The following is a 232,926-nucleotide window of genomic DNA, read 5'->3' on the forward strand; positions in this document are numbered from 1 at the left end:
AAGCAGAACTGATGGCAGCAGCTGGTGGGAAGCTGGAGAGATATAGTCACCCTCAGACAGATGCAGATGTCTAGCAAATGTGCCCTGCACAGGCTAAGAAAGGCATCTGTGAACTTGCAGCGATGTCCAAACCTGCTCCATTCTGCAGGAAAGCTGCAAGGTTTCCAAGGTGGTCTCAGGTGATAGCACAGACCAAAGACAAAGAGCAAGACCTCCTCCTGCACACGTGCAGCCGCACAGGGACACCTCCTCCCATCTGGGAAGGGTTGCAGTCCCACGCCTCTTTGCTTGACACCTCCCCATCACAGAGATCACATCAGGTGCACCAGACTAAACACTTGCTCTAGAAAAAGCATGCCTTTGCAGGCAGTTATTCTGGACTAGGCATAATGAAAGTAATGCCAGTTAAATTTCCTCATGCACAAGCAGGTTTACCTGCCCTTCCACCTCCCATACAGCTTGCATTTTACAGTAAAGCTTTTAAAAAAAAGTTGCATAACCTTATGCACAGGCCATCAGCTTGCCTGGGGATGGCGTGACTGATTATCTGTGCAAAGGCTGTGGAAAATTCCTTGATGGGGCTGTGGAGTGAAGGTAGCTGGCCAAAGAGTTGGGCAGCCTTTCCCACCAATGTCCCACGCACCCTCCGCAATGGATTTGTGGTCACCATCAGTGATATTTTGGCCAGGAAGGACCTCCAGAGGTCCCTAGTCCAACCTGTGCTCAATGCAGGCAGCACAATACTGAGCTGAGCTCATAGCAGCTGTGCTTTGCCCATAGTGAGCATAATGCAAGAGGTGATGTGTGCTGCTGGTCCTGAGGCAAGGCTGGAAACCATTCATTTTCCTAAAAAATGGGTTTGTGGAGGCCATCTGATACGGCATGAGGGCTGGTGGGGGCAGGAGGCTCTGGAAGGTGCCTGCTAGAGATAAAAGAAGGAAATGATAGAATGTTTCAGCAGGGGGATGAATAATAGAGCACACGCGGGGAGGTCCTGCCTGATCCCTGCCCCCATCACCCATGGACGGTAGGGAAGAGGCGAAGCCCAGTGCAGCAAAAGCCAAGCAGCCAGAGGGGTCTGCTGGTGAAAGCATCGCTGTGGTTCTGCAGCGAGCCGGCAGCGAGGCTGGCCCTGGCAAGGACAAGCCTCCTAGGCAGGAAAGCACATCCGCTGTTTGGTGTCGGGAGTGAGTCACCATGCCAAGCGTGAAAAGGAGTTTCACATGTGAAGACAGACCACCTCCCTTCCCCCCGCAGCTTCAGCAGAGAAAATATTAATCTGCCCTTTTCCAGGAAAGTGCTTTGCAACCTGATTGCTCTCGTATCTGTTTATTAAACAAAGGTATCGGGAAGAAATTCCTTGCTGCAGTGACAGACCGCATTTCCAAGATTATGCCAGAGCACAAAGCAAGATGACAGTCATTTTTCATCCCCGTAATTAGAGAAAGCGTGTTAGCAGATTAACATTAAGCAACATTTACATATGGTAATATGGTTACAGGATGGTCCTCCTAACCAAATTAAAGGCTGCCTCGCTCACCCTTGCTCACCCCTTTGCAGCAGGTGGGACTGTGTTCAGATCACTGTTCCCAGGGGATTTAAATACCTGATCCAAAGTCAGTCCAAACCCAGCCATGAGATGCCCATTGACTGCAATGAGCTTTCTGTTGTCAGTTTTCTGGAGTTTGCTTTCCCTGTTGCTCGTTGCATTGCAGGCCCTCTTCCCAGAGGTACTTTTAAGAACGAGAGCATCCCTCCACTGTTCGGGTTTCCTCAGGTTTGCTCACCACTGAAAGCAGCATGGTGCAAATCCCAGACTGGGATGCCTGTGCCAGGGCTTGGGCATGGGACAGATGTGAAGCATTTCCAGGTTCCCCTAGCCACCTTTGATGACAAGCTCCATCTTCAACAACCCCCCCCCAAAAAAACCCCAAGCCAGCCTCTCCCAGCTCCTCTGTAGCCATTTTCAAGGTTCCCAGACTTAACTGTCGAAGGCTGCAGACACATTTGTTATCTTTTTGTAGTGCCATCTGGCATTTGTGTACCAGAAGAAGATTACATATATGTCAAACAAGGGGAAAAATATCTTTTCCTGTAACAGTTGTAGAAGCAAGGGGTGGGGGGAATATAAAAAAATTAAATCCTGTGGACCATATGGAAGGCTTTTTCTTAAGCAATCCATCTTGAGCAATTAGGAAGTGTCACAGCCAATATGCAGATCCTGGGCTTGCTGTGAGAGCTAGGACAGGAGGAGGGTGGCAGGGTCAGGCTACCTGAGACATTAATGCTTTGATTGCCAGAAATAGCCTGGGAACATGAAATGCCCCCCTCTCCTCTCCCAAAACAGGAGAAGAAAAGAAAAAAGAAGAGAGGGAACAAAACAAGACAGCTTGCAGCATGCTAAGTGAATCAGAGCAATGGCCTTTCTTTGCCTTTCAGGGTTTTTATCATCGCATGTCTTGCGAAAGCAATAGGTGTGAACCCACCATGGAGCCTCGCCAGGTTTTCAGTGCTTGCTCTGTGCCTCCCGATGCCAGGGATAGTGGAAAACTACTGGCTTCTCCTCCCAACACCACCGCACAAGCAAGCTCTAGCAGGGTGAAGGAATCAACCATTGGCATGACCCGGGAAACACCAAATGGAGACAGCATTGCCACTGCATCCTGTAGAGAAGGAGCTGGTGAGTGCAGTGTGCTCAAGGTGCCATCTTCTCAGCGGGGTGAGCATGGTATCTCCATGCTTGGCAAGGTGGCTGCATGGTTGTGACCTCACCCTACGATGGCCAAGAGCATCCCCTGCAACCCGCCGGCTGCACACTTAGGCTGGTGACTGCAGCCAATGGCAGATCACAGGGAGAAGCACAGCCAGCACGATCCAGGGAAAAGTCTTGGTGGGAAGGTGGAAATGGCAAACTGGGACATGTGGGCCCTCCTTTCCCACCCCATGGCTAGCAGTCACTCTGCATATGGAAGCTGCTGCAGCAGCCAACCCCCTGTCGGGAAGAGGGGCAGCGGCCACCAGCCTGGTGGCTGGTGTGGGAAAGCAGCCCCCACCGCGCCTCAGCAAAGCAAACAGGCTCACACCAGGGCCACATAGGCAGCCAGGCCCCATCCTGCTGGGTGGCTGGGACACAGAGGGAAAACAAAAGAAATACCACAAAGTCAAACAGTATCACCGCCTGGGGTAAAGCAGTCTTCCCCCACTCCTCTCGGGAAAGGCATGCTCATCGCCTCCTGTTTCTTTCCCCTTCCACCATTGTTGCTGCGCTTATGCAAACGATCTGTGAGCAAAAGGACTAGAGGTCCTCTGTGAATCAGTTTAGCCCAGTATTTATTTTCCTTTCAACCCCAGAAACTTCCCTGGGTTTTACCAGGGTCAACCTAAGACGTTCTCCCCTGCTTGCCCCCAGCCTCTGCTGATTCACACTGGCCTGGGCAGATGTTTGTTGATGTGGTGGAGAGGAGGGAGTCAGACCCCAGCTGCGCTCTACATTTCCTCCTGTGAAAGTTTATGCTGTGGAATTAGTTTCACCAGGAAATCCAGCTGCGGTCAGCTTTCTTCTAGCAGCTGCCCAGCCCTGGGGACGAGGAGCACCAATAACCCACTGCTCTGCCACCACCACCAACACATGCCATGTCGACATCCCTGATGGGTACCCCTCCCTGCCCTCCAGCATCCCCCTGCCCCCCAGCATCCCCCACATCAGCACCAGTTGCAAAATGTCCCATGGTGTGGAGCTGTGCCAACGGTGAGGCAGCAGTGCCCTGTGGCTGCTGCCAGCACCCCTCTCCCTCCAAAGCCCGTGATTTCCTGTGCAAACTCCCGCAATGGCATTTCTGCGCTGGGCCATGTGCCACTCATAACAGCCAGCGGGCCTGAGTCACCGGTAATGTTTTATTAAGGCTTGACTGTGTCACCCCAGATTTTGAGGAGGGAAGCAGGAGGGATGGAACATGACCAAGGGGCAGAGAGGCAGCTGAACATCACCAGGATAATTTAAAGGACTGGGAGTTTTAAGCTGAGGAGGAAGCACAGTGGAGGCACATTGTGCAGGAAAGGCTTTATCTAACAGATATGGCCCCGACAGCCCCCTGTCCCCTCCAGCAAGGGCCATGGGTGAGATAGGGCAGCAGAGAGGGATCTCCAGGAGACAGCGGTGTTTCAAATGCAGCCGAGACAGCAAGCATGAGCACCCTGGTGATGCTCCAGACCCCAGCTTTCTCTGCTTTGCCCCCAAAACTTGTTGAAAGTAACAGTAGCCACCTGCACTGAAGGGTATCCCTGTGCCAGCCCACCATTGCCCCTGTGCTTAAAATGACACAGAAGTCAGTCAGACAGGGGAAAAATTTCTATCGGTGCCTTTTAATGGTAAAAAACCCACCACACAGCTGGGACTCCAGCAGTTCGGTTACACGCAACGCAGGAAAATGCTTCCACACAACTTAACCTGCACTGCTGATACCTCAGTCTGCCGGTTTTGTCCTGCTACTGAGCCAAGGATGGCTGTGGTCCACTCTGCACCCAAGGTAAGAAGACCCTTGCCGTGCATCGCACCCCTGGGTGCACCACGTTAAAATTGCTCCCTGTAGGTCTGTGGCAGAGGAAGGGGAGCTGCCGGGTTTGCTTAGTAACATTGATAATGAGCCTCCCAAAAAATAACTGTTGTTACAAAATTCACTCAACACGTGTCCCAGGAGAAATGTTTCTGAGGTTGCTTGTGGCTTGTTTGCTCAGGCTTCCCTGTCCTCCCCAAGGATGCTGTTGTGGTTTAGCCCCAGCCAGCAACTAAGCACCACACAGCCACTCGCTCAATCCCCCTACCCCGATGGGATGGGGGAGAGAATCGGAAGAGTAAGAGTGAGAAACACTCCTGGGTTGAGATCAGAACAGTTTAATAATTGAAATAAAGTAAAATAGTAATGATAATAATAACAATATAATAATGATAATAATAATAACAATATACAAAGCAAGTGATGCACAATGCAATTGCTCCTGGAGAATGCTCCAGGCCCCAAACCCCCCTCTTCAGGGTCATATCGAAAGCTCTTACTCTTGAGAACAAGACACTTATCCCTATCTTGACCTCTCTGCAGAAGCCGATGTGCACCCCTGCTCTGTGGTGCATCCCCAAACTCATTCATTCCTTTCTTTGGCTAGCATCGTGAACGTTTCCAACATTTCCCATCCCCAGTTTGCTCTGGCAGCCCAAGACCCGCCAAGCAGTGAGTCCCCTGCCCTTCTGCAGCCAGTTTCTCCTTTTCTCACCTTGCCCATTTATTAGAAAAGTCCTCTCCTCTGTAAAATCCCACCTGTTTCTCCTTTCCCCTGCTCTAACTCATCAGGCACTCCTCCATCTCTGCAGGTTTGGGCAGGAGGTCTCCCCACACCCCAGCATCCTTGCTCTGCATTGGGGGAAACCCCTGCCCTGCACACCAAGCTCTGTGCAGGCTGCAGAAAATTGGGAAAATTGGCACTGCCTACTCCTGGTAAGGGCGATTCAGCTGCCATACCTTTCACAATAGAGCTTTTGCAGAGTGGACACACTGGCACTACACTCCTGCCTGTTCACCTCAAGATGCTTCAGGCAGCATAAAATAAAAGCTAGTCACCAACATAACAATTACCTACATAAATACCTATATAGCCACACTGGAATTCATAACCTGTGTGCTGTCAGATATTAAAACCCAGGCCTGTGAGTCCCTGCCCTGCGGTGCTGGCAATCTGCAGAAAAATAAGGGTATGAGAAAAATAAAGAGGTATGATGGGAGCCTGGATGTCAGCTTGGGAACACCTGAGCGGAAAAAAGAGCTGGTAGTCTACAAGGATCCCAGTTTTTAATCTACTATCTGTTTCTTTAGAATTTATTCCTATTCTGGGAAAACTAGGAAAAAATGTGTCTGGGGTCAAACGAAACACTTTATTTTGCTAAATCAGAAAGATATCATCTCTGTGTCAGCATCAGAATAATTCCCATTTCAAAAGTAGGCTGTCATTTTGAAATGAAAATTCAGACCATCCCATCTCCAAAGGCTAAAGTGCGACATTTTGACAGACCTTTCTTTTTTTTTTACCTCTAGGGCTCTTTTGACTGAAATCAATACATTCCTGCAGCAAGCTTTACATTTGTCAAGCAGCAACTTTTCACCAGCTAAACATCCCCTTGTCCCCCCATGGACAAGCTGCAGAAGTACAGCCTCCTTCTCAAGGTCCCGCTGCCCTTGGATGCACTTTACTCCATCCTTACTGCTTATTCCTCGAAGACGTCTGGCAATCCACACACGTGCCTCTCATTAGCACCTAATACATACCAAGAGGCGATTATACCTATTTCTCCCATCCAAAATAATCTTCTAATGTTTGAAAATAAATTGCAGTAATATGTTCCAGCAGGTGTTACCTCTTCAATGTTGTCTTGTTTGTAGCCAGTCACAAGACAACATTCTCATAACATCAGAGGTAAGCAGATGGCACTTATTAATTTACATTGCAAATATAGTCTAATATGTACATTGAAAAGCCAGTTCTGTGGGAGGCATCTTTACCTGGATCACACAGTACCTCACAGCCCAAACTCCTCACCTGAGATCGATGCTCAAAGAGCACTGTCCCATTAGCTTCACTCATCCTGAAAAAAGAATTTATTATCCTAGCCCCTAAACAGTGCTCTTTTTTAATTATTATTTTTTCAAAACTGTGTCTTTTGGTGCAAACTGTCTTGCAGCAAAGCTGGTGAGATGGACTCATACAGCAGGACACGGTGGCACAGAGCTGGAGCCTCAGAGCACTCCCTTTGGGACATTATTCTGGAACAACACTCAGAAAATGAGGAAAATTGGAAAATCAAACCAGGGTGCTGTGCTCTTTTTCTGCAAGAAGACATGCTGTGCATTAAATTCATACCTCCTGCCCACCCAGGCGACTTCCAGGTGCAGCAAAGCTGCTGTTGCCATGACCTTGGCATACTAAGGTTAGAGGTTTCATCCTTGGCAGTACTATTCACTCTGAGACATATATATATCTATCATTATAGATCTATATACCCTTATGCACATGCATGCAGATGCACACCAATACAGGTATCCCAGCCTCCCCCAAGCTTCCTAAGGTGGTGAAGTGCAGCATGGTCCTGTCTCCTCCCATCTCCCTCTGATTTCCCATGGAGGATCTGTGCCTCAGGGGCGACATGTGCCATTTTTTTATAGCAGCAGTAAAAGAGTTACACCAGAGGAATAAAGGCATTTTGCACCCCCTTGGAGGCCTATTTCCACAGGTGTCAATCAGTGCCACAGGCACCAAACTGGAGAAAATTACACCCAAAGTTATTAGAGGCAGCATGAACACAGCATATGTCCAAAAGTAAACAGATTGCATGAAACTTCTAACATGCTGAGGGGCCATCAGTGCCGAAATCGCTGTTCCTGAGATGTGGCTCTGACTGCAGGGAGAGGAATGTGTGGTGGGAAGAAGCTGCTGGGGCTGTTTTTTCCCATTGCTGTGGAGCAACGTCTGCATTTGCAGCTCTGCTGGTGGCTCTGCTGAAGCATCTGCTGACCCACCATACTGCAAGCAGAGGTGCATGGGCATGCGGAGGCTGAAGTGCTTGCAAAACATGCAAGGCATTTGCTTGGCCAGGCCACCTGGCAAATCCTGCTCCAGTAATGATCGGGGCTGGGTGGAGAATTATCAACGCAGATGGACTTAGACTAAAATAGCTCCATCCCATCTCCCCTTCCCACCCCCCTTTCTATCTTCTGCAAGCCAACACAGTTGAAAACTGTTGACTAGCTTTCTGGAAGAGGCACAAATAAATTGGCAGCAAAGGGAATGCAACATCACCAAGGAAATCAAAGAGGTGTAACTTTTGGTTAAAGGTGTCTCAGAGGTCCTGAGCTGGGGGAGCAGCAGACCAGCCTTCTTGCTATGGGCACCATGGCCGCAAAACTCAGTCCAGCTCTGAAGGCTGTGGCAAGGGAGAAGGACAGCCCCAAGGACTGCAGTGTAGCCTCCAACTCACAACCTGCCAAGACCATCTAGCCTGTCTGGCACTTTCTCTCTGTGTTGCCTAACACAGGGGCTCACCCCTAAATACAGCTCCCACCCATGCTGTTTGGATACCTTGCCATTCAGGTCCATACCTGGCTTCAGCCTGGAGAGGTGGGGGACCTGTTCCTCCACTATACATCCCATGCTGTAGGTCAGCTTGCTGTCTTCTTGACAGGACCTCATGGCAGAATCATGCCAGACTGTGGGAGCCCACCACTGGAAGTGGACACCCCACACAACCCACTTGACCCCATTCCTGGACACCCTTGACAACTCATGGGGCAGACACGGGCTCAGGGCATCCCCAAAATGGTGGCAAGGGCTCTGCCCTGCCTCGTGGGGCTGTAGCAGCGCTAAGTATTGGAGATGCTGTGGGGCATACAGAAGTCATACCATGGGAAGGGAGAGGGTGCTGGGGGAAGGGGGCCCTGGGGAGCTGTGAGCTGAACCCAGCAGGGAACAGCACAAGACAATAGATGCCTCTGTTCCAAAAATAGCTGGTGATGTGGATGCTTTCCAAGGAGGAACCCAAATCTGGAGAGCGCAAGAGGCAGGCAGCAGCATGTTGGATGCCAGAGGAGCCGGACAGGCACATTTCAGAAAGCCAAACAATCGCACCGACAAATTGGTAATGTGGCAGCCAGAGGCCTGAATGAGCAGGTGGTGAAACTGCATGTCTTGCTGAAAGACACACTGGGCTTGGAAACTGGTCATGCAAGGCTGGCAGGGCAGCCCGCAGACTGCCAGGGAGCCTGCCCGGCACCCGCTCCTTCAGAGAGCCTCAAACGCGTTCCCTTCCCCCAGGGCAGGACAGATCTGCCAAGCACTGCAAGCCTGGTCCCACCACAACCACCTTGGTGTGCTCCACTCCTCTCCCCACCATCCTTTGATGGGTTCCTGCAGTGCTTCCAAAAGGGAGGGATGTGCAATAGTCCCGCCCCCTCTGAGCTGAGCCTCTTATCTATTTCCCAGGCACTGAACCAGGAGCAGTGCCAGATGGCAGGGTGGCCTTGTAGCTGGCAGGGCAGCCTTGTACCTGGCAGGGCGTGGAGAGCTTATGGAGCTGCTGCTTATCTTCTGTGGGCTCAAGACTCAAAGACGCACAGCTCCCGTGTTTGAAACTGCATCCTTCTCTTGATGCTGCAGAGCAGCACCTGGGCTGGCGTTGCAATATGTCCTCATTACTTGCATCCCATGATGCCATGGGATATATCTCTCCAGTGGGAGACCAAGGGATAGATGGAGCAAAAGTGCCAGATGCCATCACTGTGTTTGATTCTCACCAGGCACATAGGCCTGACATTCCCAAACAGGAGCAACAAGAACATCCCAGCTGCCTTACACTACCACTATGCTTTCAGAGGCTGCCTCTCACCCTCCCCACACTGGCTCCCATTCTCTCCATCTCCACCACCTGGTGCTCACTGGGTGTTTGGCCACAACCTCCAGCTCGTACCTGTGACCCTGGGGACTTCCCGACAGTCACCCTGCTGAGCGCTTCTAGCTCAGCACTCCCCACTGTCACCTGCATTCAGCAATTGCTGTGAGCTCCAAGGAAAAAACCATGTCAGGAAGCTGTGTTAAAAACCACAGAAGTAAGCCTTAAAAGATTCAGAAGTAAGACTTGGGTTCTTGTGTATTTTGAAAGAGCCTTTTGCTGTTTCAGCCTGTGTGGGTCCCAGCTGCAGGGTCTGCCCAGCAAGCAAGGGAACAGAATAGCTCTTGCTCTCTCCTTTCTTTCAGACAAAACCAGAAACACTAATGGAGGTGGCTCAGCAAATATTGCAGAGTTTGGGGTGAACACGCAATCTTCTGCAGCATGACATGCACAACACAGTCTGCCACCTTACAGTTCAAGTGGGGCAATCTGTAGTGTACATGCTGCTGGGCTGCTGTCAGATTGATTGTGCAGATCTATTTCTTTCCCTGAGTTCACAGGACAGATGCAGCCATATGAGCAGCTTCCTGTTGATGCAGATGCTCTGTCTCTTTACTGAAGTTATTCTGCAACAAATATTGTTAAAGCCTGTTCAAAATCTAGGTGCAAAATTAAAGTGCCTGGTACCATGGCATAACATCATCCCTGCATGATTTAAAAGCTGCATGCCATCAGACCTGACCAAGGCAAACCTGAGATCTGGTGCAACACCTGTCCACTGTCCCCTGCCCATCCCCCTCTCTGCTGCAGGCACCCTGCTGCCCATGGCAAGGGCTGGATCTGCAGGACCAGAGTGATGGGAGAACATCACCCACACATGCAGAGTCTACACTCAGGAGAGGAAATTCACTCCAGCTGCCAGCTCTGGGTGATAAGACAATCTCCTTTCATCTCTTATTGCCACTTGCTCCACCCCTTCATTTTTTTGTTTTTTTTTTCCGGTTGCACCCAAAAACCTGCACTCCCCAGCATTTTGTACTCTGCTCTGCATTTTCCCCTGATTATACTGCGTCACATTGACGTCAGGGAGGCAGCGAGGGGCATGCTAATGGGGCTTCTTTCATAACCTGCCTGCCCTGGGGGCACTCATTAAACGTTGGGGCTATGTGATACACAGGTAACGGCACTGGAGACTGATTGCAAGCAGTCCTGAGGGAACCCACACTGGTTTTTCTGCACAGCCTCCCTGCCAGACCAGGAACAGAGCAAACACGCTGAGAAAGGAGACTGGAAAAGGGCAAGTACCTGTCTTGTCTGACGGGGTGTGGGGTGCGTGCACAAGGCAGTTTGTTGCAGTAATTTCTTTGTGCGTTGCCAAGCTGGCAGCACCCATACATGGAGCATCACTTCTAGAAGTGAAAATAATTAGTTTAAAATGCAAGTTGTTGTGGACTTTGGAGCATGGCATGGCCATTTTTGCAGGGCTGGGTTTTTTTTACTATTGTCATGACCAAGTGAGGTTGTGGGAGATGACAGCTTCTGCAGCTCTGGTCAACAGACCACATTGTGGTCTGGGTTTCAATTGGGTAGACTCTTGAAATTCCCCATGAAAGGCTGCCATGAAGGGGCATGCAAAAAGCCAGAGGGTGGAGACAGGGCTGTCCATCCAGAGCTGTGGGGCAGATCTCTGCTCCCAGGCTCAGCAGGATTGCTCCAGAGTCTGCACAGGATCATCTACATCCACTCTGGGACAAAAGACTGGGGGTCTGGCTGCAAGCCTCCAGCTTGGGCAGTACTTCTTATTTATCGATTCTGGTCTGCCAGCCCAGCATTTGGCTGTGGGTATTAGCACCAAGCATCAGCACTGTCAGGAGCACATCAGAGTTACCTCATGCTCTCAGGCTGGACATGTCCGCATGGCAGTGACAGGGATGGGTCTTCAATTTTTCCATTTCCCTTTTGCTTGAGTGTCTTCTGAGGGAAAAAAAAAATATCAATAAAAGATCTTTAATTGTTCCCCAGCCCTGCCTCCTCCTTCATGCCTGCTCCTCACTGGAAAACAAGAAGGATTACCTCAGCTGCTGGATTTCTCTTGCTCAAGGAGGGTTGTTTGCAATAACTCTTGGCATGGCTGTATGTTAAATGCTGACCCAGCCTGGGTTTCAAAGAGGCAGGGTTTTGGGAAGAGGGCATAAATTTGGGCCTCATTTTGGGACACAACCCTAATTTTCAGACTTTGATCTCTCCTTACCATGTAATGAAAATCCATTTCTTGTCTTTGGGGACTCAATTGTAGACAGAAGAGACCGGTGTGGTTTGCATATGGAAATGAATTACTATGAGTTGCTTTTTAAAACATTTTTTATTGATGTGCTCCCGGTCTCCTGTTTGCTGGTGGGTAATTAAGTCAATTAACAAGCATCTGTTTATTTATTTCCCTCATTTATGGATGTAAGCAGTTTGGGTAGCAGTTTGTAACAAGGGCCTGCTGTAGCTTGCCTGCCGATACATGAATATTCAAGCAATCGCTTGCCTCTATCTATGGGGACCTGCCTCCTCTGCCTCAGGGAGACCGGGTGCAAGCTTTGGGGTGGGCAGTTGGGGGGGCTTAGGCTGAGCTGGCATGGGGACAGGGTCCTGCTCTGGGAGCATTCGGGAGCATGACAGCAGCATGGCATGCAGAAGATGGAGCACTGCTGCTGCCGCCTCTCTGCCATGTTAGGGCCCGTCCTGCAGAAAACAGTTGTGTCTAGTATTTTTCCAGGGTGTAGGCACCCATAAAACAAGTTGCCTCCTGATCTGCATTTTGGCAAAGCCCCTCAGACACTCTTGCAGCCCTGTTGGGCTTTTGTATCCCTCCCACAGACCAAGGCTTCAGCATCCTTCAAAAAAACAGACTTTGGGTACCATGCTCACAAGGAAGCCCACAGAGGCTGGAAACCACCACCCACCTCCCCTCTGCTCCTTGGAGGATGGCCTGATTTAATGCATCACCCCAGCCATGGCATCCCTCTCCTCCCCAGACCTGTGGACTTTGCTCTTCCTGAGAGGCTGGAAGAGGAAGCGCCACCAGGGAAGCAGGAGCTCCCTGGGAATTTGCCATCCCTGGGTTCATGTGGCGCATCCAGGCACATCCCCACCAAGCCCACCACCCTTCCCAGGCAACCAGGTCACCCTGACCTTCTGGTGGATGCTTCTCCTCAGAGCATTTTGGGGTCTCCAGAGCACCCCTGACACTGCTGTCCCCATCTCCCTTGCCAAATGAACTCCCTATGCCTAGAGCCAAAGGCTACGAACCTGGCAAGTGACATTCCCCCATGGAGGAAATAACTTCTAGTCATGTCTTCAAAGAGTTACTTAATCACAGGGAGCACAATTAAGGAGGCCTAGGAGCAAAAGAAAAGGGATTAGAAATATCTGGGAAGAGCATTCATCACAGAGAGCAGTTTGCAGGGGCACATCTGCTGCTGACTCCTCTCTTCCAGATGCACTGGTTTTATTGCCATGTCAGCAGGATGAATGTTTACTCCCTTTTAAAGCTGTCAGACAACTCAGATGCCGAAACCGTGTAATGCTAAACATGCTTGTTTTTTAGAAGAGGGGGGAAATGATGCTTAGAAATGAGGGAATTGCCAGAGCGGATTAGACTGGCCTTGCATCTTCTGTTCCTGATGTAAGACACCATCAGCAACTCCAGAGGAGGCTGCAAGAAAGCCTGGGGCCAGCAGCTGTGGGGCTACCTGCCCCCCAGCGCACATGCTTGGGAGAAGGGAGGGCAGGAGTCCTAACAACCCTTTCAAAATTCCTTCGGTTTGGTATTTAATTAGTTTAAATGAACAATTAGAGCTCAGTTTAACACTATCTCATTGCAGCATCTACTGGAAAGCTGGACTTTCCCCCCCTGCTCTCCAAAAGAGATGACAGAGTTTTGGTGTCTTGCAGTGAAAATCATGGGGGCTGGCAGCTCTGGACAGGATGTGCAATCAGGGACAGAGTGGTTGCACACCAAGAAAACACAGGTGACAGCGGGTGAGGGAGAACACACGTGGGCATGTCATTTCCAAGGTGCGGGGAGCATCAGGGCACCACAGGGCCCGCACTGGAGATGCGCATCTTGCTATGTGGCCAAAGATCTCCAGGGTGACTGGAGCTGGCCAGCCCCTGCTTGCAGCTGGGACCACACCTGCCACGTGGTGCCAGTGAATTACTGCTGCTGCTTGAAGTGTGGGTTGCTCTCTGCACCACCAACAGGAAGCAAACATGAGGAAAGGGTATGAATGGAGACATAAGGTAGAAAACCTCAAGTAGAAGCAGCAGCATTGCTGACTGCAGACAGCCCAGAACCGGCAGAGCATCTCTGGTGTGGTCCACAGCAGTTTCCAGGCAGCGGGGCTTCATTTTGGGGACTTGGGGTACCCGGGAGCTAGCACAAACACAGAGAGTCTCCTCCCATAAGCAACATGGACAGAGGGTCCCCAAAGAGGCAGGACACTCACTACCACTCATTTCAGAGCTCTCAGAAATTTGTCATCAAGTTTTGAGACAACTCAAAAAAGTCAAACCAATCCATTCCTTATTTCAATGCAAAACAAGGTGAGAAACATTGGAGGAGTGCCAGGAACATTTATCTGTGGATGCAGGCTGGTGGGGAGAAGGGGTCAGACTGGTTTTGCTGCTCAGCTGTCCTCCAGGACAAACCAGCCCCTGTCACTGAGCCACACTGTTGGCCGAGGCTTTGCAGCATCAATCTGCAGACCCCCAGCTCAAGAAGCAGCATCTCTCCTTGCTCAGCTGGTCACAGTTTCTGCTCCTGCTACCTCCTGTGAGGAAGCTGCAGCCACTCCTCATTACCTCAATCTATTGCTCTCCCAGGAGGGCATCCCAGGCAGAAGAGGAGTGTGGCAGTGCCAGGCTCACCAGTGCAATTCTGGGCAGTGATTCACACCCGCCCTGCTCCAACAAGAGACCCAGAAAAAGCCTCCAAGCTTATTTACAGCAGAAGCGGGAGGTATAATAATAATAATTGGATGAAAGTTTGCTGTAATGGATAGTGCACTGGCTGCAGCCCAAAGCTGCTTAATAGACTCAATTATCATGTGACAATTGAGTGAAGGCACCAGAGAAATTCCCATCAAATGGCTGTGGTCAATAAATAAAAGATACCTTTGGGGCAGTGCAGAGTGGGGACCTCAGGTGGCAGCCCCCTCGCCACACAGCAGCTTTGGGGTCTGCTCAGCAGCTGTGGTCCCATTGGGGTAGTCCCTGCCAGCTCCTGTTTTATGGCTGGCCACACTCTACCCGAGTGGCTGGTCTGCTAGCTGGTGGGAGCAGATGGTCTCTTTAACATACAACCAATGCTGCCAAGGCCTGCCACTTGTATTAGCTGCCTCAACATACGCAGGCTGCAAAGTGGCACCCAGCCATCTCCTCTACCACCCAGCCCTGCCGGTGTCCCCCTCCCCATGGATGCTGATGGGATCACAGCTGAGAAAAGCCGGCCTGCTACTGACTTTTGCTTTATATTTCGGTGAGGGGAGGATAAAAAGTTCTAGTTTCTGTCTTAAATTGGCAGCATGAGATCAGAGGCTGCAGCAATATTGCACAGCCTGGGCCCACCAGCTAATAAGAGCGCATCAAAGGCTGTCAAGAAGTCTTGCCTTGCCTTCTTCATCTCCCTTTTTCCAGCATGGGGGTAGGGAGAGGTGGGTCTGGGCTGTACACATGCCCTGCAACCATGCTGCATGGAGATCCCACCAGACAGCTAGAGCACAGCATGATCTCCCAGCCAGCGTTAGGCTCCCCAGGGAGCCCAGGACACAAGGGAGGGTGATGGGAAAGCTGGCCCTCAGCATGGGGAATGCTGGGTTCAGCTCCTGCCCTCACTGGGGCTGTCACTGTGGACCCACTGCCAATTGCCCACTGGCACCAAATTTGGGGCATGGGAACATTTTTTGGTAGCAAAGCCTGATTAAGACATTCTGCCCCACTGGATAGCATCCCATATTGGGTGGGATCTGGTTTTAAAAGGTAATAATAAACTGCTCCTTGCCAGATTTTTGTATTTGGCCTATTCCAGTGTTTCATTCTATAAGTGCATTTTGGGGAGCTAGGGTCGGGGGGAACAAGGAGTTACCACACAATTACAGAGGCAGTGAACTGCACCATTAGGGCAAGTATAAACCTCCAGGACACAGGGGAGGAGGGAAATTTCTTCCACCTGCTTTGCCTCCAGAGAAACCACACATCCCCTGACCCCTCATTTAATTCTTTTTAAAGTCTCTGGAAGACACACATGAAGACAGTGTATTATTTTTCTGGGCAAGTAAAATTATACGTTTTCCCCCATGGAAATTATTTCTATTCTGCACCTTTTCCTTAATCCCACACAATTTGAGAGACGGCTGATTGATAGATTTTGGAGGCTCTCTTTTTTTCCCCACTGCTGCCAGAAATGAAATGGATTGTGTATTAGTTTAGATCCCACACTGGATGAGGTTTCTCAGCTGCAGACTGTGTAGGTGCAGGGCTTGCTGCATGCTGGAAGGCAGCGTGTTTGTTGAGCATTCCCTGTCTCCTCCATGGACAGGGTGCGTAGGGATGATGGTGGGAGGGGCTTTTAAATATTCATCCCTGTGCACACATGGGAAGGCTGAAGCAGAGGAGCATCCCTGGCTTCAAAGGACAACAGAAATAACTCATTTGTGAAGTGGCTCTTGAACATGGGACACACCGGGGATCACCCACCTGAAAAATGCAGCGTACCTGTGAGGTCAGCTTTTTGATAGTCAAGGTGAAATTGCTGAAGGCAGCCTGGCACCAGCCAGCAGAGGAACCGCACTCAGTGGCTTTCCCAGCTGGGGTCCATCCCACTGCTTAAGTGGAGGTGGGCTTCTCACACAGCTCCTGGCTTTTGTAGAGGCTTTCTGCTGCCTGTGGGTTGAGCTGGGGGTGCTAAGGGCAAACGACCCATAGCAGGCCACCACTGCAGGCCAGTAACTGTCTGGTAGGACATACCACCTCCAAAAAGTGGAGCAAGATTGCTCTGTGGAGGCTGCATGACAGAGTATGCTGCAAGGACGCTGGCAGAGTGATGTGGGAAGCACTGCAAGCCACCTTCTGCATGGGGAGCAAAAGAGCATCCCTGGCAGGACCTTTCCCTCTGATCCACCTGGGATCAGTGGGGTTAACAGCAACAGATGCTGAAACCTTGTAAAGGGGAGGCTTTGGTGTTAGGGAAGCTGGAAAGCTCCCCAGGCCTGAGAACAGAAGAGGGGAGGGTCTTTTTCCTCACTGCATGCACCCAGCTGAGAGCCTTTAACAACTGCCTCCAACCACCAGAGCCGAGCTACACATCCGCGCTACCACTTTATGTGGGTTTTGGATCAGAGGACACGATAAGTGGCATCAGAGGGCTCACAAGGGATCAAAAGAATTATTATTCCCCCCCTTTTTCTTTACACATGACAAGATAGGAGGAAGATACAAAGGAGGTATATCATGACCATAGAAAGGGGCACTTGATCCAAATTCCAGGGAGGAGAAAGAAAAATGTGAAGTGAGATGAGTTAAGTAATTGGTGTACAGGAGGATGAAAGACAAAGCAGAGTCAGCAAAGAGGTGATTTTGCAGGGGTGGGTGGTTTCAGATTGTCTTTACAATACATCCCAAGTAGGGTCCCTCTCAAGTTGTTCTTATTACCATTAATAATTACCTCTACCTAATGCTTTCCTCTTCCAAGCCCTTCACAGGCACTTGTGTACTGCAGATGGAGCCAACAAAGATGCAGAGAGCACTAGAGGTAGGATCTGGTAAGAATGAACCCTCTGGAAAACACAAAGAGAGGGAGAGGGGGAGAGACACCCTGTCATCATATCAGTGCCAAACCCCACTCCCTGAAGGGGCAGACCTGCATCATGGCATTCATTTGGGGCGGGGAACCACCAAACAACAAAACAACAGGTTTTGGTTTGGACATGGAAAGCTCTTTCTGCAGGGGAGGGAGATGCTGTTATTTGTGTAAGACACCATTTAGCTAACCTTCCTGACAGGCTATCCTGGGGTACCATCTACCCTTTGCCAAATTTTTTGTGTGTCCAATGCACCCTAGTTTTATCACCCCTTTCAGCGCTGCTTCTTCCAGTGCATCCCGTGACAGATAGCTCAGGACCTGAAAAATCCCCTGTGGCCATTTCTCTGGGACATTCTTGTCCTTCCCAGAGTGTGAAACTCTCCAGGATTTGCACATGTTTGTGGCCCCTGCCCTGCGATGGTGTAACAGCCCCACACAGGAGGATTTCACTGACAAAGGGACTGGTCTGGGCTCCTGTTCAACAGGGAGATGAAATAATCCTAATGGCATCATCTCATTTGGCCTTTCTTTTGCTCCAGCTGTTCCTGCTTCTCCTCCAGAGATGCAGCTGCCCTTGAGAATCACTGAATTGGAGGAGGAGAGGTTTTGGCTCCTGTCTCCCCAGTGCCCCCCACACTTTGTGAGGTGGTGGTGCTGTTTTCCTGAGGACACCTGTAACACGAGCAAGACAAACGCTGGCTGTCTTGTGTGGTCATGTCTGGATTTCAGGGCAGCCTTTCCTGTTTGGACAAATGCAAGGCTCAAGGCAAAATTCAAGAAGGTGAAAATCTGCATGCTGAACATCAAAGAGAATTAAGCTGCAGCAGCAACTTCCACGCAGCCCTGGACACAGCCACAGGCTTACCAGAGGATCCTCACCTTCACCTCATCTGTTCTGGCCTCCCATTTCTTGCAAGAGGGGCAGAGACCCTTGCAGCTGCCAGGGGTGCAGCGCAGCCTGCAGGTGAGGGGCTGGGGCATGGGGAGATCACAGCAACAGGGCAAAACACAATTTTCCCAAATTTCTTCCTAGAAGTGACTGAACTAAGGGTTTGGGGAGGCTAAAACTAAAAAAAAAGAATTTAAATATGCTTGAGGCACCAGCACAACTGATTACTCTGTATGTGCTTGGGTTTTAGGCTAGGTTAAAAGCAAACAACTTTACAAGCCTACAGCAAACTCAGCCTGCTGCTTCCTCACCTCCTGCCACAGCTTTGGTTCAGACACAAGTGCTACTCAAACAGCTCACGTTCTTGTGTGGAGGGTGGAAACCTTGGCCAATTTATAGTTTGTGGGCAAATCTGGTCATAACTCATTCCTCATCCTGCTCTTCAGAGAGGTCTCCTCCATGGGCTTTCTCACAAATTGGGAAGGGGAATGAAGCCAGTGACAAACAGAGGTCCTAAAGCAGCCAGGAGACTCCTGGTCTCACTCCCAGGCTGCGAGGCTTACTTCTCTGAATCTCTTCCTTCAAAAGCTTCTTGCCTTTACTAAAGACTAACTGGAACTCCTGTAGTTCAAGTGAGGTGTTTAACCTGAGCTCACCTGATTCTGTTACAGGCTACAGACATTTGACCATGCCAGAAACAAAGAAAGATGCCCTTGCTCACTAGCAGTAAGTCAGAAGGTAGCCTGGCAGGTAGCCTGCAAGGCTCTTGCTGAGCTCATCCTCTTGCCATAGAGAGGATGCTCTCCTCTGCATCCTCTGCTGAGGCCACATTTTTGGCAACAGGCTCAGGGTTTGTTGGGCCTGGGATTTCCAAACAACTCAGCAGCTACCTTAGACCTTGCACTGCTTCCTTGTGTCCCAGGGAGCCAGGTCATTTCCACTTTGGTCGTCAGCCAACTCTACAGGCAGTGTGAGCCACCACAGGTGCTCAGCCTGGAGTGGGTGTGGAAGAAACCCAAAGCTCCTGGTGGCAAGCTGGTCTCCCACCCTCACCTTGAGTCTGCACCCCACATGCCAGCAGATGCAGAGCCATGGGAGAAATCAGTATGGGGCACGCCCAGGGAAGAAATGATATGCAGGGCAGGTTTGTAAGAGGCAGGAAGGCTGGGAATCATTTTAGGAACCAGAACAAGAAACTAAGCCATTTTCTCCATTCTGTGCCCTCATTCTGCAGACTTGCTTCCTGTTTTCTCGGTGCCCAGAAACTCTCACTCACACAGAAGCTATGGACTTCCCCTTAAATCAAGACTACCATTGAGACTCTCCTCTCGGACAATTTCCCCAAATGGCAGAAAAATATGCTACTGCTGGAGAGGCTGCTGAGGCTGGCCTGGCAAATACACTGAGTACTGGTACAGTGCTGTGCTTGGAAAGGAGAGAGCAGAACTGTCTGCTTCCAGGGAAAAAGCAAACAAACAAACATTCCTCTGATATTCATGTGTTCCCCAGGAAAAAAAGAAACTGATGTGGAAAACACCCAATGCACACACTTCCAGTACAGCCCTGCTCTTCCAGTGGCTCTTGTTCAAGAGGAGCCCTTCTTATTTTGTACAAGCCAAGAGAACCTTTTCAGGCAGTAGGATAGTGACAAGAAGACCCATGGAGCTGGTGCACAATGCCCATCCAGTCCAGCAGGGTCTCAACATCCAGCAGAGATGCCACACAGGAGTATCAGCCTCCCTGCATACTCAAAAGGTCCTTCCCAGTTAGGTACCAGCCTGATAACAAGGGACTTAAAGCCATGTTTCTAGAGTTTTTGAGATACCTGTCTCCCCTTACCTTTGTGCTAGTGGGAAGGCAACTCCCAGAACTTCTTCCTTCTCCCCTAGCTCATGCATCTCTTTGGTACCCTAGGTGCTCAAAGCTCCTCCCTTCAGCTGCAGCCTTCAGTGCTGGGTACAGTGCAGTGCTTCAGGACTAGATGGAGCTGCAGCTGCTGTGGGACCAGAGTACAAAGGCATCTCCGCTGGGAGTCAGGAGGAAGCTGCAGGAGAAGCATTGTACAAAGCAGTAGAAAAGACCAGAGGAGAAAAACAGCCCATGAGAAGGGGTTTCCACATTGCTGCTGAGCCAGACACTCACCCCTCTTCCCCAGCAAGGACTCACACAGACATGCTTCAGGCAGCTGCACCCTCTCACTGGAGCTTCAGACATAACATCCACATGGGCCACAAGCCCCACAATCCAATGATGAGAAACCAAGGAGAGATGCAATAAATAACCCCTTCCCATCTCAAAAGACTGTTGAAAAACCAAACATACAAAAGCTTGCAAGTAGCTTTAATAAAAGGCTACAAACAAGTCCCTAACCCCAAGAAGGGAGTGCTGTGCTCATATTTGGGAGGCACAGCTGAGAGCCCTGCCCATCTCCTGAACAGGTGAAAAGCATTTCATCCTTCACAGCAGCCCCCATCACTGCTGAGGAAACTTCACTGCCTTTAAGACTGTCCTATCTGGGAAAAAAACATCTTCATCAATATTTGATACCGCAGGCAATGGTCTGCAGCTGAAGCATACCACTGCCATGGTCCTTACCCACACAAATTGCTGCAAGTGGCTGAGAGATAGACCAGCCAACACACAAGGCAAAAGGAAAAAATGCCCAGGACTGCTGCCTGCTCCACGCTGCCTGGAGGAGGGAAGCGACACAATGGAGAGATTACAATAAGCCCATAAATCAATGGAGGGGAAAGCAGGGAGCATAAACACTGAGATGACCACTGAATACACAGGGAAGTGGACATATAAGCAGAGGCAGAAGTTTTAATAACTATGCATTCCTGGGAAAACTGCACCTCTGGCACCAGCAGAAGGTTTTTCCACAGACTGAAGCCGGTTGGATGACTGGTGCCCCATGGTCAGGACCAGCTGGGCATGTGCACCCACTAAGGAGAAAGGATGGAGCCCATGACCTGCACCCCATCACTCCAGCCTCACAGCCCTGCCTGGCAGTGGGTACAGTCAATGCAGGACACCAGCTGATGTGGGCAGGTGTGGTGGGTTGACCCTGGCTGGATGCCAGGTGCCCACCAAAGCCAGTCTATCGCTACCCCTCCTCAGCTGGACACGGGAGAGAAAATATAATGAAAAGCTCATGGATCGAGATAAGGACAGTGAGAGATCACTTAGCAATTACTGTCATGGGCAAAACAGACTCCACTTGGGGTAATCAGTTTAATTTGTGACCAGTTAAATCAGAGTACAATAATGAGAAATAAAACCTAAATCTTAAAACACCTTCCCCCCACCCCTCCCTTCTTCCTGGGCTCAAGGACACTCCCAAATTCTCTACCTCCTCCCCCTCAGCAGTGCAGGGGGATAGGGAATGAGGGTTGCAATCAGCTCATCACACGTCGTCTCTGCCGCTCCTTCTTCCTCAAGGGGAGGACTCCTCACACTCTTTCCCTACTCCAGCATGGGGTCCCTCCCACAGGAGACAGTCCTCCGTGAACTTCTCCAACATGAGTCCTTCCCACAGGCTGCAGTTTTTCACAAAGTGCTTCAGCATGTGTCCCTTCCACAGGGTGCAGTTCTTCAGGAGCAGACTGCTCCAGTGTGGGTCCCCAATGGGGTTGCAAGTCCTGCCAGCAAACCTGCTCCAGCATGGGCTCCTCTCTCCATGGGTCCACAGGTCCTGCCAGGAGCCTGCTCCAGTGTGGTCTTCCCACAGAGTCACAGCCTTCTTTGGGCACCCACCTGCTCCAGCGCAGGGTTCTCCACAGGCTGCAGGTGGATATCTGCTCTATCATTAACCTCCATGGGCTGCAGGGGGACAGCCTGCCTCACCATGGTCTTCACCACGGGCTGCAGGGGAATCTCTGCTCTGGCACTTGGAGCACCTCCTCCCGCTCCTTCTTCACTGACCTGGGTGTCTGCAGGGCTGTTCCCCTCACATATTCTCACTCCTCTCTCCAACTACATTTGCACAAGTTTGGGGTTTTTTTTCCCTTCTTAAATATGTTATCACAGAGGCACTACCAGTGCCACCAATTGTCTCAGCCTTGGCCAGCAGTGGGTCCATCTTGGAGACAGCTGGCATTCACTCCATCGGACATAGGGGAAGCTTCTAGCAGCTTCTCACAGAAGCCAGCCCTGTAGCCCCCCCCACTACCAAAACCTTGCCACACAAACCCAATAGCCAAGTGCCCGGCCCTTCCTGGGCAACCCAGCAGGATTAGCTGCTAGCACATAGTACAATATCTAACCCTGCAGGAAGCGTCATGATGGGGACATGGCTCCAAGGACAAAACATCATGCATCGCTTGCTGGCAGCTTTGCCTGGGCTCCTTACACTGCTGGGACCCTGTTGTATGGCATCAGCATTACTTCTCCCTTCTACCATACACAACTGCTCTTTCCAGAACCCTGGGCTTGTCCTGCACCCTGGAAGCAGCTCTTCTATCTCAGGGACACCAGTGGTTCACACACCAGGGGGTATGACAATGACCACTAGTCACAAACCAAGGCCACCCCTTACAAGGAGCCCATAAAAGTGCAATGGGAAGATGGGTCCTGGGGCACTGACCTTGGGGGAAGCATGGTGAATGGCCACAAAGCAGCTTTGTCCTCAGCCCTCGGGTGGTCTTTGGCCTGGCTTTCAGAAAGGTCACTCCAAAGGGCACCCTGAGGGACATGACTTTTGCTTGAAGTCCTTTAGGTCCAACCCCTTGGGACTGGGGTTCACCAAAGCTGCCTGGTGTTACTGGCACCTTGACACCACTTTTAAAGATGTGCACATTCAGGGATGTAACTAAGCAGAACCAGTGTGGGGACAGGGGACATCAAATTCACCAGGTCCTGCCAGCCATGGCTGCTAAGGCAGAGAGGCTGCAGGGTAAGCATTGCAGCTGGAGGAGTCTGAAGACACAGAGGCCATGCTTCAGGGGCATATGCAACCACCTCTTTTTGTAACTTAACTCCACAGTCCTCCCTTCACCTAGTGCTGGATTAAAACCAAAGCAGCATCTAAAATGGTTGCCCCAAACCTCCCTCCCAGCTGCAGGATACATTTTCTGGGCCAGAAATTTCTGACAACATGTTCCCTGAAGGATGCAAGGAAGTCTTCAAATTTGATGTGGCAGCCTTGCCTTCCTTCATTACAGGCACTGCTTCATTGGGGATGACCCCCATATTTATGCCCTCAGCCAGAGGAAGATGCTCTAGCACATGTGCAAACAGGCTCCAGCCCTGCAGAAGCGTCAGGACAGACTCCAGCAAGCAGTCAGTAGCATAGCCAGCATCTGACTCCATCCTACTGCCTCCAAAATCCCTGACTCTTCAAAATACCCCACCCCTCAAACTCCCCTTGCACAGCTGGTTGAAGAGCCAGGCCACACGCGGGGTGAAGTGCCTGGAGGGTGCAGGGAGCAGGCAGCAGGGCAAACTCAAGCCCCCGATGTCTGCAGAGAAAGCTCTGCAGTGTGTGAGAGGAGATACCTTCCCCTGCAGCGTTCTGCTTGCATAAGCAACGTTTACACTATTAAATTCAGAAAAGCAATAACATCCCTAGCAATAGATGCTGCTCACAATAGCTCAGGGAACAGATAAGAATCCCGGAGATATGTTATTCCTGTTCAAAGTCTTGGTCACAGTGACCTCCATGGATATTTTAAAATCAAGCTGGTTTAACTCTCTTTCTTTATTTGTTTGTTGTTGCATCTGCTTTTTAAAGAAGCCTTCAAAGACCATAAGCCCTGCTGTGTATCTACTCTTCACTAGGTTTCCTTTTTCATTTAACAAGGCAAAGACCAGTTAATTAAAAAAAGATCTCCATCTCCCAGCTGACATATTGCCCTTGGCCCAAGCGATAGTGATCCCCACCCTGTGCACACAGCTATTGCTGCAGCTGCTTGGGCACAATGCGAAATGAAATGGAAATGCAAAGCAGAGGCTATGCTGACAGAGACTCACAAGTGCCCCTCAAAGCTTGCTGAATTTGGAAGCTCCCACCAAAACAGGAAGGCAAAGCACCAACCACAAAATGAACCCAGCAGAATGAGAACTCCCTCTTCTTCTCCCTCCTCCCAGGAGAAGAAAAACAGCCCTTTGAGGGGATGTGTTTGCACCATACAGGGATCCAGTAAAGAATTGACAAAGCCAAAGCAAAACAGGAATGAAATCCTTCACTGCTGCTTCCCTCCAGAGCTAACAGACAAACAATTAAAAAAAAAGAAAAAGAAGCAGAATCAGTTTATTTCCCATTGAACACTGAAGCTGGGGCATGTTACTGCTTTGGGGTGCACCACAGTTCTGTAGTGCTCTCACGCTGCACCCCTGGGCCAGCCCCAAAGATGGGAACTGCTCCTGTCTACTGACACTTCTTCCAGCAAGGTCTCCATCACCAACAGGAGATGTGGCTCCAGACCCTAACCCTGCAACACAACCCTCTTCTTGAAGCTCTTTAAGTGTGGGTAGGAGGTAAAACTTGCTTTTCCCAAAACAGGCTCCTTCCTTCCCACAGGGATCCTCTGACAGCAAGACCTGTTTGGCACCCCCATGTCTCCTCCCAGATGGAACAAGTGCTGGAGAGCACAGCCAGGATTAGCCTGTGTCCTGGAAGGGGCAGAGACCAGAATGGGCAAAAGGCAGACACACTGGGCAGCCAGCAAGCGAGCATCCCAGCTGGTGAGAGAGAGGGGATGGGTGATCTCACGGACCCCACAGCCTGCACTGCAAAGCTCCACACCCCTGTCCCCACACCATTTCTAATGCAGAAGGGCTGCTTCTGAAGCAGCAGACATGCCCGGCTTCATTCAAAGCCCCTCTCTGTAATTACAGATCCATGGTTTCTTCTGGGCTTCCACTTATTTAATCATCCTTTCTCATCTGCATTTAATACCCTGAGCTCTGTCAGAGGGCAAAAACACAGCCTTTACATCCAGAAGGACAAGAGTTCCCTACAACAGCTGCTATATTTAACAAAAAATACACTGGGTTGTCATGACAACCCTGGATTCTAAAAATAGAAATGCCATATACAGCACAGTCAAGAGCACAAGCAGCACTAACGGAAGCTGCTTTAGTAGAGTGCCAGGAAATGGAAGTAAACTTTTATTCTTCACAGGAATTGGTATCAAGCAAATCATGCAAAATCGCACAATCCTTTACTAATTAAAACCTTGATCCCGTGCAAAGGATCCCCATTTTCCTTGGCTCAAATATTGAGCCTTGCTCTGTAGTGCCTCGGCTCAAAAGTGTGCTTCAGGGGTGGGGGCTGAAGCAAGCTGGACTGGCCCTGAGCAGCGATGAAGCTGGCATGCCAGTGCTGGATGTGGTTGCTTTTCCTCCTGGCACTGGCATGCCGAGACCCAGCAAGGACAAGCCACCACAGCTCCAGCATCAGTGTTCGAGTTGCCTGGGAAGTTGGGTAGGTTGTCAGGTCACCCCCAGCCAGCAGATCTGTTCAGGTAAGGCTGAGTTTTGGTAGCCTCAGTGCTCACAGCTGGTGCTCAGAGGAGCATCTGGTCCTGCCTTGCTTACATTAAATGACCTACGGAGCAGGTTTCAGAGTCATGCCCAAGATATACAGATTTCCAAATGGCCTTTTCCCCCTCCACTGATAAAACCAGGTCTCTGGGCATTAAATCAGGCTCCTCCCAGGGTATTCTTTTCCTTTCTCACTGAAATACAGACCTCCCCAGCACAGCATTGTTAGCAAAACATACAACAAGCACCCTACAGCATGAGACAGCCGAGCATCTTCCAAAATGTGATTAGCAAGGCTGTGTAGTCACGGCCTGCTTATGAACAGCAGTTGCTTCCCATTGCAGTCTAAATCTCCAGTCATCTCACTAATTCTCCTTGACATTTCTTGCTCCAAGTGGAAGGTACACATTGCCAGATTGCAAACCCCCAGTTTTGTTTCCAAGCCCTGCTTCCCTGGATGGGAGGATCAGCTGCACACTTGCTGCAGAATCCCCTGTTTTAGCTCTCCCCGTGCAACACTGGCTTTTATGAATCCTTGACTGTCGCAGTTGAGTGCTGCATGCTTTCTGGATGATGCACAGTTCTGCTTGACTTCTGCACCATTCTTTAAAGAAGGCGTTGGATAGCAAGGAAGGGCTCTTGAAGAGGAAAATACTTCACATTGTAGTAGCAGTGTGTGTGAGTGTTCATTTTTTCCCCCTTAAGAAAAAACAGATTGCCAGACCCGATGGGAACCTAAGTCAATCCAGTGCAATATTTTCCCTGTTTCATGGCTGATACCAGCAGCCTCAGAGGAAACCAAGAAATCCTGAGGTGTGCATTTGTGGGATTGCCTGCAGTGGTTTGCAGCAGTGCCAGTACTTCCCCAACACTGTGTGCTCTGCCTCAGTTTTCTGCCACTCCTGAGTTTCATCGGTTCTTCCCAATGACTGTAATATTTACAGTATTCCTAGTAACTTTCAAAGCATGATTTTGAAATGGCCAAATGTAGGCATCTGTATAGAAAAAGGGGGTTAGGATACCTCATGATCTCCATGGATAAATTGGCTGTCCGGGGACCAGAGGACTCATACATGCTGAAACCAATAAATAATTTTACTGCAGGTTCAAATACCATGGAAAGTGACACCACTTGGCTTAAAACCTGGGTTACTCTATAGGCCAAACTTTGAGCTGCTAGCTGCAGACACTCCAGGCAACTCATGGTGCCTAGCAAGCACGCATCCACCAATCTCATACTTTTACAAGTGCAGATGTGGCTGTTGTTTCTGCAAATGTAGCTTGTCATGCAGTGTTTAAGGGACTGGACCATGTCACATGCACAGCTGAAGCCTGAAACTGAACCCTAGGGACAGCTAGCCCCTGTTAAGACCCGGTAGAATAGTTCTGCTGGACCTCAGACCTTCTGAGCCTGCCCTTCAGTCCTTGTGGTTGAAGATCAGTGCTTTCCCTAAGAAAATGCAGTGTGATTAAACACTCATCAGGAGCATCACTTGCCTTGTTGGACAGCTTGCCAATGCCATGCCAAGCCCACAGTCTCTCTCTGTGTGTTACACACCAATTCATCATGCAAAACTAAACCCTTGTCTCTGCACACTTGAGCACCAGACCTTGCCAAACACGTGAATCCACCTTCTTTGCTGGGCATGCAGGGAGATTTGAGGGGATGAATACTGGCAAGCAGCAGGGGCTGTCTTCACTCAGTGCATCTCCTGTCCATGGTGTACACATCAACATTGCCTCCCCTTTGGCTCATGATGAGGGAACACCTCTCCCCTCCAACAGCTGTGTCTCTGCCTCTGCCTTTGCTAAATACACTGGCGTGGCACAATCAATGTAACAACCCATTCTGTTACACAAAACTAGGCAAGGTGAAAATGTTTGTGTAGGTCATTAAACTGGTAAGTGCCCAGAGCATGTTACTGTGCAATAAATATCATTCTTCCCATACATACTCACCAAGTTGGGGGTGCAGGCATATCTAGCTCACAGAGGCTGGCTCTGGCACAGTGCTGTGAATGCCAAGAACCTGGCTGGAGGGTACTGCAGCAGGAAAGAGTGCAAGAGCATCAGCACAGGCTCGGCGGGCAGCCTCACTCAAGGAATTCAGTTTTTGTTTGCTTCATCCCTCTTCATCCTGACCCAGTTCCTGGCCAATCCCAACTTGCTGTGAGCTCACTGCAGAGGGTATATAAATAATGGATGTTTCTCCAATTCCCTCCACCACCTGTGCTGTCCTGCTACAATTTCTGCTCAGCATCTTTCTGCAGACTCTTAGGTCTCTAGAAGCCGAGCATGCTTGCCCTCCTGTATTTTGTCTCGGTCTGGCCCACATTTACCCCTGCCCTTCATCCTTCCCCCTGCAGTGTCCAGTATTCAGACAGATGATGGTGTTTCTTTAGCTTACAGGCTAATAGCCACTGAAGGCCACACACTGATGGCTGTATCAGTGTCACAGCAGCACCTCCTTGTTACCGACAAGGGCAGTAAATTTGTGGCATTTACAGTGCACGAATAAATCCATACCTTTGTGATGTGTGAAAGGAAGGGCTTTAATGGTGAATATTCTCCAAAACTGGCCAAATAGAAAAGGTTGTGAGATTTAAACTAAATGCCCATGTGACAGCAGGTGGTCCAGCTCCTCAGGCTGGGCATGGCTGCTAAGCACTGAGCTGGACCAAGTGGATAAAGTGAAGGACGCTTGCTGCTGAGGGCTGGAGCTTTTAGAGCAGGGCAGGGAGTTAAGTGCACAGATCCTGTTATTGCTAATGGTGTTTGTGTTTACAGCTCCCCAGGCGTTGCTTTAGAAACTGCCATGCCCAGGCTGTTAACCCAATCTCACCTGCTGTTTAGCTTTTGGTACTCAGATGCAAAATTGCATTGTGTTTGGATGTGCAGGGCATGTCATGAAGTGCTTGCTGCAATAGATGCAATTTGACTCCTGTGCTCCTGCCTTTCAGCTGCTCAAAACAAAAAGGAGATTGAGCAACAGCATCTCAGGAAGGGTGGACAAGCAGGCAACAGCCCAACCTGCTCTCCTCACCCTCATCTCACTGACATTATAGGAAAGAGAAACCAGTGGTGGTGCTGAGAGGCCTCATGGGTGGAAATGAGAGCCCCTAAAGGGACTTCAGCACAATTCCCAACCCTTCATCCCCATTCCAGTGACCCTCTTTGGCAGCCCACCCAAACAACTGGTCCCAGGCAATTTTCAGCACGGTGTACCCCATGGGTATCCCATGGGTACCGTGGCACCCCATGAGGCAGCAGCAGCAGAAGTATCATGGACAAAGCTTAGTTGCTTAAGATCCTTCAGTGTCCCACCTCATCAGTGACCAGTGCACAGATGAGCCATGCCTTCATGCTGGAAGCAGGGGGAATTCCTTATGCTGACTTGTGGTAAAGAGAAAAGTCCTGGTTCCCCTGCTGCTGGGCTCTGCAGCATCCACTTCTGGGACCTTTTCCTCCTGGTATCTTTCTCAAAAGAGATGAACCGAAGATAATAAAAGATTTCATGAGGGCTTCCTTTCCTCCCCAAGAGGATTTCCATCACTCAGTGAGGCCAGACCACATGTATATGTAACAGCAACCTTCTGGATGCTGCATGTACAGACTCACCCAAGCAATGCTCACAGTCAGGTGGGTGCTTTCTTAAGGAAACACAGCTTCTGACGGCACTGTCCCAGCCTCAACCTGTTGACATCAACCACAGGTATGCAATAACAACCTTGCACAAACCCACAAGGCTTCATCTACAAAGACTGATAAAGCATTTGACCAACACAAAGACTGTGTGGTAGTTGTGCTCTGAGAGTCGAATGCAAGAGAGATCATGAGAAGTGCAGGGATGAGGCAGAATGAACACAGTAACCTGCTTAATTTTCATGTGGATCTGGGCAGATTTACCTCATGTACTTAACTAGGACCCCTGGAAGAAACTCTGTTGGCAGCACACTCCCAGCCCCAAAGAGACCAAGGGGATGCATTTCAGCAGAGCCAGGGCACCAGCATGTCTGGGCAATGCCTCCAGCCAGGAGGTCAACACAGCTCACTCCAGAAAGCTGCATCCTAGGATGTTGACCCATCACAAATCCTCACCTTCCTCCTGATTTCATGGCACCAAGCTGGTTCAGGTTTGTGTCCTGTCCTTGCAGACCTCCCTGATCTTACAGCATGTGTCCCTCTGCTCCCATGGGCTGGATGCTGTTGGGCACAGTCCTCTCCCTTCTCATTCCCATGGTGAGGGACCAAGATGATACCTCAGCCTGGGTCCGGGATTTCTCACAGAGCAGTGAGTTGTGGCTACCCACCAGCGCTGCCCTACCTGTGCAGCATCACCCAAGAACACCACGGCTCCCTCATCCTGCTGCTGGCTACCCAAAAGCCACTGAGCTCTGCCTGGCTTCCCCTCCAGCACAACTCACTGTGTCTCCTCTGGCACAGCTCTGTGCGCCAGCAGCAGCAAAGGCAGGAAGCAAATTTTTGCTGCCCTTCTGGGGGTCTGTGCAGTGTGGGTGTTGAAGGAAGAGAGCAATTGTAAATCAGAGCCATCTCCCATTGCTTTGGCCTCCCCCACTCTCTTCCTTTTGGCTCTTAGTCTCTGGCTTGTGGAAACTGAGTGTGCTCATATCCCACACACGCATCAGCTCTACAAAGCCTCTGTAGGAGACAAAGGGATGGTCACAGGCAGCACAGCCTGTGTGCTTGTAATACATCTGACCTGCTCTGTACTTGCCAACATACCCTGTGTGATGAACACGCCCACTTATGGCAGGCAAAAACTGAGAAAAATCACAGCAGGACTTGCATTTCAACAGGAGTCTATGGGGAACCCGTGTTACAAGTGAAAGGACACTGGTGCATCCATCCTGCTGGACATGATCTGACCCCTTCAGTGACAGGTGTATCTGCAGAGATTGCCAGGATGCTCAACAGAGCTGCTCTCTTAAAGGATGGACCACTCACAGAGGCAGAACCTTCTGGTACAAATTTGGACAGGTTTCTTATTTCCAGGAATTACAGCTCAAGAAAGAAAGAACAAGATTCATTATCAAGCCTTCTCATGCCCTCTAAAATAAGAGCAGATGTTTTCTTCTCCTTGTCCCAATCTGCATCGTGTGCATTTGTATTTCTAAGATGGTTTTTCTCCAGAAGACATTAACATTTCCTGGGTCAGAAGCAAGCAAGAGACACCATGAGCCAAAACTCACTATGTTGGGGGCTTCCTAAGCATCTCAGTGCACAGCTCCAGCATGTAAGTAACATGAGAGAACTTCATGCACTACAGGAGATCAATAAACCCTTGAAACAATGACCAGCTACAGCAAATCCTCTCCAGAGCACCAGGCAAACACAGATCACAGCTCAGCCCATAAAAGAGGAACATGTTACTCATGAACAGCAATCATGTGCCAGTTCAGCCACCAAGGACAAAAAAAACCCATCAGTCCTAAAATTCAGGTTTTGGAGTCTGGCAGGCTGCACGGCAGGGCCTTTGAAGCTGTAGTGTGCTTTTCCCATATCCCTCTGCACCTGGGCTCCCCTGCCAGGCTATTTTCCATATAGATCTGCAGGCACACACCTGCCATGCGGCTCCATTGCTGCCCTAAAAGCAAAGCCTGGTGCATCGCAGGAGACAGCATCCCACCTGGGAACCTTGAGAGGGGTCCAGTGGGATGGGAAGCACAAAATAAGAATCCAACAAAGCACCATGATGGCCCTGTAGGAGACAAAACCTGTGCATCAACCAAACAGGGGTTTCGACAAAAACCCTTCTTAAAATGCATTCTCCAGGGCAGGGCATTTTGTGTGTGCTGATTTCCCACTGAGGAATTCCTCAGTTTAGCCACATTTTCATAAGAGAGAAATGAAATGGGACAGTTTTCTAGTCCATTCAGGTTGAAGACCACATGAACAGACCTGGGCAATGGAGTAGAGCCAAACAAACACAGAGCTGAGACAGTGTATCTCAGTGTAACCTCTCCCTCCAGCCCTCTCTTGAACAAAACCTGATATAACCACCCTAAATTTTGCCTCAGGTTTTATTTCTTTGCTCCAAGTTCAGCTGGGTCTGTCTCCAGGAGTCAGGAATTAAGTAGCATAGCTATTCCAAAGTAAATTGCTCTACAATTGCTTTTCCATAACAAGACAGTTGTTTTCTTAGGGCAAACCACTTTTATTCTTGAGGAAAGGGTCAGCAGGAGGAAGAGCCAGAGAAAACCTGGCTATGCTGCTATTCTGGAGCTATTCTCATCAGGTAAAAAAGCCAGTGAGTTTCCCCTCTGCAGTGTTTGTGACCAGGCCAAGCTGACAAATGGGAATGACCCAGTCTTTAACTTTTGCCCAGCTCAGTTGAGGATGTCAGAGTCGGGGTTCCCTATAAATATCCGTGGCTTGGTCTGGGGGTGTGGGGAGAACGCTCTGTCTCCCAACTGAAAGGGCAGAGAAAACATGGAGCTGCTCCAGCAATGGAGAAATGTCTATAATTAATGTAGTGGGAAAATTACACGTTTATATAGCCCCCCCCAAACACAATAGCAGACATCCATTTCCTGCAGGGCTGTGGACGCTTGCCAGCCCACAAATAAATCACAAAAACACAAAGCCAACAAGGAGGAAAAGAAAGGGGAATTATCACATAGGATGCAGCAGCTTTTTGTACCAGGAAAATAATCAGCATCTCCACCAGACATCTATTGTTTATCAATAATATTCTCTAACAATCCTGCCATTTGAGTCTCAACTGGGAAGTGATGTTCAAACTGAATGATGGAGGTCTCCTTCGATTTTGCAAGCTCCAAATACACAACAAACTGGTAGCCTGGGAGATGTACTGAACTGCCCCAGAAGCATTTGTGGGACCAAAACCAAAAAAAAACCACAGCAAACCTGATATTAAATAGACTTTGGCATGGCTAAAAAATGGAATAAAACCAAAGTCCCCCACTTTGCTCCATGAAGAAGGTGTCTGGTGTGCAGGGACAGAGGCACTCAGTGGTCTGGCAGCACCTCCAGAAGGACCCAGTCCGGTGATGCTGGAGATTAAAAATAAGGGAACAAACAGTTTTAGTGAGAACTTGCAGTCCTACTCCCACACATTTTTCCTCCCCTCATCTTTCCCCATAGAGGTTTAAAGACACAAGTTCCAACTTCACAGCGCATTCAAGTCAATGAGAGCCTCTCCATTGACTTTCAACTGCCTTTGGCTCAAGCACTGGGATCATGACACGAGTTTTATGACTTCCCCTGTGGCTTATGAAGTTGGGCTTTATCAGCAACAGGAGACTGGAGGAGAAAGTCCATTAGTGGGTTTCAGAAGGGTAGTTCCTGTTTTCTTCTTAGCCTGGAGCTGTGTTAAATGAATTAAGGGCATGCGCCATACTTTCCAGAATATATTTTGGCTACAGCAACACTGACAAATGCATGAGCACTCCCAAGTGTTTTTTTTTCCTGCCACTGCTCCATGTGCTGTAGGGTGAATGCTGCTGGCCAGATTCCTGGTGGAAACCATGCTGGGGCACCTTGAGGCTCTGGCTAGCAGGGTCTCATCACGCAGTCTCTGTGCCTAGCCCTGGTACCTGATCTCAGAGGTCCTTCACAGCATGGTGTGAGTCATAGATTGACCAGCTTCCTCAGAGCCCAGGTGCAGCAGCTGGACCTGCTTTTGTGCAAGATCCATGAGAGGGTCCCCCAAAATGTTTTCCTGAAGCAAACATTAAGTTGAAGTGCTTTAGATGACACCCAAGCCCATCCTCTGCTGCTCATGTAGAAGCTTCTCCACCACCTCTTTACGTGCTAGAGGAACATTCAAGTGTGATCTCTTGGGCTGAGGTTGGTTTATCTCACTGAGCATCCTTATTTCACTGCCTTGCCACCAGACCTCCATCAGGACCAGAGGTCCCATGACCTGGAACAGCTAAGATGAAATTCCTCCCCCAGTCCAGGCTTGCCAGCCTCAAATCCTCACACTTCCTGCTCTTATCTTCCCATTCCAGGGAGGCAGAGGGGAAACACAGCTGGCACTTAGCAATGTCAGTGGATCAAGCTTCACCACACCTCAGGCACTTTTCCTTTCTTTCCTTGGACTGCTAAAAAAAACCCAAGAAATTGTATATATTGACACACAGACAAAAGTGAAACATTTGTTTAGGAGAAAATCATGTTTCTTGCTGATTATTGGCTGCCATTCAGGAGGTAGGGAGAACAGCGACCATTAATGTCTGCCTGTTCCCCGGTGATTTGTGCTTTTGTGTTTTGAAAGACATATGTAATTCTGATAAAGGTATTAGTGTATTTCTTGGACTGAATAATAAATTACTAGATGCAAAGCCCTCTATTTATGTGCTTTAACATTGAGAACTTAAATGCAAAACACTAAAGACATTCAAACTCTTAAGGTCCCCACAGCAGCATTCTCCACACTGCACAAATGTATCCAAATTGATTTGGCTGTATTTATGGGGTGCACATTTCAGGGACTGCCAGGGCCTAGGGCAGGAACGGATGTTTCCTGGATGTTTGTACAGCACTTTGCTCAAAGCTGTCTCCAGCCCATCCTGCAGCAGCGAGCAGTATCTGAGCGCAGTGGCTCCTGCAGCAATATCCTCTGAACTGGGTACATAGCAAGCTCCCTCTTGAGCTCATTATGACTAAGTGGCACACAGGAACCGATAAACACATTCAGGATAAACACATCTGGAAGCAGCTTGCTAGCTACAAAGAAATGCTTATTAACACACTTTTTAGGGTAAAAATGGAGCAAAACTAAAATACAGCAAGCCCAGTTTAGAGTTTTCATTTCGGGGGGAGGGGAAGCTGTCCTCAAACCACAGCACTCAAAGCTGCTTTGACTTTTTTCAGACAGCAGGCTGATTTTTTTTTTATTTGTGTTTCTATTTTCTTTTAACCAATACTACTCCTATTCTGGCTTTGGCTTGTTGAAAAACATCATTTCTGAACTGGAACAAAGTGCTGAGATTTCCACAGCACCAAGCCCTGCCTTGCTCTCTCCCCCTGGCTCTGCCCCACAATCAAGTGGGTTTCAGAGGAGCTTGGCAGGGCACAGCTCACTCCAGGGTACATCAGCCCTTGGGGTGACCTATGTTATCTTTCTGAAAAGGTCCTGACTGCTGTCCAACTCAACTCATTCAGCAAATATGCTGGACCACAGCTGGAGGTGAGTGAGCCAACGCTGTGTATTCTGGAATGCCATCTGCCGGCACTGCCCCTCCTGCCTGCTAGCAGCCCTCAGCATCCGCCCTCAGTGGGCAGTGGGTGAAGGGGCCAGCATGACCCCAGCACTATCTAACTCTTGAACATCTTATTGCTTCTTTGAAGAAAGCCTTTAAACTGAGTCTAAGTGGGTATGTGAGCTGCAGCACACTACTTGTCTGGAGACTTGTAGACATGGGATGGGGTTTGGTTTGGGGTTTTGGGGTGGGTTTGTTTTTTTTTTTTAAATCTCCTGGATGCAACCTTCCCCTGTGGGTGCGGGGGACAGCTACCCCGCATGGACCAACCTTCGGTCAGAGCTCCTTCTTTCTCCAAAATGAAAGCCAGGCCCATTCCAGTGCAGATGTTGGGAGCAGACGTCTTGGCATGGGGGCAAGGGGTCCTGCCAGTCCCATGGGCCCATCTCTCACTGGGCTGGGCAGCTTCCCACAGCAGGCATGGGATGGCTGATGGCTGGCACTGGAGCTCTCCAGTCAGCTATGATGGTACATAGCAGATGGCACATTCCTCACCAGTTCTCCCTTCTCCCTGAACAACAACTGGAGTGGTTTTATTCTCTCCTCCTTGAATATTCTCTTTCACATTTTGCCCCAAGCTCATTCTCCTGCAGTTTCTAGGGCTGCTCTCATTTCTTCCCTCCTTCCCCCACCCAAGGAACCCTGTGGATTTGCCCTTTCCTGCAGCTGTGAATCCTTGTGCATTCACCCTTCCTCCATGTGAGAAGGGAGATTTAAAAAAAAAAACACACCCCAAAACCCCAAACCAAACTCCATCACGTCTATAAGTCTCCAGACAAGTAGCATGCTGCAGCTCACATAACCACGTAGATTCAGTTTAAAGGCTTTTTTTAAAGAAGCAATAGGATGTTCCAGAGTCAGGAAGTGCTTGGTAATTCAGGCAATAGTTGTCAAAGCCTTGTGCCTTTGTTTAGTGTCAATGTATTGAAGGGGAGAATTTTAACAGGGTACAGCTCCAGCAAGAGGATGCACACTCATATTAGCTGAAGGCAATGTGATCCTAGAGCAGGGCAGATGGCACTTGTACACATGGCATCCAGGGCGTGAAACTAATGAAAATAATGCTCTAGCTGGGCCCTGAGCTGGCCAGAGGGTAAGAAATAGAGGGTGTGCACAGAGGAGAAAGCTAGGTTAGTCTGTCTGGAGAGAAGGTGGAACAAGGGATTTCAAAGAAGAATGAGGTCCGTGAAAGCCAAGGGGTTAACAGAACCCATCAGAATTGTGTACTGAAAGCAGGGCAGTAGAATAACCAATGCAGGTGGAAAAAACAATGTTTAGTGCATTGGTCATCAAATGCAATGCCCCTAAATGTGATGGTTACCAAAGGGTCTTGTGCACATGCACAGCAGGGCAGGGGATGTGTGACGCTGCTCCCACCCAAGACGTAGGCACAGATCAAACCACCCAGCTGCTAGGTCACGGAGCAGAGTGAACCATGTAGAGCCAAGGGATGCAGGGAAACTATCTGGGATGAGGGCAGAGTCAGCTGAGCTCTAACGGATTTCCACTGCAAGACCTAGCGCCCCTTCCTGAAAAGATTGACTGAGAAGCATGTTTGGGTCATAAATGAATAATAAATAAACCAACTTAATAAAACAGAAGTGTGAAGCCCAGACAACAAGGATAAGTTACATTAGGTCTGGGGTGGAGACTGCAATGAGGAGAGCAGCAAAGGCACCCAGAGCCCCCTTTCTCTCCACGAATCTTGCTTCATCACACCTAGTTGTGGATCTCCAACACCCCACATATGTCCCAGGTCAAACACAGCCAAGGAAGCTGCAGTACTCCAGGAACAGGGTGGTCTGGGAGGTTCAAACGTCTGCGAGGATTTCACCCCTCCACCCCAGGTTGAGCCTGCCGAGTTCAAAGCAGTGCTGGGCTGCAGCTTGGAGATATGAAGCCTGACACGCACACCTTCAGTCAAACAAAAAAGAGTGTCTTCACTTCTATAAAGAGGAAGAAAAAAAAACTACAAAAAATTGGTTTAGGCTAATCCTAAAATGAAAGTTCATAAGGCCTCAAGTTGTGGCAGGGGAGGTTTAGATTGGATATTAGGAAAAATTTCTTCACCAAAAGGGTTGTCAAGCGTTGGAACAGGCCACCCAGGGAAGTGGTTGAGTCCCCATCCCTGGAGGTATTTCAATCATGTGTAGATGTGGTGCTTAGGGACATGGTGTAAGTGGTGGACATGGCAGAGCTAGGTTAATGGTTGGACTCGATGATCTTAAAGGTCTTTTCCAACCTAAACAATTCTATGATTCTATGATTCTATATTCTTTAGCTAGATTTCAGAAACAAGGTCTCTGTTTGACCTGAAATGTTAAATTTGACCTAAAATCTTTTGCTTTCTTTTAGTTTCTTGGATGCTTAAGGAAATGTGCCAATTTTAATCAAACAATAGTTTAACTTCTGGAATTTTTTTACAACCTCCTGTGATTTGTTTTCTTTTTTTTTTTTTTTTTTTTTTAAATTAATTGTGTAAGTAGGCAGATCATGAACACCCTGGCACAGTGAGTCTAGCTGACAAAAGCCATAGGACATTGTCCAGGGCATATATATGTCACTTTGTGTAGTGAGAGGACCAGACCTGGGAGATGAAGACCCTCGACCTCCACAGTGCAAGGTGGAGGGTCTGCCTTTGGCTGTCTCCCCACGTAAAACCACAGCTCAGGCTGGAGCTGTTCCATCCATAGCCCAACAGCTACCCTCCCTGTGGGACATTGCCTGGGGATGCCAGGGCAAAGATCATCCCTTCCAAATGTCCTCACTGAGAGGAGCCTGAGTGTCTCAGTCTGGGGGCCTGTGGCAGGATCTTGTCTCCTTTGGCCATGCCCATATGGCCCATCTGCTCCATTTGGTTCATAAGATGTTTTCAGGTGCTCCAGTCCTCCAAGGAACTGGCTTGCTATTGGATTTAATAGTTGGCTGAAACCAGCTCTGGACTTGGTCTTCAGCAGCTCTCCCACATCAAGAGGGTTTAAAGGATTCCCTAGATTTAGGATCTGATATTGCCTCAGCGACAACCCAGGAGCATTGGCTGACTGTGAAGAAGAGGATCAAAGCCCTGCGGCAGCAAAGTAGTACTAAGACAAATCCCATTGAACCCCTGGCTTGAACAGGGGTTCAAGAAGAGTTGAAGAAGAAGAAGAACCCCTGAAGAAGCTCAAGATGTTCCAAAATGGCATATTCTGCATAATGACCTGCAGAACAAAATAAGAGTCCGCTGCACTTCGGAGTTGCATTTTTTTGGTTGAGAAATGTTTATCAGGGAAAAAGCCCCACTTTCCAATTAAGCCATTTCAGAAAGTGCAGTGTTTACTCAGTCAGATGGCTGTTTTATCAACAAAGCAGGTTTTTTAGTTTTAAGATCTGCCAGGGCCAGGGTAGAAACAACCATTTCCCTTCATACCGAGTGCCCTTCAGTTGTAAAAGATCTACTTTTAGCCTCATTTAAGAACAATAATACCAGTCGTACTCTGTTTTCCTTTGCTTTCCTGGTTTATAGATTTGGGAATCAGATTATGGACTCATAAAAGAGTATAAGGCTACTACTAACCTTTAGTTGATACAGTAAAAAATAGGTATGGGGTACGTACAGAAAGTAACTACTCTGCATAGGGCACTGAGTACTTTATAAACGTGAATAATTCTGCTATACCATGCAACTGTCTTTGGCTTTGGCACTACACAAAGCCAGGATCAAATCAGCAGAAAGTAAGACATACAAGGAGATGCATTCAAACCAGAAACACTTCACACCGCCATCCAGAAAAGAAAAACAACCCAACCTGTTATTTCTCCTTCCAACTAAGCCATTTTACTGCCCCCCTGATGTGCTTTGTCCTCCATCACATGGCAGCCCAGCCACCATGACCAAAACCAGCTGAGTTAAAGATGTAAAGAGGAGGTTTGGAACCTATAACAGCTCAAAATGTGAAGCACAAGTGCAGGTTACACTTAATACTCATGCTTCACTTGCATGTGGGACATTCAAAAGGCCCCTGGGTACAACCTAGCCATCTGCAAGAAGAGGCTGTGCATCTCCTGCAGGCTCCTTAGAGCAAACATGCCAGTTCCAGACAAGCATCTTAAAAAAAGAAGCTTTTCACTCAGGGTATCTGCTACCTTACAAAACCTCACCTGTATCTGCATAGCCTGACCAAAAACATGTTTCTAGGTACAGGTTCAGCCTAGTTAGGAGAACAAGTAGAATGCATTATTTCACACCTCTCTGTGGGCTCCCCAGGACTGACAGTGGAAATTTCAATTGACGTGTGATATGATTTTCTCTTGCTAACTGCTCCAAAGCCCCCAAAAGCACTGGCCTCACCCTGCCATCAGCAGCACTAACTGTGCCCTTGTCTGTGATGGTGCACAGAAATAAAAATTGCTGATTTTCTTTTCCTTCTTCAATTAGGTTGTCCTCAGTCCAGTCCCTCTGAACTCCAGGGACTTCTCTCCAAGGAGAAACTGCTTTTTGATTTTCATCAAGACATGAAAGACATTGGTGAGCAGCAGGATGCAAAGGACAAGAAGAGAGCAGGCTACTTTTTCCACATATTTTGGGAGGGAGTAAACTGATGTGAAACACAAGCATTATTTGTAAGGGTTTGGACTGAATGAAGTCCTTTGCAGATATATATCAAATTGATTTCACTTGAAAGAAAAGCACTTAGGACAAATTAAGAGAGTAACAACATAGTGCTGCTTTCTAGATAAAAAGTCTTTGGTTATTTTATCCTGTTCTTCCAGCAGTTTCCGTACCACTGCATTTAGCTGCCCGCTTTGAATTTTCAACCAGTTTCAAAAGCAACCCAAGTCTCAGGATGGATTTGCAAGGCTGGCACCAGGCTTGCTTTCTCCTTTGAGCACATCATTAAGAAGTGAGTGACCTTGTGTCCTGCTGTGCTGCTGGGGAAGCCATTTTGAAATGATAGCCCTATTAGGAAACCACATTTCATGATGGGCAGAAGGGTTGGCACTTAGAAGAAGCCACTTAGAAACCAGGGGATTGCACGGCTCATTTAAAAAAGCACTCACACGTCTGGGTTTGAGGCAGGTGACAATAATAAGCAGTGATAAATGAACATCAGTCTGTGTTCACAGAAAATGTCTCATCTTGGCCATGTTCCAAGCACACTGCCAACAGGGATGCATTAGTCCCTGTTGTCAAAACTGCTCCATTTCACACAAAATAATTAAATATTGCCTTGGCCAAATGGAAAGAGTGGGTGATGCCTGGGTAGGAAATGGAGGCAAGTGTCCCAGCCTGGACAACTGAAAGTGCCTCCAGCTTTCTAGATGTAAGAAGGTCATTTTCCATCTCTTGCTATTCTCCTACACCATTAAGTGATTGCCAGTGCTCAGCTGGGCTGTGGTTCCTACCAGGCACTCAGAGACCTAACCTTTAGCAGCAAAACCAATTATAATACAGCAGTACTCTCTAGGAGACCTGAACTGTGCAGTCACAATGGTCCTAAGCCAGAGGGTAGAGGCAGGCCTATTTTTTCAGGCTTGATTCACAGCAAATGGCACCTAACTCACAGTGATCTTGCTGACATCACCAGCCTTACCCACAGAACAGGGGGTGGCAGATCCATGGTCATGCACAGCAAAATTATGAGAGCAAAGCAGAGTCCCTCTCTGATAAAATTGCTGGGCAGTAATGTCTTTTCTTAAGGGACAAGGCTGGTGGTAGGTATGTGGGACATTACTGATATGAGTGCACTCATCAATACTTGGAGACATAAGCATAAATGCTATCTTCAGCTAATGCCTGCAGTAGTAAAAATCAAATGAGCTCTGATGGCAAGATTCAATGAGACACAGATATAAATAAAGATTCCCACAATATCCTACAGGACAAGGGCTTGACTTCAACAGTTGCTGCTTGATCTGGAACAACCTGGTGTCCACCAGGACTTACGTTTTCACTTGCTAGAGGAGGCTTCCTGGAGAAGCTTGTGTGTTAGTGCCTCTACTTGATCTCCCATGCTACATTTCCCTTTCAGCCCTTTCCAGCATCCCAGACATCAGCTCGTCGCTTTCCCATTACTTGTCCATCATTATTACTAAGAAATAGCCATCTGACTGTATACATCTGGCTGTAGCTCCAGCTGACATGAGTTTATTGTGTTTGGGTTTAAGAACACTTTAAAAGGGCTTATAGCCGACCATCCATCCACTGTCTTGTATACTTCTGAAGACTGATGTTCCCCTTCTCTAGTTATCCTTAATAAAACAAAAAATACATATTTCTCCCTGTTACTAGCTTGCTCATGTATTTTTCAGGCCTCCTAGTTGTTACCTATGCTTAGTGATAATGACTCAACAAGAAAGCTTTAGCATGTTACAAGAGCAGACTTTGGTCACTGGAATTTTTAGCCTGTGTCTGACACATGGCTCTTGGGGGCAGAGGATTTCATTTGTTGTGTCTGAGACCATTGCTCTAAATACTTCCTACTCCTCTCAATTTTCCCAGACTTTATATGATCCTGGAGGGCATTTCACATTCCCTCCAACCTAACTGTAGTAGAGTCCGAAACTTGCATTGTTTCTTCCAGCGCCTAATAACGTCTCATGAGAACAACAGCTTTTTTGTGTGCAGTTACTTTCTATATCTGAAGGATACTCCTGAACTTTAGCCTGACTTTTGCTTTTGGCTCTTCTCCTAGGACTTTGATCCAAGAAACACTCTCAACATGTTCCACTTGCTCAGCTGGGGAATTCAGCACTGCGGTATCTTGCATTGCAGATTATTTTTAGGGATGATCAAATCAAGACAGATAAAATAAGAAACAAGCTGAATCTTTGCTAGAGCTGACTGCAAAATGCTGTGACTTACCAGCACTTGGTCTCATGGCCAGAGTGGAATTCCTGATCCAAGAAACAGGAAAACATATTCCTGATGGACGTGATTCAGAGTGGGGCCTTGAACTTGGCAGCCTGCAGGCCACGCTATCAAATTAGTCTCTCTCTCCCTGGTATCTTGCTTCCTGGGTATCAGCTACTTCTGCTTATGAGCTAGAAAAGTCCCACATGGAAGCAGCCTGTGGCCTCTCATGGGGAGGCACAACAGCAAGCAGTGGTGCCCTGCAGCACACCAGCTGAACTGAAGAGCAGCGGCCAGGTGATGCACATGCTGAGGCACAAAGGTCTGAGTTGGTATTATACAATAGGCAGTCCCACACTCCAGTCCAAAAAGCACTTGAAGGAAAGCACACTTAATTGAGATCATATTCTTGGTTGGTGTTGTTGGGTTGAGCCACAATTACACACTGACATACTCCTTCCCCATTGCAAGAGACAATACTACCTAGTGAACCAACAAGCTTTCACATGGGCAAGCCTCCTTTCATTATCTTGCTGTCCATAAGCTTTCCTGGACAGCGAGAGCACACCTTCATGTAGAAGCAGCTGAACGGGCCAAGGATGCACCAACAGACCTTGACAGCTCAGTTGTGCTGCCTACCAGTACCCAGTGAGCAGCACAGTTTTAGGACAAAAAGGAGAGACCAGCATAGGTCAACACAGTCATTTGCATGCTGAAATACCAAAATTAAATTCAAATTTCATTTCAAAGTCAAGGAAACATCATCCTTAGCTGTGAAGGACATCCTAAACAACAATGGCCAGCAAGACTGGTGACGTGCTGCCGAATTTCACTTAAGCCCTTTAATAAATGATTATCAGATCTTTAATAAACTCAGCTGGGCTGTCTAACCACAGCACTCATCATCTAGCACTTTATTGGAAAGAAAAGAATAGCAGAAAACAATGAGACATACCTCTCTGTGTCATATGTCAAGACTTAAGAAAATTGTTTGGGGGGAAATTCCAGAAAGCAGTGCAGTAGAAACATGAAGGACAAAATCTGATTTTTTTCACTGATGTGAGGAAACAGGCTTTGCTCTTAACTGGTCAGTATTGCCTAGGGAAAGAAAAGAAAAAAAAAAAAAAAACCACCACTGAGGGACGAAGCAGCTGGTCTAAACTAGTCCCTTAAAGGTATCTATTTTTAAGAAGGGAATTTTCCTTTTTTTTTTTTTTATTTGTTTTCCAGGTTGACTATTGCCAACAGTATTTTAGCTCATGCTGTGCCTGCTGACCTACCACATTTAGCCTACTTATACTAATTAAACTTTAATTAAGTTTATTAGGTGTTCATCTAACATCAAAAGTAAGTCAAAGGCTTTGCAAAGTGTTGGCTAAGGTCTTAGCATGACTGGGCAGTTTTGGTTTAAATAATTTTATTTATATATTTATATAAAAGGTATTTAAAAGTGTAGGTCACTTCTAACCTACTCATCATAACCTTTCCTAAAGCCATAGCAAGCACTTGGTCTACAGTTTCACTTAGGACCGACATTACAAGGAGTGGCACTTCTTGGTTTGCTGTTACTCTTGGTGTAACAGAGACGTCAAGAGACTGACTTGTATTTTAGGATGCTCCCATGAGTCCAGGCCTGTCAGGTACCTCAGGTCTCTCCTCCTAGGCTACCAGTCATATCTTGTTGCATTTCTACTTCTTTAAAAAATTAGGGAAAAGACTCTTCTTCAATTCCACCCCGCCAGTGCAGAGTGAAGTCTGCTTTGTGCATGGACAGTTGTTTTCCAGTCGGCCTTATACTTTGCTCAAATAACTCAAGCCAGGTTTCCTGACAAGTTAGTTATTTCCCTATTTCCTCTCCTCTCTGCCTCCAAAATAAATTCCCCCATGTCCCAGGAAACATGCTGCCACGACAAGTTTCTGAACTGAATCAGGCACTATCAGAAGTTTCACATGACAGCTGGAACAAGTGTATCATGTTCACCCTTCACAAGCCACTGATGAATTAACCAGTGGTCTGAAAGATCCCATTAGAGAAGATCCTGGTGCCATCCTCAGTTGGTAGCATTGCTTTTCTTTAATTTCTGTAAGCTATCTGGGAAAGGGAAAGCAAGCTGCGTGTACATACCTCAAGGATCAGCAGTCTGTTGGTTACCATCCATAATTGTCCTCCATTCCCACCTTCAACAAAATTGGTCAGCCTTTTATCCTGGGAAAGCCACTGATTTTAGAGCTATTGCTCTAAAACTGCTTAGACAAAACTCCCATGGGAGCTGGCCCAGCAGCACAACTCATGGAGGGAACACAGGCTGAGCCCAACACAACCTGTCTTCAGGTCCCAATTTCCCACAGCATCCTCAGAGCAGGGCACAGGGCACTGGCACAGCATTTGCCCTCAGAAAGTTTTCAGCCTGAGGTCCTTCTGTAAGTCCTTTGCCTTGCAAGTCTTGCCAGCTGAGTCATGCAAAGGCACTGGTGCTGTATATGCACCCTCACAAACTGAGAGTGTAATTCAGTTTGTGCTGGCCTTGGGTCTACTTGTTCCACCAGGTTATGAACATGCCACCGGGCAGCCAGGCCCCTTGGGGCTGGAATTGTCCCCAGCTGTCTCAAAAGACCCCCATCATTTGACACCTCACCTCTATCCAAAACCTTTATCCGCAGACACAGCCAGAATAACTGCACAGCCCATGAGATCACCCAGCAGCAGTTAACACAACCCACAGTTTATTTTGCTATCAGCCATATCCGCACCTGCTGTTTGTTTTTTAAATATTGTGGCTGCTCCCTGATTGACTATTCATTGTTAATGCTGACCTGATTATTCGATGGGGCTGTTCAGCTTAGTGCTTCCCTGCTCTGGCATGGTGCGGCACAGAGAAGTGTCGTAGCCACTATGGGCATCCTACAAGGGACACCAGTAGCAGCTGCTGGCTTCAGGCATGCTTTGAGTGGTGTGTCTTTCTCTGTGAGACTGCAGACAGAGCTCCCAGGCAGCCACAGAACTGAATAAAAAACCAAAATGCTGCAAAAGCAGCCAAAGGGCAGGATCAGGCAAAACTCTGTCCCATCACCCTGCCATCAATTAGTGAATCACTTGTCCTGTTATCAAAGCGCACTGATCTTTGCCAGGAGATACGGAAAAACTTCCCCACCACAAAAACCACACCTCGAATATGGACAAAAATCATCAACATTTTCAAATAGAAGGAAATAGCTTTTAAAACAAGACACATGTTCATTTTGGATAAAGCTTTCCAGGCATGCTGTGATAAGCATAGCATAAGAAATTACGCAGATCATTTTCTGCATAAAAATGCAGAGAAAAAAATGCCTTTTTTTTTTTTTTAACAAGCACCAACTTAAAAAAGGAAGTTTTGGAAAAGAATATTTTGGCAACCAGCCTTTCAGCTTAGTGCTTAGCAGCCACCAAATATTTAGCTTTGAAAAATAAAAATTTGTTCAGAGCTTTGGATTTTGCTTTTTTTTCCTTTTTAAATGAGAGAAAGTGCACATTGGCACTGTGAGTGAGGAGGTTCTAACAAAAAAAAATTCCTCACCACCAGTGAATTTTCAGTGACTTCCAGGTAAAAAGATACATAAATCTGAGACTAAATCCAAATTCCCAGGGGAACCACACATAGCTACAGGGGCTTATTTCCCCCTTAATGACAGATACCTCCCAGCTAGCATCAGCGGACATTCAAATGGGTGTTAGACACCTAGAAAAGCAACATCTCATTAGTTTCCTCTTCCCTGAAAGGCCACTTGCCTGGCAGCAGTTCCTTTGCCTCCTCCATCGTTTTCCCCATGCCACAGTGCTAGTCCCAGCACACGCTTCTCCTGAAATGCTCCACAACTCCCTGGAATGCCGATGCCTTTGCAGCAGAGATGAATGACTCAGGGCCTCTTTTGGCTCCTTGCAACTGGATGATTTGACAGAGAGAGACTCCAACCTTAAAGTAAAAATATTACTTTGTAAACAAGGCTGAGATGAGATTTGTCACAAAACAGGAACAGGGAAGTCATTGTTCCAAACAATAATCACCTATTCATTTTATTTTTCAGTCTATCAGAATAAAATGCTCATAGTGAATGTTCTGTGCGCAAACACGATTTTCTAATGAGACATTCTGTACGTCAGCTAAACCAAGCAATGGAAGCTGTGCAGGAATGAAATGGGTGCATATGCCTCCTCCAGCAGAAGCAAAGGTCTGGGAAACCAGATGCCCCTTGCACACGTCTTGGAGTCAATCCTCCTGGTATTCTTTGGCCTGCAATGTATAGAACAGGAAAACAATCTCTTTGGGCCTTTAAAAGCAAATACAAAAAGCTACGATCTGTCATAAGTATTAGATACATTTACTCCTGGAATCAAGAAGGGCTCTCCAAATGGCCTGCTGCTAAACCTCAGATGTCATCACATGGAAACATCCAACTCAGAAGCATCAGCTCACCACAAGCATCCCAGTGGGGTAGGACCCAAGTCACGGAGGTCTGTTTTTAGCCCTGGATGAGCCCCAGGCAGGAGGAACAAGCAAGCAGTGCAAATCAGAGGTGTACCAAGTTCATGCAGCAACTGAAGCAGATCTACCCCAGCGTGCTTACTTCCTGGTGGATCCAACGGGGGGGGGGGGGGGGGGGGATCTATGCTGCAGGTCCTTATGGAACAGGAGGAGAATCTTGGTCTCTACCTGCGCCACTTCACGAGGTAAGCACTCCCCCTTGCTTGTTCTGTTCGCACTGACATTGATTCACAGCCTTTCGTGGAATATACACTATAAATATACATACTGGTTTCCAAAATAGCCTCGCAGGGTTACATTGTAAACAGTGCTGCTCCCTGATGTTTCCTGCATCTATTTTAGTAGCTCTGCAGAACCTGCAGCAAGCCCTGTTTCCTGGGATCCTCTCTCCCAGCAAGCCCTTGCTCTCAGCTCATGGAGGGCAGAAGGGCTTTGGTTCCAAACCCATTTGCTCCATGGCATGGGAAAAAGCAGAGAAACAGAGCATTTGGCAAATGTGTATTGAACTTCTCACAACAAATCCATGAGTTCAGGCAGCCCATCTCTATGGCAACCAAACAGCACAAAAACAAGACATTAACACCTAAATTTATTAGCGTGCAAGTGCTTAGCTATTATCATTCCAGGGGTATATTCCCCTTCCCTACCCCCCCACCTCATTTTGGTTCATAATGAAGACAACTCAATTCTGGTTCAAATGCCAATGTAAACATAGGCACACAATTTACAGACAGCAGAGCTGAAGCTTTCAAATTTTTAATCACAGTTTGAAAAACAAAAAAAACAAACCAAAACAAAAAAAGGCTGTGTGTAGGGAGTTACCCAATTTCCATTTTATTTTGTGAAATTGTTAAAGACTTGCAAGTCATGGGGACAGGGGAAGTGATACTGTACATCCTACCCTAACAGGTCTGTGAATATCTTCATTAGATGGAGGAACTGGGAGGATATACTGCTTCTCCCAAAATAATTTCAAAGCACCTTGCCTTTGTATTATACAGACATTACAAGCAGCTTCCTGAGCAAAATATAACACAATCTCCACTGTGCCACAAGGCTTCAGGTCATGTCACAGGCACTGCGGTAAGTGTGTTGCTATTTGGGTATGTTCTCTCTGGAAATAAGCAAGAGGGGGATTAAGATGTTGGGAAGCACAGACTGCACACAGCATTGTGGGTTTTGGCAGCTAAGCTAATGAATTCAGACATTTTTGGAGATCCAAGTGTGCCTGAGGGTCCTGAATGAATTCCAGTGGCCTCAAGAGCAAAGACCATACTGGGACACCTTGTAGAAGACAGCAAGGTGTTAGATCTATATCTTTGCCTGTCAAAGTGGAGCAGGAAAACAAAGGCTGTGTCTCAGCCCAAGGCACATTTGAAGTTGTGTTGGCCATTCACGGGGCTAACATGCTTCAAATTTAATTGACTGAAGTTCTCTTTTTCACTGAGCTTCTTAGTTCACTGAAATTCTCTTTTTCATCTTTGCTTCAGGATTTAGAATAACTTTCATTAGGAATAAGAATCTGGCTTTCTTGGGGTGGATAGTCTTAAAGAGTCTAGTCCTGGTCACTGTCAGAGACAGGAAATGGGACCAGACAGACTGGCAGCCTGATCCTGTCCAGCAATCTCTATGCTGTCTAGATGTACAACAGGCCTCATTGCTGGGACAGAACTGCCTTCCCACCAACAGCAGTGCAGATAAGTGAAATAAGGAAAAGCCTTCAGTAGCATGTGGCAGTGAGCCTTCCCTCAGGATCAAACAGACCTTATAAGTGGTTACCATTCCTGGAATCAGAGCAAAGCAAATATGTGGTTAGCAGTAAGACTTAAATGCAAAAGTATCTTGTAGGTTGGTAAGTACTGCAGGCGATGGATCAAGTTCATCAGTGCTCCATGTATGCCAATAAAGATTGATAATGTTAAACACTCCATTACTGCAGAGGGGAGGGTAGAGAGAAGAACACCTCTGAAGGCCACCAGGACCATTGTGACACCGGCAGGTTGAAGACTTCAGGTAACAATTGCCCCAAACTCCAACACAACACCTCAAGGTACGTGTGTGGGAAGGGTGTGTTAGATTACCCCATCCCTAAGGAACCACTTGGCTCCATATACAAGACTCAACAAGTCTGGAAGTCCTTTTCTAGACTGTTTGGCATTTTCCCCCTTCCATCATGCACTGCTGTTTCCAGGTGAAAGGCACCTTGTCTTGGGGCTAATTCAGGTGTAATCACTGTAGGGTTAATTCAGATGTAATCATTAAGCATGCTGTGTCTTTGCACAACGACAGCAAAGAAAATCCAGGCTAAACATTCAGGAAAAATCTTTAGTGGGAAGGGCAACAACACAATGGGAGATGATGCCTTGGAAGAACATGGAGTCACCACAAAGACCTGTCAGGAATTACCTATGTAAAATTGGTCCTGCCCAGGGGCAACAGGAGGGACTAGATGCCTGCCCAGGACACCAAGGACAGCCACTGCATCAATGGTGTTGAGCATAGTGCATTCACCTGTCATTCAGTGCTGTGACCACAGGTGAGAAGTCACAGTATGGAGTGGATATAAAATGCCAGATTTGCCAGATCAAAGCCAGTGCAGATGGGCCATGAATTTTCACAAAATTTTCAGCTCTTTAAGGGTAGATGCTAGCATGAAAAGGGACTGACTTCCCTTCAGAGGACCATGCATGGACCATATAACCCAACACTGCTTCTCAGCACTGAAAGCAAATGGATTACAGGGCACTGATAAAAAAAAGCATCAAACCAACCTTCTCCTCCAGCATCCCTCAGGTGGAGTCAATAGAGCATTTCTGAACTTACACCAGTGAAACCAAGAACTAGATTTAGCCCATCACTGTGCATAAGGTCAAGGTCAATTGCTTGTCATCAAATTTCAGACATGTGGTCAGAAAATGTTTAACATAAGGGTTGCAATATATTAACCACACTCCCATTAGCAGTGGAACAATCCATTACTAATATCCCTCCATCCTCAGGCAGCACCTCCTCCTGAAAGCACACTGCCAAGATTTAAGATGACCAGGGCCCCAATTTCCAGGCCCTCCAGGCAGGTTACGAGAAAGAAAATTAACAGGTTGAAACCCTGACAATTTGCTCCTGAAATAAGGTCGCTGAGGATCCTGTAAGTCCCTAACTAGCTGGCTTGCTATCAGCTGAAAGACATTTCAAGAACATTAGCACTGGTGCCAAAAATATCTGGGCTTGTCCCTGCGGCAAAACAGCAGCCTAAGAAGGAGGCTGCGGATAAAATGTCAGTGTCTGAATAGGCAGAGTGATTGGTGAAGCTGAGCTGTTGAGAGCTTGCTTATTGGGGTACCTCCAGTGCCAGGAAGGGTAAAACAGCACCAGCTAGGAGCGGATGTGCCTCAATGGCAGAGCGTAGGTGAATGCACCCTTGTGAAATCACTGCTTTGCAAGTCACTGTAGACCTCCAAGAACAGTTCAAAAAGGTCCAACAAAAGAGCTGCAAAGTGGTTTTCTTGCTGAGACAGGAAAACAAGGCTAGTCATACTCACCCCATACCACTCTATGGAGGACCAGAGCTCATACTATTTGTCACCATGACACTCCATCAACTGAAGACCCCTGACAAGAGGTCTAAGCACACAGCAGCAAAGACGGCTTGAAATAAACCTCCAGTATGTCCAGTCCCCTACAAAAGATGAAATTCCACCAAAACAAAATGCTTGGCAACATCACGCCCACTTCACCCATGTTTTTCCTCTACAGGAAAATCTTTTCTCATCTTTAGTCTCTCACAGTCTTTTCAGAAGGAATTAAATGAATTAACTGCCGTATAATGAAATCCAGCAATTAGAACAAAATTCATACCCCCAAGCTTCAGTGTAAACCCAGCCCAAGAAAAGCTTCAGATTGACCTGGAATAAGATATCTCAGAACCTTCTTTCATGGCTTTCAGAATTTGTTTTTTGGATTTATTTTCTAAATTAAGCATCCTGAAACCTCCATGCTGAGTCTTGATGCTTTTCCCCCCCAGAGTCTTCTTGGGCTGGCTTATCGCTGGGGCAAGGTAGGCACCCTGCTTCTGGTCCATGTGAACACAGATGAGCTCTGACTGCTCTTTTCAAACACAGCAACATTTCTGACTCCTAAAATTCATGTCACCATGCCACTGCCCTAAGCGGGGGAAGACACATTGAAATATATGCAGATCCTGGGTACTAGCTTCTGGTTATTAATACCCTCACTCCACATATGCATGCGCATAGATGCAGATTGTGTAATAGCTTTGAAAAATCATCCAGGCCCTCCGGAGACAGTGCCATCTTGAATCCATTAGCTGTGTTATGAATAAATGAATGAACAAAAGCCAATTTTTTTTTTCTCACTATGTGGCAGAGGCAGAGCAGAGAGACACGTAACAGCAAAGAGGTGGAGCACGACTCTGCAGATGACACCAGCATCCTGAGTGTGCCCCATGACAGTGATTAGTCTTGGTCGAGCTCGCACGACCAAGAGGTGCCCAAGTCCAGACCTGGAGGCTGCCATTGCCCAAGCATGTTTATTTTAGTCCTGCTCTCATGCATGCGTGTTCCCAGCAGGAGGGTATGTAAATGGGCCCAGCCATCCCTGCCCAGCCCTCCATCCTCAGGCATGTGCCAAAACTGTTGTGCTCACACTAGCACGAGGTCACATTTCTTGGCAGAGACCTCAGCTCCTTCTCCCCTCTCCCTTCCCCCATGCTCTTGGTAAAATATGAAAACAGCCTGCCACCTGCCATTTGCCTGGCCTGTTTCTCTCTGTCTGCCAAAAATTAGCAACATGCCCCAAAATATAATTGGAAACACTGCACTGCACTGCAGGGGTCCCATTTCTGTTGCATAGAAGAGGCTTGAAAAAATGCCAATTTAATTTCTAGATTCCCTGGGCTGCATATAGCTGCTAAGTGGGGAGGTAAAAAAAGTCGCTTTTATCAGGCCAATTCCTATTAGTAGATTCAAATTTTTTAACAAGCCATGCCGTAGGAATCAGAGAGGTGTCATTGCAAGCAGATTTAGGGCATTGTTTCTTGGAATTATAGTTGTGTGAGAGGTAAAAAGTTAGAGGTCAGCAGTCCCAAACTTCAGAGCCAAGAACCTGGGTGCACACAGCAGAGCTGGGGGTGGCAGAGGATTTGTGAAGGCTGACATTAACCCCAGGAAGCATACTGCCCCATTCCCCCTCCTCCCCAGCAGATTTTGCGCAAGTCCCCGAAGGATCCTTGCAGGAGGCATTTAGAGATGAGTCCAGGGCTCTGTCAGGGCTTCGCTGCTATTGCAGCAGCCGTGGCTTCAACTTCCATTCAAGTTCCTTTAGGGAAACAGCTTTCAGAAGTGCTGTGTGGTGAGGGAGGGCTCCCACATCTGCTGTACTCATGGCAGCTCTGCCTGCAGAACATACCAACCACCAAGGCTCCCAGGTCCACAGACAATGCATTGGCCCTGCAAAGCTAGCAGTTAGCTCCCTTTTGCAGAATCACAGAATGGTTTGGTTTGGAAGGGACCTTAAAGATCATCTAGTTCCAAACCCCTTGCCCTAGGCAGGGACACCTTCCATTACACTGGGTTGCTCAAAGCCCCATCCAACCTGGCCTTGAACACTTCCAGGGATGGGGCATCCACAAGAGGGGTGTAACAGGACATCAAGAAAATACAGGGCACCTCATTCATGCCACACTTTGGCAGAGAGTTTGGCCAGCAGATTTCTGAAACTGAAAAGCAACATTTCACCCTGAAGAGCTGTTTACATTGTCAGGGTTGACCTGCCAGGCTTATGAAAACACTGTGCCAGATTGGCTTATTATCTTCCTCCCTCAAAATACTCAGGGTCTGCTCCTTTGTTAGGGGGTGTCTGCATCCACCATGCAACAGAGCTGTGCTAAAAACCAGGTCTCCTTGAGGAGACTGGCACACACAGACATAGGGAACTCTGCCACTCTCCCAGCAACAAAGAGCCCCACTGGAGGGTTTCAGCTCTCAACAAGGGACAACAGTTGAGAATATATAAATAGGCAGTGAGCATGTCACCCACCTCCAGGAGTTACCGTAGGCCATCACAGTGTTCGCCCCGCATTGGTAGGCAATCAGTATTCCACTTTTTGCAGGACTAATTGAGATAACTTTCATAAATGAATTGCCAGGCCATCTTTAGCCTCACAGGGCACTAGCAACCACTTTGCAAACTATGTGGTATAAAATTATTACTCACTGCCATCCATCCCAAGCAGTAATAATACCTCTTACTTGACAAAACCAAGCAAAAAACCTCCTTGCCAGCCACCCTCCAAAGAGCTGGACCCCTACCTACTTCATGTTACCCCTTGAATTCTGCTCTCTCTTTGACCTTATATCAAAGCTGTACAGCACACTCAGTTAGGGTGTTATGGGCCAAAGAGGAACAATCCTGCCATCTTCTCTTAGGGAGAAGAGTGCATAAACCTGAATCACAGCACTACTACATAACTCCCCAAATCCTCTTTGGACAGGTTCCTCAGAGAAGATGCATAGGGATGCCCAGATCAGACATCTTGGGGGAACTCTAGTGTAACTAAATGCCTTGTTGTACAGTGCACAAGACACTGGGAAAATTTGATATCTCTGGAGATAGGCTGGGAGACTATATTTAGAGCTGGGACTCGGATACTTAAATCCTTTTATGGATCTGATGTGTGGAACTGTGGGCTGCCTTAATTTCAGCCTCAGAAGGGAAGGGCAAGAGGGAGCCCTGAGGAAACCCCAGATTCCTTCTCATCAGGCTGCTTACTGAATAGACTTCAATAGATCAGGAAGTGAAAAACATGGTTGAGTCTAACTACTTTGAAATTCTTCAATATTAGAATTTTTTCTATAGCAAGCATACTATGAAATAATAGGAAGATGACCCCCATGTCTCTAAAAAAAAAAAGTCATCACAAAATCCACAGCTGCTCCACATTTGCAATAAGCTGTTTAAGACAAAATAAACCAATACATTTGCTCCAAGAAATACACATTAGGCACTGGCAGCTTGCTTCCCTCATTCCTCTATCCCCAAGTACTTATGCTGAAAGGAAGGGAAAACCTTGAAGTAATATATGCGTGAAAAAGCCCTGAGAACAATAGCTGCTCTCCAGTTGACTCCAAAGCTGTTATTAAACTTAAGGTTCTCGTGCTAGCAGAGCACAGCTTGAGCAGCACTCTCTGTATTCACCACCACCATCACCAGGCTCTGATAATGCAAGCGAGTCAGATTTCCACCTACAAATTCCTGGAAGTTCGTAGCCTAAAGAGCAACATGCCAATATCTCGGTATAAGCAGGCTCAGCTGGATAGCATTATGGAAACCTCCCCTGCTAGAGCAAAATATCAATGGACTAATCCTCAGATCAGAATGGGCAGGCTCTTACTTGGAGCCAAACATCACCATTGTGTTTTAAATTGAACTTTTCTCAGTGGTCTTCAGAACGAGGTGCAGTAAATATCAAACAGCAGCTGGAGTATGTATGTCATACAAACCCTAACCAAACCCTCGACTCTAGATGAGGAAAAAGGTTGGGTCAAAAAAAGCAAGCATCCAGAAGCTGGCCAATGGTCTCAGCCCATTATAATCATTCCCCCAAACCCATTCCACACTGTGGCAGCAGCATGCATACCATCTGAACATCCAAAACTGTTTCACTGAACCTCCCACCCAGAGAAGGGGAAGACACCTCATTCTACATGGGCTGGAAGAAGGAGATAGATGGTTCAGCATTTCACTACCACCATAGGAAGCAACAGACTCCTTCAATAAGCTATGAGAAGAATGTAGTGAGAAAGATAAAGAGACACCAGTGACTGCACCATGGTTCAAGACAGAGCATGAAAACAATTAACTGAGACCTGTTTGCAGGCATTAAAAGTCTCCAGGAAAGAAGGAATGAAAGACTAAGAAGGAAATCTAAGAGAAACAGCCCACTTAAAAGCAGCAGCTCATCACTGTAAATATATCTATGCAGTTTATATTGTTTATTTTCAATAAACCAAGGTACCTGTCATTGCAGCCAGGTCTCTCATGACTACTCATTATTCAAGAAGTTTCGCCTAAAGAAGCACAAACCCATGCCACCGAACTGCTGTCCCCAGAAGCATACTAGAGCATCACTGGGAGGGCAGGAGGGGACATGGCTTTCTACATGTGTTCATCATGCACAGCGAGCATGAAGCTTGCTGGCTTCTTCTCCAGAGAAAATGGCTTCCATTCCAGATGGAGGGGCTAATAAACACTCTCTGACAAAACTGTTGTGTTTCTGGGACAACTGGGAAGCACACTCCAGGGACACAGAAGGGCTTGTAGTCATGCTGCTGGGCTACACAGAGCTCTGACATGCTCCCTGCCTGACAGAGGAGCCCTGGCCGCAGCAGCACTCATGTTTCATTGTTTTCCTTTTTTTCTTTTCTTGGGATGTGCTGTCTGTCAGTGGATGGGGATGGGAAAATCAGTTGATAAGCTATGGAGCAAACCACACAGAAGGCTGAGGAACAGGGGTGGGAAGTAGGAGCTGGAGCAGAGAACAAATGATACAGAAAGAAGACCATGGTGCTCTTGAATTAGCAGCACAGTCCCTGGATGTGTCAAACTGGGTGGAGGAAGCTGAGTGTAGCTGTTTGCAACCAGCTTCCAGCTCTTGTCCCTCTTGAAAATGGGGAGAAGAATCAAAGGGCTCTGAGGATCCCTTTTTCTAGGGGCTGGCTTTGGAAAATGAAGCATCTCGATACCCATAACTGCAAGTGCACAGCTGTAGCAACAGCTAGTCCCTTGGACACTGAGCTGACCCATGGTAAATAAGGCCATGAAAATTTTCTCTAATTTCTTTAAGCTGGAGAAGCTTCTGAAGCAGTATCTTCAAATCAAGCCTTCATCAAGAGACGTATCCAGGAAGAACAAATAGCCCAGTCCACTGTCCAACAGAACCTACTGCTGGGCAAAAACCAGAAATGGAGAAAGATCTGAGGTAGGACCAAACTACTGTGTTTAAAATCTGATTTCTAAGCATCAAGGACTCAGATAAGCAAGCAAAGGAAAGTTTCAAAGACTTAGTGTGCCTCTAGGTAGCTAAAGGCACACTTCCCCTCCAACATGCTGCATCTTTTGCACATACTAGATGGTCTCCTTTCTGCTGAGGACACATGAAAGAGAAATTACACTGGCATTCCCAGGAGACCTTAACTGAGTTATGTACCAAATACCAGTGTCAATTGCCATTGGATCCAGGTCCCTGATTCCCACAGACCCTTTACAAACACCCAGCCTTGTATTAATGACAGCAAGTTTAGCAGCAGGATCTCTCCATCACAGAGACACTTGCATCCAAAGATTCCCCTGAATGCATACACCAGAGGCAGTACTCAAGCTAGATTGCTCTGAGTTGCCTAGAACCGGGATGTTCCCAGCCCTCTGAAGGGCTAAACCCCAACAGCCAGCCAAGGTGGGACATGGACAGCATGTGACCTGGACAACCTCAGTGGTGTCAGCAGTGTCATTCAGTTCCCACTGCTCTCAATGGTGTCAGCTTGGGATCTCCAAGGCCCAGTTTTTCAGTTTCCTCAAAGTCATTGTTAAAAAATGTAGAAACTTGGGAATGAAATTCTTGCTCCACTAAAGATCAGAGGGTTTTTTCCTTGACAAGAAGGCTTCATTGTCTGGCTACTGCACGTTCAGGTGCGAACTGGCCAACCCTGTTCATCCAGATTGTGTTCCTGGAAACTTTGAGTAGAGACTTTAGGGTTTAGTTTGTAAAATGTCTGTCTGTGGCAGCCTGGTATAGGGGAGCACAGGAGATTTCCCAGAAAGTTTCAGACGTGAGGAAGCATCTGGATGCATCACTGACCACAGAAAATGTGAGGCTGATGCAGGTACCGAGGAAACTTTCAACTCGATTGTTCAGTGTGTTCAAGGTTGGGCTCAGAAGGGTGTTTGTACTGGCACAGTCTTCATTGTCAAACTGAGAAATGCATGCTTGGTATCTGCAACTAATCTGTTATTTGCAATAGGCAAGTGGAAGTATTTTAAATTTAAAATAAGAATAAAACTATCCATCAGCATTCCTGCACAATGACAAAGGGGAGGTCTCCCCTCCTCCCACTCTGTGGGTTCTCTCAGAGCGAGAGATGCAGCCAGCTGTTTGGAAACAGGCTGTTGACAATACTGCAGAGTAAGATATAGGGTATTATGAGTCAATTAAAAATTTATTAAGAGAGAGCGCGCAGGAGGTACTGATCTTCTGAATCCAGCTGTTTCACCCTTCTTGCGGGACAAGTAAACTGAAACTTTCAGATCTTCCACGGGGAGACCAGAAACAAACAATCCATACAAATGCAAGGACTCAGTGCTTAAGAAAAACACTTCTTTTTGCTAGCTGTGCTCCAACACCCCACTCTCATCACATACTTGCATATGATACACTTCATTGTTAAACACACACAGGAAAATAAGACCAGCACAGAAAAGCTAATTGCAGTCTGTGTTCATTGTAAAGAGGCCATGAGAGACCTAAACTGTCTGAAGCCAAGGTAAGGATAATAAAAATCAGCTGCCAGGACGAGTCTGTAATTCACCTAAGAGCTCTGATAGATCCCAAACGCAAAAATTGTAAATGCTTCTCAGGTTGGATCAAAAAAATCTTAAGTGGGAAATGCAACATCTGAAGAGAGCTTCAGAGTACTGTTGGGTGCTCTGAGTAGTTTATGCCAAGCTAGACAGGAGGAACTGCAAGAGAGCAGAGTGGAAGATGCAGGGAGAAGTGCAATGTATTGCGTTATATTTTCAAAATAACTTTTGACAAGATCCCTCAAAGGCTTTTAAATTAACTAAATTAAGGTTCTCACAAAAGGGAGGAGATGGTAGAAAACAAAATGTGAAAAAAATAAGTGGTTTTTGCAATGGTGATCAAGCAAGTACTACCAGGATGCCATTCTTCAACATGCACAGGAAAAGTCTGAAGAAGGTATGAACAGAAAGGGGACAAAGAGCTAAAATGTATAGGACAGTCACAACCGAAAACAACTATGAACAGATACAAAAGCCATATTATTCTGTACAGTCCAAGGCCTAAGGGACCTGCAGCAGCAGGATTGGGCAATGGGTTTAACACTGCAAAAAGAAACATCTTTTTCTCTCAGCACACAGTTAAACAGCAGAACTCGTTGCCACAGGACTTTGTGGGAGTCAAGAATATAAGAGGGCTCAAAAAGAATTAGACTCACTTGAAGACAATAGATCTAACAATGCCTATTAAACATTGGGATCTGATGGAAACTTCTAGGCCTGGACATATCCCAAAATCCTGATGCTGGAAGCTGAGATGGAAGCTCAGGGGTACAGCAGTCTTAGGTATGTCTCTTCTCCTAGTATATAGTGCTTCAGATGCTGGCTTGAGTGGTCTTGATATGGCCACACAGGAGAGTTATGTATTAAACAGGCTGATTATCTCTGCAGTATCCAAGTCCATCTCTTCAGTTTGTTCCCCCTTTTGAAACCATTTCTGAATGTGCCTTTATTATTGAGGGAGACTGGGAGAGGCGCAAGATAAGCAAAAGCAAAATTCACCAAGGTCACCCTTCCTAGGGTATAATTATTAACAATGTGGAAAAGTAATGTCAGTCTCCCTGTCAAGACCATAAGCAGCAGGGGTTGAGTTTAGTCTCAGCTAAAAAGACCAAAGGTTCTTCCTTGCTAGATTGTGGAAACAGTAGCTGGATGCTATAGCACTCCTGTCCAGCCTTCATTGAAGAGGCGAAGAGCTGTGGGTGGCAGGGACAGCAGGACAGATCAGGTACTACTGATCTGGATGTTTTTCAATTCAGAGTCTGGGCAAGCATGCATCAGGTTTGCATGCATCCCTCCTCTTGTTACCACTGCTCTAGCTTTCCACCAACAGCTCTCACTACTCCATTGCTCCAGCTGAGCTCTAACATCAGGAGAGGACTCTGTATGTCTTCCCTGACAACTGCAGCACCTAGCGCAGCAAAGTCCTAAGCAGGAGGACCTTCAGCTTGCAGTTAGTCATATCTATTCAGGAGACCCTAGTGCAGGTCAATACTCCTACTGATGGAGAAGATAATGTGGAAAGGCTCAGAGATGACTTTGAGAGCAGTCCCCCTTCACCTTGACAGGCAGGAGCCCCAGGTGCCTGTGCCCTGCCACCCTAACCCTAGCTCAAAGGCAAAAATCCCTGGAGGTAACCTTGCAATGACAGAAAGCAGAGCAATCTTTTCATCCAGCATCTCATGAAAACTTCTTTCACAGGAAGCTCTGCCAGGCTTTCTGCAATATTTCCTACAGCCAGGTCTGTCCCCTTGCTTTCCCCACCAAGGAACATTTTGTTCGTCGCCTATGAAATGATATTGGGTTATTTCTCCCCTCCTCTTCCACCACTTGGTTGCCTCTGGTTTGCAGAGCTTGTCAGGGCTAATTACATTGGCTTTTTCATTGAGGGAGTTTTTGCTCTTTGCATGTGTTTTCTGTTCTGAGCATAGCACAGTTTCAACAGGTTTTTGATGCTGTTGTTGTTGTTCTTGACAAGAGCTGCTGTTATGAAACGCATCCTCATGGCCCTGCCAAGGCCCCAGCCAACTGAGAACCAGCTCTATTTGACGCAGGAGCAAATTGAGACCATTTGGTACTTGGGGCACTGGACATCTTATTCAATCTGTAAGGGAGCTGGGAAAAGGACTGAATTTTCCTCCCTCCCCTTCCCTTTCAATACACTCATTTGTTCCTGCAGAAACAGTCTGTTTCTTTTCCAGTCTTCCCTTTCCCATAATTTTATCCATATGCAGTCCAAGATGGACATGGAAAATTACCTGCCCATTACTCTTAGCAGATGCCTGCCATCGATTAGGTCAATAAATTAGCCTTGGGGATGCAAGCTGTCCCTTGTACCCTTTTGCCAGGGGCAAAGCTACTCAGATGGCAGCGAAACAAGAGCACCCCAGGGCCAAGTCTCAGAGCCAACACAGAGAGGTACCCGCAGCTGATCATGGAGCCAAACTCTGTGGGAGAGCACCCTCTCTTCCACTGGGGGATTTGAGATCTAGGGGAGGAGACTGCAGATCCCCTACCAAGTGAGACCTTCTCCCCGACAGAGAGAGAGTGCCTCAGCCTTGAGGGGGCCCATGTCAAGATCACAGCTGTTGTGTGCGGTCTGGGCAATAGTTTCTCTTCCACACTCTGCTCCCCAGTATAGCAGCTCATTTATCAGGGAAACTTGCCAGCAAGGCAAAGTGGTGGGAGAGCTGGACCGCAGCTGTGCTCCCAGCAGCCCTCTGCTCGGATGGGACTGCATACCGTCCCAACACATACCGTCCCAACACTAGCTTGGTTGGATCGAGGCTATGTGGGACCATCCAGTCTTGCATCCAATGCACACCAGGCAGACAAGCCCAGAGATTTTTCCACTCAGGTCAATGTTTCCATGCTGGAAAAAATAAAAGGAATGCCCTGGGTGGAGAACAGTGCCAGCTGAAGCACAGTGGGAAGGAGATGACCACACAAGCCACCCCACAAGCTGCAGAAGGTGACAGGGCAAGCAACGTAGCTTCCTTCCTATGCTGGCACAAGAGATGGGAGGAAAGCCTCCCCTCCAGGGCCTGCCCAGGGAAAGCATTTCAGGGCATTGAGTGCCCCAGAAGACATGCTGTTCCCTGTTGGACTCCCTCACAGTCAGCTCGGACCACAATGACTCTGTCCAGGCTTCAGAGGTGTGGAGCTCTTGGCTGCTCCTTGAGAGTCCAGGCACTGTTTTAATTAATGGAGACAACCTGTTTTACCACACACCCAGTCCCACCAATCCCAAGAAAGGAAACCCAAAATATTTCAACAGGAGGTTGAACTACTTAACTTGAGGCTTTGGCTCGGCCAAAGCATCAACCTGAAGAGCCCACATTCAGGCCTGTGTAAGCCACAGGAAGTGGACGTGAGAGCATGTCTTGGCAGCACTGCCATCACCATGCTCTGGGAAGCCCCTCCACGGGCAGAGCCCTTATAACAGAGAAGGGTAGTTATATTTTAAAACCTCCAGTTCTAATAAAACTCATTTACACACATTCAGAAGACTTGAATATAACTTACAGTTCTTCCCAAACCGTTATATTGTTTTCATCAGCTACAAAATTGTTGGATAATTGCAATAAATGTGCATGTGGAAGTTGTTTTGGTTTGGGGTTTTTATACAGTCTCACAACTAATTTTTTTAATCACAGCAGTGGCAGCCACAGCAAGGGGTTGCAGGGCTGTGGGTGCTTGCCACTCCAGAGGCAGTGGCACTGGCAGCACCTTTGCCCCACTGGAGGCGGTGGCCATTTTGAGCAAGGGAAGGCTGCTGGCCCTGAGGTGGCTACGGGCATAGCCCTGACCCATTGCCCCTGCATGGACCATCATCACCAGGTCCAGCACCCCTCCATGGTGGTGACCACGAGGACCCAGACAGACAACCATCTCCCTGCATCCTCTGAGGACAACCGGGAAACAAGATCACCAGAGAGGGACACCCCACTGCCATCTTCTTCCTCCCACCTCAAAAGCAGCAGGCCTTAGCCTGCGGAAGTAGAGGGCTGAGCCCCAGCCCTTGTGTTGATCTTCCCCAGGCAGTTTTCAGCCCAGGATCCCTGGGGAGAGCCAGCAGGGCTGAGGTTACCTCACATGGCTGTGCATGGGTGAGGCAACCCTGCCACAGCCCTGCACCTGCCTCGTACCCCTGGACAGGCCGACATGCCGAGCCCACGGCATCAGCCCACATAGCACCTTCCTCCTGCCTTTTTGCTAAATAATTCTTTAAAAACTCTCTGTATTTTTTGCCTGCAATGAATCAGGGGGTCTTCATCATAAAGCGGCGATTCTGCAGGGTGGAGGGGATAACTGCATCCCCTCTCACACTGCCTCACCTTGCCTGGAGGAGACACGAGTGTAAAGGTCAGGTTGTAAATCATTTTCACACATATTAATGTGACTGTTTTTGCCAGGGAGGCTGGGAAAATAAGGAAGTACATGTATATTGTCTCCACCCTTTTTTAACTTAAAGAAAAAAACCTCCTCCTTTGTCCCCAAAACATACAGAAGCAGAAGGGCACAGGCTCACCCCTATGTCTCAGCCAGCCTGACCTAAAAGACCTAAACCCCAGATTAGATCCTCTCTGCAAAAATTACCCATGGCTGGGACAGGATATCCTCATTGTTACATTTTAAGTGAGGCCTTCCTCCCAAAAAACATGACAAACTCCTTCTCCAAATTCTAATCCTAATCTGGTCTCTGTGACCAACTTCAAAACCACCTCTGAGCTTCATCACGCTGCAGAAGCTATGTCCCAAGGGGAGGAACATCTCTGAGCCTATGCTCTACTGAACCGTACAAACACAACTGCAGAAAAGATGTACAATCCATTGCTCCTCTCCTCACAGCAGCCCAGATGTAAAACATATTTTGTGTATCAGCAAAGGCTCTCCCACCAAAGAGAAAACAAACACGATTCCTCTAGCATGCAGCCAACGAATGTCCCTACCAGTCTATCTGTTACTGATGCCCCATCTGGAAAGAGAAAACTGGTTATGTCATTGTATGCAAGACATTTTCTGGAGCATTGGCTGAATTTACTTCATCTGTCCCAAACCCATTTTAAAAACTCCAATGGAAAAATCAGAGGAACTGAACAGAGGCTTTTTGGTGTGAGAAACGAAAACAAGAAACCCAAGTCAGCTTATTGGAAGACTGATAGTAAAAACTTATGTTTTGAGAGTTTGACAGTGGACATGAAAAGAGGAGATGAAATTGTGCAATAATTGTGTGATAATCATCAGAGACAGAAACACACCACCCTTCCTCTTCTGACTTGGGCTAGGCAAAGATCATGGGTGACTGTTAGACATGCACCAACCAACCCTGTCTCTGGCTCAAGCCCAAGGTAGGGTTTCAGGCCTTGGGTGGTAGTGCTGTATAAGGTGGTCTTCACAAGCCTCACCCCTTGGGTTTGCTGCTGGGGATGAATATTGCCTCTTCCTTGCACTTGAAGTGCCTCAAAAGGACAGGGCACAGTGTGTACCACGTGAGACAGAGCTCCCTATGTTCCTGCAAGCTTCTGAGCTCCAGGAGGCCTTCCTTTTCAGGCAGGGTCTGAACCTGCCATGGATGGGAGCAGCTCTCCCTGGACTAAGTTCTTAAAGGGCATCAACTAGTGCAGCTGCTCTGCTCTGCCACAGTTGGGAACTCAGCCCAGCTCATTTCAGTGGAAATCTCATTAAGGAGGAGGTAGAGTTAAGTGACAAAGAAATCAAGCTTATCAAGGTCCAGCTAGGGATAGTCAGAGGAAATGCAGCAGCCAGAGTACATGCCAATATTGTTAATGTCCTTTTTGTCTGTATCTTAAAGAGACTTTATTTTGGCAGCTGCAATGTGTGTTAAAAAACCCATGTGCTTGTTGTATAGATTGCATAGACCATTGGAGAGAGCCAGAGCTACTAGAACAAGGCAGGACAGGGATGCTCTGACAGGATAGCCGAATCCTCATCTGGCAGAAGTCCACCCAGCTCCAATTAATCCAATGGCACTGCACTGCTTTACACCAGCTGAGCATCTGGCCCCAATTCATTGTTTGGTCTGTTCATTGTTTGTTTTTCTGACATCTTCTTTGGGTTTCTCATCCTTAATCTACAAAATGGTGGCTTTTTAGCTGCCACGGTGCTATGTGATTGTCATCAAACTCAGCTAGGTTCCATAGTGGTTCAGCAAATCATGGTGGGCTCTTCAGGAGCCAAGCCTTCCTTTTAGTGTTAGTATGGCTTTCTCAGCTCTGATATCCCCAAGACTCAGAAGGGATCAGGCAGTTCAAACAGTTCCAAGAGCAAGCTTGGAAGTGAGAGGTCTCTGTTTACCAATGACCATGCGAGCAAGTTTTTTCCCCTCTACCAGCACTTCTTCCACAAAAACCATTGCTATAGAGGGCTAGAATTCTGAACCAAGCACCCCTGTCTTCTGATTCATGGCAATGGATGTCAGTGACTTATTGATTAATCAAAAACAATGACAGATTTGAGTAGCCAAATCTCAGCCATGCATACATCTCTTGCATGCTAGAGAATGCTGTGGATGCATGGCATCCTTCCCAGTACCCACACACAGCAGACTAGAGTCCATGAGCCATCAGTGATGGTGTCCTAGAGATACTATCCTTAGCGGGTCTGTCCCTGCTGGAGAGGTCAAGGTGGTGGCTATCGTATGGATGGGAAGCATGTGCTATTGATGCCACCCTGTCCCTCATCAGTCTGTTAGAAAGCTTGGTCCCTAGCTACTTTCATCCAGGAGGTAACCAGCTTATTTCCTGACAGGCTAACCAAAGGGACAACTGTCATGGTAGCACAGATAGATGGGCACCTTTGTGAGCTCATGGGAAGATGATTACAAGAACCTTTACCTCCATGTGAGCTGGGGATATCACAGTGTACGGGATTTGGGGAGCAAGGTGCCATTGCCATGCTGTGGTTCATCAGTCCTACTGCAGGTGGGAATCTCCACCCACAAAACTCTTCCCTGGTAGGGCCAAACACATCCCTCTCTTTGACTGCAAAAGGAACCACCAAGCGTGACCAAAAGCAGCTCCTTGCAGGATGCAAATAAAGCTTTAAAGAGAGCAAACTGTTGAGAAAATGAAACAGCTCAGTCAGCAGTAAATCGGACATTCTTGGCGCATGTCTCAAGCCACACACAGCTAGGACTGTCTGGTGGCAGAGGGTAGGCTAATATATCCAAAAGCAGCTTGCTCTGGCCAGCAGCATGTGACAAAAGCTCTTGTGTCCCTGTAAGAAAGGGCCCTGCAGGTGACATAGATGAGGATAAGCAGTACTGAAGATATCCTTCGCAAGCAGCTGTCATAGCTCTCACTGCAAAATCATCTCTCTCCCACCTTAACATACCCAGGGATCCAGGCCATTACTCAGCCAACTGCAAGACCCACCTTGTCTTCAGATTTGCTGCTGCCTGGTCCTTCCAGTTCTCCTCACATCCTCTGATAAGCCTAACACAGCCACTGCCTTGTGTCCAAGGCCAGCTTTGGCCTCGTAGCAGGTGACTGCAGAGGGCTTGCTACACTGTGACTGTACAGACCAGCACAAAGATGTCTTTGCATGACAGGTACCCCTTTGCATTTTAGCTTTAGCATGGCTCTTTCAGCTCTGCAATTGCAAGGATCCCACCTATAGCACGGGAGCAGGGATTCCCTTCACTGCATTTTCAGCACGCACATCTTGGGCTTCAGCAAGCATCTTGGGCTTTCTTATTTCAGCCATGGAAGCAGCAGAAGAGCTGAAATTGTACCCATCATTTTGCTATTGGTCGCTCAATCTTCTCTCCCCCACACTCTTTCTCCTGCCACCCCCACTTCATTCCACATTTTTTACTTTTCTGGGGATTGTTTTTCACCTCCCAATGCTTTCTGGAGCTTGCCCAATAGAAATAAATGCAGCCTGACCATCGCTGGTGGGGCAAGGGGTGGGAGGTTACACTCTCGGTAAATTTAGCCTCTCACTGACAGATTTATCTTCCTTAATCAGAACCAAGTGTAGTTAGCGAGGTTTGTTTTTGTAGACTGAACTTCCCCGGAGTCAGTGCACACACACCTCCCCCTCCGTCCCCAATTACATAAATGCTTTTAGTTAAGAGCTAATTTCCTGGAGTGTGTGCCAGTGCTCTCTCCAAGCAAACAAAACAAAGATGACACGTAAAAAACCCTGTGTTTTGCATTGAGAAGGAAGCTTGTGCTAATAAAAGTCCAGGAATGACAAGGTGTCAAAGGGTCTTTTCCCCATTTCCCCTCCTTCATTTGCACATGTAAGGTAAAGCAGAGATGGGAGCACCTTTCCAGCCTAAAACCACAGGTTGTCCTAGTAGACCTCGAAAAGCATAGAGAGGTCATGTGCTGAGGGATGTTGTGTTAACTGGCTCTAGATGAACTAATCTGGACTTCATCAGACCTTGTCTCCATCCAACATGACCCAGAAAATCCCTTTTAGCAAGCACAACCTCAGGATCTCACAACAGCTGGCATGTGTTGCCTAAGGCAGGTACTGAACCTTCTCAGATGCTGTGATTTGTCTTTCATCCTTTTGCAAAATGCCATTTCACCCAGTCAAAGGGAACTAAGGTTTTAGTCAGAAACTAAAACATGCCTTTCATTAGACAGGCAAGCCTGGCAGATTCACCAGGAGAACCACACAGTTTCTCCATTTAAATCAAGACTGTCTGCTCTTGTCCTTTCCTCATCCTACATTCACATGTTGGCACCACCAAAGTATCCCATCCTGCCACAGCTTGGGTCAGCAGCGGGGCTGATCTGGCCAGGCCTTGGCTCCACAGTCTTCTCCTGGGAACAATTTGGAGGCTGTGTGGTAGGAGAGATTTTGTGGACATCTTCCTTCATGGGGCTCCTCCTCTACATCTGTCCATGATCTTGCTTTAGCATTTCCCTTTAGGTTTTCTTCCCATCGTGCTGTTAATTAAGAACATTTCTAATATGTGCCAGCCTGGAAAGGAATGTGTTATAATGACCATTTTTCTTCTGTTTCAGTTTAAAGGATTGCTTTTATTGAGCTCCTAAAATGCGACCAAGCCCATAAAGAACAGATTTGAAGAGAAAAACTTTAATTCAGACTCCAGTAAGGTTCAATAAACTTCCATTAGGTCCCAGACAGGTGGCCAAGGGAAAGGCAACCATAACTTCAGCATCTCTTTGCTTGTGTGTGTCATGCATGAGAAGCCTGGCTAGTGTAACTGAATAATGTTTCTTCCCTGCTTTCTACAGGCCATGCTGGTTGCCAGTTAGAAGAAAAAGCAAGAAACCGGGAGGGAAGCCCGGGGTATCTCTGGTCCCATTACAATGTCCCCATAGTCATCAAACACTCCTGTCAGATGTGTCAGTACAGGCCAGCTCAAGATGACCCATAACAAGATGAGATACTGCAGGCAGCAGCACCCAAAAAGACCAGATCTAATCATGGTCCCTTTTGGCTTTCACACTTACTAATTTGTCTGGGATCCATCCGGGCAGAGGCCATAATTAGAAAAGTAGTTTGCTCAGACTTAGCCCATGGAAGCTATCAGAAAGGGTTGCTTTGCTGTTGTGCTCTGCTAACACGTTCCCCTTGGTTTGCTTTCCTTTCTCTCTGGACACAGGAAATGAAGAGGATCTGGGAGGATAAGATAAAGCACATAGTAAATTGACTTCTTATAAGTCTCTTGGTCTTGCCACTGCTGCCTTAGTTTCTGCTGTAACAGGATGCAGATGAGCTTCAACAGCTTGGTTTCTACCGTTCATCAGCTCCAACGTCTGTGGCAAATCCCAGGCAGATTCCTTGTTCTTTATGCATACCTGGGAGACTTGTATTTCAAATCGTACCGGGCGGGATAACTGTGTATTGAGAGACCCAGTGCCTCCCATTGCATCTGATCTGCCTGCTGTGATAACAGCTTGACATGGCCAGCTGTACCACCAAGACAGAGCCCTCCGCATCCTGCTGTCACAGCATAAGCATCACTACAGCAACAAGCCAAAATCTGCTTTCCCAGGACCATACCAAGACCATTGCCTGGTCTTGCCCTGCCAGACTGCAGAGTTAAATACAAACACAACTGGATGTTAAGTCAGGCCTTTGAAAGAGCAAGAGTCAAATGGATGGATGAGTCTCAGGCAATCTTTTAGCCCTGTTTTGTGCAACAGACTCTGGAGAATTTTCCAGGGAAGCTGCAAAGGTGCAGATTTAATTCGCAACCCCTACCCTCTGCAGAGCAAGAGATGGCAGAGAAAAGTCCATTTCATTTGACACCTAGACAAAAAAAAAGAGACTGTCACCATTTCCAGGAGTCAGCTTTGCCCATGTACAAAGCCAGGAGGATCCTCTGCCTTCACCTGCTCTCAGCTAACCCTCCTTCCCATCTCTGATTAACGGGAGCACTGCCCATGCACACATTTGCCCTTGAAGGGCTCACCACAGATGTTTAGCACTCTCTATTGCTGGCTGGAATTGATTTCCTGAGCCCACCAAAACAGCACACCAAAATGCTGCCTGAGGGTTATTCTGCCCTAGAGCCTGGTGGCACTGTTGCATCTGGTCCTGTGGGAATAAGCATATCAAAAGGATCTCAAAGACCTCAGCTCGAGGAACTCCAGTTAAACTTGAGCACCATGACACCTGGCCCTTGCTCTATACTCCAGGGTTTAGCTGGAAGAAGGGGGTTCCTGGGCACTTGAGGGCATTGTTTTGTTGCAAGATCTCACTCATTTTTTTATATTTTCTTTGGGGGCTGCTGGCCCCAAGGGGCTGCTGCTGCTCTCGGCACGTGGCAGAGGCCTGCTCAAGAGCTACTGTGTAGAGGAAACAGGAGAATGATTCTTCTCCAGAGTCAGCCAAAGCCAATGCCATACATGAGGTTCTTTCTATGGACACGCTGCTCGGGACAAGAGTCAGGGCAAGGCACAGTTGCTGCACTTCTGCTTTGGGGTCTGTTCGCACTGTGTTTAATCAGCCAAATCCACTGCAGTGCCCAGCAAACCCCTTTCTCCATGGTGTCTCCCCATCCCAGTGCCTGGGGTCTGTACCTAACCACCTAAGGTTGCAGTCCTCCAGTTGAAGCACTGCTTCCTGAGTGAGTCTTTGCTTTCTATACTTTTAATGCATCGCTGTCTTACACTGCATGGCATATTGAGGCCAATGCTGCTCCCCTAGCTTCAATGCAACTGATTAATTTCCACCGAACAGGCTTGTGATGGGACCCAAGTACCTATGAGGAAGCCGGAGGCATCTACATCATACCCAGGGCAAGAGGAGCTCCTCCACAGCTTGCATTGGGAAAGCCTGTGATTTAGGACACTCAGGGTATCTGCACAATTCACTGCCCAGCCCATCTGGGCCTAATAGGATTGCTGTGTAATAAAAATACCTAGGAAACAACATATGGAAAAGCAAAATGCAAACCGGCAGTCCTGGCACAACTAGCCTGCGTGGATCTCAGATGGGAACCCTGCCCGGATTTTTTAATGCCTTACTGGTGTTAGTATGCAGAGATGAGCCTTGCACAGTGGTCACAGCTCCAGCTGTCAGCTTCTATAGCCCAGGCGATGGCTCCTGCAGCCCAGCCTCGAATGCCCAGGCCTCCCAATGCACCGGGGCCACATGCAAATCTAGGTGGGGTTGTGTTGCCATTATAATACCATTAACATTTTCTTTTCCCATTGATGCAATTAAGGATGAATCCTTATGTTTCCTTTTTGCATACAAAAAAGTTAGGTCAGCCCAGAGGCATTGCTCAAGCATAAGACAGCTTAGCTGGGCAGAAAGGAAGGTTACAGCAGCTAAGAGCAATTGCAAAAGAGAAAAGCGGCAACGCAGAGGGGAAAGGTGCATTTACATATTTTGTGAATTAGCACGGGCTGTGACACCTCTAATCCAGACTAGGCATCTTCCTATGTGAAACTCCCAAGAAACCACCCCAGATTTTAGCTTAATAGTAGGGTTTTTCCACTTTGTCCTATCTGGGAAAGCAATAACTCTGTCTGTATTCAGGACAGAGCAGCATTTGCTGGATTTCAAAGCTCATCTTGCAGCTGTTTGGAGCTACAGCAGGACTTGAGCAAATTGCACCCAAGGTTGGGCCCATGAGCTGCCTTTCATCATAGCCACAGGGGTGGGGATGCTCTCAGGTGCACTGGGGACCAGGAGCAATGCACAGGGGGTGCCTGACACAGCTCTCGCTGTAGCTTCTCTCTTTGCCCCTTAAACAGAAGCGGTTAGCTGGCAGTGCAACTGATGCCAGGACCGGCTCCAGCTGGGGACTGCTCCCTCCACCAGGCAGACAGGCTCTCTGCAGCAGTGGAGCTGCCTGCGCAGCCCAGCTCTGTGCCATGACCATCAGCCCAGATGAGCTGCCTGGAGTGTGTGGGTGCAGCTAGGTTAGCTCCCCATGTACAATGACAGTCGCTCACTTCAGCTGACATTGCCCACTTCTGTCCATCTTCCAGGGCCTGTACTGGGCCAAAGCACTTCTCCCCCGCCCAGAGACAGGCCCCACCTTCCAGAGGATGAGCTGGGAGGGTAAATTTCACTCTCATTTTTTGCTTAATGTCAAAATTCCCCTCATTTCCCACAGAAAGCAGGTACCTGTGGGGATATTTTTACCCTTGTTTATTTTTACTTAGTCTTTCCTATGATGCCTCTCACATGGCTGTAAAAAGAGCACCCCCACCCCACAGGCATGTGAGAGACCGATGGCAGCAGCTGGAAGGGCACTTTCTCCCTCTACAGCACAGCACAGCAGGGCTGGGGGCAAATGTGCTGACGGTAATTACAGTGCAGCATCAACTGCTGCTTGCAGCCTTGCTCCCCAGCCCACGGGGTGCAGCTCTGGGGCAGCGAGGCTGTTCCTAGCCAACACCACTGCCCATGCCAGCCCCATTGCTAAAGATACCTCCAGCCAAACACACCCCCATCCTGATGGTGCTGCCCCGAGGGTCCCAATTCATGTTGTCCCTCTCTTACACCACAGAGCAGTTTGGCCCCAGGAAGGCAATAGAGTGCTGGAGGCCCCTGGATTTGCATTTAGAGCTGAAGCCCGGCCACAGCCATTAACAGGGCAAGAACCAGGGCACTGCGTGGCCCCTCTGGGACAGGGTCTCCTCTGCCTGTCTCTGCCTTCAAGCAAAGCCTGGCAGGCAGGCAGCTGGGAAAGGGGGTTGAGATGATCAGGAGCTGCTTCAGCTGAGGATGCAAACACCTCTGGCCAGGGTGAATGCTGTGGGTGCTTGCCCAGTGGATGTTGCGGGCCAGTGGATTTTTTTGGTTTGGATGAGCAATGTGCAAAGGTCTGGGTTTCACTCCTTGGGGGAATGAAAATGTAGCCCAAGCCTTGGTGTTTTTTCACAAAGGGGAATCACTGCTTCCCGCTAGCATGACTAACCTCACTAATTGTGGCCTTTGTGGTCGAGCAGCAGCTGGGTAGAAAGGCGGCTATGCTGCGAGGCTGGTCTGGAAGCAGCACTGGGGCTGTGGCCAAAGGCTTTGGCTCCTAGCGAGCACGCAACATGGATGCAAAGTAAGACAGGAGGGGAGGCAGGGGAGGCCAGACTCTGCCCAAGGGACTGTCATTTCCCAGAGCTGCCTCTCACCCTGCCATCGCCTCCTAGAGCACCTTCCCAAGGCTCCCCTGCCCTGGGGAGGCTTCCCCAGGGGAAATTGTAGCCTGTCTGTCCCACCAGCTCTCTTGCAGCCCAGATAACAGCGTGCCATGCTGCCCGCAGTACCAGCCTGCAGCATTTGCTGGCAGGTCCCCTGTTACCATGGCAATGCTGTCAAGGTTCAGATAACATTTTCCTCCATCCCAATTTCTGCTGCTGCTTTATTTTTCCCCCCACTCAGTACTTCGCTAGCCATGCTGGCGCAGCCTGCCTTGCGAGGCAGCCGGGAAATGGTTAGGACACTGCTCTGCCATCAGGGCTGTGGTCACATTGCACGAAGTCCTTGCTCAGGAATAACAGCATTAGATCTTCTGTCACAATAGAAGTAAAGCTGAAATCAGCAAGCAGATACTAATAAATCCTCCACTGTCTCTTCTCATTAGACTTAATCACAGGAAAAAACCCAAAAGGCCTGAAATATTTTTAAGTGACAGAGATTTTTTTTTTCTTTTTGGTTTTTTTTTTTTTTAAAAAGGAAAATCTCACCATGCAGAGGGAACAGCCATGGGTACAGCTCCTTGTCAGTGCTGGTCTGACTATGGGTGCTGCTGCCATGCTCAGGCCTGCTGACAGCTCCTCTGCCTGCCCATCCGCTCTGCTCAGTCCCCCTATCCGCAACCCTCCTCTATGGAGGGGCAGCAGGGCAGGTGACACCAGCCTGCATCACATTTGCATGGATAGCCCTGCCCTGGGGGTCCAGCCCATCCCAGTGTCCAGCACAAGCCATGTGGGCGAGCAGGAAACCCCACAGGAACATCTCCCTAAGGCCACGGTCCCTTTTCACCTAGGTGCTATTTCCTGGTGGCCTCCATCCAGCTTCTCTATAGCAACATCTAGACACTAATTATAGATGCATCCCCAAATTGCCTTTGCAAAAATGCCACCTCTGCCTACTACAGGCAGGCATTTTCAGGGAATATCACATTTCCCCCTTACCCATCATCCAAACGAAGAAGATGGGAAAGCAGCTAATTAGGAGTTGTCTCGCATCGTCTGCATCCCAAGCTGTTAGCTAGCTGATGAGCTGCTAAATTATTTTTTCTCCTTGCTGAAAGAGATTAACCTATGGCTTCAGATGCAGAGGGACAACATCTGCTCCCGAGGACAGCCGGGCAGTGCCAGAGACCCCACTACCAGAGGCTGCTCACACCCAGGGAGGGAGGCAATGCTGGGGGCAGCTGGGACCCCCAGAGGCAAGGGGCTGCTGGCACTGGGTGCAGGCAGGCAGTAGTACCCAACTCACTGCCCTTGGAGGATGGACAAGGCGACTCTTTCATCAGCAAGTGCATGGGAATGCATGCTGCAGCAAACTTCAGCGCAGAAGGTGCTGCTCAAATGCCTTCCCGGGGATCATTAATCAGTTAATGCTTGTAGAAAGGGGAAGAGGAAAGACGTCCCACAAGGAGAGGAAGACAGCTAGGACTGTCAAGAAGGGCCAAGTAGAGCCTGGTACCTGACTCTCACTACCAGGCAGTAGAGAAAATATGAGGCCAGAAAATGAAAAGCCATAGAGGCACATTGCAGCTGCTGCGCTGGGCAGGATGCTAACAGAGCACAGCTTAGCACTGTACAAGAGAGGGTGCAGCATTAGCCTTCCACAGCTGCAGCCCACACAGGGGGCTTTTACAGGAAAATACTGGGACTCTGCTCACCTTTTCTGCTTGAGCCTGGACATTTCTGAGAAAGCATGATATGCAGCCATGCTCTGCTCACCTGCTTTGCGACTTCCCATGCCATCCCCAGCGATGCATCTCTAGCAGGTTCGGCAGCACGGTACAGCTCCTGATTCCTGCCAGTTTTGTGAAAAGCAGACAGCAGGGATGAGAGGAGAGATGTGGTTGACTCCCCAGCTGAGGAAAGAACTGAATCTTTATTGGACATTGCTAGCAGACGTGAAACACTACAGGTAAAACTGTGGCCACACCCATGAGGCACCTGGTGAAATGTCCCAAGCCTCCTTGACCCCAGCCCAGGGAGGCTGTTCATGCAGTGATGGTAAGGTCACCTTTAGCTGGTGTTCCCAGGCTCTTTCCTATAAAGACATTGCTACTCAATCCTTGTGCACCTCAGTCCTTTAAGCCTGGGGTATGATAGGACAGGGGTGAGGAGCCTTTCTGCAGTGAGCATGGGCAGGAGCTGGTACAGAAAGGGCACTGGGGATGGTTGCCCTCACTGCACGGTGTGTGCAAATGTGGGCATGGAGTGGCTGCTGGACTTCAGAGTCCCATAAGGGGAGGCTGAAGGCACCACATACACAAACAGGCTTGGTGGGTGCCTGGACACCGCAGTGATGCTTCAACTGCAGCAAACCCTCTTTCAGAAAGCCCAGATTACTCGCTGGCAGCATGAGGTGGAAAATCTCCAAAAAGGTAATGCGTTCTTCATGCAACCCGTTTTGCAGCTGAGCCCAACCTCTGCTCCCAGCATCAGGATTCAGGAGCCCAGGGACTTCCCAGACCAGAGCCCATGCTCCAGTTTCTCATAGCCCCTGCAGGATTTTCCGACCATGTATTAGTCAACTCATTTTTTGAAGCTGTGTAGCTGCTTGGCACCCATGACATCCTACAGCAAGCAGGTCTGCTGCTTAATGGCACTTTTTCTGTTATCGAAGACAGGGATGGCCAGCTGTAACCAGGTATTAGTATTCAGTTGCACAAAGTACAGCCCGACTCCTCCAGCAGGTCTCTGAGGCCAACAGGTGATGGACTGGATGATCTTAAAGGTCTTTTCCAACCTAAACAATTCTATGATTCTATGATGCTACTGCTCAGTACGAATAAAGTAGAATGGTAGAACAGCACCATGTGCACTTACAACTGAGATGGTCCTGAATTAAACAGAGAGCTCAGACAAGTGGATTGATCCCTTATCCAAGCAATGAACCCCATGGAGATAGGGAGATCGCTGCTTGGGTCACCGTCCTGCCTCCTAGCAAGCCCTGCGCTGCTGGTGCTCAGGGTTTTTCTCCTTGCCATCCTTGATTTACAAGAGTGGTACGTTGGCAATCATGCTGAGGATCTGATTAGCTGATGTTGGAACATCATTCCAGGAAAGGCAATCCATTTATCAAAGCGCTTGCAGCTCCCAGTTCAAGGCAGGTGAAGTACTAATAAATATTGAGCAAAGCAAGTGAATCAGACTCCAAAGTAGCTTAATAAGTAAAAGGCTATTAAAAAAAAAATATATCTGCAGATGTTTGTGCCAACCTTTCTTCTCTAGCAGCAGTTCTGGGCACCAGTACTTTGCATTCCCATTTCACAGGGACAACTCACTGGAAGGAACTCCGTTACATTGCGAAATCGAATCTGCGGAAATTTCCAACTGAAATGAAATGGCGGGTCATTGTTTTATTGGGCAAAAACTGCAGGGGGGTTGGGCTCGATGATCTCTCAAGGTCCCTTCCAACCCAAAGCATTCTATGATTCTATGAAAAACCTGCACAGAGTCCCATCCAGATCTGAATCACAGCTAAGCACGCCCAGCTCCGTCCTCCCAAGCTGACATCCCAAAGGCTAAAGGTCTAACACGTACTGCAGGCTGCACAGACATGGGCCAATTGAAAAGTAAGTGCTGTCTGGCAAAGAAATGAGCTGCTAATTTATTGAAATGCTCTGCAAAATAATTGCATGTGGAACCCTTCAGCTGTCTTGGGTTTGTGCCTTCATGCAGGAGTGTGACTTCAAGAGATGGGACATAAAAGGGAGCAGAAAACCAAAGAGATCTTTGAAGCTGGGGCAAAAGAGCACAAAATCAAACAGGGCAAAACTCCCAGCTCCCACCCCACACAGATGCTGCCTCGCAGCTCCCATGGACAAGCAATTAAGAAACAAATCAGCCCTGTCTGTTTACACGGAGATGAGAAACACCCCCAAACCTGGCAGTGATTTCTGTTCTTTCAGACAACTTGCTCACAGCAAGCAGCGCACGGGGATGGGACACAGGGAGGGAAGAGCAACCACTCCCTCCGCTCTCCTCCATGTACATGGGGTGGATTGCATGCCATGGCAAGGTCCTGCCCCATAGGTTTCTTTTGTTTCAGGGCTGACCAGTTCTCACCGAGATACTCCCTGATGGGTGCCTGCTCTCCTCCATCCAGTATGGGAATAGAGGGCTGGTTTGGGGATGGTTTTGGAGGTGCTGAAGTCAACTGCAACACAGATTTGGTGTCTGAAGTATATTGGTCAGACCTATTTTGGCAGGATTCTCATGGAATCAGCACAAGCTACGGAGGAACAGGTTGCTTTCCGCTTTTCTCTACAGCTGCAACACAAGGAAGATGTGATTCCTACTATGATTACCAAAAGTGTTAGGGAGCTGCAAGATAAAAAAGAAAAACCAAGCAAACATAAAACAAATCCTCAAAGATCAAAAGCATTGAAGAGTCTTGCCTGGATGCTTCTAAGGAAAAAAAAAAACAAAAACAGAAAACTAAAAAAAAAACCTCACAAGCAGATAAATACATAAACACAAAACCCACCTTCCTGAGCAAACTGAGACCCACACAGGCTCCCAACACTTAGAGCACAATATTTGCCAGGGTCTATTTAGAAAGATGAACCTGTCTTCTTCCCAGCCCTCACTTTTAGGAGGACCCTTGGCTGTTTCTTTGCCCCAGCTCCTTCAGTAAGAATGGGAGATTGGCCATGTGACAGCCACCAAGTCATTTCCTTCTCACACTTATAGAGGAGCAGTGTAACACGTTGCCTGCTCCCTGCCCTCTGTTCAGAGTCATGAGTTTCGATGGGTTTGGGTCCTGGAGCTCCAACAAGAGGAGAGCAGGGCTGGGACACAGCCCAAAGGCAACGAAATTCTCCAGCAGCATCACCTCCCTGCTCAGCATCTCCAGTGTATGAGTCTTCTCTCAAGCTAAATCTCTCTGCCAGCATCTGCTCCTGCAAAAGCTGCAGCTGGGCTGTGCAGCATGGCCCCAGCTCCTTGGGTCTCTCTCCTTTGCTCCTCCTCAACTTGGCTGGCTGTCCAGGTGAGGAGCAGGCTCTGGAGCCCAGCCAGTGCGGCAGTGACCTCTAGTGACACTTAGGGGACACTTTTCAGTCCCCACATCTGGGGGGGTGACATAGACGTGGCCACAGACTACCATGAAGGATGCTGTCCTTGCAGAGCAAGTCCCAGCTGAGTTGGTGGGGGCATCGCTGCTCCTGGGTGGCATTGCCAGGCTCTGGATGGGGAAGCTGGTCCCATCACGGTGCCCTGGCTTGTTCCCCAGCTTCCCTGCAACTGACCTGTCCCTCACAGCTGCACGGGAGCATTTCTCCTTCTAATGCCCAGGTGCCTATTAAAGTCCAAGGGATGGAAAATTCATCACCCATGTGTTGCTCCTCCAATTAATCGCCCTTTGCCCATGTTCTACCAGAAGACAGGCTTCCCTTTCTGCTCAGGCGAGTCAGCAATGGCTCTGGAAGTGATTTCCTCCTGGAAACTCTTTACTGAGCAGCTGTTGCCTCCCCAGCACATCCCAACCTGTGCAGGCATCCTCCAGACAGGAGCACAGGGGGATACAGAGCACAGGGATGCTTAGCCTCTCGGGTAATTGCCACAGCCCTTGCTAAGCACCCAGGGACCATGTCAGAGGACACAGCATGCTTTAAGCCATAGGAAATGAGCACAGGCAAGAGCTGCACTAGAGCAGGATGTTGCATCTCAGTCAGGGCAGCCATCTCAGCAGCAGGGAGCAGCCATGGGGACACACCAAAGAATGGTGCCAGATGTGTGTGGAGCAGGCTGTGTGCCCCAGGGAGCATCCATGCTGCAGTGCTCTGCTGGGGTGCTCAGGGGCTGGTGCCTCAGTACGCCCAGGGAGCACAGCTGGACCTCAGGAGCATAAGCACAGAGCACTCAGGCTTCCAACTGGCTGAGCAGATACAAGACAATGAAAAGCAAAGGGCACAGAGCAGCCTGGGCTGCAGAGGAGGAGAGGACTGAGGAGGGAATGAGCATAATACCAGCCCCATCACCCCCAGCCCCTGCTCTGCCACTGATTCCCAGGCACTTTTGCAGCATTTGCACTCACGCAGGGCAGAGGAAGGATGGGGTCATTACTATGCGAGTCCAGGAACACAAAGAGGGGTTCAGAGCTCTTCTTGCTCGAGCTGGCTGGCTTCCCTCCCCCCTCCAAGTGGGTCTTCTCTGTGCCTCTGTCTCCATCTTCCTCTTGGGCCATCTCCTGGATCAAGGTTATTGCACAAAGCCAGAGTAATTGCCCTGCCTTGAAGGGCTCTTCTGAAAATCAGCACATTCAAGAAAATGCGTCTTTGAGGTCCTCTGGTGCCCAGCATTTGGAGCCATCCCGGTCCCAGGGACAGAGCTTGTATTCACACTCTGCGAACAACAGGGCATTCAGCAGAAATGAAGAGACAGTAAATTCAGAAGTGATGAAAAAAAAGCATCTTCTCACACAGTTCGCCTTGGGGAACCCAGTGTCATATGATGTGGCCAAGGGCAGGGACTTGTGGGATCAAACAACTGCTGAGCTGACCCTGGGTATTTCTGTTATTCATACCAAAAAAATAAACTACATACAAATGGGGAAAGCCTGATGAGGGAACCACATGCAAGCACCAAAAATCACTCTAGCTGTTTTGCTTATAAAGCACTACGCTGGAGAAGACTTCCCAAGGAGAGGCCACCTTTTCTGGGAACAGGTTCTGGGGACAGCCTGGATGTGGGCTGCAGCTTTCCCTGAGGTTCCTGGTACCAGCTGATGCCACTCTGGCTGAGTCAGAAGAATGCTTTCCTAGCAACAGTGGCTACCAGCAGTCGCACCATAAGGATGTGTATCAGGACTCCATCCTTCCAGCCTCTCCTGGAAAATTTTTCTCATACCCAACATGATTCCCCAAATCCCCAATCCATTGCCAGGAAGATCTCGGTTCCTCATCTCTGCACCTGCCCTGCAAGGAGCTGCAGCCAGCATTCAAAACAGGTGCTGGGCTCAGGTATAAGGGCACCTGCAGCTCCAGCCCATGTCCCAGCCTCTCTGGATGGCACCATCAAGTGTGGCTCAAGGTTGTGGCCTGGTTCAGTCCTTCCCTTTACTGCATTTGAGGCAATAAATGGGTCTACAGCAGTAACATGGTTGATTATCAAAAACAGCACCAGAAGAGGTGTGAAAACATACGAAGATGTGAACACACAGCAACCATGAGGATAAAACTAGGGCTGGCAAAGACCAATCCTTCTTTTTCCCAGTCCCATTTTATATCAAGGCTTTGACCTTTTTCCTGAGGGGCAATGATTTCTGAGATCCTAAGGTATGCCCAGATTTTTTAATAAAAGCACAGTCAGCAAGAGGGACAGAGGTTTGCACTAGGAACTTGTAATAAAACATGTTGTTTCTCTTTTAAACTGCAGAGGGAGAACACAGGGAAAGGTTTAGAGCAGAGGCTTGACCCTGGAAGAGCAGGTGCAGTAAAATGTTATCTGCAAAAAATCATATGCCAATAAAAGCCCTCAAATACCTTCAATTATTGAAGCTTTTCTATTAGTACTTACAGTATGTTAACGCTTTCCTTGGGTGCCAGTGCCACAGACTCTGCTTACCCGAGAGCACAGCCTGGAGAGGACAAGGGACACGGCTGGAGCTTTCCTTGCTGGGTTGAGCTGTCCCAAAGCGAGCACTGCCGTGCGGTCCCAGGCAGAGGCTTTTCGAGCTGTATTACCTTGGCTCCCCTGCACTGCAGAGGAGCTGGGGAAGCAAGAGTGAGGGGAGGTCATGTAAACCAGTTCTGAATTACTGCCTTTTTTTTCTTTTTTTTAAAGCTGGTCAGATAAATGTTTTGAGAAGACATATTAAAGCTGTGGCTGCTTTCTCCAGGGAACTATCAGGATGATTTTATTTGGCCAGAGCAGAGTAACAGGGTCAGGCTGTCAGGTTCTATTAAGATTTGGATATGCGTCACTGAATGGGAAGTGCTTGGCTATATTGCTTCTCATTAGATTGCTTTATGATAAATCTAATCATTAACTTACTACACTTGGCTGATCTGAAGGTTATAAGCCTGGCTCTGCAGCTGCCCCAGCAGACTGCAAACCAAATGCTTTCCCCGGGGAAGGGCAGCTTCACCATGGCAGTGCCCGGTTCGCAACATCAAATGTCTCGGCAAAGCTGCCACTGGCTTGCAGCACTGACATGACTTCTCCAGCCAGCAAGTCATTGCCCTCCCTGCTTCCTTGTCCCAGTGGGATATATCCGCCCCACACTTCCACTCAGAGGGATGGTTTTGGGAAGCTAAGGGTATTCAGGCCACAGGTTGCTGCTTCACACCTCCTTCTGTAGCCCCTCACACAGAGGGCACAAGCCTTGCCTTGGCTCTTGCACTGCTCCGAGGGAATTGCTGAAACCAGAGGTGAAAGCTTCCCCCTTTTTTTTAAGTCAGGCTGAGCAGATGGCTTTTGCCTAGGTTTAAAAAAAAGAGCTTTTGGGGAAGCGCAAGGCATTAGGTCAGTCCCATTAGACAGACATGGTTATTCAGCACTTTCAAGCACAGCCCAGTTACCTTGTGTCCCCACCAACAAGGAGGCCGCAGTGCATCCCGAGCTCCTCTGTGGCTGGAGGAGCAGTGCAGCACAATGCAGCCCTAGAAACACAATAGCACAGTTGTTGGCCTGAATTCCCCCAGCTTGTGGATTTGACTTCTTCCCTCCAGCTTCACAGATCAAGCTCCTTGTGAGTGCTCCTACACTACATCCAGGCATTGAAACCCCACTGCAGCTGGTACCCACAGGTGTAAATAGTGCTGCTGGAGACACACACTGGGACTGACCCATTCCAGCACAGCAAGCACTTGCTGCTGGATGAGAAAAAGGAGATGAGACCAGGGTGTCACAATCAGATCTGGGCTGGTGGCTTTCTTCCTGGGAGTTTGGGCAGAAGGTCTGTCTCTCACACTTTAACACATCCAGATCAGGGACTCACATCCCCCCCTCTTCATCTAAACTAACAGAGCACCTCTTAAAACTCCTCTGACCACCTCCTTGGTGGACATACGGATGGACAGAGAGGTCCAGACCAGCCACAGACACAGTTCCTCCCTCCTCCTCTCACAAGGGCATCCAAGAGGACAGCCAGCCCTTTCCCCAGGGACACAGGAGCATGCTGCAAGCCTCTGATCAGAGACAAGGGTGACACAGCTCCCCCAGGGACAGGCAAGGGATCAAACCATGAGGCTGCTGGAGGGACCGCACCAACACCACATGGCAAACATGTGGGACCCATGCTGCAGCTCCCCAGCCTTTGGCTCCCACTGCAGGCTCAGAGAGGTACAATGCACCCCCAGATAATGCTGCAGAGCTGGGAGGCTTGCTCTCCCCATCGTTTGAGTGCATGGTTTTTTGGCCAAGGCGGGGGCCCTCCCTGCCTCTGCAGTTCCTCTGGATACTGAGCTTAATCTGCTCAAGCCAGTTCCAAGCATGTCTGCCTTGCATCGGCAATGAGGGCTTAGCATGAGCGTTTCCCATCTTCGTTTGTTTTTATGATCTCATTAATTTATCAAAGACAATTAAGCCGCCCCTGGTTGAGGCATCCCTGGAGTCCTCTGCTGGAGGCTGCTGGAGTCCTCTTGCTCTTCCAGAGCAGCTTCTCCAGGATGGGGAGGCTCCTCCACACAGGGCTCAGCACGGTCAGCCTAGCCAGATCCTCTGCCTTGAAATCCAGCAGCAGCTCAGCCACAAGCCATCAGGTGCATTGCAGAAGTCTGTGCCACATTCCCCAGCGTGGGCTGCACAGGACACCAGACTGTACCATGGTCGCTGCTGGCTACAGATAAAAGATGCAAAGGAAATGCAAACAAGTGCTAAGTGTATTCCTCAAGGTATTTTGGGAGCTGCAGCAAAAGGGGTCCTGCTAGGAAACAGCTGTATTTTGAGCCCTTCATTATCCCTGTCTCAAAAGGGCATCAGTGGCTCCTGCACATGATCAGATCACCAGGTCTTTGCTGAATCCCAGCACCAGCAAGCTGCCTTCTAACACGCACAAAATTGCAAGATAAGGCAGCTTAGCTGAATTTTCTCTCCCACCAAGCTGGGCGAAGTTTCAGAGACCTGGATTTATTTGTGCAGAGTAACTTGGGAAGACCTGGGGACAGCAGCACACACCCGAAGCCTGCAAGGCAAGTGCAGGGGCCTGGAGGCAACACACAGCATGGAGCACGCACCCCTCCAGCTGTGGCAGACTGAGGAGTGAGTCCTTCCCACCCACAAGCCCAACATCTCAGGGGTGCGCATCAGGATATATCTGAGCAGAGAAGACACCCAAGGTGGAGCTGAAGGCTCTCCTGGGATGCTGCCGTAGTTCCCCATGCCTCAGGCTCTCCCTTTTAGGGCCTAATTACAGTCACAGCTAACCTCTGTCTTTGTTTATACTGGAGACTGGGCACACTCAGCTGGCACACCCACCATCAGTGGGAACCCAGCTGGTTTGGGCCACACTATCATGTCTAAAACCACACACAGAGCTGCAGCCACAGACAGAAGGAGCAGCATCCCTGCTCCAGCTGGGCTGCTCCCCTCCCAGACAACAACAGGGATGGTAACGCAGTTCAAAGTTCTCCTCAGTACAAAAATGGTCTTTGAGAGTAATTTGTTTCAGCTCAAAAGCAGCTGAAGTTAATTACACAGCAATGAAATATCACACTTCAATATTACTTAACTCTCCGTGGCTGGACTGCCATGAAATGCTGCTCTGTTTGAGATCCAGACCCAAGTGCTTTCTGATTTCCAGATAACATCCTAGTTAAGCAAGGGAGAGGCAGGTAATGGGATGCACCACCCAGCAGAGCCCAGAAGGGATGACAGAGCATGGGGCTGCACATGGGGGTACCCACCATGCACAGCCTTTGAGCTGGGTGGCGGTTGTGGCATTCAGTGCATCCCCAACCCATGACAGGTCTTCCAGTCTTTCACGCTTTCCCTGGGGGGACCCATAACAGCCTCTAGCCCCATGCTTTGATCTCAGCTCCTGTTTGAAATTCAGGCATCTCCTTGCCACCAATGCACAGGGCACTTACACAGGTGGATGCTCTACATGGTCCATAAGTAATGCTGCTGTCTGGCCCAGCAGTCGTCCTGGGAAGTCCCCTGGCTGCAGTCCAGCATGCTTGTCAGCACTTGGTCAGATGAGCTCTTTACTCACCCATTTCTTGAGCAAGAGCTTGAGTGCCCTGGCCAAGGGCATTGCAGGTGTCTCCCTCCATCCTCTGCAGGCCCAGGAAATTCTGCTGAGAAGGATGGAGAGCAGAAGCCTTGTCCTGTCAGAAGCTCGAGCTGGGGCAGGGTCTGTAAGGCAGGCAAGTGCATGCAGGCTGGCAGTCAGATGAACAAGAGATGCCCTGCTTGCTGGTCACCACAGAGAAGATGCTCTGTGCCCCTCTTGCCCTGATGCCACTTGGGCACTTTCTCCTGTTGTCCTGCTTGGAGATCACATGGAATAAGGCAACAGGGATCACCAGGCTTGTGGACACAGAGGCCAAAGCACTTGCAAAGAGAACCTGTGTAGCCCGTGCGAGGGACAGAGTTGGCCCAAGGATCATCACAGCTACCATGTGACACAGGGTACCTCAAAGCCAGGATTACAGGAAATCCCAGGGTTGTTTGTAGTGTCAGCAGCTAAAACAGAGTTAAAAGCCCAGAGTTAAAGTGCCCTTCCTACATGCTCAGAGCTTTGGCTGCCCCAGCATACCCCACAGCAGTCTGCAGGCTCTGGTCTGAAGCTCGACTATCCCCAGGCAGGCTGAAGCCCCATGCTTGCTGCCATCATCCCCCAGTGCTGCACAGAGGAACAGGCTGCATTGCCACCTAATGGGATGTGCTGGGAAAGCCCTGTGCATCCCCCACTGGAAACCAGCCAGACTGATAGGAGGCTCTGCAGGAGGTGGAGTTGCTTACCCAGCTCCCCTGCACCAGCAGAGATCTGGTTGGGATGTCCCCAGCACCGTAATATTAGACAGTGGGGGTTTAATCAAATCAAAGAGGACATAGAGGATGCGAGCAGGTTTGTGTACTCAGAGCTGTGCCAGGAAACACCAGCGTCACGCAACTGCTTGTGACCCAGCAGTATCACAACCCAGATCTGAGCACACAGGCAAAAGGTTTAGTGGGTATCAAAGTCATTTTCCCTTCACTGCCTCTATGGCTCATAAAAGCTCCTGCCAGCAGAGAATGTTTACTGTTAAGCTCTTCGAGGGAGTGGATACATTGTCCAGTTAAATATGCCTCCTTGCCAAAATGATGCATGCAGTCACCAAGGGGAAAACCAGACCTGCAGGGACTCCAGCAACGGATGTTGAGTGCATGGGGTGGCAATCAGCATGGCTAGGAGAAAAGAAGCAGTTGTGCCATGAAAGCATGGGACCAATTGGGCAGACTGATGCTCTGTATCTGCTGCAATCCCAGATGTGCTGCGTGACTCCAGGCAACTCACTTCATCCACTATCTCCCCATGCCGAAGAAAACCAGTCCTGCAGGAGGCTGGGAAGCAGCCCTCCCTCTGAGCTCCTCGCTGGGAGATGCAGCAAGCCAGCTGTATCTCAAAGCAAAGAGCCACCAAAACATTCCTGGCAAGAGCCCACACCACTCACCCTCAACAGCCTTACTGCATGAAAACCTCATGAGAGAGAGCCTGTGGGTGAAGAGGCTGTCACCCCTGTCTGCCCCCTTTGCCTCCCACTAGAGACCCACACTGGAAATAGCAGGGCTGTGCTTTACCAGATCTCACCAGCCCAAAGGGAACCAGAAGATTACATGGGAGCAAGCCCTAGGACTCACCAACCTGACCTTGCTTTGCACAGGGAAAACTCAGGGCTATCCATGGAACTGGTGGCAGGGTCTGAAGCCATCAACAGGATTTGGGAGCTACTCTTCTCAGAGATGCCTGGTGGTATGTGCAGGTCAGCAGAGAGCTGTCAGACATGCAGGCACATGTAAGGAAGCCACACTCACAAAACTGAACACATCCTCCGCAACATCCTTCTCTCTAAATTGGGGAGATAAGAATTTGATGGGTGGACTGTTCAGTGGACAAGGAATTGGCTGGATGGTCGCATCCAGAGGGTAGTGGTCAATGGCTCAATGTCCAAATGGAGACCAGTGACAAGTGATGTCCTTCAGGGGTCCATACTGGGACCAGTGCTGTTTAACATCTTCATCAATGCAATAGACAGTGGGATTGAGTGCACCCTCAGCAAGTTTGCAGATGACACGAAGCTGAGCGGTGCGGTTGATACACCACAAGGATGAGATGTCATCCGAAGGGACCTGGACAAGCTGGAGAGGTGGGCCTGTGTGAACCTCATGAGGTTCAACAAGGCCAAGTACAAGGTCCTGTACCTGGGATGGGGCAACCCCCAATATCAATACAGGCTGGGGGATGAAGGGATTGAGAGCAGCCCTGCGGAGAAGGACTTGGGGGTACTGGTGGATGAAAAGCTGGACATGAGCCGGCAATGTGCACTTGCAGCCCAGAAAGCCAACCGAATCCTGGGCCGCATCGAAAGAAGCGTGGCCAGCAGGTTGAGGGAGGTGATTCTGCCCCTCTGCTCTGCTCTGGTGAGACCTCACCTGGAGTACTGTGTCCAGCTCTGGAGCCCTCAGCACAAGGAGGACATGGACCTGTTGGAGCGGGTCCAGAGGAGGGCCACAAAAATGATCCGAGGGCTGGAGCACCTCTCCTACGAGGACAGGCTGAGAGAGTTGGGGTTATTCAGCCTGGAGAAGAAAAGGCTGCGGGGAGACCTTACTGCAGCCTTTCAGGACTTAAAGGGGGCCTACAGGAAGGATGGGGACAATCTTCTTAGCGAGGCCTGTTGTGACAGGACAGTGAGCAATGGTTTTAAACTAAAGAAGAATAGATATGGATACGAGGAAGAACTTTTTTACAATGAGGGTGATGAAGCACTGGAACAGGCTGCCCAGAGAGATAGTGGAGGCCCCATCCCTAGAAACATTCAAGGTCAGGTTGGATGGGGCTCTGAGCAACCTGATCTAGTTAAAGCTGTCCCTGCTTACTGCAGAGGGGTTGGGCTAGTTGATGTCTAAAGGTCCCTTCCAACCCAAAGCATTCTATGAACACATCACCTCCACCCCACTGCTCTCCATCACCACCTGGAGAGTAACATAGCATCTATCTGTCCCAACACAACAATGACCTTTCATGGGGAGCTGTTGCAAGCAGCAAGGATCCCATCTCTTGAATACACTGAACAAAGTCACCTGAAAGCAACGCTTGAGCTGAATGCCCTGCCAGAAGGGTCTGCTCATCTCCCTAGTCCTCCCTGGGGACTGGTGGTTGGTCTGTATCACCAACTTACAACCTAGCACAACCCAGACCATGATCAGGAAGCAGCAATTACAGCATCAGCTGTGATGCCTCACTCCAGTTTACTCCTTCACCTCCCTTCTGCTCTGTCAAGCTGCAGTATCTTTCTCACTGGTGCTCAAACCAAGCACTCTAGGAAGAAGTCAGGAGGGATTTGTGAGATCTCTTAGACCATGGCAGCTTTGGTTTCTCATTCTCATTGAAGGTACAGCCCCTGCCCACAGAAGCCTGACTTCCAGGACCATTTCAGCTGGCAGGACAAGCCTGGCTTATCCACCTCACCTCCCAGAGAGCACTGCACAACAGAGGAAACGGACAGTGAATCAGGGCTGGAGCAAACATTAAAGTTGTGCCACAGTTTTGGCCATGGTCCTACCACACAGATTACAAGCCAGAAGTCCAAGATCTAGCTAACACTGCACTAGCCCCATACCTCACTTCCACCCTGTCCTGCCGTGGGTAAGTCGGGCAGCCAACCCCCCAGAAGATGCCATAACTGCTGCTAACCCACAGAGACCTCTCTCCCTCCCAGTTCCCAGCCATGACCCCAGCAGCAGGCAGCTCTTTCAGAACAGAAGATCAAAACCATGTTTAGGTATCAACATTAGTCCTAAAAGGAAAACAGAGTAGCTGAATAGCTGTGACTAAGTGCTGCAGCCAGGACCAGGACTTTATTCTGGGAGTAGGAAACAGCTTCCGCAGCAGCAGGGCTTCTAGCAAGGCAAAGCCAGGACAGACAGACTTCACGCTCCTGTCTCGGCCATGGAGGACAACAGGAGCCTGTGCTTTACCCACATCCAACAAAGATAAAAGTGGCAAAGGATTTTGTCAAGTTCCTTCTTTCTTCTTCCTCCAGTGGCTTGGGTCTCTCCTGTAAGCAGGCAGGAACCAGAACCTGAAAGCAGCAAATGGAGTCTCTGTCACAATGGCAAACCCCACCCTGCTCAGTGGTGACTCCCACCAATTTCTGAACACCCCCATCTCTTATGGGATGACAAAAATCAACCTTGTCTCTTGAAACACTCAGAGACGATGGCAGGCACCAGCAAATGGGCACAGCCTGGGGGCCGACATGGGCCATGCCAGGGCTGGACAGGTCACACCTACTTTATCTGAGCACCGTTTTGTGCATTTTTTTGCACACATCAACTCCCTTTTATATAACAGAAACTCTACTGTGAACTTCATATGTATGAATTTGATTCCCAAAAAGGAAATAAGCTTCCACACAAAGTAGCAATCAGTTTGGACCAGCCTTCTTGTAAGCAAGAAGAGGACCCAGAAAAGAGCAAACCTGTACATCAGTGGCTCGTAAATCACGCTTATATCCCATTTCTTGAAATGCAGGGTGGCATTGCTGTGCTGTTCTGGCACCATAATGCAGCACAACCTTGTCGCCCCGAAGAGCTGGTTCCCTGTGAGCACTGAACGGACTGCTGCAGCAGTGCGATAAGGAACCCAGAGAAACCAAAACCCTTGCTCTGTCACAACTTTTAGCACACAGGTGGGAGAAGCACACTCCCATTTAGCATGCCTGTGACCCCACACCCAGCCAGATCCACCAGCAATCCTTCCTTGGCTGCACACTCATGTGTGTCTGCTTTATACCTGTGTGCAGAGACACAGCTGAGGGCTGGGAAGTCTCTCCTGTAGGTGCAGCAGCCCACATGCCAACCAGCCTTTATCCCCCCATGCCACACCACTGTCTGGGATCATGTCTCCAGGCCATGCTCCATGAACTGCTGATCCACGAGCAGGTGGAGGAATGAGGTGTGGCATCTGCCTCACCCGGAGAGAACCGCAGCAGCTGACACAGATTTCCATGCCCAGCTATTGTTGAAGACACTCAGTACCCACTAAGCTAATTGAGACGAAGTTTTCTCAGGCAGGCAAGATCTAGGTATCATTTGTACCTGGAGTTTTTGTTTGGGAGGGTGGAGAACACTAGCAGAAATCAAATAGTCAGGAGTGGTCCCATCAGATAGAAGCAGCTAGGCTAGGCTCCAGCACCTGCAGAGGAATTACACAGCACGGGCAGGCAACACACTTGTTTTGATCTCACTGTGAATATATATTTGGCAAATAAAGACTTAAAGCTGGGAACCAGAGCAGAACCTGCAGGTTTCATGCCACCCCGCTGCCTGCGATGCTCACGCGATGATGCTATCTGAGAAGCAGCTATGTAAAGAATGCTGCCCTCTTATCAGAGTTAAAAGGGTCAGAGCAAATTAAGTGCTTCTCACTGAAGTGACAAGGGGAAATAGTCTCCCTTTCTCAGGAAAGTTCTGTAGGACGAGCTCCTTTCTCTAATGTGATACATATCTCCAACCCATGACACCAAAACAGGAGCAAACCAGTCTCCTGCATGGCCAAGACTTTGCTCATCACTGCAGCGAGACTGAGACATGGCACCTTCTCACCAGTGCGGCAGAAAGACAAGCTGGGACCGCAGAGCTGCACCTTTCTGCCAGGGAAACCTAGACCCTACCTCCCTTCAGCCTCGAGGAAAGCACCAGAGAACACAATTTTGAATGCCTATCCCATCTTTCAACCAGTGTTTTTAAAATACTCATTTAACATACGAGCTAAGCAGGGTCATGGGAAGCAACACTGTCAGATGAGCTGAGTTTTGACCAACATGGATGGGAGTTCCCAGGGCCACGTACCACCAAGAAGCTTGCCCAAGATCACATGCAAGTCAACAGAACAGGAACATATAGAAGAGTCAAACCTTTTCACTGACCTTTGGGCCTCCTTTTCCTCCCAGACCCCCTTTATTGCAGATGGCTTTTCAGGTTCTCCATAAATGCTCAGCTTACACTAAACCTGAGTATTTCCGGAGAGCAGCCTGTCAGGTTGCGGTGTGCCATCCCACCTCCCCCCTGCTCTGGTTGCTTCCATTAACTTTTGCACAAATGATTCATTTTGCCCAGTCTTTTGTAAACAGCATTCAAAGCCAGCTGGAATTTGTTGTGCACCTAAATTACACTTGCTCAGCAAGCTCTTCCACAGAAGGGATTCATTTCAATCTTTGCCTGTGGTGGGGGCACAGCAACGTGCATCCTTCTCTTCCACTGCAGCAGCTCTTTACTTCACAGAACTGAAGCGGCATGGTTAACATCCAAACCTCACCACTATTAAAACATGAAAGTTACACCCAGAAGGAGGAAGGGGAAGAAAAAATTCACTGGATCGCTTAACTGTAGCCCTGGGCCAAATGTCACTGCTGAAGAGCACATGGTGGGTAGGGGCAGGTGAGGCATCAATACCTCAAGCTGAAGTGCAAAGCATGAGGAGGCTCAGACACATGCAGGTATCTTCAGCAAAGAGGCTGACCTTGTCCCACCCCATACAGTTTCAGCTGTCCTCCAGCTGACGAGGAAGCTATTAATGGACACACTGGGAAAGCACAAGCACTCACCAGTCAACCACAGCAAAGGCCAGAGGGGGATGGTTAAGAGACCAAATGTGAAATACAGTTAAGCCCAGTTTTTAGAGTGGGACAGGTGTTGGCATGAAATTACAGGTTCCTGAGGCTGAGAGGCAATCTTCACAACCTAATCTGAGGCTGCAACGTGTCAAGCTTTCATTTTGGTGGCAGGACCCATTCCCACACACCTCCTCTTTCTTTTCACCCCTCCTATGCAACCAAAAAGTGAACCCAAGGGGGAGTCAGTCACTGGACTACTGGACTCAGTGCAGCCATCAGGAAAGCCAGTGGTTCTGCCCACAAAATGTGGCCAAGGGCTGTAAGTGTAACACCACCATTCCCAGGGAATCTGCCTTTGTAAAGCAGGCAGAATCAAGCATGGGACGTGACAGGCAAGAGGCAAACTTCCCCATGCATTAACATAGGCAATGGGAACTCAGGATGAGTTGACTGCGGATCATATCACATGCGCACCTACACAGAAGCGTGGAGAGAACTTGAGCCATTTTATCTTTTCCAATCTAATAAAGAACTGGAGATAAATTCATCCAACTGGCATAGCACAGTCTTTAAAAGCCAAAAACTTTACAGCTGGCTTGCTAAGAGATGTTTTTTTGAGGTGTTGGAGTGGGAAGGAGGGAAGAGAAAAACACAACTAACGCTCCTTCCTACAGCAAGGGGAGAGAAAGTTATTTCCTTCACAGATTTATTTATAAACAGTTTTACTTTTAAAGCAGAGTTAAAACCAGGACAAAAAAGTACGCTCAACATCCATTTTGTCATACCACACTGCTTGCCATACAAGCCAACACTGCTTTTCCTGACTGGAATTAAACTTCTTCACATCCAAAGCTCAGTTCAGCTCTCAGTATGCTGCTGGAGCAGGCAGGGAAGGCCCTTAGAAATGCTCTGCACCCCACTGTGCCCCACTACAGCAAAGTTGAACACAACAGCTTCACCACCACTACTCACAGCACAAAATGTCTTTCTAGGAGATCCAACATCAGGTTGCATGCACATTGCCAAGTGAATTACAGCACCTGGAGAACACAGCAATACTGAGATGGAGGACACCTGTAAAAACAGATCTGGACTACTCCAAAGGGAGCCTAAAGCCACAGCAGATGTTCTTTTCATCTCCACATGCATTACTGACCGCTGCAAGATGGCACTCTGGACAGGTAAAGAAAAGGTAACATTAATTGCTCAGGATCTCACTGCATAGGAGAAGACAACAGCGGTTCAGGCTGGCAGGTCCTCAGGCATAAGAGCACTAAGATACATCTTCCTGTGGGAGACGTGGCATAAAGAAGCACACTCCTGAGCTGCAACACGTGTAGGTCCAGTGCCCGGATAACCAGCCTCTGGAAGGTGAAAAGATCTTGCAACATTTCAAAAAACAAATGCACAGCCTCACAGGACTGACTACACCAGTTCTGCTGCATTTTCACACAAGTCCAAGGCGCAGTGCTGGCCTTGCACCTCATCGCTTGCTCACCATTGTGAAGCCACCAGCTGCATTAGCGCAGGTTGGCATGGTGGCACCAAAGCAGAGTCAGTCCTTTTGCGACCAGAACTGAAACTCTATAAAGCCATAAAACATGGAAACAAAGAGCTAAGAGATCAGTGAGAAGTGGCACATTTCTACCCCACTGCTCATTTATTTCACTATCTAACCAGGCCCCCAAGGCTCTTATTAAAGGAGTCTTTTCATTCTACTTTTGACACGGGCAGGGGCATGGGCAAGACTTGGCTGCTTAATTCAAAGGCATTGCCCTGAATACTGGAATGCCTGGCAGCACTTTTACTCAGTGACTGAAGTAGTTAGCCCCTTGCTGGAAATGCAGAACTACTGCAGACTAAATCTGGACAGCACTGCTTGAACCAATGCCAAGGTGCCTCATTTGTGTGCCTAACTAATACCAAATGAATCATTTCTTTAAAAAGAATTCCAACTTGGACTTTCAGGGACTTGCAAAAATAATTACATTTGTCTTTTATACCCAACAAACATTCTGATCTATAGCGCCCATTCAAAGGAAGAAGCTGTGAGTATAACTGCTGGCAACTACTTTGAATTTTTTTTTATACTTTTAAGCACAGATATTTTGCTGTTTAAATTGAGATCAACACTTATTTCCTTCTCTCAATGAACTTTTTTATGCTTGCCTGCTTTGATGCTGATGACCAGTAAGAGGCTTTCAGAACATGATGCAAGCGTGGTTTTTTAGCATGTACACTCTTCTAATGAAACTAATAAAACATCATGCATGACAGAGCAAGAAATTAACTTTGTGAGAGCCAGGAGGATACAGGTTTAATTTCTCTTGATTCAGCAAAACAACAATACTCCTGTGTAATAATATGCCACAGTCTTGATGAAGAGAAAGTTCAGCATTGATCTTAAGCCTGCCCTGTAATACTAGATCACTTTGCTATCACACATTGACTATCAAATATCCAAAGACAAAGCACCCTGAATTCATCAGGGAAGAACAAACCAGAATAAAGTGATTTCCTTTCTAGGAGTCTATTCTCTTATGCTGTAGCTGGAAGATGATCTAACCAGCATTTTCTTCGCGCTACGTAATTCGTGCGGAGCAGGCACACTGAATTCGGCTTCTTCTTCACTCAAGTTCTGTGGTCCATCCCAGTTAGGGCTCCAAGAGGAGGCAGATCTCATTTCAGCCAGATCCACTTGTCACCAACATCAGCATTGTAGCCTTGCTTAAAATTGCGACCAGGAAGCTAGAAGAAAGCAGGAAGTTCAGTCAGAAACATTTCTCTTTTCACTCTATACAGAAATTTTAAGATTCTTTACGAAGTGCCTCATGGTATCTGCAGAAGTGCAACGTGAAATATTTTTTTACAACATAATGATTAGCACTCACAGAAAAATCAGTCCCTCTGAAAAATTTGAGCTATGCTGCTGGAGGGGGGGGGCACAAAAACCACTACGCTATATTATGTATGAAAACTAGGCCAATATGTCAACAGCACAACAACACATTCCACCTGGATTCATCCAATTCTTCTCCCCTACACACCCATGTGCCCAGTTTTAGCAAAAGATGACCCCTCTAATCATAGCACGTAGTAGAGGAATTGAATCAGTCAGTACAATCTCATGCCAAAATAGGGACGCATTATTAAATATATGAATTATTTCATGCATGAAATACTGAGTTAATTACTACATTAAATTAAGCCATTCAAATGAAATTGCGTATTTAGCCTTCAAGAGCTGAACTTAACTTTGTTAAAGCAAAAGTAATATCTGCCTGCCTTTATAAGCAAAGCCAGAAAACACTACTTGCTGGAAAAACTGAAGTTTCTCGAACCCTGTACCCAAATTTCACCAGTACCCTAGGACCTAAGCAACAGCCTTCACATGCTGCCTCTGAGCCTCACTGACCTTTCAGGCTTCAACTCTTCTGCAGAGACCCTTAATGCTGCTGCGAGTAGCCTCCGCCCAGTCAGCCTGGACACACAGGTTAGCCTGACTGACCCTTCTGCACCCACAGTTCCCAAACCAGGGCTCGGGGAACCACAGTGCTGCCGCACGAAGTCACCACTCCATACAGTTCATTACATGTCGCTGTACATGAGATGGCAGAGAGCTAGGGACCACAGCAGGAAGCCTTTCCTTCTGACAGCATCTCAAGAGCTTGGGCTGGTTGTACAGGTCACAAGAGCATCAGACAAGGAGTGGTTTGAGCCTAGTGAACCAAGAAATACATTGCAGAGGGAAAGGCTGGATGGATTGGAGCGCTGGGAGGGGGACATCAGAGGTACTAGGAAAGCTGGAAGGTCTGCACCCTCACCAGGGAGGGAAAGCAAATTATCACAGAGATGAGAGCAAACAGAGGTGCATAGCAGTAGCCTAAATAGTGTCTTGGCATTTGGGAGTTCAAGGAGTTGTGTCTAGACCTAGAGACAAGGATCTGTTACCTCCAAGTCTGTGAAAGGACATGAGACACTGAAGCACACAACCCCCTTCCTGGTAGTCCACCTAGCCAGCCTAACAGATGTCCCACAACCAAAGCCTTCCACAAGGGTTCAGGCAGAAGAGGACACGCACAGCTGTGCAGATCGTGCATTGGGATGGAAAGCCAAGCCTGGGTCTCTCAGCCTGCTGCCATGTGCAGCCATACTGCAAAAGCACTCAGGCAGCATTACAGATGCAAAAATTCAGCAGCCAAGCCATTCTATCTTCAGCTTTAAAGATTTGGGAAGACAGGCTGTTTAAGTAGCAGCCATTTTAAAGGGTTACAGACACAGCACACAGGACTACAAGAGAAAGCCTGCCAGTATGGTTAAAATTGCAAACTCCCCTATACATCGTACGTGCTCTCTCTGCAGGTGAGGAAAGCACTCCTCCAGGTCAAGCAGGCTGCACTGGGTCAGCAAAAGCATGCTTATGTGACAGAAGACTCACCACAGGCATGCCAACAACACTGTCATCAAAATTGTCTCCTACCAACTTGCTTTGCAAAAGCAACACAAATTTTTAGTGCAGTTTCAGCCTGAATAAACATAAACCAGGCTCTGTACCCACTAGATAACTAAGCCATGGGAACAAAACCTGCCAGCAACAGGATCAGTGCGTAAAGTAGCTGCTTTGGCAATTACTCTAAAGTGAGTGATCCTACAGAGGAAACAGATGTAGATAACATTTCAACCTCTGAGTCTCAGGTGTTAAAACAGTCTCTGTCAGGAAGTACTGACCATGACCTGAAATGCCAGAGATGGTTAGGTCCTAGCTCCAAAAGCAGAGTCTACCTCCAGAATCTCTCTTCCTACCTCCAGGAATGAAAGAGAGAGAAAACACAGCTTTCATTGTTGAGATACAATACTGGAATCAAGAAGCAAACCACCATGAAAAAGCAAATGAGTTTTGTGAGAAAGTCCGAAGCAAGCAAAGATGCTGTAATAAAAACCTTCCTTTAAAAATAAGCTATCCGCTGGCAGCCTTTACAAATAATTAAGCACAGATCATCTGCTCATCTCCACAAAAACACTGGTTTCACACAGGACCCCTGACTTGTCCTGATGATTTTTCCTTTAAAAAAAAAAAAAAAAAAAAAAAACAAAAACCTGTAAGAGTATCCTGTTTGAGAGAGCTGCCCCTGCAGAGAGAAGCAAGACCCAGACTTGATGAAATCTACACTCAGGCCACAAAAACAGTTATTCAATCCAGGATGAAGCCTGTTGGGTTTTTTGGGGGTAGGGGGGTATTCTTTTTCTTTATTTGAAGGTCAGAAAAATAATACACTTCTTTCCCTAAAACATCAAACTAACAGGACTTCTATCTCCTTCTTGAGACATTCTCCACCCTGTCTTGTCACAAGCCATTACAAGCCATTCTTGATCAGTTTTTCTATGGTTTTTCATTTAAAGTTGTCTTTAATATCTTGTCTAAATACCAGAAGAAACCATGCAATCCTGTTAAGAGTTACTCCTGCTGAGCAAACAGGAGATGCAAGATGAAAATAAATGATTACTATCTCTGCCCCGCAAATTTACAGTGGTAAGCTAGGGAGGACATCAGACCTGCTGTGACCAGCCTGTATCTATTAATTCTAGCACAAAAACAGCTCTCCCTGGTCCTCTCCAGGCAGCACATAATTGGCCCTTTGATACTTCAAGAGATTCCCAGATAACTAGATTATTAAAGCAACAGGAGCTCTCTGGGAAAATATGGGAGTTTACAGTTTCATTTCTGGGTGAATCTGCCCTCTTTAAAAGATACAATATCAATCCCAACAGAATTCAAATTCATTGTCCAAAACAAATTCCCCATGTGCCTTTGGTTAAAGACATGCAATACATCAAAGTGAATTTTATAATAAGTATTCATCCATACTCCATCGTTCACAGTGGGCCTTGGCAAAAGCAGCCAAGTTTCGGGCTATGTTACAGCCAAGCTTTCAAAATAACCCCAAAAATGGGAAGAGGAAGGCACAGTAAACAAATCCTGTATTACCTAGTATGCAGAACATAAATTCACATCATTCTGCTTGCTACCTGCACCAAGCACAAGTAACACAGACGTCCCCAGAACAGGCTCTTCAAAGCTCACATTTTACAGCCATGTCCGTAGTAAAAAAAGCTGCACAACTTAGGAACAAGGTAGGCTTGTTCCAGGGGGGAGCAAGCTGGTGATCTTTCAGCACTTATTAGGCATTTGGAAAAATACTGGATCAGGAGTCATTCCTGTTCTTGCGGTCTTCTGCCTCCCCTCCAGCAACTCACAGGCCCACCTCCTGCCAGAACAAGCATTTCCTCAATGTCACGAGGCGCCTGGATTAAAACAGCCAAATGAAAAGTGTTGCAGTGATGTCACACAACATGGCTGAATGGTCTGACTAGCATGATGCCAACAAGAAGAGGTCCTACAGTATCCATCCTCTCATCTCTCTGCTGCACGGTCCAAGCCAGCTCTGCAGCTTTGCTGGATCATTCCACAAGCTCAATCAACGCACTGATCAATCACCCAGTGAGAAGCTATTCACTCCTTCTGGCTGGGTTAGTTTTCGGTCGCTCTGCAAGATCAGTCAGCCAAACAATACCAGACCACTGCAAAGAGTCATGGGAGCACCAGGGAAGATCTGGGGATGCGGAGCAGGTAGTAGGATGTGCTTTTTTGGGTGACAACAAACAGTTAAGTTGGTGCTCCAAACTGCACCCAGCTGAAGTTCCCAGCCTGTTCTGCCCATAGCTGCTTAACCAGCACAAGGGCAGGGATGGGAACAGGCAGCCAGCCCTGAGACTGCTGGTATTGCAGCCAGAAGAGGTAAACCATCCAGCCTAGAAAAGAGATGATGGAAGGGAGATAGAACAAAGCTCTACAAAACTTGCCAGTAGCTGGGAGAAGACAGAGAGGGACTAAATATTCACTGTCTCTTCCAGTACAAGATACAGGTGCTATCAAATGAAGCCAATGGCTTGAAGGATACTGCTGGCACAAATTTAGAGGGTCTCAAAAAAACAGGCAAGTACTTGGAAGTAACTTGCATTTCCCACAAGACTTGTGCATTACAAGTAAGTTTCCCAGTCAGAACTCTAATGAAAACCAGCAAGGCCACATCATTTGCAAGTGGCTAGCACATTTACAGGACTGCTCCATGCTTGTTACCTTCAAATCACACTTGAGTAAGACCAAAGAAAAGGTGTGACTTAATGGTCACGTTAAAAATAGTGCATCCTATTACACATGTTTAATTATTAACAACACATTTCCACATGCAAGTAAAAGGAGTAGCGTACAGAGTCAAATAAATCCCTTCAAACCCTCTTAGGTCCTTCACTGACAACAGCCCAAAGAGACCTATGGAGCCATTAACAGGTTTCTCCAGCACCAAGAGGCAGAGAAACCAGTTGACCATCACACCAAAGCTGAACAGTCTTTCCCACAAAAGGTAAGAAAAGCCCTGTTATCACAGCAGCCATCTAGACAAAGACTTTGCAACACAAGAATTAAGTCTCTGCCCTCAAGAGCTTACAACTGAAGCAGCACTGAACAAACGGGACTAGAGATCTCACCAGACAAGCCCAACAGCTCACAGGTATGCCTGCGGCAGGAGGTAAATGTGAGTTCCTGCAAGGTCACTGCCAAGTAACAGATTTTTCCACTCCATAGAAATGGATGAGAAAGAATCAAGTCTTGGTCTGCTGCATTACACTGTGCAGAACTTAAAGCTGGCAGCAAGAATTATCTCAAAAAGTATGTGATAAAATTCACTGCACAGAGCATGAAACTAATGAAATGAGTTGTACCCAAAGGTAGAGCCAGCTCAAAAGAATGAAACTGCTCAACTTTAAAAGAGCATCAGTAAAAAGATGAAAGTAAGATCATCTCATCAGTTAAATTAAGAATTCTGCCACAGAAGTGTCTGTCAAAACCATAAACATGATGAAAAGTGCTATAAAGTGGTATAGGCTACAAAGTAGCAACAAACAGCTTCAGCCAGCTGTTCGCTATACGCTGCGGCTGCATTTCATAGCGCCTCAAAATAATTTCAAACCAGACATGTACAGGTAGAGCTCTGGAGAGTTTTAACAATCTGAAAAGGTCTACATCCATCAGTTTAGAGTCTGTCTTGTTTTCCAAGATTTCAGGAGCAAAAAGGATTACCATTTTTTCCTTCTATTCCTGGGCTGCTTTCTACTAATGGCTGGGCTTTACAGCTAAAATAGATCTATAAATAGCATGTTTTGAGCAGCGCTGATCAAAAAGCACTTAAAAACAGAGTCATTACTCTGCAAGCATGGGCTTATTCATCAATATCCAAACCTTTTCATTTAGTGGCTGTTTCTAACAAGCATAATAATAGCACCTTCTACCACTGCTGTTAGTGAAGACCACTGCTTTTTCCAGTAGAAATCCTGACTTTCAGAAGTTTATTGTCAGTGTTTGTTGTAGGCACACAGCAAAAATCTGAGAGAATCTAGGAACGTGTAGCTTCACATATTGGCTGTGTTCTGGAAGGGTTTGGTTCCTATGTTTCAGAACAACAGAACAAGGGAGGGGGGGTTTATACCCCCCAAACACACATTCAAGGTGTATATGGTTTGGTTTCCAAAGGATTGGCATAGACAGATGTTTGTTTACAGCTTGACTCCTGCCATTCTTTATTCAAACAAAATTCTTAATGCTATTAGCATTCATTATAGCCCAAGTAACAAGAGTACTCAAAAGCTTTATTGAATTGAGGTTAAAACAATTCCAATTTGCTGAAATTGTTCAATGAATGTAGTCCTACCCTTCATTCATTCAAAAAGACAGACAAGACAGTAGAAATCTTTTGGAAAGAGAAGTGTCCATAAGGAGGACACAGCATATTTCTTTAAAGCTGAAGTATTTTTCATTTCAAACAATGTAAGTGAGCTTAAGCAGGAATCTGATTTGTAGAAATGAATTTGTGACTTACAATTTGAACAACTACAAACACCATAAACAATCTAATGTATATCTCTAACCTTGCCTTTGCAGGACAGCCAAGAATAAGTAAGCAACAGGGTACGGCTAAGTATTTTTGTTGCAGCTTTTTTCCACAGTGCTTACTTGCCCTAGTGACTATTCTCCATAGTGGCAGAATAATACCTACTTTAGTTTTTCTCAGCAAATATGTTAGAAATGCCAGTTGTACACTATAGAGTGCAAACCTACCACAGGAAAAAGCCAAGCAACTCTATCCAAGCCAGATAAAGTGTTATACTAATTGTAGGCTTGCTTTTCTAACTGAACAGGGAAAAATGCAAAAAGCCTCTTACAATAGCTTTCCTTATGTTACATTACTCAAAGTAGCACCAGGTCTTAGCAATGCCAGTTATACATTAAAAAGCACAAAAGCACTTCTCAGCATAAAAATGCTATCAGGAAACAAGGAAGATCATACACTAATGCCATCCCAACCAAAACTGTACCACCACACCAGCACAAACACCTCAAACTAACACTATTTCACAGTTTAAGACCCATGGAGATGTTACCCCCGAGAAGCTGGAACAAGGCAGGGAGAACAAGAAATAAATCCAAGTATCCTTCTTACAGATTTGCCAAAACCTTTTCCTCATCTAGAGCATGATTTTCAATATAAGATACCACAATGAAACTGTCCTCTGAGGGTTGGATTTTTTTTTTTTTTTAAAGTTTCCTAAGAGATACAGAAGAGCGGAGTGGGAGCAGTTCACCTGCAACTTTTCTCCACTTTGCTTAATCACTAATAAAAGATCTTTCTTCCAAGCTATTTTCCTTGTTATTCATTTATTTAATAGATATCTACCCTGGCAATCACATTCCTACATGCCTATGGGATTAAGAAGGGTTTGGGAGAGGGAGGATGTGCTTCCCACATAAAAAAAGTTTTCTTTCATAGGGCTCAGTTGCAGACTGTCAAATTTGAAAGGGATTATTTTAATGCCAGTGAGATTTTACTGTCTTTTTGATTTACATAGGTACCCAGTGCCTGGGCAGCATGGTCTGTCATCTAAAACAAAACAGACGCCACTACCAAGACCAAGATTTGAGATAGTCCCGAGGTCTCTCAGGTTCCTTCCCCCTGTATCTGAGATAGATAGCCCTGCTAACCGCCCATGATATTTTTCAGGGAAGCATGGTAGAGAAGCTACATGTTTCTAAAGCAGAAGAGGGGCTGCTCTCACGCTCTCTCCATACATACAAGATTGGTGAAAGCAGAGGAGGACCAGGAAGGTGAGAAGGAGATCACATGCCTATTCCCACCCCTTTCCAGGTACCCTTCAGGAACAACTTTACCATTCCTAGGTTTTAGTTATTCTTCAGGTTCTTCTGGTCTTACCAATATTTAGCCAGGCAACATCTTGTTACTTTAGAAAGGGTTAAAAATATTTTTGCAGAGAAAACAGGAAAAAAAGCTTCTTAATTAAGCCTTTCCTAATTTATTGTACATCTGTTTTCATTTTTTCTTGGATTCAAGAGCAGACAGGGCTGGGCATTACAGCTGCCAAACACCTCCTAAGAATTAGGAAGAGAGACCTTGATCCTAAAAAAATGAAAATTTCATCAAGCCAAGAAAAAATGGCAGGAGAGAGAAAAGAGAAGATTGTATCAAAGACAGCCACTATGGTAACAATCATAAACATGGACAACAAAGATATCCTAACCTCCCTACTTCTGCAAAGGCAAGAGTACCATGGAAGACAATTCAGGGCTTAGATAAGGCTTATTGCAGCAGTTGTACTTTATGTGTATGCATGGGTAATGACCTCTGTGCATACAAGTAGTATTTGTCAAACGGGTTTTTTTTAGAACTCTATAGCTTTTCTTGTAACACAAAATCTGCAGCCAAAGACCAAGATGTTGAGGACCCCACCACAGAGTATCACCACATTAAACCTCAATGCATCATTTTGACACAAACACTCCCTGTTGTTGATCCAGACTCTGGCTTCCTGAAAGCTCAAGTATTTCTTTTGTAGTTCAGGGTGTTTTAAATGGGGGATTTGTGTCTAAGCCAGGAACGCTCTGCACTCTTAGAGGAGATGGGAAAGCTACAGGACTTCATAACCCTCCCGTTTGCCAGCCGCCATCCTCAGCCCGTTGCAACCACAGCTGCCAAGAAGGGTCAGGGCTGCACTTCACATGCAACCTGGGCCACATCAAACCTGGAGAACATCTTCCCTTAATGTTCTCCCTTTTGGGCTAGTTATGATCTTCACATGATAAACACATATTCTTACAATACTCTTTATCTTTGCGTTGTGAGGCTGAGAGTTGACTAATGTTGCAGGCTCACCTTCCTATCACTCAAAAGCTCGCTGTGTTACAGCTGTTTCCCTGTAACTACCAAGGCAGGCATCCCACACTTGAGGATTTCTCACCCCTGAGGTTGCATCCTTATGAAAAAGAAGGAAGAACCTGGGGGAAAAGCATGGGCTTCTCCTCCCCTCCAACCTGCTGCTGCTTCTCCGCTGCTGAAGGGAGGAGGATGAGGAGCAGGATACGAAGATGCAGCTTGACAAGGCAGTTGAGCTAGTGCAGCTGCTGTAGAAAGGCAGCCATGCCACCCCAGCCACACACTGCTGCTACTTCCCTTCCACAGCTCCAGTATTCACCTAACTCCAGAAACCCATTCTGTCTGGCAATCTAGCATAAGACTAGTCCAGCAACAAAAAAAATACATCCCTGCTAGGTTAGCAAGCTGAAGGGACTTACCAGAGACACAATTACGGGAGCCGGATTGCACCTTGTAGCAGTAGCTAGGTCTTTGACTAGCTCAAGCTTTTCTTGCCTCATGGTCAGCATACCTGTATTCCAAAAGTAGTTTTCCACCAAGGCAAAAGGGTGGGGGAAAAAGAAAATGAGAGCCTTCTCTTACCTTTCAGTGTCATATTTATTTACTTTCTTGATGAGTTGACTGTCAGGCAGAAAAATCTGAGCCACGCATTTTGTCTCTGCTTAATATGCAGCTGCACTGACAAGGATGGACAAAGCAGAATCAATACTGCTGCCAAATAAGCCTCTGCTTTCTTCAGGTGGTGAATATGGCACACATGCAAAGTTTATCTCACCACAGAAAGTGACACTGCACAATTAGATGGTTCAAAGGAGGTCAATAAGAACCATCAAGGAAAGGAGCCAAGGGATGGATGTTGAAGTGTGCCAGGGTCACCAAATAGCCAGTGCATGGTGGGGAAAAGCAGTAAGAGGGTAAAAAAGGAAGGTAAGTACGTGGCTCACCATTTTGATGCAAGAGCAGAAAGACAATTCAGACTGAAAGATGACAACTAAAACTGATCTAAGAAAGCCTTACACAGAGGCACACGTACTCACTGGAGCTGGAAGTTGTACCGGAATAGGAAGCATCTCTGAAGGTAGTTCAAGAGTATGGGGTAAATTCTTCAATGAATTCATCACAACTGTCTGCCTCAAGGGTAAGGTACACATCCCTGACTTCCTTTTTTCTAGTTGCATAAGTTAGGCTAACAAAAGATACAACATTTTGATACGGGATTTGTCTTAGTACAAAAGGAACTTCTAGGAACCTAGGCCTGTCTTGTCTGAAGAAGAATCTGTGTGCCCAAGCATTTGGTTATTTTCTTTAATATACACACCAGCACATATACTTAAAGAAACCCAGCAAACTATAAAGAGGATAGGATACCCCTCCCACTGTGCAATCTTACACCCCAGAGAAAAGATGGGGGGGAGGGCAAAACCCAAAAAAATCCTAGAGGATGAGATGCAAGCCACAGTGTTTAAGCATACTCATGAAAATAGTCCTTTTCTCCTTCAGGGTTTCTTAGACTTGTGTTTAAAGATGTTGGGGCAAGCCACTGGACAAACAGAGGAGCTGGGTTACGTGAACTGGGGTTGGGGTGAGTGGGCTAGCACAAATGCTTTCTACTAGGGCTGATGACATGAGAAGAGAGACTAGATTTTAACCATTTTGCTTTCACCTTGAGTGAACACCAGCAAACACTGGACTACAGGCTCTGGTACACCTTGTGACAATCAGCCCACTATTTCTTTTTGGTCTTTTTGAACACAAATTTTACACAAATGAAATGCTGATCATTTCACTATGATCTGCAGTCAACGGAGAGGTGGCAAAGACTATTTTAACATTCTCCAGCTTTGTTTTCAGAAGTAAAAATGTAGGTGATGGCTTGAATACAAGTCTTAGGCAGATGCACTTTTATGTACACAGAAAAGAGCATGCACGTAAAGGAATCCTTTTTTCACCACCCCTAGGAGATTTAGCAGGACTTGCCAACAGCATTCGGGAGTGTGAAGTACATAAGTACATTATTTAAGTACACTGATTCCATTAAACAGAACCATTTGTTTTCGTCTTCTCTGCAAACACATCTGCCTAAGTGCTCCAGCTTCACAGGGCACACATGGAGTCTGGAGCACTATCCATGGGGATTGTGCACGGTTGGAAGAAAGCAGAGACATACAGCAGTTGTTAAGAAAAAAAAAAAAAAGAGTAGTCAAGTCTTTACTAGTCTGACAGTTCCTAAAATAATGTTGCTTCACTTAAGAATGAACATGCTTATCTCTGATCTACAGAACCTGACTAAAAGGTTACTTTTCTCTTGCCAGAAAAGCATCCTTAGAAGTTTATGAATGCCTGAACAGAACGGCTGAACCCTGCCAGATGACTTATGGTAAGAGAAGGAAGCAGAAAGCCACCTCCTCACATGTGAAAACTCTTACAAAAGAAATTTAGAGGATATACATAAAAAAAGCAAGTTTCTAGTATTCAGAGCTGTACGTGGCTACCTCATTATTTTGCAGAAAGGCACACATACTAAAATCTTGGACTCTAAAGTGTGTTTCCTCCTCCTTCTCAGTTGCTTCTGACTAATGAATATTTTGAACAATGAACAGCTTCTGCCTGAAATTTGCGAATCCCTGAAAAACACCATTATTAGGCAGCATGAATTGTGTGCATGCAACTCTGAAAAGCACAGCAGTTAGCTGCCTATTGGTATGATCAAGGATTTATGACTAGTTATAGGATTGCCAAGGAAAAAATCCCCTACGCAATCATTGTATTTATGTGGTAAACATCATTGCACTAACTTTAAAAGCATGTACTTCCCACAAGGAAAAGTTAAAATTCTGTAATTACACCATAATTAAGTCTTTACTTACAAGTCATGTGAGCCTAGAATCTGTATCTGTCTTGAAATGCAAAAGTTGTAGCACAGCTGTAACCATCCCTGCATAAACATGGGCAAGGCGAGGGTTTACAATTCCCTCGTTAGACCCAGCAACCTCACAGCCAAGATGTGTATGTCTGGAAGTTCATCTGCTTTTTCTGCCAGGACTGGTTGGTCCTCATGCTGTATTACCTCTGAAAAAAAGTCTTGCCTTACAAAGAAATTCACATCTTGATTTGCTAAACAAAGTTGGAGGGAAAAACACAGATCTTCAAAGTTGCAACACAAAGAACTGAATTCTTAGAACGTAAAACAGCAGGTGGGGCTGGCTTTGTGCTTTCCCCTCCGGTAGCTTTTGGGAAATAGGAAAACTCAGCATCTTCTGCACTGTGCACCATCCCTATAGACCCCCCATCCCTGAAGGATTACAAGTGTCTAAACATTCAGAAGACAGAAAAAGAGTAGCTAGTATTGCCTGAATTTAACAGAATGCTTCATGAAATGTACAACTCCTCCTTATTCCAAAGGACATTATCACCTTCCACAGTACTTTCCTGAATCAGGGCCTAAAAGCATGCCTGCAGAAGGGAGATTATATTTTGGCAATGGTTTTTCACACTGACAGTGCTTCTGCTGTCAACTAACTGGCATCAAGCAGAGCAATCCGGGAGCCCAGCTTTCCTTCCCAGGTATTCATATTCCTACTCCTAAGCATCCCTTTGCAACATCTGCAAGGCAAGTCACAATTTTTCCTGGAAGCCAGCTATTTGATGAGCCAGGACATTCTCAGTTTCTTGTCAGCACAAAGAGGAATGTGCTGTTGTACAGTTAGAGAAAAAAAGGCTTTCAGAAGTATTACCACTGGCTCTCAGCACGCAGCACCGAGGTCACATCTAGCTGTGTGTCAGGCAGCCTCAATAATTCCCAGCTCCACTGCAAAGTGACATTTCAGCCAAAAAACCCCATCATCTTTGGGAAGAAAGGCACCATCAGTACAGATGAATGCTGCATGCTGGCAACAAGTCATGCAGCAGATCCTTCTGAAATATGTGCTGCACACACACAGACGTCTCTTGGAATGAAGGACTCCAAAAATCCTTAGTCTGAGTTGAAGTTTTGGACTTAAAAATGTGATACCAAGAAGCACAAAATTCTGATAGCAATTTCTCAGATGGACCAGGGAGTTTTCAAACCCATTAGACAACCTCAAGGAGTACCGAGATGCTTTCTGCTGCTTTAACCGTTAGCTTTAGCCCCTTTTACAAGCTGGAAAGACTACTTCTCCAATGAGGCAGAACAGCATGAACCCAGGAGCCTCTCCACTTCACATTTAGCTGAGGAGGACCAAATTATGTTGAATATTCACAGGAACTTCTGAACTGACTATTCCAGAAGAAAACACTGGTAGTCCAGAGTTTCCAAACAAGTCCACAAACCTGTACCTTACATTTTAATTTCAGTAAGAGACTGTATACTAACAGGAACAGAAAAATTATAGTGTTTTGACTATGCAAATCATGGTTTACAACAATTTATATAGATCTGCCTTCCTCTGCCTTCAGTGATTGCTTAAAACCACAGTGGCAGAGATGATTTCAATCCAATTTGAAAATATACCATCACCTGTAACTTCAGTTTGTTTAATCAGTACTAGCTGTCATCAGTTCCACAATTTCTCTAATGAGAATTTACAATATCTGGGCCTTAGGAAAACACCGCGTGGTGTGAGAGGACCCCATGCCAGCTAAATAACAATAAGCGATAGGGCAAAGTACTAAGTCAAATGGAAGCCGTTGTCTCCAGAACCAGAAAGGCAAGCAGCTAATTAAAACAATGTGTGGGAGCCTGCATGAGGTGTAAGAGAGCGCTGGGCCACAACAGGCTTTGGATGTGTGCCCGCATACAGAAACACACTATTTAAAGCAACAACAGTTTTGAGAAGCAATGTAACATTCGTATCTCCTCAGCCGACTCCAGAAAAAACACCCCCTTCCCTCAGAATTTTATAAGCAGTCATCTTCATAGTGAAGTCCCCATGGGTTTCCAATTTTCTTGTTTGACTCAAAGGATTATTTTCGATTTCAGAGGTCAGAGACTAATCGGAGCAGAAGAAATAAAAACAAATGAAAACCACTTATCCTTTAGTCCACATCTAAAGATCAAAAAAGAAAATCAGCTTACGAAACAAACCATTTGCTTCATTATTCCTCTTGCGGGGAAGTTAGACTTCAAAAAAGGTGGGGATCTGGACAATATCCAGAACTTACTCTTAGAAATGCGTATCCCTGTGCATGAGATTGATGCCTAGGCTGTGCACAGGACAGTTATGAACACGCTTACACCATGGCAGGGACAGTTGCCCAGCTACTATACAACTGCTCCCCTTCCAGTATTACTTACCGATCGATAATCATAATAGATTTTATCATATTCATTGCCTCCAATTGTGATTTCTGGAATGAAGCGAGGAATGGCTGTAGGATCCAGCACTCCATCTTTGTCCTGAACACTGAGGGGAAAGAAAGAAGGAAAAGAAAGAAAAAGGAGCAGTTAGTCCACATCCTGCCCCAAAGACAGCAACATCAATTCTGAGTTTGACCAAATATTAAAGAACCACTTTTCTGTTAAGTAATACTTCCACAGGTTTTTGGCTCTTTTCCAGTTATGATGAATACATAGTCCTTTTCCTCACACAGTTCCTAGGGGTGTGTTTTGGGGGGGTTTTTTTGGGTTGTTTTTTTTTGTTTGGTTTTTTTTTTACTCCCTTGCCTCCAGTTTGCTCCTGCTCCAACTTCTCCCTACTTCTCCATTCCCTCCCCCAGGTTTTCCTCCCTGAAGATGCTGTCATCCCTAGGAGCCTCCTCCATAAGGTACCCTCTAGCTTTTTGCTTTTCTATATAAGCAAGGCAAAAACAGTGGTTTTATTGAATCCCACACACAGTCTTGCTATATCAACTTAATTTAATTGCCTCCTGTTCAATTAGTTTTCACAAATGAACCCTCACAAGGATTAAAGTAAGGTGGTGCTCTTCCCCAGATTCCCATCCTAAATGGATTGACACTGAGGCAATCACAGGGTTTGGAAGCAGGCAGCGCCTCTAGCATCCTACCAGGGAGTAACTGGGGGAAGCTTGCTGCAGCAGCTGTAACAGCAAGTATCAGGATCCACCAAAAATCCATGCTGCGCAGCGCCAGCACTTTCAAATACCCCAAATTTAGAATGTCTGAGAAACTGCTAGAAAGCCACCTTCTGCATACTGGTATTATACATAGACCAACAGTGCCACCTATACATATTTGGGGAAAAATACATCTGTTTGCAGTGGACAGTGACCAAATTCTAAATTCAACACTTCAAACTCTGCAAATTGTGTTGTTTTCAGTGAAATGCATTTCCTTACAAATATTTACATACACATAGAAAACATATGCCATGAGCAAAGCAAAGTTAATAATCTTTAAGCAATTAATTTTTTTCCCTAGATCACAAATTTTGGGACCTTACCTCACAGCACTGAATAGTTTCAACAAGTAAACTAGTCTGCTAACTTACCTGACACACACACTGTAAATCATCCTACTACAGACAAATTAGTAAGGAAATTCAATAATCTAGTAAAAGTTGAGGTGGGAGAAGGTAAGGATAAATGCCCTTTTACAAGGCCAGGATGAACACCAAAGATGCTTTCTATAAACTACGACATTATTTATCTTCACATACATTAAATGTGTATTTCACACACTGGAAGCCAGGAAAAAAAGCCCTCATTTGCCTCCTCGCCAACACAGCAAGAGCTCTTTTCATGACATGCTAGTACCAGCCCTCCTGTGGGCCACTCCCAGCCTTCCCACTCCAGGACAGCTTGCAATAACTGAGCTGGGATGGAAGAGCTTGTCCAAAATGGTGATCTGATAATGCAACGGGTTTTATTTCTGAATCCCAGCATATTCTGGGAGAAGCACATTTGCACCTACTACATCTCTTGTCTTGGGGTTCTGCCAAGAAGGAATCAGCTCTAATACACACTGCTAATTAACCTGGAACTAAAATAAACAGACCCCAGCAGAAAGCAACCCTTCAGGTACCAGCTCGTCAGTCCTGAAGTACAGTCCATCCTGCAATCACACTTGTAATCAGTACCAATGCTATGAGCTTTAATCTGCATTTTCATTGTGCAGAGAGTAGAGACTGCAAGCTAAGAATTTTGCTTTGAACAGGACCACATGCAGGCAATGTTTAAAGACCTTGCTGAGCTCAGGTTTAACAGCAGAGGCTGTGGAAGTTCCACTAATCCATCAGCAAATAAACATCTCTGTCCCTTCTTCCCACAGAAATGGGAGAGTCCACTCTGCCAAGTAGGAGCAGATGTTCTGGACCTTACAAGTCTGTAGGAGAAAGCAGATAAAATTTGTCCAGGTATATATGAAGTATAAATTGACACATATAAATGGAGTCCAGTAGTCAACCAGTCTGCAATTAATCCATTCTTTCATGAACCTCAGACCAATGGCAATTGTAGACGACAATTCCCAGGCACAATCTATTTTAATTTAGTGGCCAAGATGGAAAATCTGCTGTTTTAAAACTTCTTTGCTCTCACAACCACTGCCTCCAAAGAAACCACTGCACAGCAAAAAATGCAAACCTACTGCTACCAAAGATGGTTTCTCCAGTTTCAGCTCTGCTCTGCACCCTAAGAAATAACTTTGAATACTAACTAAAAGCACCACCCAAAGACACCTGCCACAACAATGTCTTTAACCACAAAACCACATTTGCTTGCCAGAACTAATTCACTGCTCAGCAGGAAGCATTTAAAGGCACCTTTTATGCTTCCTTAGTTTTCTCTCTTTCCCCCAGCACAAAAGGATCACTATTTATTATTTTCTGGCACTTAACCATATTTTCTTGAAGCAGCTCATCATGCAGTAGCATAGCTTCCCAGAGCGTGCTTTACCTACCCATACGATTATGTGACATTTCAAACTTAACTGAGAACATGTAAGTGACTGCATGGACCTAATACTGTAGGAACATTAGATTTTAGCTCACCATCGTTGCAACCATCCATAATCCTATTAGCTAGAGCTCTTCCCATTGCTACACAGGAATCGCACTCGTAAGTACATTACAGCTCATCTATTCTCCAAAAGCACCTATTACACACCCACTTCATACATTATGTCCAGCACGACATGCACAAGCAGGTACTGAGGAATCAGGACTGACACATTCCTGCCTCTTTTCAGAGGAGGAAGTCCTGTTTCCCTTACAGGCAGCTTACAGCAAGGATACACAAATTTTTCAGGGAACCTGCAGAAACCTGATGACACACAAATAACTTCGTTTTACACATGGGGGGCAGGGAGGGGGAAACGGGGAAGCTAAGTCCCAAAACTGCCTACCACAGTGAACATTAGAAAGTCTTATGAACATGCTTGCTAAAGGTGCAAGGCAGGGTAAAGGAAGTAGACTGCTTGGAAAAAAAATAAACTAGTCAAGCAAACAAAAAAAAACAGTTTTCATAGCCTGAGCTATGCTTTCTCAGCAACTTATGCTGGCATAATCACAAAAACTGAAGTGACAATACACAGTATTAGAAAACCACACTTCCTACCTTAAAAGCATTCACTGGCCTAAGAGGCTTAGAGCTAGCAACACAAAAGCATCCCAAGTTAAATTCTGCACTTATACATGAAAGTAACTTGAGAAATAGCAGGTGGATCGTACTGGAAAACAGACTCTTTTCTTACACACCTTGAAATCAGCTTCTCACCAACTGGTGTGAAGCCGGTTATTGTGTTTCAGGTTTGAATCTGAGCGAGTGGGTGGCATTCATTCCTCTGCTATTCACACCTTATTACCTCTGCTAGGGTTCCTCAGCCCCTGTTGCAGTCAGCTTTCCCACCTCCTGTGGGTAGGGCACAACATGTGCAAGTGAGCCAGTGAGCGTGTGATATGGTCACGATTTTGCCCATGCTTGTGAGAGCAGGGGAAAGGAGAAATGCTCCTGGCTCATGCCACAGGCACATAGAGCTGGGTGGGAGAGATGGTTCCTGCATCCAGCTCTTACTGTACTGACATCCTCTGCTGCTGTGCTCATTCAGCAGGCACACAGGACAGCTGCGGACTGTGTCCCCCATGTGTCTTTCCTTGCCTGTCATTTCTTCCTTGACCATTTTCTCCAGAACTTAACAAAGGCAGGGCAATGACATACAGACCTCCTTCTGCCAAAGAGACTCAGACTCCACCATTCAGTTAGGCAGAACTAGTATGCCATGCTCAAGGTGAACCATGGCCATTCCCTTGATGAACAACAAACACTCAATGAACACCAAGAAAGAAAAAAAGAGCCTTCCAAGAAAAGCAGGTCTGCAAGAGAAGTTGAGAAGGTGCAACAACAGTTCTTCAAATCTATAAAAAGCCACAGAAAAGAGGAAATTACAAAAAACTGTTTCAATTGAAGCAAGAGAGAAATAAGGTGCCAAAGGAAGCAGTTTTTAATAGTGCCAGAAGTTTTACAATGAATGGTTTATAATATTTTGGAGTCTCCATGACAAAAAGTTTCAAAATTAAGTCCAATACACCTCTTGCAAGCATTTCTAGTCCTGCTATTTGAAATCAGACAAGACAGACATTCAAACATGGACACTTCTTCCCTTTGCTAAGTATGCTCAATTACACTGTGAAACGGAGCCGAAGGGTCACACTCTCCCTCATTCACTCCCATGCTTCCTCATTGCAATGTTTCATTTAACCAGAACAAAATTAACAGAAAGGAAATAGGAGCAACTGGGGTTTGCAATAGCTCCAAGAAGCTAAACAAATGTTAACAGAACTTAGAAATTACTAGTTACTGCAAATACAAGGCCCTTCAGTAACAACCTCAAAATATGTCTGATGTCCCGCCAAATACAATACTGGAGGATTTACTACACAGGGTTTGTGGCACACTAGTAGTTATTAATGAACAAAATTGAACAGATGACACTGGCAAACCATTTCATGGCTAGACTGTTTCCAAATGGGAAGAGATCCCCTCTTCATCAAGATAAAACAAATGCCAATACCTATCTTTTTTAAAATTAAATTAGTAGCGGCTTTAAAAAGCCAATAATTTGCCCATACAAAGTATGTTCTGCTATAGCAAATTCTGAAGGAGCTGCAGGGATGTAACAGATTTAACCATGGACTTGTCTGACGAAACAAGTCAAATGCAGTAAGCTCCCTGCAACAGCTGGTAAAGTAACACAGGGGATATTACACAAACTTACAGCTCTCCATTCCAAAACATTATTTATTTTGCAATGCATGTAGACAGTCACACATTTTCACTGGGAAGGGCACAGATAAAAACACATTTGAGAGAGTGCAGTAGCAACAGAGGAACTTCTTGAGACGTTTCAAAAAAAAAAAAAAAAAAAAACCAGCAGAGTGGTTTCTGTTGGACACAGTGCTTGGAGAGGAAGGAAAGATGTGAAGAGCATCCTCTGGGAGATCCCTCCAGCTTACGTACACACGAATATATACGTTTTTAACCTTTTACCAAGACATGCCCCAGTCCCACAAGCACACTACTCGCTATTAGGGCAAGGAAGAGACTACTCGAGTGCAAAGCGGGGAAATAAAAGGTATCATATCATTATGCAACTAATTTTATATGGGTGTGGCTCACTGTTTTGATTAGCTTACTTATTTGCATTACCAAAGCAGTCAGAGGCCCTGCTGGGGTTTCTGTGCATTAGACCCTATATACATGAAATGAAAAGGTTATCCTCACCCCTGCCCATCGACCCCCTTCCTCAGACATGCTGGTACAAGCAGAAGGTGGAAGAGGTGAAACTGCCAACAGCCAAGCCAGCACCAGAGCAGGATTACGACTGCAATGCCCTGGCTCCCGCTGCACTGCCCCTCTGACTCCCAGGCAGCATCAGATCTGAAATAGCTCACATCAGAATGAGTGGGCTGCACAAAATGCTAGGAGGTCAGCGGAGGAAGCAATTGCATATGGAAAAACAGACAAATACCTGCTGCAGCCTTCCAGAAACGCCCACGAGAGGGCAACATGTGCCAGCATATGGATCAGGCAGCCCACAAGGAACATGCTAAAAAACTCTTTCCAAAAGAAAAAATTAATGTAGGCATGGGACACCTGCAAATCTGTGGAAGGCTGGGTACCACAAGCTCTCTTCTACTTGGGCATTGGAAAACGTGAGGAAAGCATCAGCTTTAACGTTCATGAACTAGCACCTGAAATTCCCATTTGATGCTCCGGGATGCAATTCCAACACTGAAGACATGGAGCAGACTCCCTGCAGTGTTTGCTGGGTCCTTACACATTTGTTCCCTCTCTAGCACTGGGCCTGACATGTTCTCATGAGTGAAGTTTGTGCAAGCTGTGACAGGAGACTCATGTCTGTCCTGCACTTCTGGAGTTAACATGAGAAAAGATTATGTCCAAACCTATACATTTTTATAAAAAGGTGCTCTTCCAAGGCTGCCCAACATATCGCCCATGATTTCCCCATTCAGCTGAGCAAGGCATGAGCACAAAATGGGCACAGGATCTGCCGTTCCACATTTGATCAATGCCCTAATACTCCAGCACCAAATTAAGACTCAAAGCAAACACCAAGCACATTCATCATCTGTCCGAATACGAATGCTATCTTGACAATTCTATTCTGAAAGCAAGGGGAAACAGCAAAACTCAAACCATAAGAACATTTAAATTAGCAGTTTGTTGCATTGTAAGATCTTAAAACAACCACATGCTGCCAAGAGAAGAAATAATTTCGTATTATCTACAATGACAAGAACCTTGTACAGGAGACCCTCTCACCCTCCCCCAAGGTTCAATGAAAAATCGAGTCCTTATTTATTCCCTTCTTCAGCTGCCAAGTACACTTTTCATACAATATCTTAATACACTGCTCTAAGTGTATGCTTTCCTTTAACACCTTCCTACACTCTGCAATTAATAATCCTTTCTTAATACCTGCACTAGTGTGAAGCTATGGGAAAGCAAGCAACTTAACTGTATTTTCTCTTTCAAGGAAATCTGATTGATAGTTTTGTGGGGTCTAAGTCACCAGATGCTATCCTTTAATTACTACATAAAGGAAACTCTTCTTAGATACTTAAAGGGCACCCAAATCATAAATTGTTTCTTAGACACCACACAACACTGCGCTTCTGTGATCTGTCTTCACTCCTTGATAGAAGGGTCATAGAAAAGGAACATTATCTCTAATTTTAGGAGGCATTTGAAGTAACAGCACAGAAAACTAAAAGGCAAAGAATACCAGAAGCCTGCAAAAAACCCAGAGTTTAACTTACTACTCCAATGCCTGTCGCAATAAAGACAAAAATTCAAAGGCAGATAGTCAATTTAAAAAAAATCCCTGTGTTTCTATTAACCTGTGAGATAACCTGAAAATAATATGACAAGAATATAATTCTTAAATTTTGTTTTAAAAATGCAGTGACTATACTGCACTTAGTACCTGCACATTCAGTCTAAAGATGAAGTCCTAGCAAAACGGGAAGCTTGTCTCACTTCGATGCAAGGTTACCCCTATTAATAATTTTACAAGTGTAGATATATTCTTCCTACAGGGTTATCCAGAGAACATTTTGTTCATCAACATGACTTCAGAGTGGCACTCCTGATGCTTCATCTGCAACACGTATAAAAGTGTAGGTCTGATCTCACTTTACATACACGTCAATGGTTTGGTTCACATCTTTTGGAGTTTGGAAGGCTACCTCTCTTTTCAGCATTGCTCTGGGAACACATGCAGCCCCACCAGTAGCACTCCACAGCTGAACTGGAGGACAGATAATCATGGGGTACTTGCAAAGAAATACTATAATCAAATCTGATTCTGTTCCAGCAAGGCACTTTCCACTGAGTTTGATCTCTTCACATCCAACTAGATAAGACAAGGATCTTTAACAAGGAAAACAACAAAAAATACCCTTACATTGTTATACTTTACAATCCCCCTTGTTATTATAGAGAATGAATGACAAAACTGCAATACTTCATTCTGTGAATTAGGATTAAAGTTTCTATTTAGGATTATTTACTGGGAGTCTGGGGAAAGGAGGTAAAAAAAGGACTTATTAAGCAGTCACCCAAGTTTGCCTGTTTCCTTTTTCCCCTACACTCTGTTCAGCCAGCTTCTTGACTGCTGGAAAGGTTTAAAAATCAGACAGCGTAAGAGGTTACACCAGTTTTAGAAAAAAGCACTCTAAACTCAGCCAATTTAAACAGCACCACTTATAAAACTTGCTACAAGGTCACTCTGTCAACAAGCTTTGCTGAAGGATGTCATGCTGCCAGGGCAGCAAAGGAACCACCATGCCAATTGCATAAATGCTCTGTTTTAAAATGAAATGCTTTTCTGTGATCACCCAGGAACGCAAGTGCTCAGAAAAATACATTCTCAAAAGTAAGGGCCACAGGTCACAGCACTTAGGGAATGCCTGGAGAGTTCTTGTGCTTTATTAATGGAATGGGATCTATTCGTCTGGAGTCTCTTGTCTAATCAATTATCAGCAGCAGCAAAATGCCACACCATATTACAGTGCCAAGCACCAGTATTACAAAAGCCTGCTATCACAAGAAAACAAGTCAGAGTGCAAATATAAACATACCTTTAAAAACTCAAGGCTTTAACCATTTTCCCTGAGATCTGATGCTAAGTAACATTCAGTTACTGGAAGACATCATACTTACTAAAGTCTCAAATGATGGAAAGAAACATCATCCTGCTCCAGCCATGGCCCCTTGTCAAACTTCAGGTACTCAATGTCTTCAATTACCTGGAATGAGAACATAAAAATCACACTAAGAGGTGGTCTGATCAGGACATCCAAAATCAATGAACACACCCCCCAAATCAATGAAATAATCAAAATAATCAAACAAGTCACCCAGCAAAAAGGCTTCAGTACTAAAGCTGTAGTAACAATGCAAATGTTTAGAGCTAACATATCTCCCAGTCACATTTCTGGAGGTTGTGGCCCTGCCATAAGCACTGGTCAGACACGTGGGAGCCAGCTCTAAAGTTCTTGGTGTTTTCAGCCTTGGTGAGCAGAGGATGGCAGGGAATAAATAGGCTGAGAGGTGCCTTGTTTCTAAATTCTTACCTGATCCAAGATACTCTTCCTCAACCTGCCATTGGGACTGAAAGGAAGCAAAGGTGGTACAACCCCACCTCTAAGGTAGATTGAGAAGGAAATGGAAATAAGTCTGAATTTAACCCCCCTTTGTTGCAAACAAAACTCATCATGCTACATAGGAAGCCTAGGTTTTTTTCAAAATGATTTCATGGCATACTAACTTAGACAGGTTGAGGAGCAATTGTGGCAACTGCCTCTCGGTGTTGCTATGTGTGGTTCACATCACAGAAACCAAGGCATGTTTCAGGCTGGAAAACTCAAACACCCTTGAAAGTAGCCATACCGATAGAAGTCCAAAGGCTCCCAATTTGATCAGTCATCAAGACCTACCCATTATTGCATGCATCCTGAGCAGAAAGGAAAGGTAAAACTCACAGCTCAGCACCCAGAATCATTCGAACGAGTAACACCAGCTCAGCAAATCACTCCTCCAGCAACCCCAAACTTATCAATCCCATGTCTGAATTTCATCTACAGCCTGGCTCAATCAGAAAACAGATCACTGCTGGTCTACTGGGCAATTGCTTAACATGAGCCTGAGGTTATCACGCACAACTGACTAGATCTGAAGGAAACCCAAACTAGTGTTGGGAGGATGCACGTAAGGTGCATAATAAGGTGGAGATAATACCTTGAAGCAACTTGGGAAGGAGCAGATTGTTACAACTCCAAACACCACTTTTCAGAGGCCTTTTCCGGACGGAAAGGATAAAGCTATGAGGTCAGGACCGAAATCCTGATGACACACTGTCGATCCATTAACAAATAAGCTGATGCCAGTAATAAAGTCAGTGATAAAATAAATTAAAAATAATTATTTCCCACAATCACAGCAAATGCTAAATTCCATCTATCACCACTTAAAAGGCAATAACAAAGTGCTATTACGAAGTAGTTTTGACTACAAAGGTCCACTCTTATTACCAGTATTATGTTTTTATGGTAAGAAATAATGGCTTAGAGATATGACTGCATGATCATTTTCCCTGAGGCATTTATACGTCTTAAAGACTAATTTTGCTGATAAAGACTTAAAAAATACAGTTGACATTACATCACCAAAGCCTGTTTAAAACTTCAAGAAAGTTTAGATGCTCTTTAACCGTTTTTAACCTCTTACAAAGAGGCAAAGTTGGCAAACTAGATACTGTAGCTGAGAGCATATGAAACCTACTTTTCCAAAAAAGAAAAAAGCCAACAACAAATCCACCTATTGATGGAAAAATGTTTCAATCTCCAAAAAACACTACAGAAAACTGCAGACATTTCTTAGAAGAGCTTTCAAAATTGTATTTAGAAACTGCTTCTTCCTACCAAACTGCTGTAACATAACTCCCCAAGATAAGCATTCAAAGACGTAAAGAGGAAGAAAGGTGTATGGTAAGTTAGTTCAAATATCCATTATTTATTTTAATTATTTAATTTAAAAGATGAACCTCCACCATACTTACCATTAGTTATGCATAAGCCATTACTTCTCTACTCCACAGCAAAGCTTTGGAAACTCCCTGTTATGGCTGATGACAGGACTAATAACAGAGTTGCTAACAACAGGGCTCAGAATATGTTGCAGGGAAAAAGAAATCTGTATCCAAATTAGTTTTGCACACTCTTATTATCATATCAGAAGATACCTCTCCCAGCAGTTCATTAACAATGCTATCAGCCTCCTGGCCAAGCTGGAAGAACAGCTTCTTAATTTATCAGGAATGCCCTGGCACCCCCTGGGAATTAGCAGCAAATTAATGATTTAAACCTGATCGCAGCACAATTTGTAATAACATCCAGGAGAGATCAGGTCTTAATATATTGCAGAGCATGGCAGGATTTAGAAAAAATGGTTTCAATAATGAGACCCCTTTCTGTAATCTTTGCAACTAAGCCAATATGAACAGCTTAAAATTTGTAAGATTGTTTCACAGTGATCTGGTAAGTGCTGCTGTTGGAAGAGCTGGGGGGGTGGCAGGCAGCAGAAGGTGACACTGTTCTTACTCGTATCATTTCTGGTGACAAAGACACCAAACCCCGATAAGTTGCTCTGTCAGATGACTTTCCCCCAAACTCCTTCCTCACAGGTTATTTCTTTAAGCAAGAGACAGACACAAGGAGCAATGCAGGCTACAACCCTACAGAGTTCAGACCACAGCTTGCAGGAAGGAGCCCAGCCCACATACAGCACCTGCAACTGAAAAATTCATGCAGGCTAGTTCTGGAGCCTTTCACTTCTGCACTGGCAAAGGACACAGCACAAAGCTGGTCTGTCAGCCGCTTCCCATCTTCACCATCTTCTCCTGCTTATGCAAGCTGGTGACACTGAATAAAATTGATACATAATACGAAACACTATTCACAAGCACAGAGGAATTGAAACAATTTTGGTTAAGTTTTTAAGTTATTTCCTTTCTACCCCCACCTCTTTTTCAATATCCAGGGCTTTCAAAAAAAATTTTAAAGAAACGTATAGCTATCTTTTTATTCCCAGTTTTATCCTCATGTAAGAGCAGTCTGAAATACCCTAATGAAGCTCATTTCAGCACTTTTTACTCCTTTAGCCACTACAAGCAATGCTAATTACAATATTAAACCCTGACTGATCTTTCTAAAATACTTCAGAAACAAAAGTAATTTCTAAGTTGTGTATGTCTGCTATGACCAAATCAAAAGCCATTAAACTCTAAATTCATAAAAAAATTTAGCTCCCAAAACACATAGCAAATAATCTGTAGAACTGAAGCTAGCTAACAGCTAAACATTGCTATCTATCAACAGGATACACCTGTGTAAACAAACCCTACAAGCCAAAACCAAGTCCCTCCTACCAACCCTTATTTCCAAATTTCAACTATTTCATTCCAAAGATAAACTGAATCTGAACAGAAGGGAAAAAAAAACGACTTTATTCTTTGAAGAGGAAAGAATACCAACCTCCATAGCTAACATCTAACAATGAAAATATACTATCTTGTACTTTGACTTCAAAATAATAATCCTTCCTCTAGTCCAGATTTGTCCAACCAAATTAAGAACTACACCAGTGCATACTGATGACCCTATGTACAGGGATGACACAAGATTGCTGAGCTTGGTAGACTCTCTACTTGAGCCATAAAAGCTTTGACTAATTTAAACCCTGATGTACAGGATTAAAATAAAATCTCTAGCAATGGGTTTTACTACCAAAAAATCTAGGGAGGAAACAAACTGCTTTATTCTACCACTTCAAGAAGCACTCAGAGAGAAGGAGAAAAAACAAGCAAATAACACCCCCATCCCAACTTTCTCTCATTTCTTCTACCAAACATCTGCAGTTACCTTCTTGAAACATCATGGTTCTCAAATCTTGTTATCCTTTCTTTTATGATAGCCTGAAAAACTAACTATAATTGCTCGATATTCTCATCCATACCCTCACCTTGTTTTTTCATTCACTTCAGCTTTTTCCCATTTCTCTATTTTTGTCCCTCAAAAAAAAAAAAAAAAAAAAAATCTAAAAACATAGCAGAGAATCCTTCTTGCCACAGAGGATGCTTCTCACTGCAAAGCAGAATCTTCACTGTGGCTGCAGGTGTGTGAACTTCAACAAGAAGTGCCTACCAGCTGCTCTACACCTTATTCATCTACCACAATAGCAGGGGCACCCCAACCTCACTAACACTAAAGCCATACTTCATTTTTTTTTAATGCACATGAGAACAATGATGCTGCGCTCTTGGTTTTTCACAGGGGTACTCACAAGATTGAAACCTCAGACATTCAAGAGCTACTTGGAAACAACTTCAGGACTAAGACAAAATGTAAAGGTTTACCCTCTTCCATCACTTTTTCCTTCCTGAAAATTATACAGAAGGATTAATGTCAGAATCGTCAGCTGGTAGATGTTGCAGAAAGCTATCTGCATAAATACAGCTATCTGCATAAATACAGTTGATCTCAGAACAAAGGAAAGGACTTTGGTTTTTTTGAAACTTCCAAAAATATGTTGTTTTCAGATATTTTTGAAATTTTGCACTACTCCAAATGCAAGCAGTTGCCTCGAAGTGTGATTTCACTGTGAACTTCTATTTATCTGCTGTCACACTGAAGCCACCAGCCCTTTTTTGTGGGTATAAACTCCAACTACCTCACAAATCTCCTGGTTAATAATTATAACCTCTATAATCAAGTGCATGAGTGTCCAGAAATACAGTCATGACAGGGCAGGACCCAAAATGTAGCACACAACCATATTCTCATAAAGGGAACTAAAAGGCTTACAAATGCACAGCAATGCAGCTAATGTGGGTTAAACCTTTAGGACCAGGAAAGTCCTTATCAATATTTTCTGCTTCACAAAGCTTTTGCATGGGAACACAAGGATATTAGGTGCAGGCTATTGTCATGCACAATGCCAACTAAAATCCATGCTTCGGTCCTCCAAAGTCAGGCTTAAGAGAGGAGAGTTTACTGCAGACTTCAGGTGAAACAGATTCATCACCAGCTCCAACAAGCAGGAATCAAGCTCAAAGATCCAGGATATTTTCCAGCCCCTTGCTCCCAAGATTGCTCTCAGCAACCACTAGTTTGGAAAAAACCTCCCCCCAGTTTTATTGCTAAGCATCATGTTACATGGTGTGGAATATCCCTTTGGTCAGTCCGGGTCGGGTGTCCCAGCTGCGTCCCCTCACAAACCTCTGCACAACCCCAGCCTAATTGCAGGGGGCAGAGTGAGAAACTGAGATGGCCTTGATGCTATGCAAGCACTGCTCAGCAATAGCTAAAATACGGGTGCATTATCAACACTGTTTTGGTCAGATCAAAAGCACAGCACCATATGGGCTCTTGCAAAGAAGATTAACTTCATCCCAGTCAAACCCAGTCCACCAGTGAGTGAGCACAGCAGTAAGAGGTTGCCTCCTGCAACACTTAGAAATGTTCAAATATGCTTTTTTTTTTTTTTTTTAATTTTTGAAAGAACTCCACAAAGGCAGTAAGCAGCCAGAAACCTCCCTTGCTATGAATGCCAACGTTGGGCTTACGGTTCTTTAGTTAAGCACTGACTTGGAGGCTTAGCTAGGAAAGGCTCTAAGACATGTCCCGTGGCAAGATGGAAGTGTCCCCACAAAGTTACACACAAACCTCTGCAATAAGATGGCCTGTTACCTGCTGAATAGCATATGTAGTACAGGTAGGTGGACAGGTGCTGGTATACCAAAACAAATGTTTTCCTTTTGCACCTGATTAGGGAAAGCCTGTTACACTTTCCCAAACCAGTATGTTCTCCATCTCAGAGTAATTACCCTGCCACTTCTCTCTTCCCAGCTGATTTAGGAATTAATCACATACTGCTGTGCAAAGGTCTGGACCTATTTCCTAAAGCAAAAAGCCATATAACCAGCCTCCTATTTCTTTTCCCCTCTAACAGAGGAAAGGAGAACATTAAGTGGACTCTAGAAGGATTATCAGCACTTTCAAACAAGAAACACAAGGATGAAAATATTAAAAACAGCAAGACATATCTGAAAAGATATTTCTAGTGCAGCTGAGATCCTTATTGCTACTACAGAATTCAAGTGAGCTTTGAGGGATTCACCATGTAACTTTCATCCCTAGAACTGAAATGGGCCCACTACAAACCTGTCCAGAATTACAAAAAGTTTGTTGCTCTTCTCAGCAGGGGACAGCAGCTACAGAGAAAAGTTAACAGTGGGGAAGCAAAAGGCTTCTGTTATCTCACTAGTAACCCTCCATGAGCAAGACTGTTTGCTGAAATAAGGCAAACATATTAGACCTACTCCAAAAAAATAACACAGTGGAGTAGGAGGAAGCAGTGATCTCATGTTAATCCTATCATATAATAAGAGATGGCTTATTCCTAGCAATGAGAAGGCAATTTATCTGGCTTGGTCCAGGGCTAACATGTCTGGCAAAACCATTTGGAAAAAACCCTGCAGTTTAGATACCACATGCTAGCCAGTACAGATGAATAACCCAGGGTTACAAGGCTTATAACAGCTGTGGTTGTCCAGCTGTTTGCTATAACCAAATAATGACTAGTTTTTAGAAAACAACAGCTATTTTATCACATAAGAACATGTGCACCAACCTGGATCATAGGAAGCTGCACAACAGCAAAAGTCAACAGAGACGGCTGGTAGACTGGTAAACAGTCTCAGCTGTATGCTCTGGGGTGACTTACCTCTTGGTTAATGCCACTAGTTCCCAAACTGAGCTATGTAGACCCTTGCCCATCCCACCAGCCACTTCAAATAGGGATGCTGACTGAACAGCCAAACACTGCACAGCCCAGCAGAGACTCAGGAAATGTTGTTTTCACCTCCCTCATAGGATTTGCTTGGAAAAACAAACCAAGTTTGGAAACATCCACTGTAAGTTACATCACACAAACAACACTAAAGAAAAAAAGTATTAGTGATAATCATGTGGTCTATAGACAGCTTTGCTTGCTTAGGTAGCCAGATATCTTGGCAAAAGGGATGGGGGGTGGGATTTTCACTCTGACAAAACAACACCCACTCATCAAAATATTCTAGTACAGACCCAGCCCAGATCTTTGCCATATCAACAAACACTAAATGCATTAATTAGTTAACTAAGTTTGTTATCTAGGACAATATGTTCTCTTTACATTTCAGTCTTGGAAGTTTAAAAACAAAAAAAAGAAAAAAAAAAATCAATACATGCAACAAACTCTTACCTTCTCCACATCCTCTGCCTCAGTTGCTGTGTACTGCAGTATTTCACTGGTCTCACTGCAAAGAGAAAAAAATTGAATTCCCCCAGTACAACTACTCTATCCATCCTCTTCCCCCTGCTCCAAAATGAAGCAGAAATGAAGTTAAAAGGCCCAAACACAGAACCAGAGTCATTAAAATTTTTTAGGATGCTTACACAGTGTTCTTGCAATAAAATTCCTATTAGACCTAAAACTTGCTTCTTTCCTGAAGGAAAATTGTTTTAAGGGGCAAATGGCCTGTGGTAGCTACAGTTTCAGTTCAAAAAACAAACAAAAAAATCCCACCTATGAATTTGTTTCCATTTCACTAATGTGGACACTACCCCAATTACAATTGCCCAACCCATTTGAAGCCAAGTAAAATTTTCAACCAGCCTAACCCAAAACTTCCATAAACCTTCCATTTTATAAGTACATTAATACCCATGGGTAATTTTTGCAGGAAGAATACGTTCTTCTGCTATGATTCATTCATCGTTATTTACTAAGACTGAGCTAACTGAACCAATACAATGCAGACAGCAGGATCTGTAAGTAGAAAAACATTTAAACATGTAATAGCTTCTTGGTTACAAGATTGTTTTCCTACTCATACAGCAGCCTTCATAGGAAAGTCACTTGCAGAGCAGTTCCACAATAGGAGCTCCTATATGAACATGTTTCACCACTACATATGTACAGCCGCCCTCAGTAACAGTTGTTCCCACCTGCTCCAGCTGCCCTGCAAGACTTTTCCTTTAGCTAACAAAAACTTCAGAGGAAATAAAATGAAAGCCCAGTTTGCACAGTATATCAAACAACACACAGCAAACCTGAAGAGCATTGGGAAGAATTTGCAGACTTTTTGCTTAGCACAACCACTTCCAAGTTTAATCAGGATTAAGGCTGGCAATCTAAACATTGTTGCTCTAAGTAGTCACATGATCAAAGTAACTTATAACTGCAGCAGTCCAAATTAGTTTCTGGTTTGCATTAACACTGGTCAGTCAAAACAGCTCACGTAAAGTTAGTTTATAAAATGCCTTTTATTCCTACGAACTCCCAAGCTTTTACAGTCAGCCATTCAACTGGTGCTCTTAGTAGGGGAACTACTTAAAGAGTTAGTTCTCAACTTGAGAACAAAGCATAAAGCCTCACACGACTTTTCAGTCACAGAAAGAAAATACATAGCCTCCTTTCAAAGGGAGCTGCCGTGAGAGCATAGCACACAGTGACATTTTCAATAGCAGATGTCCGTAATCAAAGCGAGAGGTCAGACTTCACCAGTCTTATACTGGCAATTGCATTAACAATGCAGATCAAATCACTTGATACTCTGCAGATTATTAAGGCTTTCATTAAGAGAAAACAGATGCTCAGTGGAAGCAGTACTGGATATGAAAGTGAACATTAGCAATCTTAGGGCTTTGGTCCAGGAAAAGAAAAATCAAACTAAAGCCAAAAACTGTCTGCTCAAAATCACAAGGTAGTACCTGCCACAGCACCAGGCTCACAAATCACTATCAAAAGAAACATTAAAAGACGTTCATAAACACGTCAGACTAGAAAGATAGCACCAAATTTAAGATAGCCATATACTCACTGTAAAACATACCACTTCAAGCAGCATCAAGGTGCTCCAATTAAATTGAACAACGTAACAGGAATTTTGCTAAGTAACAAACTAAACTATTTTCCTGCATTTCAAGAAAAGGAAGAGAACAAGCAAACATAAGCTTGAACATGGAAAGTATGTAGGAGCTTGTTCAACAGTCTATAATAACTCTTTTTAGCCTGTCTGAAGCAGATTTTGGACATCCTCAAGAGCTAGGGAATCAAATACTTCTTAGCCTGCCTAGAGACTAACAGCCAGGCATGAATATAGTTCACTGCATCACTCTGCAAGCTGGCAAACAGTTAAAGACAGTCGAAGCTTCTGTGTATTTATCCAATAAGCCATCAGTGAGGTCCAGAGATGCACAAAGCTGAAGTTTCACATATTCACAATTCCCCCACATCAAGGGGACAGAGATGTCCTTCTTCAGATCCGAGCACAAAGATTGATCTGACAAGCCACTGTAAGCCCATCTGCTGATGAGGATGCCAACCGGAGGGTGTTTGCTTAACAAGCGTACTGACCATGTACAGACAAAGGGGAAAGAGTTGAAATCACAGCAGGATGAACTAGTCTAGGACTTAGCCTCACTAAACACCACAGTATATTTCTGGGGCTCAATCTGATCCAAAGAACAAGCAGCATTTTTCTCCTCACCAGTAAATTCAAAACAGTTCTGCCCTCAGGGGAATGACAGTCCCAAGGCTTCCCACCCTCCCTTCTCCATCCTTAGCCTCCGTTTCCTTCCGAGAGCTGCGTGCTGGCTGCTAACCTGTGGGGGATGCACTGGGAGGCAGCTGACCATACACTGCACCAACAACTTCTGCCCTCTATGAATGACAAGCTCAGTATGAAGTTATTCAGTTCAATTGCCAACAGCATAATTACACCAATTTACCCTTTGAGATGGAGCAAGAAAGTAAGGGGAAGCAAACAGGCTACAATATACCTGAAGATCTACTTTGACTTAAATGTAACTCAATAATCAGCTTCATGCACACACCAAACCTTGCATGATTACAGATCGTTTTGATGTAAAGTAGGCCTGGTTCTGTGACCTTTTAGAGTCTCCCTTCCAGAAAGCTATTTGTTTATGAGGGACCAAGACTGCTTACATTCACATGCTTCTAGATTTTTAGGACAATTTGATTTTTTGATAGAGCTCTTTTATAAGAATTGGGATAGCTGGCAAACTATAACAGTCTCATCTCAAGTTTACAGTGCACACGTTCTTGCTTCCCAGCTAGAGAAAGCCAGGGGAGCCCAGATAAGATCACCTGTAGTCTCTCAGAGCAGGCAGTAGTGCAGTCTTTATTTACCAGCAGCAACAAGACCATCAGATCCTTTTCAAATGTGGAAGGCTATCAACTGTATGCCTCATGAGCTGGAGAAACAGAACTAGAAAAGGGAACAGTCCCTTACCTGAAAGCCTTTATCCTCTCCCTCCATACCACTATCAAGAAACTAGCCGAAGCTATGACAACTGAAAGGAGTTTTTAGGAGAGAAAAATTCCAAACTCTCCAAAAAGGCCTGAGAAAAGCTTATATTGCATCACACACTCCTCAGGTCATGCAAACACACAGCTATAGCTATGGCATTTTGGATATCACTCCAAGAAAGCACTCCAACCACTGCTGCAAGCAGCAAAGGTGTCGACACCAACCACATAGAATAGTGTCAGAAAGGGAGACAGAACTTGTTTTTACAGAGCAAACAGACCAGATTCCTGGCTTTGCTCCTGAAGTGCTCTTTTAACTAATGAAAAAGTTTATGCTTCCCTGTATCTGACTCCATGACAGTGAAGTTGCAATGCCCCAAGACAGCAGGAAGAAAAAAATATACTGCAGATCAGGGCTCATTAGCTTTGCAATATATTAGGTAGGTCCATTAATGAAATCCAATTAATTTAGTACTGTACAACACCTCACCCACTCTGAATCTGTTAAAGAGTCAAAAAAACACTGCTTTATAAATCTCACACCTAAAAAGACTTCATTTTTAATCTGCCAATATCCTAACACTGGCATCAGGCTTCTCAGATGCCAGAGGTAACTACACACAAGTACACATATTTGTTATGCCATGGATGCATTACCCCATCGTTAGGACATAATATTGTACCACACAGCACAAGGAGGATTTCTCACATGACATGATTTTATTTGCTTATACTGGCAGAGATTTTAGGATTTGCACACATTTTTACTCAAAGACTTAACAGACAAAACATTTTGATTTGCTAACCTGATCTCTGGTAAGAAGGTTTTCTTGTAAGCATCCTCAATGTTCTGGAGATACAAAGGAGACACCTTTTTCTCATATGGCTAAAAACAAACAGAAAACAATGTTGTGAAATTAGTTTTCTTTCTTTTCCCACCAGCACAGATTCCAGCCTAAGCAGAAGGCACTGCAACACTACCTGCCAAGAGCTCACTCTTGTATTAGCAGTCAAACATCCAAGTGAACCACATAAATATTAATGAAAGTTTCAAGAATTGAAACTTTTGGAGTGTTTAGAATTTCTTACGTCGCATTAAATATCTAGAGTACCCTAAGGAACAAGTCAGTCTGCATTAGTCGCTGCTTTGCCCTGTACTATTACGTTCATGGTCTTAATGATGAGCCATATGAGTAAAATTCTGATATACTAATGAATCTAAAAAGAAAGGGAAAGGCAAGTTAAACAGAAGAATGTAAAAGCGAAAAACTTCCTTCCAATTTATTTCAGTTTGTTACAGGAATCACCTCATTTTCCCTGAGCTCACATAAACGAAGAGATCCATCCATCAACAGCCCCAAAAAGATTAGCTTTCCAAGGACTGATCAATCCTAGCTACCTGCACATCCAAGGAAGTTATAGTCATCCAGAAAATAGAATTTTGTCTGAGTCAGCCTTTTCAACAAGAGGGCCAATGTGCATCCATTTCCACAGTTTCAAACAAGTGCATGGCCAACCATCCATTCCAACCACCCACTCCAAAAATCTATCTTTGAAATTTCATGGATATTATACCTGCTGTTGAACAGTTCATCTTACACACTATGTACTTCAATGCCACATTTGCAAAATGCCAGGAATTTCTCTACTCTACAGTGTGTTCCTCCAGTTCAATCCTAAAATTAAATTACGTTTCCTGCTTGAAATGTTCATCCAAGATGCCCACTGTGTTGGAAGGATCTGTGTCTCTGCTTGTTGGGCCCACTGGAGGGCTTTTCTTTTTCCAGTGCCCTGCAACGGCAGCGCACTGAATACCAGTGAAACACTCCATCCGCCAAGAAGGCAGAATTCCCAAAAAAACCCCATACCCAAACAAGCACTAGTGTTCAGCAGTGCCACTGCCCCAAGGAAGTTACAAGTTACACCAGCAATTTCTGCCAGAAGGTCTCAAAAATGCCACTAACCTTTATGCTCACAAGGGCAAAGAACTCACAGGTTCCCATGATACATTAAGAAGCTTCTAACTCTGTCACTGAAGTTGCTAAAACAAAAAAAGCTATGGTTTTCCTATACAAAAGTATCTTGCTCATTAAAGCGCAGAGGCACATTCAGTCATGGCCTAAACTGCTGGAGGGCAGAAGGGAAGAGTCATTCGACCAGCAGAGTAAGGAACTCAGGCCACACAGATCACGAAGCAGCAAGGGCAGCCTTCCATTTACGGCTCTGAAGTCACTTCCCTTTGGCAGTCACCAGCCTATCTCTTAAATGAGCAGGAAACTGCAAAACGAAATGCTACTAGCTCACCCTAGCACACTAACACACACACACACTTCAAGAAAAGCAGGCATCACCAAGCATTCAAGAAACATGAGAATTTTTTAGTAATAAATCAGAATTTTCTTTGAATCTATTAGGCTTTCCACAGTTAAATACTTCACTTGACTACAATTTCCCTTAGCCTTTGAACAAGCCACAAGGTAAACATCATTTAATCCTCATAACGCATCTGCGAACAGTTATGTCCAAATATCACAGAAGGGGGAAGGACAAAACCAAACCAAAAACCTTACTTAGATTAGTCATTATACAAAAGTACCCTACAGCTTTTCTCATCCAAGACTATTTCAATAACCCAGTAATCCAATATGCTGATATAACAAGAGAGTAATATGAAGACAATGCTACAAAAATAAGTTAATTTTTTTTTTCTTTTTAACAGTAGTCTCCATCCTATACCATGACTTTAAAAAAAAAAAAGACATCTTGGAGAGAAACTATGCCACCCTCAAAGGGTTTTGACAGCAAAAGTGAGAATGTCCCACAAGTGTCAAAGATCAACAACAGGTAAGAGTCACATATCATAACCTCAAACTAGACTGAAGTTGCACTAGTGACAAGAAACAACTGTATTTCTCATCAACTTTATACTAGATTAGCCAGAAAGCACCCTGGGGTTTGTATCTCATGGAATACCTATATAAAATTAGTTTTAAGTTTAAAATTGGTGGTTTTGCTGTGTTAACACGAAAGCACCAAGCAGTGATTTTCTTCATTTCAGAAAGTTAACTGAACTTGCTGACCACAAGCAACCCACACATCAATGTCAACACAGGTCGAAACAGCAGTCAGCTAAGGAAGCTGGAGAAGGGGACAGCCAGTTAGGGCTTCTGGCACTCAGGAAGCACAGATAACCTTAGAGCATGCTGCAAGAAGCATTCTACCTTGACACGACTCCTGAAACAGCAGCTACAAAGGCTGTTTTTTAAGGGCAGATGATTTTTACAGAGCTTCTCATCATAGAAATGACAGCATACTGATGCAGTCAAAAAAGTTGATTTTTTGCCTTTTTTTTTGGTTTTGTGGGTTGGTTTGTTTGGTTTTTTTTTTTTTTTAAAGCAAGCATACCAGAATACCCACACAGTCATCACCAACACATAGTTCTTACACTTCAGAGGACGAGATGCTTTTCAGAAGCAGCATTCTGCGGCAAGCCCCACAGGACTCACGCATAAGGGTGTGACTACAACAGACATTAACAGGCAGTAATAGTGGCAAGAGATAAAACTACCTTGCCTTTCTCTTGAATCCTTTTCTGCACCTCTGGGACGGGTACATCTATATAAATGACCAAGTGAGGTGGCAGGAATTCACAAATGCTGATCTCTTTGATCTCCTTGTAATGATCAAGACCTGTATAAAAAACAAAACCAAACACACTGGAGAGCTAAAGGCATCCCAGCTGAACACATACACATATTGCAAATGAGGACAAGTGCAATAGCATTAAAATTATAACCTATCAGGTAACGAATCTGCAATCATTTCTTGAGTGTTTTTTCCTGCATTTGCTGAACACATTCTATTTGCAAATAAATCACATCCCCTACCGTTGTATTTGTAGTCTCCTCTTCTTGGCTGATATAGCAAGTTTAGGGTAGGCTTTTCCACAGGAAATTTTAGAACAAACAATCTTCCAGAAAGTAAAACACAATTAAACTAAGACGCTACATGCACTGAGATGCAAGAATCTAACAGCAGTTAAATCAAAGAGGGGCTTTATTTCTGACTTAAGTTTAGAGAAACCTAGGTTTTTTTCTCCATCACTTAGAGACAGCCTCTCAAAACATCAGGGACACACTGCAGCACTCAGGTCACCTGAGGTAACCACTGGCTGGAGCTGCCCTTCTGCCACAGCCTCATACATCAAATAAATAGCCCCAACCTACCACAAAGATGATAGTGTGACAAAGGTGGTAATGGAAAAAAGTCACATGCTTCAGGAAGACTTTGCAAGAAGCACTCTACTTTCCACCATGGGGGGGAAACCCAAGGATCAGGCAGGCATTTGCCTTGTCCTCCAATGCATACACAAAATCATGCTGAGGTAAAGCAAGTGTTTTAAGAGGTCACCAATCCAGGAGTGTCCTTCTTCACCTTTACTGGAGATATACGCTGTACTACTGTTACTCAATAGCTCTGTACTCTATGCAAGGAACAGCAGATCTTCTCTCCAAAAACACAACAACCAGACTCCACCTTGGAGGACAGGACTGGAGGACCTCACCTTCCCATACAGAAAAATGTACCTGAGAGGAGTTGGTTGGGTCTGTGCAACTGGGTTCTTCTACCACATGTTGGTGATTACGAAGCCACACAGGTTCAGGGGAAGCATCTATTCAAATTTAAGTGGCATGAACAGCACAGGCTCCATTAAACCTAGCTCAAGTGCAAGCTTTCCTCAATAAGGCTTACCAGCTTAGCTAGAAACGTAGTGCCAGGCTTTCAAATTCAGTTTGTGAAAAATTTAAAGCCCACTGTGCTTGGCACCAGAGTAAGCATCAGTCATCAGTACCTCTAATGAAGATGTTTGCTGTTTAAGGATTTCAGTACAATCCATTACTTGTTGTTGGAATTTTATATTAAATATAAATTGTGGGTTGCTGGGCATTGTTTGCCTCACCAACACAGAGCAGTAAGACAAAGTTCATTATAACCAGATGTCAAACTCATTCAGCAAGAAGTTGCAACTTACAGCAGGTGTTAAAAAACAAATATACACCTCCTAAATCTAAGCCAAATCAAATAAGACAGCAGAAACATGAGGCAGTCAGAGAAACAACTATCTTCACCTCAGGAGTAGCCAAAATGCCAGATTTGCTAAGAACAGGCAGAAACAAGAATTTCAATAGCAATTTACTAAGGGGTCAGCTGATGACTAGGCTTTACAGTTATTTTCTACAGACTTTCAAAGTTTTGTTCAGCTGTAAGTTTGCACGTTTTGGCTGTGGCTGGTCTCCTATGTACGTCATGTAACTGTGCTGTTCCTGGCCAAGGGATGGAGACTCCACACATCTGCCCACAAGGCACCAGCACAGTAACACTCTGCTCAGGAGCTCAGTGCCCATAATCCCAAACCACAGAATCACTCAGGTTGGAAGGCACATCCACAGATCATCTGGATCAACCACTCCGCTCAGAACAGCGTCCACTAGAGCAGGTGGCTCAGGACTGTGTCCCACAGTGTTCTGAGTACCTCCAGGATAGAGATCCCACAGCCTCCCCAGGCAGTCTGCTCCAGGGTTTGACTACCTTCACAGTAGAAAATGTTTTTTTTCTTGTAAATGGAACTCCTTGTATTTCAATTGGTGATCTCTGCCTCTTGTCCTCTCACTAGGTGCCACTGAGAAAAGACTGGTTCCATTGAATACTCCTCCCTATCAAGTATTTATAGATGTAAATACCATCAGGTATTTATACACATCCCCCTGAGCCTTCTCTTCTCCAGACAAAAAAAAAATCCCAGCTCTCTCAGCCTCTCCTCATACACTGGATGCTCTAAGTTTCTAAGTGACCTTCATGGCCCTTAGCTAAACTCACTGCAGTAAGTTCCTATCTTTCTTCAACTGGTAGCCCAGAACAGGGCACAATACTCTAGATTTGGTGATCACCTCCCTTGACCTGCTAACAACACTCTTCATGCAGCACCCAGGATGCTAGTGGCATCCTTTGCCATAAGGGCACATTGCTGGCTCACATTCAACTTCTTATCCATCAGGACCCCCAGGTCCTCCTCTGCAAAACTTTCTAGACAGTTGTCTCCCAGCGTATACAAGCGCCTGCAGTTATTCCTTCCCAGGTGCAGGACTTTGCATTCCCTTTTGTTGAACTTCATGAAGTTACCATCCAACCATTTCTCCAGCCTGTCCAGGTTCCTCTGAATAGCACCAAAAACATATGGTGCGTCAACCGTTACCCTCTCAATTTTATATCACCTGCAAATCTGCTGAGGCTGCACTCTGTCCTGTTACCCATGTTTTAAGCCCAGTTTAAACCTGGTTCAGCCGCAGTATCCTCCCCTGGGATACACCACTAGTTATTGGCCTCCAGCTGGACTTTGCACTGCTGATCACAACCCTTTGAGCCCAGCAGCTCTGCCACTTTTCAATTTACTACCCACATATCTAATCCCTACTTCAGCAGTTTGTCAATGAGGAGGTTATGAGAGACAGCACTGAAAGCCTTGCTTAAGATAAACAATATCTATTGCTCTCTACTCATCCACTGAGCTAGCCTTCTATGAGGAGCTGACTATCAGGTGTTTAAGCATGATTTCCTTTTCATAAAACTATGATTACTATTCTCCATCACATTCACATCCCCCATGTATTTGGAAATGGCTTCCAGGAGGATTTGCTCCATCACCTTCATTCAGATCAAGCTGAGGCTGACTGGCCTGTAGCTTCTTGGATCCTCCTCCTTGCCTTTCTTGAGCACAAGAGCAACATTTATGTTCTTTGAGATTCAAAAGAGAGCTGGCCATTTAAGGCAAGTAGGCCAAACCCTGTCGACCCATTATTTACTTCGCACCTAATGCTGCAACACCACAGTCTGCCTGAAGGACCTCTAGTCTTCATTGGCATGCTCACACACATTTCCAGGGAACTACAGGAGTCTCTGGCTGACAGGACACAAGCAAGCAATACACAGAATACATGTTCTTCCACATATAAGCAGAACCAAAGCCTTGAATCAAAACTGGAAGTCTTATGGCTTGAGGTTGGTCCTTGATACATGGAACAGCAAGGTGCTAAGCACCTTATGAACAATTCTGAATATTTAAAGGAGTCCATCTTCCAAGCAGGCTTTTTTGTTTCTTTTTTAAAAACTAAACTACCACACTTCTGGCTGAGATTATGGCAAAATAACTTCCTTTTGCATGCAAGTAACTTACATCGTTTGTGGATATAGCCTTGTTTAAACATTGCATCCAGAAATACAAAGTCACTGTAGGGAGAGCGCTCCATCACCACACCTTGTCCTGCAATTGAAAGTAGGTTGCAGTCAGCAAGGCTCAAAGAGACTGCTGGCAGCAACATTTAAAATTAAAGACAGTACTGCTCTTATGGTCAATTTTCTGAATGCTTTTCTAGAAATTTTAAATAAAACAGAAGAGCAAGTTTTTGGCTCACACAAATGCACTCGATATGTGCTGAACATGCCTGTCCTCACCCATACATATATTCTCCTACTGTGCCTATCACTACAGTAGCTAAGTACTACTGTATTTAATGAGTACATTTACATTTGTGTCTAATACTTTCTGGTATTCACATATTTTCATCTTTTTTGGAAAACGCTTACTAAAGCACAAGCAACAGGTAAGTCAGAGTTGGTACAGGAAATCTTTTCTGACCAGAAGACACTCAAATTATAACAATACCACCACAAAAACAGTATTTAATGAAATCAAAAAGACTGAACAAAAGACACCATCAGGAACTAAGTCTAGGGAGAGTTTTAAAAGGCTGTGCAACTCACAGCTGTCTTGGTATGTTTAAAATGTCTTTTTGAAAATAATCATCAGGGATTGCCAGATTAAAACTAATGAAATTGGTAACTGGTATGTATTTCCTTCACTAGAAATTATACAAGATACTGTTCTAACAAAATATGCAGGGTATTTTTCTAAATGGACAGCTATCCTGTACTCACTAAGGGGGGAAATATAAAAAGCTTAACAACGTAACAGCCTTTCATTTAAAAATGCAGATACTAGCAAAGCACTTCCAAACAGCTTGCTTACAACTTACACTCATAAGTTAATTTAGAAATGAAATTTATTTACTGTGAAATCTGACCTGTGGTCAGCAGATGCTCCAACGCATCAGCATACTGTAAAACACGGTTACCAAACAGCCAAGCTTGCAGTCGATAAGAGTGTCCATCAGGGCATTTCGGATCATTGTAAAATCTCTCCAGGTTACAGAAACCATTAAATTTCTCATGCAGCAGCGTTCCATCTCCTGTGATTCTGTCTAGGTAATGGATGTCTGCTTCTGGGAAATATTTCATTCCTGACAAAAAAGAAACCCACAACAGAGCACCAATCAAAATAATAAGTTTTGTTCATTTACAGTAAACATCTGTTCAGCTCATTTAAATATATAGCTTTATTTTAAACAACACTTGAAAACAGCACAAAATCCTTTGGTTAATCACATCACAGAGGGCACACAAACCCTTATTTGTATTGCCACCTTTCATCTCCCCAGTGAGAGCTGAGCTATCATTCTAAACAGAATCTTTTTGCCACCAATCCTCTAATGACCTTGATGCTCTGCATACACCCATGCAGAAAATCCTAACTCTCAAGGTGCTCAGTGAGCAAACTGACTTCATTAGAAGTAAACTTTCATTCACAACAAATCATATTTACACAAGCATACCGCAGATCTGACAAGCGCCCCATCCTCATTTCAAACTTCACCAACGTTTTATTCTCCCCTTATCTATAAGCCCTCCACATTAACTGCGGCATTGCCCAACTAATAATTTCCTAGTCAAGAATTGCTGGTTCAGTGAACTAACTTTCTTCACACAAGAATGACAAACACACTGTTAAATTCTATTAGCTATTACAGAAATAGGGAAAATAAGATGTACCTAGTTTTTCTGCTATTTGTTGTGCAAGCTTGCCCTTCCCAGAAGATAAGTTTCCCTCCACTGTAAAGACTTTGCTGTATTCACTGAACTTTTTTGTAGCTCTGTCTCCCAACATATAAGCTAGCCAACCATACTGCAAATTCTGCTTGGAGCTGATATGAATTCTTGCCTGAAAGAAAACACAACAACAAAATTAGCATATGTGCTCTGAATCTACACAATGACCGAAACTTCCCAGAATTCCTGAAGGCCATAGACACATGACATGCCCTGCGTTCCCCAGGGAGATCCTAGAGTAGGCTTTCGCTTGCATTTTTGTTTGTTTGTTGTTGGGTAGAGATTAACATTAAACTCTCAGGAGAGAGTTTCATTTCTGCACAATACAGTTCCTGGACAAAGGTGGAAAGAAATACCCACCTGGCCTGTAAAGCTGAATGCAGCATCTTACTGACCCCTGCTTAAAGCCACCCAGAGACCCTGGTAAAAACTGAAGCCTTATTTTGAGCAATGTAGTGACCTCCCTTACACACGTGAGATTTTATTTTTATTTAATGTTCTTCTGCTTGCACCTGCAGAGATCACATTCACAAGCCGAAGGTCGCTGGGTCATGACACTCTGGTCTCAGATATTTACTTGTGCCTCTACCTTAAATCTCGCCTCCTCTCCGAAGCCCCCGCATTTGCCCACTAGGAATGCCCCCTTTTAAGGAGCCGCCCAGCCCTGCCTCGCCCCCAGCCACAGGGCCATACCCAACGCTTCCGGACACACGGCCCCTCCCGAGCACAGGAACGCTGCTGGGAGCGGATGCCGGCTCAGAGGCCCAGCCCCGCTCCTAACGGGCGGGGAGAGGGCGCTACCACCACAGCCCGTGCGAGCGGCCAACCCCCCGCCCGCCGCCGCCAGCACCGCGGGGAGGCCGGAGCGGCCCGGGCACCCCAAGGTGAACCCGCCCGGCCGCGCTGAGGGGCGGCCAGCGCACCCAGGGGAACGGCGGCTGGGCGCAGGGACCTCCCCCTTCCCCGGCCCCGCTCACCGCCGGCACGACGGCGCTCCCCAGGCGGCCCCGACCGGCGGCGGCCGCGGCTGGGCCGAGCTTGGCCAGCCACAAGGACATGGCGGCGCCGAGGAGACGCGGCCGGCCTCGCCGCGACGGAAGGGGGCGGGCGCGGAGAGATGACGTCACGGAAGAGGGCCGGAGCCCGCGCGGGGCGGTGGAGGGCGCGGCCGCCCCGCCCTCCGTTCTCGGTCACGCCCCCTCGTGGTCACGCCCCCCTACTCGCCGGCCACGCCCCCGCTGCGCTGGGCCGCGTGCGCTCTGCCCGCAGCAGGCAGGCGGCGGGGTGGGATGCGTGCACCGGCGCTGCCCGCAGCTCCCTGCAGGAGCTAGTAACTCCGTGACCGGCTGTCGCCGCTCTGTCTCCTCCGGCACCCTGCACCGGTGCTGCCAGCCCCTGGATAGCCCAGCCGGGGCGGGCAGGAGGGCAGGCAGGCAGCAGGCAGGCAGGCAGGCAGCAGGCAGGCAGGCAGAAGTCCATTGCCTCGCAGACGACCATGCTGTGGGGTGGGAGCTGCAGGGGTGAGGGAGGAAGCTCTGCTATTTCTCTGGCACCACGTTTGCCCTCGGGGAGTCCCGGTACAGGCAGAGCTGGCAGGGGGGCAGGCAGCACCAGGAGCAAGGGAATCCTGGCCTCTCCTGCATGTGGAAGAAATGAAAGATGGACCGGGAATGGAGACCACAATGAGGTGGCAAAGAGAGGAGATGGGGGATAACTCACCAATGTGTGCTTCTGCAGTCAAGACGTGCCCAGCCTGTTTGCTTGGCTTCCTCACGCCTAGGGAGTCACTTCCTTGGCAAATGGTGTTCCCTCAGCAAGTCCCAAGGTGCTGGGAGGAGAATAGGTAGTGGGACAATGACACTGCTGCACCAATGTCCCTGCTGGCTCCTCAGGCATTGACCCCTCAGCCAAAATGGACAGGAGGTCTTGTGCCAAAGCCCCTCACACTCCCCCTGCCCACTGGGTCTGTGAGTCAGGAGGAGTAGGATGTCCGGAGCTTGAGCTTTGGGGAAGCAAGCTGCATCTCACTGCAGGTTAACTGCTTATTCCTTGTTCTTCTGCTGTGATAGGATGTGACCAGATGCCAGCCATGTTGTGTCTATCGTGTCGCTTTTCATCAGCCACCATGTGATCAGATATGAAGAATACAGCTCGTGTGCTGCCCCTGCCTCCTCACTACTGGCCAGGGACATCAAAGGCAGCCCCGATTCCTGTCCCCTCTCTTACCTGGCAGGTGGTAAGCAAGACCACCACTCCCCATTCCAGGCTGGTGGGTACCTGGCTGTTACAACAAAGGCCTCAGCATCTGGCTATCCACACTATTCCAGATTTGCAAAGCCAGAGAGGTGGAAATCAAGATCTACCTCCTTCTCCAGCTGTATGGGAGCTGGTGATCTGGGACAGTTTCCAGTTCCCCATCTGAAACACTTCCTACCCTATGCTTTGGGCTTTTGATTTGAGTTGTGTTTGCTAGCCATTGCTAGCTGGGGACAGCATGACACCTTCCATACTGGCACCTTTCTGAGCAATCCCATCCCTGTCTGGACTCTTCCTGCTCTCAAAGAAGAGGATGGTGAAGGTCCACCAACCCCCATATGCATTTGTCACTCTTTGTGATGCCACCAGCTGCTCCCAGACTGGGGTTGCTTTGCCACCATGGAGAGATGACCCCTGTCGCTCTCTGCAGAGAGAAGGGCATCTGCCTGGTGCTTTTCACTGTTGTTCTCTGCTTGTGGCAGAACTCCCTGGGCCTCCTTCAGCAGGGAAGTGGGTGAGCTACCTTGACAGCCTCCTGAAATGAAAGATGGACCAGGAATGGAGACCACAATGAGGTGGCAAAGAGAGGAGATGGGGGATAACTCACCAATGTGTGCTTCTGCAGTCAAGATGTGCCCAGCCTGTTTGCACAAACCCCACAGCAGGCTCAGGGCTGAGGTGACAGCAGCTGAGGACGTATGCATGCACCGGAGCCAGCTGGCTGCAGCTCAGGCCAACCCTGCCACTCCTGCCTGCAGCTGGGATGGGGGATGCTGGAGGAGAGGGGGTGCCTTAACTAGACACATAGGGCAGGAGAAGATATGTCCGGGAAACCACCCTGATGCCCACACAGTGGGCAGACGTCGCGGTGGTGGACGTTGCTGCTGCTCTTGGAGGTTTTGCTGATCCTTGCCACAAGATGGGGCTGGGTAATGCTGAAGGAAAGCTGCTTTCTCCCTGCCCACCACCATGGCTTGTCCCACGGAGCCATGTTATGAGCGCCAACAAGTCTCCATCTTACCCAGGGCTCGCTGGAGACTCTGGCAAAGTTTGCTGACACTGCTGACATCTCGAGGTATAACATTCAAAGTATCTTCTCTGCAGAAGCTGTTCCTGTCTCCATACCGCTGCAATGCACGGTTGCTGGAAACCATGTGGGCGGTTTCGCTTCCCCTTCCTTTTTGGTTTTGCACTCCGTGTTTGCCAACAGGAACACCAGAGAAACTGCTTTGCTTCAGGAAGTGTTGAGAGCAAATTTCCTTTGCGTCTGGAAGGATCCATCTGTGCAGCCAGCCTCACCTCCCATGTTGTTGAAGGAGTGGAGAATAGCAGAGAAACCTCTGAGTGAACCTTTGGCTTTCTAATGCTCAGCAACTGACCAAGCTTTGAGATCTTGGCAATGCCTCGTTGAAACAAATGGAGAGAAAGAAGAAGGATCAAGGAGATGTCAGGGTTGGAAGGGTGGCTGTGCCCCATTCCAGGTGTCTCCTATGCACTTAGGACCATGCTCCCTGGGCTGGGGATTCTTTTGTTTGCTGGAAAAAAACCTCCTCCAGAAAAGGGAGCAAGTGGAAGCTTAGTGCTGCCTTTTGCTGCCTTGCAGAGCATGTCCACTGCCACTCAGGCCAGCTTGGAGAGCTGGGTACACAGAAAACCATTGCTGTCACCTGCAGGGTTAGTTCCTGCAATGCTCTGCTGACGTGGCAGGGCTTGGCGCTGCTCCCTAACCTGTGACTGGTCTCTGTCCAACTTCCTCCTCCATAATCAGATTTCTTTGTCTATTTATTTCCTGGTTTCAACTGTCACATAATTCCCAGCCTGTTTTCTCCTTGGGGACTGGTGTCACCTGTGGCTGAGCAGGGCAGCTCCTCACTGGTACTGCCGGGGAGATGGCCATGCTTCCAGTTCTGTCCTGATCCTCATCTGGCAGAGGCTGTGGGGCCTGTGCCAGGGTCCCTCTTGGCTCCCAGCTCATCATCTCATTGCCTCCACCATGAGCCCTGGCCCTCAGAAGCTGCAGGGTCTTGCCCCTGTGGTTCCCCTGGATCTTCCCCCCTTCACTCCCCCAAACCCTGCCTGTCTGTGGCCCTGGGGTCCATAACTACCGCAAGCCCTGGGGCTTCTCAACATTGACTCCCACCCAGCCTCTGGGGCATCTTTGTGACTCCCCATCTCTGTGCCAGCTCCAAGACCCCATGCTGTGTCTCTGCCCTGGCTCCATGTCACCCTGGCGTAGCCCCATGGTGACCCGTGGCACCCGCAGCACTTCATAAGGGACACCTCCCTCCATGAAGGATGTTGGTGGACCATCTGCCAGGGCTCTGTGAGCACCAGCAGGTCTTAGTGGGCCCAGCCAACCCTAGCCTCTGCTCACGGCTCTGTGGGTTCCATTTAAGCTCAGCCCCAAGCACCTATGCTCGGTCTTAGGCTGTACCTTTACCTGTGTCTATCTCTGTCCTTCTCTAACCTCCCTGTACATGGGTGGACCTTGGACCTGTGATGCAGGTAGCCTTGACCCCAGTCCTGTCTCCCAGATGGACCCTGGACTTATGCTGCGGCCTTGTCTCTTGTGCAGCGTCATCTCTTGTTCAGTCTCCATCTCCTGCTGCTCCTGGGCTCCCCCAGGCTGAACCTTAGCTCGCCTTGCCTGGGGCTGTCACCAGAGGCTGCCCATGCTGCCGCTGCCTCTTCCCTTGGGTGCTCCTTTAGGGAGGGCACCCATGGCTCATCCTGCCCCCAGCTCTTGTTGCTCTTTGGCAGTGAGCTGGGATGGAAGGGGATGCCATCGCTCTGCTGAGCACTGAGTCTTGAGCACAACAAATGCTCAATTACACACTGGACCTGTTTTGATACTAGAGGTGAGCTTTTTTTTCCTTTTCGGCTTGAGCATCTCCATGGCTTCTGAACTGGGCAAGAGGGTTTCCTTTCTGCCATCTCTTGTTCTCCTTAAGGCCATCACAGTCAGACTTACCTCTAGGGATGCTCCTGCATTGGACAGCCAAAAATCAGTGCCCTGCAGAAAGCCAGTAACAGACTTTTGACCCTCCTTGCTATCTCCTGGAGATGATGAGTATCATCAAAGTCAAGGCAGCTCTACCAGTTTTTGCTGGGTGAAGGTTTGCGCCTGCGCTGCCCTGATTAGGTTTAGGCACTTTTCTCATAGAGCACAACAGCCAGCATCTCTCCCTTCACACATCACTTATTCCCAGCCCCATGTTTGCAGGAGAGATGGATACAGGCAAACTGGTATAAACCCACAGATGCTCATTTCTGCCTTTTGCTTTGATAGAGACACACAGCTGAGTTTCACAGTTGGTGAAATCTGGACCCACGGATGTACACAGCAACCTTCCCCCGGTGCAGAGCAGACAGCTGATCTCCAGATGAACTGATTTGTTCAAGTGGGCCAGTTTTGCAGCAGGGAGATTATTTTCTTCTGCCTGGGCTACTGTCTCTTTCAACATCTGTACGCTCAGTTGTCCAAGTTCCCGCTGCACCCTGTTTTGAGTGCTTGACTGGCATCTCAAAGCTTCCCTGTCTGCAGATGAGCCCACATGAACAGGCAAGGACAGTCCTGGTCACATCCTGCGTTGTTCACCCACAGGATCGTGTGCTTCAGATAACCTCCCTGCTGACCCACTTTGATGCATTATGCCTTTCCTGCACCAGGTGGGAGGTTGGACTGGAGACCTGCAGAGGTCCCTTCCCAGCAAGACCTCCGTGAGTCTGCATACAGTGGGTGATGAGCAATCCAAGGCAGGTGATCAGGGAGAGAACAAGTATAGCTGTATGGTTTTGCCTCTTGTTCAGTACAGCTCCAGGCACCTGATTTTGGGGCCTGGAGCTCAGGTAGGACATTCACAGCCCTCTCCCTGCTGCTCAGTAGTGCCAGAGACACCTCTGGAGGGTTCTTGGGCTAGAAACATGTGCAGTGCCCCAAGCCTGACTCTGCCTTGCAGCAGATGCCTTACAAAGCCTGTTTGCTTAAATTTGCTCTAGGCCTTGCTCCATCTCTGACACAAAGTCTACACCCAGTGGGTAGAAAGAGGTAAATCAGGTGTTTTTTCCCAGAGGAAAGCTGGCAGTAGGAGTAGGACAGCAATGTAGAGCTGCCTTGCAAAGGCACTGGGGTTTGTAAAATCTGGGGAGGAGAAGTCCAGGAGGAGAGCATTGACAGCAAAGAGGGTCTGGAGGGCTTTGGCCAAACAAGACCATGTGTGTGCTTCCCACATTTGGGGGTGTCTTCCCCTGCCTTCCCACAGCCCTGCCTGCCACTGAGACACCCGAGAGCTGGGGACCCTGTGGTGCTGGCAGCTGGGACACCTTCCTCACGCAGCTTCCCTTCTCCACTTGATGGAGACATTGGAGTGCAATTTCCAGGGCTGAGCTGGATCTTTGCCTACCTTATTAGAAAGCATGGCTAAATTACTGGGTCTCTATGTATGGTCTAGGAAGGTCATAAACAAATGTATTAACATACTTCCCATCAAACTGACATCAGCTCTGCTGACCTGGGACATTTTTGATACCATTGGCTGCTTCTGCTTTGCCCCTTGACAAGAAGCAATCGCATTTCATTTCAAGAACTCAGCCCTAGAATTTGCAAACGGCTTGAAAAAAAAACCATATAATGTGTCTGGGTCTGGCTTTCTATCCTTAACAGCTTTGTCTGCAACATGCTAGCATGTCAGGCGAGTCTTTCCAGTGAGAGGGTACGAAAATCTCTGCAGTGGAGACTGTAGGGCTCTCAGGATGCTGAAGGGGTGACCAGGGAAGGGGATGGGCTGACTCTAAAAGGCCATCACTCCATGCTCCTTTGTACCCACATGGGAATAAGAGCTGTTCCCACAGCACCAGGAGGTCAAGCTCTGCCCAGTTGGTGCTGGAAACTGCTGTTTGACACCAAAGTCCTGAATGGGGTGTGAACAGTGAGGTGGCTGCATTTGGTGATGGTATGAGTTACTCATCCAGGGGAAGATGGCAGGAAGGTCAAAGGGGTGTCAAAGGGGTCTTACAGGACAGAGCAATAAAACAGCAGGTCATGTTCAGCATAGATTACTGTAAAAGTGATGCAGGTGGGAATATGCAGTCCCACGTGGACACATAAAATGTGGGGCTCTGAGCTGAGCCTTACTGCTCAGGAGCAGTGTCTTGTCCCTGAAAATGTCAACTCAGCAAGGATCAAAAAAAAAAGTGTTGAGGAAAGGTGGAGAAAGGAAAATAAAGGATATCATTTGGCACTGGTATGAACCCACAGTTTTCTCATCGTCCTTCTTGTCTCAGAAAGGATGCAATGGAAGAAAAGGGCAAACAAGGACAATCAAAGATGCAAATGACCACAAGTGGCGAAAGCCAGGCTTTACAACCAGATCAGAGGAGGTGGAGCCTTGTGCAGTGATGGTTGAGCTGTGGAACTCGTTGCTAAACAGTGCTAAATGTTTACAGGGATTCAAGGGGAGCCTGGAAGAGCATTAGTAGGTAGGAATCATGTCTGGATGAGGAAACCTCCTGGGCTGAAAATGGTTGGAGGCCAGGAAAGTCCTCAGGGGAAGTATCAAATTCGCTTGCCCTGTCCTTAGTCTCCTGGGGCTTCTGCTTGTGCTGAATACAGGACCAACTCACCTTCCACTGTACCACCACTCTGTGCTGCGGCACGTAGCTGCCTATACTGCAAACCATGAAAACACATGGTTGTTTACCATGGTTTCCTCCCACTGGGACATAAACATAGCTTGATTTTAAGACAAACTGTTTATGGTAAAAAAGAAGACACAGTTAGATGTGATGTCTCTGTGTCTGTTTTAACAGTCTGTCTGTCCCTTGTGTTCATGGTTGCCTGCCTCTGTCACCTGTGTTTTCACAAAAGCAGCTGAAGGTGGCTCTTGTGTGGAAGAGCAAAAGCTTTGGGCACCATTAACACAAGGAAAAGCAAAGCAAGAGGCAACAGGCTGGTTGTTCTTGGATGGGAACCAGCAGGGAGATCAGGCTCTGGGAGGTGGGGAGGCTTATCCTGCAAAGCTCTGGAGTCATGGGACATAGGGGTACCTGCAGGGTTAGGAAAAAGGGGGGCTTTATTCCATGGAGCGATACAATGAAGGATTTCATTGCATCTTCCTGCTCAGTTTTTTGTTTTTCACTGGTGACTGCATGACAAAACATCTCGATACTAAACAGAGCAGTAATTCAGGTGCCTCCAGTTCTGCCTTGTTTTTCTGGCTGTGGCTGTCAGGCAGGACTACATCTGCCAGGCTACACCGGCCTGGCTGCTCTGGGAGGGGCTGGGCCTGGCAGGTGTGCTGCAAGGGGGGACGACACAGCCACCGAGCATGGTGCATGGAGACCAGCAACGTGAGCCTGTGGGTGAACGTTGTCCTGCAGGCATTGCAGCAGGAGAGGAGCACAGAAATGGCTCTGAAGTGGTCATATTTTGCAGGAAAAACAGGTGGCCCGTAGGCATGGTGGCTCCCAGGATTTGGTAGCCCCCTGCGCACGGCTGCTAATAGGCACAGTGAGCTGTGATCATGGTGACTTTTGGGGCACAGGGGTCAGGTACGGTGACCCTCTGGGAATGGTGACCCATGGGTGCAGTAGCTCCCTGGGCAGGGTGGCCTGTGGGCATGGTGTTTCCTAGGATTTGGTGGCTCCCTGGGGATGGTGACCCCCTGGGCACGGTGGTCCCTGCCCACGGTGGCAGCGGTCCCCTCCGCACGGCGGCTCCTGGGCACGGTGACCCAGGGACCGGGCGCCTCGGATCCGCCCTGCCCGGGCCGGTGCATCGCCGGGGGCCGGTCCGAGGTCCCCGGAGGGGCGGTGCGGGGGCCGGGGCGGGGAAGGGGCTGGGGCCGCCACGCCGCCGTCCTCCTTAAATCCCGCCTCCGGGGGCAGCCGCCCTGCTCCCGCCGCCGGCTGCGCGGCCGCCCGGTGCTCGGCGCTGCCGGCGGGATGTACGCCGGGAGGAAGAGGAAGAAGCCGGTGCCGAAGAGGTGGGTGCAGCGGGGAGCGGAGGCGGGTGTCAGGCGTTCTCCGGAGAGGGTGCTTCACCCGGTAGCAGCCGGGTGCAGCAGCTTGGCAGCCGCTGGGAAGATGGAGGAAGCTGGGGCAGGTGTGTGGGACGGGGCAGGGTGGCAGAATACCGGTCTGCGGGAGCCAAACTCGTTATGGGGAGCTGTTTTAAGCTGCTCTCACGTGAGTATTGAAGAAGCAAAAGAGATAGGGAGACAACATGCTTGGGCTACTCTGTTGTAATTAGGGTTAATTGGAACCAGTGCTTTGTAGGCTCTGGTATGCTGGTGAAAAAACAAAAATCCCAATGATGATTATCCTGCATCTGCAGTGGTCCTGTGAGGAAGCTTGTTGGGGAGTTTGAGATGCTCAGCTGTCCTCTGGTTTGGGTTGCAGGCTGGCTTATGTTTCAGTTCCTGCATAAATCAAATGTACCTCAATTACTATTTACCAAGAGATCCCTATTCCCTAATAATTAATTAGCATGCTGCTCAATAGCTCTTGCCTAATGCTCCCCTGATGTGTGGCTGGAGTTTCCTGGCTTTGGGACCCCCACGCCTCCCCCCATACCAGCTCTGAAGTCACATCAGCCTGTTGACTTCAGGTGTATAGGAAATAAATGTGTGTGTATATTTCTGGAAGGCAGTGGGGGGAGAGCTGGACGCAAGTCTGAGCTGAAGGAGGGAGCATCAATGCTACAAATGTATGGTGAGAAGGAATGTAAGCCAGAGCCTCTCTTGGGTGTTTGTTAGGGAGTCTTAAAGTTAAGTGTGAATCATAGAATTGCTTAGGTTGGAAAAGACCTTTAAAATCATCCAGTCCAACCTACACTACCAAGTCCACACTAGGGTAGACTAGACTAAACCATGTCCTGTCCACCTCTCTGGGCAGCCTGTTCCAATGCCTGACCACCCTTTCCGTAAAGAAATTTTTCCTAATATCCAACCTAAACCTCCCCTGGTGCAGCTTGAGCCCATTTCCTCTTATCCTATCACTAACTACTTGGGAGAAGAGACCAACACCCACCTCACTACAACCTCCTTTCAGGTAGTTGTAGAGAGCAATAAGGTCTCCCCTCAGCTTCCTCTTCTCCAGACTAAACAACCCCAGTTCCCTCAGCCGCTCCTCATATGACCTGTGCTCCAGACCCTTCACCAGCTTCGCTGCCCTTCTCTGAACACACTGCAGCACCTCAGTGTCCTTCGTGTATTGAGGGGCCCAAAACTGGACACAGTATTCCAGGTGCAGCCTCACCAGTGCCGAGTACAGGGGGACAATTCACCTCCCTGCTCCTGCTGGCCACACTATTCCTGAGACAAGCCAGGATGCTGTTGGCCGCCTTGGCCACCTGGGCACACTGCTGGCTCATGTTCAGCCGGCTGTCAACCAACACCCCCAGGTCCTTTTTGGCCAGGCAGCTTTCCAGCCACTCTTCCCCATGCCTGTAGCGTTGCATGGGGTTGTTGTGACCCAAGTGCAGGACCCAGCACTTGGCCTTGTTGAACCTCATACAGTTGGCCTTGGCCCATCAATCCAGCCTGTCCAGGTCCCTCTGCAGGGCCATCCTACCCTCGAGCAAATTGACATTCCTGCCCAACTTGGTGTCATCTGCAAACTTACTGAGGGTGCACTCAATCCCCTCATCCAGATCATTGATAAAGATATTAAACAAGGCTGCAAAGGGTAGTTGTTCTGCCTCAAACCTTTCTCCCACTCAACTTGGAGCAGCAATTCCAGCCCTGTGGTGGGACTGGCATGGCCAGACTGAGAGTTTAGGCTGGATTCGCATGGCTCAGGGTGCAGGAGAAGGTGTCTCTTTGGAGCAGAGGAGACCTCAGTCCCTGGTACTACAGGGCCAACCTTGGGAATCAGAAGAGATTATTTTCTTCTGTGACTGGGCAGATCTTGCAGCAGGGTTCTGCTGGGAGAGGCCAGGCAGAGCAGGGCTGGGAGCAGCAGGATGTTTGGCCAGCCAGGAGGGAAGGATGGGGTTAGGGAGTTCTCTGGTCCCTCCGCAGTTTGCTCAGGGCTTTTTACTTATTGAAAAAATTAATAAAAATTAGGAGACAATATATCAGATCAGGCAACCCCAGCTGTTGTTAACAGTTTATCACTTGGTACTTGCCAGCTTGCAAAAGTGGTAAACTTCCTTCTGGGTTCCCCGTTCAAAGGGCAGCTGGGGGGAAACAACCCTGTAGCAGCAGCACAGCTTTTGCCCTGCTGGGAGCAGAGCTTTCTATGCGTCTCTGCTTCAGCCTGTCTACATGGGGCTCAGCAGCTTCACCATGAACTCTGGCATGGCTGTGCTGGGCTTTGCATTGTACCCATTTCATAAGACTGTGCCGCATTAGGGTGCTTGCAAACAGGATGGGGGCTCAGACCTCTTTAAAATGCCTTTTTTCTTCCTTGTTGCGTAGCTGTTGAGCTGCTTTGTTGAAAGCCAGGGTTTGGTGTGTTGTGCTTGGGTAGCAGTACTCCCTGGGACAGCCTTGCACAGTGCCTGGGGCCAGCAGAGACTGCCAGAGCTTTGCCTTGCAGAGGGGGCAGCTGGACAGTGGGGATGGAGACAGACCTAAGGGCAGGGAATTTAAACAGATTTTAAACATCTAGACCAAGCTTCACTGTTTCTGTGAGCAGGGGAAATATTGTTTCCTGCAATACTCACCTGTACAGATTCTCTGGTGGCTAATAACATGATTGTGCCTCAAGCCAATGCCTTTCCCTTGGTAAGTGTGTGTGATGGGGGCTGGTGGTTTTCCTGGCCCTGCCTGCTGGCTTGCACAGAGCTCAAGGGAGCTTCATAACTGCCTGGCAGAGAGTGAACAGATTTGTCAGTGATGATCACCTGGAAGCTGTTTCGCTGTGGCATCCCTAAGGATGGAGAACTGTGAAGCCTCTGGCCATGGGAGTTCCTGGGTGCAGGGTGCAACATTTGCCCATGGAAATGGGCTGCCAAAAGAGCTGTCTGGCATCACCAGAGCCCCTTTCCTCTTCATCATCCTTTCCCTCAAGGGTGGCTGTGAAGCACCTTGTGTGCTGCAGCTGGGGACACACAGGAACAGATGTTGGGGTGACCTCCTTTAGCCTGCTGGTGCTTCACTGCTGGCTGTGTTACCCCATGTGTCTCAGCCAGAGTACCCAGAGTACTTTCAGTGCTTGGCCGGACTATCCAAGAGCCCCTGTTACACCTCTGCATTTTACCCACTTGCATAAATAGCAGCACTCCCTGCTCATCTCATTTTCTCTTCTTTCTGGCTGTTTGTGGGCTAGATTTGGATAGTGAGTGGGCAGAGGACTTTTCTTTAAAGGGTATCTGAGGAAATGCAGAATAATTTTCTTCACCTCTTTTTTTTTTTTTCAAAATCAGACAGAGTCAAAGGAGAACTATTTCTTTCCTGGTGAGTGACTGTGATTTCAAAACTGTTTAAGCCACTGGCTAATGGAGCACGGGTGCCAGTGTGTCTTGCCCAGCTTGTATGGACCAGTTTGGTGATGAGTTGTACCCAGCCTCTCTGAGAAGCAGGTTATATCCCTCCTGATGCTTATGTTACAAAACAGCGTGATTGAGCTTTTCTGGGGAAATACTACAATTTTCCATCTGTGCTTAGAAGACCCCTTGGTAGCTCTCTGCAGTGAAAATTCAACAGGCACCTTACTGCATTTCATTTAATACTCATTTCCTCTCTTGTCACACAAGCAAACAGTCCTGCCAGATGAGATTCAAGAGTGGTAGTAGAGAGGAGAGCTTAAATTGCTGCTAAATACTGGCAGATCCTGTTATCTGAACCTGCTTTATGAAGCAAGGATGCCTGCAGAGAGGGAGTTTGTGGTTAGACAAATTACATCAAAACAATATCAGTTGCATGTTAGGGAATGCAATCTAACCAAATACAGAGGGGGAGTCTGAAGGGTTTTTCTTCAAGCTAGAAAATTCAAATCAACATTAAAAACCAAAGGAGACAAGGTGACATCTCAGACTCATTAAAGTCATTAACTAACCTCTTACTGCTGTGGCTGGGACTTCAGTTGCAGCCTGTGAAGTAACTGCAGCTGATGGAGAGAGGTGCCCATATGAGCTTAAGACAGACAGGAGCTGCTCTTGTGGACCCTACTCCTTCTGCAGACTGAGGGTTGGTCTCAGAGCCTAAGTTTGGTATCAGATGATGTTTTAGGTTGGAAATGCCCATCTGAAATGATCAGAAATCAGAAGATTGGAAGAAAACAAATTTTAAAAATCTACTGTTTTCTAAGTGCTGTTCCCTAAACCACTCTATGTAGTATCTCTTTGTCCAAGTGCTGTCATTGACTTTCACATGTGCTTCTTTTTGTAATATTAGTAAGTAAAGCAATGGATTCAGGCTCTGAGTGGTCAGAGAAAACTTAGAAGAAGCTATCTGAAATTCAAATAAACAAATCTTTTTGGATCTTCCCACTTTCCATTCTTGCTATTTGTTAGTGTGCTCATTGCCAAGGGCTGCTCGGTCCTGGGCAGGCAGAACAGCTGATCTGAATCCTCTGAGCAACTCAAGGTAGTGCTTGCTATGGTGAGGCCCTGGTGTGAGCATGTGGAGTGTGACTAGTGAGAGACCTGCTGTGTGGAAAGGGTATGGGATGAGGAAGAAGAGGAGAAAGGGTGGGCAGAGCAGAGTGTGGGTGGAAAAGTCTAACCAGACCTCCAAGAGATGCTCTGATGGCTTGTTGGTCTCTGCCCTTGGTGTCCCTTTCCCTACCAGGGCTCAGTGGTGGGAGCAAGGATGGGAGCAAGGCTGTAGTATCCAGCTGAGCTGTCTCAGCCAGACTGCACATTCAGGTGCCCTTCTGAGGATCACCCCACACTCCAGCTGAAGAACATCATGCCTGATGCTGCACAAGGTGGCCAGCTGGGATGGCCATGTCTCCTCCATCTGTTGCTTTGTGGGCTTGCTGAAGCTTGCTATTGCTGCTGCATGGCCTTACCTTGGCTACCTGATATATTACTGTTGTGGCTGCACTTAAGTCAACACTGGGTTTGGAAAGAGCCTGTTGGACAGGCCCAGTTTGATTAAACTCTGTTTTGCCTTTTCCAGCCCCAAACCACCACCCCCTGAGGGTGTGAAGTCCAACCCTTCCAAGCGGCATAGAGACAGACTCAACCAGGAGCTGAACAAGCTGACTGGCTTGCTGCCCTTCCCCGAAGATGTGTGTGCCAGGCTCGATAAACTCTCCATCCTCTGATTGGCTGTCGGATACCTGAAGGTGAAAAGCTACTTAATGGGTGAGTGTTATCCCTGTTGCATGGGGTGAAAAGCTCCTGGGGTCAGTCCCCACCGCAGGGCCCATATCCCACCCCAAGCCATGTTTGCCTTGGGATGGAGAGTTGTATCTCCTGAAGGTAGGATGATGATGAGTTGTGGTAACAGATCCTTGTTTGTTAATGCATCAGTGTTGAACCTTTAGCTGAGGTACTGGCCTGAAAATGCCCTGGAAAACCTGGGCAGAAAGTGCTATGTCTCCAGAAATGTGGAGGAATTGGCAATGGTTGCTGAGAGGTGCTATGCTTGTGGGACATCTGCCCCTCAGGCCTTCTGCTGCTATGACACAGGTTTTATCCATGGCCCCTCTGGAAGGAATCCCCTTCATTTCTGCACACCCAAGTCTAATCCTCTTCAGTCAGTTATGGGTGCTTGGTGACTCAGAAAAGCAGCATCCTTGGGAAAGTGAGACCACCTAGTTTGGTCTTGGAAACTGAGTTGTGGAGGTGGAGAGCAAGCAGGTGAGTGATTCAGGACAGGCTGGGGGAGGGAGGGGGGAGTCAGGAGCAGTGCAGGGAACAGAAGATCTTGGCCCCATCACTTTTGGAGGGGGTGTCTGACAAATGGCACTGTGGGTAGAGAGGAGCAGCTTGGGAGTCTGCCCAGCAGCTGAGACCTCCTGCAAAGCTCCTCTGTCTACTTGTTAGCAGCCATGCCACCCCTCCTTTATGTCCCAAAACCCTCCTATGTCCTGCTCTTGCCAGCCCGTGGTCAAGGGAGCAATAGGTAGAACAGTGTATGTCTCGCTGAACACCCATGTTTCTCTCATCTAATTGGAACTGCAGTTTATAATTAAATTAAATTTAAAATCCCCGCTATCTGTGGGCTGCTGTGTGTCTCCTGGGCAGGCAGGGGTAGGAGGTGTTGCACAGGGCTGCTCTGTTCTTTGAGGATGGTGGGTTAGATAAGGCTGCTCCTAAGGCCCATATTCAGTTTGGCATCTAGTCAGCTCATTTTTCTCTTTCTTCCTTGGGGGTGGAGGGGGAGTGTATCATATGTTGGTGGTTTACCGCTGCGCTTGCCACCCTGGTCCCTCTAGGGTCAGCTGTGGTGGGTCTATTATACTTCTCTAATGAGCATTTCTATGAGATTGAGGGTGATACTTCATACCCAGAGACCCCAGTTCATTCTTGCAGGATGGAAGGTTGAGCTGATGCGCCTGGAAAACCAATCTCCTTGTGTTTGCCTCTCTGCAGCCCTGCTGCTGTGGAGACCCTGGTACAGGGCAGCAACCGCAGTGGGAGAGTGACTGTGGCTGGACACTGCTGCTTTTTTTGCTTCTGCTCTTGGCACCAGGGGCTTTTTGGTGTGTTTCTGCCCCCATGTGCATGTAGCTCCCTTCCTCCTGCTTGCAGGTCACAGCTGCGATCACCCTCTGGTTTCAGCAGTCATTGATGCATCTGAGATAGTTACCAGTGGTGAACATATTTGTGCTGGGGGCTCCAGGGTTATTCTGCAGACCTTGTGTCTGAGGAGCAGGGATCCCTTGTACACACTACACATCACCTGATGTGGTGCTGCCTTTATGAGCAAGAAAAATACTGCAAAGACGAGGGCAGCCAAGCTACCCTGGGTGTACAGATCTGCTGGCTGCCCTCTTGTCTCGGCCATATCCCAGGGAAGTTTTGTGCTGATATGCTCACCCTGCTAAGGAGCCTCTCCCAGGTCCAGGAGTTGCAGATAGTTCAGCTCCTACTCCTGAAGCTGTAGCTCATACATGGGGCTGCAATGGTGGACCCTCATTCTTGCTCTGGAGATGCTGGCTGTTTGGCCCCAGGTGTTGGCCTGACCTTTCTTGTTGTGCTAGCTGTTCCCTGACTACCTATGTCATGACTTCTTAAGCATTGCCAGCTGCTTAAGGCTTTGCTGAGCCTGTGCCAGTACTGGCTGACTGTGTCTGGGTCAGAAAGGCTGTGACCCAGGAGGTCCTTCCTTGGAGCAAGACCCCAAAGGACATGATGGGGGTGTGAAGAGGCACATTGCCACAGAGGGAAAATGTCTTGTGCTGGCTGCCTTTGCACAAGAAGGGTGACTGCTGCATGCACAATGTTGGATACACTTTGGATGTTGTTGGACTCCTCAAAGGCAAGGTTGGACTGAGGCTGAGCCCTGCTGAGTGTCTCTTCTTCCATTGTCTGCTTTTTGGGGGACAAACCTGGGAAATAAGATTCACTCCTTGCTTGTCTGTGAGATTCAGGGTGGGTAGCTGGGTAGGCAGCCTAATACCATGGTGACAAGATGTGGTGATTTGGGGGTGCAATGGGTCCTTCTATCCAAGGTGGTGCTGGCATAGCATTAACCTGCATTGCTTTCTCCATTGACATTCAAAGAAAGGCAGTAATCAGCCCTCCTTACTGATACAGCTGGACTGTGCAGCACCCAGCATGTGTCTGGGCGAAGAGGGAAAATGAGGGTGCAAAGCCTGGCTGAAGAGGTATTCACTGCACCTATGTATGAGTCACCACACTCCCCTGCTTGCCAGGACAACATGAACTGCAGGCTGCATTGCAAATAAAGCCTGAAGGGCTTCCACGGATTGCTTTCATAACCTGCTTACAAAAGCAGTTGCTTCAACACCATGGAGCAGTGCTTGAGGGCTGGGGTGACTCCTGCAGCTGCGGGAGGCACAGACTGGTGTGTCTGTGTGACATGGCATGGAGGGGTGTCAGGACACATGGACAGGGACATGTTTCATCTCCAGTGCCTTGGGCTTGATGGAATGGGTGATGGACCCTGGTGAAGGCAGAGCATGTGGAGGGTAGGAAGCCATCAACATCCTTCTATACTTAGATGTTCCTATGGCATCTCCCTGCCCCCTCCCCGCCCCTGCCCCCGACTGAATAATCTCAGCTCCCTTAGCTTTTGCCCCATGCTCAGTCCCTTGTGGCTCTCCCAGGGCCCTCTCCAGCTGGAGATGCTGGTCCCCAGAAGGAGATCCCTATGCCAAGCTCTCCAGCTGGGACCCCTGCCTCTGAGCAGGAGCAGTTTCCACTGGATGCACTCAGCATGTACTTCTTAGTGTGAGAGCTGCTTTGGAAAAGCAATCATCATTGAATGGGTTCATGTTCAGTGGCAGCTTTGCCCTTCCTTGGAGACCCATTCTACCAGGCCAATTACTTGCATTTGGCTACTGTGCCTGTGATTTCCAACTTCCTCCCCTTGCTTTGCCCATGTCTGCCCTGAATTTCATCTTGTTTGACTTCAGATCATCCCACCAATTCACCAAAGTCAACCTTGGTTCAAGCCCTGCCTGATGAAGACCTGTGTCATCTGCAAGTCATGGCAGCCTGCTTGTGGTGTATCACATCAGGCATTTTGGGGTGAGATGGTGAAAGCCCTTGTGCTGTGCTTTCTGGTTCAGTTTTGCTGTCATCTGCTTTCTGCAGGCTCCTCTCCTGCAGCAGGAGAGTGTGGCATCACCTGGCGAATGTCCCTGTCCTCTGCTGCCTTGACCTCTCTCCATCAGAAGCCCCAGCCTATTGCCTTGTCTCCAGGCAGCTTTAATTGGTGCCATATTGATAACAAGTTCCTCTTTTCAAGCATTTCTATCAAGTCCAGGCACTTGCCCTTTCTCCTAGGCAAAGGGCTAATGGAGTCTGTCTGGGCCAAGGTAAATAGTTATAACCAGTCTGGCAGGGAGGCAGATGCCAGTGGGTGACCCTGGATGTATTCTTGCCTGGGCTGTGTGACAGCTTAAAAGTAAGAATCCCATGTACTGCTGGAGATGTTTCTTGCAAGAAACGCAGCATGTGCCAAAAAGCCCCATCTGAGGCTCTGCCTCCTCTTGGCTTCATGTCTTTGGAGCAGACATTCAAATCTTTGGGGCAGGAGAGAGACTGATTGTTTGTGAAAGGCAGGAGGAATTAGCTGCTGCCCACCATTTGGCGCCCTGCTAGCTCTCCCTCCCCACTTCAAGTCTCCTGTACAGCCTACCCTGGGTTTGGCTTTTTGTTGCTGGTGGTGGGTTTCTTGGCTTTTTTTTTTTTTTTTTTTTTCAGTTCAAATGTTTGGGGAGAGATTAGTAAGAGATGAGAGATGGATGATGCTTCTTCTGAACCTCTGGTCTTCCCCAACATGTCTGCATCAGCTGGTATTTCTTCCTGCTGCCCCTGATACGGCTTTTGCTGGTTTGGAAACTATCTCAGGAAGATTCTGCGGAGGCGACAGGTCTTCAGCTGGTTTCTTCTTGGGGGTGGTGGTGGTGGAAGGACACACATCCCTTTCTCTCCAGATGGAGAGGGTTAAACTGTCCTGCAGAGCATGCAACACACCCACTTGAGTTATCAATTAAACTTCACTGGTATTTGGCCTAGGTTGAGCTGGCCAGGCTTTGTGCTGGTGTCCAGAAGCTCACTTTGGCCGTGCCAGGTTTGCATGTGGGCTGAGCTTGTCTGACTGTAGCCCTCAGTCAGAGCTGTTGAGTTATCCCATTTTGACCTGCTGCAAGGCCACCTGAAGCAAGGAAACCAGTACACAGGCTTCCCTCAACACCCTCAGAGACCTGTGTAGGTCCAGAATAGGGGTTTTGCCAAGAACTTCCCAGGAACTTTAGGTTTTTCTGGAGCCTTCCCTTCTGATACCACTGCACAGGGCTGCAGTAAGCAGCAAGCTCATAAAAATGCATGTGGCACCTGTGACACTGGCCCAGGTCAATATAAATCATCTGCCACACAGATGCCATGAACAAGCTGGTGGAGAAGGATCTGGTTTAGAAACACTTTATAAGACTTCCTCTAAGCAGCACAGAAATAGTATTAACTTCTATGGATGGATTGAAAGCTCAGCAGGGATGGTTAGTGTTTTCTGACAAGCTCTACAGCTGTTCTGATCTTGTGCTGATTTTGGGGCTGACTACTCTTCATGGAAAAAATGACCAATTCCTGGTGTTTCCACCAGTTTTTATCTCAGACGGAGCATGACTCACTTTGAGGGAATAAGCCCAGCTCCCATTTTGCATGTTGGATTTAGAGCTGGGTTTGCACAGGTTTTTGTGCATAGTGTAAATGTTTGCACAGTAACTCTTGTAAGGTTGCTTTATCTGATGGACAAAGCAAACAGGATTTGTGAAGGGTTCATGTTAAAAGCTCGGTGACATAGAAGTGAGTTTTGCAGCACCGTGCAACTGAATTGGTCATCCTTCAAGAAACCATGCTCTGGGCTGGCTGTGTTGGCCTCTAAATCTGTCTGCAGGTTTGGGTTTATACCCAGTGTCCAAACTCTCAGAAAGGAAATTGCAAGTGGGCTCAGGGTGATGCTCTGAGGATCCTCATTTTCTTGCACTGCATTTCTAATGCTCGCTCCAGCCATAGGGCTGAGTTTTCCTCTGTTGTCTGCAACTTGTCTGGCTGCTTACATGAGCAGAAATGTGAGGAAGGGGTTTCCAACCTTCTCCATCTTCTCTGATATTTCTGATACATGGGTACTGTGTACCTGTGGTTTTGGGGACAGACCCATTTAATGGGGTTTAGGAAGTCAGGCAGCAAAGTGTCCTGGGTGGGACAGAATGGAAGGGAACCCATAGTGGGTTTGAATGCTGGTATCGGTGCCTGCTTACTTGGTGGATACTAGGGAAAGGGACTCGTCTCATGTTGTCTGGGTGGGATCAGACCCAGGTCATCTGGGTTCGATGCCAGAGCTCTACCTGCCTGGCTGCCCCATGTAGCGGGCTGGTGCTGAGCAGGGTGTGTTGGCTGGGGTACCCCTCCTTGCTGGTGTTTGCTCATCAACAAACTCAAAGCAGAAAAGGAATCGATGGCCAAACTGTCCAGGAAATTTGTTCCCAAAGCTCAGGATTTCTTGTGCCTGCCTGGTGTGAAACTTGCATGTCCCCTTCTGGATATCCTTGTGTTACTCCTCTGTAATGCTGTTTTCAGCTCACTATCACCTTCCTCGGGGTGTGAGGAAGAGCTGGTTGGTGGGCACAGCAAGGGCAGTGGCCAAGACCATGAGAGTCATGGGTCAGCAGCAGATGCACAGGAGCTTCTGCATCCTCCCCTCTCCCACCTGGGGAGGATCATGGTCATGATGATTTATGCTTGGGGTCTTCAGTTGGATAAGCAGGCAGCAGGATTGCAGCTGGAAGCTCACGAGGATTTAATTTTTGAAAGTTGAAAGAAAGTGCTTTTGGCATTTGAACTTGGTTCTGGAGCACAAGGCTGTTTGGAAACCAGGAGATGTTGTTGCAGGGTAGTGACTCACTGGATCATCTTTTAAATCTGCTTTGTTTTTAAATGTTCTCTCTCTTCTGTTGGTGCTTTAATGAGAAGCTAGAAAAACTTGTAGTTTGCTGGAAATGACAAGCTTCAGGCATTGAGAGGAAAGCTCTCAAAGCTCCATGACTCTGTAAGCTTGTTTGGGGCATACACATATCTGCTGTAACTTGTCTGTCCCCTGGTGCAAGCGCTGCAGATGTTGCACAGCTCTCTTCTGCCTGTTATCAGTCTTCCCTGTGCAAATTTTTTTTAAAAAAAAAAAAAAGAAATTTGGCATGTGAGTTTGGAGTTGGGTGTTCAGGGAAATCATCTGGATTGGCCATGCTTGTCAGCTCCTGAATCACTCCTTTCCCTGGGGTTGGGTGGGACTGGACTTTGAGACTGGTTGCTAAAATCTCGGCATATTTTAGCCAAGATGTCCTACAGTATGAAACTCCCCACTCTCCTAGGAGTAGCATGGTGGTTGCCTAAACCACTGCTGGTAAAGCTGAAGGCAGCACTGTCTCAGGCTTGGCATATGGCAGATGTGTGTCTCAAGCTATGGTGGCCCTTGGGTTATGTGTGCCAAGTGCCAGCAGGATAGTGGTGGCTATGTCCCCTGGGTCTGACTCTTCCCTGTAGTCAGGAGAAGGAATAGACCCAAAAGTCCAGACTTCCCTCTTCCTTTGCTTCGCAATATGTGCTTGTCACCAGCTTGTGGCTGATGCACACCTAGGGGAACAGCTTGCCCTGTGCAGTTGGCTATACCTCAGATGGAGACCTGCAGTAGTTGAGCAGTCCTGTGTTTGCTCTTCTCCTGAACTAGATGAAGCACCTCCATGCTCCCAGGGTCAGAGCCTGCTTTGAGCATCAGGAAAACTTCAATCTTGCCTAAGGTTATATGGGTAAAACGTGGCAAAGTTGGAGGTTCAGGGCTTGGTCTCCTCCAAGCTTTGCTCATCAGATCCAGCCTTTGAGTGCTGGTAGATAGCAATGACAATTCTGGTGCTGTCAAAACCTGTCTTAAAGGCACTTAAAGGTTTTGTCACTTGTATAAAAAATGGCTGAACCTCACCACCAGACATGCGCTGAGCTTCTGCCTGCAAACCAATTTGCAGTGGTTGCTACTTGGACCTATGTCTGATGGTCTCCCAGACCATCTGGAGTGACTTTGCTGATCCCTGTCTCTTTGAGAGTAAGTGCCCAAGGAGAAAAGCCTGTCTATGTATTAGCAGTGCTGCTGGCTGCTGTGATGCTCTGGGCTCTGTGTGGTGTGACGGGAGCTCCACTTGCTGCAAACAGTGAGATCTCATGAAAGCTTGGATGGATTTGTTTAGTGCTGAGTGGCTTGGAAAACCTCCAGCTAGCTGGAGATCCGTGCTGGGGTTCATTTCCTAGGGTTTGTGTAACAAAAGAAGCAGATGCTGGGGGTTGCAGATGTGGCTTTGCCAAGGGTGAGAGCAGCAAGAAAATAGGGCTTAAAATGTTCTGCAAGGTGGAGGGGATGTGCTTAGGGTATGTGCTGCCATGCCCTCTTCCTAGATTAAGGTCACCCAGGTGGTGAGGTCTGCAGTAGAGAGAACCAGTGGAAAACCCTCTCCTGGTAAGAGACCATGCTCTGGAGGTTGGCAGAGCTTGAGGTGACTAACAGCTCATGACAAATGGCAAGTAGTGGGGTACCTCTCTGTAACCCATTGGGCTGCACCCAGCCCAGTGTCAGCCTGGGGCAGGAGATGCCATTTTCCACGTGTTTTTTTTTGAGAACGCATGGTCCACGTATGTGTCTGTGTTCTGTTTCATCTCCTGCCAAACCTCCACCGAACACCCAATCTGGACTGCTGCCCGAGCATAAGGGAGGGCAGGATAGTGTCCTGCAGGGCTGTGACCCAACTGATACATGGAAAGCCTGTCTCCTTTGCAGGCTTCACTCTGCACCTTGCGAGCACAGATGGAGACCTAGAGGTATGCCTACAAGGTTATTGGGCATTTTGACCTGGTGGAGAGAAGTGGTTAAGGCTGCAGGTAGGAGCTGCCCAGGTGGGACCAGCTTCAGGGGCTGTTCTTCATGCTGGTGCACCAGAGGTGACAGGTCACGGGCTGTGAAGAGTAGTCAGTGTTGCAGCTGACATTTATTATATATGTGGATGCATTTTTAGACTGTGCCCATGTCATGGTTGCAACATATTTAAGATGAACCTGGGGAAAGTCTTGCATGATGCAGCCTTTCCCCTGGGCACCTAGGGCTCTCCAGACAGCCACGATAGGATCTTCTGCTTGGTCTGTGCTGAGCAAGAGCTCATCTATGCAAGGTCCAAGTGGTCCTGGTTGCCAGGTTTCAGCCACGATGACAGCCTCTTTGCTCCACAGCAAGGCCTACACCTGCTGTTTGCAGGCAAGCGTTGAGTACCAGTAGCTGCCAGTGCAGAGATGAATCCCACGAGGATGTGCTGGGTGGCATGGTCCTGCCACCACGGGAGCTGGAGTCCTGGTGGGTCTCCATTCACGTGCCCACAGGTGATGAATCCTCCAGATCTGTGCTTCCCACCAGCAGTCTCAGACATTTGCTGTCCCTGTACTGGTACAGTTAGGAAGGTTAGATCCAAGATCCGCATCTGCCATCTGTGGCAGTGATTGCTCATGGTCCTGGGAAACCTGCTCTGGCTGACCCTGCTCGAGCAGGGGGTTGGCCTAGAAGATCTTGCCAGGTCTCTTCCCACCTCTGCTGCTGTGCAACTCTGCAATGCTCTGCTGTGGGGCAGCTGGCAGCAGGTTTCACTGGGTAATCTCACTGCAGTCAGCATTAAATAAGCTTTTTTTGTTCACCTCCTTGTTGTTTGCTGTTACCATGGGCCAGAGCTGCAGGGCTCTGGACCTGAAGTAACTCAAGCAGTGAAAGGAGTTAAACTTAAATCACCCTGGGCAAGATCCTGCAGGATCATGTGGGAGCATTTGCAGCAGCAGCAGGTTGGAGAGTTTGGTGTGGGCTTTGGGGCTGCCAGTGCTCCCCTGGGCATTTCTGTGCTCCTTGGAAAAACACTGGGTGACTTTCTAATAGGTTTATAATCTGTGGTTTTGGCACTTGCCTGTTTTACTTGGATGGCATTAGCCTGCTCTGCTTGGCACAATGCCTTTGTTAGGCAGCTGAGGCAAAGGTTGGTGTTAATTTGACAGGGTTTGGGATTGGGTCCAAGAGGAAAATGGTTGTGCATGGCTTGGTGTTGCTGGAAGAGCTGGGAGCTCCTGGTTTCTTGATGCCAGGCATCTCTGGAGTCAGTTGAAAGAGAAATGCTTGCCATGGATGAAGTCTGTCATCTCCCACTGGTGTAACTCAGTCCGTGAGAGCAGAACTGACTTCAGGATTTTTTACCAAAAACTTTTTTTCCACTGACAAAACTATGCCAGAGGCAAGAGATATGTTAGCCTCCATGGCTGCATTGCTGTGTTTTTCTTCATGACTGTGGTGAGCAAAAAGTGAAGAGATTAGATTGCTTTGTTCCTCTTTCTTTCTTTCTCATGCTTGAGGTCTTCCCTCCACATTGCAGGGCTTAGAAACCTCCTTGCAGAGGCAAGAAAGCTGACCCAAAGGGATGTTCTTGGGGATGTACAGGACACATCCTGATTTATTAATGCTGAAAATGTTACTGATCCTGGCTGACATCTCCCCTGGCTTCCTTTTGAATGAAAGCCTTCCAGTCTTTGGGGATCACACCAGCAGCAGGAAGACTCCTCCAGTGCTCTGGCTGGTGCAGGGGTTCAGGACAGAGCTGGATTTCCCCCTCCTGTCTTAAACATTAAACACTGGATAGCCTCTATCCCAGCACTTTGAAATGATCACCAAATTGCTTCAGCAAATGCCTAGAATCTGTCTAGAAACTGCAGATCAGTTTTGTCATAGTCTTTTTAATCTTGCACTAATTCCCATTAATTCTCAAAGACGCACAGCAGGAGACTGAAAAAGCTGGGCACAAACAGCAAATGTGCATTGTCCTTGTATCTATAGTTACTTCTTTTACTATGGGTATATTATAGCTTGTATACATGTTGGACCTGTTTCTTTTAATCCCATTAAGTTCATGGTCTCAGCCATGTCGTGTGGAAGTGAGTCTCAACATGTAATGGTCCATTACAATGAGGATCTTAAACAGGGGGTGAATTAGCCAACTTTTAATACTGCTTGCCACCTGCTTTTTCCTGCCTTGCAGCAGATGGGGATCTCCTCTTCTTCCTGCCATCAGTTATTTTCAGTACATCTTAGCCGTCAACCCCTTGGAGATGTGCCTTCATCAGGCTGAGGGACCTGGGGCTCTTGGTGGGATTCCAGGGGGCGGCATCTCCCCATCACATAGCCTGCTCTGCTGGGGTGGAGAACCCTGGCTGTTAGTCCTCCCTGCTCCTGGTAGCACTGGCTCCAGCTTGACATTGCTGCAAGCTCCGGTCCAGATTTGCAGCACATCCCGGAGATGCTCTGCATCACCTTCATCCAGCTGTGTCAGGGAGCCAGTGGGTGGAGGCTCCAAGCCACCACCCCATGTCATTGACAGGCAATGCTGGTTCTGACTCTCATGGGGTGATCATCCTGCAAGTTGTTTCTGGTGAGCATGGGTTTATGTGCTCATAAATGTGCTGGTGAAATCCCCCAGAGACTAATAACTTGTCTCAAGCAAACGGGGGATGTTTTAGGAGCGATCCCTCCCTCCCGTGAGGTTACTTGTGTTGCAGATGGGGTGGGGTTTTTTCCTTTGCACTTTGAGTAAACGGGGTTTCTTTTTTCCTTTGCACTTTGAGTAAACGGGGTTTCTTTTTTCCTTTCCAAGTCAAAAAGTGACTAGGAATAGCCTGTGTATTCCTGGTGGTTACATGAGCCTGGAGTCCTCTATCTGGATGTGCTCAGGTGTCTCTTGGGTTTGCTCCTAACACCCGTGGTTCTTGGCAATTTGAGTGAGGATGAGTTCAGAGACCTGTTTGGGGAGGGGAGAGCCAGAGGGACACTTTGCTCCCAATTTGTTGCTTGAGGAGGACACCTAGTCATGACATGTTTGAACATGAAGAAGGTCACCACCTGAAAATGGGTACAGGAGGTCTCCAGATCATCTAGATGGCTGAGGAATGGCTGTGGCTTCTGAGAGCAGCCTCAGCACTGCCTGTCTGCTGGATGCTTATTCCACCACTGGCCATCCCTGTCAGGGTGGCTGTCTCTTGAAGCAGAGAAGTCCTCTGCAAGAACAAGACTGGGCCACAGGTGTTGAAGTGATGATGAAAGTTAGGGGAGCTCATGTCTCACATTTCTGGATTATTTTGGTGGGAGAGCACCATGCGTTTTGCCTCACACACTGGCCTCAGCATCTCCTTGGCCTCTGGCTGTGGATAGTGAGGAGTGGGCTGGATGCGAACACCAGCTGCTCTATACCACCAAAACTTAGAAGCACCAGTTACAATCCATGCCCTGTAGTTAGGACCTTGCAACCCCTCTACAGTGATGCTTGATGGCAAACCAGTTGGCAGACACCATCTCTTTGGGTTTCCTACCCTCTCTCTGTGTTCCAGGCCTTCTCCCCAAGCCAGGTCATCATAGTGTGTCCCATGGGAGATAGATTCTGCAGGATTTTCTAGCTCAACTGTGCAGAAATGGACCATTCTGTGTTTGAGAGTAGAGGAAGTGTGCATCTCTGATGGGAGATTAAAAGCCCCTTGCTAAGGTCAGTGGGAGAGTTGGAAGAAATTATTTTGCTGGAAAGCACAAAATGAGCAAGGAGGTGTTTTGTGTTGGATTCTGTAAGCCCACAGCAGCTTTCCCCAGCTTGTTGCAGCTCTCCCTGCAGATGCTGCTGGTGGACACTGCGAGAGAGCTGGAGACCATGTGCTCTCAGGACATGCATCCTCTCAAAACTCTCTCTGCCCTTTTGGAGCTTTGCTTTGGATTTCTTTTGTAATTTCCCTGCCAGTTTGCCTGATTTCAATGCTTTAGAGAAGAGTCAGCCCTTCAAAAGAATACAAATTTAAAAAAAGAATAGATGTTTCATTTTGAAACTATTCTGCTCCATCATGTATAAATTGAAGCCATACCTGTGGTCCAGATGGGCTTTGGATGTTTTTCCTTGGGGATTGCTTGGCAATCATGCAAGGAGGCTTTTTGCTTGGTGACTGCCTCAAACCTGCCTTTTGAAACTTCTGGGGACATGCCTTTCCTTGACTGATGAGCAAACTGAGCACAGTGACTGTTTTCCTGGCATTGAATGTCATCTTTCCCAACCTCTCCCAGAGGTCTTGTGTCCCCTGACCTGGCTGATCTACTTCTGGCTGATTTGGGAAGCGTCTATGCAGAGGGTCGTGCCCTGCAGAAATGGGAATATGAGCTTATGCGGGGAGCAATGAAGATTTTTGGTGTGGCTAAACTGACCCACAAGGGAGCTGTCAGGGAGTGGAAGGCATGTCCCGTGGGAGTTGCCCACAAGCTGGGCTTTCTTCCAAAATCAGAAGACCTTTTCCCTTTGGATCCAGCCAAGGTCATGCAGCACCATCAGAAACCCAGGGCTCAGACAGGGCAGGCAGTGATGCTCTGCTGGGATGTGGCTGTGCACAGGGTATGTGAATTCTGCCCAACCTCAGGGTGCTGCAGGAGCTTGTGGCAGAGGTGGGGTGGTTCCTACACAGGGGCTGATTTGAAGTTTTTGTGTGGCGTTTTGGTCCAGCTGGCAAAAAACATTCCTTGAAAATTGTCCTTTTGTTAGAAGCTAAGTTTGGACTGAGGCTTTTCAAGGATAATTCACCAGCAAATGAAGTACCATGCTGGGGATGTCCCTGGGAGCCACTCTTCTTGTTCCTGTTCCCTGAACAACTGGTTTTCTGTGTGTCCCATGACGCTTGAGGTCCTGCGACCAGGGCAAGAGGTTTCACATTGGCTGCACCCATGGGTGTTGCCTTGAAAGCATCTAGTGAGGAAGTATGAGGCAGCACATGAATCAGCCTGGGGAGGTCATGGCAGTGAGTCCTGGGAACAGAGCTGCTCGGATGTCTTGCTGGGAGCACCGTGGTCACCAACCCTCTGATCTGCCTCCAAGCAGCTCAAGGTGGAAGGGAGAAAAAATAGGGGTGCTTTGATGGCATCTCAGATGGTTTCAGAAGGTTTGCCCCGTCTCTTGTCAGCCCTAAAGGGCAGGAAACAGACGTTGTGGCACTGGGGTGACTTGAAGCCAACTCCAGCTCTACCAGGCTCTAACCTGAAGACTTCTTGCTGTGTTGGGTGGTATTTCATAGCCTGGGCAGCCCAAAAATGCTCACCTCTCCTCTATCCTCTGTGTCTCTGCCTCGGACCTTGGCAAAAGCAAGGTTTCCCAGAAATGAGACCAAGCAGGGGCTATTATCTCTTGGAGGAAGCATTGGGCAAGTTAGGGATGGCTCTGTACAGGGACTCTGCTCCAATTACCAGTAGTCTCATCTTCCTCAGAGCTGGGTCCATGTGCATTGGGTAACATGGTGCAGCCGTGCATGAGCAGCACTGGGGTGGGGAGGAGGAGGGAGAGGCTTGCCCCTTCCATGCTGATTTCTTGCCCTCTCACTCACAGCTGCAGCTACAGATGTTGGTGACTGTGTGCTGGATCACCCCAGAGCCCCAGGCGGGAATGGACAGATGGACCCACAGGTTGACAAGGAGCTGTTTCCTGAGGGGGAACTGCTGCTCCAGGTATTGTGCTGTAGCTTGGTTGTTTGGAGTCTTCCCTTGGCTCCCGCCATCTGCCAGGCATGATGGCTGGTCCCTGTCTGCTGAACTGTACAGCAGCTATGGGGCATGGGGTCCCATTTGTGGAGCAAGAGGAGACCCTGCCTTGCCAGGAGCTGCTTTGTTGTGATTTCTGCAGGCACTGAGCACCTTGGGAACAGGGACCAGTGACACTGCCTGACTGGGATGGGTCCCCATACCTGCCATTCCCTCCCAGCCCCCACCACAGTTTGCTGTCACCTTTGTTTATGCTGCAGTAGCTCTGTAGGGGCTGTACCGTAAATTGCATCTGTGAACAGAGTGGGGCTCAGGGTGGTGGGTTGTACCCTTCTCGCAAAGGTGTTGGGTGCTGTCTGCACCTGTAGCTTGCAGGTGTTAGCTGTCACTGAGCCCAAGCTTGGCATTTTTCCTTGGGACCTGCTACAGCTCATGGACCCAATGTGCACAAGCTCATCCATCCCAACCAAGAGGTGCAGGGATATCATACAATAGTGTAGGGATTGATCCCTGATTAGTCTCTGAGGTAGTGGGTTCCTTGTGTTCTAGTAAATACCAAGAGGAGAATTGATAGCTGCAGAATAAAACATCTGCCAAGAACTGTTTGTCCTACCTGGGGCATTGCATGCTCCCTAGGATGAGTTCACAGACTTCCTGGGATGAACAAAGCCCAGGTTCAGTTTGTAGGTTGCGGGGGTGGAGAGAAGGGAAGATGGATCTTGGAAGATGGTGGTGGACAAAATCAGTGGGCGGTGGGAGCTTTGCTTTGTGGAAAGGCTAGTGTGTGTCTGATGGAATAGCTCTCAATGAACTTCAGGGAACAAGGAGCCGGTGAATCAGCTGGCCAGAATGCTGTTTGTTTGGGCTGCAATTTATAAATGTAAACTGGAAGGAAATGGGATAGAAAGGCCACATGGAAAGGCTGGTTGCTGAATAAACATCTAGGCATGTCAACTTAAAACATGCTGCTCCTTGGGGCTGCAGGGCAAGTCTGTCCAACACCTTTAATCTTTCCAGTGCTGTGTTCCTGACATCACATGTGTCTGTGCTTTCTGGGCCTTCAGTCCTCTTCCTTCTTCCACCTCTCCAAATACTTGCAGGTGGATGCTTGGCTCTCCTTAAAGTCTCACTGTGGTGCCTTCAACCCTGCTCCTTCACAGCCTTACGTGAATGCCCACCATTATGGACAGGCAGGCGGGTGTGAGCAGAGCCCCAGCAGGAGCCCCCATGGGGCATTTTGCTGAGGTGGTGACTCCTGGGAGCCCAGCATGACTTTTAGTGATGAAGCCTGGACCACATGAAGTCTCCCATGTGGGCTTTGCTCCAAGAACCAGTCTCAGCTGTCTACAAGTATGATAGTCACAGAGGAACAGCTGGAATAATGTGATAGCCAGGAGGGAGACCACGATTGCCCTAGTCCCATGATGGAATTGTTCCCAAGTGCTCTCTGGCTGTTTGAGCTGGGCTGTATGATGGCAATTGTTAAGCCACCAGAGCATTGGCAGCCTCGGGTAATTGAAGGCATCTGGAGAGCTTGTGTGGTGTTAATGTGACAAATCCCCCAGCTGAGCTGCCTGATGGGTTTGGTGTTAACATCCTGCTCCCCACCCCCCTGCCCCCCAAGAGCATTTTAATCAGGTAGTGTAATTTGCAGAAAACTGACTCAGGGCCCCTTGTGGGGCTGCAGCACACAAAGGAAAGGGACTGGTCCCCCTGCAAGCTGCATCTGTACAGTATCAGGCAACATGCTCAATCCAGCAGCCTTTCAAATAATCCAAGTTACTAAAAAAAGCCAGCCCAGGCAAACCTCAGTGTGTCGCTTTAAATGGGCAAATGCATGAGCTGTGTCAGAAGATTGCTCCTGCCTCCTCTTTGCGTGGGTGGAGAGGGTGAGCAGCGCAGAAGGAGCAGCATGGGTGGCTGGACCCTTCTCTCCAGCCTGGTCTCAAGCAAACAGCATGTCCTTGTGGTCCCCCCCAGGGGCAGCTCAGCATGGCCCAGATGGGCAGTGAGGGCAGAATCTGTATTTGTTGCAGGTCCTGGCCTGATGCTTATGAGACCTGCTGAGACTTCTGCCCACATCTTGATTAAACCCAGACTTCCACTTTAGGGTTTTCTTTTCCTATTTTCTCTCCTTTTATTCACTAACAAATTAAATCTGTTACAGACAAGAGCAGGGGGAAGGAATTACTATCTAGTGCAGTACTTTCCTGGATCTTCATCTTGCTTCTTTTTCTGGGTATTCACTTGATGTGTGAGCTCCCGTCCCTCCACCCTAGCCATGATCTCCCATATTTTTTGAATAGTTTCTCTAATTTGGCATGGCTTTGGTCTTTTTCAAGCAAGGAGCTACTAGTTGGGTGTGGATTTAGCTGCAGGCCATGTGTATGTAATTGCACAGTGCAAGGCAAGAAGTGAAGTTGGCAGATGGTACGAGCACAAAGATGTTTTTAATAATGATTAGATTTTTTTGTGTTTAAAGACTTATCTTCTGTCGCCTAGAACAAAATCAGATGACAAGCAAGAGGAGAGTAACTTTCCTGGTATGGGATCTCATAGTGGCAGTTCAGTGCCAGGATGTGTTTGAGGGCCTTCAAGAGCAATGGGGCCTCTAGAGACATTTGTCAGGACCAAGAACAAAATCAGATGAGAAGGAGTTGTGGCCCTTTATAATGGGAGACAGATGAGAACAGGATGCTGTCGCCTCCTCAAAGATGTGTCAAACAATCTGCATGCTTATAAGGACCAGAGGGTTCCACTCCAGGCATCACAGATGCAATGTCAGGGCCTTTACAAATCTGGGATCTGAATTTCCAGACTCTTCCATCTCTTTTGCTTTCAAGGTGGGTATTGTTTTTAGCTGCACTACCATCTTTGAATGGTAGCGGTGACTGGATTTGTTCTTACTTTGTGTACTTTGCAATGAGTTGTTCATGTACCCTTGGAGCTGAGAGAAGTCCGAGGGACAGCACTGTCCCTAGGTGCTAAGGGTTAAAAGGCATATTTTGGGGGGTGATTGGAGAAAGTGTGGGGAGAAGACACACAGAAATGCAGAAATAAGCTGGCATAACCTCCTAACTGTAAAATTCAAGGTGAGGAGCAAGGCCCAAAGTGTCTTTGGAGGTCATCCTTAAAATGAACTAGTAGATAAATAGGTCAGGTCAGTGACTGACTGCAGTTTGGTTACTGTCTCTGAAGGCTTTGTTATGCTTGAACTGATGCTAGGCTTATGCTAGGCTCCTCCTGGAGTTGCCAGGCTCCTGCATGGCTCAGGGCAGTCCTTCCTCAGTTGTAGGCAGGTTTGTTAGAGACAATCAGAGCAACAGAAGAGTATAGCTATACCCAGCTGGTACAGCTGGAGAGGAGGTAACTAACTCTAGGTCCTCCATGAAACCTGTCCTTAGCTGGTCCCTCCTGATGCAGGAGCTGCACTCTGGTGAGAGGGCTTCAACGATGGGTCTAGAAAAGGTGGTCAGTCCACCTTTGATCATTGCTCATGCCAACCCTGAAAAAAAAAACCAAACCCTAACCAGGATTAAAAGTCTTGCATGGTCACAAGGTGCTTTCCTTTTCTGGGGGGTTCTTTGATGAAGAAGGTCCCTTCCTGTCCCCAAATGCTTAAGAAATACCTGGTGAAGTTCATCTTTCAGCAGCTGAATTGAAGCTAGGGAGAATAACTCTGGGCTCAACTTACACTTTCAGGCACTTAATGGATTTGTCATTGCCGTGACTGGAGACGGCTACATCTTCTACATCTCCCCTACTGTGCAGGACTACCTGGGCTTTCATCAGGTAGGTACTGTTTTGTCCTGGCTGTAAACAGATGGATGCAGTCCAGGTCTGGGAAGGACGTGCTGATAGCCATGCCAGGGCTTTCTTTTCTGCCCTCCCAGCTCCCTTGGGTTTTTGATGTATGTTTTCAAATGAGTCACGTTCTTTGGGGGCTGTGAAAGCCAACAAGCATGTTTGTGACTTTAGTAGGAACAGATGCAAGCCGAGCAATGGCAGGCTCTGTATCCTCTTGTCTTTGTGTGCAAGAAGGGTGTGAGATTTTTCTTGTATCGTGCTGCTGGGCATGTATGCTCTCACTTACCTCCGTAAGGTATCAAGGGCTGAGGGTATCATGATGGTGAGCAGGGTCAGTGCCCTGAAGTACTGTGGGTTCCACGGAATGCCAAGGAAAAGCAGGGTTCTCCCCACATAGACCCTGTTACCCCCTGTCCCCCTGATGTCCAGCTCCTTTGGCCAAAGGACTGAGTCAACAGGAGGACTGTGAGGCTGCCAAACCCATTTTGCTGTGTGGGTTCCTGGTGCACCTGCAGAGACTGATGTGTTTTCTTCTTTGTCCTCTCTTTGCACCCTTGCCCAGCTCACTGTAGAAGGATCCTCATGGGCTGATGCCCCAAGTCAAAACAGCTGTCGGAGGCAGGGAGTGGTCTTCTCAAAGTACCTGTATGTCTGGTTAAGCAGGAGGCTCTGCTCTGGCATGTTTCTGAGGGCAGGGACATGGCAGTTGGTGGCCTGAGCTGCCTGTGGGCTTGGCAGGTCATGCTGACCACCATGGCTGCAGAACCAGTATGGGAAAGGCTAGTCCAAGACATGGCCATAGAAGGAGGGGGCTGTGTTGGGAGGCAGGTGGTGTGAGGACTTGCTGGTGTTTCTGCAGGATGACCAACCTTACAGCCCATCTTTCCTGGTGGCCCACAGAAGGAAGATGGTTTGCACTGGGATGCCAATCCCCACAGGTTTGAGGTTTAAAAAAAAAAAGCAAAACCTACAAAAGCCTTTTTTAAAACAGCAAAAACCCCCATATAAGTCTGAAAAAGAAAAAAAAAAAAACCAGCTTGGTTTTGTCAAAATGTTTTGATCAACCTGAAATGATTTTTTTGACATTGATGTGTGGAAGAAAAAAAAGCTGCTAATATGCAGAGGGCTAGGGATGGCAACACAAGAGAGATCTTGCATGCTGTTGCAGACTGGCAATTTGTGCCCCACAAACAAATTCCCCTTTGACAACCCACAGCTTTTCTGGCTCTTTGTCCGAATTTAGTCCTGAGAAGATACTAGAAGATAGGACATGCCAGGCAAATGCTGCTGTAGCATTTACCCCATGGATGGAGAACAAAGCTTCTCAAAGAGCAGGGACTCTTGTGGCAGGGGAGGGAGCTGGAGTTTCAGCACTTCCCATGGACCCTGGTTAAGGGTCAGGAGCCAGGGCCAGTGTGAAACGTCCTTGGAAGGGCTGGGTAACACCAGGAGAACCTTAGCTTTGCTGGTGTGGGGAACAGGCTGGAAAGTTCTGCTTAGCTATCGCCAGAGGATGCTGGGGAAACAGGCAGTGTGACAGTCCTGAGCAGCCAAGGTTACTCAGACATGACCATTTCTATTGCTTCTAGAAACCTCAGAGTTGTTCCTATGACTTCCCCAGGCAGTCCTACTCTCTGCTCCCTTTTCCTCCTTCCTGAGCCACCCTCCCTAAAAGCAGCTGGTTCCCAGTCCTTGCTCTCCACACAGCACAAAAAGCTGTTTGTGTTTTCCTGTTTCTTTACACTCAATTACTGCACTTGTAGTACCCACGAAGGAAAGGCGTCCTTCTGTGTCTTCCTCCAGCCACCCCTGCCAGGCTGGGCAAGAGTCGACGCTCTTCTCCCCTTGTGTTGTTCCAGTCGGATCTCATCTACCAGAGCGTGTACGAGCTGATCCACACAGACGACAGAGATGCCTTCCGCTGCCAGCTGCATGGGGCTCCAGAGTCCGACAGCACTCAGCACACTGCCGATGGTGAGTGCCAGTCCCTAGGGACCAGCCAGCCACCTCTGCATGGCCATCCAGTGCTGGAAAACCGTCCTGGTGGTATTTATAGCCACCAACCACAGCACTGTGCTGAGGAGCATCCCATAGCCTCCCCCTAGGACTCGCAACTATCCGAGGGGTTGGCACAGCCACCTGTTGCCAAAAGCAGCCAATAGCAATGATGTGCTGTCTTTTGCTGTGCTGGAGGGATGGGGACATTTCTTTCCAAGCCTTTTTGCTTTTCAGTGGAAGTGGCTTGTTGCCTTGCTCCCATCTGAGAGGCAAGCTAAGCTTGCAGGGACCAGAAACTGTCATGAACTGGTAATTCCCCATGGCAAGGTCTCACCCCTTTTGTGAAGATCATGAGTTCAGTGGAGCAGCAAAGTCAGCTCCAGGAGCAGGTCTACAAGGCCGTGAGTTCAAGGTGTGCAGCTTGGAAAGGTTCACTTTCCCTTTGGTTTCCCAGCCCTTCCTGGTGACCAGCTGCTTCTGGCTGGATGCAGCGCCGTGTCCAGCCCCCAGCACCTCCACCCCAAGAAGCCCTCCTGCATGGAGAGGAGCTTCACCTGCCGCTTCCGCTGCTTGCTGGATAACTCCTCGGGATTTCTGGTAATGCAGCCCTATGCTGGGACACCCCTTCACCCCCAGTGTGTTCCTTAGGGGCCACTCATGTCCCATAGAGGTGGGAGCACAGCCAGTTCCCATCACCGTGTTTGCTTCACACCCATGTTTTCTAATCCCCTCTAAGGCCTTGAATTTCCATGGGCGCTTGAAATTCCTTCTTGGGCAGCAGAAGGGGGCATCAGACAGGTCTCCATTTTCTCTCTTTGCCATTGCAACTCCCCTCCAGCCATTCTCCATCCTGGAGCTTCAGACGAAGACACTGATCTTCCAGACAAAGCACAAGCTGGACTTCACTCCCATGGCCTGTGATTCCCGGTAGGGCATCTCTCGCCTTCCCTGTGGCAAAATCCCTAGTGCTGGACAGAAAACCAGAGCCTGTGGGAGCAGGGCACTTCTAACCCAGCTCCCATGGCAAGGTGTCTGATGCTTTTTTCCATCCACTGCAGTCCCGCAGTAGCACAGGGAGCAGATTAACTGGGCACCAGCACTTCTTGGTTGCTGTGTTATAGCTCAGCAAACACACCACGGAGTGGCTTTGTGGAAGAGGCGATGCAGCTCAGCTCAAGATGAAGAGTTGTACCACCCAAAGTGGGAGGCTCTGGCTAGCTGCCCAGGCACTGGGCAGGGGATCACATCTGGCTGGGGGGGTGCAATTGGGGGATCCCTCCCTCCGTCTGTGGTGTCACTGGCTTTCTGTGCTGTTTCCAGGGGGAAGGTTGTCCTGGGGTATACAGAAACAGAGCTGTGCAGGAGAGGGTCTGGGTACCAGTTTGTGCACATGGCCGACATGATGTACTGCGCAGAGAACCACGTGAGAAGTGAGTGCTGGGGGGAGCAGCAGTGCTGGCTGGGGGGGGGGGGCCATCGGGCTGGGTGCATTTGTGGGGGCCCTTGCAGCTCTCCAGCACCAGTGCAGCTCTGACTGTGCCAGTACCATTGCTCTTTGGCGGGCTGTCTGTCCCAGGTCTGGAACAGCTGTGATAAAGGCTCTCCCGTTCTGGGTGATACCTGCTTGGGAGCTGGCAGGCGAACAGCACTGCACATGGCATTGCACGCTGCCTGCATCCTGCCTATTCTGCCCCTGTAGCATGGGCACAAGATGATGCTCAACATTGTGGCATCTTGCCTGTGCCATTTGTCTGCCCCCGTGGAGTAACCATGTCTGTGCTCCCTCTGTTCTCTCCCTGCCCCAGTGATGAAGACAGGGGAGAGTGGGCTGACTGTTTTCCGGCTGCTGACCAAGAAGGGTGGCTGGGTGTGGGTGAAGGCCAATGCCTGGCTGGTGTACAAAGAGGGCAAGCCTGACTGCATCATTGCCCAGCAGCGAGCCCTGTCGTGAGTATCACTGGGTCTCCGGCTGTGTTCTGCTCTCAGTGTGGGTGGCCATGGGGCTGCTCAGGGCACGTGGAGGCAGTGAGGGTGGAGGAGAGGGTGGCTGGGTTGCACGGTTGGCACTTTACAGCTCATGCCCTCCTGTAGCAGTGGGGCATGAGCAAAACTGCTCTGAGAAGGTGGTTGCAGGCATGCTCACTCCTGCCTGGGGTGAGCCCTGGACACACAGCTCTTCCCTGAGCCATGCAGACCTCCCCATGGGCTCCCCAGAGCCTCAGTCCTCCACCAGCAGCATTGTAGTGAGCTCAATCCAGCACCCTTTTCTTTAGAAAAGCCAGGGCAGGGCTGTGAGCTCCTATCTCACTGTTGGGAGAGTGGTTTTGCCTGGCCCAGAGGAGGTGCTCATGCTGTTTCCATCTCTTTTTCCCTCTACCCTGAAGGAATGAAGAAGGGGAGGAACATCTGTGGAAGAGAAACCTGCAGCTGCCTTTTAGCTTTGCCACAGGGGAAGCAGTCCTATATGGGAATGACCTTCCCGAGTTCCTGGACTCCTTCCAGGCTAAGGAGGAGTCACAGACACAGGCAAAGTCCCGCATGGGGCAGCAGTCTGTAGACCCAAACTCTCTTCTTGGGGCCATGATGAAGCAGGATGCATCCATATACATCTCCCATGCTGATAATGTGCCTCAGTTCTCCTTGCCAGATCTCATCACTGAGCCCAATGGACTGAGCCAGAATGAGGAAGTTTGGGATGCTAAGGAGGACAGCGACTCCCTCCTGGTTGTTATCAAAACCCTCTTTGAGAAGGGTGAGGTGGACAGAAACATCTGCCAGACCCTCCAGAGCCTCAACGTGGACAATGCAGAGCTGCAGCAGTGGGAGGAGGCTCTGCTCAGCTTAAGTGCAGAGGAGGAGCTGCCAGCTCAGGAGGTTGGCGAGAGCCTAGGTACCAAGGCCACATCCTGTGTGGAGCAGATGCTCCTCAGGGAGGATGCTGGGAAGAGTGTGGACTTCCCACACTGCAGTGCATCACCCTGCAATGAGGAAGACAGTGCTGTGGCTCATTTCCAGCACTGCTGGGCAACTAATTTAGCATTTCAAGCCCCATCACAGCCCCAGGCACCTGGTGCACAAGGCCAAGATGCTGTGGTCTCTCTAGTCTCCACTACATCTGAGGTCATCTCTGCTCAACCAGAACAGCAGGTCCCATTTAACCCAGCTGATCTGGTGGGAGGGACTGTTCTGGATGTCTTGGTCCCTAGCAGCAAGTCCTCCATAGCACTTCAGCTGGCAAACCCAGAACAAGTGCTTCAAGCAGAAGTTACCACCTCTGCTCTTGTAGATAACACTATTCCTAATGATCTAAACCAGCCTGGGTGTGAGCTGGTGGGCTCAAGCTGCTCACCTCCATTGCACTTGAATGCACTAGTGACTCGGTGGCACAATGTCATGGTCCAGGCAAACCCAGCCAATGCTTTGGGTCAGAGCGCTTCTCCTGGAGGCTGCCCATTGGAGGCTTGGACAGCCATAGCTCCAAAACAGCTGGAAGCAGCAGGAACACACCTGGAGTCACAAACTCTGCTGGCCAGCAGCCCTGAGAGCCCCCCAGGAGCTGGGCTGTGGCTGCTGCCCTCCCAACCTACTCCTTGCCCTGTGCAGGGCTTGCATAAGTCCTTGTTCTCCAGGGCTGGGGACCTCCACAATGAGGAGACTGCTCTGTCTGCACAAGCATCAGCACCCTTAGGAGTCAGCCAGCTGCCAGGGGATGGTGGCTTCCTCAAACAGCCCCCAGTACTCCACCGGGAGCCCAGCTTTTCCTGGGAAGGGGAGCAGGACAAGTGGTTCATGCAGTGCCAACCATCACTCCTGCAGGCTGGGGCAGCTCCTCAGAGATGTGGTGAGGCAGTTCAGGTGCAACACAGCGGACTCCTGCTGGGGTCCAGCATGGGTACCAGCACCCACTGGACAGACCATGTGTTGCTGCCTGAGTGCCAGTACAGGAATAACCTTTTTGGACATGAGAGCGCCTTTCTTAGGGATGCCTCTAAAATATCCTTTCCCCAGCAGCTGGGCACTTTGCCTTGCTCAAGTGAGAGCTACCCCAGAGCACCATGTTCCTCACCGGGCTCAGTTTTGAGGTGCTCAGCAGCTTTCCCTGTGAAGGTGGGTGCAGGATCGCTGCCCTCCTCTGAGTGGGGCCCATCAGCATCCTTTGCAGGCAGGAAGCCGCTCTGCGCCTGTGAGGTCCAGCATAAGGTGAGGTGCGAGGGCTGCAGGACCTGAGGAGTGCACTGGCTCAGACGGATGGAGCGAGGGGTGGTGCCAGGGGATGCAGGCACAGCATCGTTTGTGGGCAGCCTGTTTTGAAGCCTCACTGCAAACTAGGAGCCACATTTTGAGAAGCCACCACCACACTCTTCTGGCTGTGCACACCTGTGAGTGGTGCCCCAGGCTTCCTGGTTGCTCAGGATTTTGTCTTCCATTGTCTGAAATGAGGTGCCCTAGCAGAGCTTTTAGGCAGCCTAGGATGAAGTGGTTTGTGGGTTTTTTGGTTTGGGTTTTTTTGGTTTTTTTTTTTTCATGAAAAGTCTTTCAGGGAGATGCAGCCATGCCAGCAGGGAGGTTTGTGATACTCTTGGGGTCAAGGGAAGGACCCCGTGCTTGCCAGTCCATGTGTTCCTGCTAACCTTTTGCAGACAGACCTGCTGGCCTTACAGGCACCACAGCACTGAATTACTGTTTTTTGATGCAGCATGGTCTCCTCATCACCTGTGTGTGTGGCCCACCCTTGTCATGTTACTATTTGGTTCCCTGCATCATCTCAGCGTGCATGAGCCCCTCTTCTCTGCTTCTTGCTCCCTCCCTCCTGTGCTCTCCATCTCCTCTCCTCTTCCCAAGCCCCTGGTGACTGCGTTCCTTTAGAAAAGGCAATGTTACCAAGCACTTGGGAAGCTTGGCAGCATTTGAAGGGTCTCTGTGGGAGGTGGAGTTGGTGAAAGCAGAGGCAGCTTGGGATTTTGGGCTTCTCAGCAGCCTTCCCAGGGAGTTTGGGAGAAGTGGGTACTAGGCTGTGACCTTCCCTTATAGCAGGGTGGGGAAGGTCCAGCCAAGCTCCCATTGGGTTTGTCACTGGCTTGTCCTTGCCTTTCTCTCCTGCGCTCAGCAGTACCATCAGACAGAGTAACGGTGGGGTTTACTCCTGCAGTGGCTCAGGATGGTGTGGTTTTGCCAAAGCAGTGAGAAGGGAAGGCAGGAAGGGATGGAGTGACTGATGCCTGCCTCTCCACTTCAGACCAACTTTGTGCCCTTCAAACTGTTGGGCTGGAGACCAGTACAACCACTTTGTTGCATTACCTTTCTTTGTATTTTTTTTTAACCAAAGATGTGAATGTTTTATTTTTTCTTTTTTTTCCCCCACCATGGAGAAAATTCTTGCAGGTCTGTCAGGGAAAATCCACAGAAGAAGTAAAGATGGAGACAGGGAGGTTTGTTCAAGACCAGATGTGGCAAGCCAGGTTGCTCAGAGAGGTGAGAGAAGTTGGGGACTTCCACATCTTCCCCCCGCCCTTGCACCCATCACCCTGAGCATCACGTCTGCCTCTCATACCAGTATTAAGCATGTACTGTTTGCCAAGCAAGTAAAATCAGATAATTAGTGCAGGGCTAGCCCAGCAGCAAGGCTGCATGTGTCCTGGTGTGGGGTGGCCTCATCTCCCTGGGTCTCTTCCTTTGTGCCCTGCTTTGCCTTGCTGTGCTCGGGCTACCGGTGCTGCTCGCAGGGCAAGATGGAGCTCAGGAAGGGTTGAGCTCCTGGCTGCAGGCTGGGAGCAGAGCAATGCTGGAAATGTGCCAGACCCTTCTGATGTGGCCTGGCGGAGCACCTAGGATGGGGCAAGGAGCTGACTGGACATGATACAGAGCCTTAGAAATCAGTAGACCCAGAAAGCAGCAAGATGGTCTCTGCTTACCAGCCTTTGTTGTGCTGGCACCTGTAAGACAATGGAACAGCCCAGCCTGGGGGTGCCAAGGGCTCATGGTCCTGCAAGAAGTGTGCCTTGGGGAGGGGCACCCTGCCGGGCTCTGCTGGTTGGGGCTGAGACAGACTGCTGGTGCTGTTACTTGTGTATTACCTCTTTATATGTTGTGTATGTGCATATAATGTCTATTTTCATAGTAGTGTCTCATTTTACGCTTTGTGATTTCTTTGTATTGCTGTTGGCAGATGGATGATGCTGAGGAGAAAAAGATGTCCTGAAACTCACCCCCTGTATTTGGTTACGTATTAAAAGGCAATTTGCTTTGTATAGTGGTGATGGTTTGTTTTGACCTGAAACAGTGTCTCTCCATTTCCCTCTTGACTGAGCAAGTATTTGAAAAAGCCTCATTCTGGCTTAGCCCCGAGTCTCATTTCTCTGGGCTTTGGCTGACAGAGGAGGACAGTCTTGGCTCACCCTCTCCTCCCACACCCGGGGAGACATGGGACTGGGATCACAGATGGGGAAAGGCTGTGCTCTGCCTAGTGCAGGGTAATTTTGGGGAGGAATGCAGCCCTGTGGACGCCCTCTGATGTTACAAACAATGCAAACACTGGTTGCTGCCTTGTGTGTTTATGCTCTGACCCTGCTCGGTGGAGCATTTTGGAAGGACAGAGCTGGGGGGACTGTGGCTGGGCCATGCACACACCCACTGCCTCTAGGTGAGCGTGCAGCTGTGTGTGCCCAGCCCAGGGTGGGTGTGTGATACACTTGTTCTCACTGTCCCTAGCCACTGTGGGCATGCACAGCAGCAGAGGTGTGACAGTGTCCCCCTGTTGCACCCCTTGACTGCCCTGTGCAGTGGTGGGGGTCATAGGCATGGTTAAACTCTTGACACTGACATACACACACAGGTTGCTGGGTGTCACTGCCATGCACGCTTGTGCACAGGCACACAGCCTCGCACACACCCTGACGCAGGCACACACCCTCGCAGCGGCTGACAAGCCCACAGTCACACTGACAGTCATCCTGGCATGCCAATGTGACTGCAGTGACACAAGTGCTCGCACCCCTCACCCACATGGGTGGTGTGGCTCACTGCCCCGTTTCCTCCCCTCATCCCCCATCCATCTCTCATCACCCCCACGTCCCCCCACACCTCCCAATCCCCCTTCAGACCCCAAATCCCCCCACACCCCTCAGCCCTGACTCCCGCCCTCACCCTTCACCCCCCGCCCCCCCAGCCCCTCCTCTCCCGGGGCGGGGGCGGAGGCGGAGGCGGGGCCGCTGCCGCTCCCTGCGGGGAGGCTGCGGGTCGTGCGGCGGCGGCCGCTGCCCGCTCGGGGCTCTCCGGCGGCGGCTCCTGCCCGGGGATGCGCTGAGCTCTGGCCCCGGCCCGGCCATGTACGCGGGTCGCAAGCGGAGGAAGCCGGTGCCCCGGGCGTGAGTGGGGGGCGAGGGGAAGGGTCCCGGGGAGGGGGGCCGTGACACGACGGGCGCCCGGTAACGCGGCTCTGCCCGGCAGGGTGCGGCCGGGGCCGGCCGAAGGCGGCACCTCCAACCCCTCCAAGCGGCACCGGGAGCGGCTGAACCGGGAGCTGGAGCGGCTGGCGGGGCTGCTGCCCTTCCCCGAGGAGGTGGTGGCCGGGCTGGACAAGCTGTCGGTCCTGCGCCTCAGCGCCGGCTACCTCCGCGCCAAGAGCTTCTTCAGCGGTAAGGGGCACCGCCGGCGGGAGCATCCCCCCCCGCTTTTTTTTTCCCCCTAGAAGTGCTTTTTATCCCCCTAACACCAGATCTTCTTGCTTTGCAATCTCAAGCTGCAAGGCTTTAGGATGCATCACGCCTCGGCAAAAGCAGAGCTCACACTTGTTTGGAATTAGATCTGGACAGATGAAGTTGATTTTGTTTGTGGGTTCCGCTGAAGTAGAAAATTGAGGTTTAGGCTGGAGGGTTTAAGCATGATCCCGGGCTGAGGCTTTGGCAGGCAGAGCTGTGAGAGTAGTGGCGTATTGTGCAGCCCAGTTGTAAAGTTTCACGGTGCAACTGACTTTTGTTTCCCCGTGTTATAATAGACCCGTGAAATACTCAGTGTGCTGACAATGACTAATAATTACCTGTGATGTGGTTATGGTTTATTTGGGAACCTTTTAAAATACACCGTGTTAAAGGCATATCTGCATTTGATTGGGCCATATTAATATAATTAACAGGAGCCCACAGGAGAGTATTTAGGTAGCCGTGGATTTTCCTGGTGAAGTAGCAGCGGCTTGAGAAAGCTACATATGACCTCAGAAACATCATGATTTCTCTTTTTAACTCCGAATCATTGAATGTATTGAATGCCCACCTCCCCTTCCCACCCCCCCTTTTTTTTTTCCTTTTGTGTTCTCTTTTAAACCCTGCTTGTAGGATTGGCAAGCAGGTGACATGAAAAATGAGTGGCCTCGGAGAGGAGTTTTTTGCCTTGCAGCATCAGGTCAATTTGTTTGACTATATCAGCTGTGTTTTCTGCGGTGTTTTTGCCCGGGTAAGGAGGTCTGCTGCATCAGCCTTTGCAAAGCTGAACGCGTTGCCCAAAACCCATCATCTACAATGATGCTCTGAAGGAGAGGAGGACCAGCGTGCTGCTGGTGGTTCTGAAGCACACTTGTTCTTGCGCAGGTTGGAAGTCCGTGGTGCAGTGCAGGCCTCACTCTTCCCCTGAAACATTAATAATGTAAAGTTTGCCACTTAAAGAATTTATAAAACGGAGGGGTGGTAGCAATTCCTTAAAACGTCAGTTTTGAAATGGCTGGTCTTGTTGCAAAGCGTCACACCAGGAGTTGCTTTGGGGCTTGTCATCCTTTCCAGGGTGATTGTGCCAGGATGCCATGCAAGCTTGGCTGGGGAACACTGAGCACAGGATGACTCTGGAGCAGACAGTCCCCCTGCCCTGCAAGCATCCTGCCAGGACTGTGTGTCCTGGGGTTTGACATTCCTGCATCCCCAGCACGGTGCGTTACTTCGGTTTTGCATTGCGAGAAACTGGGAAATCCCCTTCTGAGATTCTCTCTCATTTTTTCTTTTTTTCTGTCATTCTATCTGGTTTGATTTCGTGATGCTAACTTCCCAACCACTGAGTGCATCAGTGTGTCTGAAGCCATGGGATGGCACCTGCCTCTGTCTGGTTTAAGGCAGGTCACAGTAATTCAGCTGTGGGAGGGAAGGAGGAAAGCCTCATCCTTTTAGACGCAAATAGTGATTGCAGACCTCCTTGAGTCTCTTCTGCAGCTTTAAAAAAAAAAAAAAATCTTTAAAAGGAGCTCTGGGTAAGCCCGTCTACAAAATCAAATTATTTTAAGTGACTAGTCCCTTTCAGTGTGAAAGCATTTCAGAGTGATGTTGCTCTTTGACAAGCTGTGCTGGAGCTGAGATAAAGTTCAAATTTGGAAGGCTGCTGTTCAAAATACTCTGCTTATTCCTTCCCTGCCTTTTTTTTTTTCTTTTTGGTCATCCACATGTTTCGGGCTTTTTTCCCGTGGTCTGTCAGGGAACAGGGTTAGGAGGGGGAGCCAGGGTCTGCCTGCCTGCCTGCTTGCTGCTGAGCTGGGTGAGCTTGCATGCTCCGGCTCCCACTCAACATCCTTGGATATGTGAAATGGGATCCTGAGGAGGCTGTTTTAGCTGCTGAATGCTGACAAGTCCTGTGTGAGATCGGATCAGAAAATGCAAGTGGTTCAGGGTCTTTTTGTGTTTATTGAGAGCAGCCAGCCAATCCCACAGCTGTCAGAAGGCAGCTCAGAAACAGGCAGTGCAAACCTTTGTATTGACTGGGGAGGAAGGAAGAGCTGGCCTCTCCCTCGCTTGAGTGTGTCCCTGCTTGAGTGCTCCCTGAAAGAAGACCAAGGTAAAGCAAGGGCAGAAATTAGAGTTTGCCATGCCTTGTGAGGACAAACATCTCCGCAGCATGTCCTCCTGGAGCAGGTCTCGGGTGGTAAGAAAGATCGCTGACATCAATTCACCCAGGAGGTTTATGCCAGCTGCTGTTTCTCCGGCCCCCATCTTAAATAATTTGTTGTATGTCTCCTTCTCCTGGCTATTCGAAAATTAATTATTTTTTAATTTTGTTTCAGCATCTTGATTTATGCATAGCTTGTGTATGGGGAACTTTGTACGGGCATAAGTGATTAAAACCCAGGTGGGTTCTAGATCTTGGTCACTGGTGAAATCTTTGGGACCTTCTCTCATTCTGTTTTGGGCTCCTGATCATCTTCTGGCCACATGATAAATTCTTCAAAATGCAGAGCAGGCTTCACAGCTCTCGTTAAACACGTACCTGCATTTACATTGCAGTGGCCAATCTGCACAGTTTGGGGTGGATTGACTGAGCTGTGCAGTGGAAGCAAACCTGCTATTTAGCTGTTGGAGATGGCCGAGATACCATATGTAAGAAGTATCTTTGCATGCTTTTATCTGAACAGTGGAGTTTTGAATATTGGTTTAGAGAGATATTGCCAGGAGGTCTTTGATTTTTAAAAAGACATGGTTTTCCTTTGTGCGTGAGGATTTTTATATTTTATATGGCCTAAATTGAAACAGTCCCTGGTCCCTTTCTGCTTGTTTGGAAGCATGATTTTAGGCCTCCAGTTAGGTGATAGAAATTAGAGGACTTAAGGCCATTCAGTGTTTTGTTCTTTAATCTTTGGAGTGGTTTAGAGACCATCAAACATTGCCTTTGGTAAGCAGGGCTATTTATCTAAACAAACATCTCCTCTGGGTGACATGCTAAGTACTGGGTTGGGTGTCTCTGCTGTGAAGCCCCTGATGCCAGATTAGCTTCTTCCAAAGGACAACAGCATCTATGTGTGTGTTTGTCTACTCTATCCCTTTTTTGCAGTGTGGCAAATCTTTCCAGTTTAACAAAGTGGGAAGCAGTTTAGTGCCAGGAGTTTGCCACATGCATTCAGCATCTCTGGGGAAGGAGGATCCTTGGCCATGATAGCTCTTGGCCATGGTCTCCTCCTGGAAGGAGGCACTGCTTTTTGCCTTGTACAACAATAATGATATAACACCGTTTAGATGAGCATTGGGCTGCAAGTTGGGCAGGCAGGCGTCCTGATGTCAGACAGGAGGTTCTCTCTGATTTTGACCATCTGAAGGACCCTCTAGCCCTCAGGACATAAAGCAGCAAAGTGCCTTGGGATTGCAGAGCACCTGCCCCAGGACAGCAGATTTTCCTGTGGCACAGTGCAGGGCCAACAAGGATGGTGGGGAGCCAGCTGTGCCACCAGCAAGCACGCCCCAGCATGCCAGGTTTGATCCGTGGAGGGGTGGAAGAGGCTTCTCTTGTGATAGAGCAGTACTGCTGTCCTCTGCGAGATGCCCAGGTGCCTTTCTTTTACCCTGTTGCCTGGCTTTGCAGTTCAAAACGTATACAAATGCTTTCTGTCCGTGGGATCACTGCTTACCATGGCAGAGGTGAACTTAGGTGAGGGAGCAGGGCCACAGGAAGACTTAAGACATTGGGAGAGATGTCCCACCAGGGAGGTGGACTCCGGTGAGGAGCCCATCCCTGCCCATCCCACATCCCATCCTGCTGGGTAAAGCAGCACTGACCCAAACCCAGCACCATTAGCCTGGATCAGGAGGACTGAAAGGAGCTGAAGTTGGCTTCCAAGTAGAGGGTCCTATCCAAAAGTCAGTGCAAGTTGACTTAAGGGCTTCTACCTTCTCCTTTCCTATCCAGGTCTCTCTTCTTCTACAATAGTCCCCCCAAATGTCTTATTTCTTTATTCCCCATTGGTGAGACAAATATTTTTAATTCTCATTCACTGTCTTAACCTTCCTCACTGCTCTGCAGGAGGCTCTTTCAGCATGTGTGGCTCAGTAGAGGTGGGAGCACGCTGCAGGGCTACTGCTGCTGGAGCTGAGGAGCGAGGCACAGTGGTCTGCATCTACCCTGAGCCCGGGAGACCCCTCCTCTCTCCACTCTGATGCTGAGGACCATCCTCAGAGCAGTGCAGTGAAGCCAGGCCACCAAGCAACCTTGCTTCTGCCATCTTCCTCTCCCTCTCTCATACCCCACGGCCGGTGCCACCGCGCTGGGGTCTGCAAGTCATGTCATACCAGATGAGCGCCAGCAGCTTAGCCTGGCGGTGCCTGGCAGGCTGCTCCCCTCTAATCCCTCTCCCTTCCTCCCCTTGATGCTAGGGCCTGGCAAACGCTGCTGGCTTATGGGGTGTCCCCGTTTCTTCTGCCTTCCTCACTCTCTGGAATGGGGGAGGGAAGAGGGAAAATGCTCCAGGGGAAGGTTTGTTGCTGAGTCTTACCCTGCGTGGTGATTTGTTAGCAAAAAGGAAGATGCCTCAAAGGCACCCTGTCATATGGCTGTTGATTAACATCTGTGTTGCTTGGCCCACTTAAACACCTGGTGGGAAGTTAATTGGCAGACCTCAAAATGGGCAAGGGCTCGGTTTGGAGAATTATCTCTCACAGTTTGCTCCTTCAGCATTTTGGGAAGGTCAAAAGAGGGTGCTTCTCACCCTACAGTGAGCCTAGCCCTTCTGGGGTGTGAGAGCTAGCACCTCCTGAGCACTTGCTTGCCCTTGGGGGCCTGCTTGGTGTCCCCAGCAGGTCCCATGCCTGTCATGGATTTGTGCCCATATGGCTCTGTTCCCAGGTGCCTGCACCCTGGGGCTTTGCCAGGACTCAGTGGTCGCCTGAACTGATCTCAGTTGGGCTTTCACGGGCTCGTGCTGTTTCATAGAATCATAGAATCGTTTAGGTTGGAAAAGACCTTTAAGATCATCGAGTCCAACCATTAACCTAACACTACCAAGTCCACCACTAAACCAATTAAGGGTAGAGTAATAATTAATTTCATGTTTTCTGGCTTGGTGGCTGGGTTATTTTTTAATGAAAGAAAAACTAGAATAGAGTCATTAGGTTGGAAAGGACCTCTAAGATCATCAGTCCAACCATCAACCCAACACCGCCATGCCTACTAAACCGTGTCCCAAACTGCCATGTCTACACGTTTTTTGAACACTTCCAGGGATGGTGACTCCACCACCTCTCTGGGCAGCCTGTTCCAGTGCTTGACCACTCTTTCAGTAAAGAAATTTTTCCTAATATCCAATCTAAATCTCCCCTGGTGCAGCTTGAGCCCATTTCCTCTTGTCCTATTGCTAACTACATGGGAGAAGAGACCAAAACCCACCTCACTACAACCTCCTTTCAGGTAGTTGTAGAGAGCAATAAGGTCTCCCCTCAGCCTCCTCTTCTCCAGACTAAACAATCCCAGTTCCCTCAGCCGCTCCTCATAAGGCCTGTGCTCCAGACCCTTCAGCATCTTCATTGTCCTTCTCTGGACATGCTCTGGCACCTCAATGTCTTTCTTGTATTGAGGGGCCCAAAACTGGACACAGTATTCCAGGTGCGGCCTCACCAGCACCGAGTACAGGGATTTTCCCAGAGTCCTCTTAAAATCTCAGGTGGCACCTGCAGGATCGATGTGCAGCCTCAGGGCTGAGCCTAACCCTTTACACTATGGTACGAATCCAGACAGTTATTGTTAGAGCTGTGATGGCCCAAAAAGTGCCTAAGCTCCTCCCTGGCTATCGGGTCAGGCTGGAAAAGTGCTTTAAATTATATAGTTATTATAGACCATATAACTGTGCCCCTGAAACCTCTGCTTAGGGGTGAGGACGTGAGATTGGGACGTGTTTATTGATGTGTGGTTGTTTAGAGATGACTAATGTTGCTTGTTTGCTTCATCTGCTCTCCCACCTTATGAGCTGTTCAGCCACATACCACAGATAGCTGTAACAATAAAGCCCAACAATAAACTGTTTAAGAAAATAAAGCCTAGTCCTGTGATCACCATGCTTTTTTAATTGCCTAGGTAATGAGCTGGCCTTGGAGGAGCAATTTAAGCTGGGAAAGTCTTGTGACTTCCCTTAGGTAGGCAATTTCCTTGCTGCGTGCTTTCCTTGCCAAATATTTCTCCTTGGCTCTCATGAGAGTAGCTGGTAGGAAGCTGTCAGAGGTCCTGGGGTTTACACTGGGCTCTCAATGGCTGCCTGCTCTGCTGCCTACCAGCGACCAGGGTCTCTCAAGGCTCCTTCAAATGCAAGCATGGGAGCAGAAACTCCAGGTTAAGGTTTCAGGCTGGGATGACGCACACCTAAAGCTCCTGGGGACGAGTGGTAGGAGCAGGAGGATTCAAACTGCTATCGATGCTGCAAGAAGGAGAGAAAGGCTGGCAGGTCCTTGTCTTCTTTGTCCTTGTTTAAACCTCTGCACGTGCTTCTCCCTTTGAGACCCAAGTGTCTTCGGAGACATGACAGAAAGCTATGCATAAGTCGAAGCCTCCTTGCTTTTAAAAGTGCAATTAGATCTTTTAACAGGCCATCCATTATTCACCATTCGTGCTCACGGAAGGTGGTGTATCCATACCATTCAGGCAAGGGATAAATAATTCATCTATTTAATGAAATTTGTGTCAACGGGGAGCTGTGGCAGGTATTACGAAATGGTAAGTAAAACCATAGTATCCATTATGAATAAGCAAAGGGAAACTCAAGAAGTATTTGCCAGTTGCTAGAAAATGGGCTCCGTACAGCTCAGTGGTGAGAAACGAACTAATGGTTCAGCAAGCCGGGAAGAAGACCACTCTGCTGCCCAGTTTCAGCAAATCTCTGCCTGCTTCTCTCAACGTTTCCATGATGCTCTTTCCTTCTAGTGCATTTCAAACACCCCACATCAGAGGAGCTGCTGGCTACATCCACGAAGTCTTCCTTATATGGGGAAGTAGAATAATTTTGCATTGCCTAGGAAGAGCTCAGTTCATGCTCAACAAGAAAAAAAAATCCCAGAATAGGATATACTTTACTAAGTGCATGTTCCTGTTCTTTGCTTCTCAAAATAGTTGGAGACATGTAAGCTTGCTGCAAAACACGTGGATTAAATGACAGAGCAGTGATCAGATTTGGCATGTTGACAGCGTAACTGCCATCAGAGAAGCCAGAGAGGAGGTCACAGTCCTTCGCCTGCCTTCACAACAGCAATTTAGCTTTCCACCGTTTTGAGTGTGGCAATCAAGATGGCATTTGGGCCAAATTTTGCTCCCTTAGCATCATGCTGTTGTTCTCTGCATTGCATGCTCTGTGGCTGTGTCACCTGCGGAATTCACACCAGTGGAAACGAAAGCTCTTGTGCTGGTTTCACTGGAGCGTTGCAGAATTTATGCATCATGCTGGAGGGAGAGAGCTAGGCTCTTCTTTGGCTTTTTTGGGTGGATACACTTGCTCTCGTGGGTGGATGGGGCAGGTCCTGGAGGATCTCCCCAGCAGTGCGCCTGGGGAGGGTGGCAGGCAATGCAAGCCCTTGTTAGCAGAGGGACCTTCCCAAGCCAAGGGAGGAGGGAGATGGTGATACGGGTGACTTGAGGCTGCTGCAGTAGGAAAGGGAACTTGCCTGCTCCCACACTGCCCGTGGGTTGTGGCAGGCATCACTTGCCTTCTACCTGGGACCCATGTGAGCCATAAACCTTTTTTCCTCCCCCTTCCCCTCCCCTTCCCCTTTCTTCCCCCACTTCCCTCCCCTTTCCCCTCCCCTTTCCCTTCCCCTTTCCCCTCCCCTTCCCCCCCCTTCCCCCCCAGGAGACATGACCCCTGGCTGCTCTTGAAGAGCCATGAAGTGTTTAGGTTTCCTTCTGCTGCTTCTCCTGCATCAGTGTCTGGAGTGGATTTGGGACCGAGTCATCTCATTTCCCTCCTTCACAGTCAGCAGCTGATGAGAAACCCTGTTCCCACTTGGAGGTTTTGCTGTGTGGAGGGAAGGGGGCTGGGAGATATCCTCTCAAAAATGTTAATACCCACTTGTTGGTGCAGAGATTTCTCAGGTCTGCAAAGCCCTGGCAGGTTCAGGAGTTCACTGGCAAACCTGCTAGGTGCAGAGGTGTCCCTTCAGCCTCACGTGAAACATCTTCCCAGGCTGGGCACTGATGGAAGCAGCGTCCTGGCAATGGAGGGAGGAAACCCATCCCTTTTAGCCCCCCAGACCTCCTGCTCCCGAGGGGTGACAGCGCAGGGCCAGGCAGCAGAGACCTGGCAAGCAACACAGACGCTTGTGCTTGAGGATCACCACAGTCCAGAAAGCATCCTCCTCCTGTGGGGAGGCAGATGCGGGCAGGGAGCTCATACCTCAGAGATGGGGCCAGATGGGAGAGATTTTCTTTCTCTCTGCTGAAAGCCTTTTTGTGGCAAAATAGCCTGCAGGTCCTGGCAGAAGATATTTTTTCTTTCTTTGAAGAAATAGCAGGAAAAATGTGCAAGCCTTGCTGCTTTCAGGTGACCAACTTCTCTCTCCTCACCTTCCTCTTTCCACACCTGCCAGTGGCAAAAGTGATGCTGGTGGCTGGAGCAAGGGAGCCCAGGAAAAGCCACCTCTCTCCTTCCCCCCCGCCCCCCCACCTTGCAAATGCCTGTCCCCAGTTACACAGTGAGGGTGAAGACTGCACCTTGTCTCCCTGCACAGCAAGTGCTGTGTTGGGAAGGCCACCTTTCCCCTGGTGCTGAGCTCACCCTGTTCCTACCTTGTCCTTCCCCAGGGTAGCCGGGTGGGAGGGGAGGATGCTGTGGCAGGGAGGATGCCGCAGTGGCTCTCCAGCTTGTCTTCGCTCCAGCAGGCTGATGTGCAGTGACAGGTCTGCTGAATTGCTGACCTGAGGGGCATTGTGGGGCTATTTATGGAGAGACAAAGCTGGGGGACACCAGGCAGGAGGCCAGCCTGAGATCATAGAATCATAGAATGCTGTGGGTTGGAAGGGACCTTGAGATCTGCAGCCAAGAGCAGGTCGTCTTTGGGGTTCCTTGGGTGACTTGGATGGAAAATGTGCTGTTTAGTGAAGGTCACAGGAAAACCCCCATGGGCATTCTAGTTTATATGAGAGCAGCCCTTTGGCCCCAGTGGTTCAACCCTTTTTGCAGGAGCAGGCTGGGTTTAGTGGCAGGCATCTGCATGGAGGACAATGGGCCATCCTCTGATTTTAAACTTGTGTTTCCTCAGGCCCCACAGCTTAGGAGCAGCTCAGATGCTGATAGCAAAGTGTATTTTTAGGCAGTAGTTGTGATCAAGTTTTCCTTTTGCGGGAAAATATCAAACCATTAAACCAGACCTCTGAGTAGAGGGCAGCACCCCTTAGCTGCTCTTCTATCATCCAAGTTTATTTTTATCTTGCATCTCCACTGCAGCAGTCTGGGAGCTAGCAGAGGAGGACTGAGGACCTTTAATAATTCATAGCTCCTATGTTTTGCTCCCAGGGATCAGAAAAGCGAGTTGCTGGAAGGGCATTGCCAGAAACCTGCTCCATGCATGCCACAGGACCCTGCCTGGGCGATGCAGCTGCCATGCTTGCATGCTGCTCTGCCCAATGGCCTGCCTGTGCCCAGGATTTGTGCAGGATTGTTGGGCTCCAACTGAGGCATGGCACCCCAGGTGGTTCCTGGGCAGCAGTGCTCACAGCGGGATGGCATTCAGGATGGGGGAGCAGTCAGGACGCAGCAGTGTGTGTGTGTCTGCCCCAGCATGCTCAGGACCGACTCACTTTGTACAAACACATGCCATAAACTTAATCCCAAGCTGTTGGCCCCTCAGTGTTCAAATAGCTCCTGAAATAATCTGTGTGGGCTGAGCCCAAGTGGAATTTCCCAGACCTCCCAGAAGCAGGGGTTTTGCTGCCATATCAGTGTTTTTCTTTTGATTAAAAGCAATATTGGAACCAGAACATGCTTTGCATTTGTTATGGAGTGGAGTTGATCTCTGGGATGGTCCTGTGTCTGGTGGAAGTGCATTTTGTCCCCAAAGCCTCATGTGCATGCCAGTGAGGCTCTGCAGACCACAGCATCCTTCCTTGCTCCCACCTACCTATGAGCCAATGCTTGGCAAACACCCTCGGAGGATGCAGAGGACTTTGGAGTGGAAGACAAGCCCTGGCAGTGGAAGAGAGCAGGTCTGCAGGGTATGGCATGCCTTTGCTATATGCTTGCCTATCCCAGCAGAGAGATGCTGACAGATGGGGGGACTCCACTTTGGAGACCAAACCAACCCCTCCACTCGTGGCTGCCCTGTGAACATGGGCACTGCTGGGTTCAGCTTTGGATCTTGTGGTCCTGGAAGGCTCAGAAATGTGTCTGGAGCATCCACCTTTCGCAGTGGCTGGGAAGCTGCTCACCCACAAGCTTCTGCACACATGTGCTGAGGTCCTTCAGGATTTGCTCCACGCAGATGGAGGAGCTGAGTTTCAGCAGCTGCTTTGGCAAAGCACAAGGTGAGAAGAGTGTTAGAGAGCATGGTTTCATTTACACACTGGTGGCTGGTGCCTTGTGCCTTGTGCCTTCTGACTTGCTGCTCTGTCTTGACTCATGGCTTTGCTCATGTTGACAGCTTTATGGGGTGTTAAATTGCTTCCAGGGTCCACTTGATGCTCCTGTCGCATCTGAGCATGGCAGCTCCTTGGCACATGTAGCACAGGAGCTGGGAAAAGCAAATTCAAAAGAGCTTTTGCTCTCTCTGAGCAGGAGCAAGGGCAGGCTGCGGTGATAGCTGCTGCTGGTGCCTCACCTTTCCTCCTAAGTACCAGTGGGAGCAGCTGGTTTATCGGTGGCCAAATACTGCCTTCTGTCCTTGTGGGGCTTGCAAGAAGCTTCCCAGCTTTGCTGCATTTGCCGCTGTCCCCTGGACAGGCATGCACAGGCTTGTTCACATCTTACTCTTTAAATATTATCCACCCTAAAATATCCCTGGGATTTGTTCTCTTGGGGAGCACAATACAAAATTTACAGGCACGTCTTTTAGTTAAACTGAGTGACAGATTACCTCATCCATATTTATTGTGCATCGATCACTATTAGGTTGCCCGCAATCTCGGGTGTCTACATTTGTATCCATGTGTGTGTTTTTCCATGTTGTTTTTCTCCCACTGTGAGCTGTGGCTTGCCTTAATTTGATTGAATAAACCTGCTAGGTTGCTGAACTGTAATGAGACATCGTCGACCAGACTATCCAAATTGTACCCTTCAAAATGGCATGTTTCTTATCCTGGAAGAGAATGGGGTTTGCTGCAATGCTTTTCACGTAGGGCAGGCTTTCACTGCTGTTGGTTGGCTGTCCTTCGCAGAGTCAGGGCATGCATTAACTTATCCATTCTGGTTCAACATCGCAAAGAAATGCTGGGTGCAATGACTCCCCTAGCAAGACCAGAGCTGCTGTCATGCCCCAAAGCCAGTGGGGTGTGAATGATGTGGCACCAAGGGCTGGCTCTTGCTGTTTGCAAGGAGTGGTGTGAGGCATTGACCCTGTGTTCACATCAGGACTGGGAACCTCTGTGGCTGTTATTGCTAAATGATAAGAGAGATTTCCAGCTGGTGAGCTCACTAAACCTGTCCTTTTGTGCTACTGGTTGCAGGTAGTTGCTGATAAATGCAAGACCTTGTAGTTATTCTGCTGATGCCTGTCTGATCCCTGGCTTTAACCTCTCTTTACTTGTAGGTTGTTAAAGGTCTAGGGGAGGGGAAAAAGGAAGTTGAAGATATTGGTTATTAAAGGTTTGGAGAAAAAAAAAGGCGGGGGGGGGAAGTTGTTGAGGGTATTGGGTGGGTGAAAAATGTCCTGTTAAAATCAACATTTTTGAAGAGTGAAACAAAGGGCTGGCAGTACATCACAGCTTCCCCTGGCAGTGCATTGCCCAGCTTTGCAGCCATATCTGCATTTTGGATGTTCGTGGTGGTGACTTGTGTGTGTTACTGCAGCACTGAAGTCCCTTCCCTTTGCTTTGTGCAGTTGCTCTAAAGAATCACAGTGCCAGAGAAGTGGAGAGGGATGGAGACTGCAGCAATGGACCAGCTTTGGGCTCGGCAGCGATACCAGAGGGTGAGCTGCTCCTACAGGTTAGTGCTCCTTGCTGGCCACCTCTCCCTGGCAGACACCTTCAAGGGATTTTCCTCTTGTCCCCTTTCCAGCTCCTTTGAATTTTGCCCAAAGAGCAGGCTGTTCTGTTATTGATTGCAGGATGTTTTGGTGAAGCAGCAATTTCACATGGTGTAGCTCATAGTGCTTCTGACTGACCAGAGGTTTAAGACCTCTTCAGGTCCCTGGAAGCAACTGTGTTGCTTCTCCTCTCCTTTTCCCATCCTTCTGGGAGAAAATCACCACCTGTAAATCATTTGGGTGTCAGAACCCACTCCATCTTGGTGGAAGCAGTGCTAAACTTCTGACCACAGAGATTCAGTTCTTCTGCTTTTCTGCTCTTGTGTGTAAATGGGCCATAGGTGTGACACGGGAGCCAAGCAGAGCAAGACGTTTTGAGTGTGGTTTTCAACATGGGCACACTGGCCCTGACTCAGGGATGTTGTCCAAACACTGGTGAAAACAGGGAAGAAAATGTCACCACACCAAGGAAGTCTTCCCTGGTTTTCAGGCAGTGATACATGACACTGAGTGCGTACAAAGACAGGTGCTGATGGGCAATATGCTCAGCCCATATAGACAGGGTACATGGATGTACCCTGGGAGCTCTGCAAGAGGCATATAATTGGCTCTATTGGTGATGCTGGAGACAATGCTGGTGATGCTGCAGCATGGCTGGACTGAGCCTGCCGCTTCCATGGTTTATTCAGAGACACCAGGAGATGACCTCCTGTCTCCAAACTGCGCATGGTGAATAGGAAGAGGTCAGGCTCCAGCAGCATGAGGTCCTGAGAGGACGTGGGTCTCCCCTTCCTTCCCCACCTGGCACCCGAGCACAGGCTGCAGCACTGTCCCCTGCCTCACTGTCTTCCAGAGTGGGGCGAGCACGCTGGTCAAGCCCCAGCTCCTTTCCAAAAGCTCACTCAGCTCTTAGCTGTAAGTATAATTAGTGTTCTGCTTGAGAGCTGGGGACCCAGGGTCTCAGTATCTAGTGAGAGAAATGCTAAAGCCAAGGTGGTTAATAACCAAAAAACTGAGGGTTTTCCGCTGTGGATATAACAAAACCTTGCTCAGCAGGGTTTGCTGGAGATTGATGTCCTGCTCATCAACTTGATGCCATCCTTGTAGAGGTACCAAGCTGGCTGTTAAAAGCTCTGGGTTTATGTTTGGCTCTTCCAGGGGTCTGTCTGTGTGATGCTGGACACAGCAGGGGTTCAGAACCTGCCTCCATGCCATGAGGAGACAGTCCTAGTTTAAAAAACTACTTCCACCTGGTCTGTCACCTTCAACATCCAAACTTCCTTTTTCTCATCTCTTGGTCCACCCTGATTCTTCCCTCCACCTCCTCTGATTTTCCAGGCGTTGCTTTTTTGGCCTGTCCTTTTCCATCAAGAGTCTCTCCAACAGCAACCTCAGCAGAGGAAGGTATCTTAAACTAGGGTTAAGCATGAAAATCCCTCTAAAGGGGCCAAGGCCTTAGCAAGGCTTAGAACTTGGGTGGACCACCTCTGCCCAGGTGCACAGTGATGCAAGTACACGTTGCTGGCTGCAGGGTATTAAATCAGCCTGCTGGTTGGTGCAGTTAGGGAAAGACAGAGTGCTGCAATATGTTGCTTGCTGCTGCCATGGTAAAGTGACACCTCTGAAACTGCTCAAAGGGTTAAAGTACATTTGGCAACACTAATTAACCTCCGCAGCAGATTCCCACACACTGAGATCAACCCCAGTAAATAGAGAGAGCGTTTGTGCCCAGAATAAAGGGAAGGAGAGCTGGGGAGAAATACAGACCTGGACAATGAAACAGGAGTTGGCAGCAACAATAGCTGGACTTGGCTGAGACTACGCACTAGACCCTAATTAATCCTGATGTCTATACATTACAAAGTGGGGGAAGCAGGCCAGGGCTGGCTACTGTGGCTTCCCTGCCTGCAGCCAGATTAGTGGTACAGGATGCTTTTGGCTCTGGACAGCCATAGAGCTTCTGGGGTCCACAGTGAAGGACCTTCTAGAGGGCTCCTGCTTCGAGCTGGCAGCAGTGTCCCCACACACACCCTTAGGGAGGGGTGGCCAGGTGGTAATGTCACGGCTGTGAAAGCTGTTTGGCTTCTGGGGAGCTAAACTGCTGATTTTCTTGGTTTTTCACAGCCTCTGCTCTTAGGTAGCACCATGGGCTTGAAGGTGTTTACTGGAAGTCTATTGGGATCATTTCAGAGCTGGGTAAAAAACCGGTTGGGTGGCCGAGCCCAGAGAGTAGTTGTAAATGGAGTTAAGTCCAGTTGGCAGCCGGTCATGAGCGGTGTTCCCCAGGGCTCTGTTTTGGGGCCAGCCTTGTTTAATATCTTTATCAATGATCTGGATGAGGGGATTGAGTGTACCCTCAGTAAGTTTGCAGATGACACCAAGTTGGGCGGGAGTGTTGATCTGCTGGAGGGTAGGATGGCCCTGCAGAGGGACCTGGACAGGCTGGATCGATGGGCTGAGGCCAACTGTATGAGGTTTAACAAGGCCAAGTGCTGGGTCCTGCACTTCGGTCACAACAACCCCATGCAGTGCTACAGGCTTGGGGAAGAGTGGCTGCAAAGCTGCCTGGCCAAAAAGGACCTGGGGGTGTTGGCTGACAGCCGGCTGAACATGAGCCAGCAGTGTGCCCAGGTGGCCAAGAGGGCTAACAGCATCCTGGCTTGTCTCAGGAATAGTGTGGCCAGCAGGAGCAGGGAGGTGATTGTTCCCCTGTACTCGGTGCTGGTGAGGCCGCACCTGGAATACTGTCTCCAGTTTTGGGCCCCTCAATACAAGAAGGACATTGAGGTGCTGGAGCGTGTTCAGAGACGGGCAACAAGGCTGGTGAAGGGTCTAGAGAACAGGCCTTATGAGGAGCGGCTGAGGGAACTGGGATTGTTTAGCCTAGAGAAGAGGAGGCTGAGGGGAGACCTTATTGCTCTCTACAACTACCTGAAAGGAGGTTGTAGTGAGGTGGGTGTTGGTCTCTTCTCCCAAGTAGTTTGCGATAGGATGAGAGGAAATGGGCTTAAGCTGTGTCAGGGGAGGTTTAGGTTGGAAATTAGGAAAAATTTCTTCATGGAAAGGGTGGTCAAGAATTGGAACAGGCTGCCCAGAGAGGTGGTGGAGTCACCATCCCTGGAAGTGTTCAAAAAATGGGTAGATGTGGCACTTCGGGACATGGTTTAGTCTAGTCTACCCTTGATTGGTTCAGAGTGGACTTGGTAGTGTAGGTTAATGGTTGGACTGGATGATCTTAAAGGTCTTTTCCAACCTAAACGATTCTATGATTCTATGAAATTGAGTCACAAAGCAATGCCTACTGCTCAGGATCAAGGGGAGACTGCTGTGGGCCTGCTTTCAGCCCTGGCAAAGTGATGACATGGTCTTCAAAGCACTGGGCTCTGCACCACCAGGGCTTGCCCCCCATGGTTGGCAAAGGCTGGTGAATGCCTGCAGTGCTTAGAAGCACTTTGGGGTGCTCCCCTGGATCCTGATGGTGCCTGTGTTAGCAATGCTCTTCTGTGTATCACCTCCTGCCTGGTGCCAGAGAGCAGGGATGAAAAGCCAGGGCTCCTGGGACAGCAGCTGCACTCCCAAACTGGTAGGGAAGCTCCTCTGCACCTTCACGGATTTCCAGGTGCAAAGAACACTGTCAGCCAGCACCCTGGTCCCTTCTCCCATGTCCTGTCCTGCCAGCCGTGGGGCTGCTGGCTTGGAGAAAACACCCAAATTACTTCCCAAATTCATTAAGCTGATGAGCTCCTCTTGAGGAAGATGGAGGCTCCAGTCAGCTCAGCCCATTCCTGCCTGGGAATGCAATGCTCCCTTGGATGTTGACTTTGCAGTCCTGGAGCTCGAGGAGAGGATGGAAGGGCCAGTGAACTGTAAAATATGTAAGTTGTGTAGTATTAAAAATGCATCAGAATCTTTGGACTGAGGGCTGCATTTGCTGTTTTCTGTGGGGAGGGCTCAGTACTTTGAGCCTGCACAGACAAAGGAGCTTGAGTATTTATTTTGTGAAAACAGAGCACAGTGTTCAGCTTATTTGGGTGGAGAGCGTGCACAAATGAGCATGTGCTCCAGGACAGGGTGTTTGCATTGTGTAAATCTGTACACCACGTAGAGAGAACGAGCTCCAGAGGAAGAGGAGTGTGGCTGAGAGCATCTTGTGGCTAATATGCGCACCCCAGGCACAGGTGGCTGCAGACATCCCTTTCTCCCATGAAGACCAATGCTTGGTCCTTTTGCTGCCATGTGGTGCTCTGGAAGGGCGGTGCTGTGCAGTTTGGATGAGTGCCTTGCAGCAGGTTGTCACCAGGTGTGAGTTTGGGGTGAATCATTTATTTGCTGAAAGGAGAAGGTACTCTGAGGTCAACCAGCGATTCTGTGGTTTTCCCCCAAGTCCAGGGACCAAACTCAGCCTGTTGTTCCTCCTGCTTTGGAAGAAAATGTGTTTTCAGAAATCAGATGTTTTTGCTACAGTTTCAAAAACCAAACTTTTATGCTTTAGCTTTCACCTTTTCCACTTTCACTAGTTAAGGCTCTTTGCAGCATTGGGCTGGCCACTTTGATCACAGGGTGAGCAATGCGGGAGGAGGGAGCGGGCAGTGGAGACAGCACCTTTCTAGGCCTTGTTCCTTGCCCATGGGCAGCCCGGGCAAGCACACCACGGTCCTTCTCCAGGCCTCTCTGGCACCTGGGGAGGACAGGAGGGATGAAAATGAGGCCAGGAGCTGGACAGATTTCTCCCAAACCAGCAGGAGTATCCCCATCCACATGGACCAAGCAGGAGCAGGGAATGCCCAGCCAACACTGGCAGCACATGGTGATCTGCAGTGGGTTTGCTCTCCAATGAAAACCCCCCAGCTTTTCCAGCCTCACGCTGTCCTAAGCCATGTGCAGCTGCCAAGACCCTCTCAGGCTATGGGGAGGATGGGAACTACCTGAGTGGAACCACCCAGGTAGACGCAGGTCAACATTAAATGCAGCCGACATGAAACACTGTTTTGATTCAAGGTTCATAGAATCATAGAATGCTTTGGGTTGGAAGGGACCTTTAGACATCATCTAGCCCAACCCCTCTGCAGTAAGCAGGGACAGCTTTAACTAGATCAGGTTGCTCAGAGCCCCATCCAACCTGACCTTGAATGTTTCCAGGGATGGGGCCTCCACTACCTCTCTGGACAACCTGTTCCAGTGCTTCACCACCCTCATTGTAAAAAAATTTCTTCCTTATATCCAGTCTAAATCTATTTTTCTTTAGTTTAAATCCATTATTCCTTGTCCTGTCACAACAGGCCTTGCTAAGAAGATTGTCCCCATCCTTCCTGTAGGCCCCCTTTAAGTACTGAAAGGCCGCAATAAGGTCTCCTTGCAGCCTTCTCTTCTCCAGGCTGAACAACCCCAATTCTCTCAGCCTGTCCTCATAGGAGAGGTGCTCCAGCCCTCGGATCGTTTTTGTGGCCCTCCTCTGGACCCGCTCCAACAGGTCCATGTCCTCCTTGTGCTGAGGGCTCCAGAGCTGGACACAGTACTCCAGGTGAGGTCTCACCAGAGCAGAGTAGAGGGGCAGAATCACTTCCCTCGACCTGCTGGCCATGCTTCTTTTGATGCAGCGCAGGATTCGGTTGGCTTTCTGGGTTGCATGTGCACATTGTTGGCTCATGTCCAGCTTTTTCATCCACCAGGTTGTCAGAAAGGCTTGTTTCTGCCAGAATACCAGAATGGACCTGTTCCTGATGGTGTCTGGTTGCCTTCTTGCAAGCTGTTCTGAGATTTTTATTTGCTCTTTGCATAGGATGAGTATAAATGTCCAAATCTGAGTCTAAGCAAATGCTCCCAGGATGGAAGCAAAGTTTTCCATCAGTTTGGATTAGGGTACACTCGGGCAGCTGTATGGAAGAGCTATGTGACCTCAGAGAAACCCAGCAGAAGGTACCGTCTCTTTTCCTGGTGAGCACAGCTCTGCTGGCGTTGATCCCCATTTTTCTCCATCCATCCTTCAGTGGAGTTTGCCCAAGCGAGGCAGAGTGGAGGATAATCTGAGAACAAGCTGCAGGCCTTGACCTCTGCTAGGTAGAGCAGATTCATCAGGTCTGCGAAACCTGTGTTTTGGCTGTGTGTGCTCTGGCCCCATGGCAAGGTATGTGCATAGAGGCAATTGCAAGAATGGAGGTCTCTGGCGCTGTTCCCATCCTGCAGGAAGGGTATGAAACCAAGAAGCTGCTTGAAAAGTGCATCGGTGGATTTTGTGAGAGCCAGGGCAGTACCCAGTGTTATGACAGCGCGATGCCATTGGGAAGAGCTTCCTTTCCTTCCAGGTTTTCCCATGCTTTGTCTCTTCTCCTACACCTTTCTCTTGGTGGGGCACTGGCTCAGCTGCCTGCTAACTGGGACCAGCCAGGACTTGGAAGACCAGTGTCTGAGCAGAATGAAACTTGCTGTCCAGCTCAAAAAGGGTGATGTGAGTGTGGCATGTACTTGCGGGTCTCCTCTCTCCCTTAGGCACTCAATGGCTTCGTGCTGGTGGTGACATCGGAAGGACTGATATTTTACTCCTCGCATACAATTCAGGACTACCTGGGATTTCATCAGGTTGGTGGGACACCTCTGACTTCTTGTGGTGGGTTTGCAGAGTGGATTTTTCCTTGGTGGTAGAGAATAGCTGCAAGTTCCCTGCAAGGAGGAAGCTCTGCAGGGATCACAGGGTCTTGGGGGACTGCGTGGGGCTTTTCCTTGGTCTTGTGAGTTTGGATCCCATGTTGCCAGATATGATCATGGAGAGGTGTCAAAGTAGCTTTGCTAGCCCACACATGCTTTCCACCAGCCATGCTGACAGACTATGAGGTTCATGGCCCCATTGTGTAATGCTGTGGTCAGATGTCTGGGGTTCTCTGCCCAGTGTGCCTTTGGGCACCCACTCCTCTGGGTGACCCCTAGCAAATCTCGTAAAGCTCTAATGCTTTGTGGTTATCTGAGCACCCAGGTAACCTGAAAGGCACTAGGTCAGATTTATGGGGAAGTGGGACTTACCTACAGTCCTTTAGGTACTGTGGTTTGGTGTTGCTCCCACACAGCTGGCTTTCCCCAGCACCTGGACAGAGGGAGCAAGTCCTGGAGCAGGTACCTCATTCTCTTGGTAACAGTGTAGGGCTGGGGTGGCTTTGCTGCTGTGTTGTTCCCAAAGCCATGTTTTTATCTCAACCTGTAAGTCAGCACTAGAATTTTGAAGGACACCATGTTACGGGGACGAGCTTGTCAGAGGGGAGCTATATTGCTGATGCTAGTGGCTCTTTAGGATGAGGGGGGAGGTCTGGCCCAACATGGGCAAGGGGTCCTTAGAGCCAGATGTGCTGTCTGTTCCTACCAGCATCAGCTCTGGTGGAAGGTGTCAAACCTCATTCAGCCAGGGACCTAGTTGAGCACCAGGGAAATTGGGTGAGATATGGCCAATTCAGGCTGTGACAGGCTGTTCCCTGGTAGGACGTGAAAACTGGTGCATGGGGGCTGGCCACAGAGCTCACGTTGCTTTTTTCCTCTAGACAGATGTCATGCACCAGAGCGTCTTTGAGCTGATCCACACCGAGGACCAGCAGGAATTCAGGCGCAACCTCCACTGGGCACTCAACACACCCCATGCTCCCGAGGGTGAGCCTTCTGCAGAAGGTAAATGCAGGCTGGGAGCCACGCATCCTGGTTGGCACAAGATGTGTAGCTCCCCACATATGCCATGGCTTGCATGGGGCTTGCATCCTTGTGGCTCAAGCCATGGCTTCATCCAAACTCTGTGGCTTTCCCTGAGCTTCTGTTGCTGTGCTCTGCAAACTGCTGCAGTCCCTGATGATGGGGCCTCTAACCCTTGCTGGGCATCCTTGCTTGCTCCTTTCCCAGTCCCTTTCTCCTACAGGGGGCAAGAGTCTTGGCTCTTCTGCTGTCACCTACAAGCTGGATCAGCTGCCCCCAGAAAACTCCTCCTTTCTGGAAAGGAGCTTTGTGTGCCGCTTTCGCTGCCTCCTGGATAATTCTTCCGGCTTCCTGGTGAGTACAGACCCACACTGCAACCTCCACAGCAGGAGAGGTGCAGGCTCACCCTGAGGGGTCTGTGCCACTTCTGGAGCATAAAAGTTAGCCTTGAAAGACCCAGTGCTCCTTTCTGCCATGTGCAGCACCTGTCTGTCTCAACAAGGAGATATTTTTGCTGTTTTTCATAGGTTTGGTCTGTACCTACAACCTCTCCATGTGGGTTTTGTTCCTCTCTTCTCAGAGGTGCTGAATCTTAAACAAAAGTGCTTTTCCTCCACACATTTTGCCATGTTTTTGTGTTAAAGGTGTGTCGTGGTTTAGCCCCAGCCAGTAACTAAGCACCACGCAGCTGCTCTCTCACTCTCCCTACCCCAATGGGATGGGGGAGAGAATCAGAGGAGTAAGAGTGAGAAACACTCCTGGGTTGAGATCAGAACAGTTTAATAATTGAAATAAAGTAAAATAGTAATGATAATAATAACAATGTAGTAATAATAATAATAATATACAAAGCAAGTGACGCACAATGCAATTGCTCACCACCCGCTGACCGATACCCAGACAGTTCCCCAGCAGCGATCACTGCTCCCTGGCCAACTCCCCCCAGTTCGCCTACTGAGCATGATGTCATACGGTACTGAATAGCCCTTTGGTCAGTTTGGATCAACTATTCTGGTTGTGCCCCCTCCCAGTTTCTTGTGCACCTGGCAGAGCATGGGAAGCTGAAAAGTTCTTGACTAGCATAAGCAGTACTTGGCAACAACTTAAAACATCAGTGTGTTATCAACATTATTCTCATACTAAATCCAGAACACAGCACTGTGCCAGCTACTAGGAAGAAAATTAACTCTATCCCAGCTGAAACCAGGACAAGGTGCCTCTTAAGAACAAGTAGGTGGTGTTCATCCCTCCTCTTCTCTACTGCAAGTTAATGGAGTTCTTACCTTCAGAACCACAGGTGTAACAATGCTGTTTCTCTCATCCTGCTTCAGTTTGGAAACTCAATATGAAGAAAAAGTCCTGGTTGTCTGTTGTTTAGAAGCAAAACTATGATTCCTCATGGGGCTGTGGTATAGCTCAGTTAAAATGCAAAGCAGCCCATGCATTGCACAATGCCCTGATGCAACTGCAGCATGTGCTCAGTCCTGCAGCTGCTGTGTGTCCAAGCCCTGGGCTGGCAGTGAGTGGCTGCAAGGGGAGAAGGCAGTGGGCTGCTGCTGCAGGGAGCTCAGCATAGCATCACTTTGATCCTCCATCTTATTTTAGTAGGGAGCACTGGAATCTCAAGGGACAAGTCACAAAGGATTATTTGCATCAATTCTGCAGAGAGATGGCTTGCTTTCTTTGCAGCTCCCCTCCGTCTCTTCTCTGTCCACCCAGTTTTCTGGGTGACACTGAGCTTTTCTTCTCTTCCCAGGCTTTAAACCTTCAAGGCAGGCTGAAATTCCTTCCCGGACAGAACAAAAGGTCTGAAGATGGGTCTGCACTGCCACCCCAGCTTGCTCTCTTCGCTATCTCCACCCCCTTGCAGCCCCCGTCCATCCTGCAGATCCATACCAAGAACATGATCTTCAGGACGAAGCACAAGCTGGACTTTACCCCCTTGGCATGCGATGCCAAGTAAGCAGCAGAGCTGATTTGAGGGGTGATGATGCTGCGGGCTTCGAATGTGCTGGTCCATACCCTGCCTGGGTGATGTCCCACCCCGGCTCTGCCTCTGAGCCGGGTGCATTCTCAATCTCCCACAGGGGGAAGATCGTTTTGGGCTACACTGAGGCAGAGCTGCGGATGTGCGGCACTGGCTACCAGTTTGTCCACGCTGCTGACATGCTGTACTGTGCCGAGAATCACGTCAGGAGTAAGAGTCCCTTCCCTGGTTCCTCGTGCCCACCTCTGAGGCTGATGAATGGGCTGGGCTATGAGCAGCTCCATTGGCTGCTGTGTCAAGCCCAGCAGCTCTTTCCCCATAGGATACTTTGCTTTATGCCTCGCTGTGATGCTCTTGTCACTGCAGAGAGCTTCGGGTGGTGTGTAGTGAAGTGTATTTAGCTGAGATGGTGTCCCCTGCATGTGCCAGCCATGCTGCTGCTGTGACCCCACCTGCTTATCCCAGCTGGAAACAGCAGTGTCACTGGAGGCAGCCCTGCCTCCGGTGACATGCTGACAGCCCTCAGCACACGTGCTTCCTCCTGGCAGTGATGAAGACGGGTGAGAGCGGCCTGACAGTCTTCCGCCTGCTGACAAAGGAGAACCGCTGGAAGTGGGTGCAGGCCAATGCACGGCTCGTCTACAAGAACGGCAAGCCCGAGTACATCATTGTCACGCAGAGACCCCTTGTGTAAGTGCCATCTGGGTCAGCCCAGGCTGGGATGGGGACAGGCTGGCTTTTTCCATCAGTGTAGGCTCTGGGATGCCCCAAGCAAGGCAGGATGTTTGATTTGTCATTGCTTCTTGTGCATTTTAAAGGAGCAGCCATAGGATACTGTGCTTCAGTGCTGTTCAGCCACATCCTCCTCTGCAAGGCCACTCCACAAGTACAGGAGAGTGCTGAGCAGTGCCCTGCACCTCACATTCTTGCCCAGTGTCCTGGGCATGGGTCCAGACTTAGTGGGGGGGAGACTGGTGGCTGCTGTCCAGCAGCTGTAGGGACAGGTGGGTGTAGGAACAGCAAGGACCTCAAACATGGCTGCTGTATGGCAGCAGCCCAACATCCCTGTCCTAAGGGGTGGCTGCAGCATAGATGAGCAGGGCAAAGGTGTGACTTCTGTCTGGCAGAGCTCTGTTACCCTTTGCATTTTAAGTATCCTCTTGGTTACACAACAGATGTGTGTTTTTATGTGTGTGTATATATAAAAATACGTGTGTGTGTGTGTGTGTGTGTATTTGTATGTAAATGCATACATAAATGTATGTGCATGTGGTTCTGCTCAGTATGTGGATGCTGGTTATAGCAAAGGGGCTTTGGCTTGCAGGAATCACAATTACCCATTGCAGAAGCAGTTTGCGGGGGGTGTGTGTGCATATACAAACCCCAGACTTCTCTTCCTGCCCTGCAGAGATGAAGAAGGAGGAGAGCACCTTCAGAAACGGTCCATGCATCTTCCCTTTACCTTTGCTACAGGAGAGGCACTCTTATACCAAAGCGCTTATCCTCTCCCAGGCTTCCCTGACCCTTTCCAGAGCAAAGGGAAAACCAGCAAGTCCAAGAAGACCTCCCACAGCCACGGAGGTTGTTCCCAGAAGGATGGCATTGACCCCAGTTCTCTGCTGGGTGCCGTGATGCAACAGGACAAGGCAGTTTATGTCTCCCATCTAGCTCCCGCACCTAACCACTCCTTCAGCAGCAGTTTTGTGGACCACCTCGAGGATGTGTCCTTGCTGGATGCAGGAGGAGATGTCTGGAGTATGGGCACTGCTCCAGGTTCTTCAAGTGGGCACAGCCTCAAAGAGGAGCTGGTGGATTTGCAGCAAGAGGACCCTCTCTTGGCCACCCTGGACTCACTCTCAATTAAAAGTGACAACAGCTGTTCCAACAATGAGCTGTTCAGTGTGCTGGAGGGCCTGGGGTTGAATGCTGAAGACCTGGAGCTCCTGCTGCTGGATGAGAAAATGGTGATGGTCAATATGGACCCTGACCGCACCCCATCCCTGAACAACTGCCTCGCCAGCAACAAGATTCTCTCCTACATCCACGCCACTCTGGTGAATAAGCACGAGGGAGGACAACAGGTCTGTCCCCTGTCAGGTGCGTCCCTGAGCCCACGTGGAGGCACCACTACGTACCAGGCACACATGGAGGATGAGGACTCGCAGTACCCGTCCCAGGACATGGTGCAGCCCAGCATTGCCCCAGGCCAGCCCCCTGCTCTGCTGTGGGAACAGCCCCTCCAAGCTGTGCCAGGTCAGCCGCCCCTGATGCTGCTGGAGCCGACTGAGGAGGAGAAAGAGCCGTCTGATGGCTCGCAGTGGAGGTCAGCTGGGGAGGAGGGTCTGCTCCACTTCCTCCAGCTGGCACAGGACACCCCATGGGACAAGGCACCCAGCTCACCCCCGGGAGCCCCCTGCCCACAGGAGCTACCCAGGGCTCAGCAGCTGGAGGGTGACTTCCCAGCCATGCATCCCATCCAAGAGGATGCTCACTGGTCCTTCTCCCTGCCCAGCCAGTGCCAGGGCCGCATGGGACCACCTAGCCAGCCAAAACACCATCACTTGCCAATGAATGTGTTGTATGGCCAAAGCCCTGAGTCTGCTCCGCACCTCCTTCCCAGCAGCAGCCCCAGCCTGTGGCAGAACTATGTTTGCCCACTCCTGGGATCCCCAGCTCAGCCTGGGTTTTATGGCATCAGCCAAGACTTGATCTACCAGCACCAGGGATGCTTGAGTCCAGGGCCTGGTGTGCCGGCAGTACACTGTAATCTGAATGGATTATGCAGCATGGAAACTGTGGACAGTGGGGAGTCCCAGGAAGAGATGGCTCCATATTCCAGGTTTTTTCCCCCCTCCTCATACCAGCTCATTCCCGAGAAGCAGCCAAGCCCTGTTCCCTCCATGCCCCAGTACCCTTTTCCAAGCTTGTCTGAAGAGCGCTTCAGGAGCATTGGCAGCCTGTTGGAGACTCCCTTGAACTCCTCTGAGACATACACCTCCACACTGAGCTAGAAGAGCAGGCACAGGGTAAGGCCTTTTCTCCACTCTCATGCTCAGTTTTTTCTGTGCTGGAATGTCCTGGGGGTCTCAGCACAGGGAGGCAGGCACACGCTGCCCAGTCAGTAGACAGGAATCACCTTGCTCTAGCTGGTGCATGGCCAGAAAGGAAGACTTTAGGAGCTTTTCTTTGCGCCAAGAGTTGAAGAGCAAAAGAGCAGAGTGCAGGTGCTTCCCTTTAGAAGGTGGTTGTCTCTGGGCCTGATTTCCATATGGTTTGTTTAATTGCCATTTCTGTACAGGCAGTAATTCCAGCCCTGCACTGGTAAGTTTTGAAGGGCGGTACAAAGCATGTGTGAGGTGAAGATCTGCTGTATCATAGTGTCTTACCCTTGTGGAAGTGTCCCCTGGCCTGTGTACAACCCCTGTTGAAAGCCCATCTGGCTGCTGCTAGCCCTCCAGCATCACAAGGCGAGGTCTGCAGCACTGGATCCAAGCATCATGGTATCCTTCAGGGCTGTCCTCACAAATTACTTTATTGAGATTGGGACCAACAGCCCAAACCAGGGCTGCTTGGGGAGGGCATAGGGAATGAAAGCTGCCTGGCCCTTTCCCCTCTCCCTGATGCAGATGCTATGCATGTCTGTAAAGGCTAAGAGCTTTCTGGGCTGGGGCTGATAGCATGGAGAGCTGGTCTAGGTCCTGGAGGAGCCCGTCTCTGCAGTGATGCTTCCCCAGCCTGCAGCACCACCAGGCAGGGTGAGATGTCTACGATGGGTCTGTCCTGCCTCCCTGCTTACCCAGCTCTGCCCTGGTGAGTATTGTCCCCAGGGCAGCTTGTTCCTTGCTGCCAGACATCTTCTGCTACTGGAAGAAGGCTGCCCTGCTGACTCACAGGGATCTCTGTGTTAACCTCTGGGGCCATCAGATGCTGCCAAAGCATCTTCTGCTTCTTCCTGAAGGCCATACCTGGCACCTCAGGTCCTCCTGTTCTCCATCTCCTCCAACTCAGTACACTAGGCACATTCTAGCTCTGTTAAAGAGCTTGACTCTGGTCCTGCCTAGTAATTTGGGAAGTTGTAGGACCAGTGAAGAACAGCCCCAACACATCTCTAGAACTCGGTGGCCACCTCATGTGGCTAGCATGTTTTTGGCTTGCAGGAGGAGTGCAGTAAGGGTGCAAGACCCAGGTTCTTGATTCAGATGCAGTCCAGGTGCCTCTGATTTATAGATAGGTTTCATGAGGGAGCTGCAGGGCTGTGACACCTGGTCAGGCTCTGCAAAGGTCAATTAGTAGGTCAGTAGGTGAAAGTTAGTGCCAACTGAGGAGGTTGGATGAACTTGCCCTCTGTGCTTTCAGCCTCTTGTCAATGAAGTGACAGGTTGGCATTTGTGAGAAAGGACCTGGGGGGAGGTGTGGGGACATGTATGGGGTCACTGCTAAGACCCTGTACCACCAGAGTGGTAGGGCAGGAGTAGACCTGCTCCCCCTCCTGCCAGCTTCCTCTGGGCACCAGCCTGATTAATACTAGTAAAACGCTGCAAAATGCCTCAATGCTCTGTTTTCTCTCTCTTCTCCTAGCCTGAAAGCAGCTGTGTTTTGCCCAGTACTCCCATGGGACACCCTGGAGACTGCCCGGTGGTTGGGGGGAGACCAGTTCCCTGCTGCCAGCCACACACCCAGGCAGAAGCGCTGCCAGATCACCCTCACGCCTCCAGCAGCAACTTCTGTCTCTAGGAGACAAAGACCGGACTGGACAAAGCAGGACTATTCCCTGGGGAAGGAGCTGCCTTCAAGTTACAGATAATAAACCTTCCCCCTTCTATGCTCTTGATGTTGATTGCTTTGGCTGGGCTGGGGTTTTTTCCTTTTTTTTTTTTTTTTAAATTATTTTTTTATCAACTTCCCCACCATCCTGCCCCTGCCGAGGCTCCATGCACTGGTCCTGTGGAGGTGTCCCTGGCCTGGGGAGGGCAGTAGCAGGCAGCAGGGCTGGAGGGCAGGTTTCCCCAGGGCATGGGAGTGAGCTGGGCTGCAATGTGGGTCAGCTGGCACGTGCATCCTTGTCTTTATCTGATGGTGTCCAAGAGTTGTGTGGCTCTCGGTCAGTTAGAGGATGTCAGAGCACATTTGTCACTTGCCATCTCTCATCCTACCCACCCAACCTCCTTGCTCTTGTTTCCCTGGTGGGGTAAGTGTCTGCCCATCCTGCCTGCATATTTTACTGAGAGTCAACTTTGAAATGTTTGGGCCTTTTATGGTTGCTACTGTCTTTTAAATAGCATTTGGAGACTAACTGTGCCTCTGGAAAGAAAAAAAGGATTGCTCTCTATCAGCAGTGAGGCTGCTGCGCTGAAGGTGTGACGTTCATGTGGCAAATCCCACACTTTGCCAAGAAGCCAGGGAGTGAGCTCTCCATTGCACCAGCCTTTGCAGTTTTGCCATTAACAGAGTGCATTTTTTGGTGTGTTTTGCCAGGTTTTTGGAAACCCAAGCTGTTTCCATGGCTGTCACTTGGCTTCCATGTTTTGGTAGTCCCGACAGTGTCTGTGGAAGGCAGCCCTCGCCCCAAAGGACAGGCGGGTTTCTGATGGATAATGTCCTCCAGCTTCACCAAAGCTTTGCAATTACATGCATGATCCAGCACAGATGCAAGACTTGTGTCCAAAAAAAAAAGGAGACAGGAAAGGTTTTCACCTCTGATATTAAATTTCCTGCCATGCCAGCCAGGCACTTGTGGTACTTGTACAGATATTGCCTGTTTTATAAAGAAAATGTACCCTGACTTGTGTTCTTGTGTTGCACTGGTCCTTCGCCGCTGCCAGGTTTCCCTGTGTCCCAGGTGTTCCCATTTGTTAAGATGCAGATTAGACGTCCTGTAGAGAACACCCTGGGTTTTGCTGTACTGTATATGACGTGCCCAGGTTGGCTGATAAGCAGTTTTTCTTCTGGGTGATGGGGTCTGAAGTACCTGAACAGGCAGTGGAGGTCATTCTCAAACAGCAGGAGCAGGCTGGCATATAAGCCATACCTTGCATCTGTGCCTAAAAAGATCACAGATAAGTAATGGAGCTGCCTAACCTAAGGAGAAGATTTCAGATTTACTGTTAAAAAAAAAAAAAAAAAAAAAGTAGTTTTCCATAAGATAAAGAAAATAAGCATAATGATACTTAATTTTAAGTACTGATAGAGTGATATTTTCCCACAGAAAATAAATACAGTCCATACGTATGTATATAATATGATTTGACAGATTTATTTTTATGCCACTCCAGTGGAGGAAAAAAACCCACTTACCTTCCCAAAGTAGCATCCTATGGAATGGGACAAAGAGGCTACTCAAAAGATCAGAAATATAGCGACCTTTGAAGAAACCTGACAAAGCAGCATCTCTCCTCCTGCATGTCTGGCTTTGGTTTCATGTCAAGTTTCTATCCTTTTCATTTCAATAAATGGTTTTGGACCTCAGCACCTGACATCTCCCTTGCTGGTTGTGTGTCTCTTCCCTGTCTCAAGCATGTCAGGGTTTGGCTGGCTGCAGCGTTGGAACCCGGGTCCTGCCAGGACAGCAGCCACATGCAAGGGAGGCAGGCAGGGCTCACCCCTGCATGATGGAGACGGCTGCAAGCTGTGCAGTCAAGGTAGTTAAAAGACCTTCTTCTGTGTGTTTCCCTCCACCAGAGGAAGGCAGAGCCCCTCAAATGCTCCTACAAAAGAGCTTTCTCAGCTTGTACCTGTTTTTCCTTGTTCCTGCATGCTCAGGTCATGCAGTGGAGAGAGCCCAGGCTGGGGACCTTTGTCCACTGCCTTCAGTGAACAGCTGAGGTTTACAGGGCTGGAGAAGGGGGCAGCTGAGCTTCCATGTGAGTTTGGGGTGCAGTCTGTCTTGCACACTAGGCTCTGGGCACTAGGCTTGGGCACGAAGCCCTCTGCCCAGGTAGGTTCAAGCTGCTGCTGGATGATGTTCAGTCCCCTCTGTGTATGATTGCTCTTGGTTCTGTATTGTTGTCCCCTCTGATGCTGGGGACTTCCATGTGCAGGATGTGTAGCCTGGAAGAACTGAAGGTGAAGCCATCATTGGGATGGCAGGCAGCCAGGAGTGCAGCCACACCATCCCAGAAGCACTCGCAGCCTTTGGGATGCCAGGCACACACAACCCGTCTTCCAGCTCCTGCCATGGACATCCCTGCAGCCCCACAAGTAGCTGGGGGGCACTGTCCAAAGTGCTGGAGAGTTTGGTGGGCTGAGCAGGGCTGGACTGTGCGGTGGGCACAGCTGCAGCCTGTCTGGTTCATGAGCATTATCCCTTTATTACGGGAGCATCTTTGGCCAGCTCCAGCAGGTGACGGCACCTGGTCTTCAAGGTGGGTTGTGGATTTGTAGACCCTGGTGATGTGGCATTTCAGAGGGCTTGTGGGACAGCCTGGAGGTCGTTTGTGACTTCTCTCAAGAGAAAGCAGATTTCATGTACCCAATCTGTCCTTTGGGAATCAACAGACATGTGGAGAGAGGTGATAAGGTGGGATGGTGAACCCCAGTCTCTCAAAAGAAACAAGCAGGTTAAAAGCAGCTGACAATCTGAATGTTCAAATCTGAGTAGGTTTGGAGAGCAGGTACCTAGCAATATTCAAAGCAGCAACTGAATCTCTGACCTGGTGATCTGAGTATCTGATGATTTTAAAAGAATGGGGAAAAAACAAGTATTCTGCCGATATTTAGAAAGAATCAGGTGGGATAACTGGAGACCAGGAAGTCAGGTAGGTTTATATGGACCAGGGCAAATTCTCCAAAAGGGCAGGCAGTTGCTCCAAAGAAAAAAGGTTGCTTTTATTATTCAGTGTGAACTTTATGCAAAATAAAATTTGGGTGGTTTTGTTGGATTTTTTCATTTAAAAAATATTATGAGAAACAATTTTGAAATTAACTGAGAAATTTGATGGAGAAGGGTGAGCATGTGGTATGACAGACTTTTGTGAGAGCTTTTTGCTCATCCTGCGTGACTTTCTGATTTAAGAAGGTATCTGCAATATGAATATGCAGAACCAGAAGCTTCCTCTTGTCCAGGCCAGGAAAGCTCTCTTTCATACAAGAGTTCAAATGTGAGCTTAGCTCAGGTTTGGGGTAGAAGGGCAAAGTTTTCTATGAAATCAGTTGTACAGCCCTATATATATAAAATATATAATTATATAGAGAGATATATAAATATAAAATGTATATACCTATAAAAAGTTTTCATAATATAATATGTCTTTTAAGACATACTAGCTGATACTTTTCCCCTGCCTTGTTTTTTCAATCTGGAAATCAGAAAAAACACAGGTTTATTTTTCTGAATATTAAATTTAAAAACATTCCTACCCCCACCTGGCACCTGCTTTTCCATAACAAAAATAAGGCAGTATTGTAACATTTCTCAAGTTTGATAAAGACATGCTGGAAGAATTAGGTCTTTTACAGTTTCTGTGCCCTGTTATGCTTTTTCTCCCTTTCTCTTCCTAAGGAACAGGCTACGGGATGGCATCACATGCACTGATGGGGATGGAGGAACGGCCAGTCTCAGCACTGCGGCATGGGCACCGTGGCATCCTTGTGGCTGCAGGTCACTGAATTCCAACAGTCTGTTGAATCCCAAGCACTGAGAAAAACCTAACTGCTAGCAAACTTTCTCCTTGAGCCAGGTCCTGGATGTGTGGGCAATCATACCATCACCAAATACCCTGACTGGTTTCTCCTTTTCCTTGCTATTTGTCTCCACAGCCCCAAGCGCTTCCCAGCAGCCAAAGGGACCTAGGGAGGAGAGGACGGCACCCCTCCTGGCTTTGTCATGAGGGTGCTGTGCTTTACTTGACCACAGTGTCAAGCTGTCCAGTGTTGTGTTTCTGTGAGGTCTATGGAGCAAAAGCCATAATCTCTGCAGCAGGAGGTGTGCTGCAGCAGGTGCCCTCTGCTCTTCAAGGAGGCTGGCACATCCATAATTCATGCCCATCCTCACACCAGCTGCTGCTGGTCCTCCCCTGGGCCTTATGGCAATGACTTGCAATGCACTGGGCCAGCCTGAGGAGCCCAGCTGGAGCAAAACCTCACACATGAGCTGCAGCAAAGGAAAAGCCACTGCTCGGCATTCAGGCATCTGCAGCCTGCCCTGAGCCATGGTGGTAGAAAAGTGTGGGGCGGGGGGGTCAGGCAAATGTGCTGTTGGGCTCTTGTTCGCATGCCTGGGGTGAGCACTGTCTCGTGATATGCGTTCACCCCTGAAGAGCTGGATGAGCCCAAGGAAGGTGTGAGAAAAGAGTATGGAGAGATTTGGTGTTGCTTGCGTAGCTCTGGGCTCGGCTCTGTCCAGGGAAGGGCAGGAAGACCTGTAGTGCCTCCTGACTTGACCCGACTTGCAGCAGGGTGAGACGTGTTTGGGTGACCTTGCTCTGGCTGTACTTGGGAGGTGAAAGTCCTACACCTGGCACTCTGCTCTGCCTACACCCTCCTAGTCCTGCACCCTCCATGCACTCTGCTCTGCCTCCATGCCTCAAGCCTGCCGTTGACTCTGCCATGTGGTTGTGGGCAGTCCAAAATACATGACTTATGTGTGGATCCAAGAGAACTTACTGTTAGTCAAGTTAATGTTTGTACAGCCCAAGCAAAGGCTTATTTAAGTCCAGTTATCGTCCAGTCGGGTGCCTCACAGGCACCAATGAGATGCAGCCTCCTCTCATGGGGAGATGGAGGTTGGTAGCAAAAAGGGGCTGAGCCTGGGTAAGCCCTGTGCCCTCTCAAGGAAGAGCCCCTGATGTCCCCTCACCTGTAGCAGAGGATGAGGCTGACCTCAGAGTGAAGGCAAGAGTGTCAGGGCTCTATTCATGCCCTGACGGGGTATAACTGGAGAAGGAGCAGATTTAGCACTTGTAACAGCATGTATGCAGGGGAGGAGGGGAGCAAAGGGGATTTATTTTTTTCCTCTGCATCTTTCTCCTTTACCTTGATGCCCACCATTTTCCCAAGCTGCAGCAAATGCCAGCCAGGCATGTGAGTTGCAGCCTGCAGCGAAAGGAGGCTCTGGGCTCGAGCCAGCTGGGAGAGGTAATGTCTGATGCTGCCTGCAACCACGAGGCTGAAAGCACTGGTCCCCAGGTGGCATTGTGGAGGCTGGGAGCAGATGTCTCCCAGGGCCCCAAGGCAGCAGAGGGCAAGGTAAATATTTCTATAAAAGCTCAATCTGGTGTTTGCCCACACCATCTATGTGCACCATCCATTATACATGGGGGCTGGAGCTGTGGGCAGTAGAGCAGAATGCTTTCTGATGGTTCGTGCATTAAATAGAGATGAAGGAGGACATGGGAGGTAGTGTTCATTCATGCCTGGCCCCTGTCCACTGGCTGTGGCTCACTGTCAGAGCCATGCTGAGCTCCCACAGCAGGCAAGAGGAGAGCCACGGACTGGTGCTGCATGCTAACTTGGGACACCTGGGACAGTGGGTGTAAAGTTAACTAGTGTGTTCCTGGGGAACAGCTGAGACACCTTTCACTTCAGTTTAAGTAATTAAAAAAACAACTTAGATGAAGTATAAAGTCTCATCTAATACGCAGGCACTTCAGCACATCTGGAATGTGCAATGCTTTGTACCCAATACTGAGTTGAGTGGCCAGCCATCTACACAACCTTCTGTGCCCATGAGTTTCACATATGATGGGCTTTAAATATCAGTCACCTGCCCAAAGAAATACATTTGTGTATCCTTTTGATAGGTCCAAAGACTTTCCAAGCCCAGCTGGTGATATAAAGAATGATAGAGCACATCAGCCATCATCCTGGTAGGAATGACCAGCTCACAATGAGGAGGTACTTTTGAATAATGGGATGATTATTATTATTATCATCATCATCATCATCATCATTATTATTATTTCCTGGACCTAGGAAAGTCGGATTTGGATGGGCTGAAACTTTTCATGTTGTTTGATAAATGTGTGTTTCACAAAAAATAATCTCAAAGCTAATGTGAAGTCTTTCTATAGGATATGTTTTTAGTTCCCTTGTTTAATTATTTCATACTGAAACTTACTTGACAGGTTTTCTTGACAGGTTTTAGAAAGCTAGAGTCAAAACCCAGCACTGTGTTTAACCTCCAGTGAAACATTTCTTTTCAACCTAGAGCCTGTTAGCTTTGGTTTTATATTTCTTACCTTATGCAAAGTTTGAGGAGACTTTAATTTTAGGTGGCCAGGAGGAACAACCTACATGGGAATGATCTAATTCACCAGAGGTGCCTGGGGACCAGCAACAGTGTGTCTGAGACAGGCAAGGACCTGAGCTGCTGACACATCTGTAACCAAAGACGGCAAGAAGATGAAGTCATCCTCTCCTATGCCCATCTTGCTGGACACCGGCGCAGTGCTAGTAGACTGGGGAGGCAGAGAAGGAGCATCCATCCTTCTCTGGCATAGATTCACAGATGAGCACTGTCAATTGGTCTTGCTTGGCTGATGTGCGGCTGTGATGGGGTGGTTCCCCAGGAATGCAGGGCTTGGCTTCTGCAGAGCCACCCCTTTTTCTTAGGGGGGTGAGGGGGGCTGCATTACTTTGCCGATTTGTACCCTCACAGCATCACTGAGGTCGTGTCTGTCAGATCCCTTCTCCTGAGACTGCTGTTTCAGGACAGAACAGAATTAGCTTTATGCTAAACTAACTAGCATCTGCTGGTGTTGGAGTCACCTGTGCCTGGTTACTTTAATGCTGTTTCTTGGCTATAACCATGTATTGCTGTCCTCACCCCTTCTCCTGTCATGTGGGTATCCTGTTGTTGCTCTGCAACTGTGAGAAACTCCTGCCTTTGCTAACAGATGTACTGTGGTTGTAATGTTGCTGATATGTCTTCCAGATGTCTTTCCATGGAGTAGAGGTGTTCTAGGGCTGTTTGGTGTCATGGTGTCCCATGTGTGCTTTGCATTCCCTGCCCCCCCCCCACCCCAAAGATCATTAATTCCCCTCTTCCTGGCCAGCTGTCAGCAGTGGTTGTTAAACCCTCAAACACATCAGAGAGGATTTCCAAACTGGTGGACCAAGTGTCACATCTACCGTGTGCAGTCCTCTGCATTGGTGCTGGTCTCCAGCCCCAGCTGTTCCAGCCGTCTCTAGAGGTTTTGGCTGTTTGGGTGGAGGAAATGGCTCTTGTAAGCTTGCCTGAGAACAGTTTGCATCTCTGCTCTTGCTGCCTTTTCACAGGATAGTTCATGCCAGAAAAACCCTTGGCTTGAGTGTGAAATAACATTAGTGTTAAAAATCCCAGCCCAAGTTGACGGTGGCCTGGCCACACAAGGGAAAGGGAACCGCGGCTCTTGAGGGAGAAGAAAATCCATTTGCACATTGGCCCTCTGCAAAATCAACAGCTGGAATTACTTTGCAGAAAGCAGGACCCAGCAGTCAAGGATCTAGGAAACAAGCAATGTAATGTCTGCACACGAAGTGGAGGAGCTCAGAGGTGGGTTGAGCTCTACATCAACCCTAGGGACAGAAGTGACACCGAACCTGTCAGCCCTGTTGCTGGTGAGGCTAGCACAGTGTGTAGTGCCTTTGGAAGATCCTTGCTTTTCCTCAGATCTTGTTGCCTTCCTGTGGGGTCAGTGGGTAGAGTTATTTGAGCTAATTGTGGAGCATAGCAGACATGTTGGGCTGTACTCTTCTGAGGTGCTCTCTGAGTTCCAGTGATTCCATGTGGTTCAGTTCATCCCCAAAGGGAGATCAGCTGCATTTTGCCAGGTCAACTTTACCTCTGAATAAGAGACTCTGCAGAATCAGGCTTCTCCTCTCCTGCCCCTGGAGAAGGAGGGTTTATGAGTTTGATCCTGGGGTTTACAGATTTGATCCTGCCCTTCAAGTATTTGCCTGCAGTTAATTTTGGAGTTGTTTTCCCAAGGTGTCCATATGCCTGCCAGCAGTTGACCTGGGGATCTTTTTCAAGCACAAGCAGGAAAGGAGCACTCCTGGGAGTATGGTGGGGTACAGATGGTGCAGAGAGACTGGGCAGCCTCTGGCAGCCAGACAGCTGGGCATGGAGAGGGGCCCTCCGCAGGCTGCATGCAAAGTACTCCTCATGAGACATGGCACCCAAGGGAGAGCTGGAGGAGGGTGGCAGGGAGAAAGCTCAGCCCTCTCTTTCCCCTTGGCAGGAATAAAGCTCCTGCAGTGAAGGAGGCTTTGAAGAAAGGTGGAAGGGACACCAGGCAAGACTGTGGCAAGCTGGGAAAGGAACAGGCCAAGCATTATACATGCTGGCTGTGCCCCTGTGGTGGTAATCTCGTAGTTATTTTAGACTCCAGCTGGGAAGCAGCTCTGATCCCAGTTTTTGCAATATCCTGCCAAGCCCATGCTCCAAATCTGCTCTTACTGGCTCTCAGCAAGGCAGACCACGTGTCAAGAAGCTGCCAGCATCAATTGAGGTGAAAGACCTTTGCACTGCTCCATGCTGCTGGGTGTGCATTTTATGCCTTGTTGCCCGTCTCAGAGCTCCTGGGAAGAGGCTGTGGGACCTTGGTCTTGGTCTTTTTTTTCCCATGAGATGCGGAGTCAAAGACAAAAATGGAGCAGTTGGATCCATGCCTCCTGATGCTGAGGAGTTCCTTGCTCCCCAAAACATGGGAGCTCCCTCTCATGGGAGATGCTTCTTGCCAGGATTGACAGCAAAAATAGACAGCATTGTAGGGCTTTCTTGTGCTAATAATACATGTGGTGGAGCTGGTTCATTTTCTAAATTTGTGCGAACATGAGCAAAATCCAGCCCCCTTGCCTCTGTGTGTTTCACTGAGTTCCTTTCTACACAAGCTGTTCAGAGGAGTCTAGCATCACTAAAGAAATGCAGACTGGGTAGCATTTGGCCACCTTCTGCTTGCGTTTGGTCTGTGTCCTGGAAATACATGGGAAAGGTGAAAAGAAGCTCAAATCTGAGCTCCTCCCTGTTCATCAGCAGTGATGGCTGATCCTTCAGTGGTATTTCTGTACCATCATTAGATCTGGAGTAAATTACAAGTTTGTGGTGGGATTTCGCAGTTGTGGGTCATATCTCCTGGGCACGCTGGCTACTTGCTCGAAGCATGCTTTGAGGGGTTCAACGTCACTGGTTTCCTCAGTGATGCTCCTCAAGCAGCAAGACCAGGTTGAATCAACTGCAATGGCTGCTGGACTTGAGATCCCACAAGGACTTGAATCCTTGCCCAGTTTCAAATGGATCCTGCTTTGATTCGGTGGGTTCTCAGAGCTGGATCAAGAAGCACTTTCTGAAGTTTGGTTTTCTTCTTTGTTTTCAGGATGAAAAAGCAAAACTCAGCTGGTTTGGGGGAAAAATGGAGGATGGAAATAACTTGGTTTAAAGCAAGCTTTGCCTTCCTTGCCAAGTTGTTTATGCAAGATAAGTCTCTACATCCCTTGAAATACATTGTGTGGCTCCAGGGGCCATTGTGGAGACCCAGCACTGTAAAAATGCAGATTTCAGGGCGAGCCTATGCACTGTGACAATTTAAAGTACCCCCGAAGGGCGTCCGCTCAGGCAGAAGCACACTTTATTTGAAGCATATTACAAACAAGACAGGAGAAAAATTTGTTTGCCAGAGATGGGCAGTGGGTCAATTAAGCAGAGCACAGGGCACAGAGCAAGTCAATTTGCAAAAGGGCAAAACACAGAGGAGGTGGCTACATCCTGTCTGGCTTCCAGGGTGTCCTTCTCTCCGCTGAGACAGAGTTGAGGTGCTGGGCTTCAGGACCCCGAGTGTATGTGGCTTGTGGCATCCTTGGATGCATGTGGAGACTTGCCTGCCCCGAGATAGGGACTCACCTTTTTGTGGTGAGGCCACCAAGCAGTGGGCACCCTTCCAAGGGCATTGGAGCATCCCCTTGTCTCTGCTCTTCCTCCTGGTTATCCTGATCATTGGGGCTGGGGGTATTTCTCAGTGTGTTTTGACAGTTGCTATGCTGTGAGTCAGCTGCTATGGTCCAGGAACTGCTCTCCAGGTGGTAATAGCTCACTTAGGGCATACCGTTATCTGCATGTAAATACTGGGAAATCAAACCCTATTAATCTATGGAGAAGGAAAAAGGAATGCTGCAAGTTCATTTGTGGTTTTGGGGTTGAGGGGGGAAGCTGACTGCATGAGATTTTAATTTATCATCTTTTTGGGGGGAAGGGACTTTCCTTTGCTAAGGTAGAAGGCAAAGAGCTTAGAACTACAAGATCTTATTGGATGCCAAAACCAGATTTTTTTTTTAAATAGGAAAAGGAAATATCTGAAAAATAAAGGATTTTTTTTTTTCCCAGAGCCTGTCTGAAAGTGGCTAGGAAAAAAAGGCAAGATGATAGTCTTGCAGTCCAGGTGCTTAAAACTCATTGGGTGTGCATGTTTTTCTGCTGACTCTCTGTGTGGAAGAAATGGGATCTGTGTGAGGTAACATCATGACCTCAAGTATGACCTCAAGGACCAAATGCATCCTTCTGAATTTCGAGAAACAATGAATCCAGCTGAGTGCTCGTAAGTTAATCAGAATATGAGAATAGATGGAAAACCATTTCACTGTCCAGTGGATGGTGTGCAACTTAGGATGTCCTAGGAGTTCTTCTTGTATGGGCAACATGAACACCACTGCTCAGTCAGGGACAGCTGACCTGAACTGACCAAAGGGATATTCCATACCATATGATGTCATGCTTAGCAATAAAAGCTCAAGGAAAGGAGGAGGAAGGGAGGACATTTGTGGTTATGGTGTTTGTCTTCCCAAGCAAATGTTACACTAAAGCCCTGCTTCCCAAGCAGTGGCTGTGTATCTGTCTGCCAATGGGAAGCAGGGATTGAATTCCTCTTTTTGCTTTGCTTGCACATGCAGCTTTTGTTTTCCGTGTAAAGCTGTCATTACTCAATCTACAGGTCTTCTCACTTTCCTTCTATTTTATCCCCATCCTGTGAAAGACGGGAGTCAGCAAAAGGCTGGGCAGGTGTTTGGCTACTAGTAGGGGTCAACCGACCACACCCAGGTTCTCCACTTGGTTTGATATCTTGGTGGTGTCTACCATGGAGGGAGTGTGTGACTTTGTTTACTTAGAAATGTAGTATCTGCTGCTAAGCCTCTTGTTTTGCACTAGTGAAATTCATGATGGCTTGAGAGATGCTTTGTGCGTGCTGAGGAAGTCATGTCATAGAATCATAGAATCGTCTAGGTTGGAAAAGACCTTTAAGATCATCCAGTCATTAGGAACCACAGCATTAACAGTGTGAACCAGGAAAAATGAGGGCTTTCAAACAGTCCCACTATGTGTTACTAAGTGTGTGAGCCAGAGAAGCTGCCTCACTTCAAGGATCTGCTTCCTGGGATTTGAGCTGACAATCTGCCTGTAGGAAACCAGCCTAAAAGGGATCTGCCTGGGCAACACAGGGTTTGCTCTTCATTTCATCCAGATGTTATTCCCTCTCTCCTTAATGGCAGGACTTGCTTTGGTGCAAAGTGGACTAGAACAGACCCCGAGCAATATACATGGAATAGGCTAATGAAAGTATCTTCTCCTTTACTTAACAATTACAGCTGAGGTCTTCTGCTGTCTGGTTAAATGCGGCATGTTGCAAGGCCTGGTGCTGTTGCTTGCAGAGTGCCTTGTGCAGTTGCTAAGACTGGCTCCTTGTTAGCTTATTGGGCCTAGCCGCTATGTTTATTGCATTGATGCAAGAAGCCCTCTGGTGAGCTCAGAGCCGTACAAATGTGGCAACTGCCATCCTGTGTCATTTGGTGCAGTCTCTAAAATAAGTACAGCCATTCTGCTGCTTCTTATATTCAAGGACCAGTCCAGGGGGAACTGAGGGCTTCATTCCACACGAGAAGGGCCCCCAGTTTCCTCCTGTGGCACCAGCCTCTAGCAAGAAACTGCTCACAATTTTGGGAAAGCTGGTGGGGCTTTCTTAAAAGGACAGCTATTCCCACTCCATGGAAGCACAGGTCCCCTTGTGGACCCCTCTATCGGTGTGATAACATTGCCATCATGTTATGCTTTAGTCTACATTTGGCTTGGCTAAGCTGAGATTTCAGTCGCTAAAACTCCTGCTGTCACCCCCAGTGGCTGAGCCTCCGCAGCCCCAGTGACTGGCTGTGAGCTGGCAGCTGGAGGGGTTTTAACCCTTGGTCTCCTGATCTGTACCAGGATCTCTGTGGTCAGCACTTACAAATTTTTCAACCATCTATTTAATTCAACCCTCAAAACGCCTCTGCTGAGTGAGCCAAAAACTCCTTTAGAAGCAATAAGAGAGAAACCTGCTGATAACCGTCCAAGGTGCTTGGCTTTTCCCACAAGCTTCCGCTCCATACTGGTCCTTGTGTCTTTGAAAGCAGCAATCTATGCACTTCAGCTCAGTCCTAGCAACAGCCTTTCCTCTGTGTAAGTAAACTGGCTATCACTTAACAAGTCACAGCACTTAATGAACTGTGACATGGGCAGGTCTCTTTGTCTATACTAAACTCTGGGCAAACAGCTGTCAGAGGCAATTACAAACTGTTTTTTATGAATAACCTTGTCAGCAGGCTGGCTGTTTTGCTTGTTTGGGTTTTGTTGCAGTCTGTCCTGACACACAGCGATGTTGATGGCAGTGATGCCAGACATTGCTCTCTGAGGTCGGGGAGATGAAAAGGGAGCCCTGAGCCTGCTGCCAGGCACTGCAGAGCAGGCAGGCCAGCACAGGATGCCTAGGGCCAACACATTCCCTGCCTGGCCAGGCACCTGGGGACACCACGGGGAGTTCCCTCTGTGCCATGCATTGCTCTGGCCTCACATGTCTGTGTGTGGTGCCTCTGGCTCAGTTCTGGCCAAGCACCACAACCAGGGGGATGGGTTGTCCAATAGCCATGAACCACCTCATTGCCAGCTCCTCCCTGGACTGAGACCCTCTTAGGGAGTGTGGTGAGGTGGCACTGTGGGATCAGCATGAGATTCAGCCTCTGCCTGCTGACAGCAGAGCCATACTCCAGCACAGTAGGGAGGGAAGGGAAAGCCACACAAAGTGGAAAACCATGAGGAGGCTGTGGCAGGAGGGAGCTGCGGCCCATCAGTAAAATGCACATAGCAAATACTCGGCCTAATGAAACAGACTGGTTCATTACAGAACACCTAGCTGGAAAAAGAAAGGCAGTTGCACCCAGAGCAGAGCCAAATGGTCTCAACCTTCTGATAATTTTACAGCACACTAGGTGGGACTGCAACTTCTATCAAGCACCTCTTTATTTTCTCTCCTCCCATTGTCTAACCCCTGGGGAAAGAGCACATCTGATAGCCCTGAAATGAGCAGTTCTCTCAGAGAATTAAGGCCACGTTGCTTGCTTGCTAACCTTCTTTACTTGTCTCCAGGCAGTGCCATGGTAAGTTCAACTCAGCAGTTCTCCAGATTTCACGACAAAGGTGTGAATACAGAGGACGATTTGCCCTACAGACTGCATCCCTTGGAGATCCTGGGAAGAAGGACATGCATTGACAAGTCAGTTATCTCCCCAGACACCAGCCACATCCAGTGCACACATGGGACCTGGGGTGAGCCGCTTGCAATTTATACACCAAAGAAATGCATGCAGGATCTGCCTGCAGGCAGGTCCCTAACTGTGTCAGATGGACCATGAAGGGCTATTCAGATGTTAGCTGGCATGAAGAATAAGATGGTCTCACAAAGCTTATCCATGCAAGTCCAAAGGCCAAGGCTGCATCTTGGTGACCTCCTACAGGAACATGGCAGAGAGCTCCCAGGTGCCAACATGGCAACATGTTTGCTGTCAGGAAGTCACTGAAGTGTTCCCTGCAGTGCAGCGGTGCTGACTTGCATATTAACAAGCAAGCACTGAATCAAGCACTTCTAATTTTCTTTACTTCCATAAACCTAATAAAAAAATAGGTTTTACCATAGGTAAAAGTGCTTTGTTGTAACTTTCTGAACCTTTTGCTTCCATTTGACCTGATATTGATGTGATTGTGTGGCTGTGGTACTTTAAGATCTGCTTGGATTTTATGGGAATGAAGCATTTTGGTGCTTTTGAACCATAGTCTGGGGGAAAGCTTGTTCTGGGGATGGCAGGTGCATTCTCTCTCTCCCTTTGCCTTATCTGTTTAGCAAGGAAAATTCTGATTTGCAACCAACGCTTTGCTCTCTGTGTTTGGAAGAGATTTATACACAGGACTGGCAGGACTAGCCAAATTTTTCCTTTAAAAAAAATTCAGAGAGGAAACTGGGTTTCAAAAGCAATGAATGTTCAATGAAGAGTTTCTTGTTTCCAGGGAAAATGTTGACATTTTTGTCAAAATCAATGTTTAAAACATGTTTTCTTTTTCAAAGGAAGCTGTTTTGGCTTTCTATCCAGAATCTGACATTTATTTATGATCTCTTCTAGATCCTATGTCCTACACATTATATTTTTGCAAGGTACAGGTAAAGCTCTTCATGGGTTTTTATCCTTTATTTCTGCAGAAGTGCTTCTCCCAGCTCTAGGAAAGGCCCCAAGGCTCTTTCTGTGTTTTCCTTGTTTTGTTTCCTACAGTCCTTTTTTAATAAATGTGTTTGAAATCCTAAGTAATGCATCTTTCTGCCTTAGTAGTTAGAACTGAGTCCAAGTGATTTAAAGCAAAGATTGCCAGACCTCCCTGCCTTTCCAGAGCTGGGCTGTCAGAGGCTTTGGGTCACTGTGGGAAGTCTGTTTCCGCTGAGTTGTTCCTATCTTCCAGTGGAGGCATGAGGCATGGTGTACCCATGGTGTACCCATGCCTGTGGGTTAATGAAATCTCTCATAGTCTATGAAATTTGTGCAAGGGTCTAGGAGAGCAACAGAAGAATTCGATACTGGTTGTTTGCTTTTTTCTCCGTGAGCTTTTGCCCTGTGGCAAAGCTCTTTCAGGCCCAACCCCCCCCATCTCCCTGGGACTGTAGTCAAATCTCCAGGGTTAGATGCCAGACATATGGCTTGGCCTGAAAATCTCACCAAAGGCATCACCTTTACTGTGTGGGGTTGTTAATTGGTTCGGTAGGACCTATGCCTCTTGGGCCATCTGTTTGGAAGTAGCCACATTCTCCCTGATGTTGCTCTGGAAGAGCCTTGAATCTTTCCGCAGACTCATGAATAAAACATGGTGCTCCATGAAGCATAGGAGCTATTCTTCCAAGGCCTCGTATGGGGAAATCAGATGCATATGGCTGTGCTGGATCTTTAAGATCACAGCCAGAAGGGGCACCTCTAAGCATGACCAGTGTAGCCCAGTGCTGTTTATGGGGACACTGGATATAGGACTTGGGAGAAATAAAACTAGATAGATCAACAGGTGTTGGCCAGCACGTGGCATTGCAGGTCGAACATAGCAATTGTGAAATGCTCCAGTGCAATCCAGTGTAACAAGCCTCCCCACCCCATGCAGGCAGAGGCCATAGCCAAAATACAGGCACAGCTGGACTCCAGATCCAGTGGAGGAGAGAAAGACAGGGACAAGGAGAGGACAAAGGCTCTTCCAATGCTTCCCAGAGAAACATCATGAAGAGGAAAAACAGTGAGGGTGAGGAAAAGCCTAGATATCTAGATAACTTGCTCCAGCCATGTTCCCTTGGCTGAGCTGGAGATCAGCACTCCTACCATGTAGCTCAGGCACTGAAGATCCAGGGGGCTGTGGGTGGAGGCCCCAGTGGAGGGGCTGATCAGGGCCATCAAGGTCTGTTAGTGCCCTCAGGGCCCTGACAGTGTTGATAAGACACTCCTCACCAGCAGTCTTGGGGTTAGCTGCCCCCTGACTCTGGTAGCTTTAGGTGAGGAGGGAAGCTTGTGAGCGTGAGATATGGACTGATCTTGTTCACAAGGAACAGGGAGAAGTCTGTGAGGTTTAGATGTTCAACCCAAGTCGCTTCACTGGAGAAGTTGTTTCTGCTTTTCCATAACTGGGCCCTTCAAAAACTTTCTGAGTTAGGCAGCCAAGACCAGAGCCAACCAGAACCATCAGTTGCTTTGGAAAGCTGGCACCATAGTGCCTTGGAAAATACTGCACTCACCTGGCTGTGTGCAGGTCATAGCAAGACCTGCAAGCAAGAATAGGGCTGTGAGTCACACTGGACACTAAATGCAGGAAAAAGTGTTCCCTTGTACTGCTGTTAATGCATGGTCCTATATGCTCATGCGGGTTTCCTCAGTTATTCTTGCATTGCCCTTATTACTGTTGCTATTAGTTACTGAAAAAAGGAAGAGCCTGTTTACATCAGGGCAAAGAGGTAGAGGAGAGCTCCAAGATGTACACAGCCCTTCTCACTTCTGTTTAAGGCTGACTTTAAAGAGTAGGTGGCTTTCTCCATCTCCAGTGTCCTCCTTACAGCCATGGCTGAGGAGCACCTTAAGAAGTGAGTATGAGAGAAGACAGCATATCACCCTCTTGGAAAGAGGGGCATGACACAAGCCATTCATGGCATCTTCCTCTGATTTGATGTGACAGCAGAGTTCTCTAAACACTGTCTCAGGAAGCCAAGTATAGGCAAAATGTCTGCTACCATCTCCTCCAACCCATCCCCTCCAGCTATAGCTGAGATACGGCTGCAATTCACTGACTGCCTTGTGTCTGGGAGAAGGATCTGTTCCCAAAAGTAAGACAGCTGGAAACTAAGACAGCCTCAGTGGGAAGGGCACAGGGCCTTCCACAGAAGTTGGCCTGGCCTCCTTGAAAGAAGTCATGGCTTGTGGTAATCATAAACATGTTGTTTGTTAACAGATAAGGAACATGTATCCAAATGGGCGAGTGTCCGAATGGTCATCTGACACCTTTTGCCTTGAGTGTACTGAAATCAGTAGGTATGGTGGAGAACATGTCCTCACAGAAGGAGACCTGCCACCCCACTGATTCTTGAGAACTGTGGTACCCATCTCCTGCCCCAAAGACCTGTGCCCCTGGGTGACTTTGCTGTAAATGGTCAGCCAAAGTCAAAGTGCATTGATGTCTGGGCTCTTGCAGGTGGCTGTTGTGAGGAGGAACTGGAGGAATCAGTGGCAATAGTTGGTATCTGTCAGAATACAGAAGCTGTTGTTCCTTCCTGGAACAATTTTTCATGGAAGTGATTACCTGCAGCACAAAAATATCATGAGCTGCTGAGTTTCACAAGTCAGTTAGATTTGTACAGAGATACTTTGAAGTTTCCTTGTGTTCTTTTGGCTTTTTTTCTTGCATTGTGGAAAAAAGGAAGCCCAGTCTCTGGTGTTCAACACCCCAGTTGCTGTGTATTAGGCTGCTGCTAGCACTTGATATCCAAACAAAACTAGATGCCTGCTGTGCAAGGAAATGTACAGCCATGAACAGGGAGTTTCCCCGGTGAATAACAAGGGAGACACTTACTTTGGGGAGTGCAGAGGATGGGGACAACTCTGGGATGAGAACCTGTTCTGTGTCTGATTATCATGCCACCACCCTGAAGGAGCAGCCAAGAGAAGTGCTGGAAGCAGACATGTTCTGCCAGTTTCTGCTGCCAGATGGACACTGGGCAGACTTGTTCCCATGGGTCCAGAAGACTTGATCCAGGAACAATGGATAGCCATACATTGGCAGGGAATGGCCTCCAGAAAGACCAGAGTAAGATCCTCTAGCAGCAAACTCTGAGCTTGTGAACTGGGCCACCTTTTCAGCAGATACCAAATTCGGCACATGCACATGCAATTCTGATACTTCCTTGCTCATCTTTGAATGGTTTGTGAGCTTACCCCATGTTGCTGTCAGAGCCTTTGGCTCTAGAGCACCCCAATGTGACCCATCTTCTCAAGCAGAGCAAAGCAATATGCTCACTTCCCTCCATCACTGAATCTCATCCACATGAGTCCCTGCTTTTCGTCAATGTCTGCTATTCCTTCCTCTCCTAGGGCATACAAACCCCTACATTTCTTATGTGCCCTGTGGCTCCTGTTGTGTGATGCTACAGGCAATGTACATTGTAGGTATTGCAGAGTTGGTTTTCTTGTTTTCCGGAAAGGAAGTTGCATGCAGAACATCCCAGTTTCTGGGGAATGTTCCTACTGTGCAGTTATTCAGAAGGGCAAAGTGAGGTTCCTCTTCCCAACCACGTCCTATTCCCCTCTGGAGCTTGGGGAAAGAAGGGTCCTGTAAGAGGGATTACCACCACGAAATCCTAGAGAAAGCTACATGGGCTTGCAACCTACCAGCTTCAGTTATGAGTGAAAGTATGCCAAGAGTTCTTCTGAAAACAGCACTGCTATCTTTTTTTCCTAGTAAGTCTTGGATTTAGAGTTTAGAAGATCATTCACATGTTTTTAAGGTGCTTGCATGAAGGAGAGGTACAGCAGATGCACCTCAAGGTTTGGGTCCTATCACAGCCTCTAATGATGGCACAGATGCAGCTGGCTTGAGACCTTTGTGGAAGGTGCATGTGACCTCAAGCACTGCAGTTAAAGGCAGCCAAGATGACAGGCTGCACCTGAAGCTACTAAGTGTTGCTGTGAGGCTGGGAAGTCAATATAAAGCCCTTATGGCAACTTTCCCCCAAGCCTTCTGCCAAACTATGTACAATTGTGCCCACAGTATCTCCACTTCTGGCATCATTGCCAGTGCTGATGCCTTGCTGAGGAGGTACAGGCCTTCTGGGTTGTGCTTTTGTTGTGCTACAAATGAGGTGACTTTGAGCTGGTGTACTTTGTCTCCTTGTCTCTTTGGGCTGTAGAACAAGAGGCCTGTGGGGAGATTGCAGTCTGACCCATTGGGGCAAAGGGGAGAACCCTGGAGGATGAAGAAATGGGGGCTTGAGAAAGGATCCGACAGAATCCAGGTAAAGAACATGGCTGGAGCCATCCTCAAAGCAACACATGCCCATAGTTCAGACATCTTCTGTATGAACATGATCTCCATCGATAAACATATGTTCATGGCAACCTCCTCTCCAGGAACAGGCCCTGGCTTTTAAGTCTTATTAAAATCAACAGAAACCTTTGCTAGCTGTCAGGTTCAATGTCAAATGAAGAAAAAATGTAAAATCTTGAATATTTTATTTTTTCCTCCTTTTAAAACATGAAGATAAATACCAGTCTTCCTGAGTCAGCTAAGCCACAGAAAGTAAATACGGATGAGATTAAAGCCTCATCTGCTGGAAGGCTTGCATGCAGACTGCCAGCACTGAGGGGGCAGTGGAAGCTCTCCAGCTATATTCACCAACTGGTTCTCGTTATCACTTTTTATATCTCTTCCAGTTTGGAGAACACCAACCAAGGAAGGAAGTGTCAACAAAGCACACCGAATATTTGTCAACTTAGCTGAGACCCTGCACCTTGGAAGCTGGGAACTGAGGCACAGAAGTGAAAGGCTCATGCAGTTTTGATTTTTGGAGGAAAAGCCTATGGGATTTGGGTGCTTTGATCCTTTCTTTCTTGAGGGAGGAAGATGTGAGAATCACAGCTCCAGGGAGTTCTTAGCAAAAATGAACTTGTGGATCAGTGACATTAAAAGCAAGCAAATCAGCCTACTTCAGCTGGCAGTGGAGGAGTGGGTGCTTCCTGGTCTCCCTGTGTGCTGGCCTCGGGTGATCACCAATGACACTGCAGGTGCACCTTGTTATCGGTCCACGGGTACCCTGCTATTAATTTAGTCACACAGTATATTATGCTGGGAACAACTCCAAAGAAAAACACCCATTTTACAGATTGGGTTTGCTTTCAAACAAGTTGGTCATCTGCTGTATCCTCTTCAGTACTGACTCCCATTTGTGCAAACTTGGCTGCCTGTGTGGGGATCCCTGAAAAACTTGTCCATGGAGGTGTCCACAAATACTCTCCCAGCCATGAACCGCCATTTGTTTCCTGCCTGTGTGTTGCGGGCTGGATTGCTGAGGGGTCCGAAGTGCCTTTTTAGCTGGCTCCTATGGAGCTTCTTCAGTGCTGTGCTGCTGTGGGGCAGGATTGCCGGGCTGGAGACCCTGAGGGGACAGGGTGGTAGAAGGCCCTGAGATGGTGGGCTGGTGAAAGACCCTGAAGGGCCAGGGTGGTGGGGTGCCTTCAGGTGCATCAGGGCAGCTGGAGGCCCTGAGGGGATTGGGTAGCAGGAGGCCATGAAAGGATGAGGTACTGGGGAGGCCCTGAGGGGACACAGTGGCAGGAAGACATGAGGCGATGGGTGGCAGGAGGCTATGAGGGGACGGAGTAGTGGGAGGCCCTGAGGGGACAGGGTGGTGGGATGCCTTCAGGTGTGTCAGGGAAACGGAAGGCCCTGAGGGGATGGGGTGGTGGGAAGGCCCTGAAGCGATGGGGCAGTGGGATGCCCAGAGGGGATGAGGTGGTGGGTAGGCCCTGAGAGGACAGGGTGGCAGGAGGCCAGAAGGAGCCCCCATGCAGCCACGTTCTTCCTTGCCACCCTGCTTCCATGGTGCTTCCCCGAGGTGTCTCCCATCTTTGTGTCAGGATGGTGGGGATACCCCCCAACATGCCTAGGCTGGCCTGGCTGGGGGAGAAGGAGGAGAAGGGGGCCCCACTGGGGCAGGCCTGCTGGGTGCTGCCGGTGAGGGGCAGCAGGCAGAGGTAGGGCTGGCAGCCAGCCCAGGCCCCCAGCATTGCCCAGGCCATGGCACTGTGGCCGAGACCCCACTGACACAGAGCTCTGGGCCCGCAGAGAGTGATAGACTCTGAGCATGGGACTGCAGAGAAGGTGCTGCCTTCTGCATGTCTTTCCTTTGTGGAAATAACACAATGGAAAACCCAGCCCCTGAAGCAACTGGGACCCTCAGGAGAGGACCCTCTTTTTCCATCTGGCCTGTGTCTCAACACTGCAGAGGAAAAGCTGGCAGCAGATTTTAGGAGAATGACCCTCAAGTCAGCTCCATTCTCCTTTGAGCACCCTGTGCAACTCTTTTCCTGCCTTGCAGGATGGGAGCAGCTCTGCGCCCCACCATGGGAACATTTATCCCCTGACTTCCCTCCCTGTGTGCTCACGGTCCCTCCATGCCACTCCATTGCCACATCTGCCCGACTCCTGCACACATCTCCCAGTGCCCACGGGGTGGCTGCAGGGAGGCATGTGCCAGCCCTGTCAGCCCCAGCACCCCACAGGATCAAAGCTCCTCTGAGCTCCTCAGGCTATCACTTGCCTTGTCCATCCATGGCTGATGCATTCCTCATGGGACTGCTTTCCCCAAAGAAAGGGCAGCTGGGATGGTGAAGTATCCTCAGCAGCAGGGCTGGAGCAGGTGGTGCTGGAAAGGGAAGGTGATGCCAGGCAGGAGAGCAGGGCTCCTTGTCCATCTTTCCTGGATCGCCATGCCAGGGCAGATGGAGGAGCTCAGCCCTCATCAGGAAGGTGCCATGTCAGAGATGTGGCACACAGCCTCAGGCACTCATGTTTGCATGGCACAGTGGGGTGCATGTCCCCGCATGGGGATGTGGCTCTCAGACCATGGCTCTCCCAGCTGGCCTCTGCTGTCCTGGAGAGCTGGCCTGAGTGAATCCCAAAGCACTGCAGGAGCCCACAGCCTCACTGCTCACCCACCAGGTAATTGCCCCATTTTGTCCCAGGAGGTCTTGGGAAAATGGCTTGCCATACTCGGAAGCTGGCAGGACCTGGCCTTGCTGCCCTGCAGTCTGCATGGTGCTGCTGAGAGAGGTAACAGCTCCTATCCAGGCCACCCCCAAAGCCTCCTGCACCTTCTGTGAGGAAGGGTGCACCCCCAGGCAGTCATTCCCAGCCCAGCTACGACAGCAGCAACCCATCTCGTTGGAGCAGCAGGATAAGCATCTCCATTGCCAGTCAGGGTCTGTTGCTGTTTGCCTCCCCCATCAAACCCAAGGAATTGTTTTTCCAGCAGGGCAGCAAATACACAGAAAAAAAGGGTTCCTGGCTGCTTTTACACACGACTGCCCTGCAAAGCATGTGCAAGACAGGCAAGCAGCTGAGAGTGCATCTTGCTTGCTTTCTTCCAGAATATTTACCCTCCAGGCATCTGTAGAGGTTTGCTCCCCTGCATTCATTGCCTGGGAGCCCAGCTAGGCTGCTGGCTGCCAGCCCATTCCTGAGCTCCCAGCTTTCTGCTGCAAAGATCGGCAGAGGGCAGGGCAATCCCACCAAAGGATGACCAAGAACAATTCCCAGGAGCCAGGGCATCCCACTGCAGCAACATAAATGGCAGCTGCCGATGAAGAGGAGGCCAGGGTGCCCAGCAGACCTCCTCCCTGAGGAGGGTGCAGCCAGCTAGGCAGGATCCCTGCCAGAAAACAGGCTGGGTGCCAACGAAATTTCTCTTGGAGGTGCCAGAGATCCTGCTCTCACCTTAAAACCTGCATCCTCTGGGGGACAGGGAACAAGCCCTGGGTAAGAGGCAGGCAGTGCAGCCCTGCTCTGGCAGGTGGCCTGGCCTGTATGGAGGCTCCCCAGAGTGAGTGCAGGAGAGCCAGTGCCTCTCATGCTCCAGCCCTGACCTGCTTTGCAGGAGCTCACTCCCAGCTGTGCTATGTGTGGGTAACAGGGTCTGTGAGCAGCCACAGCAAGAGGATGGACTGGGGCCGAGGTCCAGACAGGAGCAGCAAGAGAGGGGCCTGGAAGCAATACCAGGAGCAAGGCTGCAGTGTGGACCTGAGGGCTCCATCCAGGAGACGGGGCCAGACACAAAGACCAGCTACCTGCAATGTCTGTCCAAGGGCTATGCAGCAGACAGGCTGAACACTAGCTGTCTACCACACAAGTATGAGGTCCACACAGGAAAGAGCACCTGAGATAAGCTACATGTTACACAGGTCCAAGGTCTGTCTGGAGCCAGAGGCATCAATAAGCACACCCTCACAGAGCTCAGGCCAGGACTAGGTGCTCAGGGCTGAGCTGAAGTGAGTGCAGGGCCCACGGCTGGAGGATGCGTGTGGGCAGGTCCCAGGCGAGGCTGTTCAGGGTCAAGAGCCATTAGTGCCCTCAGGGGCCCAACACTTAGAGCAACCCAAGGTTTGAGAATGCGGTGTGGGCCACCCAGTGCCTCAAGGGTTCAGCTCTGGCTGGGGCTACTCCTCAAGATGGAGGTTGAGGGGACCTGCATGGTGATGGTGCCCATCCCCATGTGTGGTCACAGCCAACTACCTGTAACCTGTTTCCCTGCACCTCTCTTCCAAAAGCAGAGCTTATGGATGTTTCCTGGGGGTGATCTGCCAGTTCAGGGAAGGAGGAAGAGCTGGGTACCATGTTTGCAGATGTGCTCTATCAGAGCCCAGAATAGCTCCAACACTTGGTATCTTTGCTTCTGTGAAATCCCAGGTGTATCTGGGTCACCAAGCTTTGGAAAACCTCACTGGGTGGCCAAAGCTGACTTGCTCATTCTCTCTCCTAGGTGCTTGGCTTTCAAGGGTCCTTGATACTCTCCAAGTAAATGCACAGAGGGGTTGCATCCGCTGGGGATGCTCTTTTGCCTTCCCAGCAGATGGGCAGGAGGAAAAAAGCCAACTTTCCTACCCATGAATTGTAGCCAGAGAAATGAAGCAGATGAGTTCCCAGCTGTGCCGCCAGGGCGATGTGCCAAAGAGCCAACTTCAGGGGCTGGGGACCAGGCAGGGGGGGCTGCACCTTCTCCAGGGGCCTTGGGGAGGCTGGGGTGGGTGGAAGGCAGAGAAGTCATGAACCCACAACACAGGTAAGCAGCCTTCTTTCTGCAGCCAGCAGCCACGCACATACATAGCAGGAAGTTTCAGATACCTGGATAAGCAATTTCAACTGCAGTTGGTTTTGCCACACAGAGGAGGTGGTTTGGTATCCATGCCTGGAGGATATGCTTTTTCTCCAGCTTGTCAAGCCTGTCTGTCCTCCTCCGGGCCAGGGTGCTCACCATGCTCTGCAGGGCTCTTGTGCTTTGCTGGCAAAAACTCTGCAGGACTTGCTGAGTAGGAGCAGGTGGAAAGCATGCCTGTGGGGACACATCTGCAAGTGTCTCTTCATGCTAGGAGGGCTGGGGATGGGCTTTTATGGGAAAGTCTAGTGTCTTGTCTGAGCACGTGAGCCCAACAGCTGGAGCTCTGAGAAGCAATTTGAGATTAAAAAAAAATAAATCACAGGAGGGAAAAATACCAGCAAGTGCCCAAGGATCCCCCAGCCCCATGCAGCCTGCACATCAGGAGCCTCCTCTTGCCTGCTATCCACTGCCCAGCAGTGCCAGGCACCACTTGAGAGCAGAGCTCAGAGCTGCAAACCCACACCTGTGTCTTCTAGCTGCTGCATTTGGGGAGAGCTGTGACACCTAAAGGTCTCTCTGGGAGAGATGGGGCAGGACCAGTCCTTTCCCTGGTGCAGTCAACCCAGGCATGGGAGGGGAGTGGAGAAGGCCCCTTCTTCCCCAGCTCCAGCAGACACAAGGGCAGAAGTGGAAGTGCACAGCAAGCCTTCAGGGTCCAAGATTGCACCTTGTTTCTCCGCTGGAGGCTGGCAGAGTGGGAATTTGGCAGCTCGCCCTCTTTGGAAAGGGTCCAGCTGCCTTAGGAGAAATTCCTCACATAGCTTTGCTGTGAAGAAAGTGCTGACCTATTCGGGGGTGTTTGCTGAGCAAGTGAAGACGAGCCAAAGGCACCTTGTAAGTGCTGGGAGAAAATGGCCCCTTTTCTCATCACCGGGGTTAGGCAGCAGGTCAGGCTCCTTGGGGAAAGCGGTGCCTGGTGGAAGTTACTTTGTATGCTGTAAGCAGCTCCACCAGGATGCCCTGCTAATTGCTGCCTTCACACACTGCTGGGGAGATGCTCTGATTACAGCAGAGAAGCTGATGGTACCATGTCATGCAGTAGGTGAGTATCACAGGGTGAGCTGGCAGCTACGTCCAGGCTGCTTGGTGAGACACTGGTGCCCAGGACCTGCCTGTGTTGCTCTCTGAAACCCTGCCAGTCCCAGGGGTGAGACCCAGGAAACATGTGGAGGGCTGGAGTCCCAGGGTGGGGATGAGACAGTGGGTCAGAGACGGGGCGTTTAGCTATGGTAGAACTTGGGGCACCTCTTGGGATGCTAGGGACAAGCACAGGACAGAGATGCTGTTCCTTCATCATAACAGAAGCAGGCTGCTGGCACTGATAACTGTAGTGCCAGAGAGTATTTAAACCAGAAGCAGGTGGCTGTGGGAGAGCATGTGGTCTGGCCTGATGGGACTGATGTGGAGAACACAGCTAATGTTCAGTACACTTCTGAAAATGCCAGCAGGAAAACAAACAGTGTAATTACAATAAATAAGGAAGGCAAATCAGATCCCCTGCAGTGCCAGGAGAGCAGCCAGCACGTCTGAGCAACAGAGCAAGGGCAAACCTGCAAGGGCAAATCTACAAGTGCTCCCGCACCAACGCCAGACACCTAAAGCCAGATACTTCAGGATTTCAGGGAAGGCTGTAATAAGGGGACACTACAACTACCCACTTGTGGACTGAATCAAAGTGTCAGGGGACAAGACATAAGGATAAAACCTTTGAATGTGGTACATGGTGACATCCCCCCAGAAGCAGTCTGAGAACCACCAGAAGAAGATGCTTTTCTGGATCTGCTCTTGCACAGCACATGGGGCTTAGCTTGGGAGGGTCTAAGCCAGCTGTGATACCACTTGGTTTTAATTTTATGGTAAGGAAGAGCAGGCTGAATAAATCCAGCACATGGTTATTCGATTTCAAGGCAAGAGACTGTGTAAAAAATGAGGAAATATGCCAAAAAAAGAAAAAAACAGGCCAATCCCAAACCTCTCAGTGGTGTGTCCAGAAAGCCAGAGGCCTCCAAGCTGCCTGGAGGCTGCAGAAAAAACAGCCATATTAAGAGGCTCGGTAAAACATGGAGCAAAGAGCAAACAGGGCAATCCCGTAAAGCTCACACACAGCTGATGGGAAAGAAGGGGGAGCGCAGGAAAAAGGTTGATGCTGAAGAGCAGAAGGTCTGCCAAAAGAAGAACAGGAAAGCTGAAAAAACACAAGTCAGATATAAACAGGGAAGCAAGAGGGTTAGGAGCAGGCTTGAGGACTGTCCTGCCAAATGTGCTCAAACCAGTGCTGAACACCTCATCAAATCTACTGCAGGGACCAGGAGGTGAGCAGGGTGCACAGGGATGGGATGGCCACAGCAGACAGGTCTTCGTCCTGGGGGCATTCCCACCCCCACCCACGCCAGCTTTTTTTTCCCAGACAGGTGTGAAGGGCTCATAATTGGAATAGAAATCCTGGTGGTGTTATCCTGGAGAGACAAGTTAAATGTGGGTCAGTCCTGGACAGCTTGGAGGTGGCCAGCACCAGCTGGGCCAGAAAGGGATGTGGCACTGAAAGGGATGGGGACTGTCAGCAGGTGCATGGTCAGGTCCTAGCGCTGCCCTATGCAAGGTGGGTACGAGGATCCTTGAGCATGGGGATCCTTACAGAAGCAGTCTTTCCTGGTGGCCAGACCCCCTCCCAGGCTGTGGGAAACCTGGCAGCTCAGTGCATTCTGGTATGGGGAACTGGGGCAGAACCTTGGGGCATCCAGCTGCTGAGCAGCCTGGGGCGGTCTGGTCCTGCAGAGCCAGCCAGCACAAGCTCCTCCATGGGGAGCGGGGAATTTCCTCTTCCCAGGGAGGAAACAGCTCCTGAGTCTTGCTAGAGCAAAGGACTTTGATTTTTTTTTTTTTTTCCCCCCAGCTGAGTCAAAGTTGACTGTTCCTCTCCAGGGGAGATGCCAAGTGCAGTCTGGGAGAGAGAAGGTAACAACCTCAGGGCTGCTGAGAGACTCCCCAAGGAAGCAGCACTGCCACATGCCAGGACCATCAGTTTTGGGGCTGCTTGCTCTCAGCATTACCTCCACACAGGGAAAACACAGGCATGCTTCACCACCAACACAGCATCCCCACAGCCCTGCTGGTCCTTCCTCCAGCCACCACCCTGCACTGCAACCCGTGTCCTCCCGCCCGCATCCTGCTCCCCGTGCCTGAGCCAGAGACAGCCATGACATACAGTCTGTCAGCGTTGTGCCTGGCAAGCAGAAGGTGATGCTTACAGTGCTCTCCCACAAATGTCAGCCTGGGCTCAGCCCCATTACTCTGCCAGGCCCAGCTCTCTCCTGGAGACCTCATCTTGCCTGGCCTGATTTCAAGACTCTCCCTTGAGCAAGCACCTGTCTGTCCATACAGGAAGGAGGAGGAACATGCTCTTTTTATCATGTTAAAAATAAACTGCTTTTCAAGAGGTCTCTCTGAAAGTGTTGGGGAAGGGAAGCAGGAATTTGGATGAGTTTGCTTGCTCTGTGGCTGTGGGCTCCAGCTCACACCAAGCAGGACAGGTGGACATTGATTTGAATTGAACTGCACTTTCTGGAAGAAAACAGGGAGGTGGGTGTGTGAGCAGAGCTCGCTGGGGCACAGCACCCACAGGCAGGCCATGTGGGGGGAGGGAGAGCCCGGGGGACCCGTCCAAGCCAGGAGCTGGAGGCTGCGGGTGGCCCACACCAGCCGTAGGAGGGACATGGAGGGGCTAGAGCTGGCAGCCAGGGTGTCCCAGTGTGGGAGGGCTCCTCCCTTGCATGGGCAATTCGGGCATCACAGCCGACCACAGCATTTGGGGGAAGGCTTCAGGAGCTCTCCCAGCCTTGCTGGGTTTGGCAGAGCCAGGGATGGACAGTGCTCCCGGTGAGCCTGGGGCTGCCCTGCAGCGAGATGGGGGCTTTGGGCAGGGTGTACAGTGTGAAGGGGCAGAGGGGGACCCAGTGTCCTCCCCTGGGTGGGTGATGGGGGCACAGGCTGGCACATGTCTCCATGGGCAGCAGCAAGAGGTGCTGCTGGGGGATGCCGTGAGCCTGGCCACTCTATGGGCTGGTCCCCTCGTGCTCCTGTAGTGTCTGTAGTCATCGCATCAGGGATATTGGTGGGGACATGCCTGTCCAGGCTCTTTAGGACCTGTTCACAACCATGAATTTCTCTTCTCCCTTTCTAGCTGGTCCTGTCCACCTCCCCATCCTACCCTGGCAGCAAGTGCTGTGGCTAGGGACAGAAATGCCTGCTGGGATCTTCTCTCAGCCTCTCTCCACTGAGCCTCAGCAAGTGCCCCCGATGCTGGTGTTGCAGACTGTGGTAAACAGCTCCGCATCCACCTCGCCCACCAGCTCTGTGAATGTGTAGCCCTCCATCATCCCCCTCTTCCACCATCTACTCCGCTCCCAGAACCCCCACCAGGTGGTCTTGCCCCTCAGGCAGCTGCTCCATCCCCTCCATCATTGCAGATGCTCCTCACCCCAGCTCCAAGAGGTCCCTCTGAAACTATGGGGGACCAGACCTGCACCTTGTACCTGGGATGCAGATGCACCAAGATTTCATGCAGCTCCAGAGCTCTACCCTTCTTATCTTCCACTGGTGGTGTACAAGCATGACTGCGCAGCGGGAAGGGAAACAAGTGCCATTTCCCACAGCCAGCCAAGAGGCAGAGACCCAAGGGCAAGCCGCTGGGATGAGGCATGCAAGAAGCATCCGCCTTGTCCCCTTTCCCATGAAATGCTTCTCTTGGTCCCTCGTCTGATGTGCGCTGAAGTACTGATTTTCCCCTGGAGTGGATGAGTCACGCAGAAGCCGGGAGGGAGCGGGGGCTGACGGGACACCCCAGGTGCCCGTGTTTGGTGGGGAGGCAGCAAGGGAGGGAGCAGGCACTGCCTAGGGCAGAGAGCAGGAAGGATGCACGTGGTCCAGGGGTCTGGGGCTGGCTCTCTTCCTGCCAACACTGCACGGGGCTCCCCACGGGGCCCTGGGATAGGAAGGGGGGTCTCTCCTCTGGCTGCCCTCCTCCTTCCCCGGGGAGGAGGCTGCTGTGCATAGTGGGGTGAGCTCTCAGCTCTGCCTCTGCTGAATTAACGGCTGTGTATCTGCTGGCTCTGGAGCAAATGCTCTCGCTTGCCCTTTTCTCTCGTGTGTCGCTCAGCTCTTTTATTGCCGATATCCAGCTTGGATATGGGCCAGTCCATCTCCATCATGTCACAACTCTGCCAGATGAGAGCTCTCCACAGCATGTAGCCCAGGGAGAGTGGCAGTGGCTCCAGGACATGGCTGGGGCTGGGGTCCCCTGCCTGCCCGGGTCTATGTGTGGGGCTCTGGGTTCTGCGGCGGTGGTGGGGGCTGTGCCATGTGATGTGGGGAGCTGCAGACAGGAGTCTATCCTGTTCCTGCTGAGGTAGGAGGTGATGGCGTGGTGGTCCCCTGGCCCTGGCTCACCTCCCTGCTGAGTCACAGCAATCCACGCTGTCTCTCCTCCTCACACCCATGGGAGGGATACGGGTGGGCTCCAGATCCTGGAGCATTTCTGCTGCCTGCCAGGCCTCCGGCTGCCCCCATAACACGTGCTTCTGCCCTGTGCAGCCCCTCGCTAATGTGTCTGCCAGATCTGGCTGCTAGGGCCAGGCATGGTGCTGCTATGCTCCCACCCTCCCAGCACCCCAACCTGGCTTAGCTCATCCCCCGCCTACATGGGCGGGTAACATGCTCCCCACCCAGCCAAGCTCTTGTGCTTTCCAGCTTTCCTCTTTGGGGCAATATCTGGATTTCCAATTATTCCCACTCCCTGCCTGAGCTCCTTGGGTCCTTCCCAAACGCCCACCTTTGCGGCTCTGTGTGCTTCACCTCCAGAAAGGGGGGTGGGGTGGATATGCTTTTCACAAACTAAGATGCTGTTGCATCAGCCTTTGCCAGATCCTTGCTGAAGGTGTCAGCTGAAGGGAGGGCACAGTGCTGCTCTTTGCAGTGGACATCCCTCCTGGACCACCAGCTCTTCCACTGCTGTCCTGGCAGGTCTGGGCCATTAGCGGACACTGGCTTCTGAGCCAGAACAATGGATGGGGCAGAGAGACGCAAAACTGGCTGGTGCCAGTGGTCCTGAGCACTCACACCGAGGGGCTGCAGCTGGGAGAATATGGCTTTACCACAGACAAATGGCACATCAAAGTGGCAGGACCGGACACGGCCACCGCTTGGGGATTGGCACAGATGGGACAGTCCTGCCTGTTGGTGGTTTTCTGTTCCCTCCGCTTGCTGCAGCCTTTGCTTTTCTGCACAGACATATGCCAAATATTGTTCCTTGCCTTCTTGTCCCTTATTGCCCCCTTGGCCCCAGTCCTAGGGCTCCCGCTGCTCCGCAGCCTCCTCACTAAGCCCACCGTGGAAAAGCACGGTGGCAGCAGGACTAGGCCCCCTGCCCACATACCAGCTGCAAGTCACAGGAGAATCTCAAGGCAACCGTGCAACTGTTTTTCAGTGGTGGCGACAGTTCACGGTGTCTGCTGGCACCCTCACTGCTCCCACGGCACATGGGTCACGGCTCCTCGGGCCGTCCGACAGCCTGGGGACATGCTGCCCTTCACAGCACCGGGGCAGCCGTCGCGCCAAAGCCGCTTCGGGAGGGGGATGTGGATGCAGGAGATGCATGCCAGCCCCAGAGACACTGCCAGAGCCGTGTCTGGGCCGTGCGGCTGGCATTTCCAACCCCTCCCCTCTGCCCAAAGGAGGGAAAAACAGGCCAGTCGTCCCACAGTGTTGCCAGGGTGACATTTTTTTGGCCGCCGCACTGTCCCAGACACTGAGCTGGCAGGGGCTGTGTGCTGAGAGCTGGGGCAACCCCCCTGTCCCTGCACCAGGGTGCCCCTGACTGGGGCCACCCAGCAGCATGGGACAACCAGCCACAGGATGCAGCCGGGAGGGAGCGGGTGGGAGCCAGACGCAGGGGGGTGGGGCAGGGGACCCTGGAGGAGCCATGCAGAGATGAAAAATGTCAAAGCTTTGCTGGAGCTTGAAGCCTGCGGGGCAGGAGGGCCTTTTTGGATGGGGATTGGGAAGTCATGGCTGTGAGTGGCCAAGCCACCATCAGAGCACCGCTGTTTTCCATTTGGTCGGCTTTCAAAAGAGCTGCCTCCCTGGCAGCATGTCATCCCCCCCCGCCGTGGCGGGCAGTGTTTGTTTGCTTGGGAGAGGATGAGTCTCATTATCTGTCCTTCGTGGCTCTCAAACTTTAAAGCACAGTGGGAGGAAATTTTACGATGGGAAACTGCTCTAGTGTCAGCCAGGCACTTTGCATGGAGGTCTGCTGGGGGGACATGGCCCTGTGGTGGTGGGGCCAACGCTGGGGCAGAGACCCACTGGCAGGCACAGGGAAGGGAAGGCAGGAGGGTGGGCAACAGATGATGCACTTGAACCTGCCCTGTGTCTCTCCCTGGAGAACAAGCACAGCAGGAGCTGGGGGAGCACGGCCAGGCCAGGCAGAGCCTGAACGTGCAGCAGGGAGGAAGTCGGGGCTGTAAAGCAGCTCCACATTCACCTGCACCTCTGTGCTCACAGCACCCAGCAATAACATCTCTGCTCTCAGTGAAGTGCCAGCTGCATCGGTGCGTGGGAAGGTCCAGGCAGGCGTAGCCCCAACCAGGTTTGCACCTCCTGCCCATGCGGCGCTGATAACGGAAGGGCCAGCACTGTGTTTCCCTGCTGAACTAGAGCAATGCCCGCAGCCACCGCCCGGGACCTGCCTGTGGCCTCTCCCACCCTGCGGGAGCATTTACCTGCCCGCTCCCATCAAGTCCATTAGACGCCGGCTTGCTTTGAAGAGACTACTGCTATTGGGGAGGATCATTTTCTGTTTTCAAGATTTTTCCAAGCACCATCCTTGCCCCAGGACTCTCCTCCCACTTGCTCCACGCTCTCCAGGCCCAGCGCCATTGCAACTCCTCCTGCAGCCCATCCACTCCTCTGAAAACCCTGCACGAAATGGCAGCCTGGTGACTCAGGGCTGCCACGTGTTGCCTTTTGTGCAGCTCAGGTATTCCAGCAACGCACATC

General features: G+C 48.5%; 3 protein-coding genes across 6 annotated transcripts; 2 read left to right on the forward strand and 1 right to left on the reverse strand.

Moving 5' to 3' along the window:
• Positions 1–89,308: 89,308 nt before the first annotated feature.
• On the reverse strand, positions 89,309–133,429 carry NDUFA10 (NADH:ubiquinone oxidoreductase subunit A10). Of its 4 annotated transcripts, none has more exons than XR_012831069.1 (11): positions 133,349–133,429; positions 132,315–132,483; positions 131,510–131,725; positions 130,603–130,689; positions 126,940–127,061; positions 124,178–124,257; positions 120,300–120,354; positions 113,160–113,245; positions 104,815–104,923; positions 90,762–91,008; positions 89,309–89,844 (listed from the first exon to the last, which is right to left on the reverse strand). XR_012831069.1 is itself a non-coding variant. In XM_075710956.1 (11 exons), exons 1-11 carry the CDS (start codon positions 133,427–133,429, stop codon positions 90,940–90,942), a joined length of 1,101 nt encoding a protein of 366 aa, XP_075567071.1. In that variant the 3' UTR covers positions 90,547–90,939. The 4 variants fall into 4 exon arrangements, 3 of the variants coding, with proteins under 3 accessions (XP_075567071.1, XP_075567072.1, XP_075567070.1); XM_075710956.1 differs by lacking the exon at positions 89,309–89,844 and adding an exon at positions 133,250–133,287 and having other exon boundaries at positions 90,547–91,008; positions 133,360–133,429; XM_075710957.1 differs by lacking the exon at positions 89,309–89,844 and having other exon boundaries at positions 90,547–91,008; positions 133,352–133,429.
• Positions 133,430–141,569: 8,140 nt separating this feature from the next.
• LOC104037459 (uncharacterized) lies at positions 141,570–170,667 on the forward strand. Its single transcript, XM_075710019.1, is given in 11 exon segments — positions 141,570–141,610; positions 146,696–146,883; positions 160,674–160,792; positions 164,528–164,617; positions 166,492–166,606; positions 167,085–167,227; positions 167,367–167,557; positions 167,951–168,060; positions 168,436–168,577; positions 169,015–170,618; positions 170,621–170,667. Coding segments are annotated over 11 exon segments (2,790 nt in total).
• A 3,286-nt stretch (positions 170,668–173,953) lies between these two features.
• Positions 173,954–200,905, forward strand: LOC104033313 (aryl hydrocarbon receptor). The gene is given in 11 exon segments (XM_075710033.1): positions 173,954–173,994; positions 174,077–174,264; positions 186,373–186,479; positions 193,006–193,095; positions 194,043–194,166; positions 194,408–194,538; positions 195,941–196,143; positions 196,272–196,381; positions 196,720–196,861; positions 197,580–199,197; positions 200,750–200,905. Coding segments are annotated over 11 exon segments (2,910 nt in total).
• The last annotated feature ends 32,021 nt before the right edge of the window (positions 200,906–232,926 follow it).

Source organism: Pelecanus crispus, chromosome 5 (genome assembly GCF_030463565.1).
Source record: "Pelecanus crispus isolate bPelCri1 chromosome 5, bPelCri1.pri, whole genome shotgun sequence".
Taxonomy (NCBI): domain Eukaryota; kingdom Metazoa; phylum Chordata; class Aves; order Pelecaniformes; family Pelecanidae; genus Pelecanus; species Pelecanus crispus.

Bases quoted from the DNA above. Each gene is read 5' to 3' on its own strand.
- NDUFA10 (XM_075710956.1), bottom strand. From the start codon at position 133,429: ATGTCCTTGTGGCTGGCCAAGCTCGGCCCAGCCGCGGCCGCCGCCGGT. The intron at 130,690-131,509 runs GTCAGATTTCAC...TTTCAATTGCAG, and splicing joins GGAGCATCTGCTGACCACAG to GACAAGGTGTGGTGATGGAG. The intron at 124,258-126,939 runs GTAGTTTTATCT...GTTTGTTTTTAG, and splicing joins GGATTCAAGAGAAAGGCAAG to CCATATGAGAAAAAGGTGTC.